The sequence below is a fragment of the Balaenoptera physalus genome (genome assembly GCF_965194825.1).
Source record: "Balaenoptera physalus genome assembly, chromosome: 21".
NCBI classification, from domain to species: Eukaryota; Metazoa; Chordata; class Mammalia; order Artiodactyla; family Balaenopteridae; genus Balaenoptera; species Balaenoptera physalus.
Window position 1 is genome coordinate 23,353,051 of NC_138902.1, and position 219,760 is coordinate 23,572,810.

At 40.6% G+C, this 219,760-nt stretch overlaps 2 protein-coding genes and 1 long non-coding RNA gene across 7 annotated transcripts; 2 read left to right on the forward strand and 1 right to left on the reverse strand.

Moving 5' to 3' along the window:
• Positions 1-15,485: 15,485 nt before the first annotated feature.
• Positions 15,486-137,233, reverse strand: LOC309651733 (uncharacterized protein). The gene is made up of 6 exons (XM_082444715.1): positions 137,127-137,233; positions 81,557-81,809; positions 33,454-33,562; positions 26,289-26,344; positions 25,246-25,435; positions 15,486-25,032 (listed from the first exon to the last, which is right to left on the reverse strand). Exons 3-6 carry the CDS (start codon positions 33,523-33,525, stop codon positions 24,931-24,933), a joined length of 420 nt encoding a protein of 139 aa, XP_082300841.1. The 5' UTR covers positions 33,526-33,562; positions 81,557-81,809; positions 137,127-137,233; the 3' UTR covers positions 15,486-24,930.
• Positions 129,472-194,274, forward strand: TRMT9B (tRNA methyltransferase 9B (putative)). Of its 5 annotated transcripts, none has more exons than XM_082444665.1 (8): positions 129,472-136,684; positions 165,561-171,422; positions 173,509-173,634; positions 177,827-177,981; positions 184,877-185,050; positions 190,305-191,389; positions 192,759-192,805; positions 194,198-194,274. In XM_082444665.1, the coding sequence occupies exons 4-6, from the start codon at positions 177,828-177,830 to the stop codon at positions 191,336-191,338; spliced, it is 1,362 nt and encodes a 453-aa protein (XP_082300791.1). In that variant the 5' UTR covers positions 129,472-136,684; positions 165,561-171,422; positions 173,509-173,634; position 177,827; the 3' UTR covers positions 191,339-191,389; positions 192,759-192,805; positions 194,198-194,274. The 5 variants fall into 5 exon arrangements, with proteins under 5 accessions (XP_082300791.1, XP_082300793.1, XP_082300792.1 ...); XM_082444667.1 differs by having other exon boundaries at positions 171,226-171,422; XM_082444666.1 differs by lacking the exon at positions 129,472-136,684 and adding an exon at positions 137,222-137,311 and having other exon boundaries at positions 171,226-171,422; positions 194,198-194,247.
• Positions 194,275-194,645: 371 nt separating this feature from the next.
• On the forward strand, positions 194,646-197,700 carry LOC309651759. The gene is made up of 2 exons (XR_014258370.1): positions 194,646-194,743; positions 196,453-197,700. It is a non-coding gene; the product is annotated as an uncharacterized lncRNA (long non-coding RNA).
• The last annotated feature ends 22,060 nt before the right edge of the window (positions 197,701-219,760 follow it).

Genomic DNA, 219,760 nt, shown 5'->3' on the forward strand with positions numbered 1-219,760 from the left:
GGGATCCAGCTTCCTAGAGGCCCTGCCCTCTTACACATGTGGCTTCTTCGGGAGGGAGGTAGGGGGAAATGGTGAGTTGTTGTTCAACAGGTAAGAAGTTAGTCATACAAGAGGAATGAGTTCTAGAGATCTGTGGTGTAACATAGTGCCCCTTGTTAACAATATGCTATTGTGCACTTTGAAATATATTAAGGAGGTAGAACTCATGTTAAGTGTTCTTATGACAGTTTCTAATCCCAAACAATAGAAATTAGAAAGAAAAGACTATATATATATATATATATATATATATACATATATGATGTTTGTGTATGCAAGTACATAAGTAATTTTTAATTGCCCTGAAAAACTCTTAGGTAAAAAGTTTAAAATTTCAGTTACGTTTTTATATTAAAATAGTGACAATGCAGATACTGTTTATCAAATGTTATGTTGTTCATATGGTGAACTGAACTTAGAGAACTCTAACTTCTTATACTCAGATACATTCATTATTAAACAATAAATGAAAACAGATGAAGAAAATACTCAAAGGAATTTAAAAGAGGTGATGCAGAATAAAACTGAGGAGCACCAAAGTATGGAATTCATAAAGATAAAAGCAGAAGTTAATTAATCAGATAACAGAAATACATCACATCTTAAACATCTTTCATAAACCTTGTAAGTGGTAACACAAGAAGTCTTTAGATACAAGATCTCGGGAACTAAGAAATATGTATATGGGACCTCCCTGGTGGCACACTGGTTAAGACTCTGCCTGCCAATGCAGGGGACACGGGTTCTATTCCTGGTCCAGGAAGATCCCACATGCCGCGGAGCAACTAAGCCCGTGTGCCACAATTACTAAGCCTGCGCTCTAGAGCCCGTTGGCCACAACTACTGAGCCCATGTGCCACAGCTACTGAAGCCCGCATGCCTAGAGCCCATGATCCGCAACAAGAGAAGCCACCGCAATGAGAAGCCCGCACACCGCAACAAATAGTAGCCCCCGCTCGCCACAACTACAGAAAGCCCGCACACAGCAACAAAGACCCAATGCAGCCAAAAATCAAAAAATAATTAAAAAAAAGAAATACGTATCTAAATCCATATCAACCAATGTTAACTTCACTTGCAAGGTGTGAAGATTTGCTAACAATAATGCATTATAGCTTCCATTTCTTGTTGAAATGGCTTACCATCACCTCCTATGCAAGCCCAGACTGATGCTTAAGATTCAGAAATGCACTATTGTAGATACATCAGAAGCTCTTCCTATGACGACATTGTTTTCTGTTATGAAAATTTGGAAACAACCTAAATGTACAAAAAAGAGTCATAGTTTAATAAATTATTCCATTCTTATAATGTAATACTATGCAATCAATAAACTAGTACCATAGAATAATATCAAATAACTTGGAGAAGTGTTCTCAATATATTCAGATTCCAAAAAAGCAACTCAGAAATTGGACTGTAATCTCATTTATTTAAATACAGAAAGAGAAGGGGGGGCGAGGAAGGGAAACACCAGAAATTGTAGATGAAAATGTATAGTGGGGTTACTAGTGATCTTCTTTCTTTGTGCTTCCCTGAATTTTTTCAGTTCTAACATGAACTTATTATTTTTATATTCATGAAAATAAACCATAAATATTACATTTTTAAAAATGCCTTCACCAATATTTCATAGGACAAAGAAGCCAGGTATAGCAATGTCACAATTAATCATTCATGTATTTAAGAAATATTTATAAGGTGTGTCCTACGTGCCAGGCAAGTATTTAAGAAATATTTATAAGGTGTGTGCTACATGCCAGACACTGGAGATACAGCAGTTATCAAAGCAACATAAAATCCCTGCCCTTTTGGAGTTTGCACTTTAGAGAAAGGGAGAGAGAGATAATATGCCAGCATAAGTATATATGATATCTTCTGGTAATAGTGTCATAAAGAAAACATAGCAGCATAAGGATAAGGAGTGATAGAGAAGTGCTGTTTATAGGATGGTGTTGTTTTGCTTTTTTTAAATAGAAATATAGTTGATTTACAATATTGTGTTAGTTTCATGTATACAGCAAAGTGATTCAGTTTTATATATATATTCTTTTTTCAGATACAGCAAAGTGGTTCAGTTTTATATATACATATATTTTTTTCAGATTGTTTTCCATTATAGGTTATTACAAGATAGTGAATGTAGTTCCCTGTGCTATACAGTAAATCCTTGTTGCTTATCTATTTCATGTATAGTAGTGTGTATCTGTTAATCCCATACTCCTAATTTATTCCTCCCCCCTCCCTTTCCCCTTTGGTAACCATAAGTTTGTTTTCTATGTCTGTGAGTCTGTTTCTGTTTTGTATATAGATTCATTTATATTATTTTTATTTTTTCATTTATATTATTTTTAGATTGCACATCTAAGTGATATAACATTTGTCTTTCTCTGTCTGACTTGTTTTGCTTTTGCTTTTCTTTCAGAGAAGAGTGCCTGAAACAGAACATTTGCAACTCTATTATTCTTAATGTCTTTTGTCTCCCAACAGGAACTGGCGATAATCTAAGATCAACAAACTCAAAACAGACTTTTAGTTACTGAAGCTTATTAGACACCTGTATTTTAATTTTAATACCATGACTAAAATGAGGGAAAGCAAGGGGAATCCACAGGTGGAGCAGATGAAACTCGAGTGCTTAAAAAAAACAAAAAAAACCCACCTCTGATTCTTTTGGCTTTTTTTTTTTTTTTTTTTAATGATTTTAAACCACTTTTATTTATGCTGCTTTCAAGTTCCCCTGCCTAGAGCAGGAAGCTCCACCCAGACCTACTGAAGCAGAATTCTTGTTTCAACAAGCCCTCCAGGTGATTCTGATGGAAGCTAATGTCAGAGAACCACTGCGTTAGACAGGCTGAGTGCAGATCCTTGGAACGCTGGTATTCCACTTTTGATTGTCACAACAGTGGCTGATTCTGACTATTAAGTATCTTCTGATTGAATGGGTTTATATTAACTGTGCCAATACTAAAAATCATGCCTTTGGAAACTATTCTTCCAAATTCAATCAGTTCAAATGTCAAAAGAACTTCACAGAACAGATTAAATCATTACATTCTTCTTTAAACAAAGCATGCAAAATGCCAACATAAGAAATGTACAAAAGTTGTAACTCAACTATACTCCAATATAAAATAAAAATTAAAAAAAAAAATTAAGAATGAAAAAAAGAGAAATGTACAAAAGTGAGATTAAAGGGTGATAGTGGTGGACCTTGAACCTTACTTGTTGACCTTCCCAAGCCCTAAATCCTGCCCCTTCTCCATCCCTACAGCAGCCCCTGAGGCACCTCTCTGGAGTTTCTGCAGGATACACTTTGAAAATCATTTGCTCTTAGACTAGTCATCTGGCCCTTAATTACATATTGCTTTGGCCTTGTATCAACTTCTCAGGTTCGATAATTTCCTAGAACCATTCTGGCAGAACTCAGGGAAACACTTTATTACATTTATCAGTTTATTTCAAAGGCTACAACTCAGGAACAGCCAGATGGAAGAGATTCAAAGGGCAAAGTATGAGGGGTGTGGGGGAGGTACATGGGGCCCTCATGCCCTCTCTGCGGTGCCACCCTCGCTGAACCAAAAGGCATCACCCACGGGGAAGTTCTCTGAACCCTGTGATTTAGGGGTTTTTATGGAGGTCCCATTCTGTAGGATTAGATCGATGAACTCAATCTCTGAATGTCCAGAACCTCTTTCCTCTCTGGGGCTCAGAGTTCCAACACTCTAATCACATAGCTGGTTCCTCTAGCAACCAGCCCCCATCCTGAAGCTACCTAGAGATCCACTAAGCGTCACCGTAGTAGCATAAACTCAAGTATGGTTGAAAGGGGTTTGTAATGAATAACAGAAGACACGCATCATCTCTATCACTCAGGAAATTCCAAGGGTTTTAGAAGATCTGCGTCAGGAACCATTGACAAAGACCAAATATATAGTTCTTACTGTAACACACTTCTTATACTTTCATTTTATTATTTTATCATTGCTTTTTGTTTGTTTAAGTTTTGAGCAGTCTGAGTCCTTTCAAGAATGAGGCAGGAAAAAATATCATGAAGCACAAAATAACATAAAGAGGGCATATAGAGCAGACATATAATCAAAAACAATATAGCCAGCAAGACTATAGCCAGGAAACTAAAGGCATGGGTTCTGTGTGCAGTGTATTTCTTGTATTTTTCATAGTTCTTGTATTCTTCCGTGTCAACTAAATGGAAGAAGGAATACAACTGGCACATAGAAGACATAGCCCAGCAAGGTGGCAATGAGAGTTAGCAGCTATTCACGTGGTTTTCAATTGTTTTTTTAATCAAATAGGACCATTATTTTTCTCCAATGGACCTCATGTTTAGGAAGATTTTATCCACTAGACTAACTTACTAAGTAATAAATTATTTCTCCAAATTGTTGTCAATGTAGATATAGATCATGCATTCTCAATGAGAGCAGAAATTGGTTTTTATGGAGTGGCTGAAAATATCTTACTCTTTTTATATATAAAGCACAGATATATAGATACATAGAGAGCTATACACAGTACATAAAAACATACGTAATATATCTATGGTATTAAAATGTCATAGGAGGGTGGTTAGGAACAAAAATATGTCTAAAAAAATTTCTTGGGGGATAAAGAAAAAAAACGGTAATGATGCACTCATATAAATGACTTCCAAACAGAAGATTTGATCTGTGAGAGCTTACCAGTATTATCACACTCAGCTGGAATTTCAGTCAAAAGTAAATAAATGTCATATCTCAGCTTGTGGGTAAATGTCATTGTTCATTCAATAGTGAGCATTTTGCCAGGCAGTGTTCTAGATGCTAGGAATACAAAAGGATAAAAGAGCCCTGTCTTCATGGAGCTTACGTTCTGGTCAGGAGAGATAGTACACAAACAGATAAAAATATGTATAATATATCAAACAATGATAAGGTATTACATGAAAAATAGAGCTTGACAGAGAGAAAGGGTGTGCGATTTCATATAAGGTGAACGGTTAAAGAAGTTTCTCTTTGGTACAATGACATTTGAGTTGAGTCCTGAAGGCTCCGAGGCAGAAACTGTTGGGGTAACAGGGGGAAGAATGTTCCAGGTAGAAAGAACAGAGGTTCGTTCAAAGGACCTGAGGTAGGAGTGGGCTTCCCCTTGGAAGTATAATAAAGAGGCTAAAGGAGTAGGAATAGAATGAACAAAGGGAAGGAGTGGGAGATGGGACCAGAGTAGCAGGTAAGAGGGGAGGTGGGGTAACAAAATCCTATCACTGAGTAAAATAGGAAGCCTGTGAAGGGTGTGAAGAGAGGAGCTCATGATATGATTTCCATCTTCAGAGGTTGGCTACCTTGTAGAGAACAGACCTTAGTTTGGTGAGCATGAAAGAGAGGAAATCAATTGGAAGGCTACTGCAGTAGTCCAAGCAAGAAACGGTGGAGACTAGCCTAGGATATTCAGATTTGGGATATATTTTTACCATATGCTCTTTTGAAAAATCCAAAACAGCTCAATGTCCCCATAATAAGTTTCCAAATTGGGAACTACAGGATTATCCCAAAGTCCTAGGTCTTATTTGGGGTGAATCTTTGGTAATTCTTCAGGTTGGCAAAAAATAAATCAGCAAATCTCACATTTTCTTTCATAGGAAAATTTTGTTTGTAGCTGGATCGAATTACTATTTGGACAAAAAGTGGCTCCTATTAAAAGACAAGCTTTGTATATTTTGTTACACGGATGTCTTTTATTTTGGAAGCTGTCAATATCTCCTTAATTGCAAGTGGTTTAAGTTGGTGTAACTTGCTATATCATGTAGCTTTTTAAGTGCATTTGTATTTCCAGAGCTCAGAAAGTACATAATGAGCATTAATGGGTCTTCCTAGGCAATTTTTAAAGTTACTTATGGCATTGATCAACTGTTATGCTTATTGTGGTGAAACTTTCTTCCAGATAAAACCCGCGTTTGGCTCTGAAGTCTGTTTTCCAATAGCTATTAATCAATTTTGCAAGCTGCCTCAAATTCTTTTTGGTGAAAGGCTGTCATAAATAAGTAAAAATAATCATTGGTTAGTCCGGAGGTGGGGAAGTACAAGCTAGTATACGTGCAAGGCAGCAGGGCTGGGACATATTCTACATACAGGAAAAAGTGATTCTTCCCTGTGGTTATGTGGGTCATACCGCTTGTAGATCACCCTCTCCTCAGGTGAATACAAAGGGCTGTAAGGAGCATATAGTCCAAGAGTCTACTATCAAAACAAGTCCATTTCATGAGATGTGAGCTGTCACTTCAAGCAATGACTTGAGATCTTTGGTTAGGGGTTACAAAGCATGTTTTCAGAATGGGCCTGTTATCTCTTACAAAGAATAGGATTTACAGGAAAAAAAAAAATGAACAAGACTTCTAAAATAGAGACGTAAACTGGTTTCTTCATTCCTGGAGTGCAAGTAAATTATATTGCTAAGTCATATGTATATAAACATATGTTGAGAAAATATAATATTTGTACTCTATATTACAGGTTTTGTTTGCTCTGTGTGTGTTCCATTCAAAATACATATATATATATATTTTTTTTAATTAATTAATTTATTTATTTATGGCTGTGTTGGGTCTTCGTTTCTGTGCGAGGGCTTTCTCTAGTTGCGGCAAGCGGGGGCCACTCTTCATCGCGGTGCGCGGGCTTCTCATTACCGCGGCCTTTCTTGCTGCGGAGCACAGGCTCCAGACGCGCAGGCTCAGCAATTGTGGCTCACGGGCCCAGCCGCTCCGCGGCATGTGGGATCTTCCCAGACCAGGGCTCGAACCCATGTCCCCTACATTGGCAGGCAGATTCTCAACCACTGCGCCACCGGGGAAGCCCTCAAAATATATTTTTAAGTATTAGTAAAAGGAACAGTAATTTGGCTTATCTTACACCTTATATAAAGAGAAAAAAGAGCTGGCAGACCTAAGATTGAGAAAGGTCGTAAAATACTTAATGACCTGTGGACCAGAAGATCAACATTGGGCTAAGATCAAACTCACGTTAAAAGTGGTGCAGCCAGCAAGCCACCAAAAGAGAGTGGGGTCTCTCCCGTCCTGATTGCCAGTGGAAGGTTTAACTCACTTGTATGCATACTGCTGAAGAGACAAGCCCACGAAACGAAGCCAGCAAAGCAGTTGCCCCTTGCATGTGAAGCACTGAGGGGGGTGTCATTACGTTTATGACCTTTGTTTATGACCTTTGGGGAAGCACAGGAAGAAAAGGAAGGTCTGAAGGATGAGGGGGGTGGTTCAAAGTTCTGGTATAATCCTGCTATGGCCACAAAAACCACAAATCCCTAAACCCCAAGTGCTGTGTGAGTGTCTATCCCACACCAACTATGCAAATTACAAATTTTTAAGAATAGCCTTAGAATCTATGGCATGTATCCATATTATCCATGAATAAAGTGTTTTAATTTGAAAACAATCACTATAATATTTCCCATACAGTATAAATATATAACTGATATACATATATATATGTATATATATGTATATCAGTTATAATTTAAGATTTTCACAAGAATATGTTAACGAGCGATTAAACCACCTCATAGTTCGAACTGGTTCTTATCTTTAAAAAATATTATTTTCCAAAAAGAAAAAAGAAAAAAAATATTACTTTCAAAAACTAAATAGAAAATAAATCTTTTTTAAAACAGCATGTGGGAAGTAGAAAACAAAATAATAAAAATGCCATTAACGTGAAGGGGGGATAAAGCAAGCCCTAATATTCCTATTTTTAGAGACCCCTGCAAGTGCAAGAGTTTTTTGAAGATCTCTAATGCCCACACTTCTGGTGCTTTAGGAAGTCAGTTCTGCTCTGCACAGGCCAAGACTGGGAGCCCATTTACAATATTTGAAAACTTTAACGGAAATTCTAACTAAGTTTGCAGCTCTAGAGATGAACAAGTACAGGAAAAGCAGTTTGAAAGTCAGCAAGGGCGTACAAATTCTTAGGGGTCTTCTCTCTAACTCTTGCTCTTAAGAGTAACTCTTTGTAGTTGTTTAGGTCCTTACATGGAAAAAGAATGTATTTTGCCAGAGAAAAACAAAAATAATGAACTCGATTTACGGCTAATTCCTCTCAACTGTCTTCTTCCACAAGACCTTACTCCAAGGATATTCAGAGAAATAATGTTCCAGGTCTAGAGACAGTTACCAGAATTGCACACACTACACAGCAAACATTTCATTCTTAGGTTGCATGTTTTAGCATTCTAAACTGCCTTCTTTCTACCGAGAGCTGGGCACTAAATTTCTTTCTGAGTGAGAAGGTGACGGAAGTTTGGGGATCATGGTAATATTGTCTCTGTTATTTCCAGATTTGGTGGCTGTCATTTGGTTACATAAGAGAGTGCCTCGTTTTGAGGAAATGCACATTCGAATGGTTATAGTTAATGGGGCATCACGACTAGGACTTAATCAAATGGCTCCGGGAAAAAAACAGCTGAGAGAGAGAGAGAGAGAGGGGTGCGGGGGGTGGGGAATGATAAATCAAACGTTGCATAATGTTAATGACTGGGTGAGGAAATGCCAAGGTTTTTTGTATTATTCTTGCAACTTTTCTGTAAGTTTGAAATTATTTCAAAATAAAAAGTCAAACAAATTTTTAAAGGGCACAGTTTGAAGAGCCTCCAACTGGCCACCTTCTGTACTGCCTGAAGCTCAAAGAAATGACTGTAGTTTTGACCCAGTGAATGAATAAATAAGAATTTATGAGTCCACAATGATACTTAACAAAGGATGAAAGAAAACAAGAAAGAGGAAGGAAGGAAGGAAGGAAGCAAGGAAGGGAGAACAGGAAGGAGAAAAAGAAGTACCACGATTGGAGGCTACTACCATGCCAAGAGCTCAATCTGAATTTTTTGTAGAGAAAAAAATAAGCATTTACTCTGCCTTCAGCACAAATAATCAATAAACAATGTATAATAAGAAATAGAAGAGAATTTTATTTGAGCCAAGCTGAGGACTATAGCCTGGGAGACACAGATTCAAGAAGCACTTGAATTGTGTTCTGCCAGACTACAAAACGGGGGAGGCTCATATAGGCAAAACCCACCAAGTTACATAAATTGTTTGTCAAGAATTACGATTGGAGCTGGCAAGAAGTAAGGGTGCTTGTTAAGCAAGGATTGCTGGGGTCCAAAATGGTTGCACACTTATAAGGGGAGACCTTGAGACCATAATGTTGTAGCTGGCAGCTGCCAGCAGATATTATTTTGAAAATGGCTGGTGGTGGTGTTCTTGAGTTTGATACAGTTCACAAAATTCAAGTTCTCAGTGATGCAGTAACATGTTTGAAACTATACCCACAATGGCCATCTGACTCCATTTTGGATGCCTGAACCACAGTTACTCCATTTTGATTTTTAAATGATCTTAAATAGGTCATCATGGTCTTTTTGAGAAGAATTATCAACATCACCAGTTGCTGAGTGAATGGAAGATTTTCTTTTCAGAAGAATGCCCATTCATACATGTGGAAGAAATGATAGACTAAAAAATCACCATTTAACAACCACCAAAGAAATAATTAGTTATGCAAGGATCATCAATGCATGTTGGGAAAAAAAAGTGTGTGTGTGTGTGTGTGTGTGTGTGTGTGTCTGTGTGTGAATACATAGGTAGAAAGACAAAGACAGTAAAATAATGACATTGTTATTGAATCTATGGCATGGGTGTACAGACATTCTCTGTATTATTCCTTCACCTTCTTTGAATGTTTGAAAAGGTGCAAACATACAAAAGCTTCTCCAATATCAGTGCCACTCCGTGTTTGACTAGAGTACAGAAATCACGAGATAATCCATCCTATCAGTTGTTAAAAGACTGTGGAATATTTATTGCTTTGCCTACCCCCCAACCACAAAATATACGTAACGGAGGGGATTTTCTGCTGGCTGCTGAATTTAATCAAAGAGCTTAACTCCTGAGAGCTGCAAGATGATTTGTTTGGCAGGCAGGCAGAAGTGTTCATGAAATAAGAAAACCTGGCATAGGAAGATCTGTTCTCGAGCCCCCAGGTGATGGGTACTCCTTGGCACAAAGCAGAGAATCAGGCTGATTGATATTCTGAAACCAGAAATTAAACATCCAGCTGCACTTAGGACTTACTGTCTGAGAGTTGCTATTATTCACATACTAGGATAATCGAATTCCTCCTTATTCTCTACTCTTATTAATACACACCTATCTCAAGAAAAGTCGGAGGAAATAGTTAACATTAGGTTGTGCCTTGTATTCATGGACAATCGTTCTGGTATTTTCTTCACCTAAAAACTATCTCCATGGTGGTACAGGGCAGAGGAAGCGCATCAATTCTCGCAAAACTTTAGTGCCGTCCTCAAATCAACAAATCCACTCACAGGTCATCTCCAAAGAAAATGTCCACTGTTTCTAAAGCCATTCAATAAAAGCTCTTACAGTAAATAAAATTGTTTTTGCATAGGGCTTCCCTGGTGGCACAGTGGTTGAGAATCTGCCTGCCAATGCAGGGGACACGGGTTCGAGCCCTGGTCTGGGAAGATCCCACATGCCGCGGAGCAGCTGGGCCCGTGAGCCACAACTACTGAGCCTGCGCGTCTGGAGCCTGTGCTCCGCAACAAGAGAGGCCGTGATGGTGAGAGGCCCGTGCACCGCGATGAAGAGTGACCCCTGCTCGCCGCAACTAGAGAAAGCCCTCGCACAGAAACGAAGACCCAACACAGCCAAAAATAAAATAAATAAATAAATAAATTTATTTTTTTTTTAAAAATTGTTTTTGCATGAACATAACAGTGTGATTTTTAATGTTTCTATTCTTGCTGCAAAATATATTTAAAATTATTTTAATCGTATATAAATCTCTGAATCATACCACATCTAAATATGATATTGATGACCATCTTTGAATATAAAAACAGATCTGATCTACAACTGCACGGCTTATGTTGCCACATCCCACTGCTCCCTGGGGACCAGAGGTCCACTTCAGTGATAGTATTTAGCAAACTGAAATGTATTGCTATTATATGCTAGAATTGGGCCATCCATCATGGACCTGCCACAAACTCTCAGATGGAATAAGCCAGCTCTGCAATTGTGTGCAGCAAAACTCCCAAATGGTGTAGGAGGAGAACACAGCGGAAAAACAGAATTGCATTGAATTGTAACTTTCAGGGAAAGTTTGCTGGGGAGGCAGCAACTATGAAAAACTTTCAAGGACCCTGGCTTTATACACACCAATCCTTAAAATAATGGGTTTGGACGAGCTCTCATTTTAGCATTTAGTAACTCTATAATTATGCCTCAAGGGAGTGGTGGTGTTCCAAGTGGGATGTACACTCCTCTGGGTGTGCACAAGAAGATTCACTGGAGAACTTCTATTTCTGTTTATTTTTCATCTAAACACAAGATGGGAAGTAAGCTTTATTAATATTTAATATACAGGTTGACACTGGAGGCGTCCCTGCGTGTAAGCTGCTGTTGTCTTGTGACCTACGGCACACCAAGAACCCGAGGGGAGAGTGGGGGCTCCACCACCCACGTGCTGACATGTGCCTTCAGTGTTCAGTGTATTTGGATGGAATGCTTCACATGACCCAGTGAAGTTGGGTCATGTATTACCAATGGATGGGTTTGGGCACTTTGAAAAAGAGTTAATACTAAAACAAATGTAAACAGCAAGGTCCTACTGTGTAGCACAGGGAACTACATTCAACAGGCTGTGATAAACCATAATGGAAAATAACATGAAAAAGAATATATATATATGTATAACCGAGTCACTTTGCTGTACAGCAGAAATTAACATAACATTGTAAATCAACTATGCTTCAATAAAATTAAAAAAAAATTAAAACAAATGTAAAAATACTTCATATACCCAGACCCAACTGAGCAGTGAACCCAAGATTAGATGTCACTTTCAAGCCATGCAGTCTAAAGAACCTAAACTTCTTTAGAAGTAGAACTACTTCTCAATGGGCTGAGTAACATTCACTATTTCACTGATCTGCAAACAGAGCTATAATAGTTTTGGTTACAGTAGGTTTTAATTGTACACAGTTCACAATAATTGAGCAAATTTCCATACTTAAGTATACAGAGACACGATAACTAATTATAAGGACCAAGTGAGTCAGTTCCACCAAACTAGCTGATTGGTGAAACAGGGGAGCCCTGAAATTGTGGTTCTCACCAGAAGAACAACACGAGGCTGGGCCAACTGCCTTGGTAACCCTCAATCACATTTCAGGTGCCCTGAGCAGCTATTTGTATTTGATTTTGCGTGAGACACTGAAATCAGTGCAGTTTACCTCAAACCATCCTCTCATCTAGGAATACTTGGGGAAAGAAACTTTTCTCATTCCAACCAGAGGTTCTCAGAAGTTTATATACTATAAGACAGAGTGTAATAGTAAGACGATGACAAATTACCTGATACTTGCTCTACGGCTGGCACTGTGGTTAGTTTACATGCATTATCTTCCTCATTACTCAGTGTTTCTCAAGAAATTTTATGACTCTGACCACACCTCATCTTAAAACAACCATGACTTAATGTCTTAATTCACATAAGCCAAATACATGTGCAGACTGTCTTTTTCCTGATAATCATTATAAAGCACAAGTTTTCTTTATGCAGATACTGCAGGCTTGTTTTAATTATTCCAGCCTAATTATTCCAGTAGGTCACTATATCTGCTTTCAATTCCTTCTACATGAAGTTTTTCAAAATGCCGTGTATGAAAGACCCACACCCTAGTACTTCTGTCCTTCTGGCTGAAGCCCAGCCCAGGGACTGTGTGAGGCCTGTAGTAACTCTCAGTGCCCCCTGGGCCCTGCTGGGATTGCTCAGAAATGCAGCTCAAAACAAGTGGTAAATGCCATCTAAGGCTACATCCTGGCTCAGGGGGCACGCTACAGACTGGTGGAACATATATTACCTCATTGCAAATGTTCTTCTCTGGAAAGAGGAGAGATAAGTGTAATGACCATTCAGGAGAACTTAATACGGGCCCTGTGGTTGGCTAAGTGCTAACATATTTGTTACTTCACACTGGCAGGTTCTAGAGTCACACAACCTCAGTTCAAACCCCATTACCCCATTTACGAGCTGAGTTACTTGGGCCTTGGTTTCCTCATCAGGAAAGGAAGGATAATAATAATACCTACTTCGTAGGATTGCTGGGAGGATTAAATGAATGATTTTTTCTAGATAAAGTGCTGAGAACATGCCAGTTACATAGTAAGCTGTCTAGGAGAACTGCTCCTGTGTTGTCTACTACAACACACTCTACTTCTGTACTTCTTGTTGGAACGAATGATTCGGCTGAGAACCAACTCGTAGAAAGGTACACTTCGACTAAATTTGAACTTTATTCCTTTTACTTCCCCTCCGCCTGGAACAATAGTGTAATTAACCTATTACTGGTTTGAAATATATTATTTTTTATTAGCTTATTAAGAAATATTATCCTAAATGCTGTTGTCTTGTGAAATATTATTGTTATAAATTATAATTCCTGCAGTGAACCTGTGTTAAATAAATTATTGGCGAAGACAATCTCAGTCTCTGAGCATAATTTGCCCAAATAAAACATTGGTGCTTCTGACCAACCGTCCATGAATCAGAAGTTCCCATGACCCCTTCCTTGGGTTTGATTAATTTGCCAGAGTGGCTCACAGAACTCAGGGAAACAGTTTACTTACAAAATTTCTAGTGTATTATAAAAAGATATAACTCAGGAACAGCCAGATGGAAGAGCTGCGCAGGGCCAGGTATGTGGGAAGGGGCTGGAGCTTCCATGCCCTCTCTGGGTGTGTCACCCTCCTAGCACCACTGCTTGTTCACCAGTCTGGAAGCTGTCTGAACCCTGTCCTTTTGGGGGTTCTTATGGAGGCTTCCTGAAGTAAGATGACCGATGAAATCTTTGCCCATCTGTGATGGATTCAAACCCAGCCCCTCTCCCTCCCTGGATGTCAGGGGGTGGGGCTAAAAGTTCCCACCTTTTCAGTACTTGGTTGGTTCCCCTGGTGACCAGCATCCATTCCTAGGGGCTTTCCAAAAGTCACTTCATTAACATAAACTCTGGGTGGTGAAAGGGGCTTGTTATGAATAACAAAAGATAACTTTATCACTCTTATCGCTTAGGAAATTCCAACAGTTTTAGGAACTGTGCCAAGGACAGAGTTGGAAGACCAAATATTTATTTCTTATTATTAATCACAGTGTCACATAAGCACTCAACACATGTTGGTTATTTTAATCTAAATACTCATAACAACCCTACGAGATAGATATTATTATTCTCCGTTAACAATTGAGAAAATAAGCTCAGAGTAATTAAGCAATTTTCTTGGGTCATGCAGCAAGTAAGTGATGATGCTTGTATTTGTACCTGAGCTAGTTGGCCTGACTCTACATTTTAAGTTTTTTTCTCTCTACCACACAGCTCCAAAGAGAAAAATATATATGTCAGAAATGAGAACCAAGGAGAACCTTATGAAACCGAGCATGGCCCTGTGGGGCCCTCCCAGGGAACAAAAGCCTTTCCGTGTCCCCCATTTCTGGTTTGTAGGAAAAGACTTTAGCCTTCTAAACTTTCCCTGAGTTCCAAAGGGCAGTTACTAATTAGGGAAGTGAGGGAATGTGGGAACAAAGGAAAAGCAGTCAGGAAACAATAGTCAGCATTAAGACAGTCCTAGTTCCTCCTCAAGGGATATACACAACAATCCAATGCATAAAAAAAAATATTAAAAAAAAAATCCGATGCATATCTTTGAGTTGTTCTACTGGAACTAAGGCCCACACCCAGGTGGAGGATGGTAACTTCAGGCTGAGCAGGAGAGTCCTGGAACACCACCCTGTTACCTCACCAGCAGAAGAAGGTCATAACCCCTGCAGCCCAAATGTTGCCTTTAAAAATGCTTCCCTGAAAATCATCGGGGAGTTCGTTTGGGTCTTTTGAGCACAAGCTGCCCATTCTCCCTGCTTGGCCCTGCGATAGACCTTTCTCTACTCCAAACTCCGATGTCTCTGTTCATTTGGCCTCCCTGTGCATCGGGCACATGGACTTGGATTCAAGTCATGTCTGTCCTTCATTTCTCTTTTGGTCAAAATATCTGGAAATCAGATTTTATCTAAATGCTTTCCAGAATATAATGATTATGGTAATAAACAGTGAGCTCTAAATTTTGAGGAGCTATTTTATGAGGTGTGGGAAAATCTAATTATTTCTTCAGTGATATGTAATAGCTATGTATGGAATGTGGCTTTGGAGTTTCAAGTTTAATTGTAAAACTGTTATTCTTGTTACTGTTTATAGATGAACTAATTTAAATATCAACCCAAGTTCTAAACTACTTATTGCTGTACCATAGCTTTTCCCCCTCCTTTTTGGTTTACTTCTACATGTTTGTGTGACAAAGACTAGAAAAACTAAGCTTTTTTTTTAAAGAATTGAGATGCTTTACTTCTATAAGCAAAGACTCCCTTGAAATTGAGAGAGCTAGCAAGTAACAACAATGTAGCATACTTTTCTTTTTTCCATGCTGTAGATAACTGGAATAGTTTAGGCACCACATCTAATCTCTTACATAAGTCTTATGCAAGAGATGTGAGCCAGTTTTCCCTGAAACAGTGCCAGAGCTAATTCAGATATTGAAGGGCCTTTGCTTCCTAATATTCCTGGTAAGCATGGCCTATACTTACTTTACTTAGTTCACTTAGGTTATTTATAAATCACATGGGTAAACACACACACACACACACACACACATTTATAAACATCCTTGCCAACACAGTGAAAGCTCATATTGTATTTGTTCAAGTATGCTTAGCCTGGGCAGGGAAGGGGAAAGAGAGAAAGGCTTGGGATGATTAATGCTACTTCTTTAATCTTTCATAGAAACACATAGAATAACTGAAGACATTTTGGAAACAAACCACTAATACTCATCAGGCCTTTGGTAGGACATAACTCCAGCATGGAAGGCTAACAGCCCTGTTCAGTGGCTCAGGAATTTGAGTTTTCTTATTTTAAGAGTGGGGAGAGTTAGGCAGCTGAAAGTTGAGTATGCCAAAGACAAGGGGAGATCAGAAACAGAGATAGATTAAGGTCTCAGAGATCCTGCGGGGTCGGCCAGAGCCTCTGGGGGTGCTGTGTCACAACCTTGTATTTCCTCTAACATGTGACTCGTTGTGTTAGCTGGCTAAGCAGCAACAAGTCCCGTTAAGATATGTTTGGGTGGGGCGCCCTTTTTCTCACATTGCAAGGTAGAGCACACAATCTCAAATCCAAGTATCAGTTGAGAGTCCAGCCAATCAAAATATCTATTGTAAAAAATCAGTAAACAAAAACTTCAATTAAATAGAATCTGGAGACCAGAAGGGGGAGCTCTCATGCCCTGTGATGACAGCAGAGCCCCAACAGGAAGAGGAAAGACTCCTCTTCTTTCCAGGCAAGCACTCAGCCAATGAAGAGCCATGGGCCCTTTGTTGACTGCAGCCCCCAACTTCCTTTTCTCCTCTAAAAAAGCATTCTTTCCTTGCTGAGCAGGGACTTGCCCACGGCTCAACATGGTCGCAGACGTTGTAATTCTCTCCCGATCCCAAATAAACCCATCTTTGCTGGAGAAATATCTGGCAGTCTGCTTGTTCCAGGTCAATACTATCTATCAATAGAAATGGTGAATAAGAGATCTATTTATCTATTTATGAATAGGAAATGAATTTTAACGAAGATTTAAAAAAAACCAAATAATTGAAAAAGACTAATTTGCACTATACATCATGAACTATATACATTTAATTAGAGAGTTTAATTAATAATTTAATTGAGCAATTTTTAATACATGGTGAGAACACTCATACCACTTTATATCTATCCTTTCTTCCCAACAAGTGGTGACTTGTTGACTTCGTTCAATGCGGCTGGTAGAATTGTTTCTGTTCTAGTCTGGTCAGAATTCTCATCTTATATTGAGCCTCCAGGTTCTACTGATCTTTTTATATATCTTCTGTGTGATTCTAGACCCAGGGAGTCTTGTTCTGAGGTTGTCACTCTTACGTATTAAAGTCAGAAAATAGTCTCTTGTATTATAGATGTTCAAAGTGCTGGTTTTAGATACCGTCTCCACCACCTATATTTAAAGGGGCTGCATTTCTCCAAGGATCCCTGTTAAATGCCTGCCACATAATGGGAATGTCTCCCTCGCTTTATTATGTGACCTCGCATTTCTCCCTCTGGCAACAACTTCTGTATTCTGCCTTATTTGAGCAATAGAAACATTTGAAACTTAGTGATTTCAAGCAGGAAGAGTAATTTCCTGATAGATCTAAGCAGATATGACCCCTCTATTGTTCTAAGTCACCATGACACTTTCAAATCATTAAGCGCTCTACCTGGGAGCAGAACTTCAGAGTTTAATTCTTTAACCATTTCATACTCACTATTATATGGGTCTTATTAGAATCCCATGGTCCATAATATGAACAGAATAAAATTTTAAAAAATCTTCCCAAACAATGAATATAACTGCCATATTTGTCTCAAAAAATTTGATTCTTCCAAGAGATATTTCATGTTTTAATCTATCCAATTAGTGCAGCCAGAATAGAACCAGCTGTGGACAGAGCGAACTAGGGAGCCACCCAAATACCATGGTTTTTAAAGAGAATAGGGTATATCCCCTATCCTTAATTTTCCTCCTGAAATTCTATAATGAGAGGCATTTCAATCATTACTTTGAATTTGAAAACTAAGTTATTCCTGTAAAGGGTTATACGCTCCCAAAGGTTAAAATCTGAGCTGGGTTTAGTGAACAGATACCTTGAAACAAGACAGGCTCTAGTAGATGCCATAAGAATGCATAGGCGCTTTGTGTGATGAGATAAGGGAGCAGAGACCGAGAAGCCCATTAACATGGTGGGGAAAGGGAACTAGAAACTGGCATTGGCCAGTTCCCAGCACTGTGAGGAGCCGCCTAATCCTAGACAGTTGATTTTTTTTTTTAATTAATTAATTTATGGCTGTGTTGGGTCTTCGTTTCTGTGCGAGGGCTTTCTCTAGTTGTGGCAAGCGGCGGCCACTCTTCATCGCGGTGCGCGGGCCTCTCACTATCGCGGCCTCTCTTGCTGCGGAGCACAGGCTCCAGACGCGCAGGCTCAGTAATTGTGGCTCACGGGCCCATTTGCTCCGCGGCATGTGGGATCTTCCCGGACCAGGGCTCGAACCCGTGTCCGCTGCATTGGCAGGCAGATTCTCAACCACTGCGCCACCAGGGAAGCCCTAGACAGTTGCTTTTTGACAGTAGTAATGAAGCCTACAGAGAATCTCTGGGTCTAGACCAGCACTTCCCAATAGAGCTTTCTGCAGTGATGGAAATATTGTCTATTGCTCTATTCAATATGGCAGCCACTGGCAACATGTGGCTGCCAAGCATTTAAACTGTGGCTAGTGCAGCCAAAGATTTAATTTAAATTTTTAATTTAAAATTTTAAGTGTAAGTAACTACATGAGGCTAGTGTCCATTGTGTTAGACAGTGCAGCTCTAGACCATGTTCCCTTTGACAGTTCTGCCTATATGTTGCCAAGACCAAACAAAACTCTAATTATTTAGTTCCCTCCTTCTTCATTTTTTTAATTCAAAGAATATTTCCAAGTGAGAGATATCAAATTAGTATTACTATTACTAGTTTCATATATTAACTTCCTACTAAGTACTGAGTTCATTTATTATTATTTTAATTCTAACAACAGACCTTAAAGGTAAATATTAGTTTTTTTTAACAGATTAAAGAAACAGGTTCAGAGAGGTCATGAAGATAGTAAAGGACAGTGTTGGATCTGCCTGACTTTGAGGTCTATATTCTTTCCCCTACCTCACACTGAAGACACCAAACATACAAAAATATTTTACAGTTATATCTATGTCTGCTTTTCTAGATGAAACCATACTTTTATTACATTTTATTAGCATGAATAATAAAATTTTCTCCTCCTCCATCACTTTCTGTACCTATGTCTCTCTATTTGATACAGCCTAAAAGAGTGACTGATGTCCACAGCAGAAGTGGTTCTCTTACAAAACACAAATGGAATTATGAAAAACATGGACAAATTTATGACTAAAAGGGCCATAATCTGCTATTAGCTCTCTGGGATATATAATAGTTACTTTTAAAGCTTGTTAGGTAGCACAGCTGCATATCAACCATTGCATGTTACTTGAAGTAGCTATTCACAGCTGAACACTGGGATGGACTGACCCTGGTATGACTCAATTCAAATCCCTATGTTCTTATGATAGGCTATTAGCAAATGAAGGAATCATAATTCTACCTAGAGCTCAGTTGTAAGTTAATAATTTATTTGTTTAGGGAAGGTCTCAAGCTTTATCAGTATCATTATGCAAAAATATTAACTGCTTGAAAATTTAAGATGTATGAAAATCAAATATAAGCAAAAGTATTCAAATAAATTCATGAGAAGCAATATTAATTTTAGAGAAGGCAGAAAAACATAATACAGTTGTAATTCATAATACAATTAATGAATTTTTAAGTGCTCTTTTAAGCTGTCAGATTTAGTTTTCTCAAACCAGAGTTTAGATGGTGGTAAAATTAGCAAAAGTAGAAAAAGAGAAGACTAAGTATCCAATTAAAGCCACAGTGTCAAGAGAAAGCCAGGTTTTTGAACAAGCAAGTAAGGTCAAGGGTCAGCTATTTTAGGAACAAATGGTACCCAGAAATGTGAGCTGAAAAGGAACTCTTAAAGCTAAGAGTTAGTCCTCAGGAGAAAACCAGGTGATATACAAAGTAAATGCCCATGATAACTGGCAAACTAATAGTAGGTCAGGTATTCATAAAGAGTTCACGTGGGTGGGCAGTTGGCATTGATAGGACAAGTGTTGCTACAAGAAAGGAGAAAATGAAGTCAACAGTGGAACAATTCAGCCACTAGGGAGTCTACAATACAAGACAAATAAAGTCTCTGAGAGCACAGTATATGGTATGCTCTGAATATCTGCATCCCCCTCAAATTCGTACCTTGAAATCTTAACCCCCTGCAGAGCGATGGTATTAGGCAGTGGAGCCCTTGTGAGTTGCTTAGGTCATGAGGGTGGGGCCTTCATGAATAGGATTAGTGTTCTTATGCAAGAGATCCCTCAGAGCTCTCTCAACCCTGCCACCATTTGAGGACACAGAGAGAAGGTGCTGGCTGTGAATCAGGAAGCCGGCTCTTACCCGAACACAACCATGCTGGTGCCTTGATCTTGGACTTCTTAGCCTCCAGAACTTTGAGAGATAAATGTCTGTTGTTTATAAGCCACCCAGTCTGTGGTATTCTGTCATAGTTAGTGCCAATGGACTAAGACAGTATAGAAGCCTAACCACTGAAGAACTAGGGTTGAATAAAAGAAGCCAATTGTAAGTCTTGAATATACAGCTTAGAGGGAGCTAAATGCACGACCGACTCATTGCTGAGCAAGTGAGCTGCTCCCTTACAGTCAGGGACAATGAGGTCTCAGCTGGTGTGGGGGAGTAGCTGGACCAAGAGAAACCTCAGTTCAGTCTTTAAAGATGTTGAGACCATGCTGTGTAATCTTCTTGAGAAGGAATAGTGGCCCTAGGAAATAACACCAAGCACATCTCTTCTTGAGGCTGGCTGGAAGGTCGGAGTGCCAGGTCCCTTATGTGCCCTTGAATAGACACAGAGTGGGGGCAATGGTAGCTTAGCAGGGAGCAGGGAGCACAGTAACCTAATTCTCTCTACCTTCCATCCTCTCCCTAAAGGCATAATCGGAATTAACCAGAGAGTTTCACCCGGGTTGGTATAGGAACACTCTCTGCAACATAAGGTGTTTTCTGATGTCAACAGCAGATGGTCCTCTTTTCATTTCAGTGTCCCCTTTCTTCCCTGTGAGAAGCAAATGCTACAGTGTCTTTCCTGGGTCATTTCATTCCCAGGAAAAATGCAGAATGTTCTTTCTGTATTTGCTCCAGGAATGGGGAGGATTGTGAGTACAGAAGGCCACACTCCTACAGTGCCTGATATAATGTCCCCGAATATCTCTGCTAGTGAAGGCACACTCTGGAAAACTCACGTCTTGATGCTCTTCCACTGACGTCCATTTAGTCCCTTTCAACATGTGTTTATTGTATTTTCCCATCCACGTGTGTAAAAGTCATAGCAGTTGCACTTAAGTGTTTAGCTTGTTTTCTTTATTTGATAGGGGACTTGGCTTCTGAGAGGAGTCAAAGATGGAGAAGAAATGGGCGAGGTGTATCTCAGGGCCCACTGTCAGAAAGTCAGCAGTGAAATCTGCTTTTGCCCTTTTCCACCTCAATTTTTCATCGTTTTGCATATGTTTGATTCTCCCTCATAACTCCGGGGTTTTAGTTTCTTTTTGAAGCTATTAATTGGCTAGAGTTACAGAACACTGGAGCAAAGAACCAATCAATCTCATAACTATCATAAGAAAAGCATTAAAACCAGCAAAACATATTAAGAATATTCCTGTAGACATTTATAGATATTTTCTGTAATAAAGAGTGAAGTTTATATTCTGTCTGGTAGCATAATATGCTTAGGAAGAGGCAAAGATGCTATTGAACAGTGAAAAAGAACATTGCAAAGAATTTTCCAGTTATGCAGTTTTAAGGGTGATGTTCTAAGATGGGGATAAATCTAACAAGGGCAATAGTGTTTTCTCAGATCTAATTTAAAAAGTATTAGCTTCTGGAAATCTCTTACTTGTTTCTTTGTTTACAATTATTCTGAACATTTTCTGTTATCTGTGATGAAATTTGAAAAGAGCTGGATCCTTGGCTGTGGGAGTGACCTGCTTTTGCTTAAAAAGGCACTTGTTGGGTAGCGTCTCTGCATGATTTTTGAAAGTTATCAGAGGTGAGAAGGGTAATTGAAGCTTCCAGAATCAAGAAAAACTACAAAAGCAGCTCATTTTTATAAATGGTATTGTCTGTCTTATATAACCCCCTGGAAGACACCCAGTTCTCACTTCTAAGAGCTCTTATGAGTCAATTTGTCATTTGATATTTTGTAGAGTTTGCAGTAAATGGTAAGAAGTGAATTCTTCTATTAAACTTCAATGATTAACTAAATCCACTCGATTTCGTACTGTAGTTCCTTGAGGGAAGCTATTCCATGTCTTTCCTCTCCTTGCCCAGCCAGCTCCCAATATGGAGAACAGTTTCTTACATGTACTACAGGCCCAACAAGTATTTGTAGCATTAAACTGAATTCGGGAAATTTCCCTTCTTTGGGGTATGGAACTGAAAACACATGAAGCCAGAAAGTTCTGCCACCCTCACCCCACCCCCATCAACCCCCAAGTATCTGCCTTTCCTGGGGCTGGTGATGAGAATCTCCCCAACCTCTCCCCTGCTTCCTCTTCCTGCTCATCCGTCCTCCTCCTTGTCCCCCAGTCTCTTCTGTTTCTTCCCTTTCCGCTCTTCCTTAGAGATTTGAAGCAAGAAATCTATATACGCAGAGAACAAAACCAACCGGGAAACAAGATGCCGATTTATTAATAGCTGGGCAAGGACTCAATCATTCCAATGCAAGGCAGATTTGGAGAATAAGGTTTAAGTAAGGAAGTCTAAGGAAGCCTTCTTTTTGTTTCCTTGTCCCTGAGTCCAAGGTTATCAGGAATCCACTTAGCTGCCAGAACACATCAAGACGGATAGAAGAAGGTCTTACTGCAAGACAGCAGCCCCATCAGGGTCCTGGGCCGGAAGCACAGAGCTTACCACGTGGACACAGGAAACGACTCAGATGGGACTGTCCTTTAACACAGGTGTTCTGACCACAGGTGAGAAGTGGCCAGTGGGAGGCTCATGTTCTCACCAACCAGGAAACAACCGGTTCTACTTTGGACAGGCAGTAGTGGAGGACCGGGGAGAGGGCAGAAGAATGCGGGTGCCTGCTGCCCTCCTGGACTGAGACGGGGAGTGGAAGAGGGAACTGAGGGTTCCCCGACAGGGAAGTACAGACACAGAATTGCAAAGTGAGTTTAGGATTCCTTTTGTTCTCTACTGTCCAGAGGAAACCAGGCCGCAGAGCTCGGATTTTTGCCTTGGACCCAATTCAATACACGAATCATCACCACTGGACCTCTGCTTGACCCTCACCCCCTCCACCCAGCTTCAACCTCTCCCTATTATTTCCCTCTATTCATCAAGTTGCCACCAAATTAGACATCTTTTAAGTTCTTACACAGCCTCTGTACTTTTCAGTCTCCATATCTTTATTTTAGTCTCTCCCACCACTCTGTCATAAACTTCTACAGTGGGCCCTGAGTATCCACAGGTTCTGCATCTGTGAATTCGACCAACCGTGGATAGAAGATATATATATATATATTTTTTATATTCCAGAAAGTTCGAAAAGGCAAAACTTAAATTTACCTAGTGCAGGTAACTATTTACATAGCATTTACATTGCATTATAAGTAATCTAGAGATGACTGAAAGTATATGGGAGGATGTGCATGGGTTCTATGCAAACATTACACCATTTTATATAAGGGACTTGAGCATCCACAGGAGTCCTGGAACCGATTCCCTGCACGTACCAAGGGACAACTGTGTATCCTTCAAGACCCAGCTCAGATGCTACTTCTATATGATAGTCCATGATTGCGCCAACCAGAAATAGTTGCGCCCTCATGGGTGTGTCCGATGTGTGTCTTATAGTCCAGAGAGCAAGGATCTAGCAGTCTGAGTCTGAAACCTGGCTCCCCAGCTTTTTAGCTTTGCCCTTGAGCAAGTTACTTACCTTTTCTTGTTACTTGGTTTCCTCATAGTGTATCATATAGGGATTTGCTATCTCACAGTGATTGACATCATGTAAATTATATAATATAATGCCTGGCACACAGTAAGTCAGTCTCCAAAAAGGGAGCCTACCATTACAGCTTGTAGCCATCTTTAGCATCAATTACAAAATATGGTGAATTATATTTATTTGTAGACCTGAGTTATCTCCTCCCATTGGATAATTCACTTGCTGTGGCAGCAACCATAGCTTCCCATTTTTGTATCCCTTCCATCCCCACCCCAGGGTCTTGCATGATGCACACAAATACAACAGAATAGACTTAAATGTACCCAAACAGATTTGACCCTCTACATCAGTTCCTATCACTCTAAATCATTAATCGCTGCTTACCTTGAATGGGCACTGTATAAACTAATTAGTATTATAGAACACTACATATATTAATTTACTCAAAATATCAGATGACCAAAGTTTATATTTTTGCAGATATCGGATGTATTTTTTAAAACAGTGCTTTGTTTGAATAAAGTATTAGAACCTATTAATCTTTTATCCTAACGTTTGCTTAGCCATTGCCAGAAGTTCAGGCCTTGCCAACATTTTTTCCTCCACCTCTTTAAGAATTATTTCCTTTAGATTTAATCTGATTTTTTTATTACAGCACACTTTTCTTTTCAAGATCGTTTAATAGACACCTCAAATGAATAAAGGTTGTTTAAATGTTGTTCATCATTGAGGGTAATGATGATTCTTTATAATCCATACCCTGTGCCTTTCTGCTTTACCGGGGCAGGTTTATGCCACAGCCGGGCTGGGAACAGCATCTAAACTCCTCTGTGGAGCAGACAGACCCCTTTTGTGAGTACATAATCGATTCAAGCGTATGCCTCTTAAGCTCAGCTTGAAAAAAGTAAAATTTAAAAAAAAACCAAAACAAACCTGTGAGTATGGCAAGTTTAGATCACATTAACTCTACACCATCATTAAAGGCAGAGTTCTTCCAGAATCTGGAAATAACCAACAGGGCCTCTTTGTTCCAGCCCTGCACTCCTAAAAGAGCAATTCCAATCCCAACAGCCCAGAGGGTTACACAGTTGGCCCTGGGCGCGCCTGCCAAACGCCCAAGACAGTTCCCAGGAACTTTCCGCCGGCTGAGGTGTTGACAGGCTCGCGAGCAGAAAGGGCGGGCTGTTAATAGGAATATACATCGCAGAGAGTCAGAAACCAACCTACTCAGATTTCCCAGACCATCCTCCACTCCATTTCTCTCTTCCAAACAATCCAAGTACAGATTCTCTTTTTTAAACCTTCCTCCAGTGAAGTATTTACGTCCCCGCTTCCCTCCACCCGGAAAAAAAAAAGAAGCTGTAAGGTTCTCGATGCCAAGGAGAGTCAGCTCACCTCCTCTCTGCCCCCCAGGTTCTCCCGGATTCCAAGGGGGGGCGCGGGGAAGGGCGGCTTTGGCAGCAGCTCCCCTCCTGGGTCTGCCCTAGTCTCACTCGGCACCGCCCTCACCTCGTGTTCAGTCCTGTCTTCTGGGGCCTCAGGGCAACTGGAAAGTATCTTTTGCTTACAAAGAATGCGGGAACCCCTGCGGTTCAGGAAGGTTTTTATTTTACTTTCTTCTAAAAAGGCTTTATTTTTCTAAAAACACATATAAGACTATTCTGATGGTTTTAGGGACATCAGTGCCTCCGTTCACAGATATTAATGCTAGATAATGAAGCTCTGAGTTGGTACATTTAAAAGTTAATGAGAGATCAATTAGACCTCAAGAAAGCTGGAGGGCAAAAGTTAATGAGTCAGAGAGAAAGAAAGAGAGAGAGAGACTGCTAGCTGCCCTAAAACTGATCTTCCTCTTCTTCTACACTAATAAAAGCCTTGACATTGAGCTGAGGTACCTGACCACCTAGAATAGAGCCTTCCTTTCTCAACTTGCCCAGCAGCTAAAGGAGGCCATGTAACTAAATTCTGGCCAATGCAATGGAAGAAGAAGCTCTAAATGCTCTTTGCAGAGCATGTTCCTAAGTCCAGAGCAAGCCCCTTCTTCCAGCCCTTCCTCAATCCAGCTGCCCAGACGAGGGACTTGGTGCCAAAGGCAACATGCTAGGAATGACAGAGTAACAAGATATATAGAAGGAACCTTGCACAATGCAGCCAAGTGTCTATCTCTGGACTATTACGTGAGAGAGAAATACATTCCTATCCTGTTTATGCCACTGTCAATTTGAGTTTCTATTTTATTTCACGTAGCCAACCATATTTGAAGCAGAGATGGGTTTTCAATGAAGTGAGTGAAGCATAAACTTCAGAAACCCTCCCTTGTCTGGGATTATTCCAAGGCGGGAGGAAGAAACTTGGCCTTGTGTTCCCATGGTCATTTTGTATTCTTTTCCTTAAAGCGTTCCCCCAAACTGCATAGACCCCATGACCTGAATTCATACCTCATGCTCAGTAATTCAATGAAGCTTTTCAGGTGTACCTCTTCTGGTAAGCGAACCTGAAATACGGAACAGCAAGTAAATACGTCAGAGTTCTCTCCTGCATGAGCTACACGCTAACGTACTTGGTGAGATTTAAGAATATCACAGTCTGTTGTTTCTCAAAGTATATATTCCTAGATAATAATGACTGTTGTAAGAAAAAGGAGTTTTATGATCAAATAATTTGGGGAAATACAGTATTAGCTAAAACATTTGTGAATATGTTGTTAACTTTAATATCTCTCAGAGGATTTAATTCGCAAGTGTGAATAGGGAATCTCCCTGAGAAAGAGAATGCTGTGTTTTTTAAACTCATTGGATTACTAAACCCCCCTATTAAGGAGTGGTTCACGGGCTAGTTTTCTGTGGAGCACAATTTAGAAATACTCACCAGGTCTCAGCTGGAAATATTTGTAGACGATCTCTTAGGACAAAGTCTGTGATTTTTTTCTTCCTCACCTTATTTTTTCAAGTTGCTCCCTGTCTGGAGTTTGTTGCCCAATAAGCATGAATTCCAACAATATTGCCGTTTTTAGATTTACACTGGCACATCGCTCAGGTCTCCAACAAAAGCTAGGACTATTATGTACAAAGTATTAGGTCACCTGTGCAGGAAAGGGTGTGACTTCAAGGGAACTGGGGTCACACTGAGGTTTTATCTCCCACGAGGAGGTTTTTTGATAGTGAGGTATGGAAAGCTACAACCACGATTGAGAAGTGGTTCTACATAAAATACCTTTTTTTTTTTTCTTATGTCAATGTTTGTAGAAATGTCCCAGCTCATCTGTGAGAGTTAGATTTTCATTATAGGGAAATAATTAGTCTCCAGGCTTCTTGTCTTTAACTGAAATTTAAGTGTTCACACTTGTATTTGTCTTCTCAGGTTTCTGTAACAGAATTCCACAAACTGGGTGGCTCAAAACAACTCTCTTCTAGTTCTGGAGTCTAGAAGTCTGAAATCAGGGTATCAACAGGGCCGTGCTTCCCCTGAGACTCTGGGTAGAATCCTTCCCTGCCTCCTCCTGGCTTTTGATGGTGGCTGTCAGTCCTTGGTGTTCCCTGGCTTACAGCTGCATCACTCCAATCCCTGTCTCTGTCTTCACATGGTTTTTCTCTTTTTACAGAAAGTAGAACTTCAACATATCTTTTGGAAGGATACGGCTCAACTCATAACACCGCCAAAGAACCTGTAATTATCTATTGGGCAGCATACTGTCATAGTGGACAGAGCTCTGAGTTAGGAGGGAGAAGCTCTGAGTTGGTGTTGGGCAAATGTCTAGCCTACATTTCCATACACATAACCAAGGATAACAACACACTCCTTGATTTCCCTCTAAGGGTTGTGACAAAGATCTAGAAAAGTGCTTTGTGGCCTTTCAATGATAATAGAAGTGCTGTTGCTGTCTTTAAAGGGCAACATGGCCGGTGTGGGCAACTGACATTTAGTGTATCATCTCATACCTAACTTTAGGCAATCATTTTTACTTCTACTGCATATAGCTCCTTAGTAGATAATAATTTTTTTTTTTTTTTTGCTATCCTTGCATTGTCAACTAAGTGATGTCAGGTGGTGAGGGGAATCCTTGCAAGTGCAGCCAACTCACAAATTGAATATGAAGCACTAAGTAATGGAAAAATGCCCATATTGCTTTAATAACAATTTTTTGTGTTTTTTTTTTTTTTTTAGAACAGACTTTTTTTTTTAACACTATTTTTATTTATTTATTTTATTCATTTATGGCTGTATTGGGTCTTCGTTTCTGTGCGAGGGCTTTCTCTAGTTGTGGCAAGTGGGGGCCACTCTTCATCGCAGTGCACGGGGGCCTCTCATTATCGCGGCCTCTCTTGTTGCGGAGCACAGGCTCCAGACGCGCAGGCTCAGTAGTTGTGGCTCACGGGCCTAGTTGCTCCGCGGCATGTGGGATCTTCCCAGACCAGGGCTCGAACCCGTGTCCCCTGCATTGGCAGGCAGATTCTCAACCACTGCGCCACCAGGGAAGCCCCAATTTTTTGTGTTTTAATTCAAGGTAAATGACTGAAAAATGCCAGTGGAAGACTTTTTAAAGACTAGATGTTAATTGGTATATCCAAATTTACTCAGCATCCATTGTATATAAACTACCACTCTTAAAGTTTTTGATGCAATAATAATGAAACAGTAGAGCTGTGGTTTATAAACTGATGTCCTGGGTCTCTAGAGGCACTGCAGGTAGTAATAGGGATTTGCATGCAAGTTCTAATTTTGCAGAAGTCCCTAAGATCATATTTTCATTTAGTTAGCACAACATAACTAAAATGTTCTTCTTTTTTCTTTGGATTGAATTTATTACATAATTTTGATTATACTGGTTATCTCAGGCTGGGTAGATGTTCTCTTTGGCAACCATATACCTTTTTAAACAAATAAAAATGAATTATTTATGATGACACAGTTAAGATCATTTAAAAATCAAAATGGAGTAAATGTGGTTCAGGCATCCAAAAATGGAGCCGGGTGGCCATCGTGGATTTGGTTTCAGACACGTTTCTGCATTACTGAGAACTTGAATTGTCTGAACTGTATCAAACTCATGGACACCCCCAGCCATTTTCACAACAGTATCTCTAGCAGCTGCCAACCTTATGGTCTCAAGGTCTCCCCTTATAACTATGCAACCATTTCAGACCCCAATCAATCCTTACTTAACAAGCACCCTTACTTCTTGCCAGCTCCAATCCTAATTCTTGACAAACATCTTATGTAACTTTGCAGTTTAGACTGTTTATTATTTACATCGACATTTATAATGTGTAATTTTTTTGGTATACAGAATCTTAAAAAACATGAGAATAGAGGGAGATTGAGATTTTAAGAAGGGATTCTTAGTAGTTAAAATGTTGACAAAAGGGTAGATTTAAAAGGTATATACTGATCATATGACCCCCTTTTAATGAACATAGACAAAACAAGACAGTCTCCCAAATACTTTGTTCTATTTCTGCTTAAAACCATTACTTGACTTAAATGCATTTTAACTATGAGCTTCTAGAATTTCCTGAACAATTTTCCGCTGTTTAAAATGTAGTTGGCTGATTGATTCCTTTCACATTTCAGAAATGTCCTGTGTCATTTTAATGATTATGTGGAGTGTGACTTTGTTCTCAGCACTGTAAGTATACAGAGCCAAAACACTAGAGAGAATAATTTATATATTTAGGCAAAACCTCAGAGAGGGCAGAATGCTTTTATGATATAATGCGTAAAGTAAGACAAAGCCTGGGAGGGCAGAATCACCATTCCTGGAAGATCTCAAACCCCAAATCAGAATATTCTACACAAGGAGACTATGATGTTCTAGTACATTTATTGAAGCAATCTGCCCTGGTTTATGATGTGATAATCCCACATGGTTCCCCACACTGTCTGGAATCCCTGAGAAAATCAATAGAAACTGCATCCCCGACTCTTCTTAGCTGGTTTCTATCACTTTCCCTAAACTTTAATTTAATATGATCTTATATATCATACATTTTTTTTTTAGAGTCGAATAGGTCCTTATAACAAAGCATTTTTCACTCCCTGGGAAAGATGTTCCCAAGGGCCATCGTATGTTTTCCCTTTTATCCAGAGACTCAACAATAAGCAGCTCCTCATCTTTACTTTTTCTAATAACTTGTCTTAAAATCAGTTCACTTCCTTTAAAGGAGGGGATATCACATAACATTCTCTGTTGGAGGGCATATACAGTGAGAAAAACCACTTCCCTAAGTGATTTTTTTTAAATGTACACCTTTTTATAAGGTACAACATACATACATACCAGCATTAAGGGTTCAGCTCAATGACATTTTATGTAGTGAACCCACTAGTGGGGCCACAACTAGAAAAAGAAATCAAAGTTTGTCAGCACCCCAGAAGTCCCTCTAAGGCCACCTCCAAGTCACTCCCAACCCTACTCCACCCCAGAAAATAAACATTTTTCTGACTTCTATCACCATAGATTAATTTGTCCGATTTCAGACAGTATACACTCATTCGTACCTGGCTCAGCATTCTGTTTGTTGAGTCTGCTGAAGCAGTGATTGGTTCATTTTTATTGCTGACTCATATACTCTGTGGTATGAAAAGGTAATAATTCTATCTTGGATGGACCTTTGCATTGTTTCTAAAATTTAACTCTTAAGAATACTGCTGCAATAAAAATTGTTGTGCATGTCTTTTGGAGAACACATGTACATATTTCTGTGGATATACATCAAGAAGTGTAGTTCCTGGGTCAAAAACAGTGGTGTGCTGGAGCAGTCTTGTACCGGCTTATAAGAGTCCACAGTTAAATCTTTAGGAAATTTGCAATCCAGTTGTTAAACATAGACATTATTAAAAATTGTTATATAAACTTACAATTAAATAAATTATTTAAAAAATAATAACAAATACTCAAAACCTTTCATATCTTTATTTTTCTTTTACTACATTTTGCTATTATCTGTTCTCTCAATATTATTTGCATTTATTGTGTCTATATGGTAGAAATATAATGGTGTGCTACTATGTATCTCTTCTCAAATTTGCATTCAAGAGCATCATGTAAGTAGCACTACACTGATTTTGGTGGTAGTAAATATACCATGGAAATTGGCAATTACTAAAAATCGGGACTTGACTTAGTGTTTTATCATCAAGACTTACAAAGATGGAGAAAATATTAATAATTCAGATTAAGTGTAAATGTGTATCGTACTGGTAGCCATTGCATTGTAAGTAGCATAAAAAAATTGAGAAAATATTTTTGAATATTTGAAAACTATTATTCAATTCAGCAAACAATTGTTCCTGTTATCGACAAGTGAGTGAAGTTCCCAAACACGTCTTTTTGGCTTCACTTTTGTCTTACTTGTGAATATAAACAAAAATATCAATCAACATTTATGTTGGAAATCCACTTGGAGAATGTTAAACATTAGTCAGAAAACCACTGGTCAGAAGGTATAATTATGTTCAGTTTTAGTAGAAAAGGCCAAACAGTTTTCTGATTTATACTCCCATCAGCAATACATGAGAGTTTCACTTGCTCCTCATGTACACTAACATTTTGTTGCAAGTATTTTTTTTTCTTTTAATTTCAGTCATTCTGATTCATCTGATATCACATTGTTGTTTTTATTTGCATTTCCTAATGATGTTGAGCATCTTGTCACTGTTAATTAGCCAAATCCCTTTGGGAAGTGTCTATTTTTATATCTTTTGTGCATTTTCTTGTTGAGTTGGCTGTGTTTTTCTTATTGCTTTGCATAAGTTGCTTATATAGTCTTTGTCAGATATACATCTTATATCCGATGTCTTATATGACCATTTGTAGTTTGACTTTTCCTTCCCTTAATGGTGTTTTTTAGATCTTAATTTTAATGTAGTCCCATTTATCAATCTTTCCCTCTATGGTTTTGGTGTATCATTAAAAAAAATAATTGCCTACACCAAGGTCATGAAAATACTCTCCTAGGTTACCTTCTAAAAGCATTATTGTTCTTTCATGTTTAGATCTATAGTGTCCCTGGAGTTGATTTTTGTAGGTGGTGTAAGATGAGGATTTAAATTATTTCTTTTCTACATAGGTATCCAAATTCCATCTGATTTTTCCGTATGGATACCCATATACCATTTGTTCAAAATATCATCTTACCCTATTGCAGTGTAGAATAACTGGTCATAAACTGAACAACTGTACATGTGTATGTCTCTTTCGGACTCTGTTCTGTTCCATTGGTTTATTTGCCTTTCCACGTACGAAGACCACAGTGTTTAAAATAAGTCTTGATATAAGGTTGTGTAAGTCCTCTAACTTTGTTCTTCTTCAAGATTGTCTTGCTTACCCTTGGCTCTTTAATTGTCATAAAAATTTAGGGTTAGCTATTTCTCAACTTGAGATAGGGATCAAAGGGGAGGGGATGTCACATACATAATACGTTGGTGTATACATAGTGTGAAGAAGTCTCTTCTGACTTTGATGATGCCTTAGGTTTGTGAGCTACATCATTAGAATGACTTGGGCAGCAAATAATAGAAAACGTCAAACCAACTGGTTTAAATGTTAAAGAACTTTGTTGTCTCACTTAACAAGAATCTATTCAAGGGAATATGGCTCCATTCGTGGTATGATCGGTATCTCTGGTTCCACTTCTGTATGATTCTGCCTTCCATGTGTTTTGGTTATATCTTCAGGCTAAGAGATGTCCATAAACAACAACAGCCAAAGCAAGGAGCAGTTTCTTTTTCGTGTCTTTCTCAGGACAAAAAGTCCCCCAACCAGACTTCCCCTCTTGCCTCATTGGCCAGAATTATATCCCATGTCTTTGCCTAAATCAGTTACTAGTTAAGAGAATGGGACCACCATGACTGACTTAGATAGACCTCAGACTAGGCTTATTTCTCATTAGGTACATGTTCTTGCCAAAGTGGGTGTCTATCTGAACAAAAACAGAGTGGAGAAAGTAGTGGTAGGTAAGCATATAATAATTTCTGCTACAATTTCCCTTCGGTTACTCGATATCCAAACACATTCTATTTCTTCTATCTTCACTTCCAAAGATAATCATTACTGTGTAAATTAACGTAATTGCTTTCTTAGATGAAAATAACCCAGTGTATTTTTCAGTTAATATGTCCAGCTCTTACCAGATTCTTCGCTTCCCAGAAGGACCAGAATTCTATAAATCCTCTGACCCTCCAGTACCTCTTTGTAGCCATCTCTATGCAAATGTAAACAGCAAATCTCACTGCAGTTAGCTGGGCATTTTGAAATTCTCTTTGTCTCTCTCCATTTGACATCTGCACTGACCCAAGGTCCCTTATGTCAGTAGAGCTGGGCATCATTGAGCCCTTTAGACATATTTTCCTGACTCTTTCCAAGGCACGGACATTCAATGATTATGAAAGTTTCATTATTGCTGCTCAGTTTCTTATACATGAGATATTTTATGATTCCAGTTAATAAAAGATACCACGGCAGAACACGAATAACAAAAGCATTTTATCACAGGATTGAGCCTTCTGATCTTGAGAGACAATGCTTCCCTATTCGACTAGTCACCACAGGAAACCGGAAAAACCGAACCCGGAAGATGCCTCCAGGAAACCAGAAATACTCACCGGCCCTCGAGAGGACTGAGCAGGTGCTGTGCTGACCCCATGATTTTGATCAACAGGTACAAGCAATGTCATGCTTTGATCTCATCCCAGCAACTCTGCTCCGGACTTGCTAAGAGAGAGGAAAAGAAGGGGTAAAGAGAAGCTCAGGAACTGTCTGAAAGTCACGTGCTTACTCAGCCCCATTTCCTGTACATCTTCCTCTGAATCATAGATTGATGAGGGTCAGGTACTGGAGAATCTGGTAAACAGGAAGGGAGAGTTATAGCTAACACACAAACTTCATACATACCCAGTCGGCTGAGTTCAATGTCATTAATTTCAGTTGAATTTGGTTACAATTTATTGAGTTGCTTCAAAGCAGATAGATCTGTGTCTAAGCATCTTATTTTTAGTGACATATTTTTAACTGTTGGTACGATCTCTGGGAAAGTCATGTAACCAATCTGAGGCTCGAGACTAGCAATAACTAATAGTTATTCAGGACAGTTGGTTAATAGTAACTGATGCAGTACACATGATACCTGGCACACGGTAGACAATCAGTGCTAGGTGATGTTGACTTTGTCTTCCTGATTACTGTTAAGGATGGTGCATGCATGACAACAATAAAACAAAGAGCTCTGGCAGACTCAGTTCTCATAGCCACAAATGGTGTTAAGTACAAGAAAAAAAATTCGGAACCTCTCCAAGTAACTGACAGCACAATGCAACATAATGGAAAACAACTGCCAAGTGAAATCACAAATCATGCAAAAAATGCTCTGACAAAAGTGATCTTGAGGAAACTGCACAAAGAATACACACATCTATTGATAACATTTGTTAGGTCGGTATAAAATATGCTATTTGTATTTCTAACGGAAGGATCATGTGAGTTGGATCACAGGAATGTATGTCAATTGGGCTCTGAAAAAATTGCCATTACCCTGCACTAGTACTTAGTATTATTTCCAATAGACCCCAACCAACCATGAGTGTTAGCACCATAAATCAATTTTCCCAGGACCTGATAGTCTCTGGATTAACCACACTCTAAGTTTTGAGCTGAGAGAACAAACAGAATACAAAGAGCTGAAAGCAACCATAAATCTTTCTGGGTCAGCAAACTTGATATCAATGCTATTCAGGCCCCGTCTTAAAAATTTTTTTTTATTGAGATAAAATTCACCTAACATACTTTAAGCATTTTAAAGTATACAATTCAATGGCTTTTAGTATATTCACAACATTGTACAACCATCACCACTATCACATTCCAGAATATTTCCATCATCCTCCAAAAGAAACCTCTCTTTTAAAGTGAACGTACTTTTGGAGGGGAAATCCATAAAGTCCAGCACTAACATTTATATATTTTCAGATTTCTTTTCTTTTCTTTAATTATTATTTTTTTTTTGGCCGTGATGCGCAGCTTGTGGGATCTTAGTTCCCCAACCAGGGATGGAACCCAGGTCCTCAGCAGTGAAAGTGCAGAGTCTTAACCACTGGACCACCAGGGAATTCCCTCAGATTTCTTTTAATTCCAAAATACAATAAAAACTTTAATGTACTAGGGAAAAGGGGTCACTTGAAACAGGGGGAGAGAAATACTCTACATATTTTAAGTATCAATAATCCATTATTCCTGCTTCCAATGATCTCTGCCTCCTCGTAGCCACACCCTGTGTGATTTTCTCCCACATCCTATCAGGATTGGTCCAAGAGGCCAATAGAATACTGCAGAAGTGATGCTATGTCGTTTCCAAGGTAGGTTATAAAAGACATCGCGGTTTTGCCTTGCTCTACCTCTCAGATCTCTCTCTCCGGGGGAAGCCAGCTGCCATGTCATGAAGACGCTCAAGCAGCCTATAGAGCAGCTCACCTATCAGGGAACTGAAGCCTCCTGCCAACAGCCATGGCAGGCAGCCACCCTGGAAGCAGGTCATCTGGCCCCGTCAAGCCTTCAGATGACTGCAGCCCTGAACAACACCTTGAATAGAGCCTCCTGAGAGACCCTGAGTCAGAAACATCCAACTCAGTTGCTTCTGGATTCCTGAGCCTTAGAAACTACCTGTGATAATAAAGGTTTGTGGTTTTACACTGCTAAGTTTTGAGGTAACTTGTTAACGGAGTAACAGATAACTACTATAGTGGTGTTAGTGTAACGATTCAGCAAAGCTGCCAGCAGGAGAAGACGAAGTACGTGTGAAATGCATAGAAATAAAATCAATGCACAAACCCTTTAACTGGCACTCAGCTTAGGCAGGTCGGACTGCAACTTCCTTTAAGGAGTCCTTTCCCTGCCACCAGGTGCCCTGTTGCAACCTTTTTTCTCAATCAAAAATAGTCCTTGTTCAAATAAAACCTAACTCATGCAGAAATCAACAGAGTCCCACACGGTGTGATTTTTTTCTGGACTCCATTTATGCCTAGAGATGGAGGACTTTTATCCCCTCAATCTCTGTTAGGACGGAGCTGAGAGAAGGCTGAAATAAATACTTTCCAGAAGGGCCTTCCAATTTTTCGGTGTCTATTTTTACTGGATTTTTTTTTTTTTTGGAAGAGGTAAAACAAACAAAATGAAACAATTTAAAGTAAATGAAAATAAAATGGCAAACCACTTTAGAATAACTAGGGGGTCAAGGAAGAGAAGTTTGAAAATGTTAAATCAGGTATTAATACCTTCATCATTTAAAAATTTTCTGGAAAATGACTGGTTTCTCCTCCCCTGCTTAAAAATTTACTCAGACCCTCTATTCTTTTGAGTTGTGTAAACCACTCCACAGTGTTTTCTCTTGGCACCAAAATATGTTCATACAATTCAAACCTCCAGTCTGTTCAGATCTTGTTGAAACTTCCTTGCTTTGCTAACTCCTAGTAAAGTAAATGTACTTTTAGAGTTTGGGCCACAGACTTCAGCCATGTTTGACTAGAGGTTTTTGCCTGATACCATTAATTTCTGTCACCTTGTCAACAAGTTACCAGAGGTGGGGTTAATCTTCTCTTTGCAGGAATGTGACCCAGAAATGTGTTTAATGATCCTGGGTTCTGGTTTTCTTGGATTCACAGTGGCTCTTAGATTGCAACTCTGAGAATAAGTCAGATGCTGTCCAATTATCAGCAGTTGGGAACCCAAATAAGCTCATCTCCTGTTTCATCAAGTAAAAACATGACATAGATGCATTTTGTTAATTGGGTGAGAAGGTTCAGACATTGGGTCCATGGGCCCACTGGTTTTTAAAACAGGCCAAAAAAGGTAATTAAGACACTGCTTTGGGCTCTCAGAATCAGGTGTTTAGACAAAAACCATAAGGTCTTTGAGCCAGACCCCTTATCTGCATCCTTCTCGTTTATTTCTCGTTTATTTCTATTGGTCTATTTATAGCTACTTTATTTATTTATTTATTTATTTATTTTTGGCTGTGTTGGGTCTTCGGTTCGTGCGAGGGCTTTCTCTAGTTGCGGCAAGCGGGGGCCACTCTTCATCGCGGTGCGGGGACCGCTCTTCATCGCAGTGCGCGGGCCTTTCACTATCGCGGCCCCTCCCGTTGCGGAGCACAGGCTCCAGACGCGCAGGCTCAGTAGTCGTGGCTCACGGGCCCAGTTGCTCCGTGGCATGTGGGATCTTCCCAGACCAGGGCTCGAACCCGTGTTCCCTGCATTAGCAGGCAGATTCTCAACCACTGCGCCACCAGGGAAGCCCTATTGGTCTATTTAGACTGTCCTTTGTTGGTGAGCTTATTTATTAACTAAAAAAATTTTTTGTTGCTTATACTTTGACTATTTCAATGATAAAGAGAAGTCCAGAAACAATATAATGGAAATCTGTGTATGCAACATCAAGATCGAACAAACATTAACATTTAGATTCCGTTTTTTGGAGAAAGAACATATTTTAGATCAAGTCAAGACCCTACCCCTGTGGTGGACAGGCCGTGGGGTTATACCCAGTGACCCACACTCTTGTATAGGCCCCTCCCCAGAACCTGTGGCTTGTTTCTAATTAATAGAATGTGGCAAAGATGACAAGATATCCCTCTCTTGACCAGGTTATGCTCTATGGCAAAGGCTAAGGGATTTTGTAGATGTGATTAAAATCCCTAATCAGTGGACTTCAAGTTTACCGAAAGGGAGATTACCCTGTTTGGGCCTCATCTAATGAGGGGGTGCCTTAAAAGGGGATCTGGGGATCAGAGAGACTTGTAAAGACAGAGAACCTCTCTCTTTATCGCTGGCTTTGAAAAAACAAGTTTCTGTGAATTCCACAGCTGCAAGAAATTGAATTATGCCAATAACCAGAGGGAGCTTGGAAGCAGATTCTTTTCTAGTTGAGCTTCCTAATGAGAACACGGTCTGGTTGACACTTTGATTTAAGCCTTGGCGAGACCCTGCTCAGAGAACCCAGCAAAAAGCCTTGCCTGGACTTCTAACCTACAGAGACTGTAAGACAGTAAGTGGGTGTTAGTTTAAGCCATTAACCTTGTGGTGATTGTTATTCAGAGATAAAAAACTAATACAAGCCCTGATCTCGTTCCTCTACCTCCTTCCCCAGAGGTAACCACACGAAATGATGTTCAGCTTTACTAGAAGGAAAGGAACTACAAATTTAAACAATGAGGTGCTATTTCATACTCTTTGAGTTGACAAAAATCAAAATGCCTGACAACCCCAAATGTTGGAGTCATAGGAAGTTTCATACACTGGAAATGCAAATGAAACTTGGTAGAGCCATTTCAGAGAGAAATTTTATGATGCTTATGTGACATAACAAATTAACTTTTAACAGGTTTTCATACTTTTTACTACATATATTTTGCATAGGTTTTAATACATATTATCCATAAACAATATTTGCTATTTTTGTGTGTTTTAAATTTTACATAAGTAGCATACTGTTGCAACGTGATTTTTTAATTCCGTATTATGTCATCAAGATTCATCTATTTTTATACATATATTCTTTTTAATTCAGTAAAGTATTCTGTTATATTACAATACCACAGCTTATCCATTCCTCAAACTATACTGGGGCAAACACACCTGTATTCATCTTAGGAACAGTTTCCCTAGAGAATACACCTAAAAGTGAAAATTTTAAGTAAAGCTGAGCGTCACTTCGTATGTTTTTGGTCATTCTGGTTTCTTCTTTGCTAAATGCCTGTTCATGTTTTTTACCCATTTTCCTGCAGGGTAGTTATTATTTCCCTTGTTGACTTATAGGACATGTGTGTATATTCTGGCTCTCAATCGTTCACCAGTTATTTGCATTACAGATGTCTTATTCATTCATTCCCTTTCAAAAATATATTTACGGTGAACCTTGGTTTTCTCAACTGCAAAATGTGGATTATACCACGTAACTCACAGATAAATGAGATGATATGCATGCAAGTTTTGGTTCCAGTGCCACGGACACTTTATTTTCAGTAAATGTGAGTTTCCTAAATCTCCCCTTTAAGGAACTTCTGAATCTAGGAATAAGGCAGTGCCTAAGAGAATGCACTGGAGTTGCACTGAGGTCTTGGTGAATCCCAGTGTCACCACTTGCTAGCCTTGTGATCTTGGACCACACTGCTTTAAGCTGTCTAAGCCTCAGTTTGCTCATTTGTAAAATACAGATCATAATGCTTGCTTTATAAAGCCATTGCCGGAATAAAGTTCTGTCTTGTACAGTGCCTATAACACAGCCTTTAAAACAACAGTAACTGCTATTATTATCATTATTGTTAGGGAAGATGAGAATTACATAGAAATAACAAACATGAGCTAGAATATGATAAAGTTTCTCTATGAAAGACAGTAGCTAACTGATATCAGAAGGCAGAGGTGAAGGAGAGATTACACCTAGCCAGGGGCTGATGGAAATTCAGGGAACGTTTCACAGTGGAAATGTCATTTAAATGCAGCTTGGAAGAAGGGTGGGTGGGATATAAATAGTCAAACTCGAGGAGAAAGAAAATTTTGCAAGTAAAATAAAAAAAATGCGGGGGTATTAAGCAAAAAAACCAAACAAAATCCCTAGTATTCCAGTTGTGTAGAAGTGTGGGATAATGTGAGAGGTGCTGTCGACATCCTGGAAAGGAATGTTAAGACCAGATCAATGGAAGCTCTTGGATGGCTTAGGACTTTGAAGTTAGATGGTGATAAAAGAGCATTTAATCTTTGAAGATATCAAAGTACATTGTGCACGAAATAGATCCCATTCCCTAAAAAGGGCCCCCTCTGTGTAACTACGGAGTGCTCTGGGCTATGGGATCACACTTGTCACGCAGGTGGCAGTGAGTGAGTGCCCGGAGGTGGCAGTGGGGAGGACTGGGGATGGTGCCTGTGACTGAGGTAAAGGAACCCAGCAGGTATGTCAGTGGAAACAGGCACTGGGTCAGTGGCCTATGGAATCCAGCTTGGAGCTGCTCGATTATTCCCATCGCATACTAGGAATCAACAAGTTATGAATGTTTTCTCTCTTAGATGGGATCAGTTCCTAAAGAGGACCCAGAAAAGGCAAAGTACACAGCCTTTTCACAGGCATTCCTTACGGGTCCAGATAACAGTTTCAAGCACCTTTTTAAAAAAAATGTGGGTGAAACACATTTACCTTCAGAAAGTTTTGCTTTGGACAGAAGGCGCACCACTTATTTTCCATTTAAATGATAGAATTTGGTTGTATCAAAATATATTGGAATTACAGTGATCTTTGTTTCTTGTGTTTTATCTAGATCTTTTTTTCCAGTTTACTATCACATGATCATTAACTGTAAAAGATGTTTTGGTCTTATTTACATGAGGAATCTAATGTAGTCAAACTCAAAGGAGCAGAGGGTAGAATGGTGGTCGCCGGGCACCAGGGGCTGGGGGGAGACGGAGAAGGGGAGGTATTAGGCAAAAAGTACCTAGTTTTAATTATATAAGATGAATACATCTTAGAGACCTACTGTACAGCATAGAGCCCACAGTTAAAAATACTGTACTATATATTAAAAATCTTGCTAAGAGGGCAGATGTTATGTTAAATGTTCTATCATACAGAAAAAGCAATACGTACAGAGGGTGGAAGGAAACTTTTGGAGGTGATGGATATGTTTATGACACAGATTGTGGTGATGGCTTCACTGGTATATACTTATCTTCAAACTCATCAAGTTGTATACATTAAATATGTATAGATTTTTGTATGTCAATCATACCTTCATAAAGTGGTTTAAAAATGCTTTTTTCTTATATTATTGTTTTCTTAACAACTGAACATTCTAAAACCTATCTATTTATTCATAAGACAACTGACTTTCAAAAGATAACTAGATACAGCTGCAAAACTCTACACATTCAAATTATGAGTCTCAGGTTAGAACCCTTCCTATTTTTTTAAGCAAGTTCTAGGCTTCAGTGTGGTGAATGATTTTTCTCAACCAGAAAATGATGAGTAATTCTGCTAGCAAAACCATTAGGGAATCATGCCACAAGAAATGTTTATCTCTTCACCTCCATCACCCATTAGAAAAAAATCCAAAGACATTTCTAAAGGAAAGATGGAGAGCGTTTACAATGAAGTTACCATATTGCTGTTCTTGGTCTAAAACAATTCTGCTGGTGTTGACTGCCCAGTGGGCCTAGATGGAGCTGAAATGATCTTTGTGAGACCAGAAATTTTTCTTCATTTTCTGCCAGGACTTTTGTAGCATCTGGCAAGAAGTAAGTAAACAGCAGGTGTGTTTACCATTATCAATTTACTTTTGAGAGCCATTTCTTAAGCATTTCAATCTTTCCTCTCATTCTAACCTAACTGGTAGAGAGCATGAGAAGCGTTTTGAAACAAGGTTATTGTAATAAAAGTTTATTTATCTGGGACTTTATAAACACAATAATTAATTAATCTGAATACCCCATTCTCATTTAAGCCAGAAAATAAAGAAGTATGAAACTTATGAGCTAATAGCTAGCTTTTAATTCTTTACCTCAAAAGACTTTTTAGTTGGATGTTTTGTGAAAAAGTTATCTCTCTTTTACAAAAAGGGAAATGGGTCTCTGAGAAGTTACTTGCCTTCTAATAGCATAGATGTGACGGTGGTTCTAAGCAGACACACAAGTCTTATGACTCTTCATCATGTATATTTGTTGTCTGTCAAATCATGATTTGCAAATGACACTTGAAATGCTATTTTTCATCAAGGGGTTTTATCTTTGTTAATAAATTAATTGAGGCAATTTTTTATATTCCTATCAATTTGCTGTAATTTTCCCCAAGTAGCTGCTCCAGATGGCGCATTGGAGACCGGGACACAGGGTATTAAATGTTTTTAGGATATAATGCCATCTCTAATAATACTTTCTTCTAGATAACATGGCCAACCTTTTAATTCCTAACACCATCTAATTAACCAAGAAGGGAACTGCCAGCAGGAGAATTCCCATTTTTCCCTTCAGAATTAGGGCTCTTTTTATACAGACTTCAGTACCTGCAAAAAAAGCCTCGGGAAAAACACAGCCCACACTAGTCAGCAATTTGGGCTTGTTGGTAAAGAAAACATACACTTCCCATCAGTTTCATTTAGAACTAAACTCAAATTATGTTTAAAGGCATTGTTTTGAAGGTAGTGACAAGCTGAATCACTGATATCTTAAGATAAGGTTCCAGGAGGTATAAAGTAAACATTTAGGTCTGGACACTTTCCTCTCAGGTTCTGCTTTGTGTTTTGTTTTGTTTTGCCCTCCTTTGGTCCAAGTCCTAAGAATCCAGCTGAGCACAGAACTCTTTTTAAAAAAGTAAAGTAAGTCTCTGCTCAGCTGTGGTTTATAGGCTTATCCCTGTTGTCATCCCCCGGAGCTTACAGAATTGAGACGGCTGATGTGGGCGCACCATGGGCAGAGTTGCAGAAGGTCTTCTTAGATTGCCTTATGCAAAACTTCTCTAGTACTACTTTCTCTTCTTCCCATGAAATTCAACACTATTCACATCATGCCCTTAAAAAACGGAAAAGAGGCTTGTGGATGGGCATCGTCAACAAAGAAGGAACTGGAATCATTGTTCTTCCCTCTTCTCCCATCCTTGGCCTCGGGGGGCACGCTCTCACTGCTGGCAGGAGCTCGTGACAGGTGGGATGTTAATAAGCACTCTTGGAACATGGCTTGGCTGTGTTGGGGCCCCGTTTTCAGTTTCTTGGCTGCTTGTTTTGGTAAAAGAAGTCTTCGGGACTGAGATGAGCGTAGAAGCATCATGTGAATGAGAAAGGTATGCACTGCAACAGCCTTAGTCCGTGACCCGAGATAAGACCTTTAACAGACTTTCTCCTTCCCCCATCCAAATCTCTAATGTAATTTAAACAGTCCAACCTAAAAAATGAAACAATCCTTATGGGATTTAAAAAAAAATTCTCATTTGGATGCAAAGGTCCTGTCTCTCCAATCACCCTTCTCTCTGTGTCTTCTCCAAAGATGGTGCTGTTGGTGTAGGGTGGTAGGGGGGCACCACACGACTTCTTGAGTTTGAGGGGAAAGGGGTACTCTGGTCTTATGTTGAATTTGGAGTGTGATCTGGCAACATCTTCTGGCCTCTGGCGTTGATGTTGCTTGATCAACTGCTTCCAAACTTGCTCTCTGGGGCCAAGGAACTCACGGGTCTGTGTTTGGGACAACGTGTCCAGGCGGCACCAGTCAACTATCGCAACCCTCACAGGTGGGCTCAGCTCCTCTGAACCTTCCACTGCCTGCTGACTCCTGAGCCTCCCTTTTGTCTTCCACGTGGTCCACGCTTAGCCTCTGTGTGGGTCACCCTGCCTTATCCTAGCAGCCCCACGGCAGGTCCATTGGCCCTTGACATGGGAAGGAGAGAAGCCTGGGAAGCTACACTTCAAGCCATTTTTCTCTACCTGGCCACATGGTACCTTCAGGTTTACTTGGATGGACTGTTCTCGGTCTGATATGTGACCCAAACAAGCAACAAGACAAGAGCCCATGCACTCAGTTTATATAGCAACTTTCCGAGGGAAGAATCAGGACACATCTATCTGGCCATCTCACTCCTCTCTCCCTTTTTCTCAACTCCTCACGTCCTTTACATAATCATCTCAGAGCTGGAAAAGGGCAGGTTTCTCCCCTCCTCTTCTGCTCTGTCTGCCCCTTCATAAAACTCTAAGCTGAAGAAAAAGATAAACGAATTTAGCTAATCCTTTCTTATGGCAAAAGCCTTGCCTGAAAAGCCTTTGTTTTGCTTCATTTAAGCTACGCTTCTAATGTTTTTTTAAAGCTCTAAGTGTTTTACTTCGTTTAGAGTAAACCATAGTTTAAATGACAGAGGCTGAACGTTAAGTGTCATTTTGCTGTTGTCGCTCGTTTTGTTTTGTGCTCCTTTTACAGAACATCTCCATCTCCCACCCTCCTCCCTACCTTGAGTGTCCTTAGGAACAAGGCCATGTGTTCGGAAAGTCAAAAGTAAAAAAGCACATACATAATTGTTCAATTATTCCCCCCATGACATTTATGCCACCCCAAATCTTCACAGAAATATAGCAGAATATGTTTAGTTTTTGATGCTATTCTCTAGAGAAGGAAACTCAGCTTCACCAAAAACAGATTTCAAACTGAATCAGATTGGCTCCAAGGACCAACCTTCTTTCCTGGGTACCACGCTGCCTTCGACGAATAGCTGGAAGTTTAGATACAGATCAAGAGCCAAGAGTGGAGGTCAGGAAAGAACCATGCAAATGGCATCATCCACACTGACTAAAAGTGCGGGGACAGAGCAGAAACGAAAGTGACTCTCGTCACCACTGTGCCAGGCGATCTTGGGAGCCTGACGGTTCAAGTAAATTCCGGGCCATTCAGTAGAAGACCTGATTGCTTGTTTAATAATAAAAACAGAATCAACAGATGACTTCATTAAAATGGGCTCATTAAATGAGGCTTTGAGGCTCATTCTCTGAATTCTTGATGTCATCTGGGAAGCCCAGAAATCGTTCCATAATCTGGTTGTGGGGGAGGAAGGATAGATTCTGCTATTTTGACTTCCATATCCCAGGCTGTCTACCAAGTCTCTGCTACGCAGGTAAATGTCCTACGATTTGAGTTCAGAGAATTTAAAGATTAATGGGGTATTATCTTGGTAACTAAATGATTCATTTCAAGCCTGTTTCATTTAAACTTATAAACACATGGCTGTGGCAGAGTTTACTCCATGCACATTTCATTTCCCCTCTTATTTTCATTGATTTTATAAGGAACGGTCATGAATGAACAAGAAAGCTAGAAGAAGAATGAGCTCCCATCCGTAGGCAGGGAGAGGAGGGCATCTCTGTGTGAACGCGACCTCAGTGGGGGCATTAGAACGCGAGCGGGGTAGGAAGGACACCCTTGGGGCGGTGGCCTGGCATGGGGTGTCAGAGTCAGATTGGGTAAGAAGGGTGTCTGTGCAGGGGGTGGGGGCAGCCTGGGGAGTCAGAGCCCTAAGAATATCAGGGGGGCGACTTCCAGCAGGGACCTGAGGGTGTTGGAGCCCAGGTGTGGTGAGGAAAGCATCCACGTGGGGGAGAGGTTCATGACAGCACTCAGAGATTGTTTACATACTGGGGAATCAATCAAATAAGTAAATACGTTAAGGGTAACGGGAGACAGATTTCTCACCGTCACAGGAGGGAGAAAACTAAACAAGCCCAGTGCTGTTGGATTGCAATTGGAAGTATCAGTGTGAACATTTGGTTTTTCAATGTATAGAGAGGTAGACAAAGAAATATAAATAGATTTAAATATTCACAGAAACCTACATATATTGCCTGGCTGTCCACTGACAGCGCTGGGATGAAGTGATGCCCCAAGTACAGTGAGCTAAACACCTAGTACTCAGATCTGGTTTTCTCAACACCATTCTCCACAAAAAGCATGTCAAAAGGACACAGGACCAGCTTGATGGGGCTCCCACTGGCCATGTCTGGGACAATCTGTGCTTCAAAATAAATAATCCTACTAGTAGATTATAACCTATTGAATAAACTAGAAAACTATGAGTCATACTGATATAAATAAATAAGTAAATTGCACATTTCATAAAGAATGGGGTATTTCTTCTTGAAGTACCTTTGCACAAAATACTCATTAATTACAAGGAGAAAAAGAGTCATCTTGCATTGGAGAGGTCTGGCAGACGACACCTCAGTCAAGTGATCAAAGTGAGTATCACCAGTAACGGGACAAATTGAAATGATGTCCCACTGATCAAATGTGGTGAGGAGACTATAGCATCACATCTGAGGTGTTCTTTCCAAAGATGCAAAAACCCGAATCTAATCATGAGGAAGCAACAGATAATCCTCAATTGGGGAATATTTTACAAGGTAACTTAACTTCAGAGGTGCCAAGGTCATGAACATCAAGGAAGTCTGAGGAATAGTTCCAGAGTGAAGGAAAATGAAGAGACCACCATGTGGTTCTGAACCAGATCCACCGGCCATTAAGGACATTATTGGGACTATTAGCGAGATAGGGGTCTGAGGCTCCGATGGTCATTATGTACCGATGTCAATTTCCTGATTTCAGTGGCCGTCCTGTGGTTCTGTAGGAGGATGTCCTTGTTTGTAGGAAATGCACCCTAAAGTGTCCTGCCGTTATGGGGTGTCGGGTTGGTGACTCACTCTCAAGGATTCAGCAAAAAGGTCTTTGTGCTGTACTGACACCTTTCATGTAAAAAACAAATCTTTAAATAACATATTAGAAAATAAGTAAATACGTAAATAAATTAAAACTTTTTTTTGATATTTAACATAGACTTTAGACCCTGGCATATTTATTTCTATAGCTATCATAGGTGATCAGACAAAGGTGTCTAGTCTGATTTAAAGCAGAAAAATGCAGCTAGTATGAAACTTTATGCCCAGCTTCCCTAAATTATTATTACTCCTATTATTATTACTGTTCAATTTAAAGTAATTGCAAATGTATGGAAAAGTTGTAAGAACAGTACAAAGAACTTCCATAAACCTTTAAACTTCACCTAGATTCAACATTTGTTAACATTTTATGATATTTGGTTTTTCACCTCTTTCTTTTTTCTGAACTATCTGATAAGTTGCAGACATCATACCCCTTTCCCCTTAAACGCTTCTGCCTCTGTCTCTTAAGAATAAGGATATTCTTTTACATAACTGCAGTATAATGATCAAATTCAGGAAATGTAGCACTGATACACTATTTTAATTTTGTCCATATTTTAATTTTGTCAGTCATTCCAATAATTTCCTTATTTCTTAATGCAGGATCCAATCCAGGTTCGAATATCATATTTAGTTGTCATGTCCCTTTCATCTGGAACAGTCTCTCATGATATTGAGAGTTGTTTTATAAAATATCTCTCCATGTGGGTAAGATGTTTTTCTCTGGATTATTTTTCTTTTACCCCCTCCCTTTTCTCTGCCAGGTTTTTCTACCTGTTAGAGATAGCTCTTTTTCTACCTTCTTGAGTTCCACCAAATCCCAGAAATAGACACTTGTTTTGATGGGCAGATTGTTCACAACATAAGCTTTTTCTAATTTTTAAAAAATTTGCTGGATGAACCATGGATCACTCCCTGAGGAGTTTCAATAATTTAGAGTTATATAAGGAGCACAAACGGATTTGTTGAAAAGAACTAAATTCACGGTTGGAATTTACCATCGACTAAAGAACTAAGAATAACTCTATACAGCAAGATACAAATCATGGACTCACAAACCATCATATCCACAGTGTGAGACTCGCGTTAGTTACCAACTGCGTCTTTCTAAAGCATCTATAAACCCCTTAGCTTAGAGGAACGAGGGCACTGTTTCTGTTCTGAGTGCGTCTTCATCGTGCTGGCTCCTTGTTGAGCTCTACACTGGTTCCTTCCCTAATAACAGTGCACTGCTCTGTTGTAAGGAGACTGGTAAGTACATAAAGTGAAAAGTAGACAACTAATTGTAAGGAAAGATAAAACAACCTGAGACCAAAGGAGGTATTAAGTGCAGGGAAGGCAGGGTGGGGTGGGTAGAAAGCATGGGTAGAAGGATTATGCTAAGTATAGAAACAGAATATAATGTGCTAATTATGTAACAAAACATCCACCTCATTTAGCAGTATCATAACCTCAAGGTGTTCACAGTTACAGTACTTTCATCTCTGCCACTATGGGTAAATGTTAGCTTATAACCTGTGGACGTGGTAACGTACAATTTAATAATATGGAGAATATGTGTCCAGCTGGAAGAATGGTGCCCTAATCATGTGCGTATTTCCCCTAGATTTCTGGATAAATTATACTATGTAAAAGCTAAGCAATAGTAATACACCTATCCTTCTACTAAAACAACTCCCAGCTTGCCAAATGGAAAGGTTGGTTATAAATGTTTAAACGTGCATTTAACGAGTGAACATTATTTGCTAATATTTTAGAAGTACTTGCCTAAGAATAAGGGTATCTTGTTTTAGTCTGTTTCAGATGCAAAACACAAGACTTCACAGAGGCTAGCTGGGCCTGCTTCCCTTTAACTGCCGAGTCTGTGCTGCCACCTGGTGTTCTCTAAGTGCCCCACACTTTTAGACAAATGAGTTTGGTATTTCCTGCTGCCTGCTGGACATTATACAGGGATGTGTCTCCTCACTGCAGCCTCTGCATGTCTCACTGTAGACGCCTCATCTTCTCATCCCTAACTTTCCTACTGTTCCCAACACTTGGCGTGATGTTGACATATACAGTGCCTGACACATCAATGCCTATGAGATGAATGAATGAATGAACGATGTTTGTTATCCAGACTAGAAAACGTGAAGCCATTTTTAATTCTCTTTTTTCCCCATCAAATGGTCAAAACTGTTTACCCACTGCCACCCCTTAGTTCAAATCTTTGTGTTTGGACTAATTCTCACTTATGTGTCTCTTTTTCTAACTGAAACCTCCCCTCTTCTTTCTGCCAGCATCTTACTTTTCTTGAATGTCTTTAGCCCGTGCTTTCTGCACCAGAGATGTATGAATAGGGTAGTCAAGAGGATAAGGCTTTAGAATCAGTAGATATGGGTCCGAATTCCAATTTTGTCCCTTACAAACTCAGTAAATTAAGCACATTAATCTCCTTAAGCCTCAGTTGCTTCATCTGTAAAATGGGAGTAATAATCAGTTGTTCCAGGTGTATATGTAGATGCACGTGAAGTGAGGCAGAGCAAGAATGTTATTTTTAAAGATTACTTCCATTTGAGTCATTGGTAAAGGTAGAAGAAAATTTCTTAAAGAAAGAATTGCTCTTTTGTTTAGAAAATATCTTGATGTGTCTTTGGGTCTGAAAGGCAAGCCTACATTTCTCATTCCTCTCCCCCACATGTCTAGATCATGCAAAAGAACTGAATTCAAAGAGCTGATTTTTCTCTGCTGAATAAAGTATTTGAAACCAGTTACCTCTAGTCAGTCCAGGAAAGAGGGCATGAGGTTGACGAGGCTGATATCTGGAAAGAAGGAGGGGTAAGTGGAAGAGGACTTTGGAGGGAAGAGAAACTATTAGATATAAAATATTCAATCTTAGATTGTTTTCTATTCTGTTCTGTATTTAATGCCCTTTATTTTTTCCCTCTAACTTTCAGAAAAGTTTGTTGCTACAATACATTGTAGGAGTGATGTTTTAACGGATGAAGAAGAAGGGAAGAGTTTCATGAGTGGGATCAAGAGGGCAGAAAGAGAATCAGCATACGAGTGGATGGCTGGGAGGGGCATGCTTCAGACTCAGTCCAGGAGGAGGAATCCAGGAAGAGGAGGCAGGAGAATGGGACACCCACCACCTATTCTCACTCCCTTGAGACACACTCAGAAAGCGCCCCCCAAGAAAAGGGAACCCTGCTACACTGCTGGTGGGAATGTAAGTTCGTGCAGCCACTATGGAGAACAGTATGGAGGTTCCTTTAAAAACTAAAAATAGAGCTATCATATGATCCAGCAATCCTACTCCTGGCCATTCATCCAGAAAAGAAGAAAACTCTAATTCAGAAAGATACACGCACCGCAATGTTCACAGCAGCTCTATTCACAATAGCCAAGACATGGAAGTAACATTTATTCCATCAACCTAGGAATGGATGAAAAAGATGTGGTATATATACACAATAGAATATTACTCAGCCATAAAAATGAATGAAATAATGCCATTTGCAGCAACATGGATGGACCTAGAAATTATCATACTAAGTGAAGTAAGTCAGACAGAGAAAGACAAATATCATATGGTATCACTTATTTGTGGAATCTAAAAAAGTGATACAAACGAACTTATCTACAAAACAGAAGCAGAATCACAGACATAGAAAACAAATTTATGGTTACCAAAAGGGAAAATGGGGGAGGAATAAATTAGGAGTTTGGGATTAACAGACACACACTACTATATGTAAAATATATAAAGAACAAGTATTTACTATATAGCACAGGGAACTACATTCAATATCTTGTAATAATCTATAATGGAAAAGAATCCACAAAAGAATACATATATATGTGTATATGTATATATGTGTATATATGTATATATGTGTATATATATACATATATATATATAACTGAATCAGTGTGCTATACACCTGAAACTAACACAACACTGTAAATCAACTACACTTCAATAAAAAAAGTCCACCCCCCCCCCCAAATATTGTGGAATGTGTCAGACTCTGCACATTATGAGGAATAGAGGCTCCAGGCATTTTATTTCAATATTAAAGAAAACAGGCCCACAGAAAGCCAAAGGATGTGGAAGCATCTGAGTTACATTTGAAAATCACTTCACATGATGTCTAGGAGAAAGTAAGCACTCAAACAGTGAATGGTAAGAATAACAATTAGGTCATTGCTGAGCCATTATCATTACCATTTTTTCAGGAGTGAATCTTGTATGTGGGTGTCGTATTCTGTCTCTTAAAGTGTTGAAATGAATTTGATTATCTCTTGTGCACACTGGTATTTTATCTTCCCATGCGTTTCTCTCTAATACAGTGTAAACTCTGGAGACTGGGGGCCATAGTTAAGTCTTCTATATATGCCACAAAGCTCCTAGTCTGATATCTTGTACAGAGTAAACTCTCAAAATGTTTTTTGATTGAGCTGTCCGGTATGTGGCGCTAACTTTGCATTTAGGCATTCCGCTGATGACTAGGAACAACCTGGATGATTTAACCTTTAGATGCTCTCCGAATCTCAGCTCCCTCCCCTGCCAAACCTTTAAGGAAGGGCTCCCCTGACGGAGAAATAGATGATTTTAGATTATATTTTTTGTCATTCTTCAAAATGCAGACTGTGCTTGGGATTTTAAATTATCGGCATGATTGCCTCACATTTGAAAATGAGGATCGCTGTGGAAATGTTAGTCCAACAAGGAAGCTACCCAAGGAAGTCCATGAGCAAAAGGACTTCATTATACGGCAGCTCTGTGCAGCGGTCCTGTAAATCAGGCTCCGGCTGCCCCGCTGGTGTGAGGCCCCAGTGAGTTTATTCATGTGGGTGAGGCTGAAACAGCTTTCACAGAACCCACTGTTTTCTGCAATCTGTGCTTCTGAGAAGATGCATCTTTGACTTACAGCTGGAGTCATCATCTGTGACACTGCTTACTTACAGATGGAGCTGAGGATGGAGCATTCTTTGTCCCCAAAGAATCATAACCCTCCGAAGTAGGGGCCAGAAGCAAGGGAAGGGGTGGGGAGAGAAGCATGGGGCTTTGAAATCTCTTGCCTCTGGGATGCCTGAGACTCATTCATTACTCAATAAAGCCTACAGTTTAGAACCTCTCAAGTTACACTCATTTTCTTATCATTGAACAACAAATTTATCATTATAAAAATTAATGCTATAGATAAGACTGGAAGAGAAATAGTTACTGCATCTAGGCATAGAGAAAAAATTAAGGAAAAAACCCAAAGCGTTGTTTCCTAGATTACTAAAATCACAGATCTATTTTTTATTGAAGTATAGTTGACTTATAATATTATATTAGTTTCAAGTATACAACATAGTAATTCAATATTTTAATAGATTACTCTCCATACAGAGTTATTATAAAATACTGTCTATATTCCCCAGGCCATATAAAAATCACAGATTTTTAAAATGTGAATTTAGAAGGCCTGGATTAAATATTTTTAAATTGCAAAAAGTATAATTTATGACATAAAATATGTAGATTAAGGTCCAACATACATTTACTGTATTTGCTGAACACAAAATATGTGCTCACAGGCTTGGGGGGGTTTATATATGGAGCCTCAGTTCACCCACAAAGTGCCTTACAATAATAGAGCAATGTTTTCCAAAGTGGGGTATGAGGGTCCCAGGACGAAAGATGGTTTTAGGTTGTGCGCTGAACACCCCAAATATCACAGGCAACAAGGGAATATCAGCAGAAATGTTGAAGCATTACAGAATGACTAAAGTTTAAAAACACTGATGTGGACTAAGGATTGTCAGCCTGTTTTATAGATGAGGAAAGATGCAGGGATAATGCTGCTATCTCCTCAAGGTTTTATCGAGAAAACAGCAGAGCTGTGATTTATATTTACTTCTCATTCTAAGACCAGTGCTGGCCTATCTTTCATCCCTTTTCTTTCTTTTTGTTCTTAGTTATTAATTGTGAGCTATTTTAAAACACAGAAAAATAACGGAACGGACCTTTGTAACACCGACAATGGAAATGAAGGAAATGTTAATATTTTGCTGCATATGCGTCAGCAATCTCTTCACCTTCTTAAGAGAAGGTGAAGGTACTGTCAGAGCCTTTCCTTTCCCTTCCTCCCAAAGATAACCACTCTCCTGAAGTTGGAGTGTATCCTTTCCATGTATTCTTCTTTTTAACTTTTATCATACATGTATACAGTAAAAACAATATAAATGGAGTCCAAAAAAATTGATGTAAAACATGACGTCTTGTCACTGGGTTAGTAAAGCAAAGAGGAGGACTTGAGGAGGAGGAGGGTAGATGCCAACGGCCAGTGGCAAGTAACTAAACCAAGGGTCAAGTTACCGTGAGGATGGCAAAGGTTTACAAATTTTCATAAATTGTATTTGTGCACATGCTGTAGCAATCTGTTTTTCCTTCACTCAACATTGCTTTGAGATTTCTTATGTGGATACATATTTGTAATCCATGCAAATGAACTGTTGCATGGTGCTCCATTTTAAGAACTGTGTTTCTATTTTTTTTTTTTTTAATTGCAAATAGTGCTGCTATGAGTATCATCGGTCACGCTTCGGGGGCAGAGCTTCTGCTGACACTTTGGACTGGATAATTCTTTGTTGTGAGGTTGCCTGTGCACAGCAGAATGGCCTTGGACTCCACTCATTAGATGCCAGTAACAACCACCCCCCACCATCCATCCACACTCTTCCCCTTGCAGCGTGACAGCCAAAAACGTTCCCAAACTTTGCCAAATGTTCCCTGAGGGCCAAAACTTCTCAGTTTGAGAACCACTGCTCTAGAGCCTACAGTTAGAGTGGAATTTCTGAAATCTTAAGTGTGTACTCCTTTAGCCTACTTCAGCTTACTGCCAAACTGTTCTCTAAAGTTGTACCAATTTACACTTCCATCCAGGTGGATGTTTGTTGTGGGGTTTTCACGGATCCACTTTAGCAAGTTAATGCAGATTACTCTATCCTTGGTTTGCTAAAGGCAGTATCATGAATAGGAGATGAAGTTCAGCAAAATAATTTCCCTGACTGTATTGTCTCCATATTCATTAATGTGGAGAATTTTACGTTTTCTAAAGAAATGTTATCTTGTTTTCCTGAGAAAACTTCTCCTGGGTCCTGATGGGCTTTTAAGAACACCATGTTGGATCTGGGTTATATATTTTATTTGCATCTCTGTTCAAAAGTGAGATTTTCCAATAATTTTTCTTTCTTTAATGTTCTTGTCTATTTTGTCTATTGAGCACTTGAAATGTGGCTAGTTGACTGAGAAAGTGAAGTTTAAAGTTGACTTAATTTTAGGGACTTCCCTAGTGGCGCAGTGGATAAGACTCCATGCTCCCAACGCAGGGGGCACGGGTTTGATCCCTGGTCAGGGAACTAGATCCCACATGCATGCCGCAACTAAGAGTCCGCATGCCACAACTAAGGAGCCTGCTGGCCTCAACTAAGGAGCCCACCTGCTGCAACTAAGACCCGGCGCAACCAAATAAATAAATAAAGTTGACTTAATTTTAGTTAATTGAAATTTAAATAACTACATATGGCTAGTGGCTTCCATATTGGAGAGCACAGTTCTAGAGTCACAAAGATGTGCTACTTACAGACATTAAAAAGAGGATAAGAAAGTTTCTCTTCTTTCCCCTCTCATTCGTTCCTTTCCTGAACACAGTCCTGAAGATGTTAGATACAGTTGAGTGTGGGGTAGGGGAAGCCACCCAGAGGGAGTGTCACAGTCTGATCAGTTATGGGACGATTGCCTGGACATTTGATCATATTAAGAATTTGTTAAAAAGATGTAGCTGTGATTATGATATTGTGGTTATATTTTTCTTTTTCTTTTTGAAGAGTATTTATCTTTAGATATGCATAATGAAATATTTGTGGATGAAATGGCATGATGTCAGTAATTTGCTTCAGAATAATCCAGGGGTGTCTGGGAGGGGGCAGGCCGGAGATGCAGATGAAACAGGAGTGGTTACGAGTGGATAACTACTGAAGCTGGGTGATAGGTATTTGAAGGTTCATTAGAGTGTCCTTTGTACGTTCACATATGTTTGAAATATTTCATAACAGAGACTCTTTTAAAAAGAACTTATTAATTATTTGAATCTGTAAAGAGAAAGCTAGTATCTTTCTATCTTTGGCCAAAACCCAACTAAAACATGCAGTTAAATTTTCTTCTAAGTACTGCTTTAGCTGCATCATATTAGTTTTTATATATCATGTTTTTGTTGTCAGTCTAAACATTTTCTCATTTTCCATATAAAATTTTCTTTGATCTGTGAATTACTTAAATACATGCTTTAAAAATGTCTAAATATTTTGAGGGGGAGATTTATTATTTTATTTCTTTTTAATTTTATAAACTTGCATTTAGACAACATGGTGTTTTTGTTATTTCTTCTTTGGATTTTTTTGAGATTTGCCTTTTGGCCTAGCATACGGACAATTTTTGTTGATGTTTCAAGTGTACTTAAAAAGAATGTTTATTCTCTAAGTGTTCGGCTCTGTATAGGTTCACTAAATCAAGCCCATCTTGTGTTTTTTATATATTCCATATCCTTACTAATCCTGCCTGATCTATCCAATAGCACATACTAAGGGAGGTATGTTAACACTAAAAATTATTGTGTGTGGTTTTTTTTTACAATTTCTTTATGTAACTATGACAAAATTTTCTTTATTGTTTGGTTCACGTAAGTTTAGAAATATAGCTTCCTGATGAATTGTTCCTCTTATCATTTGTAATGAATATTTTTATCTCTCTGTTTTTTCATAAAACTCATTTAAATGTATCTATAATTTTTCATTCTCTTCTTGCCATGTCTCTTAACCTCTAATACTTCCATATATTTTTTCTCTTAGCTGCACTATAGATAATTTCCCCTCTCTTTTCCTTCCCATAATTTTTTCATTGATTATGTCTAACCTAACTTTTCATAGGATTTTTTTTTTTACCTTAAATATCTATGTTTTTATTTCTGGAAGCTCTATTTGATGGTTTTTCAAATCTGCTTGCCCTATTATCACAGGGCCTTAGTCTTTCTTAAGAGTTTTGATTCCCTGTTCATGTCTTTAATTATTTTAGACAGCCTCTTTCGGATGGTTATTCCATTAAATGGAGTTCTCAGAACTGTAAACTTACCCTGTGTTGTTTCTGTTGACACTCACTGTGTCCTCGTATATGCTGACATCTTTAACAATGAGCTCATCTCTGTCAGGGCTTGGTTTTCTGTGAGACGCGTCTGTGGTGTGGGCTGGGGGGATATCATTTTAAGCAGTGTTACATTTGCTCCTGCTAATGGCTCTACATTTTTTTCCCCAGACGTGGCTTTTCCAAGTCTTTCCAACGTCTTGGCTATTGTAATTTCACATCACAAATTCAGGTGAGGTTCTGTTCCGTGGCTTTTGATAGTTAGGGCTGAATTTTTTTCCCTACAGATCCCCACACTGAGGCAGAGCTTCCTTGTGGTCCCTCTGTGCCAGAGTGTGAAATTTTTCCTGGTCCAACTTAAGTGTCATGGTTTTTCAGGGCAAGGGGGTGGGAGAGTCACTCCTTGTGTGGACCCAGAGTCTGATCTCCCACCCCCACTCAAGCACTAAACTCAACTCGCTATATGACTGAGCCTGACATCCCAGCAAAGCACCACTATTAGGTTAATATTACATTTGGTCTTAATTTCTAGCTCAGCTATGCATTTTTTAAAAAGCATTTATTCAGATGTACACCCACTTGAATCCATGCATCATGAGGCCAAGGATTTCATTGTTTTGGTCACTGTCATACACCAAAGCTTGGATAAGTACCTGGCACAAAGTAGGAGCTCAGTAAATATTTGTCAAAAGAAATGAAGAAAGAATGAATGAGTGTATCTCACTCCCCAGTATGTGTGTGTATATGCCGGGGTGGGTGGAAGGGCATTTCTACATGTTTATAGTGGGATCCTTTTCAGATTGTTCAGTCGGCACTAACGAGACATACCTGTAAAAACGGGCATGCATTCACCATATCAAACACTGGATGACATCAGGAAACCCTGATCCTATTAGTCCCCAACCCAATTAGCCAAACCCAGCCTTCATCCTTTTCCCCTTAAGTCTCCCATTTCCAGCCCACCCTTCCTGGTGACAGCCCCTTCCCCCAACTCTACAACCAACACCCACCACCAACTCCAGCTCCACCTGAAATCTACCTCTCACACCTTTCATGCACAGCCACAAATCCTGCCCCTACTCCCCAGATGGAATATCCAACCAAGCACCCACTGAATCCAAATATCATAAGGCCAGGGACTTGATTTTGTTCACTGCTATACCCCAAAGCCCAGGGGGTGCCCAGCACTGAGGAGGAGTTCAGGAAATATATGTTGAATAAAATAAAGTGTATGATGCCTGCTACTTATATGAAATGGCCAGGATAGGCAAATCCATAGAGACAGAAAGCAGACGAGTGATTGCCACGGGCTGGGGAGAAGGTGAAATGGGAAGTGACTGCCAATGGGTATGGCGTTTCTTTTTGAGGTAATGAAAATGTTTTAAAATTAGGTGCTAGTGAAAGCCACACAATTCTGTGAACGTACTGAGAACCACTTAATTGTACACTTTGAAAGTACAATATGTGACTTATATCTTAATAAAACTGTCCTCTATAAAAGGAGTTTCAGTAAACCAAGCACCTTAATTATGGGAGGGGTAGGGTTAATGCAGGGTTGGGGGCAGAAGGATATTGTAAATTGGTGCCAGCTTTCACCTGCTTTTCTCTAAATCCTTCAGTAATCAGGCTGAGCCTATCTATCTCAGGGAATCGCGTGTGCCTAGAAGTTTATGCTTACAATTCAATAAATTAAATGAAAAACAAACAAACAAAAAATAATGAATGAATTTAACAACCACTCACACCGAAATAGCGTATGGTGTAAGTACACAACATGCAATCAAAAGCTTCTGCTTTCAAGAAAAACAAAGACAGCAGAAATATGCAGCCCAAAGTTTGGTTGTACAATTTTTAAGTGGCTTTTAAGTTTTCCAATATGTGATGATGTTTCAAGCTCCCATGCTACCATTTCCAAATAAAACAAAGTAACAGATAAAAGCTAAGAAAACGAAAATCTTCTGATATAAAATAAAAATAGCAGAGAAAGACTCTGCTGTAAAATTTAGACATGGCTTGAAAAAATCATGTTGAAATCCCCCAGCCTCAGTTTCTAATTAAACACAGGCAAACTAAAGTCCAAAAGTAAAAAAATGTTTCTTTATAGAACTCTTCCACCACATTTCTGGACCTGAAGCGGGGATGGGGAATGGAGAGCCTTTTTAGAAACTTGATTTTGTTTAAAGTCCTCTAGCCTCAGTTTCTAAACAAATAAACAAAGTTTTCAAATAAAATAAGCCACAAAAATAGCAGCCCAAAGCCCCGAAGCAAAACTTTGCTAAATGCTTTTCAAAAACCCACCAAGCTCAGTTTCCAATGAAAACAAACAATAAGAACAGCATACAAACTAAATTTATATACAAACTAAATTTTTTCCTTAAAGAGGCTTCCCTCACATTTTCTCAAACCTTCTCTCTAAAAGTTTTTTTAAAACTTTTTTCAATGAAAAAAAAATCCTCTTTGAAAAAATAAAAACCTGCCTTTTACTTGGTCAGAACCCCAATAACAAAGAGCTACAGTTGGACGCATCACTTACGTTTCCCTCTCCTCTGACAGCTTTGAAGGAAAGGAACAAGTAAGTACTCCGTGGGACCTCAGGGCTGCGCGGAGCTGAGACCTGAAATGGAACGCTGTGCGCATGCTCCTGGGATCTACCTTCGCTGGGCAGATTTTCCAAAGGAAGCTCTAAGGTGGCAGCCGCACCCAGCCCTCCACATCCCGCTTCATTCAGAATCCCTGAGGAGGACAAAGTATCCTGGAGTGACAACTGGGATGTCAAGAAAATATTGGAATTTTCCGAATCTCTTTATCATGTTATATCCTTCAGGCCCCTCCTAAATGATCTTGTTTGACTTCAAAATAAAAATAAAAAATGTACCCTGTTTAAAACTAACTCTCTGGATTCGGTGCAATCATCTTGAGGACATGATCACTGGGTGATGACCAGGTAAAAATGGTAGGTAAATTTTCATGCTTTTTACTGAAATAGTTTAGAAGTGTCCTTTTTCTCAGCAGGCTGTTGGCAGGGTGGTGTTTAAAAATATCTTAGAAGACCCCAAGGTAATAAATACTAAACACCTAAACAACCAGGAGATAAAACTGTTCCTGGAGACTCTACTCTGAAAGCAGCTGCCACCTCGGGTACCACCATCCCCACTCCCAGGGTTCGAGAGGGAGCTGCTCCCCTTCTCAAATGTGCATCTCTGACTCCCAGGAGTCTTTCCTGAAGTCTGACCACCTTCCTTCTTTCTTCGGTTGGGGCAGACTGTGGTCCCTTCTGCCCTGGCTGGAAAGGCAGGGGTAATCTAAGTCTTGTTCCACTTTTACTCTGACTGACCCTTGACCTCTCTCCTCTCCTCTTTCCTTTGTTTTGGGACTCAGAAAACAACTTGTCACAGACAGTTTATTTTTTATTTAAAAGACAAAGCTTAAAAAAAGTCTTGGTCGGGAGTTCCCTGGCAGTCCAGTGGTTAGTTAGGACTTGGAGCTTTCATCGCGCAGCAGAGCCAAAAAAAAAAAAAAAAAAGTCTTGGTATTCTCTAGGCTTCTCCAGCTAGGAAATTCTGCTAGGTAAATGAATCTGGGAATGGATATTCCTGGCGCCTAAAACACAGTTATGAGAGGGAGGAAAAAGGATATTTCGACATCCTCTGAGTTGAATATCGTGGAGAAATTAAACTTACAGAAGACCAGGCACGTTTTGTAAGTCTTTCTCAGCTCCCTGGGAGTACTGCCTGGAGTCCTCTGCGGAAGTTCCTGAGAGGCTGGGCTATGGAATGGCTGTTGGGCTCTTCAGCCCAGTAACCTAGCGATCTGCTTGTCCTCAGCTCCCTAGAGCGTGGCTTTTAATACTTAAACAGAGACAGGAAATGATTGAAGACTTGGGTCTTTATCAGGTGGGAAGTTGGAACCAAGAGGCCTACACAAAGGGAGAACTTTCAAAAGACTAGAAATAAATCCACCCGGCAGCAGGAGACAGCAAGGAGTCAGGTCTGTCTTGTTCCTCTGCCACTCCAAGACAATGTGTTCTCCTTTATTCCACAGTTAATTGCCTTCTCTTGCCTCTTATGCAGAAAACCAAAACTGAAATACAATCTTATTTAGCTGCTATTACTGCTTCATAAGTCTCCAATATGTACATCTCTTTATAATCAGAATGACTTCCTCAGAGCCAACTGAGCAGAGGATTCTTCCTAGACTAGAAACTCTCCGAGATCAGAGGTCATGAGTGCCTGTCAGTAACAGCTCCCGTTTCAGCATCTGGTGAGCATCTCTGTGTCTGGTTATCTTTATTGCAGTCCAGATGGTCCTACCTCCTCTGTGTGTATGTGGATAATTAACTTGCCATTATTAGAAATACATGATTTGTTGAGGTGATTTATATACATACCCTGTTTAATTTTTACAATAGTTTTGCAGCTGAGGTATTAACTCAGTTTAGAGACTAGAACACAATTTCAAAGAACATATTGCTCAAAGCTAGAAAGCAGTGGAGCAAGATTTAAATTTGGATCTAACTTTACAGCACTTGATTTTTTTCTGCTATGCACTCTTGCCTCTCATATATCGTATGCAGAATATAAAATCCAGTTCAAGCCTTCCCCAGCCTCAACCAGTGGTGTAGTGGAGCTGGCTTGTCCGAGCCAATTATGAGCATCTGTTCCCAGCTGCACATTCACTGACTTCAGATCCATAACTTGAAATGAGCCATGATGGAGGTATTTACACTACAAAAATTAGCAAACACTACAAATCAGTGCTTTTCAGAGTGTTAATTGTTAAACACTTAGCAGCATACCACTATAGTGATCTCTCCTCTTTCTTCGTTCCTGGTTTGCACGTTTTAGAGTTAATTATAAGGCTTTCTAAATTTCCTATCAACATCCATGCAGACCAGGTAGCAGAGGAGTTAGCAAACACTTCAATCTCTTTGGTCCAAGATGTTATAAAACAGAATTGGATTTTAAGAGTCTGAGAGTAAAATGCTTTAGAAGGCGCTAAATCTACCAGCAGGGGGAGCCTAATTCTCAAATATTGATACATGCTCTTTGTCTCTTTTGGAATACAGCCGTGATGCAAATGAAAAATAAAAGACCTGGCTTTGATAAAATTTGTCAGAAACTCAAACATACATTAGAAATAAATAGAGATAAATACCATTCAAATCAATTTACATCGGTGGAACAAATCTGCATTACCCATGCTAATGGAAATACAGTAGAACCTTGTACAAAAATATCTAGTAGAAACATCAAATGAAGAACTTGGAATTTTAAAAAGTCATGACAGTTTTTCCAAAAAGAAAATCAGAAGTACTATGCATTTTGAATTCTCTTATCTAGGCCTATATATAAACTGTGTAATTTTCAGAAAGCTTATTAAAATATTCAACATCCTTAAAATTACCCCAAACAATATATAAATGTAACGTGACTACAATCTAAATTTCAATAGGATTTTTAAAAACTTGACAAGATTATTCTAAATTTTACCCGAAAAAATAAAGCATCAGGAAAGCATTTAAAATACTGAAAAATGAGAATGTCTTTTACAAGAGGGAACTTGAAATTTCAGATTTTGCATACCATATAGCATAATAATTAACACAGTGTCAAACATGTGCTAAAATATACAGATCAAAAGAACATAATGGATTATACAGACCTAAGTATTGGGGATTTTACTAAAGTGGCATATCAAACTTGTGGGAAAATTGTGAATTATTCAATAAATGATGCTGGGATAATTATCTTGGGACCAAAAAACATGATATGCTTTTCATTGTGTTCTAAAATAAAGTCCGGATGGACTAAAGATTTAACTACAGTATTTTATATATGTGTGTATATATGCAACATATTAAATGCAATGTATAAATGCATTTGAATTATATATTATCTTCCAGTGTCGTAGTCTATGCATAGAAATATACATTTCTGGACATAAACAAGCATGCGTTTTACACAAAGGGGTCATATGTGATCAGCTTTATTTTGTGATCAGCTCCCCATGTGAATCCTGCAAAACCACTGTGTGAGTCATCCCTCTCATCCTCCATGCACTGTCTCTATTTCCCCTGCAGGATGGTCTCATCATTTATTAAGATGGGCTTTCTCCACTGGTGGACAAGATGCTGTTCAAAGTATAATGATCTAAGAGGAAACAGAGCTTCTCTCTTCCAGTTTCAGTGGATAAAATCTCAGGAATTTCTTTCCTTTCATAATTATGAAAAAAATGTGAACATTCACAGAAGTAGAGAAAAAAATAGTGTAACAGCACCCAATGTGCCAATCATCCTGCTTCAACATGGATGACTTTCTTTCACCTACCCTCACTCCCTTAAATTATTTTGATTATTTGGATTCAAATTTCAGATTTCAAATCATTTCATCCATAAATACCTCAGTATGTATACCTAAAGGATACATATACCTAAGGACAATAGTATCATCAGGCCTAAAACATGAATTGTAATTCCCTAATATCATCAAATGTCCAGTCAGCATTTAAATTTCCTCAATTATATTAAAAACATTTTGTTACTAGTTATTTGAATCCGACTCTTAACAAGTTCAAGGATATATCCTAATAGGCTCCGTCTTGGTTACGTGTTCATACCTGTTCTAATCACAGAGCCCTATGGGCATGCATGACCTACTCTGTGATTGGCCAAGCTGGGGTCATGCGCCCACACCCCTGGTCAGGTGGAGAGGACTTTGTTACGGGAGCAGTAGGGGCTGGAGAGACACAAACCACAGCCAGCATAACCAGTGCAACCAAAACTAGGTCATTACATACTGCTTCCTTGTCCAGCCTGCCTCTGTAACAAGAGTTACACTTCATGTAGAGTCTCTAATTGACTGATTGCTAGAAATTAGCCACCCTCAAGAATCCCCTCAGGTCTTTCTGAGAGTTTTCAAAGGTTCTTCTCCTGTGTGTTCCAGAAGGAGCTTTTCTGGCTCTTGTCCCTCCATCTTGACCCCCGGCTGCTGCCTCTGGGGCGGTGCCTTCATAGTGGTGTGGCTCTTTTGAGAAAGTCCTGCGTGGGTGATGCTATCTCACCCTAACACCCGAAATGGGGGAGGGGTGCTGTTCTCAGATACAGTGCCCAGGCACCCCAGCTGCTAGGAGAAGGAGTTTCTCTTGTAATCTTGGGTCTACCGCTTCCTAGTTAGATGTCAGTGTTTTCACACAGATTGCCTTACAGCCAATCCACCTGGTGTCTTTAATTAATCCCGACTTATCCCTCAAGTGCTAACATGAATTGAGCTTTCTCTGAGTGAGTCTCCTCTCACTGTAACCTCTGGTCTGAGCAGTCCCTTTAGTCTACCCTTCTTACCATGTGTTCCTCTTTATGGCTGTTTACACAAGTACCTACTTGATGCAGCCTCTATTCCAGATTGGCTTTATTTATGGAATACTTCCTTTAATATTAATATGTGCAATGATTCACCAATTACAGATTAAGTTTTCCTGAAAATCTGGAGAAACTAGCAAGTCTAAAAACACTGAATTATTTCAGACAGAGTGAAAAAAGCTGATCAACAGCAAAGTTCATTTTCAGCTTTAAGAATAAAAAGTAAATCAGGATCTGAGCAGAAGTTAATGCAAACCTGAACGTTGCCTTTGATTTTGATCCAGCTGCCTCTGGTAGCTGGTTAATAAAAGTTTGAAAATTTCTGCTAAAGGCTAAGCTCCTAACATGTTTATCTCTAGAATGAACCTGGTGAGATGTACAACATTCTCAGTATTAGTTTCAATTTAACAGTATGCAGACCAGTGCATCAGCTGTGATTTTCCACTGAGGTATTCTGCGTTCTGCACCTTAGTTACTTGGTACAGTTGCTCAGCCTAGCTTTGCTGTGAAGAGAAAGATTTTTCTCCTGGGCTTCATAACAGATGGCAAGCCACAAGAGAAGGCAGATTCATTGTTTCATTTGTGAAAAATCTGTCAAGAGAATTCCATGTAGCTTATGAAAGAAGCCTCAATGTTCAGAACTGAGAGCATGCATTCATAAGGTGTTATAAATACTTTATGTTGCTTTGTTTCCACTGTTAGTAAATTCTGAGTGCTGTAGAGGAAGGGGCCCTGGGCTCTAGAGTCAGACACTAGTTCAAAACCCTATGCCACCTAAAGTTGTGTGTCCATGGCAATTACTTAACGTGGTCACCTTGTATATAAAATCAGGATCGTGATAACCACCTCTGGGGGCTGGTTCTTCTCTTTGAGTCAAGGCATGTCAGTCGCATAAAACAGTTGCTGGAATCTAGAAGGTGATCAGCAATACAAAATCGCTTCCTATGATCTCCACGGATTCATTAAATCAGCATTTCCCAAAGCATGCTTGATCAACACCAGGATTTTAATAGTTATTACACAGAGAAAGCATCCTGTGATTAAATGTGTTTGGGCAAAACTGGGTTATACAAAGAACAAGTGGGTTATAGATTTTCTTTGTGTTTTTGTTTCCTTTTTAAACTGCAGGACGTCTAGGAGACTTTTAGGTGGATCTCTAGAGTAGCATTTCCCAGTCTTATTTGAGTATGGGGTCCTTTTTTTTTTTTTTTTTTTTTTTAAATCATGGAACACTAGCAATCTGCAGGGCACATTTAGGGCAATACTAAGTTATACTCCATCAGAGACAAATCCCTCAACCACAACTGCCTTTCTTGTACCCATACCACAGAATTATGATGAGACTGGTTCTCAAATATTTTTTAAAAGAACTTTTCATTTTTTTCTTGTTAATGTTAACATACTTAAAGGAAAAAGACAATGGCTTGATCTAAACCATAGATACTTTTCTCCTATTATTAAAACAACTAGAGCCCAGATTTGGTATACGATAAATATAGATATACTTACCCATTGTCACAGAGTTCTAAACATTTTTTTAAATAGAATAAGCCCAAAAGTCTCTTCAGTCTCATCCAACCCAGGGCAGGGCTCCTTTCACTGCAGTGTTTTCTGACTCTTTCAGGTTAGTAGTTTTGTATAGCCAGCACTCAGCTTTTTCTTTTCTCTCATTTGGAATAATGAGGACCCAGTAAGACTCTGCTGCCTGGGGAAGATTCTAGCTACTTTCTTTCACCTTCTTGCAAATGAGTAGGAGAGAAGAAAACATCAGCCTCGATGAAGGAAGGAAAGGGCAAGGAGACAGGGGGAGCCCAGCTGCCTTTGTGGACGGACAACCTGTACAGTTGTGCCGAAGGGACTTGGTTTCTTTAATGCTGTGCTTTCATTGTCTGGAAATTCTTAATAATTTTTCAGCAAATGATTCCAAATTTTTATTTTGCACTGAGCCTTTAGAATTATGTAGCTGGTCTTGGAGGGAGAAACTGAAGACAGGGTGTGATCCTTTCAGTGTGTGACCCAGTGTGTGTTGGCTGGAATCTAACGCTGACTGAGGTCATATTTGGTCAGAGCTCTTGACGCACATGCCACTGACAGAAAAAAAATTTTGATCATGCTAAACTGTGCGGCAGCCAAAGAACAAATTAAAGTAATAAATACATATTTTGTGGGTGAGGCTTTCTGAACTAATAAAATATTTGATTCATTTTCCCTCCTCTGAAATCCTGAGGAACCTACAGAACCTGAAAGAACAGCCTGGGGGTTATTAAGCTCTTAATACAAACACTTAACTTGCTCAGCCATCAATTTCCCTTATGAAGAGTTGCCATGGTGATGTCTATCACACTTGCCAATCACTTCTACGTACCATTCATTTAGAAAGTAAGTAGTTGATACTATAGATAAAATAGATAACCAAAAGGGCCTACGCTATAGCACAAGATATTCAGTATCTTGTAATAACCTATAATGGAAAAGAATCTGAAAAAGAACAGATTTTTATATATATATATATATATATATATATATATATATATATATATGTATAACTGAATCACTTTGCTGTACACCTAAAACTAACACAACATTGTAAATTAACTATACTTCAATTTTTAAAAAAAGACAAAAAATGCAGGCAAAAAATAAATATCAATAAAAATAAAAATAGTGTTTAAATTTCAAAAAAAGAAAGAAAGTTAGTAGTTGAAGGCTACCCTAAAAGGAAATACAAAAGAGCAATCATTTTAGCCATTTTGGATGAATCTTCCATTGGGATGACAATGTTGAAAGCATGTCCAGATCAAAATCATAATTCCACCATTTTTTTACTCATTAAGGATATTTTGGGGCATTATATAGGCATAGTTTAAAACATTATAGATGCTGAGATGAAAACTGCAGAACATAAAAATATTCATGGAATTTGATTTTTTAAAACTGGAGTTTATAGCATGGACCCAAGAGAAGGCTGTGTGTTTTCCAGTCAATTCCATAAGAGAAGTAAATAAAAGAGAAGAGCTTTCATATTGGGCCAAGTGGAAGAACCTACATCGGAGATTGAAACGTTGCTTGTGGGGAGAAGAAAATCAAGAGAATGCCTTGTCCCAACAGTCAAAATAGGAGCACTTCACAGATGGAGAGGTCAATGGTGACAAAGGCATCACCACCCCGGAGCGTGGGACAGGCAAAGGCAGAACAGGCAGCTCATTCTCCCCTCTCTGCTTAATTTTCCCTTTTCTGTCTGAGAAGCCATGTCTCTTAGCCAGTCCTACCGGGTCTTAGTATCTCTTGTGATCAAACACTTTTTAAAAAGTTAATGATGTTTCAATGTTAACAGCCACTTTGCAAATTCCATCAGATCTTTAGCTTTGAGGAGAAATTTTCTTAAAGGAGCATTTAGCTCTAAAAACATGTTGCTAAGACCAATGTCAAAGAGCATACTGCCTATGCTTTCTTCTAGGAGTTTTATGGTTTTAGGTCTTACATTTAGGTCTTTAATCCATTTTGAGTTTATTTTTTTATATGGTGTGAGAAAACGTTCTAGTTTCATTCTTTTATAGGTCCAGTTTTCCCAACACCACTTATTGAAGAGACTTTTTTCCCCCATTTTTATGTTCTTGCCTTCTTTGCCATGGATTAATTGACCATATGTGTATGGATTTATTTCTGTTCAACTGATCTATGTGTCTGTTTTTGTGCCAATACCATTTACTGTTTTGATTACTATAGCTTTGTAGTATAATCTGAAGCCAGGGAGCATGATACCTCTAGCTTTGTTCTTTTTACTCAAGATTGCTATGGCTATTCGAGATCTTCTGTGTTTCTATACAAATTATAGAATTATTTGTTCTAGCTCTGTGAAAAAATGTCATGGGTATTTTGATAGGAATTGCATTAAATCTGTAGATTGCTTTGGGTAGTATGGACATTTCAACAGTATTAATCCTTCCAATCCCTGAACACAGAATATCTTTCCATTTATTTGTATAGTCTTCAATTTCCTTCATCAATGTGTTATAGTTTTCAGAGTCTAGGTCTTTCATCTCCTTGGTTAAATTTATTTAAAATTTTATTATTTTTTGAAATTTTATTATTTTTGATTCAATTATAAGTGGAATTGTTTTCTTGATTTCTCTTTCTGATAGTTCATTATTAGTGTATAGAAATGGAACAGATTTCTTTATATTAATCTTGTATCTTGAAACTTTACTGAATTCATTTATTAGTTCTAATAGTTTTTTGGTGGGGTCTATAAAAATACCAAACTACTATGTTGTACACCTGAAACTAACACAGTATCATAAAGTCAACTATACTTCAATAAAAAATAAATAAATAAATACCTAAAAAAGAAGGATTTAACTGGAAAAGCTAAACAAATAGTTTTAAGTAGTTTCATCACAAGACTCTAGAATAAAAAAGGTTACTAAGCCATTAGTGGATTTTTAAAAATCTTTTTAGATATTTTATTTACTCTGATAGCCAAAATCTTACTTTCCACCCACTATTTTTCATATTTTTAGCTCCTAAAAATGTAATATATAAGATTACTTTACCTTCAAGTGTACTTTTAATTTAACTTAACTTCCTTTTCCTACTCTTAAATGCATATTTCACTTGCAGACTTTATTCCTTGAAAACTGCAACTGGCAATCTCTTCCAGATGGAGGTCTTTAATTTGGTTAGTAAGCTGTTTTTTCCCATAAAGCTCTATGAAATGAGCCTGCACATCTTTGCCTCCTTTCATATTTTATCCTCTACTCAGAAACTGATGTTCTGAAGAGAAAAGGAATAGCCTTTTCCCAGTTTGGTTGAACTGGAAGGTTTTCATGTGTGGCTTGCAACCATTCCCAAGTGCTATTCTGACTTTGGCTAATGGCCCAGTTATAAAGTATTTTGCAGGCCTCCCTTTGCATGGGCCCCCTCCTCCTGTTTAATTACATAGCAGAGCGGAGGGGGGGAGGGGAGCTCCGGAGATCAGTCCACAGATGCTGAGGGCTAATGAATCATTTCTGCTACACCACCTTTTCTTCACTCAAAATTGTTCTTCAACATGTGATTACAAGCTAGATTTGATTCCTGTCTTGTTTTTGTTCTACGATACAACTACAGATGCTTGTCTTTTTTTTTTTTTTCAGTTGTCTACTTTCCCAAATAATCTTTCTCATACGATGCCATCTATGCAGTCACAGTTTACACGAACTATATAAAAAGACTGTGCCCTGAAGAGAAACCTCCATCAGGCCCTCAGATTCGTCTCACTTAAAAACTTCTCAAGGATTTGTGAGTCAGATGCGCCAATAGGTACACTGGTAGATCCCTCATATATATTTTTGGTTAGAAAGGCTGAGCAGGTTCTTCAGTTGCTTTGTTATTCCTGGAAAGACAATTCTACTTTGGAGGAACCTTGCTTAGAGAATTATGTGCATTGATTATCTTTAGAACCAGTGGCAAAACCAACTGGATTTGGAGATGGTGTTTTTTTGCGTCCATTTAAAACAGTTTTGGAAAGTCACCTCAATTCATTTTAAATTTATGAACCACAATGAAGTTCTTCACTCAATGTCTGTTAAAATATGGATCTTTTGAGGCTTATATTTAAGCTTTGTTTATTTTTCCTCGTCTCATGGATATTGGGGTAGTGATCATGGAAGGAATTAGAGAAGATCAGAAATGTGAGGATGTGATGGTGACAAACCTTATAGGGAGACAGAGGTTAAGGTCCTTTATAACTAATTGTAATCTACCTGAAATTTGATATTTCCATGTGTTACCAGGATTGTTAATATCTAAACATACCTGAGGATGCTAGACCTAACATTTAAAGTGGATGAAAACTAACTGAACTAATAATCGAATAAAAGTACTATTTTCTACAGAGAATGTTCTTTTTTGAACTTTTTTCAATGACCTGAATTTATCAGATAAAATTCTTTTTGAGTTTCATTCTATTAAAGCTTTGGAATGAGGAGTTATCTTTTAATTTGAAGTTTATATGTCATTTTAATGATGGAACATGATGTCCTTAGTTACTTTTCACAGGGCTTTTAGGTATAATATTTTAAGTTTTACAAAAATAATTGTCAGAAGTTTATTTTGAAAAGATTGGAAATAAGAACCACTTATTAATTAATTCAGAATAATGGGGGATAGTCAACTGAATTAGTGAAAATAGAAATAATTAATTCATGTTAAGTTTACCATTTTCAATTGCAGAAACTAATTAGGAGGAATTATCCACCTTTATATCATTTCACCATGAGACAATGTGTTTGTCCATCTTTTTAGCTTTGCAGACTTTCACTTCTGTACCATCGGCTTCATCTGGGGCTCCATGGCTAGAACACAGCACTCCTTCTCCAAGATCCTAAACCAGACGACTCTTGACTATATTCATGAACCCTTGCAAGTTGTGTCCTAAACTCCCAGGACCACCTGACTATGAGGCTAATGAGATCAAGAAATGGCTTGGGGTTCGACGTGGAGACACTGGAGACAGATGAAGCTAGAGACGTGGGTGCAATTTTCCAGGGAGAACATAAACAGAAGGAAAGAAACTTTGGACATAAGCCTAGAATATGTCCGAGTTTAAGAGTGAAAAAACGTAATAGTAGTCCATAAAGTGATTAACAAGGAATAGTCAGAAAGGTAGGAAAAAGTGGGGATCCCTGCAACCAAGGTAAGAGGAAGCTTTTTAAAAAAATTAAAACCAAATTTGTATTTCTGCTGAGATGGTGGTCATAGCATTTCTGGATTCACAATTCACATTGTGAAGAGAGGATAATTTTAAAAGTTTTTACTTAGAGTAATAATTGGGATCCAGGAATATTGATTAATGTTTGCAAAATGTGTAAAATGTTTTTTTGGGGGGTGGGAGACATACATGCTATACAGAGTAGAAAAGCAAAAGAACTTCTATTTCTTCCAGGTAATTTCTTTGAAAAAATGTGAAGCTTTTCTAAAAAAGGTCAGCAGCCTATCAGCCTCATAATCAATAAAACAGACTGCCTTTATTAATATATTGTCATGACTTCCCAGCATTTTGACAAAATTGGTAATAATGTATTTCCCCATAAAATTCATAGGTACCAGTTTTTATTCTGTCCATCAAAAAACAGTCATACACACTGAGGAGGCTCTGATATCCATCAATACAAGATTGTCTGCATTTGCTAGAGTTAAAATAAATGAAAAGTCAGTTATTTGGTACCCTTAGTGGTAGGATAAGGAAAACACCAATGAGTCAGTTCTCCTTCCCTCCTGTTCTGCTTTCTATCTGTCCTTCAAGAATGTCCCTTGGTGACAGTCACTGAGCTAGAGATTGGGATGTATAAATGGATAGGGTGAGATACGACTTTCAAGAAGACGACAGAGATGAAGAGGGAGCATCTCCATTTCCTGAGAACCCCGTGTGTGCCAGACACCCTGCCAGGCCCTTCACATACCATATCATCAGGCAGATACAGGATTTTGCAGGTCTAAGACATACAACCTGGGGTCTTCTTTAGCAAAAAGAGTGTAAATTACAAAAACAATGTTAGGTACAGGGCCTTAGAAGAGACCTGAATTATATCACATCAAATCACATTTCTTCCCTTTAGACCTCTTTAAAAAACCCATCTCTTTCAGTCTTGGAATAAAATCCAAACATTCTACCTTGGCCATGAAGATTCTACATCATTTGGCCCCTTGGAGAAGTCCCTTTGGAGCCATATGTTAAATAAGAGTGTATGTTTCCCTATTTGAAGTGTCAACCAAATTGATGTTTGAGAGAAACAGGGAAGAAATCACTAGATCAATAGTTCTGAAAATTTAATTTTCAAAAGACTAATTGGAGTTCTCTTTTACTAAAGGAGATCCCTGGCCCACACCAGTCACATGGAATTTTTTGTGGATGTGTCCCATGGATATGCACTTTAGGAAGGGGCACCCCCAGAAAGTCTGATGCAGAGAGATAAAGTTTATCACTGCTCTAAATCCAGACATAGGATTCAAAGTTGAAAATTATTAATAGCAGTAATTTGGTTTATATTCATTACAAATGGAAAGTTGAAAGAGTGGCCATTTCTCAATTTTGGGCTGCTTATGAAAACGGCTGGGCCCCAAGCACCCCCAACTTCACTCCCAGATTCAGATGTAACTAATCTGGGTGGCTTCTGGATGCTGTGTGCCCCAGATAATGTACAATACATTTCCAAGAGATACTGTAGGAAACATGGCTAACATATGACCAGGATCCTTGGTATTACCTTGAGGATTCTGCTGTACCATCCCATGTGATCATACAAAATGGCAGTTTGAACCAGCAATGGTATTGGTTTTAAAGCTATTATTCTGGGATCTCACAATAATGAGGCTTGGGGCTTCCCTGGTGGCGCAGTGGTTAAGAATCCGCCTGCCAATGCAGGGGACCCAGGTTCAAGCCCTAGTCCGGGAAGATCCCACATGCCGTGAAGCAACTAAGCCCGTGCGCCACAACTACTGAGCCCACGTGCCACAACTACTGAAGCCCGCACGCCTAGAGCCCGTGCTCCGCAACAAGAGAAGCCACCGCAATGAGAAGCCCGCGCACCGCAATGAAGAGTAGCCCCTGCTTGCTGCAGCTAGAGAAAGCCTGTGCACAGCAACGAAGACCCAACGCAGCCAAAAATAAATAAATAAAATAAATAAATTTACAAAAAAAAATAATGAGGCTTGCAGATTTTTTGAGGAAACACATAGTGGCCACTGGAAAAGGGTTAGGCAGGGAAATGCCTTGTTAGAAAGAAGCGGTGAGAAAGAAGTTAAGATGGTATTTTGATTTAAGAGGAGGAGCCCTGTTATGTGCCAGTAGTTAGACTTCATTCATTTATTCTCACCACCGTTATCACACCTACTCACACTTGTATCACCAAGGCCAGCCTCGTCTGCAAGTGGAATATTTTCTCTTACTGAACATGGCAAGTTCCACCTACCCCAAAACAGACAGCAAACTGGCCATAAAGAACAATGAAAATATTAAAACCAATATTATCAAGTGTTATGAATCCTACATGTACAGGTTACCACCAACAACCATCTATTCAAGGACAAGTCTTTTCCTTTCACATGCCCCCAACCCCTTCACCTCAAAGCAGATATAAATATGGGAAAACAACGAAAAATAACCCAATCTTTCAGTAAAATCAGTGTCATGAAGGAGCACCACCAAATTGGAAGAGCTGACAATTGTGGAAACAGAGCTAATAGAGAAAACAGAACAACAAACAAACTCAAAGGCTGTAGGGAAAATGTTAATCACAAGGCAAGAACATCAGCTCTGACAGAAAAAGTTCAAAACAAGGCAAACAATATTAAAAGAAGGGAACTTTTTGAGCTTTTAATTGAATAGGTGGCTTTTGACTTCACCTGCGTGCAGGTAAAGCTGTGTTTCCGCATGTCTTCTCTAGTGTCCTTAGAGACCTTGTGAATCAGAACAAATGTCAGGAGTTGCACATCAAAATAAGACTAAGCCTTAGTTAAAGGCGAGCCTTACCTTTTCTACCCACACGGGGTAGAAGCATCAAGGTTTTGACCGTGACAATGTTAACATTATTAAGATTTTAATTTGAAGCTCTTAAGAAACAACACCAGAAGCTAGGGCAACAGAAATATAGTTGGAAAGACATTTTTGAACAAAGTAATTGTAACAAGACTATAAAGTTTCCGTGTTAGCCTACATGCCTTCACCCAGGGAAGTGATCAGAGACCTTAGGTACCACTGTTTCTAAAGCTTACTACACCAGATCTAATCAACACCAGACCAAAAGAAGACCTGTACTTTTTCAACACCCACTAGAAAAAGGTCTATCATAACTGTTTCAATTTTTTGAATATGTTTCTTTTCCCCATACTAGATCCCTGCATCTCTTAATATAACACACACACACTCCCTCTTCCACTCCCTTCCTCTCTCCTTCCCTCTGATTGAAAGACTAAACTTTTAAAGATCCTAACTTCTTTCCCGCTTAATAAAAATGTCTTCCTAGGAGCTTCCCTGGTGGCGCAGTGGTTGAGAGTCTGCCTGCCAGTGCAGGGAACACAGGTTCGAGCCCTGGTCTGGGAGGATCCCACATGCCGCGGAGCGGCTGGGCCCGTGAGCCACAACTACTGAGCCTGCGCGTCTGGAGCCTGTGCTCCGCAACAAGAGAGGCCGCGATAGTGAGAGGCCCGCGCACCGCAATGAAGAGTGGCCCCCACTTGCCGCAACTGGAGAAAGCCCTCGCACAGAAACGAAGACCCAATACAGCCATAAATAAATAAATAAATTAATTAATTAAAAAAAAAAGTCTTCCTAATTTAAACTTGCTGAGCAACAATCTTGAAGTAGAAAATGTGTCTGATAACAATGTGAAAAAGAAATAAGCATGGCCCTTTGGGAGAGAATTAAAAAAAAAAAAACTTGGCAGGATTGAAAAGTCTAGCCCATTACCTTAGCAACAGCAAAGAGTGTTTTTGATTTGATGAATAATACATAATTTCTTCAGCTCAAATTGTTATCTCCGTATTTTGTTTTAATTAATTATCGGAATCCCTCTGCTGAGGATATTGTTCAATAATCAGTTGTAAAGTTTCAGAAAAAGTTTAGCAGAAAAAAAAACATAGTGGAATCTAGATGCGGCCCCCTCCCCAAGAAACCAAAGTCTCCTTGTGAACTGGACCGGAGGAAGAACAACTCAGCTGGTTCACGTCCATCCTAATTATTGAACTAAAACCCCTGGGGAATCTAATTGTTCAAAATCTGGCATTATTAGGCTCCTTGCTATTTGAACTTCAGTCCTGCTCCAAGCAGAACAGAATGAAAGGTACTTAAGCACAGGAAGGAACAGTCCAACACAGAATGGATGACTGAAAACCCAACTTTCATTAGAATTTTAAAGCTAAACCAAAGAGACCAAATTTTCTGTACCTCTGCTGCCCAAGTCAGACTTCCAGAGCTTTCCTACAAATACAAGGTATCTCTCTGATCTGACATCTTGCAAGCATCTACCCTAAGCAGTCTCTTATATACTTTGTTCTCGGTGAGTGATCTGTTGACATTGAGCCCAGGGGCAGATATGAATTCTTCAGGGTTGGGACTAAAGGGATCTTCCAGATTCCACCCACAGTGGTTACACCAGTGATAAGACATCCATGAAAACATTTTTGGAGAACAGAACAGCAGTGAAGAGAACAGTAAAAGAAAATCGAGGAAGAGCGGACATGGATAAGTGAAGAACCTACTCATCTTTCAAAAGTCGTTCTGTGGCTCTCTTACAAAGCCTTCCGAAATCCCTCCCCACCCCAAATGGAATGACCTTCTTCATCTGAGGCTCACTGCTCCCCGTACCCCATTCTGTCAAAGCATGTGTAACCCTTGGTTGCATTTATTATTCACATATGAACAAAATTTCTTTTATAAATGAAGCATTAAAAATGAATGAACAAATGAAGCAAAATAAAGACAATATTCTTGCACTGAGGGTTCTTTTTTTTTCTCAAAATAATCATGACAAATTGGGAAAAGATCACACTCAAAAAAATACAGAGGGGAATTCCCCGGTGGTCCAAGTGGTTAGGACTCCTTGCTTCCACTGCAGGGGGCACGAGTTCGATCCCTGGTCAGAGAACTAGGATCCCACAAGCTGCGTGGTGTGGTCAAATAAATAAATAAATAAATAATACTGAATCTAAAAAAAAAAAACACAGAGCCTTAGTACTGTGAATTATCTTTGTCTGAACATTAAGAGAAGGTCTCTCTGCCAAGTTTTAAAATACAGTTTCAAATATTTCAGTGATTTGCTCTGACCCTCGTTAAGGCGTATAAACTCTTGGTGTGTCTCTTTATTTCTAGTTGGAACCTTGCTAGAGAGAGAAATGTTCTGTAGATTATGAAACTCCCATTTATACAAAGAATCCATATAGAAATAGTACTCTGAATTTTGGGGTATCATGAAGAAAGGCATGCTACTACCCAAGACCCTGATATTTATCAGCTTTTCAGAAACTTGAAAGTTAGAAAAGTTATGTTCGATATAGCAAATGGTAATTGTGTTTAAATATGCCTAGTTATTTGAAATCTGTTATCTATCTACCTTGCTCTCTACCGTCTATATCTGTCTATCTAAAATTGTATGATAATATGCCTTACTAGAATATGAAAATATGAGTATGTTCCTTTAGTGGGAATAATGACTCTCCATGTGTTTTAAATTTTAAGAAATGAGTGTGTAATTAACCATTGAAGACACATTCAACAACAGTTCAGTTATTACAGACCATCTGTTATGTTTGTGGACTGTCAAGTTAGAGCAGGTTTCAGAAGCCATAAATATCTCAGTTGTGTTCTTTCCTTGGGACAAGTATCATGTGTGTATGTGTGTGTGTATGTGTGTATGTGTGTTGGAGTAGTGATAAAAGTAGGTCAAGGGGAGAGATGAGTGTGCCTAATTAGGCATAGAGGGGAAGGACCAAGGTTTTGCTTCAATGCTTTAAAGTGAATTGATTTTCTCATCTCACACTCTTTTTTCAGAAATTTTTCATATTATTGAATCTTTGAAACACAGTGGAGCAAAAATATTTATTTTATATATTTACCTATATTATATTTATTTACAGTTCTGAATAGCTGCTCCTTTAAAGTTAAAACCTCTTGCCTATTTGGTTTAAAATGGAATCCTACCATGTTTGTATTTTGGTGTTGTTTTGGGGGCATCTGTCTATCTGTGGATAGAATGTTCTATAACAATATATGAGAGCATGGCTCTCAATTGGGACTCTAAATTTGTATTCACAGAGGCTTGAGGGTTCTATGAGAGATGTTAAAATTTTTGTCTTCATTTCATTAGAATTTTTCTCTCGAGGAGGCAAATATTTCTTTAAAAGGACACAGGATGCACTAACCACAAGAGAAAAGATTGACCCATCTGAATGCTATTAAAGTCAAGAACTTCTTTCCAACAAAAAGATAGCATTAAAAGAGTGAAAGGCACATCATAGACCTGGAGAAGATATTTGCAATACACGTATCTGTCAAAGGACTCATCTTAAAATAGAAATCCTACAGTTCAATAAAAAAAGGACAACCCAACTTTTAAAAAATGGGCAAAATATTAAAATAGGGCTTTCACAAGAGGATATCCAAATGGCCAATAAGCAAATGAAAAGGTTCTCAACATTGTCATCAGTGAATTGAAAATCAAAACAATGAGCTATATTATACACTCTCTAGAATGGCTAAAATTAAAAAGACTGAGATTACCAAGTCTCTCATTCCAGCTGGGAGAAGTTTAAATCGTTGCACTTGGAAAACTCAGTAGCAGTTTCTACTAAAGTCCAACATACATCTGTGCTTATGACCCAGCAATTCCACTCCTCTATTTACCCTGGAGAAATGAATGCATATGTCCACCAAAGACATCTCTAAGGCTTGTTCATAATAGCCCCAAACTAGAAATATGCCATCAACAGAAACAGATATGTAAGTTTGGTATATTCATAAATAAAATATAACAACACATCAATGAAAAAGAACAAACTACCTGGGACATGGTTCAGTCTTAGAGACATAATGTTGGCAAAAGTAGCCAGACTCAAAAAAGTATATCCTCTACAAGTCCATTTATATAAAGTTCAAAAACAGGCAAAACTAATCCACAGTGATAGACTCACAACAGTAGTCACCTCTGCAGAGTTTTGTATTAATTGGGAGATGGCATGAAGGAGCCTTGGAAGGTTCTGGAAGTGCTTTGTATTTTAATCTGAATTGTAGTTACATAAATACACCCATATGTAAAAATTTATTGAATGATACCCTTAATAAGATATGTGCAGGTATGTATGTTATAACCCAATAAAAAAAATTTTTTTAAAGCAGGGATAGAAAATGAAAGCAGAGCAGGGCCCATCAAGTTTGAGAAACTGTGCTAGAGCAAATATACTATATTTATGCACAAGAGAAGAAAAACATTAATATTGAGGAGAAAATTATTTCAAAAAAACTAGAAATGCATGATGATAAATAGACATTATCTTAAATAGAAAATTTGTTGGCATTATAAATATTCCGTTAGAATATATTTACATATTAAATAACATTCCCAATTCTCTTACAATTATAAATGCAGTTAGTTTTATTTGCATAACTTAACGTTAGAAAGGAGCTCGTTTCTACCCTGCCATTCTAAAAGAAATCTGGATCTCTTCCCTGCGTCATTTTCACTTCATTAATTAGCATCTAATTTATAAGCATCTCGACAGTTGAAGCATTCTCGCAAATAGGGCAAACTAAAATAAGTCTGGACATGTTTAAACATCTTGGCAATGCAAATGTCCCTTTCCCATTCTATTTGATAATTTCAAAATCTCTTCCCCTGTGAAGCCTTCCTGACTTGCTTAATCACAAGTAATAGTCCATTCTTCATGTTCCTGTAACATTGTGTTCTAATGTCTATCATTGCATCTGTTCCTTTATAAATAATATTTGCTAAATTGTGAGTTCTTTGAGGACAGAGAATAAGCCTTATCAACTTTTTTTTCAATTTTTAACATTAGGGAAAATTTTTTTAGCTTTATGGGGGTATAACTGTTCTGCAGCAAAACTGGACACATTTAACATATACACCTCTTTTTTCTTTTTTTCTATATTCCCCACCCTGTACATTTCATACCCATGTCTCATTTATTTTGCAGCTGGAAGTTTGTACCTCTTAATCTCCCTCACCTCTTTCTCTCAAGCCTTATTAACCTTTTTAATGCCTTTTGCCTTGTACACTGTGGGCATTCAATACATGTCTGTTGAATGACTGAATGCCTTAATAGACAATTCTCTCTAGAAACTTCCAGAGAGTCTTGGGAATAACTTTGTCAATAAAGACTGAGCAACCCTACCACCAGCTCCGTGAACTCCACACCCTTGCTCACACTGTCCCTTCTGCCTGGAATGCCTTTCTCCTACACATCCGTCCCCAGCCACCTTCTCTTGAATAACTTTTCATTTCTCCCAATTCAGCGCACGAGCTGAGAGCCTCGGGTTGCCCACCTGGGACTGGGTTAGGTGTCACTGCTACCCACTTCTGTGAAAGCAGGTGTGGATCGCCCACCCAGCTCTTACCGAACTTGAGTAGTTTTCTGCTCTCTACATGATTCCCGTGTGTGCTCGGCCAGAACTCAAAAATCCAGTCCAGGTTTGAGGGCTTGCAAACGTGCAAAGGATATTCAGAATAAGAGTACAATTGAGTGGCAGATGCTGTTCCACTGCCTCACTCATTATCAGCGAGGGGCCTCTTCAAAGGATATAGACAAGGTCCCCCGTGGAGCGAGGAACACTGTGGGTTGGAGAGCTCCTAGCCACAGCTGGGGGTGGGGGCCATGGGGAGCCACGCCAGCACTCAACGCGCTGCCTTGTACCCCACAAGGCACATTACTGCCCCTGCCTCCTCAGCCCTTGGCTTCTGTAGGGACACAAGGGTCAGGCACAGAGCTCACGTGATCACAAGTGACAATGCTGGTCCAGGTTCCTTAGCCCTGACTCATTTTGAATAGGAGTTCCCCTCCGTGCCCAGGGAGGAAGGGCACACCCCCCTCAGCCTTGGACCTCTTCAGGGCTCCTTAATTTGATGCAGCTTAGATGACATCACTGTGACCAGCCTTTGTGCCCGTTGCCCTAGCAAAGGCTCAGGTCTCTTTTCAAAACCAGGGTTCTGTTCCTGACTCACCAGCTCCACCATCTGATGGTGACAGCATCTCATCTCTGCAGTAATGGAGACTCCCCACGGGCCCACTAGCATGTCCTGGGTGATAGTGTAGTGAATGGTTCCCACCAGCTCTGCCTTAGCCGCCTGCTACAAGTCTAGATGTGGTGCTAGTCTTTGGAGAAGAAAGGCCACCATTGCCGGGACACCCCTTCCTTGGAACCTCCCCACAGCACGAATGGGGAGGGACCCCTGGGATTTCCGAGAATGGCCGTGACAGCACAGCAGCTGGGACAAGGCTCAGGAGGGGCTAGAGACACTGTCACCACCAGCACTTAAGCCTCAGCCTTTGTTCCCAGCTAGGCAGCCTGAACCACGTTCTCCTCCATCTAAACCTTCTCCAGATTGATCTGTGTTTGGTTCCATTTGGTGTTGGCCAAGAGGGGGACTTGGCTGTGGCACAAGGTCTTCTACCTCAGTCCCCTCCCACAATGCCACGTGCATTCAGGGCACAGAGTCTGGCTGCTCTGGGCTAGAACGTGGAGGGCAAGAAGCAGGTCTCCTGAAATAGGCACATGAAAAGATGCTCAACATCGCTAATTATTAGAGAAATGCAAATCAAAACTACAATGAAGTACCACCTCACGCTGGTCAGAATGGCCATAAAAAGTCTACAGGGCTTCCCTGGTGGCGCAGTGGTTAAGAATCTGCCTGCCAATGCAGGGGACACGGGTTCGAGCCCTGGTCCGGGAAGATCCCACATGCCGCGGAGCAACTAAGCCCGTGAGCCACAGCTACTGAGCCCACGTGCCACAACTACTGAAGCCTGCACGCCACAACTACTGAAGCCCACCTGCCTAGAGCCTGTGCTCCGCAACAAGAGAAGCCACCACAATGAGAAGCCCGCGCACCACAACGAAGAGTAGCCCCCGCTTGCTGCAACTAGAGAAAGCCCGCGCGCAGCAATGCAGACCCAATGCAGCCAAAAATAAAATAAATAAATAAATAGATTTATTTAAAAAAAAAAAGTCTACAAATAACAAATGCTGGAGAGGGTGTGGAGAAAAGGTTACCCTCCTATACTGTTGGTAGGAATGTAAAGTGGTGCAGCCACTATGGAAAACATAATGGAGGTTCCTCAAAAAACTAAAAATAGAGTTACCATATGATCCAGCAATCCCACTCCTGGATATATATCTGGACAAAACTATAAGTCGAAAAGATACATGCACCCTTATGTTCATAGCAGCAGTGTTTACAATAGCCAAGACATGGAAACAACCTAAATGTCTATGGACAGATGAATGCATAAAGAAGATGTGGTACATATGTACAATGGAATACTACTCAGCCATAAAGAAGAATGAAATTTTGCCATTTGCAGCTACATAGATGGACCTAGAGATTATCATACTAAGTGAAGTAAGTCAGAAAGAAAAAGACAAATACCATATGATATCACTTATATATGGAGTCCAAAATATGACACGAATGAACTTATCTACGAAACCGAAACAGACTCACAGACAGAGAACAGACTTGTGGTTGCCAAGGAGGGGTGCAGGGGAGGGTTAGATTGAGAGTTTGGAACTAGCAGATGCAAACTATTATATATAGAATGGATAAACAACAAGGTCCTATTGTATAGCACAGGAAACTATATTCAATATCCCATAATAAACCACAATGAAAAAGAATTGAAAAAAAAAAAAATAGAAGCAGGCCTCCTGGTGGCTGGGAAAGCCGACCTTTATCCCACTCTTCTTACTCCTGCTAAAGTGCAAATTATTCTTACCCACCCTACTGACTCCGAATGACCTGCACCAGGCAATAAATAGCTGGTCCGAGATCAAAGATGGGAAAGAATGACAAATAGGATTTAAGTTGCTTTCACTTTTGTGAAATTCAAATCTGTAATGAGGCTGTGTAACAGATCTAGATCTAGATATGCTGGCTTTTCGAAAATTCACTTGACACCACTTAAACACTTCACTTTTACAAAAGGCCTACATTAGTACCTGTTTTCCGTAACCAAAATAAGTCTGAAGAGGATATTCTGTTTTACGAAAAAAGGCAGAAAGCGAAAACAGCGTTCAGCATGTGTTTGCAGCAGCCCTGATGGAGGCAGCATGCGCCCCCTGCACCTGGAGTGGTCCCACGAGGCTCCTTCCCTGGGAACTACACTCAGCATCTCAGCATCAAGCCACCATAAGCTTTGAACTGTGTCTGTGGGCATCTGTGCTTCATCTTGTTGTATTTTGAGCATCTGTTAATAAGATGTGTCCTAAGGTAATTGCTTCTTCCCTTTACGCCGTTTCGGCTTAGGAAAGGTTTCGTAGGAACGCTCCACTTTCGGACAGCGGGGGAAACCGGTACAAGCAAGCAGGTGAGTGGCCTCACCTCCCACGGCCTCACCCAGTCCTCACAGAGGCGCCCCAACAGGAGTCTTGGGTGGAAAAAGGAAACCACCGGTCACGAGCTGGGGGGGAAGTTCATGAACTTGCCTTGTAAATATCAGGCTGGCTCTCCAGGCTCTACCTACTCGCAGATGAGGCAGGTCTGCATTCTGCTCATCAGGCCTAAGAAGGCTCGGGCCTGGCCAGCCACATCCCCCCATCCTTGAGCTCCTTGGAGGAAAGAGCCACATCTTGTATCGCTATATTCCCAGTGCCCAGCACTCTACCAGGCACAGTGGAGGCACCAGAAAATGTTCGTTGATCACGAGTCGACTGACTGATTTGCTTTCAGCTCCACACCCTAGGGTGGATGAACAGCTCCCAGAGAAGGTGAACAAAACCCAGAGGGGTCGGTCAGACGGTCATGGGGGATGGTTCTCCTCTGCTGCACCACTGCTAGGTCTCAAGGATGCAGGAATGGGAGCCTGAGCTTTCCCACAGCTCCAGCTGGCCTCCAGAGGAGGGTGGAGGGAGCTCGTGTCTGAGCTGGAGTTACTCCCTGGGCATGAGATTTGCGGAAGAGCCAACTGCTATGATGAGGTTAACGCATATGATGATTAACTTAACTGAATCAAATTAAACCAGTAACTATCTACTGAGCAACTAGTATTGTAGACACTGTAGAGAGAAAGAAATAAAGGGTGGTGTGGTAGAAAGAGGAATGAATGCAAACTCTGCCACTAGCTGGTTACAGACCTTGGGGAAAAGCCTGTCTTTTGGCCCTTAGCTTCTTCAAAGTCAGCTACTGTGATTTAAAAACTCAATCTCAGCCCTAAATGGATGAACAATAATTGACAGTAAAAAACAAACAAACAAAAACTCACTTGCTCCTTTGTTCGAGATGATCATCACAAGGATCCCACTGTGTCTACGAGCTCGGAGAAGACCCTCATATCCACGGGAGGGGAAGAGCCAGTGAAAGGAGGCCTTGCCTGGCAGCTTTCCAGGCTCTGGCTCCTGAGAATCATGTCACCCTCTGTGCTGCATCACAAGAGCTTGGCTGAACAGCGGTCAGGCTGGGAAGTCAGGGCCCAGGGGCTTGAGGGGGCAGCTCTATTCTCCAGGATGCAGTAGGCTCTGGGGATAGAAGAAACAAGGAGGTTACAACCTGTTCCCGACCAACAGGCAAGAGAAAATTGTTTTCTTTCTTCCTCTCCTGCTAACCTGACAGTGGGATCCATCTGTAGCCTGTGAGTCAGAGAATCAGGCTCATTATTTCTGCTCTGTAAAAACACCTTCTGAACCCTGGTTATATTCGTTGTGCTTTTGTACAGTCGAACATAAAATGTCTAAAGGGAACTAAACCCATGCTAATTCTACATGCTAAGTGGACATACTTCATGTACAAAAAGGAGTACATTTCTGAGCTCCGTGGTATAATGAGCAGTTCAGCATCAAGGTGGAGTGTCAGCGATTAAAAAAAAGAAAAACTAAATAACATGTAAACTTAATTAGCATCATTAGCAAACTTGCCATATCCTAGGCAGCACTGATACTAAACCACAAACAAAAATAAATGAATCACAACCTAACAACCAACCAACCAACCCACAAAACAAAAAGCCAAGAAAGGATCAAAACATAATTTTAATCGATTTTGTAGATTAAATTGATAGCTTGATAACAGAGTTACAAAATGACACTATTTGAAAAATAAGATCTCTGCCAATAAAAACATATTTCTAATGCTCTGGTTAGAGTTGCAATGGCTACAAATGCAAATAAGTTTAGAGAAAGTAAAGTCAGAGTTGTCAAATGCAAGTCAATATACTTTTCTTATTCTCCTTAAAATTACTACCTGCAGCCTCTCAGTGTTATGAATGCTGAATTCTTGCTCTAGTTGATGATATCCTGGACAGGCCTCCCTCAGAGGGAGCTCCTTCACTCATTCCTCACATTTTAAGGAGGAACTTGGGGACCAGAGTCCAACGCCTGGATCCTGCATTTAGCTCTTCCACTAATTGTGATTCTGTACTAGTTACATCACCTTTCTGCGCTCAAATTCCTTCATTTGTAAAATTATCTGTAAAATTACAAAATGATGTTGGAGTGTCTCTCGGTAACTTTTACACTCTGAAGTTACTTAATTTTATGTCAAACAGAGGTAACGCCAAAATTCTAATAAATTATACACTAGAGAGATTCCATGAACTCTCTCTGGCCACATGACAACTACTGAACACACATGAGACTCTAATACCAATACTCAATGATAAAAATCATTTTGTTAAGATGTAGAAACACAACTTAATTATCTACAAAGTGATAATAATAACCCTGGCTATAAAGCCTGTGGTACTTTTCATTAACATTAGAAACTATAATGCAGTACTTGTGTAGCAAAAACCTACACTACTGAGTGTGTCTCTCCTTTACTTTCACACAACCATCACACTCAGAACGCTACGGACACTACTGTGTGGGAGTTTCAAGCCATTCTATGCAACACTAGCTGGGGGTCCTACAATTTAATAACTCAAATCTGACACCACTTACTGGGAGATGGCATCAGATTCCACAGGTTAAGGGCTCCATCCCGCAAGATTGCCCTCATCCCACTTCAGACGCCAATAGCAAAGCCAGGTTGTCACTTGTGCTTCTGAGCAATTGGCTATACATCAGACGTTCCCATGATCCCTTCTCAGGTTTCATTTATTTGCTAGAGCGGCTTACAGACTCAGGAAAACAGTTTATTTACTGTTTACCAGTTTATTGTAAAAGGATATGATAAAGGACACCGATGAACACCCAGGTGGAAGAGATGTGTAGGACAGGTGTGTGGGAAGGGACGGAGCTTTCATGCCCTGTGCAGGTGTGCCACTCTCCCAGCACCTCCACGTGGCCACCAACCTAGAAGCTCTTCAAACCCCAAACTATTGGAATTTTCATGGAGGGCTTTACCACATAGGGATGATCAATCATTAACTCCACTTGTATCCCCTCTTCCCTCGCTGCAGAAGGGGATGGTGCTGAAAATTCTAAGTTTCTAATCATGGCTTGGTCTTTCTGGTGACCAGCCCCCATTCAGGAACACACCAAGAGTCATGTTATTAGAACAAAGGACACTGTTATCATCCAGGAAATTGCAAGGGGTTTGGGAACTCTGTGTCAGGACGGGGGCTCAAAGACCAAATATTAGAACAGAAGATGTTCCCAGTGCTCTTATCACTAGGAAACTGCAAGAGTTTTACAAGCTCTGTTGCAGGAACTGGGGAAGAGACCTAAATATATTTTTTTTCTGTTATCTCACAGTAGTATTAGAGAAATATCAGCAAGCTTTGTCTCTAACAAAGTAATAATGACCCACACGACAGCTGTCAACTCATTCTAAATTAATTTTTCATGACCCCTAGGTTAATGATTAATTTTCCTGTCCCTGATATGCACAATATTCTGCTCATTATAAGGAAAAAATCCATCAAACTGATTTATGAGTACATTATAAAAATAAATTGATATCTGTGAGCTGGTGACTTACTGATGAATAGGAGGTTCATCAATAGCATGGGTTTTTTTTAATGAATTTTAGAATTGTATTTATTTTTTTATACAGCAGGTTCTTATTAGTCATCCATTTTATACATATTAGTGTATACATATCAATCCCAATCTCCCAATTCATCCCACCACCACCACTTTCCCCCCTTGGTGTCCATAGGTTTGTTCTCTACATCTGTGTTTCTATTTCTGCCCTGCAAACCAGTTCATCTGTACCATTTTTCTAGGTTCCACATATATGCGTTAATATACGATATTTGTTTTTCTCTTTCTGACTTACTTCACTCTGTATGACAGTCTCTAGATCCATCCACGTCTCTACAAATGACCCAATTTTGTTCCTTTTTATGGCTGAGTAACATTCCATTGTATATATGTACTACATCTTCTTTATCCATTCGTCTGTCGATGGGCATTTAGGTTGCTTCCATGACCTGGCTACTGTAAATAGTGCTGCAATGAACATTCGGGTGCATGTGTCTTTTTGAATTATGGTTTTCTCGGGTATATGCCCAGTAGTGGGATTGCTGGATCATATGGTAATTCTATTTTTAGTTTTTTAAGGAACCTCCAAACTGTTCTCCATAGTGGCTGTATCAATTTACATTCCCACCAACAGTGCAAGAGGGTTCCCTTTTCTCCACACCCTCTCCAGCATTTGTTGTTTGTAGATTTTCTGATGATGCCTATTCTAACTGGTGTGAGGTGATACCTCATTGTAGTTTTGATTTGCATTTCTCGAATAATTAGTGATGTTGAGCAGCTTTTCATGTGCTTCTTGGCCATCTGTACGTCTTCTTTGGAGAAATGTCTATTTAGGTCTTCAGCCCATTTTTTGATTGGGTTGTTTTATTAATATTGAGCTGCATGAGCTGTTTATATATTTTGGAGATTAATCCTTTATCCGTTGATTCATTTGCAAACATTTTCTCCTATTCTGGGAGTTTTTTCGTCTTGTTTGTAGTTTCCTTTGCTTTGCAAAAGCTTTTAAGTTTCATTAGGTCCCATTTGTTTATTTTTGTTTTTATTTCCATTACTCTAGGAGGTGGATCAAAAAAGATCTTGCTGTGAGTTATGTCAAAGAGTGTTCTTCCTATGTTTTCCTCTAAGAGTTTTATAGTGTCTGGTCTGACATTTAGGTCTCTAATTCATTTTGAGTTTATTTTTGTGTATGGTGTTAGGGAGTGTTCTAACTTCATTCTTTTACATTCTGTCCAGTTTTCCCAGCACCACTTATTGAGAAGACTGCCTTTTCTCCATTGTATATCCTTGCCTCCTTTGTCATAGATTAGTTGACCATAGGTGCGTGGGTTTATCTCTGGGCTTTCTATCCTGTTCCATTGATCTATATTTCTGTTTTTGGGCCAGTACCATATTGTCTTGATTACTGTAGCTTTGTAGTATAGTCTGAAGTCAGGGAGTCTGATTCCTCCAGTTCCGTTTTTTTCCCTCAAGACTGCTTTGGCTATTCGGGGTCTTTTGTGTCTCCATACAACTTTTAAGATTTTTTGTTCTAGTTCTGTAAAGAATGCCATTGGTAATTTGATAGGGATTGCATTGAATCTGTAGATTGCTTTGGGTAGTAGAGTCATTTTCACAATGTTGATTCTTCCAATCCAAGAACATGGTATATCTCTCCATCTGTTTGTATCATCTTTAATTCCTTTCAACAGTGTCTTATAGTTTTCTGCATACAGGTCTTTTGTCTCCCTACGTAGGTTTATTCATAGGTATTTTATTCTTTTTGTTGCAATGGTAAATGGGAGTGTTTCCTTAACTTCTCTTTCAGATTTTTCATCATTAGTGTATAGGAATGCAAGAGATTTCTGTGCATTAATTTTGTATCCTGCAACTTTACCAAATTCATTGATTGGCTCTAGTAGTTTTCTGGTGGCATCTTTAGGATTCTCTACGTATAGTATCATGCCATCTGCAAACAGTGGCAGTTTTACTTCTTCTTTTCCAATTTGTATTCCTTTTATTTCTTTTTCTTCTCTGATTGCCGTGGCTAGGACTTCCAAAACTATGTTGAGTAATAGTGGCGAGAGTGGACATCCTTGTCTTGTTCCTGATCTTAGAGGAAATGCTTTCAGTTTTTCACCATTGAGAATGATGTTTGCTGTGGGTTTGTCGTATCTGGCTTTTATTATGTTGAGGTAGGTTCCCTCTATGCCCACTTTTTATCATAAATGGGTGTTGAATTTTGTCAAAAGCTTTTTCTGCATCTATTGAGATGATCATATGGTTTTTCTTCTTCAATTTGTTAATATGGTGTATCACATTGCTTGATTTCAGTATACTGAAGAATCCTTGCATCCCTGGGGTAAATCCCACTTGATCATGGTGTATGATCCTTTTAACGGGTTGTGGGATTCTGTTTGCTAGCATTTTGTTGAGGATTTTTGCATCTATATTCATCAGTGATACTGGCCTGTAGTTTTCTTTTTTTGTAGTGTCTTTGTCTGGTTTTGGTATCAAGGTGATGGTGGCCTCGTAGAATGAGTTTGGGAGTGTTCCTTCCTCTGCAATTTTTTGGAAGAGTTTGAGAAGGACAGGTGTTAGCTCTTCGCTAAATGTTTGATAGAATTCACCTGTGAAGCCATCTGGTCCTGGACTTTTGTTTGTTGGAAGATTTTTAATCACAGTTTCAATTTCATTACTTGTGATTGGTCTGCTCATATTTTCTTCTTTCTTCTTGGATCAGTCTTGGAAGGTTATACCTTTCTAAGAATTTGTCCATTTCTTCCAGGTTGTCCATTTTATTGGCATAGAGTTGCCTATAGTAGTCTTTTAGGATGCTTTGTATTTCTGCAGTGTCTGTTGTAACTTCTCCTTTTTCATTTCTAATTTTGTTGATTTGAATCCTCTCCCTTTTTTTCGTGATGAGTCTGGCTAATGGTTTATCAATTTCTTTTATCTTCTCAAAGAACCAGCTTTTTGTTTTATTGATCTTTGCTACTGTCTCCTTTGTTTCTATTTCATTTATGTCTGCTCTGATCTTTATGATTTCTTTCCTTCTACTAACGTTGGGTTTTGTTTGTTCTTCTTTCTCTAGTTCCTTTAGGTGTAAGGTTAGATTGTTTATTTGAAATTTTTCTTGTTTCTTGAGGTAGGCTTGTATTGCTATAAACTTCCCCTTAGAACTGCTTTTGCTACATCCCATAGGTTTTGGATTGTCGTGTTTTCATTGTCATTTGTCTTTAGGTATTTTCTGATTCCCTCTTTGATTTCTTCAGTGATGTCTTGGTTATTTAGTAACGTATTGTTTAGCCTCCATGTGTTTGTGTTTTTTTCCCTGTAATTGATTTCTAATCTCATAGCATTGTGGTCAGAAAAGATGCTTGATATGATTTCAATTTTCTTAAATTTACTGAGGCTTGATTTGTGACCCAAGATGTGATCTATCCTGGAGAATGTTCTGTGTACACTTGAGAAGAAAGTGTAATCTGCTGTTTTTGGATGGAATGTCCTATAAATATCAATTAAATCTATCTGGTCTATTGTGTCATTTAAAGCTTATGTTTCCTTATTAATTTTCTGTTTGGATGATCTGTCCATCAGTGTAAGTGACGTGTTAAAGTCCCCCACTATTACTGTGTTACTGTTGATTTCCTCTTTTATAGCTGTTAACAGTTGCCTTATGTATTGAGGTGCTCCTATGTTAGGTGCATATATATTTATAACTGTTATATCTTCTTCTTGGATTGATCCCTTGATCATTATGTAGTGTCCTTCCTTGTCTCTTGTAACATTCTTTATTTTAAAGTCTATTTTATCTGATATGAGTATTGCTACTCCAGCTTTCTTTTGATTTCCATTTGCATGGAATATCTTTTTCCATCCCCTCACTTTCAGTCTGTATGTGTCCCTAGGTCTGAAGTGGGTCTCTTGTAGACAGCATATATACAGGTCTTGTTTTTGTATCCATTCAACGAGACTGTGTCTTTTGGTTGGAGCATTTAATCCATTCATGTTTAAGGTAATTATCGATATGTATGTTCCTACTACCATTTTCTTAATTGTTATGGGTTTGTTTTTGTAGGTCCTTTTCTTCTCTTGTTTTTCCCACTTAATGAAGTTCCCTTAGCATTTGCTGTAGAGCTAGTCTGGTGGTGCTGAATTCTCTTAGCTTTTGCTTGTCTGTAAAGTTTTTGATTTCTCTGTTGATTCTGAATGAGATCCTTGCCGGTTAGAGTAATCTTGGATGTAGGTTCTTCCCTTTCATCACTTTAAATATATCACACCACTCCTTTCTGGCTTGTGGAGTTTCTACTGAGAAATCAGCTGTCAACCTTATGGGAATTCCCTTGTATGTTATTTGTCGTTTTTCCCTTGTTGCTTTCAATAATTTTTCTTTGTCTTTAATTTTTGTCAATTTGATTACAAAATGACGTGTTTCTCCTTGGGTTTATTCTGCCTGGGACTCTCTGTGCTTCCTGGACTTGGGTGGCTATTTCCTTTCCCATGTTAGGGAAGTTTTCGACTATAATCTCTTCAAATATTTTCTAGGGTCCTTTCTCTCTCGCTTCTCCTTCTGGGACCCCTATAATGCGAATGTTGTTGCGTTTAATGTTGTCCCAGAGGTCTCTTAGGCTGTCTTCAGTTGTTTTCATTCTTTTTTCTTTATTCTGTTCCACAGCAGTGAATTCCACCATTCTGTCTTCCAGGTCACTTATCCATTCTTCTGCCTCAGTTATTCTGCTATTGATTCCTTCTAGTGTATTTTTCATTTCAGTTATTGTATTGTTCATCTCTGTTTGTTTGTTCTTTAATTCTTCTAGGTCTTTGTTAAACAATTCTTGCATCGTCTCGATCTTTGCCTCCGTTCTTTTTCCGAGGTCCTGGATCATCTTCACTATCATTATTCTGAATTCTTTTTCTGGAAGGTTTCCTATCTCCACTTCAGTTAGTTGTTTTTCTGGGGTTTTATCTTGTTCCTTCATCTGGTATATAGCCCTCTGCCTTTTCATCTTGTCTATCTTTCTGTGAATGTTGTTTTTGTTCCACAGTCTGCAGGATTGTTTTTCTTGCTTCTGCTGTCTGCCCTCTGGTGGACGAAGCTATCTAAGAAGCTTGTGAAAGTTTCCTGATGGGAGGGACTGGTGGTGGGTAGAGCTGGGTGTTGCTCTGGTGGGCAGAGCTCAGTAAAACTTTAATCTGCTTGTCTGCTGATGGGTGGGGCTGGGTTCCCTCCCTGTTGGTTGTTTGACCTGAGGCGGCCCAACACTGGAGCCTACCTGGCTCTTTGGTGGGGCTAATGGTGGACTCTGAGAGGGCTCCCGCCAAGGAGTACTTCCCAGAACTTCTGCTGCCAGTGTCCTTGTCCTCATGGTGAGACACAGCCACCCCCCGCCTCTGCAGCAGACCCTGCAACACTAGCAGGTAGATCTGGTTCAGACTCCTATGGGGTCACTGCTCCTTCCCCTGGGTCCTGACGCGCACACTACTTTGTGTGTGCCCTCCAAGAGTGGAGCCTCTGTTTCCCCCAGTCCTGTTGGAGTCCTGCAATCAAATCCCGCTAGCCTTCAAAGTCTGATTCTTTAGGAATTCCTCCTCCCATTGCTGGACCCCCAGGTTGGGAAGCCTGACGTGGGGCTCAGAACCTTCACTCCAGTGGGTAGACTTCTGTGGTATAAGTGTTCTCCAGTTTGTGAGTCACCCACCCAGTAGTTATGGGATTTGATTTTATTGTGATTGCGCCCCTCCTACCATCTCACTGTGGCTTCTCCTTTGTCTTTGGATGTGAGGTATCTTTTCTGGAGTTCCAGTGTCTTCCTGTCGATGATTGTTCAGCAGTTAGTTGTGATTCCAGTGCTCTCAAAAGAGGGAGTGAGCGCACGTCCTTCTACTCCGCCATTTTGAACCAATCTCCAATACCATGGGTTTGAGAAATCACTTCTGACAGTATGAAAGTCATTCTCACCTTACCTTAATCTCCTTTTTAGGTAATAATAGGTATTGCTTTAATAAATAATATATTAAAATAATACTTAGCTTTGCAGTGGCTAACTTCCTATTCAGAGAAACTTAGCAAAGGTCTGACAATACTCCACCTAGGAATAATCCCCAGGGAAATCTGCCCATTGATAGGTTTATATTCTTTCCAGGAGTGGCAGGCACTTTAGTAAGGGGGATGCCATTTCACCGTCCAGACAGAAATCTCAGCTTGTTTTAAACCAAAAGGACAGGGAATTCCTTGGAGGTCCAGTGATTAGGACTCTGCACTTCCACTGTAGGGGGGCCCGGGTTCCATCCCTGGTCAGGGAACTAAGATCCCTGCAAGCCGCACAGTGAAACCAAAAGGAAAAAAAAGTATGATATCTGAGGTTTAAGCATATTGGACATATATCTATACTTCTTAGTTTTCACATACATAATGATGTCTGCTGCAGGGATACAGAAGGATGTCAGAATTCCATTCTATTACTGTGACTTGTAACTCTTCCTTTTATTAATAACATCCTTCCAATTATTTGCCTCACAGCAAAGGACAAAGAGGTAATCAACACCACCTATGCTTATAATAAATGATAAAAAATTAGTTATCTGATGCTTGTTATGTACCAGACACCTCCTAATCCCTTGCTAACTGAACTCTTTGCTATCTGGATATTTGTTATAATACCATGCAAAAAGGCCTACCAAATCAAAACAGAAGTCCTGCTAAAATGAACCCAGGTGTGCATGTTAAGTACAAACATTGAAATTATGTGCAAGATATGTATGTACATACACACAGACATGCGCACACAAACATGTATGTCTGAATGGATATATGTTTATATTGTAGCTTTGTTTATATTGTAGCTCTGTCTGCTGAGAAAGCCTACGATGGGTATCTCAGTAGCATTAAGTACCCAGATCATGGTTTAAGAGCGTTGTTTGCCCTTCTTTCCTTAAACATCAGGGTAAAGTCCTGAAATTTATGACACTTCCTGGCTTCGCACCACAGGTAGGCCGCTACTAGATTAAAAACTAGAGGCAAAGAAATGCAACCATGAAGAGGAGCTACCAAATAGCTGAGCTGAGATTTGAATGCAGCTCTGTTTGACTCCAATGCTCAGCCTCCTAACCACTCAGCCTTGATCACCTTAACAAGTGCATCCCCTGTCTCGCTTCCAGTCAGCACGGATGAATTCGTGTTGCCTGACTGTGTCCGTTATTCCCACCACAATCAGGGATTCCTCCCAATATCTGTGGGTAGTCTCTTATCCTAATGAGTTAACAGAGTGGGAGGAAGCTGGTACAGCAACAGCTGTACTTAGAAGTCATGTCTATGAGATCTGGCATTACATTCAACTTCTAGGAGCCTGAGGCTTTTGGATAAAATATGAATCACAAGAAAGAAATCATGCCCTTAAGGTAAAAGCAGGCTTTTTGGAAAATCCAATAAATTGAGTAGAATTCAAAACCTCCCTTACTTCGTTTTGAAGCAAACCCTAAATTTCACCTAAATCTGAACCCTAAGTCCCCTTGTGGATTTCATGTGAGCAAAAATACAGGAAAATGATAAAAGTTATAGAAATGGCAACCATCATTTTTCATTGTAGCCTTGCTGATTTTATGGCTCTGGTGTTGTTGATGAGTTAATATTTTAAGGTAGAACACTCCTATCATGGTCATTTCGCTCTTAAAATGAATAATAAAAATGGATTTCCCCCTTCCAACTACCGTGGCTTCTAAATAGTATGAAATGAAGTAGACATTTGGAAAATATGTGGTTAATATGATCAATATAAACAGTCAAACTGACAAAAAATAAACTTTGGAACCTAGATTATCCCAAATAATTTTTTAGGTAAAGACCATGTCTTCATCTTACTAGATACATAATAACTAATTCAGAGGCATGAATATGAAAAGAAAAAATATTTTAAATAATTTCTGAAATAAAACTGGCCTACACTAGGAAGGCTGTATTAACAGAACAGTGTTCACTTCTCAGAAGGGTAAATTCCTACTAAAATCCTGTAAATTTTTCTTGGTTACACTAACCTTTGAAGATGAGTTTCTTTAAATAGTTATGCAGAAGTGATTTGCTCTGTGTGGTCTCAACTTATTGATGTTAGAAGCAGCAGGGGATTCTGTCACACCTGAGGCCCGGAGAAATGTGTCTTAATGATGTTTCCAGAATTGGAGCACTCCTCACGCCCCGCTGCTTCTTCCCTGGTCTGAGCCTCCTCCTCTCTCCCCTGCATTATCTCAGTCCCTTCTAGCTGGTCACCTGGATTTTGTCCTTGCCCAAGCTGCACAGCCACCAGGGTGATCTTCCTAAAATAAAAGTCAGATCAAGTCACTCTTCTGTTCCAACTCCCCCATGGCTCCCAATTTCTCTTGGAGAAAAAGCCTGAGTTCTTTACATGGCCCCAAGGCACTCCAGGCTATGTACTGCACTCCCTTGCCCCATAGGTCTTTTCTCTTTCTGCCCTCTGCACTTGCTGCTGCCTTTGCTGGGAACATTCTTTCTCTCCCCAGGTTTTCACATGGCCAACTCTCGCCATCAAGTCTCGGCTCCGGTGTCACCTCTATGATACGTCTCCATGACCACAGCACATAAATGCAACCTGAACTAACCCCCCTCCCTTGCTCACCTCCTCCCACTGTCAACCCCTTCCAACCTGCTCTTTTTTCTCTTCTTCCATAGCACAGTTCCCCTTCCAAAACACTACATAAACTTACATATTATCATGTATTGTCTCTGTAATCCCCTCCCCCATAGAATGTAGGCTCCCTGAGAGCAGGGACTATTTATTTTGTTCACTAATATATCCCCAGTTCCTAAAAGTGCCTGACCCATTGTAGGTCCTCAAAATTTTTGATGAACGAAAGAATAATTTGTTATTAATAAGCCATTTCAGTTTTTAAATTAAAATCGTGAATTACACAGAGCATCTCGTTCAGAGAAAGCCCTGGTATATTTTTCTCTTCCTTGTCACAGTGGGAATATCTTTATTATTTTAAATAATTTCCCTGGTATCCTCATTTCTTAAACATCCATCATTGGTTATTTCTAAACTCAAGGTTAGCAGATACTAATGTTTTCATATACGTGAGCTAATGCAAATACATGAATTTCACAGACATCACTTGGATAGTTTGACCTTTGAATTGATTTTACTGTGCCTTCAATTTCTTGCATTCCACTGCGGGTAGAAAGTGTTTATAACAAAATGTTCCTTACGACTTGCAAAACCGTTTCTGCTATCCTGGTAAGATATTTATTTTTTAAATAAATGTTCTCATGCTAGCACAAAATGATGCTATAAATAAGGATTCTGTTGTTGATGCTGTTGTTTTTGTTGTATTTCTTTTTTCTTTGCTACTTTTTTCCTCTAGCCACTGGTTCTTATGAGATTTGATTTTAGGACAAGAGGCCATTAAACTAGGTAATAATATTCTAGCATTGGTTTCACAAGAGGATTCACTATTTATTTGCAGATATTCTCCAGAAGTTAGGTTTTATGTCATTTCCATGCATATTGTTATTTCGCTAATGAGAAAATAGTATAACTTAATTTCTTCAGTAAAACAGCATTATTAAGAAATGCAGGGAAGCTCTGTTTGGGATGGCATGTGGACATGTTCAGCTCCTGTGGGAGAGTTTTGTCTGTTGCAATTTGCCATAAGAAAGAGCAGATTGCCTATAGTTTCTATCTGCCTGTAAACATTCCTTGGTGCTAGTCATCCTGTAGATAATTAGGAAATTTTTATCTTAAATGTATTTTATCCAATAGATTTTCCTTCCTGGTTGTGATTGGCACTGACTCTTTTCCGAAAAGCTGTGTGTTTACTGGGCTCATACTGATACTAGGGTGGTTCCAGAACTAGAAGATGTCCATTTCCCTCAGTTCTGAATTTTGAAGGGCTCTAAACCAGGGTTGAGAGAAGAACCATGACTCAATGGTTGGGTGTCTGCATATGTAGTACAGTTTGCAACAGTTTACCAATCAGGTTGCTAATTGCCTTGCTGAGACACTTCCTATTGTCTTCTTTACTAATCTTTATGTTCTAGATTGCGTTGACCATAGATTGTCTATGATGTTCATTTTAATCTGATATAACTAGCACGAAATGGCTATGTTTGGGGAGGGGAGGTTTTCTATTTTCTCTGAGCATAGAAATGTCCTGGGTGGGGAAAGGAGCTTTGGATTAAGACCCAGAAGAACCTGAAATGGTGGGTTGACTTGGTCAACATGACCCTTGAGGTTCAGTGTCTGAATTTTGTTTCAGATAATGTTTCCATTGATTCACGAAATCTAACAGGTATCAACTCTTTCTCTTTGCCCTCCAGGAGTGGATTAGGCTGGAGACTCTGATCGAAGGGCCCATCTCAATGCCTTCTTCATCACCAAGAGCATCCAGTTGCACATTTTTTTACTTACTGTCCAGAAGCCAGACATGATAACATCTAGTCCCTGTCAGAGGAAGCTTCAGAAGGACTTTAAAATGCAACTGAATGCTCTTCTACATAACTCTAAATAAGGTATTATGTTGTGAGCTCATTTGAATTATGATTCCCAATGCTATTCAAAGACAGTACTATTAATTAAGCACCAGGTATACGAAATATCTCATAAGCTAAACTACTGAAATATCTGGCATGAACCGTTGCCTTAAGCTGTTAACCTTGGATGGATGATCCTCACACTACCTAGAACTGGGATTTAATCCAAAACATCTACCTCTCATAAGTCATGATATAAAACAAATACATAGTATTTGTATTTTAAACGCTTTGCATTTTAGTATTTAAAGTATGCATATGTTGTATGCCATTCTGAAGATTAAAATTCTCCAAAGTTAAATGACTTATCATGATTGTTGTAATATATCACTAGACTTTTCTAATTACATTAATATACAGCCCTATTTTAGGAACATAGTCTAAGAATGGCTATTCTTAGTGAGCCATTACAGAAAGTTCTGTTATGATTTCTGAAAAAAATTAAACAAATTCCAATGCTATAAAACAGCTCAGAGTCAGTTTGTTGTCCCATTAACTAAGATAGATCAAGAGGACTCTGGTTTCCTACACCCCCAAAAACCAGTACCTCCAAAATTATTCACATACTGGCACACATAGAGAATGATGGAGAAAGTGGAGTAGTCATCTCACAGCCTGAGATGAATAACCCCAGGGACTCTGACCATCTAGAGTCTCCCCCAGCAGCCCCAAGGGCTGAGGGGGTCAATAATTTGGCATATCTGTGACCTACGCTATGTATACCACACCAGATGAGAAACCCTGCCATGTACCTAGAATTCAGGATGGAATTACAATATTAAAATTACACAAGTGCACATGAAGAGATAGAAAACATTATTAGTCTCTAAGGAAATGTAAATCAAAATCACAATGAGGTACCACTTCACACCCACTAGGGTGGCTAGAGTGAAATAAATTTTGAAAACAAAACAAAATACAACAAATGTTAGGTGAGAAGATGTGGAGAAACTGGAGCCTTCATACATTGCTGATGAGAATGTAAAATGGTTCAGCCACTGTGGAAGATAGTTTGACAGTTCCGCAAAAAGTTATCATATGACCCCGCAATTCCACCCCTAGATATATACCCGAAAGAACTGAAAACAGGTACTCAAACAAGAACATGTACACACGTGTTCATAGCAGCACTATTCACGATAGCCAAAAGGTGGAAACAACCCAAATGCCCATCAGCAGGTAAATGAACAAATTGTGCTATATATATTAAGTAGATATTATTCAGCTATTGAAAGAAATGAAGTACTGATGTATGCTACACTATCGATGGACTTCCAAAACATTATGCTGAGTTAAAGAAGCCAGACACAAAATGTCACATATGTATGATTCCATTTATAAGAACTATCCAGAATGGATAAATCCATAGCCATAGAACCCAGATTAGTGGGTGCCAAGAGCTGACAGGAATGGGGAGTGGGGAGAAATGGCTTAGTGGATGAAGTTTCACTTTGGAATGATGGAACTGTTTTGGAACTAGAGAGACGTGGTGTTTGCGCAACATTGTGAATGTGCTAAATGCTAATGAATTATTCACTTTAAAATAATTTATGTTACATTAATTTCACCTCAGTCCGTTATTTTTTTAATTACACAAGTGAAGTAGAAGTGGACATTTTTAAGTTCTCCAATATATTTCATCAATACAGATGCTAGGGACTTCCCTGGTGGTCCAGCGGTAAAGAACCTGCCTTCCAATGCAGGGGACGCAGGTTTGATCCCTGGTCAGGGAATTAAGATCTCACATGCCGCGGGGCAACTAAGCCCACGCGCCACAACTACAGAGCCCGTGAGCCCTGGAGCCCACGCCACAACTAGAGAGAAGCCCGCAACGAAGAGCTCGCATGCCTCAACGAAGACCTCGCTTGCCGCGACTAAGACCTGATGCAGCCAAAAATAAATAAACAAACAAATAAATAAATCTTTAAAAAAGTATACAGATGCTAAGGCCAATGACTCAGGTGCAAATTTTACTTAAAATTATCCATATGGCCCAGAATGTTTTTTCCCATTAGCTAGAAGAATTGTGCCAAGAAAAAAATGCTTTATTCCATTTCAATTGAGCACTCTTAACACCAGCTATTTTAAAAGGAAAAAGAGGTCAGTTTATCGGGTTAAGTGGACAAAGGAGGAAAAGAAGGAAGGTGGGAGAATAGAAGAATCAAGCATTCTCTTCGTGTTTTCCTACCTTTTCCCTAAAGCAGGATATAGTCATGGTCTCTGCATTTGCTGCTCATGGGGGCAGATGTGCTAGAGATGAAGGGGACATTAGAAATCTCTCCTGGACCACAGCTTGACTGCAGCCAGGCTCCACTTTAAATTGCTTGCTCCACAGAGAAAAGAAGAGTGGTTGTGTCATTTGAACTCCTCTGAAGCAAATAAAATGTACACACCGTGATGGTTAATTTCATGTGTCAACTTGGCAAGAATATGGTGCCCAGTTGTTCGGTCAAACGTTAATCTAGATATTACTGTAAAGGTAGTTTTATTTGATGTGATTAACATTTACAATCAGTTGACTTTAAAGCAGATTACCCTCCATAATGTGCCCCATCCAATCTGTTGAAGGCCTTAAAAGCTAAGACTGAGGTTTCCTGGAGAAGAAGAAATTCTGCCTGAGTTTCCAGCCTTCGGACCCCAAACTGCAAATCCACTTTTACCTGAATTTCCAGCCTACTGGCTTGCTGTACAAATTTAAGACTTGTCAGCTTCCCAACTGCATGAGCCAATTCCTTAAATCTCCAGATAGATAGATAGATAGATAGATAGATAGATAGATAGATAGATAGGTAGACAGACAGACAGATAGATAGATAGATAGATAGATAGATGGATGAGAGAGAGAGGGAGTGAGAGAGAGAAAGAGAGAGAGATCCTATTGGTTTTGTTTCTCTGGAGAACACTGACTAATACAACCACCTCAGCATCACCCCCCTTACACGGATCTTGGGCACAGGTCCTGGCTATTAAAATAAGGCCACTGCCACCTTGCCAATCTCCCTGCTAAGGCCACTACATCAGAAGTAAGTGCAAAGCCCTCACAGGTTTATTTACCTTAGACTCACTCACAGAAACCAGGGCTTAATGATTTTTGTTCCCTGATTCATCCTGCTTAGCAAGGCAAGGTTTAACAATACCAAAACCACAAAACACTGGTGTCATCAGGTCTCAGTGACAGCACAAAATGATGGTATGTTTTAAACCAAGTATATTCAATAGCTAAATGTATTCAATGTTATTTCCTCAAAGAAAATAAATTACAACAACATTCAGAAGCAAGAGGCTGACAGCTGTTTTCTTTTCATTATTTTCCAAGATGAGATAATAACAAACAGAATTTTTCAAAAATCCTATACACAGCCTGAATCAAATGAATTTGGAAAAGGCCAGAGTTTTATTTCATCTCATTCCAGGGAGAAAGAAGATGTACAATGCAGACTTGTAGGAAAAAAAGCAAAATCAGCTCCTATGTGTGATGTGCTGTAACTCAACCAGCTTCTTCAGGGGGAACAAATCTTCATAAGAGACCAAGAGAAAAACACGGTTCTTAGTGTTCTTATAAAATTGAATAGAGAAGCTCTGTGTTTGAGATGTTCAGTGTTATTAATAGTCAAGAGAAAAATAAATTAGAAAAATAATGAAACCATTATCACCTATCAGATTTATAAAAATGAAAACATTTAAAACGTCCAGGGCTGATCAGAATGTGGTAAAACTTCCCATACTGCTGATACTGGTTTCAACTGCTAAAACATTTTGGAAAAAAAATCTGACGCTATGGACTATATCTATTCACGTTTACAATGCATTCATTGATCCAACAATCTCACGGGGAAATAAAAGCATTGGAACATGGGGATTTATGCACCAGGATATGTATTAAAGCATACATGTAGTTATTAAAAAAAAAACCCAACAACTGAAAATAACCTACACATCTATAAAGAGAGAGCGGTTGAATAAATTAGAAAATCATCCTATAAAAGAGAAAGCATCTACTAACAGTACTCAGTTATACCTACAAGTATTAATGTGGAGGGCTGTTCATGAAATATAGTCAAGTGAAAGCATAAGCAGCAGAGAGATGTACAGAGTGTGACTGCACGTTTATAAACATTCTTACGTTGGAGTCAGTATGTTTGTTTGCATATGTTTGCAAAGAGAGAAAAGCCTGGAAGAACACACACCAAAGTGCTAACTCTACTTCAGATGAGATGCAATTGCAGAAGGGGGTGAGGGAGGGGATGGGTAAGTTTGTTAATGTTTCATTTCTATGCTTCTGTTTGACTTTGTATTGTTTATATTTTTAAATTTTCTGTACCTTATGTTTTGACACCTTAAAAAACCTTTCTGGCTGGGGAGAGACTGCCCCTCCCTGGCGTGGCCAGTCCTTTGAGACAGCAAAGGGCTCAGCCCAGCTTGCCTCTGACATGCAAACTCAGCCGGCCAGGGCCACACTTTCTCTCCCTGGCCCTTGCACATCCGCAGGCCACATTCCTCTGCCTTAATCACCCCAAGGCCAGGTACCAGGCAACTGGGACCACCCGTGTACTTTAGAGCCCGAAGACATTATTCCAACTAGCCAATTCCAAACTGTTTCCCCTGCCCTGCCTTGGCTTTCTCGGGAATGCCCAGTACAGGCTCTGGCCTTGGTCTTCCCCTTGCTCTTGCTTTCTGTCTCCTGACCATCCTGAGGCTTCCCCACATGATCGTGCACCACGTGTTGTGCTTCCTGTATCGAGGACCTGTGACAACCATACACTTTGCTTCCCTGAGCTTCTCCTGTGTCCCCTCCTGTGGCTGCACGTGACTGACCGTCACCCACAAGACACAGAACAGACGTGTTATACAACCCTGTAGAAACTGCCATTAAAAACATCTAATATTTATTTATCATTAATTTATTTTTAATTGAAGTATAGTTGACTTACACTATTATTAGTTTCAGATTATAACATTCCATATTTTTATAGATTATACTCTATTTAAAGTTATTGTGGGACTTCTCTGGTGGCCCAGTGGGTAGGACTCCATGCTCCCAATGCAGGGGGCCCGGGTTCGATCCCTGGTTGGGTAACTAGATCCTGCATGCATGCCGCAACTAAGAGTCCGCATGCCGCAACTAGGAGCCCGTGTACTGCAACTAAGACCCAGCACAGCCAAAATAAATAAATAAATATTAAAAAAATAAAAAATAAAGTTATTGTAGAATATTGATTATATTCCCTTTGCTGTACAATATATCCTTGTAGCTTATTTGTTTTATACATAGTAAAAGGCATCTTATACTTATATAAACTCTAAAAAAAAAAGAATCTAATATAAAAATTTAACATAGGGACTTCCCTGGTGGTGCAGTGGTTGAGAATCCTCCTGCTAATGCAAGGGACACAGGTTCGAGCCCTGGTCCGGGAAGATCCCACATGCCGCGGAGCAACTAAGCCCGTGCGCCACAACTACTGAGCCTGCGCTCTAGAGCCCTCATGCCACAACTGCTGAAGCCCGCGCGCCTAGAGCCCATGCTCCGCAGCAAGAGAAGCCACCGCAATGAGAAGCCCACGTACCGCAACGAAGAGTAGCCCCTGCTTGCCGCAACTAGAGAAAGCCCGCGCACAGCAACGAAGACCCAGCGCAGCCAAAAATAAATAAATAAATAAATAAAAGTGACATTCAATTAAATCAAAAGACCTTTAACTTGGATTACTTTTATTACCAAAGGGATAATTACTGACATTTCAGGCATCAGATGGAGGGGTGCAGGGGCAGAAGGAGCTGAGGACAAAGTACACCCCTGTCTATATGTGAGGAGAGAGGAGGGCGATTATAAAATGGGACTGGCTAAGAAGCATTGAGAAGGCCTCTCTCAAAGGTTTGCTCACTACCTCACTGCACTCCTAACAACAAGCCCTTGATATAGGACTATTTCATCAGAAGTGGTATGAACTGCCGGGGGTGATGTTTAATTTTAGCCTCTCATTCTTTACTTTTAGTATGATTCACCCTATTTTTCTCAAGCCTTTGGCTTCATTTTAGGAAGCAGATGTTTAACCTCCTGTTCCTTGAGCTAGTAATCTCTATAATTAAGAATTCCGAAAGAAAACTGGAAGGGGTACAACCTAGTTCTTGGATAAAATTGTATCTGTGCGTGGGAAATTTATTTCCTTCTGACTACTTAAATTATAACTTAAGCGCCTATAGCATTTGTTTGGCATTTAAATTTTAACAACAAAGCTTCACTTGGAAAAAACTGTGGGGATTCTTGGCTGACTTCTTTCAAATTCATCTTTTATTTTCATTTACATATTTGCAGCTAGGACATTTTTATGGACTATTTTCAAGTTTTAAGTGTTTAACAGACTAAACTAGGGGAAGGCTCTGCTCTGCCACATGAATGACTAAACGCTTGACACTTCAGTGGGTTTAATGTAATAGCTGCTTCACACAGCTATTACAGAGGTAGACCTCTGTAATACTGGTCTATTACAGAGGTAGACCAGTTGTTCCTCTTCCATTTTGAGCTCACGTCATCTGGTACATGGGGGTCTCCAAGGGCACCGTGGCAGGGGATGAGAGGTCAAAAAGAATGGATGGGGTCCTTTATGGACCAGGGCTTAAGGTGACTTGCTTCACTTTTCCCCAGATTCTAATGGGCAGACTCTCAACCCAACTTAACTGCAAGGGAAACTGCAACACGTAGAAGAGTAGATGGATATTTGTTCATCCAAAGGAAGGGGCAAGAGATGGAAGACAGACAGGGGAGGGATATTTGTTAGGTATCATCAGTGTCTACATTAGACAGAAATGTTTAAAATAACTTCCCAAAGCGGAAAAACAGAGCAGAAGAGAACAATTTTAACATTGTGCCTTTACTGCTTGTTTGACGTTGCTTTAACACTGCATATCACAATTTTCTAAGGATAGATACGGAGAGTACTGATTCTTACTTGGACAGGTGAAACGCTCATCATTGGGTGAAGAGTGTGGAGCAGGCAGTGAGGATGGGTTCAGTTTAGAATGAAGTGAAAATTATACATAGCCCCTGGGAAGGGAGAGACCAGGGAAAATAGGCAGCGGGGCTGGGATCTGAAAAAGAGAACGATATTCAATTTTCAAGATATTTCTGGAAGGGCCAGGAGTAGCTAGGTTTTCAGTTTCTGGAACTTTTCTTCATACATTGAACCTTTGCTCATTCTTATCCCTAGGATTGTGTCAATATTCCTCTTTCCATTTCTCTACTCTCCCTATTTCTCATAATTGGTCACACACAAAAAAAATTGAAAATTTAATCCAAGAAAAAAAAGGTTGAAGATTAGAGACAGGCTAATGTCACCCCAGTTTTTATAAAGGAAAGAGCAAGATGTCCAGAGACCCCAGAAGATGAAGCCTGAGGTCCACTTCTGTCATGAAGGATACCGAGATGAATAAAATACAGTTCCTTTCCTCAAGTAGCTCACAATCGGGTACAAAGAGGTGAAGACGTATAATATGACATGGGACCTAAGGGCTCTATATACAAAGTTACAATGGGAGTTTAACTTGCACAGCAAGCATAGCTGCCTGGGGGGACAGGGACTTGTCACAGAAGGGATGTGTGAGTGTGTCTCAAAAAATGAGACATGTGCAAAGTCAAAGAAGCCTGAACTATCATGACTTGGTCTATAAGAGTGAGCCAAGCTGAATGTGGGGAAATGACGGGGATGATGCTGGAAACAGAGGCTGGGATCAAAGTGTGCAAGTCCCCAAAAGCCAAATTAAGATATTTGAATATTTTGGGGCAAATGACAGCAAGCCATCACAGGTTTTAAAGGAAATAGAATGATTATATGAGAAGCTTCCCAAACTGGTGCTGGTAGAACGATGTCCCTCACCGAGTCTGCAGTCAACATGGTTTAGGAAACACATCACAATGTATCTCCTTCTTGGAGATTCACAAAAACTCTAATGAGCATAATATACACTTGAGAATTCTTTTTTTTAGCATTCAAAGGAGGATGTGCAAGGGTATTTGCACACCCACATACCTTGTATTTTATTTTTAACTTTTTAATTGAAGTACAGTTGACTTACAATATTGTGTTAATTTCAGGTGTACAGAAGAGTGATTTTTTTGCAGATTATATTCCATTATAGGGTATTACAAGCTATTGGGTATAATTACCTGTGCTATACAGTAAATTCTTGTTGCTTATCTATTTTATGTACACTAGTTTGTATATGTTAATCCCATACTTCTCATTTGTCTCCCCCCCTCCACTTGAGAATTCTTGAAATAAAGAAGCTTGTTAACTCAGTTTAGCACAGTATTTCGAAAATATAATTATGTACGTGTATTAGCTTTCTATTGCTGTGTAGCAAATTACCGCAAGTTTAGGAATTTAAAACCCATTTATTAGCTCACAATCTGTGGGTCAGAAGTCTGACATGGCATGACTAGGTTCTCTGCTCAAGTTTAACAAGGTTAAAATCAATGTGTTGCCCAAGCTAAGTTCTCATCTGGAGGCTTTGTGGGGCTACGGGGGGGCGAGGGGAGGGGAATCCACCACCAAACTTTTTCATTGTTGGCAGAGTTCAGTTCTTTGCCTCTTTGCTGTTGCAGAACTGACGTCCCCATCTCCTTGCTGGCTGTGCACCGGGAGTTGCTCTCAACTTCTAGAGGTCCCTTTCAGTTTCCTTCCACATGCCGCCTCCCCTCCCCCACCCCGCCCCAGACAGTTCACAGTATAGGGGTTTGCTTTCTTCTAGGCCAGCCGGAACACATCTCTCTGTTTTCCCTTCTCTGACTAGGGGGCTCATATGATTAGGTTAGGCCCACCAGGATAATCTGCCATCTTAAAGTCAATCAGTTTGGGACTCTGATTACATCTGCAAAACCTCTTCACAGCGGTAAGTAAATTAGTATTTGACTGAGTAACTAGGGTCCAGGAATCCTGAGGATCCATCTTAGACTTCTGCCGGCCACAATAAGCAACTTCTTTTCCACGGAAAATATTTTAGGGTGCTGCAAAATAATGTTCCACAGCTGCCCAGCTGGGTCAAAACTGGATGGATGCTGTAGAAAGAGCACTCTCAAGACAGTATCAGAAATCGGAGGTGTGGAAACTTGGAAATTGGTTAAGAGGCTATTACGGTTATCAAAATACGATAAAATGAGCATCTAAACGAAAAGAATTTGGAGATAGACTCAAGATAACTCAATGAGGAAAGAGAGTAGGAAACTGGAACCTTTTCCGTTTTAGCCCCAAACATCAAGGTATTAAGGATAGTAGAAATTCAGGACAAGGAAGAGATAATGAGCTTGGTTTTGAACATGCTGAGTTTGAGGTCTGTGGTATATATGGGAAGAGAAAAGTTTGAAACTTTAAGGAAAGATAGGAACTGGGGATACATATTTGGGAGTCATCACAATGGATAAGATGTCCTAAGTTGGGTGAGTAGAAGGAGAATGGAATAGGACTGGGGATGGAGTGAACAAACAAGTTCATTAAACTACAGGCGTTAATCTAAAACAATAAAATAGCCAGTTATTTTACCAGCAAAACAGGTTTACTTGGGAGCAGCAAAGAATTGCAACGCGCAACAATGGTGAACCATGTGCAAGTCAGTAAAGCAAAAGAAAGGAGACTGTTTTATAGAGGAGAAGGGGAAGTTGGGAGGGGCTGTCTAAACAAAAAGTTCACTGGAGGAAACTGGAAGTTTAGTGGCTTTTCAATGTCTGAGCTGTGACAGTCTCTCATTGGCTGAGCTGTTACCAGACGAGGAGAAAAACCTTTCTCCCTCCTGCGGGTGGTAGTAGTGTCACTTCCTGCTAGAAATGCAAGGCACGTTTTTTCCTGTTGGGATCTATGTTGGCACTGTGTGTATATATACATGTGTGAGAGCTCTCCCCGCCTTCCAGACTCATTTTAGTGACGTTTCCCTTTATTAATTTTCATACAAGCAATGTCAAGTTAAATCCACAAAATCATTTACTTATTAGGGCAGGAGAATGCTCAGTCAAATTTATATTAATATTAGCAAAGTATTTAATAGACTATCCCATGAGATCCTTGCAGATAGATGACAGTAACCCAGGGGCTTTAAGAGCTGCATAAATATCTGCATTCAGCAGTGATGATTCATGATTCTTCGTCAAAAGAATGAGTGGAAAAGAGCACTGGTCTTGGAGTCAGGAGAGGATCTGGACTCCTCCATAAAAGTGAGTTCATGTAATAGATTAAACAACACACACACACACACACGCACACACAATTCTTGAATAAATGAAAAAGTAGTTGTATGTCCTTGTACTATTCAACCCACCTTCCAGGTCTCTGTTTCTCATCAATATGAATGTTGCATTAGATATTCTGAAAAATCCATTTATCTCCCAAATTCTAAGGATTATAAACTACAGAGGTTAGAGTGTCCTCTTGCAAAGTACCACACGGTTCTCATCTTTGCTCTGCCCTGTTTAACATTTTTATCTGTGATTTGCATATGTACATTTTAAGCAGTTATGTAGTTGAAATGAATCTGAGAGACATGGCTAAGTGACATGGAAAAATCAACATTAAATTGTTGGCAGGAATCTGGAAACAAAACCACAAATAATTAGCCAATACTTTGACTAAATAAAGATTGTTGTTGGAACTTAGAATTTACTTCTTAAAAAATATAATATCAAAGAGTATAATATGGCTTTGAGATGAAGCCCTGCAGTTCTCTTTGGTCACTTCCTGAGCTGTGGGGCTCCCATCTGGTGCTGGGCAGTAACGTCACCTCGCTCTGCCCTGAGTACAAGAGCATTTTCCACCTGCCGTTGCTCCCCACACTAAATCTTCCATGCCCCAGAATCACTTACTATCTCATTTCTCTACATGCCCTGCCTGCAAACCAGAATTTTCTTCTATGAATGATCTCAACTAGATGCTATTCTAAAATATTTTATTATTTGTAAAATTTTAAAATGATCATGTTAATACAGTGGAGTTACACCTTCCCTCTTAGGGCTGGGAGGTGGGTTTCCTCTGACCCGACCTACCTCATGCCCCTCAAACACAAGGTCACCTTTTCTGAGATGTTCCTTCCAGCCTGGAGGAGCTGGTCATTTGTGTGCAAGTTTTTCATTTACCAGCTGGGGACTCTTTACCAACGTATATCTGCCTATCCATTTATAGGGCGTGTGGGGGAAGGGAAGGAAAGACGCTTCTAAATGTCCTCCATCATCTCTTTAGCTCTTACTGCTTATGCACACCTGTAGGCAGCTAATCTGCTTTTGCTGAGTCTGTTCTCCTAAAGTTAAAGCCTGAAAGCACTACCATTTCCTCTTGGTCCAGAGGTGGGTCCTGCCTAGTATGAAACTTCCCTATCAGAGAAGGAAGATGACTCAAGCCTATGCCTGTCACTGGAATTAGATTTAGAAATGAATGATTGCATTTAAAGGACTACAAATCTGTTCAATTACCTTGATTTAATCTCTCCTACTGACTTAATACAAATCTTGATCAGAGGAATCAACCAGGAAAACTATGTCATTTGCTAATGAAAAAATTGCATCAAAATAACAAGAAGGTTATGACCCAGCTGAATGCATACAGCTCCCAGCACAGCATAGTAATATGGTCTTATTTATTCCTTTCTACAGACACAGAAGGAAGAAAGGAAGGAAGGAGGAAAGTAGGAAAGGAAGGAAGGAAGGGAGGAAGGGAGGGAGAAGGAAAGAAAAGATGGATGAAAGGTAGGAAGGAAGAAAGGGAGAGAGGGAGGAAGGAAGGAAGGGAAGGAGGAAGGGATGAAGGGAGAAAGAAAATAAAGAAAAAACTCAGCTCAATTAGAGGATTTCTTAGCCATCATAACTATGGGTTTATGTAGCTAAAATTATGCCTCCCTTAAACCAGACCTTTAATGAAAGTAGACTGCAATGTAATATCCCAGAAGGTTTATGCTCCTTGACTATCCTGAGTCTATGGCCTGCACATGGATGTTTCCTGGTGGGCCTCTTTATACATGTGGAGTTTGATCGATGGCCCAAGGAGCATGTTGACTTCACAGAGTTTCCTTATTGAGAAAATGTCAACAGACCATGCCCCTTGGTCCAAAACCTACAGACCCTGGACTCAGAGAGGAGCATTTTAAATTTGGAAAGGTGATGTTTAGGAGCTGGGTTACATGGCCCTGAAGGTAGGACCATGTTTTTAATTTAGGGAAGCTGTCTCTGAGGACACTCTGTTTTCCTGTGAGAAAACAGAAGACACGGGGGAGAGGGGTGGTCTGAGCATTCTTACATACAGAGCTTCGGCTTGCTTCCTGAGACGTTAAAACCTAAATGCAAGACTCTTACTGCAAAATTGTAAATAACTTCAGCGGACTCCATATTTTGGATCTCGTAAGTATTCGGTTTCTTCTTCATGCTTAAATATTTGTTGAGTTCTTTCTACCATGCATAAGGCACTATGCTGTGCGTTCTGGGGTGAGAAAAACGTATAAGGTAGAGGGCTCCATCTCCAAGGGTTGTGCGGGAGACAGATCTGAAGTGCAAGGAACGGAACAATATCTGGGGTGATTGGTGGTGGGCAGAGATGTGTAGATGGCAAAAGTCATTAGCAAGCCAAAAATTTTAGATTAAAACCGTAACAGGTAGATGCAGCTTTTAAATATTATCTCAGCATTTTACTGTTATTGTGTTTTCCCAGATCTGGGGGCTGAAGAGAAGATTGAGTAATGAGGTTAATTTAAAAATCCATTCCAGTGTCTGGGTTACAAGTACGAGTCCAACCAAGTACTGTCAATATCTTGAATCAATAGTTACCTTTCATCTCTGTTGGCAAGCAAGTGCTTCAAATGTCATAAACTAAGAGCCGGGTGATGAGGACTTAAAAGAAGGATCTGACCCTATGGCTAAATCCCTCCAACGATCTGTTTCCATTTCAAGGTCTTCACAGACAGATGAGATAAATGCATTTTAATATGTCCTTGCTGGAAATCATCTGAACAAAGCTTCTCTGTGAAATTCCTGGAACAGTAAGACCAATAGACTTAAATATTTTACTGCTGCCAGGTTGGAAGGCTCTTGGAACATTGAATTTAAGCAAGAACATTAAGTTTAAGCTTTTCAATCTTTTAGCTATTGAGTAAGAACTGACTGATAAGAACATTGAGATGGAATTGAAAATATATCAAAAGAGCCTTTTAGATTGTCTTTACCATACTTTGATCCATCAACATATTCCCTTACGTTTGGCTCCCAAGGCAACTGATATAAGTCATCAGAACCCACTTGTGAGTTGTTATCAACTGTATTGAAAGGGCAAGGAACACCAAGATGAGCAGGACTGCTTATTTGGGAATGCTCTCCAATTGTGATTTAGGTATTTTCCATGATTGTTCTTAAAACATAAAAAAGATAAAATCATAAATCACAATAATTGAGATCTGGAAGTAGGGAAGAGTAAGAACTGATTTTTATTGATCACATACTATGGGTCAGGCATGAAGCTAGACACATCACATTTTACGTCTCATTTAATCCTCCAAACACCCATAAAAGCAGAGATAGTCTTACTAACTTATGTGATATAAGCTAAATGTCTCTGTTTTTTCAGATCCCTCAAGTGTTACTTCATGTAAGTTCCGATCACCTGAAAGTCCAATGTGTGCTGATCTTGAGACGGGAGGGAAGTAACTTGGAGATGCTAGTACTGAATGGCTCTACTTAAGAAAAGCAGAGAAAAATAGAGAGGATAAAAAGAAGAGAAAGAAGAGGCTGCATGAAACAGCATCCAAGGATGGAGGGAAGGAAGCCAAGAGGCTGGCCATACAGGAGAGATGTCAGGAGGGGAAAAAAAATGTTTGTAGGATTAAAAAAATTTTTTCTTGCTAAACAGTTGCACTATAAACCATTTCCTCCATTTCCACTCTTCCTTCCAAAAACTCCCCTATTTTTAATAAAATCAACATTGGATTTGCTTTGTGGAGAAACGTTAAGTCTTCACAGAGGGCATGGACTGGGAAGAGCGGTTGCTAAGGCTAGAGGGGTGGGGGGCAGCGGCTTGTGAAATCCATGGAGTTGGGGCAACTGAGACCCCAAGAGTTTGAGTGACAGCCTCGAGATACTACAGCCAGGAAGTGGAACCAGGATTTGGTACCGGGTCTGTATCATTACAGAGGCCATTCTTCTTTTGTCAATACTAGTAGGGAACCTGTTAGAAATGCAAATTCTCAGGCCCCACTTCAGACCTGCTCAATCGAAACTCTGGGGGTAGGACCCAGCAACCTGTATTTTAACAAGCCGCCCACGTGATTCTGATTCATGCTCAAGTTTGGGAACCACTGTTCTATAGTACAGATGCTATACAATGCTGTCTCCCCCAAAGATTTAGGAAGCATCAAGGTCAACCCCATTGTCCTATAAACAGAAAGCTAAGATTCAGAAAAGTGAACGGACATTCCCAAGGTCAAGTAGTTAGTTTTTTTTTTTAATAGGTAAAACTGGAACTCAGATTTTTGTAGAAAGTTTTAATCCAATTAACTTTCCATATTTTTGTCAAGGTCTCCAAAAAACTCAATATTACCAAGTCCAATAGGACCTTCTCAATTCCATCTCACCAGACCTCTTGGCAGGGTTTTAAACAATTGATCACTTTTCCTTTCTTGAATCATTTTGATCTCCTGGCTTTGATGACACCACACTCTTCTGGTTTCCTCTGAGAAGGAGAAAGGCAACCCCTGACATCCGGGAGCTAGCCTGATGCTAACAGTCAGACCTTGGTGTTGCTAGGAGCTGGCCCTGCACTCACTGCTGGACTCCCCTTAAACATAAACAGTTTCACAGAAAATCCACCTCAAACAAGGTCAGAGTGACCACCAGGCATCAAAACAAGAAACAAGACTGCTTCATAATGCTGTGTTAACACAGCCCCATGTGTGAACATGGTCCAAACCACAAAACACTGAACATCCCATATCCTGGCGAATCCAAGGGATTGCTACTCCTCTGTTAATTACAGCTTTACCCTTGCTCTTGTCTTCCCTTCTTCTCCACAGATTTATTCAGAAATCCAATCATAGAATTACCCTCTCTTTCTGACAGCATCCAAGCCAGATCAAAATCACCCCAAAAATCACCTAACACAAGCCCAAAGCCTATAATAGATTCTCTCTAACACCCTTGTATTGAGACACCATGGATCCCCGTGGTATGTGTTCACCTCTGCTGCAAAGAGTAACGAACCCAGCTCTGTTCAATTACAGGTATGTTTCCTGGTGTCTTCGGCTGGAGGGCATCCACACTGCCTACCTCACCTCTGCTTTCCCCTGTCTCTTTCGATGAACCATCTTCCTCTTCCAAACGTCTGGAGCTTACTTTTGCTATATCCTCCCCCCTCCTTTTCTTCTCTCTTCACTTCCTCTACAGGCAATCTCATCCATAGCATTTATATACGGCTAAATCCCAAATATATATATATATATATATATATATATATTTTCCAGCTTTGACCGTTCCCATCAACTTGGTCTCTTGTACTCACCTGCCTACACTATATAGTCACATGAATATCTAATAAATGGAACTACCATTAATTCAGCTGCTCAGTCCAAAAAGCCTTGGAATCATCCTTGACATTCCTCAATCTCTAACACTCAACATTCAATCCATTGAAGTCCTGTAGGCCCTACCTTTAAATATATGTCCTGAATCCAAACGCTTCTCACAACCCCACCTGCAGCATCCCACCATCCTATCTCCTGCAAGGTTCTGCAGAAGCCTCCAAATTAGCCTCCCACCATGGCTCCCTCTACTGAGGCAGAGACCAGAATCTAATCTTGCTAGTTTAGCAGAAAGGAATTTACTAGGAGCCGTTTCAGTAGCTTACAGGAACAGTGGGAAGGCTGAAGAAACAAACACCAGCTTGACCCCTAATTAAAACTTTGATGATCCACACTGTAGAAGCAGGCCACCAAGAGAGCTACTGCCACTACTATAATCCCTCAACTGGTAAGGTGACACACCCCAAACTATACAGCCGTGCCACAGACAGGAAGCCAGTGTGATCAGAAGCTGCTTCTCTTGGCAATGATACCTGCCAGCAGAAAACAGAGGAACCAGCCAACTCGTGGCCAAAACCCTACTAAATCTCACGTGAGTGCATCTGATTGGTGGAACCTACATCAACCCCAGAACCCCAGCTAAACAGGAACCTGGGAGATGTGGGTTTTAGCTTTCTGGTATCTCCAGGAAGGGGAGGCTCTTTAAAAAGAGGTTGGAATGGACATTGAGCATCAAACCTCAGGACCTATTATACTTCCCCATTCTCATTCTGTCAAGCATAAGCCTCATTATGCCACCACCCTGCTTGGTCAGCACCCTCACAAAAGGCGTGCCATCGTGCTCGGGATAAGATTCCAAGTCCTTACAAGACATGATCTGGCAGCAGGCACTCCTTCCACTCTCTTTCTTGTTCTTTCTGCTGTGGCCACTCTGGCTTCTTACAGCTCCTTCAACATGCTAGAATATTCCTGTTCCTGGACCACTTGCTTTTCCCTCTGCCCAGAAAGATTTTCCCTCAGATACTCACATTGCTTGCTGCCCTATTTCACACAGCTCTCTGGCCAAAAGGCCAGCTGGCCTCCCCTGACCACCCTGTTGAAACAGCTCTGCCGCTCAGCCTGCATCACTCCTCTCTCAGTTCACTCCTGCCCCTGATCACACTTCTGTCACTTTCTATGTCTGTATCCTGCTTTATTTCTTCTGATAGCTCTTAGACTGCTGGGGATTATATTTTTCTGTTTAAATGTTTATACAGTTGACCCTTGAACAACACAGGTTTGAACTGTGCGGGTCCGCTGATACTCAAGATTTTTTCACTAAATCCGTACTATGGTACTAAGCGATCCAAGGTTGGTTAAATCCCCGGATGCGGAGCTGCGGATATGGAGGGCATACTGTAAAGTTAGACACGGATTTTCCTCTATTCAGAGGGTCAGAGCCCCCAACCCCCAGTTCAAGGGTCAACTGTATACTCTGTCTCACCTCATTAAAATATAAGTTTCACAACTTTTCTTTGTTATACTTAGAACCAAGAACAACAGTGTCTGGCACATGGTAGAGGTCAGAGGTCAACGTATATTTGCAAAATAAATGGATTATTCAGTCCATCAAGATAATTCCCAAAGTGTGAATTAAGAAATGTAAGTATCAGTAATGAAGTAAATGTAGTTCAGGTCCACAGTTCCTTATCCTTAATTCTGAACTCCAAAAACTCTATTAACTCAAAGTTTGGTAACTTTTTTTTTAATAACTCATCTACTTTTTTCATGGAACACCATTTTTACTTGAAAGAACAAATGACAAGAAAACTATGGTTATATAGACTTGGGTATTTGGCAAATATATTTTTAAAGTGGAATGAAGTGGGCCTATAGGTTCAAAGAAAACAACTGACAGTGTTTATTATTAATGATAAAATTTAAGCTTTTAAGTGAAAATTAGAATTTTGAAGAACTTGTATTCACCATAGTAAGCTTGTCAGCTTTCCAATACTTGACAACTTTTTTGACCAGCTCAGTGGTGATATTAATGAATAGAATTTTAAATTTTGTATGACGAAATGTGCTAATATTTGCAAAATCAGCATAACTCAGTAAACCAATATTTGCCAAATGGCCAATGCATCACGTTACAAAATGAACGGGTAAAAGATCTATTTAAAGTGCAAGACAGGGCTTCCCTGGTGGTGCAGTGGTTAAGAATCCGCCTGCCAATGCAGGGGACATGGGTTCGAGCCTTGGTCCGGGAAGATCCCACATGCTGCGGAGCAACTAAGCCTGTGAGCCACAACTACTGAGCTTGTGCTCTAAAGCCCGTGAGCCACAACTACCGAGCCCAAGTGCTGCAGCTACTGAAGCCCATGCACCTAGAGCCTGTGCTCCGCAACAAGAGAAGCCACCACAATGAGAAGCCCGCGCACTGCAACGAAGAGTAGCCCCCGCTTTCTGCAACTAGAGAAAGCCCATGCACAGTGAGGAAGACCCAATGCAGCCAAAAATAAATAAATTTATAAAAAAATAAAAAAATAAAGTGCAAGACAGTTCTAGGGATTTTAATGAGTACAAAGATTTCATCGATAAGATTTCATATTACATGGTTTTACTAAACTCTATGAAGCTACTAATTATCAGGTTGTGGTGTAGTATCAAAGAAAAATATCCACACTTATCTGAAAGGGCTGTTAAACACTCCTTTCTTTTCCAACTACATATCTGTGTGAGGCTGATTTTTTTTCATATATTTCAATCAAAACAGCATATCACAACCAACTGAATGAAGAAGCAGATTAGGAATCCAGTTCTCTTTTATTAAGCCAAACATTAAAGAGATTTGCAAAAATGTAAAATAATGTCACTCTTTTCACTATTCTTTTTGTATTGGAAAACATAGTTATTTTTCATAATGAATATGGTATATATATATTTAAATATATTGTGTCTTATGGTTATTTTTAATGAATTAATAAATATTTCTAAACTATCAGTTTTAATTTCTAATATGGTAAATATTGATAGATATATTCCATATAACAAAAGCTCTCTGAAGTTCTATAATTTTTTAAGAGTATAAAGAGATACAGAGACCAAAAATATGAAAACTGATGTTTTAAAGCAGTTTATCAAATTAATATATAAATTAAATGCAGATGAAATCATAACAATAATGATATATTTTTATGCAACTCAACCAATTAATTCTGAAGTTCATTTGGAAAAGAAAATGTGCATTAATAACCAAGGAAATTTCGACGAAGTACATCAATGAAAAGGGACATCCCCACTTATATTAAAACACAATTGTAACTGTATTGTATTGGGTACAGAAGTAGATAAGTAGATCAATGGAACAGAAAAATGCAGAAATTGACTCAAAATGTACTTATGGACAGATTTGGGTGAAAAACAATGTTGGATCCTGTTTTGGTTAAGGTTCTTAGTTGCAGACAGTAAAATCCACTCAAACTAGCTTAAGATAAAAGGAATTTATTAAGGGGTATGTGGTGCTCACAAAATTGTTTTAGTAAATAAAAAGAAAAAGATTCCAGGCTGAATTTCCAGGAATGACTACCAAAACCAAACCCCAGAATTAAACAGCTAAGGCACCTGATGCACACGCAAGAGAAAGCTGCAGAATTAGGAGCCGCTACCACAGCTGCTGCTCCAGAACCACACCCCTCTGCCATCTCAGGAAGCTGCCAAAACATGAATCCATCTGCCTAATTAGAAGCAGCCACCATAGTTGCTGACTCTAGAACTTGACAGCTCTGCCAAGATCCAAGTCTGCCAAATGAATACCCCATGCCCTTCCTTTCTCTCTAAATAACTCAGTTCAGCATGGACATATATACACTACCAGATGTAGAATAGATAGCTAGCGGGAAGCAGCCACATGGCACAGGGAGATCAGCTCGGTGCTTTGTGACCACCTAGAGGGGTGGGATAGGGAGGGTGGGAGGGAGATGCAAGAGGGAGGGGATATGGGGATATATGTATACGCAGAGCTGATTCACTTTGGTATACAGCAGAAACTAACACAACATTGTAAAGCAATTATACTCCAATAAAGATGTTAAAATAAATAAATAACTCAGTTCAAATACAAGTCTCTTGTAAGTACCTCCTACTGGTCAAGCCAGACTCACATCCAAAAACCCTAGTTCTATGAAAATCTGGAAGGAAGGTGAAATGGTCTTTGAATGAGGCATTCCATTGTGTTAACCATGATCCTTATCTTGCACCATAACAACAACAAATTACAAAGGTGTTACAAGAAAATATAGGCAAGCATTTTTATAATCATGGGAAGGGGAAAGATTTCATAAACAAAATACAAACCCCAGAAACCCCTTATGAACAACTGACAGCTTCAACTACCTAAAAGTTTAAAGCTCATATATGAAAAAAGATACACAAACAAAATTAAAAAGACTTGCAGCTGACTGGTAGACAATATATGTCATATGTTAGACCTCTGCAAGGAAGTGGGGCAGGAAGTCCCCCCGGTGCTGCCAGCGCCTCGCTGTGTGAGGCGGGTCACGTGGCTCCTCTAGATGTCACCCGCCTCAGCTGGAAAACGAGGGGCATGACCTAGCTGCTTTCCAGACCCACAGGCATGTCCAAAGCTGAAGTCATCACTTGCTCCCAAACCTGCTCTGTCTCCCAGGTCCCCATCTCAGCCAATGGCTCTGCTCCCCACCCAGTCACCCAGACCAGAAACCTGGGGGTCGTTTAGAATGCTCCCTTCCCTTCACCCACAGTCTCCTCAGTCGCAGGTCCTGCCCCTTCTCCCTCCATGTCTCCCAGTGCGGCCATCTGAATTCCAGCCCCAGCACCATCACCATCTCTGCAGCCTACTGCACAAGTCCCAGCCTCCACTGCACCCTCCTATTCTTCTTCCACACAGAAGCCATGTGAGGGATCACACCTATATTAAGATCTGGATTTTTAAAAATTAAAAAAATACTCAACGCAATGACTTTTAACGTCCAGAATTGATACTTTCATACTGTAGTTGGGACAATAAAGCAGTGGAGTTTTTGTGGAAGGTTATTGAGGAACATCCATCAAATTTTTAAGTGTACTATAAATATCCTTTGATACTGATATTGTACCTGGCACTTTCCAACCTGCAGGAATACTCACACATGTGCCTATAGGGATGTATGCAGTGATCTTCATTACAGCAATTCAAAATAATAAATATTCAGTAAATGTAAATGTCTATCAATAGAGACATGATTAATTAAAATGCAGTAAATCCACAGGATGGATGCTGCAACAGCAGTCAAAAAAAGAATGAGGTAAATCTGTCTGTATGGATATGTGTTTTCAAGATATAATGGTTGAATAAATAAAACAAGTTGTAGAATAATACATGCAGTAGGATAACACCTATGTATTGAAAAGCTGCTCTCCATCATATTTGTATGGGCAAATACTTGTTGGCAACTGCACAGATGTCTAGAGGCATAACACACACCCCCTAATAGAGGTGATTTCCGGGAAGGACAATGCAGCTGGGGTGGCAAAGAGGTTGTGAAAAGAGCCGTTTTTAAAATCTGTACGTCTTCCTTATTGTTTAATTTTTTACCAAAATATATTTGGATCTTACAATTAAAATGTAAAAGCTGGGGCTTCCCTGGTGGCGCAGTGGTTGAGAATCTGCCTGCCAATGCAGGGGACACGGGTTCGAGCCCTGGTCTGGGAAGATCCCACATGCCGCAGAGCAACTGGGCCCGTGAGCCACAATTGCTGAGCCTGCGTGTCTGGAGCCTGTGCTCCGCAACAAGAGAGGCCGCGATAGTGAGAGGCCCGCGCACCGTGATGAAGAGTGGCCCACACTTGCCGCAACTAGAGAAAGCCCTCGCACAGAAACGAAGACCCAACACAGCCATAAATAAATAAATTTTAAAAAAAAGATCTTCTTTAAAAAAAAAAAAAATGTAAAAGCTTATTTTGCTGCCATTATGATATTTGACAATAAATACATATTTTTACATCTCAGGGCATCATTTGGGGCTGTTCAGCACAATAACAATCATGGTAGGCGTTTTCAATGGTTAGCTATATTTTCTGAAATCAGGTTGTGCTTATATTTTGGATAATGGCCATATTCTTAATAATTAATTCCATGTAATTTTTAACCACCTTGCTTATTTATGTGTGACACATTTCTTGATTTTATAACTGGAATAGTACTAATTCTTAAGCCTTCAGCAATAGTGTCGGCCTCCCGGTTGCCACCCCATTACTTTCTCCCCAAATTATTATATCCGTATTTTCCACCTCCACATAACCATGAATTTGTGACAAATCACAGAAACCACAAGGGAAAAGGAATAAATGATAGAACACTCTCAAAACCCTGTCTTTCCTGAAATAATGCAGCAGTATTGATTTAGAGCAGTTGAATCATTACCATCTCTTCTGTAAATACATCAATCAGACAGAAATAGCTTATGAGAACTGAACCTCTTCCTGCTTCAAAGTGCTCTGACTGTAGGGTAACTAAGAATCATGGAAGACTTGAAATTGCAACAAAAGGAATTTAGGTCAAGTTTAATGATAGATTTCCCATCCGTGAATGTTATTAAATATTCACAGAATTATGAAACCCTGATGAACACCTATTCTAAGAAAAAAAAATTGCACTTCTCTCCACCATCATTGATAGCACTTTAGCCATTCCACAAGCATTTTTTATTTTTATTTTTTTATTTTTTAATCTTTTTTTTCATGGTCAAAAGCTTCTACCAAGAACATTTATTTCTGTTAAAGCAGATTATAAATTCTCATCAGTACAAATATATATAACTTACATTTGATTGTAAGGCCAACGTTCAAAAGTAAAAATGAGATGGGATCTCATGTTGTTACGAGAGGTCAAGTGGCTGCAACTGGCAAATGGGATGTTCTGCTCACCGCAAGGGAGAGGGATGGACACACACACCCACACACACACACGCAGTCACAAGCATTTTTTAAATGCGTCCCAGGTGCCACGTTCTGTGCCTGTCACTGGGAAATAGAGAAATAAATGACACCTGATCCTACATGCAAAGAACTTATCAAACCTGTAGGAGGAATGACATGCATTCATCTGCCCATTTGATCTTTCACTCAGTCATTTGTTGACAAGCATTACTGACTGCTTACAAATGCCAACACTGGGCTAAGACTAGGGATACAGTGGTGCCCATACTGAACGATGAAAGTACAGTAAGAAAACAAAGTTTGGTAACAGAGTAGAGCAAGATTATTCCATGTGATAGGAAATAAAGCTTCACACAAAGGACATTTGAGCTGAGTTATAGGTAGGGTTTTAATAGGTACAGACACAGGAGGAGGGAATTTCAGGTTGAAGAAATAGTGGGAGCAAAAGGAAGAGAAACATGATAGTAGAGGATAGACTGGCCTAGAGCCTAAGGCATAAGGGAAACTCAGTATGTGATAAACACCATAGGGTATTACATGCTTAAAAAACAACCCCAAATCTCAATAGCTCACATCCCATCACAGTCAAATTTAGCATTCAGTGAGTAGCCTTCCACGTGGAGATTCATGGACCTATGCATCTACTATTTGTCTTCCGTATGATTTTGTGTGTGTGTGTGTGTGTGTGTGTGTATCTGAGAGAGAGAGAGAGAGAGAGAGATCATGCCACAGAGGAGGTTGCAGGGAGTAAGACCAAGATTGGAAGGGCATACATCACTTCTGCCCACATTCTATAGCCAGAACTAAGTTACACGGACATGGTCCCACTAAACTGGAAAGGAGATGGGGCTAGGTCATTTCCCCGAGTGCCGAGGACGTAAGCAGACCTGGTTTATAATCACTTAGCATTGTCTGTGCCACAGAAACAAGATAATCTATGAAGGTAATTCATTTAAGACGACTCTTGCTTAGCATTTAAGTATTTAGTACTGAAGTATTAATTCACTGACCGTAATCACCAACATGTATATTGCAAGCAAACGTTTTGCAGGTAATTGTTTTGCAAGACGATGTGCTAGACTCTGAACATGCAAGAGGTGACAGAATATACTGAAAGCGCTTACAATAGAGGCAGGGATCAGGACTTACACATAATGAGAGAAGTAACACAGTGTAACATACGGTAAGTGCCACGAGACAGAGCAACACTGACTTTGGCTTTAGTTTATAATTCATACAACATTACTACAAAGAAGGAAGCACATAAAATGTTCTCCGGATTTTCTTACAGTTCTAAGGTAGGCTTCCCGTGTTCTCCAAACACAGAGACAAACATACAGTATTGCCCCTTTAAAACTCAGAGCTTCGAAAAAGAAAACTGAAGACCTTGTACAGAGAGCAGTATTTGCTCTCTGAGGGGAGATACAATTCATACAGCTGTCACGGTGATTTATTCAGTAAGGCTTCTGAAGGAAGTTAATTGACTTCCTGACAAGAAAAAACAAAAAAGGAAATAAAATTTTTGACGTTTTATTGGGATCATTTACATTTGTCATGTAGAGGTGGTCTACCATAATCATTAAGAATACTGGCGTTAGGGGAGGAGCTTCAAGATGGCAGAAGAGTAAGATGCGGAGATCACCTTCCTCCCCACAAATACATCAGAAATACATCTACACGTGGAACAGCTCCTACAGAACAACTACTGAATGCTGGCAGAAGACCTCAGACCTTCCAAAAGTCAAGAAATTCCCCACGTACCTGGGTAGGGCAAAAGAAAAAAGAAAAAACAGAGACAAAAGAATAGGGACGGGACCTGCACCAGTGGGAGGGAGCTGTGAAGGAGGAAAGGTTTCCACACACTAGGGGCCCCTTCGCGGGCAGAGACTGCGGGTGGCGGAGGGGGGATCTTCGGAGCCACGGAGGAGAGCGCAGCCACAGGGGTGCGGAGGGCAAAGCGGAGAGATTCCCGCACGGAGGCTCGGTGCCGAGCAGCACTCACCAGCGCGAGAGGCTTGTCTGCTCACCCGCCGGGGCGGGTGGGGGCCTGGGAGCTGAGGCTCGGGCTTCGGTCGGATCGCAGGGAGAGGACTGGGGTTGGCGGCGTGAACACAGCCTGAAGGGGCTAGTGCGCCACAGCTAGCCGGGAGGGAGTCCAGGAAAAGGTCTGGAGCTGCCGAAGAGACAAGAGACATTTTCTTGCCTCCTTGTTTCCTGGTGTGCGAGGAGAGGGGATTCAGAGCGCTGCTTAAAGGAGCTCCAGAGACGGGCGCGAGCCGCGGCTATCAGCGTGGACCCCAGAGACGGGCATGGGGCGCTAAGGCTGCTGCTGCCGCCACCAGGAAGCCTGTGTGCGAGCACAGGTCACTATCCACACCGCCCCTCCCGGGAGCCGGTGCAGCCCGCCACTGCCAGGGTCCCGCGATCCGGGGACAACTTCCCCGGGAGAACGCACGGTGCGCCTCAGGCTGGTGCAACGTCACGCCGGCCTCTGACACCGCAGGCTCGTCCCGCATCCGTACCCCTCTCTCCCCCCGGCCTGAGTGAGCTAGAGCCCCTGAATCAGCTGCTCCTTTAACCCCGTCCTGTCTGAGCGAAGAACAGACGCCCTCAGGCGACCTACACCCAGAAGCGGGTCCAAATCCAAAGCTGAACCCCGGTGGGAACAAAGAAGAGAAAGGGAAATTGTTCCCAGCAGCCTCAGGAGCAGCGGATTAAATCTCCACAATCAACTTGATGTACCTGCATCTGTGGAACACCTGAATAGACAACGAATCATTCCAAATTGAGGAGGTGGACTTAGGGAGCAAAGATATATATATATATTTTTTTCCCTTTTTCTCTTTTTGTGAGTGTGTATGTGTATGCTTCTGTGTGTGATTTTGTCTGTATAGCTTTGCTTTTACCATTTGTCCTAGGATTCTGTCTGTCCGTTTTTTGTTTTTTTTTTACTTTAAAAAATTTTTTTCTTAATAATTATTTTTTATTTTAATAACTTATTTTATTTTACATTATTTTATTTTATCTTCTTTCTTTCTATTTTTTCTCCCTTTTATTCTGAGCCATCTGTATGAAAGGCTCTCGGTGCTCCAGCCAGGCATCAGGGCTGTGCCTCTGAGGTGAAAGAGCCAACTTCAGGACACTGGTCCACAAGAGACCTCCCAGCTCCACGTAATATCAAACAGCTAAAATCTCCCAGAGATCTCCATCTCAACACCAAGACCCAGCTTTACTCAATGACCAGCAAGCTACAGTGCTGGACATCCTATGCCAAACAACTAGCAAGCCAGGAACACTACCCCATCCATTAGTAGAGAGGCCGCCTAAAATCATAATAAGGCCACAGACACCCCAAAACACACCACCAGACATGGACCTGCCCACCAGAAAGACAGGATCCAGCCTCATCCACCAGAACACAGGCACTCGTCCCCTCTACCAGGAAGCCTACACAACCCACTGAACCAACCTTAGCCACTGGGGACAGACACCAAAAACAGCAGAAATTACGAACCTGCAGCTTGCAAAAAGGAGACCCCAAACACAGTAAGTTAAGCAAAATGAGAAGACAGAAAAACACACAGCAGATGAAGGAGCAAGGTAAAAACCCACCAGACCTAACAAATGAAGAGGAAATAGGCAGCCTACCTGAAAAAGAATTCAGAATAATGATAGTAAAGATGATCCAAAATCTTGGAAGTAGAATAGAGAAAATACAAGAAGTGTTTAACAAGGACCTAGAAGAACTAAAGAGCAAACAAACAATGATGAACAGCACAATAAATGAAATTTAAAATTCTCTAGAAGGGATCAATAGCAGAATAACTGAGGCAGAAGAACGGATAAGTGACCTGGAAGATAAAATAGTGGAAATAACTACTGCAGAGCAGAATAAAGAAAAAAGAATGAAAAGAACTGAGGACAGTCTCAGAGACAACATTAAATGCACCAACATTCAAATTATAGGGGTCCCAGAAGAAGAATAGAAAAAGAAAGGGACTGAGAAAATATTTCAAGAGATTATAGTTGAAAAATTCCCTAATATGGGAAAGGAAATAGTTAATCAAGTCCAGGAAGCACAGAGAGTCCCATACAGGATAAATCCAAGGAGAAACACTTCAAGACACATATTAATCAAACTATCAAAAATTAAATACAAAGAAAAAATGTTAAAAGCAGCAATGGAAAAACAACAAATAACACACAAGGGAATCCCCATAAGGTTAACAGCTGATCTTTCAGCAGAAACTCTGCAAGCCAGAAGGGAGTGGCAGGACATATTTAAAGTGATGAAGGGGAAAAACCTACAACAAAGATTACTCTACCCATCAAGGATCTCATTCAGATTTGATGGAGAAATTAAAACCTTTACAGACAAGCAAAAGCTAAGAGAATTCAGCACCACCAAACCAGCTTTACAACAAATGCTAAAGGAACTTCTCTAGGCAGGAAACACAAGAGAAGGAAAAGACCTACAATAACAAACCAAAACAATTAAGAAAATGGGAATAGGAACATACATATCGATAATTACCTTAAATGTAAATGGATTAAATGCTCCCACCAAAAGACATAGACTGGCTGAATGGATACAAAAACAAGACCTGTATATATGCTGTCTACAAGAGACCCACTTCAGACCTAGGGACACATACAGACTGAAAGTGAGGGGATGGAAAAAGATATTCCATGCAAATAGAAATCAAAAGAAAGCTGGAGTAGCAACTCTCATATCAGACAAAATAGAATTTAAAATAAAGACTATTACAAGAGACAAAGAAGGACACTACATAATAATCAAAGGATCAATCCAAGAAGAAGATATAACAATTGTAAATATTTATGCACCCAACAAAGGAGCACCTCAATACATAAGGAAAACACTAACAGCCATAAAAGGGGAAATCGACAGTAACACAATCATAGTAGGGGACTTTAACACCTCACTTTCACCAATGGACAGATCATCCAAAATGAAAATAAATAAGGAAACACAAGCTTTAAATGATACATTAAACAAGATGGACTTAATTGATATTTATAGGACATTCCATCCAAAAACAACAGGATACACATTCTTCTCAAGTGCTCATGGAACATTCTCCAGGATAGATCATATCTTGGGTCACAAATCAAGCCTTGGTAAATTTAAGAAAATTGAAATCGTATCAAGTATCTTTTCCGACCACAACGCTATGAGACTAGATATCAATTACAGGAAAAAAAAATCTAAGAAATACAAATACATGGAGGCTAAACAACACACTACTTAATAACCAAGAGATCACTGAAGAAATCAAAGAGTAAATCAAAAAATAGCTAGAAACAAATGAGAATGAAAACACAATGACCCAAAAGCTATGGGATGTAGCAAACGCAGTTCTAAGAGGGAAGTTTATAACTACACAAGCCTACCTCAAGAAACAAGAAATATCTCAAATAAACAACCTGACTTTACACCTAAAGCAGTTAGAGAAAGAAGAACAAAAAAACCCCAAAGTTAGCAGAAGGAAAGAAATCATGAAGATCAGATCAGAAATAAATGAAAAAGAAATGAAGGAAATGATAGCAAAGATCAATAAAACTAAAAGCTGGTTCTTGGAGAAGATAAACAAAATTGATAAACCATTAGCCAGACTCATCAAGAAAAAAGGGAGAAGACTCAGATCAATAGAATTAGAAATGAAAAAGGAGAAGTAACAACTGACACTGCAGAAATACAAAGGATCATGAGAGATTACTACAAGCAACTCTATGCCAATAAAATGGACAACCTGGAAGAAACGGACAAATTCTTAGAAATGCACAACCTTCCGAGACTGAACCAGGAAGAAATAGAAAATATGAACAGACCAATCACAAGCACTGAAATTGAAACTGTGATTAAAAGTCTTCCAACAAACAAAACCCCAGGACCAGATGGCTTCACAGGTGAATTCTATCAAACATTTACAGAAGAGCTAACACCTATCCTTCTCAAACTCTTCCAAAATATAGCAGAGGGAGGAACACTCCCAAACTCATTCTACGAGGCCACCATCACCCCGATACCAAAACCAGACAAAGATGTCACAAAGAAAGAAAACTACAGGCCAATATCACTGATGAACATAGATGCAAAAATCCTCAACAAAATACTAGCAAACAGAATCCAACAGCACATTAAAAGGATCATACACCATGATCAAGTGGGGTTTATCCCAGGAATGCAAGGATTCTTCAATATATGCAAATCAATCAATGTGATACACCATATTAACAAATTGAAGGAGAAAAACCATATGACCATCTCAGTCGATGCAGAGAAAGCTTTCGACAAAATTCAACACACATTTATGATAAAAACCCTGCAGAAAGTAGGCACAGAGGGAACTTTCCTCAATATAATAAAGGCCATATATGACAAACCCACAGCCAACATCATCCTCAATGGTGAAAAACTGAAACCATTTCCACGAAGATCAGGAACAAGACAAGGTTGCCCACTCTCACCACTGTTATTCAACATAGTTTTGGAAGTTTTAACCACAGCAATCAGAGAAGAAAAAGAAATAAAAGGAATCCAAATCGGAAAAGAAGAAGTAAAGCTGTCACTGTTTGCAGATGACATGATATTATACATAGAGAATCCTAAAGATGCCACCAGAAAACTACTAGAGCTAATCCATGAATTTGGTAAAGTAGCAGGATACAAAATTAATGCACAGAAATCTCTAGCATTCCTATACACTAATGATGAAAAATCTGAAAGTGAAATTAAGAAAACACTCCCATTTACCATTGCAACAAAAAGAATAAAATATCTAGGAACAAACCTACCTAAGGAGACAAAAGACCTGTGTGCAGAAAATTATAAGACACTGATGAAAGAAATTAAAGATGATACAAATAGATGGAGAGATATACCATGCTCTTGGATTGGAAGAATCAACATTGTGAAAATGACTCTACTACCCAAAGCAATCTACAGATTCAATGCAATCCCTATCAAACTACCACTGGCATTTTTCACAGAACTAGAACAAAAAATTTCACAATTTGTATGGAAATGCAAAAGACCCCGAATAGCCAAAGCAATCTTGAGAAAGAAAAACGGAGCTGGAGGAATCAGGCTCCCTGACTTCAGACTATACTACAAAGCTACAGTAATCAAGACAGCATGGTACTGGCACAAAAACAGAAATATAGATCAATGGAACAGGATAGAAAGCCCAGAGATAAACCCACACACATATGGTCACCTTATCTTTGATAAAGGAGGCAAGAATATACAATGGAGAAAAGACAGCCTCTTCAATAAGTAGTGCTGGGAAAACTGGACAGGTACATGTGAAAGTATGAAATTAGAACACTCCCTAACACCATACATAAAAATAAACTCAAAATGGATTCAAGACCTAAATGTAAGGCCAGACACTATCAAACTCTTAGAGGAAAACATAGGCAGAACACTGTATGACATCAATCACAGCAAGATCCTTTTTGACCCACCTCTTAGAGAAATGGAAATAAAAACAAAACTAAACAAATGGGACCTAATGAAACTTAAAAGCTTTTGCACAGCAAAGGAAACCATAAACAAGACCAAAAGACAACCCTCAGAATGGGAGAAAATATGTGCAAATGAAGCAACTGACAAAGGGTTAATCTCCAAAATATACAGGCAGCTCATGCAGCTCAATATCAATAAAACAACCCAATCCAAAAATGGGCTGAAGACCTAAATAGACATTTCTCCAAAGAAGATATACAGATTGTCAACAAACACATGAAAGAATGCTCAACATCATTAATCATTAGAGAAATGCAAATCAAAAGTACAATGAGATATCATCTCCCACCGGTCAGAATGGCCATGATCAAAAAATCTACAAACAATAAATGCTGGAGAGGGTGTAGAGAAAAGGGAACCCTCTTGCACTGTTGGTGGGAATGTAAATTGATACAGCCACCATGGAGAACAGTATGGAGGTTCCTTAAAAAACTAAAAATAGAACTACCATACAACCCAGCAATCCCACTACTGGGCATATACCATGAGAAACCATAATTCAAAAAGAGTCATGTACCACAATGTTCACTGCAGCTCTATTTACAATAGTCAGGACATGCAAGCAACCTAAGTGTCCATGAACAGATGAATGGATAAAGAAGATGTGGCACATACATACAATGGAATATTACTCAGCCATAAAAAGAAATGAAATGGATGTATTTGTACTGAGGTGGATGGACCTAGAGTCTGTCATACAGAGTGAAGTAAGTCAGAAAGAGAAAAACAAATACCGTATGCTAACACATATATATGGAATCTAAGAAAAAAAAAAAAGGTCATGAAGAACCTAGGGGCAAGACGGGAATAAAGACACAGACCTACTAGAGAATGGACTTGAGGATAGGGGGAGGGGGAAGGGTAAGCTGGGACAAAGTGAGACAGTGGCATGGACATATATACACTACCAAAAGTAAAATAGATGGCTAGTGGGAAGCAGCCGCATAGCACAGGGAGATCAGCTCCGTGCTTTGTGACCACCTAGAGGGGTGGGATAGGGAGGGTGGGAGGGAGGGAGATGCAAGAGGGAAGAGATATGGGGACATATGTATATGTATAACTGATTCATTTTGTTATAAAGCAGAAACTAACACACCATTGTAAAGCAATTATACTCCAATAAAGATATTAAAAAAAAAAAGAATACTGGCATTAAAGTTAGAACCAAATCATTTCAAATCGCAGCCCTATCATTTATTGGCTTTGAACAAGTTATTTAACTTCCTTTAAGCTCAGTTTCCCCATTTGTTAAAAAAAAGGATAATAATAATAATGATGCTGCCTTGGGCTCTCCTGAGGACTGTGTGAGTTAATGCATTGTTGTGCTTTGTCCAACACCTGGCACATGATATATAGCTTTAAAATGAATTTTTATGATGATGTTAAAATCAGTGTTTTGGGAGATTACTTAACAACATGATACGTTGAACAAAGATACAATCTAAAATAAAAATGGATATAATATCATCCCAATTTTGATTTTATAAGTATTAAACAGATGGACTCACACAGGCAGACAGGAAGGAAATGCACCAAAATGTTCACAAGAGCGTCTTTCAGTGGCAGTTATGGGGTTTTTTTCATTTTCATGCAATTCTGAGTTTTCAGATGTTGTCAGAGTAAACATTTCTTTCTTTCATACACACTCTATTATCTCAAAAATTCCTTCCATCTCTTAAACTTTATATGCACACATAACTGTTTTATTAACATGATGTGATTCTTCTATGTTATTTTCTCATGAAATCAAGAAAACTTCTTGGAGGAAATTCTTTGCTTTACTCCTGTGTTAGAATAATCGGCCAGTAACATTAAAATTTAACCTGTTGAGAAGCAAATGGTTTCTGCTCCTAGATTTTTTGGATATAGGAAAATTGTGTTTGGCATTTCTTTTAAATTGTTCTCTTCAGGTTAGACTGATTTGATTTCCGATCAGATAAAACAGAGCTCACAAGTGATGGCTACGTATATAACATTACCCTTGCCTGTATGTGGCCAGAATAGTAAGTGCAGAAAAGCCTTGGCCTTCAGGAATGTAAGAGCCACTGTCCAAAATGATGGACGAGTTTGCTCCTGCAATAAGAGAAAATGTTCGGGCCAAGGGCCTTCCCGCCTGTCTGCCCCTTGGCAATGACTTCAACCTCTGGGCCAGTTCACTTGCAATCTTCCCCTTAGGAAGGCATTTTCTTCTATTTTGTTATTCTTGTTAGGTGATGACTGTTCATTTTGCTTTTAGACAAAAAACAAAACAAAAACAAAATAATCTGCAAAAACCAAACTACCTTTTTCTGGCCTTTTTGTTCAGTTGGATTTTTTAATGCTTTTAATCACCTCCCTACTCATTATCTTTATTTTATTTCCTTTTCTTCTTTCATGTTAAATAGGAAAAAGGAAGTACAAATTCCAGGTCAGCAGGTATGAGCACAGTCTTACGTCTCAAGCCAAGGATGCTGTTTTCCCTGATCATCTGTACACAGATTCCTCATGGTCGTTAAGGCATATTCCCTGCTCTGGTCTCAGCCAAATGCCTTGAATAATGGAATGAAACCAATCTTTGCAACTCTTCCCCATGTTAGTTTATATCTTTGCTTGACTACTATTTCCAAACATAACCAGTTTCTTGATGAAACTAACTAGAGAAGGAAGGAGAAACTGGAGTGGCAAAGGCTATGTTGTGGAAATCTCCGCCTCATTCTTTGTCCAGACGCCTGAAGAGACTTTGTGTTCTGCTGTTCCTCAACACCCATTGTCGACACCACATCAAAGAATCCCAGCTCTGGAAGGGACTTTGAGATGTCTCGGAAGCATGATCTCCTCTCTGATGTATGGATTCCCTCTGCAAAGATCAGCAATAAGTAAGCTGGCCTCTTCGTCTGCCTGTCCAGAGACAAAGATTTGTACCTGTTGAAGGAGCCAGCCCGGCTTCCAGGCAGCTCAAACTTTAGAAACCTCTTGTTCTTACTGAGTCTAAACGTGCTTCCCCGTAATTCGCCTTCGCTTGTCCAAGTCTGCCCTCTGGAGCCTCTCAGAATAAGTCTCCTTCCTCTTCCATCTTGCAAGTTCTTCCTAAATTCTTCACGTGAATTAAATAGGAGCTAGTAGCTAGTACCAGTTATTAACTACACATCCAATCCTTTGAAATCCAGCTTGGAAAACAGGAAGCACCTACTCAACCTTTAGATAATAAATGGGTAACATAAACAAGGCACCAAATCCCCCTCTATAGTTTACAACTTTCTAGATCCAGGCAAAAACGCTTACAGTTTGTTTTAAGAACTGTAAGGGACCTCAGTGATCTGAGGTCTAACTCAATTCCCTGAATTTTCAGGTGAGTAATCTAAGATCCAGAGATCTTGGTTGAGACTGGAGTCCAAGAACTCTGGTTATCGTAGTTCTGGTGGTAGGATTGTAGGAGCGTAGTACTGTCTTGCTTGTTCTCAGAATATAAACACTGTACTTTGACAATTACAAATAGTTTTCCAATAAAATTTTCTTATGGCGCAGTTTTCTGAAGCTATTTTACAGTAATTTAACTTCTAGTAACATATATTAGTACTTAATTTTAATTACTATTCTAGTCTAAATTAAAAAAAATTTTTACCTCCCCCGAAGTTCCAAAAATATTGTCAGAGAAAAATAAACCCACTTCAAAATTCACCTTCCATTTTCCCCAGAATATCAAATCTCTAGGAACTACGTATACACATATAAGTGCACACATAAGCACGTGCACACACACACACAATGAATCTACTTCTCCATTCTTCTTAGAGCTGACTTTCATATAAACTCAAGATCACCATTAACAATAGGTAGATGTAATCAAGATGCTTACCCAGGGAGCTGCTATTTGACTGTACCTAACAAAACATGATGTAAATACAACAAGTAATTTAAGCACAATACAAGGTGGGGCACATATGGCTGTGTCTTTGACATAGCCATGAACAGCTTTCAGGTTTGGAAATGCTGGACTTACACGGCTGCACTTGAGTACTTAAAATAATATTAGGGCTTCCCTGGTGGCGCAGTGGTTAAGAATCCGCCTGCCAATGCTGGGGACACGGATTCGAGCCCTGGTCCGGGAAGATCCCACATGCCGCGGAGCAACTAAGCCTGTGAGCCACAACTACTGAGCCTGCGCGTCTGGAGCCTGTGCTCCGCAACAAGAGAGGCCGCGATAGTGAGAGGCCCGCGCACCGCGATGAAGAGTGGCCCCCGCTTGCCTCAACTAGAGAAAGCCCTCGCACAGAAACGAAGACCCAACACAGCCATAAATAAATTAATTAATTAAAAAAAAAAAAGACTGTGATCTCTCATCTTTGTAGCATAAAACCAGGGTTCAAAAATAAAATAAAATAAAATAATATTAAGGAAAGGAACAAGAGGGCCTTCCACATGTTGATACTGCTTCTCACACACTTGATTGGTAACAGCAGGGATGCCAGATCAATAAAGTCCATGAGGACAGAGCTGTGGCTACAAATAGGGATATGCCATGCTCTGAAACTACATATAGTCCCTTTCTCCTTAAAAATACATAGAAGAACGTAAAAGTGAAAATTCCATTACCCAGAGAGAACCACTATTAACATTTTGGTATACTTGTCCAGTATTTTTCCTGCACATATATGTGAATATATAATTTACCTAACCTAAAATCTTTTCTATGCTGTTTCACTTAACATTCTATTGTATTTCCAGGTCACTAAATTCGCTTCAAAATCATGCCTCTGTATTTTTCTACATTCTAGATGTTCTACTTTTTATACGACACATTTTCTGTTGTTGGAATTTCTTTTTTACAGTCTTTCTTTTCCTACCATGAAAATAAGGTCACTCTGTATAAAAGAAATTTATAACAAAGTAATGAAAAGTATATGAATATATTTTAAAACCTCTTAATATTTTGAAGCTTAAATGAAAATAGTATCAACAGTTTTTTTCCAGAGTGTTTATTTGGGGTGGGGTGATGTGTTTTGTTTGTTGTCTTGATTTGTTTATACTACTCACATTTGAGAGAGCCTAAGAGGCTTGTTTTGCTGGTAGTGGTATGGTAGTGGTATTTCACTAAAAGACAGTCTTTATCCGGAAACTACTTGGTTCTCCTCTACTTTCATCAGCAAAGAACATCTTGGACCTATGGTTCTTTAAAATCTACTCGTTTCAAATTCTGAATACAAATGTCCTCAGAGTCAGTTCACATTAATTAGCTCACTTCCAAATTTAGGGACTATTAAGAGGGGGGAGAAAATGAGCGCTCATCTACCCATTTCCTGCAATTGCATTTGCAACACTTTAAATTTTAACTGATGCATATAATTTGAATCTCATTCTTTGATAAATGTGGGAAAAAATAAAGCATACTATCAGTAAATAAAGAAATGTTCCTGTACACACTGCTATATTTAAAATAGATAACCAACAAGGACCTACTGTATAGCACAGGGAACTCTGCTCAATACTCTGTAATAACCTAAATGGGAAAAGAATTTGAAAAAGAATAGATACATGTATATGTATAACTGAATCACTTTGCTGTACACCTGAAACTAACACAACATTGTTAATCAACTATACTCCAATATTAAATAAAATTTTTTTTAATTAAAAAAAAAAAAAAGAAAATAAGGTCACTTTCTCACTCCCTATCCATTTGAAGCTGAAAACAAACAACACATACAGGAAAAAAAAAATCAGACCTGAGTTTCTGTGTCTGAGAGTGCTTCTTGAAAAAGCATTACATAAGAGCACTGCAAAAAAAGTAGAGATAAAATGAACCAGGAGATATGTGTCACTTACTGTTCCAGCAAAAAGCTGACTCCAAAAAAATGACAGGATCACATGCAGAAGATGATGAAAGAGCAACATGGCAGAAATGAAGAGAAAAGGGATGCAGAAACAATACTCACACAGACACAGAGATGGAGAGGAAGTAGGAAAATGACACAGAGGATGGCTGGAGAACGACACAGCTTCCGGTGGGGCAGAAAAAACAATGCTGTTTTACATCTTCAGCAAACGTTATGAACTATATGGAAGAGGGCTAAGGGGCTGGTACTGCTGAGAACAGCAAATTATTAGTGTGTATAAGAACTTCTGCCATAAAGAATGTTCTTGATAATGCTACTGGAATAACAAGAATTCACATGTTGCCATGCTGGCAAAGAAAATAGGATGCTTTTAGAAACAGATGATCCGTGGATTTGTGGTAATGGAACAAAAGCCAACAGCTTAAGTGGCAGTGGGTTATGATCAGCATTTGTCATGTATTTTATTCAATACTATGTAATACAGAAAAATATCATGTCACTTACTTGTCAGAAGTAGATGCCTGTGTTCCTTCAACAAAATCTTTCTGAACACCTCCCTATGTACAGCTCTAGGCTAGACTTTGAGGATGAATCCTACTGCTGAGTTCCCGGGAGGAGACAGATGGGACACGTGAACTCTCATGACATTCTGTACCTTTCCTCCCAGATACTTGCTTCAGTTTGAAATTACACATTTTATTTGTGATATCTGTGATTATTTGATTAATGTCTGTCATCTCACTAGACCATAAGCTCCATGAGGGTAGGAATTTTATCTGTTTTGCTCACCACTGTTTTCCTAGCACAGTGCCTGGCATATAATAGATGTTCAATGAATACTTGTTGAAAAAAATGAATAAATACTTCAAAAAGTTAGTAATAAGTTTTATAAGAGGTACATAGATAAAGACTGCTAAAGTCTCTGGACAGAGTGATTCAGTCTTAGATAAAAGCTAAAAGGTTTTAAAGAAGAGATGGTTTTGAAAGTCAGGAGACCAAATTAATCAATTATTATAATCATCTAGGTGAGAAGTAATAGGACATAAACGACTAAAGTAGAAACAATTCGAAGGGAGAGAAGTAGATAAATAAAAGTATTACAAAGATCAAATTGGCAGATGGTGGCTGCAAGTGGGATACGAAGGGCCAGGAGAAGCAAAGAGTTTGAGGATGTAGCAGGTGACTGGGAGGATGGGATTCATAGAGAAATGCAAAGAGCAGCTCGATTACGTCCATGGAGAGCACAGGACCTCAGATCCAAATGTACTGAGGTCACTCTGAAGGGTACGGCAAGCAAGCTGCCAGCAATGTGGGTCGGGAGGTTTACGAGAAGACCAACTCAGAGACACAGATTTTTGAGACATCTTCACAGAGATTCTGCTTGCGGTCATAAAGGCAGATGAGGCTGTCCAGGGAAAGATCATGGAGAGAGAAAAGCAGAGAACCAAGGAGAGGTGCTTGAGAAATGCTGAGATTTTGGGTGGGGTTATTTTTTATGTACTTCAGGAAGACAGAGAGGCCCATAAAACTCTATCAGATAAGAAACCATCTTATCTTCCATGTTGGGAAATTCACTATTTACCCCCAAAGGAGTCCTTCTGGGCTTCATAGGTCTGGAGAATACCAGTTCCATGGAAAAAAGAAACAGCACCAGACTCTCTGGAAACAAAGTGGTTGAAGAAGTGAAGGATTTAGGACTTAGGTGGACAGTATACTGGACCCCAGCCCTTGCACACCCCCAAATGCTAAGAACAGCTTTTGGTCAGCACTCCTGTTTCCAAGATGTGCTGATTTATATTATCAACAGCTGTGAGCTCTTTGACCCCCCCCAGTCCAGTTGGACTGGTTTGTTGTGGGAAACCCTTTGAAACCAAAGAGGTCACAAAGCTTGAGCCTTGTCTATCCCTGTTCTCAGACTGCTTTGTCTCCAGTCTCCTCCAGTGATCTTTCTGACAGCGCCTCACAATTTTTTCCTGTAATCTGTGGCTAATCTCGCCTCAGTTTACCATTCCACTGGTGGAGAGATCCCACTTTCTTATGCACCAAGATAGTATCATGCTAAACTAGTTAAAATCACTCAAAAATATGGAATGACTCTGAAAGGAGGAAAAATGTGGGTAAATACATGGCAATATTTTTAAAGTCTCCATTATAGTAATAATAGGTAAGCACCCAATATGGTTAATAGCCAGTACTTAGATTAAGGCCTTGTATGAAGTAGATGGTCAAGGTTGAACTGAATGGAATAGTTATATAAGCATCGTAGCAATACATGTGAATTCATTAGTTAAAATATGTGCATTAACCTCTAAGTGCCAAGAATTGTGATAGAAAATGAGGACAAAATAAATAAGATAATGGGCAGAAGCTCTAGAAAAATAGCTTACATGAATTTCTTGCCTTAATTTAAGAAACCAGAGGTGTGGAGCTTAGGGTTGCAGAAGCTAGAAAAATCTCATGATTCTCCTTGGGCCCAAAGAGGTAGGTTGGGGTCAGGGGCTCTGTATCCTATACTATGGCATTCGTGGTATTTAATAAGCAACGGAGAACTGGTCATGGATGTCAAGCAGAAGGGACATGAAGTAATTTGGTTTTAGTAGTTATTCATTATGTGTTTTTTCATATTTCCATAAAATAAATGGTTAAAAATCATAGCTGCTAAATTCTGCATATAATTTTCATAATGGTTCAGGGGAAAATGTGTTTTTAAAAAATTTATTTTACTTAAAAGAAGTCAATTGGAAAATGTGATTTGACTTTTAGAAATTTATTTGCAGATAACATGTCTGTTTTTATCGGGAGAAGAGAAGCCCACTAAAAGGGCAGAGCCACGGGCAGGGCAGCTGTAGCTCCACTTCCTGTCATGGCAGTGTTACAGGCACTGTATGTTATCACACGGTTGTGTTCTTTCAGGTTATAAAGACAGAAGCAGGTTATCTACATTGCTTTATTATGAAGCTCAGGAAGTAAGGAAGAACAAGCAATAGTCTCTGCAGTCATAAGAAACTCAGAAGGTTCTGGAAGGTCAGCAAGGAAACAGCAGCCCCAGGTAGTACAGTAGGGTGAGCTCTTCAGCGTCAAGGCAGCCATTGCTCCTACAGTGTGACTCAGTCGTGCAAGTGGCTCTGTTTAACTCTGTCTTTGCTTCTCCTGAGGCCGTGAACAGAGTGGTTACCAACCCAGGCCCTGGAACACTCACTGCCTGGGTTCAAACCCAGGCCTTGCCTCTAAGGCTCTTGGGAAAAGATCTGATTGGGTCTGTCTCGTCATATACAATACAGCACATACCTATACGGCATCGTTCTCCAGCCGCAGCCTTGTAGGTCACAGGACAAACTAGAGAGCTCCCTCAGGTGGGCATGAATCCTTGTCTGAGTTAGTCACATGATGGAAAGTATGGCAACCTCTGTGTAAGGAACCACTGTTGCTGCCTTTCTCAAAATGGACAGAGCAGGTACTCAGAGTACCATGGCCTGCCATCTGCTCCTCAAGAAGGGCATGCTAGACGCAGAGTTAACTAACACAGGAACTGAGTTAATGAAGCAGTTGAATAATATTAATAAAATAATATAATATATCATATTATATAATGTAATGATTATATTGTTATATCAATATAACAGAATATTATATATAACATATATAATATGTTGCTATTACAATACATAACAATATAACATATTGTTTAATAATGTTATTAGTTAATAATATATATCATAATATATAATAATATATTGTAATATATATTAATAATAAAGGCACTTAGCTAACTAAGCAATGTAAAATGAAGTTAAGTGTGAGTTTAGGAAGAAACAGGAGAACACTTGTTCAGTGTTCCACAGTGGTCTAACTTCTGTTGAGACTATGGCCACCACAATTCATAATTCACTGTAAGAGAAAAACTATTACTTCTGTATAGACTCCACTAATTAATAACAATCTTATAGATGGTATCACTGGCATATTTGTATTGTTTCCTTTTTTTCCATACAAAATTTCCATTCTAACAAGCTGGGTTAAGAAACATCATAGGATTGGTTATGTCCACCTGAGACATAATAATTTTTTTCATGAAAAATGTCAAGCATCACATATAAGGAGATAATAACACGATACCCCCAGCATCAGTAACTGCCAATGTTTGGCAGTCATATTTTATCTATGTCTTTCCCCCCGAACCCTTTTGCTGAGAGCTGAAAGTGAAATTCTCATGTACAAAAAAAAAAAAAGTGTTTAAAAGGTCCTGCTTCAAAGAGGGAGTGCTTTGCTTCTGGTAGCGTACACATTTTCTCTGTAGCACACTTTTCTTTCCAATCCCTCAGCCGTTACCCAAATTCTGTCAGTAGCCATGGAAATGCCTCTTATAATGGCCTCAAATAGAATAATCTATTTTTCTCCCTGCCTCCCAACATGGAAATGGTAACTCAAGTTCACAGACCTCTAGGGATTCCACAGATCTGCTTTAGCTAGTCTGTGAAATCGCAGAAAATATATGCAAATATTTTTACATTCTTTTTTTTTAATATAGGAAAGTTCCAAAGCTTCTATCAGATTCTCACATGGGCCTATTACCTACAAAAGGTTAAGAACCTCTGCCTCTGCCATATCTTGAAAGCATAGCAAACATACTTTCTCATTTCCATTCCTTAGCCAATTCTGCGTATCAAAATCCTGCACCTGTTGCCTCCTTCAGGATGCCTCCCCTGACCTCGTCACCTATAACTGATTTCCCGCATGTTTTCCTGCAGGATGCCAGCCAGGGCACTTTCACATTTATCACATTCTGTTGAGGTCCTATTCCCTGGACAAGTATTTTTCTAGGCACCTGCTATGTGGCAGCCACTGTACTACACTTATTTAGGTGTGCTTTGCCTCCTACTGCACTGTTAGAAGAGCACAGGGAACATCCCAGTATCCAGTATGGAGCCTGCGTCCAAGGAAATAGTGCAGCTCTAATTCCACTGAATGGAAACAAAAATGAGCAGTGGCACTTCCGTGGGCTGGCGTTCAGCTCAAGAAGAACATGTATCATCAGGCTCATGATTTTTTTCCCTTTTAAATGCAAAACGAAACGTTTATATAAAAAGGAAATGTCAACTTGATTATCCTTGGGCATTAAGATAGAGATGCCGAAGCAAAGGTTCCCTCCCCTACCCGGATATAGTGTGGCACTAGAAAACTATTCCAGAATCACGAACTATATATGCTGATCTTCACCGCCCTCTTGGTAGCGCCTTAAGCAGCATCACCGGTATCTATATGGGCATGTAGTTGGGTCCCCACGAAAAACCATGCCTGGAAGTACATCTCCACCCACCCCCACCCCGGGGCCAGGAGGGTCAAGCTCAAACAGGAAGAGGGTCAGAACAGTTACTAAACATGTTAACTTTCCAGTATTGCGTACGCGCCTTTTTTTTTTTTTAAAGTCATACACCTCTTAAGATTACTGAGCTGTTTGATAACAAAGGTTGAAGACGACCAGGCTAAGGACCTGGCAGAAAGTAGTTAACCCTATTGTTACCGAAGCGGAGGGTGGGGGAGGGGAAATCTGTGTCCAGCTTTCGGCAGATACTTCCAACCTAAGTTCCATCCCTTCTTCTGATGGGCCTAGTTTAGCAAAATTCTTAACAAATTACGCAGGTCGTTTGAGCGAAAAAATCTGGAAAGTCTGACCAGTGGCACCTGGGACTTAACCCCTTTGATCGTCGGTTTTCCCATGTACCCTCTGGGGACCTTTCCGTGGCAGAAGGTGTTTGCCAGAATCAAATGAGAGAAGACGCGCTGAAACGTCACGCTGTTGTCACCCAGGTACGGCGTTGCTGCGCTCCAGGTGTGCTCGCCTCGGCGTCCTCTCCCACGTAGGACGGGCCACGCCGGGAGGCACCGACGAGAAGAGCGCGGGGAGCGGGCAGGAAGGTCACCCCGATCCCCAGGCCAGGCGGCGCGGCAGAGCCTCACTTCCCGGGCACGTTCGGGCGGGGCATTCCCAGGGGACAGGGCAGGCAGGCGGCACTCCCCGGGCTCCGCTCGGCGCCCGCCGCCCCTGCGAGGCTGGCCGCCCTCCCGGCCCGGAGGCGCCGCGGGCCTGGGTCCCGGGGCCGCCGGAGCCCGAACGCAGCCCCCAGAGGTGAGGGCGGGTCAGGAAGGCGGGGACGGCGATGGGGGCGGGGAGCTGCGCCGCCGGGGCCGCGGGCGGTCGCCCGGAGGCCCCCGAGCCCCGGGAAGGCAGCACCCGGGCCGCGGCGGGAGGAGGCACTGACGGAGGAGCGGCCCCCAGGCTCTGCCCGAGGCCTCCGGGGGCCGCGCAGCAACTTCTCTTTGGAAGCCCTGGGGGCGCGCGCGCGCGCTCCCCCGCGGGCACGCGCGTCCCCGGCGCCCCGCTCCCCCGCGCGCGCTCCGTCTATTTTTTCCCATCGCTTTCATTCTCACACTCTAAAGTAGGTCACCGGGTGGAAGTTACAGCCGGTACAGACCCCGGCTTTGATGCGAAGGCAGATTTTCCTCCCCGGCCTCGGGCGGGGGGGATTCACTGCAACTATTCGGTTCCGTAGAGCTGCCCGCCCCCATACCTTGCAGCCAGCGCCGGCGACCGTGGCGTTGACGATGGTCCGCAGAGCGGAGCGGCGGGAAGCCTCTTTTCCACCCTAGTTCGGCCGGCCCTGCGCCTGCCCCTGCCCCGCGGACCGGGAGGAGGGGGCGCGACAGGTCGCCTCCCGCGCTCTCCGGCGCCCGCGTCCCGGGTCTGACCGCCTGGGTGAGTGCCTGCTCTTCCACTGTCATTACAGTCGCCGAGGGTAACATGTTTACCTTGAAAACTTAGACGTGATCCGAACAGCCAGCCGAGCCTGGCGTCAGTAAGGGACTGCGGTGATGTGCTTCAGATGTTACACCGGATAAATCAGAACCCAGAGCTGTAGGGGACATGTAGTGTCTAAAGGTGAAAATGAATTTGTGTTTTCCTGGAGTACACGTGTATCTTTCCCTTTAGAAGCTATCACTTGGGAACTGATTTTTAACTAGCAGGAGGCGATGAACTAAGATAACTTGAAGCCAGAAAGTTTGTCAGAATATTTTTTAGTTGATCTGGAAGAACTTACTGAAATAGCCCAAGCTAATGTCAAAAATACAGTCTAAGAAGGAATATCAAAATGCGATGGTAGGATTTGTATAATATTTGCTATCTGTGTCCTTATGTATTATCTGGCTTCTTTGTGATAAATGTTATAAGCATGGGATGCTTTAGGTAGAAAGAAAGTAAGGTTGTGAACACCTCCGTGCAAAGCTTTTTATGGCTTGGTCTGCATGCATTTACGGGTACACTGAACACTTCCTGTGGACGAAGAGCTAGAATGTGACTATATCATTTTGAGGTTACGGTTATTAGCAATAATACAGGTAACAGTTGGCTTTTAACCCCTTGTTTCAGGGGCTGAAGTACTATTATTCACGTGACTCATCAGCATAGCGAATCCTTGACTAATGAATGGTTAATCTGTTTTGAAGTTTAGGAAGAGAGAACTGTAGGTTCTTCTGTCCTTGATGGCTGGCTGAAAATGCAGTATAAAGGACTCTCCAGGGATGGTGAGGGATGCTCTAGAGTAGCTCAGAGGGCAAGATCATTTGGAGAGAATGAAAGTGACTCCCTGATGGCCACTGATTGCCCATAGCTTCTTTTAAAGTGGACCCTGATAGGTTGAAAAGGATCTACCTCCTCACTAAGGAAACTGCTCCAGAGAACTGCTTTCTTAATGCATTTGGTAGGATTTGAGAGGGGAGCTGTCTACAGACGTTTCTCTTAATTCAAAAGAAATCCTTTTTCCAGAAAGACTCAATTACTGTAATGATGTTCTTTGGAAATAATTTGTCCTTTTGTGTGTCTGTCATAATATAGCAAGAGCACCAAGGTAGTTCAAAGGTTTTAGTAAAATTTTACTTACCAGAGGGATGGGAAATGGAAAATGCTATGTCTTCATGGTTAACTCTGCATCAAAAGGGAGGGGCGGGGGGGGGGCTTCCCAATACATCTTAAACCTCTGTGTATGTATCGCGATATCTTCTAAAATCAATCCTACTGGGGATTAAGAGGGCTGTAAAGGAGGTATTGATACTTCCAGTATTTCTGATAGGTGGATATGTGAATACTTACATGCATTCCACTTGTAATGAATTAATGTAATTGTAATGAATGACTTATATCTTAAATGGGAACTGAGTCAGCTCTCACTGTGATTTAGCCCTTGGTATGACGAATTGTTGCGATCAGGCTGTCAGCACTTCTCTGTGCAATCTTACGTTTTTACCCGTAGATAAATTAGGAAGGGTTTTGAGGAGAGTGGCAGGAAAGGATGAAGAAACTGGTGATTTATTTAAGGGCAGACGGAAGGAACTAAATACGGAGGCTGATTTTGGCATACCTTGGTCGCTGGTTGCTGGTCAGGCTCAAAGTATGGTGGTGCTAAATGACCAGTTGAATGTCCCTCAGCCTGTGTGATTCTCTTCTCTTGATGTCATCAGACAGTACATAGCCTGGACCTCTAGCTAAGATGTATGCAAAAGGAGCGACACCATTCACTTTGGGTACTCACTTCCCATCCAGAGAAACTTCTAACCACTTGGAGTTTGAGCTCCATTACCTGGACTGAATCCCAGCTCTGAGCCATTTCCTCATCTGTGAAATGGGAATAATGATGCTTCCTAACTAAGGTGGCTGTTAGGAGCAAATGGAGCATTTTACTTGGTGTAAAATGCACATTGTGAGCTGTCTTACAAGAAAGAGAAATACTATGACTTAAATATCATCTCTTATGGGCTGTGGAGGGGTTGCTGTGTAATTGATGGTAGAATTGAATATTTGGGTGAGTGGCTCATTCCACTGTCCTGGTATACTTAGTATACTCTCATAGAATATAGTATAGGGTACACTAGACTCTTAGTAATCAGTGTTTTTTGGGAGTTAGAGGCTCATACTGTGAAACTTGCATCTTCTCCCCCATGCACAGGCCTTTGGCTTACCTTGGTGAAAGAAGTTACCTGTGGTGGTTTTTGGAGATAATGATGAGATCGAAGGAGATGACCCATTGAAATTCTAAAATCAAATTTAAACCTTTAATGAATTAGTTTCTTTTAATGCCATTAGAAGTGTGGCCCTCATAAAATGATAATAATCTGTAGTTTTCCCCTAGACAGTTATATATTTAGAAATGGAGTATTTGGACTTTGGGGCTGAAGCAGCAATATGATTCATGCAGGTTTTAATCATTCAGCATCCCCAAGGCACCATGCTAAGCCTTCAGAATGCAAGAAAAGCAGACCTGACCCCTCCTGGAAGCATGTCTGCTGGTAATACACAGGTAAACCTGTCATTATAACTGTGCTAAGTGCTATGCAGGAAACATGTCAAAGGCAGAGATGGGGAATTTGACCTGTGGAGGGAGGGGGTGGTGAAGGAAGGTCTTTGGGGAAGGAAGAGCATTTAATGCCCAGTGAACAGCACCTGCAGAGACTCTGCACACAGTGCAGGTTCCCTGACTGGGGAGGACGGCAGAGAGAACAGGTGTCTTTGAACTGGCCCCCTAGGGCCATCACTGCTGAAGTCTGGAGGTTGGGATTCAGAGCCACCACCTGAGCTGCTGACATCAAGAGCACACTCTCTGAGTTGTGTTCCAGTGATCAGAGAAGGTGCTACAATGCGCCACTCCACCCAGGAAGCTAGTAACGGAACATGGTTACCAACGTCAAAAACAAGCTAGCAAACATCTTCCTTAGACACCTGGCTTCTCATCCAGCTCCTCTCACTGGCAGAACCTAAGCTGTGCCCAGAACCCTAGCTGCAAGGGACTCTGGGAAATGTGGTTTATGGCTTTCCAGCCTCAGAGACAGAGGAAGGCACACTTGAAGGAGACCAGAATGAATGCTGAGTGACACTCCATGTCTAACGCTTATCGAAAACGTATTTCATCAGAGCTAGAATATTTCATTCAAAGCAGGTACATGACATATTGTAAGAATCAAAAAAGGATCCAGTTGCTAACCAATTTGCATTTCAAACAGATGGATGTTATAGTCATTACTGGAAAATTGCTGGAAAAAGCATCAAGCAAATAAATCACTAAAAATTACCAAGCGCCCACCTCTGCCTATGGTGGTTCTATCTGAATGTGAAATAATATTCCTTTGTTTTGGTTTAATAATCAAAGTAAAATATTGGGAAAATTATTTTTAAAAGGTCCTCCCCACCAAAGTCCCAGATAGCCTATCCATTTAATGAATAGCAATACAAAGGAAGAACCAAGGTCTGATCATGGAAATAATAGCTCCTGGCAGGCTGGTTCTTTCATTAGATGAACTATCTGTGTATCTGTGTATCTGTGTTTCTACTGAATCTTTCTTTGCTCTGGAACTTTAATGGTGCTTTTCTTAAGGATTAAAAAGATAGAAATGTCCTGTTAATTGGAGATTAAAAAAGAGTATGCTTGAATTCACTTTAATCACTTATTTCATCCTCTAGAGCTTGTCAGATTTTTTTTCAAACTACTAAAGTAAATATGATCTTTACAATTTCTAAGTAACACATTATCATTTATTTTTACTCAGAAATTACATGAGCACATCTAGGAATTAGTCTTGATTACTGAATGAAATCATTTTATATTTGCCTCTGATATTTGGAGGTAGAGAATGAGAGAAAAGTAGCTGAGGCAAATGGAGTTATTTAGCGAATTTGTCAGACTAATACATATATAATTTTTAAGTGATTTTCATGTTTCAGAAAATGAGAGTTCATTCAAGTATCTTCTCTGATAGGTGATGAAAGCATTTAAATGCAGAACTACAAATGTTGCCAGGGGTAAACCACACTATAATATGAATAGTATGTTCTTTTGGGTCCAGTGGTGACACCAAGAGTTTAGCCACTCTGCCCAAGCCACCAAAAATAAACGCATCAAAATAAAAACAGTACCCTTTCTCTGTAAATGCAGCTTCAAGACAAATCCACTCTCTTCCATACGGAGCCCCCAACTACACCCCACTTAAAGTGTATTCTCAGGAAGGAACTGGTTGAATCGAACCTTAATCTGATTAACTGCAAGGAAAAGTAAGTAGTACTCATCTTTCTATGTTACAGTAACACACAAATGACCTAATTCCAGCTTCATTCCCCTCCCACAGTTTTTCTCTTTCATTCATATTTGAGTAAACATTCAAGAGAAAAACCTGGATTTTTCCTCCCTGTGGGTTATAAGCATGATGAGTTCTTGTCTTCACCTATATGGAGCTTAAAGCTTATCCAGCTTTGTAGGATACAACTCCTTTTATGGACTGAAAATCAAAATGATCTTTTGATTTGCCAAATGTATTATAAAGTAGAACATCCAAATCTGAAATCACTCTCTGGTTAGACTACTGATGTGCCAGATTGAATTGGGGATGTGGATAGAGAGAGCATGGGTTTTCTGTATATTTTTTAAAGCAAAATTTGAGGACTAGTATTTGAACATCATTGAATGATTTGTTTATTCACTGACTATGAAGTGGATATTAAGCACCTTTTTGTACCAGGATTGGTACTAGGTGATATATGGCTCTACCTTTGGGAGACTGATGCTCGGGGGAGATAGCAATCAAGGGGTATAGTAATATGATACTCTTATAATGAGTATGGAGAACAGTGGCTTTCTTAAAGAGAAAGAGGTGTATTTTCTCATGGTGTGGTGAAAGGTGGAGTTAATTGAACCATAAACATAGTTCTGACTTCAAAGAATATCTACTGATATTTTTAAAAGAAAACAACAAAAAGTCAGCCGAGAGAGACAAAAAAATGGCAGCTATCTAGGACCATGTCTTTTATCTGTTCCCTTTAACCCACAGAAATCAAAGTAAGTGAGCTTGTCAAGAGTTAGAAGGTTTTACCAAAGAATACAACAATACATTAAAGGTATCATACCATGATCAAGTGGGATTTATTTCAGGGATGCAAGGATGGTTCAATACTGGCAAATCATTCAACATGATACACCACATTAACAACATGAAAGACAAAAACCATATAATAATCTCAATAGATGCATAAAAATCATTTGACAAGATTCAAAACTCATTTATGATAAAAACTCTCAATAAAATGGGTATAAAAAGCACGTCTCAACATAAAAAGGCATTATATGACAAACACACAGCTAACATCATACTCAGTAGTGAAAAACTGAAAGCTATCCCCTCTAAGATCAGGAACAATACAAGGATGCCCACACTCACCACTCTTGCTCAACATAGTACTGGAGAGCAGTTAGGCAAGAAAAAGATATAAAATGTATACAAACTGGAAAGGAAGAACTGTCACTATTTGCAGATGACATGATTTTACGTATAGAAAACCCCAATGACCCTACCAAAAAACTATTAGAAATAATTATTAGAAGTAAAGTTGCAGGATACAAAGTCAATATATAAAAATATGTTGCATTTCTATACACTAACAACAAACTAGCAGAAAGAGAAATTAAGAAAACAATCCCATTTACAATCACAACAAAAAGAATAATATACCTAGGAATAAATTTAACCAAGGAAGTGAGAGACCTGTACACTGAAAACTGTACGACATTTTTGAAAGAAATCAAAGAAGACACAAAGAAATGGAAATATATTCCATGCTCATGTACTGGAAGAATTAACCTTGTTAAAACATCCATATCACCTAAAGCAATCTACAGATTAAGTGCAATCCCTATCAAAATTCCAACAACATTTTTCACAGAAATAGAGCCAAAAAATCCTAAAATTTATATGGAGCCACAAAAGACCCCAAATAGCCAATCCTGAGAAAAAAGAACAAAGCTGGAGGCATCATACTCCCTGATTTAAAATTATACTATAGGGCTTCCCTGGTGGCACAGTGGTTAAGAATCTGCCTGCCAATGCAGGGGACACGGGTTCGAGCCCTGGTCTGGGAAGATCCCACATGCCGCGGAGCAACTAACCCCGCGCACCACAACTACTGAGCCTGTGCTCTAGAGCCCGCGAGCCACAACTCCTGAAGCCCGTGCTCCCCAACAAGAGAAGCCACCGCAATGAGAAGCCCGTGCGTGGCAACGAAGAGTAGCCCCCGCTTGCCGCAACTAGAGAAAGCCCGCACACAGCAACAAAGACCCAACACAGCCAAAAATAAATAAATAAAATAAATAAATAAAATAAAATAAAATTGTACTATAAAACCATACTAATCAAAACAGCATGTTATTGGCAGAAAAATAGACACACAGATTAATGGAACAGAATTGAGAGCCCAAAAATAAACCCACGCACGTATGGACAATTAATTTATGGCAAAGGAGCAAAGAACATACAAGGAGAAAGGATAGTCTCTTCAATAAATGTTCTTGGAAAAACTGGACAGCCACATGAAAAAGAATGAAACTAGATTACTGTCTTACACCATACACAAAAATATCAACTCAAAATGGATTAAACACTTGAATTTAAGACCTGAAACCAGTACACTCTGTGACATTGGTCTTAGCAATGTCTTTCTGGATATGTCTCCTCAGTCAAGGGAAACAAAATCAAAAATTAAACAAATGGGACTACATTAAACTAAAAACCCTCTTCACAGCAAAGGGAAACCATTAACAAAATGAAAAGACAACCTACCAAACGGGAGAAGATATTTGCAAATCATATATCCAATAAGGGGTTGATATCTAAAATATATGAAAAACTTATACAACTCAACAACAAAAACCCAAACAACCCAATTAAAACATGGGCAGAGGAACTGAATAGACATTTTCCCAGAGAAGACATACAGATGGCTAACAGGCACATGAAAAGATGTCCAACATCACTAATTATTAGGGACATGCAAAACAAAGCCACAGTGAGATATCACTCCACACCCATTAGAATGGCTATTATCAAAAAGGCAAGAAATAACAAGTGTTGGAAAGGATGTGGAGAAAAGGGAGCCCTCATATTCTGTTGGTGGGACTGTAAATTGGTGCAACCAATCTGAAGATTCCTCAAAAAATTAAGAATAGAACTACCATATGATCCAGCAATTCCACTCCTGGATATTTATCTCAAGACACGAAAACACTAATTCGAAAAGATATATACAGCCCCATGTTCACTTCAGTATTATTTACAATAGCCAAGCTATGGAAACAAAGTGCCCATTGATGGATGGATAAAGAAGATGTGGTTTATGTACACAATGGAATATCACTCAGCCCTAAAAAGATGAAATCTTGCCATTTACTACAACATGGATGGATCTTAAAGGTATTATGGTAAGTGAAATAAGTTAGAGGGAGAAAGACAAATACCATATAATTTCACTCTTATGTGGAATATAGAACAAAACAAAATAAGCGAACAAACCAAAAGAACACAAAGGTATACAGAGAACACAGCAGTGGTTATGGGGTGGGAGGAGGGCAAAATGGGTAAAAGGATCAACTGTACAGAGACAGAAACTAAACTCTTGGTAGTGAGCACACTGTAGTGTATACAGAAGTCAGAATATAATATTGTACACATGAAACTTACATAATGTTATAAACCAACATTTCCTCAATTTTTAGAAAAAAGCCAAAAAGAGAGGGTTTTGGTGTTTAAAGAAGTAAGGAGTTTGTAAGAAAAGAGGGCTGCTTTTGGTATTTAGTCAATGTTCAACAAGTAATCAATAATTTTTTTAAAATGTTAAGGGTGGAAGTAAGGAAAGGGGGACCTCAGTCTGATCAAGGATTTCAGTCCTATGACCACAAGAAATTTAATTCAATTCCAAGAATCGGCTTGGAGGCAGATTTTACGCCAGAGCCTCTAGATGACAGCTCAGCCTGGCTGATATCCTGATTTCAGTCTCGTCAGAGTCTGAGCAGAAGACTCAGCCCTGTCATGCCAAACGTCTAACCAACAGAATCGTGAGCAAATAAACGAGTGTTGTTTTAAGTTAAAAAATAAAAATAAAAAAGATCGGATATGTTTTCCGGGACATCGAGCTTATAATTAGAGTAATTCTAGAAAATGCAGGTGCATTCTAAATGTTAAGACATTTGCCCGTGAAGATGACAGTGCAATGATTCATGCAATTATGAAATAGATCCAGCGTGATCATGTGACTTATTGTTCAACCTGGGACACTTTTGAGAGGGAAAAGGGTGCTACAGGCAGACCTTGTTTTATTGTACTTCATTTTATTGCACTTTGCAGGTTTTGTGTTTTTTACAGTTTGAAGGTTTGTGGCAGCCCTGCATTGAGCAAGTCTATCAGTGCCATTTCTCCAACAGCATTTGTTCACTTTATGCCTTTGTGTCACATTTTGATAATTCTCACAATATTTCAAACTTTTTCATTATTATTATATTTGCTGTGGTGATGTGTGATCAGTGATCTTTGATGTTACTATTACAAAAAGATTAAGACTTGCTGAAGGCTCAGATGATGGTTGGCATTTTTTAGCAATAAAGTATTTTCTAATTAAGGTATGTACATTTTTAAAATATATAATGCTATTGCACACTTAACAGACTGCAGTATATTGCAAACATAACTTTTATTGTACTGGGAAACCAAAAAATTCATGTGATTCACTTTATTGCAATATTTGCTTTATTGCGGTGGTCTGGAACCGAACCCACACTACCTTCAAGGTCTGCCTGTATTAATGATTGCCCTGGGGAAAAGAAGCACAAGCGGGGACTGCCCCAGCAAACCAGGACTTACGGTCACCCAAGATTAAGGTGCTAGTTGTGTTGTATTACTGCCTTAATTGCAATATTGATTTTTTAAAAACTATGGTAAAATATACATAACGTAAAACTTACCATTTTAACCATTTTTAAGTGTATAGTTCAGTGGCATTAAGTACATTCATACTGTTGTGCAACCATCACCATCATTCATCTCCAGAACATTTATCATTTTTCAAAGCTGAAATTATACCTATTAAACAATAACTCCCCATTCACCTCTCCTCCCAGCTCCTGGCAACCACCATTCCTACTTCCTGTCTCTATGAATTTGACTACTCTAGGTACATTACTGGAATCACACAGTATTTGTCCTTTTGTGACTGGCTTATTTCATTTAGCAAAATGTCCTCAAAGTTCATCCATGTTGTAGCATGTATCCGAGTTTTACTTCTTTTTAAGGCTGAATAGTATTCTTCTGTATGTATATACACATTATGTTTACCCATTCATTACTAAATGGATACTTGAGTTGCTTTTGCCTTTGGCAATTGTGAATAATGCTGCTGTGAACATGGGTGTGGAAATCTCTCTACGAGCCCTTGCTTTCAATTCTTTGGGGTATATACCCACCATATTGATTTTTAAATGAAGTTAAATGGAGGGAAAAAAGAACATTATTTCCTCTCAGGATCCTTTCTGGTTATATTTCTTCGGCGTAATACTCTGTCAGGCTGAAGTCCAGCTATGCCTCTGCCGAATTCATCAGAAAAAGGAATCTGAGATAATCTAAACAAGCTGCCTGCTGAGAAAAACACCCAGGGTCTCAAATTCCATCCTCACACAAGAAAGGAAGCTAGCTTTTCTGTCACAACTACCATGATGCATTGACCACAGATGTCTCTAAGTGAAAAGGCCTGGCATCTAGAATGTCAGAGTTGGAGCCACATGAATATCCTCCAGCAGCACAAAGAACTAGGGGATCAACAGCATGAGATCGAACAGAATTGGTCCATGTGACCAAAAACATAACACAGGGGACCATGAACTTCCTGGAAACAGGCAGCAGAACCAACAACCATCTGTTGGCTTGGAAGCTGAGATAAAAGGAGATGGGCTACAGTCATTGGCTGTGGACCTTCCACGTACAGAGAAAAATATTCTTCCTTTGGCTGTGGAAGTAGATATCAATGTCAAGAACACTGGTGCACCCAAAACTTAGATAATCCCTTTATGGAAATAGATGCATTAAAATATGACCCTTCATTTGAAATTTTAGGTAATTTTATTCCCATTACAGATTTATAGCCCTGGAAAGTTACACTGACATATCTGCAACAAATAAGGAATTGCTGCATTTGCTGGATGGGAACTGCTCCCTCTCTTTAAATCTCAATGGCAGATACCAGCCTTCTGTGGAGTCAACAAAGGAATCTCGTTCATCTCTAACAGCAGCCTTGAAGAAACTTAATAAACTTTTGGTGATTAGTGGTAACTGAGCTTCAGAAAATACATCTGTAGACGTTATCTGCCAGCCAGAGATGATAGCTGAGAGCCCAACAGGTGTTAAGGATGTTGAGAAAAGCAGACCCAAAGTGAGTATCTCATGGATGCTGAAAATAAACAGCATCCACAAGTCTGCTCTCATTAGACCACGCTTGTGTCGGCGAGCACTGAAAAATTAACAGGCAAATCCATACAAAAACCTGCACGTGCATGTTTATAACACAAACATCCCAAATTTGCAAATAACCAAGATGTCCTTCAGTAGGTGAATGGATAAACGGTCTGTCCATACAATGGAGTATTATTCCGTGATGAAAATATCTATGGAGCCACAAGAAGACATGGAGGAACCTTAAGTGCATAATTGCTAAGTCAATAAACCAGTCTGAAAAGGCTAAATACTGTATAATTCCAATTATATGACATCTGGATAGGCAAAACTACAGAGACAGTAGAAAGATCAGTGGCTGCCAGGGGTTTTGGGGGTGGGGGAGAGGAGATCAATCAGTGGACACAGGAGATTTTTATGGCAGTGAAACTATCCTGCATGGTATGTGGGTAATTGTGGACACGTGACATTTTGCATTTGGCAAAACCCATAAAACTGTATAGTACAAATTATGAACTCTGCTATATACTATGAACATTTATTAATGATAATGTACCAATATCAGTTCATCAGTTGTAACCAATGTTCCACATCAATGCAAGATGTCAATTTTAAAATTACCTACATATTTTAAAAAAATTAATAGGCACTTCATGTACTAGAGTAGAAAATGTTAACTTCAGGGGTCCAGGTGATGGCATGTCAGGTGGTAGGGAACATGGCTCCAACTCAGGGAAATTAATAAACAAGAGCAGTTCTGTCATTCTAATCCCAGCTGAAACATTTCACAAGCTGCACTTACCTTAGGCAGAGAAACTTCACCCAAGCTCTTAGGAGGTGAGGAAGATGTACTCAATCAGACTTCCGAGCAAACTACTTCTTGCCATCCAGTTGCATGTGGGTTAAAGACTTGGATCAGAGCCCAGAGAATCCACTGACAGGCCTGAAACCAGAGAAAATGTCGGTCTTGAAGCTGTAAGGCTTAAGCCTCGGATGAAGTGAAGCCAGTTTGCAACCAAACCAACCTGGGACCAGGATGTAGAGAGGAGGCTGCAGCCAGAGCCCAGAGCTGGAGGGGATCTGCCCTGGTTTAAACTCTGCTCCAGCCTAACAAGGAAAACCCAGCTGGTTTCGGGTCTCTGCCTCTGCCTTTAAGTCCTGATGTCCTTTTCCTCCCCAAGGTTGCTAATTAAAGAATAAAATTTTAAGTGGTTTCTTGAAGAAAAAAAAAAAGAAAGAAAGAAAGAAAGAAAAAGCCTTCATTATCGAGGCTCTCCAACCTTCTACCATTAATTTTTCCTACTGCAGCCTGGATTCTCCAGGCTGGCTTTTCTCTGCAGGAAGCTCTTGAGGCTTTGCATCAAGTTGGCAGAAATGCAGACCTACCTTTTCTTGTTTTGCTAGCAAAGAATGTTGTAGTTCCTATGTGACCATGAAAAATTGGGCCAGACCATCCACCATTCCCTTAAAAAAAGCTATACAGACACAGGTGCACACCTATATTTATGCAGTAGATGTAGAAACCTGCAAGGGGAATGTTGAGCCAGACATTTTTAAAGTAATTTATGATCTTTTAACTGATAATTTGTCTATTCTACTTGTTAAAATTTAGGCCCCTTGAGATGCATTGGCAATATGTGCATACAGAAGCTTTTTATTTTCATTAGGATGATATATTTTGGTATACATTGACGGTTTTATGTATAACATACCACTTTAGGATGATAGTGAATGTTTGAAAAGCAGAAGCTACTAGAAATCCCACCACTTGTGCTGTTAAAAGCAGATGACTGTGCTGTAGGCAAGACACGCCCTGTTGACTCAACCGTCAAGTGGCAAACTTTTAACCACATGGTTTGGTGTTTTGAGTGATTCCCAGTGCTCTGTGTATTATGATTCGTCCTTTAAAACAGGAAATTGAAGAATAATTGAGTATTTTTTTAAAATGGAGGAAAACTATACGATATATTTTGACATGGAAATTTTTATTACAGGTAATAGTAACCATTAAAACATTTATTCAAGTTTTTGAATACTTTGTGTACCAACTAATTTAGTTAAAGTTGTGACTACTTTAGTTAGATCACGGACCTGTTTATTTGAACTAGACTGCAGTGTGGCATGGTGGACCTCTGGGCTTGTAGAATCAGTACAGGTGGATTCTAGTCCTTCAGAAACTAACTATATAGTTTTATTTACTCGTTGGCTCTCAAGTATTTATAAGTGACACCAATGGCTTGATTTTCACTTACTGTGACATAGAGCTTGAACCTCAGTCCACACACAGCTGGTATTTTCCTCGGCCTGACCACGCCAGCATCACATTCTTCCCTCTCCGCCCTTATATCCTGCAACCATTTCCCTTCAAGCCTTCCTCAGCATCCTGAATCCTTCGCTTGAGCAGCACGTTAGCTGTTTGAGGCTTCTTGATTGCTGGATGACCAGTGGCTTCAGAAAGACTACATTCTGGTCCACGTGCTAATGGTCAGTCCCAGAGGTGCCAGCAAAATGACCATCCTGTGGAATTCAACTGTAGTTTTTCTCCAGGGTGGTGTGGGCAGGAGAACCCGAGAGACCTTTGTGATAGAGTGTGTCACATGGCAGCCAGGCTGCAGTAGGTTGAGAGGAGAATGAAGGAAGAGGAAGCCGGCGGGGCTCATGGACCCCTCTTGAAAAGGAAAGAGGAGTGTAAAGCTTGAGGGCAGAAGTAGGGTCTGGGAATGGCTTGCTTTGTGTGTGGTCTTCTGTTTCTGTTTAAGCTCTGTGTCTCTGCTGGCTGAGGAGAGGAGGCCACAGGGAGAGAGCCTAACACTGGGACGGAAAGAAGAGGCTATTGTCCCAGGAAAGATGGGGTCAACGGAGGAGAGGGGCTAGCCTTGACAGGAGTCTGATGATTCAGAAACAAAAGGGATGTGCAAGACTGTGGGGTAGAAAGAGGGAAACTGAAGAAATTTACATTTTCTTAATGAAGTAGGAGCAGAGCCAGCCTGATAAGGCACCGTTTTGTCAATATCTCAGGCTTTCTGGGGAAATTGAGTTAGGTTCCCAATAAAAGTGAAAGCTTTGTTTTTATATCTATTTGCCCATATTTGAATTTAGTTTTCTCATGCATGAGCTGTGCAACTTCTCATGTTTGAGGAGGCCATCAAACAAAGATCTGGTGATCGAAGTAGACTATTGACTGGCCTTTCTAAGGAGAAAGCTACTTCTAAAAACTCAAGTCAGTATTGTCCTATTTTTGTTGTTATTTAAAAACTATTTATCAAAAACATTGTATTTCATCCTTATTGTTTAATATTTCACATTTCCACATCATTGGAATTGGGGTACATCTTACAGTCGATGACACAGCATCACCTTTCTTGGTAAAATAAGTGTGCTTATCACAAAATAGATGGTGTTTTCGTCAGCATGGGTGCCATGACCAAGTACCGTAGACTGGGTGGCTTAAACAACAGAAATTTGTTTGCTCACAAGTTCTGGAGGCTAGAAGTTCCAGCACAAGGTTTTAGCCTGTCTGGTTTCTGGTGAGAGCCCTCTTCTTCCTGGCTTACGGACGGCCACCTTCTGTGTCCTCACATGACCTTTCCTCTGTGTGCACATGGAGAGAGAGAGCCCTCTGGTGTCTCTTATAAGAACATTAATCCTGTCAGATCAGGACCCTACCCTTATGACTTCATTTAATCTTAATTACCTCCTTATAGGCCCATTTCCAAATACAGCCACACTGAGGGTTAGAGCTTCAACATATGAATTCTGGGGGAGATGCAAACACTCAGTCCATGAAGATGGTTTCCTGGATTCCATTAAGTGTTGTATAATCATCACCAAGAAATATTTCCATCTTGCCATAGGTGCTTTATGTTAAATCTTTTGTCTTATTTAATTTTTTTTGGATTTTATACGGCAGGTTCTTATTAGTTATCTATTTTATACATATTAGTGTATATATGTCAATCCCAATTGTCTTATTTAATTTTTAATTTAGAATCAAACTGTATTTAACTTGTTTTTTTAAGTAGATTATGACGAAACTCTGTGAAGGTTAAAAAATGGTATTTATAGTTTTAAATTAGACATAATAGACAGTGTATCCTTATAGGCTTATTGCTGAAGAAACAAACACTGTCATAAAATGGAGTATGAAAACTGAAAAACTTAAACTTTCCAAAACAGTCTGGTGTATTCTGGGCACAGACTTAATAACTCTTGCTGCTAGGAGAAGTACAATTTACTGCCACAGGAAAGCTTAAAATGTCAAACATATTCTTATAAAATACAATGCAAGCTGCCTGCAAATTAGACAACTTTTTTTTTCACCTGGCATAATTCCTCCTTTTATGCAGCTTTCATAACTGTGGCGCTTACTTTGAATTGAAAGCCTCAGGTGTGTGAGGTAAACGTTCAAACCCCGCTACTGCACTGGTTGGTTTTCAGAGGTGTGGACTGCTACAGACAATGGAGAGAATTAGGAGATGTGAGCTATCAGGAAGGAGCTCAGTAGAAGTGAAACAGAATCAGCACTGATGCGAGCACACAGCGGGGAGCTGAGGTCAAGGAGCTCTGCCTGAAAAACCAAAGGCTGACAATCAGAGGGACAGCACCCGAGGATTTAGCGGGAGGCCACAGGTCCAGCAAGCCTTTTCCAGCCTCCAGATCGTGACCCAGAACCAACACAGCCTGAGAGCCATCAGTACAGATGTCACCAAACTGGTTCATCCAAAGCTGAGCCCTCTAATGGCCCGAATGTCTTCTTCTCCACTTTTTAGGCAGGCTTCCAACAGATTTAGATGTCTGATCTCTTTTAAGCCCCAAGCCAACGAAGAGCAGCAAATTACAAGGGAGAAGAGAGAGGCAGAGTGAAACGTGACTGCCCACAGCAGGGGAGGGCAGAGAAGCAGTCAAGATGCATTCAAAACCTAGTGCCACTTAGCGTAAATGCAGACACTCTGTTAGGCTCTGGGGAGCATTGCTGCTCTATGACACTTTGTCATAATTAACTCCTATGTAATCAATTTAAAAAATGTGCTATATAGGCTCTTTAGAAAGACATAAGGGAATTCCCTGGCGGTGCAGTGGTTAGGACCGTGTGCTTTCACTGCTGAGGGCGCAGGTTCAATCCCTGGTTGGGAAACTAAAATCCTGCAAGTCGTGAGGCGCGGCCGAAAAAAAAAAAAAAGCCACATATACATAAAAAGTTTGTGGTATATGTTAGAAAGATTTCCCTAAAAGTGATTAAAATAAACAATACCTTGGTAAGGAAAAGGGTCAACCTCAGCTATTTCTAATGTTCAATTATGTGACCTAGGTTTTTATTAAAATCGGTCTAAATTTTGAGTTCAGTACCTGTCTATTTAGCACAGGGCTTCCCAGACTGGTACAGGAGCTGGATGGCACATGCTAATACCACCCACCCTCCGAGAGAAGGAGCAAGATGCGGCGGGAGATCAGAAAGCACTCTGGCTTCTAGAACAAGCCATCAGTTGGAAATGAGTGGAGCCTGTCTGCCCGGGAGTTGGCCCCTGGGGAGGTGCACGGCAGGGGGGGCGGAGGGGAGGGGGAGTAACGGCCTCATTCCTCCAGATCAGAGGAGCAAAAAATAGAGGTTACAACATCATCTCGTTTACATTTTTAATTGTCCCTTTCAAGTTTTACATTATGAGATTATAATCCAAAGGCATTTCAGGATTAGGTAGCCTCATCGTCAGTACAAGCACCAATGGTTAATACTCCTGAGGTATGGGAAGTATAAGTAACAAAATCCAGGTAGTATGAAAATAAATTTTTTCACAGTACACAAAAAATTGGATTGAGAAGCAGAAATCTTCTGTAGATTTTGTGTGCAAACACTGCTTAACTGTAGGGCACAAGGTATATCAATTCCTGTATTTGTTTTCTCTCTGAAATGATCATCTAAAGATACGTACAGGGCCCCAAAATCTTCCACCAGTTAAATTAAACACTAGTGTGTTGGGCAAAAGCACAAGTAAAACACCATCCAAGGCTTTAGGAACAAACGTGTTGCATGAGGGGATGAGACAGGGCAGGAATTCAGGGCTTCAAAGCCATGTTCTTTACTCCTGCTCCACCCTATTGCTTCCACACAAAGACGGAACCTCAGCAGAACACAGGCAAGTCAGAGGGACCAGGACAAGTATTTGCTCACCTCAGAGGTTTTTCTTGTAGTAGAGCTGACATGAAAATGACTTTCTCTGTTGGCATTTGACCAACTCAAGCCCACGTCATTTCGATTATTTCTTAAGTTTTTGCCCCTAACACACTATACCTAAGTGTATGTATCCTTTCTAATTAAAGCAGCTATTTAAAATTGGTAATTTCTAGGGAAAGCAAATTCTGAATTTTAAATTTTTCTTGTTAAGAATGGAAGCTGTCATTCCCACAGTAGAATAACAATCACTAATCAGCTTAGAAAGCCAGACCAGTACTAAATACATTTTTAGAACATTGTCTTTATATTGTATAGTGATTGTCCGTATGAAAGCAATAACTGGGACTAAGCTATTAACAAATTATGAATTTCTTTTGAAGCACTGTTACAAGTTTAGTTTACCATTGTCACCGCACAGGCTGAAGGACTTTGTAACACGGTTTCTAAAAGGGGACAACACCATAGATGAATTTCTATTTTAAATGAGATGCTACCCAGATCACAAAAGACGTACATGCTAAGGGACTATAAAGGTCTGCAGAATTACGTGCCCTTCCTGGGACGTGGCCTGTTTGATAAGGATGAGGTCAGAAGGGGAACAAAGCGGGCAGAGCTTCCTGATTTCTGTTCCTTTAATCTAGAAAGCCATGGGTTTGCTCTTTGGAATTGCTGGAAAAGAAGAATTTTCCTTTCATAAACAAACATTGATCCTTTCGCAATTTCTGATTTGTCATAAGGAGCTACCATAGCTCTTTTAATTAATTACCAGAATCTCTCCATGTTCTCTCATCTGAGGTCTGAATGCTTACAGGACGCAGTCAGGGTAGGAGGAATCCTAGTGATGCGGCGAGGTTCGAGCTGGAGTCCACCTGACTGGGTGTTCAGCAGCCCCCCCGGGAGGGACCGGTCCTCGGGATAAGGCGCACAGGCAGCCCAGGGGGTTCGACTCCGAGTCGCCCACAGGAGGCACCAGCAGGGCACCTCCACCTCTCCCAGTAGGTTTTATGCAATTTAACAATGTCGGTTAATTACGAGAAGAGCTCAGGCGTGAAGAACAGAAAAGATGCCCTGTATTAACTACCCTGGCCTGGCCTGAGCAGCGTCACAGAGAGAAGCAACCGATCCGCAGTCCTTCAGAAGTCGTCACAGAGGCATCTCCTCCTCACACACTTAGGAAAACCAGAGTCCCTCCCTCTCGTGGTTACACCCCGGCTTCCATCCTGGGCTCTGAGACAGAGCTCCCTACTTCTGTGCTCACGCAGGCTTGTAAGTCTACTTTCCTGTTTTGTGTCATTTATATATAAACACACACACACACACACATACACACACACACATACATACAGAGAAAGAGAGAGAGAGAGAGAATTCCTTGAGACCCTAGGCTCCCTCACTGATAGTAAGCATCCCTTTTTAGCCCCTTCCTGGGGCCCCCTCCAATACTACTTAGTCTTCTTCCAGGTAAGAAAACCATATTTTCTTACTTATATATATTTTGTACACACACATTGTATTTTACTTCTGTGAACAAAATTGTATGAAAACAACAAATTTACTCTGTTCACTTCTGTAGATGTGCTATCGTTAAACAGACCAGTCTGTTCTTTCACTGTCCTTGAACTTTTGACTCTTTGATGTCTTTTAAGTAAGCCTGTTTTTCCTCTGTTCGCACTATTTCTAAAGTAGCATTGGACCGACTTCTATGCTGTATTGTATTCTCCATCACACAAAACAGTACAGAGAGAATGGTTATAGCAGTTGTACTCTACTTTGTATTGTACCATTATTCCAGTTCCTTCTTTTTTTTTGTTTCGTTTTGTTTTTATTTATCTTTTATTGGAGTATAATTGCTTTACAATGTTGTGTTAGTTTCTGCTGTACAATGATGTGAATCAGTTATATGTATACATATATCCCCTCCCACTTGGACCTCCCTCCCCCCTCCCCATTCCACCCATCTAGGCCATCACAGAGCACTGAGCTGAGCTACCTGTGCTATACAGCAGGTTCCCACTAGCTATCTATTTTACACATGGTAGTGTATTTATGTCAAACCTAATCTCCCAGTTCATCCCACCTTCCCTTCCCACCTTGTGTCCACACACGTCCGTTCTCTACATCTGAGTTTCTAGTCCTGCCCTGCAAACGGGTTCATCTGTACCATTTTCCTAGATTCCACATATATGTGTTAATATACAATATTTGTTTTTCTCTTTCTGACTTACTTCACTCTGTATGACAGTCTCTAGGTCCATCCACGTCTCTACAAATGACCCAATTTCATTCCTCTTTATGGCTGAGTAACATTCTATTGTATATATGTACCACATCTTCTTTATCCATTCATCTGTCGATGGACATTTAGGTTGTTTCTATGCCCTGGCTATTGTAAATAGTGCTGCAATGAACATTGGGGTACATGTGACTTTTTGAATTATGGTTTTCTCAGGGTGTATGCCCAGTAGTGGGATTGCTGGGTCATATGGTAGCTCTATTTTTAGTTTTTTAAGGAACCTCCATACTGTTCTCCACAGTGGCTGTATCAGTTTACATTCCCACCAACAGTGCAAGAGGGTTCCCTTTTCTCCACACCCTCTCCAGCATTTGTTGTTTGTAGATTTTCTGATGATGCCCATTCTAACTGGTGTGAGGTGATACCTCATTGTAGTTTTGATTTGCATTTTTCTAATAATTTAGTGATGTTGAGCATCTTTTCACGTGCCTCTTGGCCATCTGTATGTCTTCTTTGGTGAAATGTCTATTTAGGTCTTCTGCCCATTTTTTGATTGGGTTGTTTGTTTTTTTTGATATTGAGCTGCATGAGCTGTTTGTACATTTTGGATATTAATTCATCTGTTGCTTCATTTGCAAATATTTTCCCCCATTCTGAGGGTTGTCTTTTTGTTTTGTTTATGGTTTTCTTTGCTGTGCAAAAGCTTTTAAGTTTAATTAGGTCCCATTTGTTTATTTTTGTTTTTATTTTCATTACTCTAGGAGGTGGGTCATAAAAGATCTTGCTGTCATTTATGTTAAAGAGTGTTTTTCCTATGTTTTCGTCTAAGAGTTTCATAGTGTCCAGTCTTACATTTAGGTCTTTAATCCATTTTGAGTTTATTTTTGTGTATGGTGTTAGAGAGTGTTCTAATTTCATTCTTTTACGTGTAGCTGTCCAGTTTTCCCAGCACCACTTACTGAAGAGGCTGTCTTTTCTCCATTGTATATTCTTGCCTCCCTTGTCATAGATTAGGTGATCATAGGTGCGTGGGTTTACCTCTGGGCTTTCTATCCTGTACCATTGATCTATATTTCTGTTTTTGTGCCAGTACCATACTGTCTTGATTACTGTAGCTTTGTAGTGTAGTTTGGAGTTGGGGAGCCTGATTCCTCCAGTCCAGTTCCTTCTGTGGACTATTATTCCAGTTCCCTCCATGGACCATTATTCCAGTTCATTCTGTGGACCATTATTCCAGTTCCTTCCATGGACTATTATTCCAGTTCTTTTTGTGGACCATTATTCCAGTTCTTTCTGTGGACTATTATTCCAGTTCATTCTCATGGCTCCGTGGGTGCAGGGCTCTTTGCTGTGAGCCTGTGCCGCATTGGTCAGATCTCGGCTGATGTCTTCTGGGCTGTCTGACATGTTTAGATGTCAGGGAAAGAGAAGAGTTCACTGCCCTGATCTGGTCTTTTTTGAGCTTTGCAATGTATTCCAATGTGTTAGATGTTTCATGCAGCTGTCAATATTAACACTGCTCCACAGATTAGGGTCTTAAAAATATCCAGCCAAGTTTAAAAAGTATTAGCTACAGAAAATTATAATTTCATTTGGACCTGGAAATAGGAATTGGCACCAAAGCTTTTTATTTGACTGTCAGTCACTTCACACTTTCCCAGGCTCAGTCTGGGTGGAGTGATAGGTTTGGGGACTGTGATAAAAAGACATTCGAGTCTGGGATAGACTGTCGATGATTGAAAGTTATCTTGTGCTCTTGGGATGTTAAAGCACATTTCTATTTGAAGAATCAGAGTCTTAAAAGAGGAAGGGCACTTTAGAAATGATCTCTACTTCTTTATATCTAAGTTGAAGTCACATATACCAAGAAAAGCTAAGAGACTTGCCCAAGGTCACATGGCCAGTGACGACCTGGGCCTACGTCATCTCCCGATACAGTATTTTTTCATCACATCAAAATGCCCCAAGTTCTCCTTTTGAAGTTTTATTTGTGAAGTTTAACGTATTGGTGTTTTGATTTTTAAACTGTGTATTTTATTGACTGAATGAATGTAAAGGAAGAACACACTCGTGTTTGTTTTCCCTACTCTCACACTGCTTCACTTCTGGTCCCCAGATGTGGAGGTTTCCCATACGTCTGACAGTTCTGCCACACCAGCCGAGTGTCCTACAATTTAACTCAATCCTGACATCATCCACCTGGAGATAGACTTGGACACCACAAGTTAAGGGCTCAGTCCCACAAGATTGCTACCCTCCTGCCACACACACACACACACACACACACACACTTCAGATGCCAACGGCAAGTCCAGGTTGTCACCTGTGCTCTGACTGACTGGTTAATAAATTGGGGGTTCCCATGACCCCCTACTCGGATTAGATTAATTTGTTAGAGAAGCTCACAGAACTCAGGAAAATATTTTACTTACTAGGTTACTGGCTTGTTTTTAAAAGGTATAACTCAGGAACAGCCAGATGGAAGAGATGCGTAGGGCAAGGTCTGGACCTTTCAAGGCCCCAAGCTTCTGCCCCCTTGGAGTCTGAGGTGTGACACCCTCCTGACATGTGGATATGTTCCTGTCCACCAACATGGAAGCTCTCCAAATCCTATCCTTTTGGGTTTTTAATGAAGGAATGATTGATTAAATCCTTGGCCCTTGGTGTTTGAACTCTCTGGAGATCTGGGGGAAAGGCCTGTATGGCCAACCCTCCAGTCACGTGGTTGGTTCCCCTGGCAACCAGCCCCTTCCTTAGGGGCTTTCCAAAGGTCACCTCAGTAACAGAAATTCAGGTGTGGTTGAAAGGGGCTGGTTATTTATTAATAACAGAAGACACTCATTTCGCCTTTATGCTCTTGGAGCTGTTTCGGGAACTGAGACAAAACTAAATATTATAACAAAAGATGCCCCTACGGCTCTCATATAGGAAATGATAAGGGTTTTAGGAGCTCTGTGCCAGAAACAGTGGAGGAAGACCAAATATATATTTCTTATTATAAATTGCAATATCACAATGACTGACTACTTATGGATAACATGCTCTAATGAACAAGAAAAATATGGAGAAACCCCCACTGACTAAAATTATTAAACAAGAAAATGGGGGGAAAAGCACAAAATGGATATTGCTAAGAATTTCAGAAAGTGAGCTTTGCAAACTTCAGCTACATTATTTTCGCCTTGGATATATTTGCACGTGGTTATAACTTTTATATATTGTAAGCACATTTTCATGACTAGAATTATTTTGGTTTTTTATGTTCAAATTAAATATTTCCTATTCATTTATCCAGTTAAGATGATACGGGTGCCTGCTGTATGCCGGGCTGTGTTCACAGTGCTGGGTGTATAGGTCAGTGAACCAAAAACACCTGATTCCATGGTGTTTACAAACCAGTTAAAGTAGACAGGCAATAAACAACTATAGCAGGTTGTTGAAATGAAACACTTTCTTGTTTTCATTTCTTGCACGGAAGTGCAGGAATACAGTACTATTAGTCAACATCCCATGAGGAAAACGGAAACCCCACTAGTTATGTTAACAGAGGGAATTTATTATAAGGAGTTGGTTAAATAGGTATTAGAGGACTGAAAGTCATAGAGGGAACAAGTAAGGTAGGAATTGTCATCCTGTGTTGGGGGACCCAAGAGAAGAGAATGGGCTTTTCAGAACCTAGAAGCTTAGAGGAGGGGCCCCTGGAGCCGGGAACCAGACCTCAGAAACTCAGAGAGGACCAATGGAGTTAGGACCCATTATCTGGGAAGGGGGTGCTGGCTAGCTAGTGCTGTTACCTTGAGAGCTCAGACAGGGGGCCCTGAGGGGCTGGGAACAGATCTCTTGGCAGGAGTGCTGCCTGGCTTGGAGGTATCTCTCAGGGGTGGGCAAATGGCTGGTGCTGGGAGAGTGGAAAAGAACTGGGAACTGATTGCTCCCGGAAGCAAATGGTGCTGTGGGGTGCAGGATTGTTGCCAGGTTACACTGGCAGGAACAGGAAGCAACCAGAAAGGGGCTGGTCCCTCCTCCTTCCTCTCACCTACCGGACTCCCTTTGGTGTGGTGTGCCCTGTGTGCAGAGCCACTTGGCAAGGAAGAAATATTGTCTGCAGAGCCCCCATGCCCACAACACAAGTTGTGGAGAAAGGGGGTGCAGGGGCCACACTTCACAACAGGCAGGGTCCCAAAGACGTTAGGGGGCAGTTACTGTCATGGGCTGAAACTACTTGCTACGATACCCAAGCAGGACTTGCAGGAGAAGGGGCAGAAATCTGTTAAAATTTACCATTTTAACCATTTTTAAGTGCACAGAGCAGTGGCATTAAGTACGTTCACATTGTTGGGCAACCAACTTCAAGAATTATTTTCCTCTTCCTAAGCTGAAACTTCCTAAACAGTAACTCCCCCCCTCCTCCCTCAAATTCCCCAGCACCCCCCAACCTTGACCACCACTCCACTCTCTGTTTCTATGAATTTGACTACTCTAGAAAGCTCACATAAGTGGACCGTCCAGTATTTGTCCTTTTGTGTCTGGCTTACATCACGTGACATAATGTCTTCAAGGTTCATCCATGGTGTAGTGCGCGTCAGACTTTCATTCCTTTTAAGGCTGGATAATATGATATCCGGTTTTGTGACCCTTAGGCCAGCATCCATGTTGAAGGACTTGAACACTGGGGAGATGACTGATTTAGAGAGATTGTTTCTGGCGTGCTGTGGATAATCCCTTTCCCTGCTAACGCACACACACATACACACACGGCATCTTGGGGGAAGAGAGGGAAATGTTTGTTCCATCCTCAAGTCAAGTGGCAGGGCCCCTAGGAAACGTGACAAGGGATGGTGAAACACGCTGGGGTAGCAGCTGGGAGCAATATTCACCCTAGGCCTGAAGGGGAAAGGGAAAAAGACTAGTTACTTGGCAAGAACTTTAATCTCTGGAAAGAGCAGCCCAGCAGAAGCTGTGGCCGTCAGGAGAGAAACAAAGCCACTGTTAAACCCAGGCCCTTGTGGGAGGAAGTTGGCATAATAAATAAGTTCACCTCTGTCTCCTCCCAAATCCTGCTTCTGCCCTTCATTGGCCAAAACCAGATGGAAGCCTGAGGGCAAAGCAGAGCCTCCTGGAGATGGTGCTAGGAGATGGTGTTGCTAACAGAAGTGTGGTAGGCAAAGAAAGAAAATGCAAATCCAGATTGAATGTTTACCCCATCTAATTCTCCTCTAATTGCTGCCCCTCCATGATGAAAAGTGGCCCCAGACAATCAACCTGCTATCAGGCAAATAGCTGGTTCCCTTGGAGCTTTGTATCCCATCGTGGGCTCAGAGTTTACTACCTCTGCTGCTGGTCGACTGAGCACTCGGTCACAGGGGTAGCAAGATCAGCCTGGAAAAAGGATCATATTATTGAGCACATATATAGCCTCCATCCTTGTCAACATGGCAGCCCAAGGAGTTCACGCACCCAAAGAGTCAAAGCTCTCGAGCAGTGGAGAAGGAGGTTGTGCTGGCCATCTTATATTCTTGAGTCAAAAATTCTCACACGGTGAGCCATTCTGAGAAGTCCATCCATACGATTCTTCCCCAAACTGTGTTTCTCTGTTACTAACATGCCAATCTGGCAGCCACTACATGGCGTGAAGCAAGTCATCTTGCCAGACCTTAGCTGATCTTCGGCCAAGCAACATATGGCATCTCAATTCTGGCTGGGCCACCACTGAGTCCAGACTTTGATGCACCTGATGGGCAAGCTCCTCGGAGCCCCTCACTTTGGGCAGGTTGGCACAGTGAATCCAGAACCTCTGGTAAGGGCGCCCATGTTGGTAAATCTGGTACAATCTAAAATTATATTTCCCTCTTTTTGGCAGTCTCCCTCAGAATCCACACGTGTGGACATTTACCCCAGCTCTTTGTTCTCTGCCTTCAATGTCTGTAATTCTCGTGGTGTGTAAGCCTTCGGGGTTTGGCTTCGTCTCCCTGGGCCGTGCAGGAAAGTGGCTGGGTACAGACCTGGAGACACTGAGAGGTGGAGGGAATGTAGGTGTGCAGGGGGCCAGCCTGCGTCCCTCTTACAAGAAACCCTCTCTGGTGGGGGAACTGTAGGGCCTACAAGGAAATAAGGAGGTGCTGGATCCATTAAGTCTCAGTCCTGTTCTCAGGGCCCAGTCTATCCCCCCCAAGAAATGTCCTAACGTTCTCATAAAATACTTGTTGACTCTGTGAATGCAAGTAATTTGGCAACCCACAAGCTCTAACTTGGAGTTTAATTTTCAGCGGCTTTAGCCCTACAGCTTCGAGAGATAAGAGAATCAGGCTTAAGAATGAAGTAATTTGAGTTTGTTTTACTCTTTCTTAAGCTCTCTGAATGTCTTATCTCCCTTCTGGAATTCCTTATGGTCTTCTGTACTGTTCTCGGGGATGGCAGAGTTGGTCCCCACAGCCTTGCCTCTTTAGGCGCCTCATTCCTATGACCACAGGTGATTAACTGATTTAGCCTTTTGCTACTGTAAGCCATTAGCTGCCAGATTCCCATTCTGAAACATTAATGATGGTTTTCAGAATCTTTGTATCTCTCTGAACAGACTGGACTGTAACAACTACTGATACTTTTAAAAAATTAGTCGAGGGCTTCCCTGGTGGCGCAGTGGTTAAGAATCCACCTGCCAATACAGGGGACACGGGTTCGAGCCCTGGTCCGGGAAGATCCCACACGCCACGGAGCAACTAAGCCCGTGTGCCACAACTACTGAAGCCCAAGACCGCGTGTCTAGAGCCCATGCTCCGCAACAAAGACAAGCCACTGCAATGAGAAGCCCGTGCACCGCAACGAAGAGTAGCCCCCGCTCGACGCAACTAGAGAGGGCCCTGCACAGCAACGAAGACCCAACACAGCCAAAAATAAATAAGTAAAATAAATAAAAAAAAAATTAGTTGAAGTTTTTAATTGCAAGCAGCAGAAATTAATCCTAGACGTCTTAAGTAGAGAAGAAAAATTTCTGTAATACACTGGGGACTGCATGAAATCAAGAGTCTAGGCTGGAAAATGGGCACAAACGAAGACCATCTGAAAAAGACAGGGCCAAGTTCCCACTGGAGCCTCCAGGGGAGGGTCTGTCCTTGCCTCCTCCAGCCTCTGGAGGATCCAGGAGTTCCCTGGCTTGTAAGCATAGCTCCGATCTCTGCCTCTGTCTTTAGTGGCCTTCTCCTCTTTGTCTTCGCCTCTTCCATCTCCTATAATAACACTTGTTGGATTTAAGGCCCACCTGGATCCAGGATGATCCCATCTCGAGATCCTTAACTTAATTACATCTGCAAAAGGCTTTTTCCAAATAAGGTCACAAGCACAGGTTCCAGAGGTTAGGATATGGACATATCTTTTTTTTGGGGGGGGGGCACCTTTCAACACACCAAGCCATCTGAATGGACTGAATTGTGTTCCCCCAAATTTATATGTTGGAGTCCTAACCCTCAGTACTTCAGAACGTGACTGTATTTGAAGGTACAGTCTTTAAAGACTAATTAAGTTAAAATGAGTTTATTAGGGTGGGCCCTAATCCAATATGGCTAGTGTCCTTACAAGAAGAGGAAATTAGGACACAGACATGTAGAAGGAAGATGATATAAAGACACAGGGAGAAGACGGCTACCTACAAGCCAAGGAGAGAGGCCTGGAACAGATCCTCCTTTTATAGCCCTCAGAATGAACCAACCCTGCTGACACTCTGACCTTGGACTTCTAGCCTCCAGAACTGTGAGAAAATAGGTTTCTGTTGTTTAAGCCACCCAGTCTGTGGTACTTTGTTATGGCAGCCCTACCAAACTAATACACCATCCCACCAGGTGAGGGAAGCAGGAAAACCTCCCTGCTTCAGTGGCCATGGAGAAAGGCAAGGCCCTGCATCTCATCAGTACTGCACACTAGAGGTTGTTCCTAATCACAAATACAGCTGGATGTGAGGCAGTCCAAAGACACAAGGCATTGGGCACCAAAATACTAGTACTGATGTGTTTCTGTATACTACAGAGTAGACACAAGGGGGCACAAGGCGGTGAATCCTAGCTGGGGTCAGGAAATACGACCCAAGCTGAACCTTCAAAGAGAACTGTGTCTGGCAGGTGGGCTAGAGAAGAAAGGTAATTCCAGGCAGAGGGAAGAGATGAGCAAAAAGCACGAAGACCTCAAATGTCTAAACCGTTCAGAGAATCGCAAGTCACAAAGGTGACACCAGGTAAGGAGCTTGTGCCTGAGTGTGAATCAGCTAAGTTGCTAAGCTGACGGCTTTTTGGGGACCGGCGATGTTGAGTAGCACCGTAGGGCACAGGGCATGGAGCTGGGGGCTGGGACATCATAAGGGACAATGCTGGGCGTGGGCTGGGGAGGGCTTCATGACCTGTTGAGGTATTTGGACTTTCTCTTTAAGTCCGAAGAGGGGGCGCAAGACATGCCTGTGACAGTGCTGTAGAGGATGGATTCCAGGGCACAGAGCTGCGAAGGCAGGGAGATTGGTGGGTTGGGAAACCACTGTATTAATCTGCTCTCCTAAACCCAGTTCTTTTTTTTTTTTTTTTTTGGCTGCGCCACACGACTTACAGGATCTTAGTTCCCCAACCAGGGATTGAACCCGTGCCCCGGCAGTGAAAGTGCCGAGTTCTAACCACTGAACTGCCAGGGAATTCCCTAAACCCAGTTGCTTATTCCAGTGTTGGTTTGTGACAGTGTTTTCATCAATCTGTAGTAAAATTATACATTTTTAAAAGGTAGAGTAAATTTTTCATAAAGCTGAATTTTATTTAATTTTAAAGGACTTCTTCAGTTCAAAATTATGACCTCCCAATGTCTGTGGGATAAACTGTTTATTCATCGATGCAAACATGGTGTCAGTGAATAACAGGTTTTTAAAAAAATATAGGTGTGTGCTAGCCTTCAAGTGAAGAAGCAGCTGGTCCCTCTGGTTCTCCAAATGTCCCTTTGAGATTTTCCGGGTCCGTGAAACCCACAAGAGTGGGAACTCCTGGATTACTAGGGGAGGGCATAAGCTCAGGCTGAGGCAGTGGGGAAGGAGACAGGGAGACGCATAAGGGGAATGAGACGGAGGTGGACTCTATAAGACAACATACTTGACAGTCCAGATTTTACTGGACTTCGCACATGGACTCTCTTCCTGAACGTCAAATATACAATCAGATTTTTTTCAGTAATATCCCATGAGCGCCTCTTTTGGGTCAATTGTATTATAAACATATTTTATAAAATACACCAATACATAGTTCATTCTCACATTTCTCCCCTTAATTCCATTCTTAGAATAACCATCACATGATTTATAGTCTTACGGTTGACTACATGGGCTTCCCGTAAAAGCTCCTTCTTGAACAATCATTTGACGAGAAGATTCTAAAATGACCATGAGATTCCTTGTCATGCAACCTGCCGAAACCTTCTTCCCTCAGAGGAAAGGGGATGGGTATTGTGCTGCTTCTCTTCTGGCTTTGCCTTTCGTGATATCAGAACCATCTTCTTCCCAGCTCCTGTTCCCGGGAGCCTATTGCCTCGACTTTAACACAGACTGAGAGCTGGTTTCATCAAATTGACATGAGCAGCAAATGCCGGGGGGAAGCTGGGGGTTATATTCTCATTTGTCTTCAATCTCATATTTGACTTTCTTGTTCTTCTCTGGCATTCTCTAATCTACACAATCAAGATGAACAGTGACAAAGTCACAATGAATAAGGCCTAGCCGGTGCCCGCGGAGAGGCAGCCTTGGTTAATAGATCTCATAATGCATATTGTGCTTCCTCATTTCCTACTTTTTTGTATTCTCCACCCGGCACAACCCCCCGCCCCTCACACAGACACACATTCCTCGCCTAGATATTACCACCTTCATTTCCTTTATTTAGATTCTGGAGATACTATTCTATTCTGATATGAAGTCAAATACACAGTCTTCGAACATTTTAAAAAAAAAACAAGTATTCTTTGGGACTATTTGATCTTTCCCCTAAAAGAAACCCCCTCATTTTGTCCACATTCTTTCCACATATATTTACTCCAGGGTAACCTTTCGGTCCCTCTTGGGATTACAGAGAGGGTCCTATTCTCCCAGTGCTACATATTTTGTTACTTGAAAGCCCTGAGTTTGTTCTGCTCATAGGATTTCAATTAGAAATGCCAGCTGCCCTGCTCCTACCATTTCTACTATAATCTCTGGTGTATCATTAAGTGGTTCTGTGTAGCATAGGCAATACTAATTAGAACAGCACCCTGGTTTACATGCCTCATTATTTAGAGGGAGTAATACTCAGAGTTAAAGGATCACCCCAAATTATATTTATTTATTTTATTTTTATGGCTGCGATTGGTCTTAGCTGCAGCACACAGGATCTTCATCGAGGAATGCGGGATCTTTTGTTGCGGCGTGTGGGCTTCTCTCTAGTTGTGGCGTGTGAGTTTTTCTCTCTCTACTTGAGGTGCACGAGCTCAGTAGTTGTGGCGTACGAGCTCAGTAGTTGTGGCGTACGAGCTCAGTAGTTGTGGCGTGCAGGCTTAGTTGCCCCACGGCATGTGGGATCTTAGTTCCCCGAACAGGGATGGAACCCATGTCCCCTGCATCAGAAGGTGAATTCTTTACCACTGGACCACCAGGGAAGTCCCCACCCCAAATTATAAAAGCTAACACTGCTTGCTACCTTTGCTGCTCTATCAGTAAATCATATGCTTGGTCCCTACGGTGTCATTCAACCGTTATTCGGTGTCACTCTCGTATTCACCTGTAGCTTCTTGAGAGTGAGCGCCACCCATCTCTGTTCTTCTCAGAGCTACCAAAAGCAACAGTTGCCTAGTAGTTTCTTAGTCGGTATTTCTTGGATTAAGTCTAATTACTCTAGAACCCTAATAGCACATAGCTAACCTCTCCTCTAACATGTATGGGGGCTGACTATTGGTGATCCATGGTCTCCTAACCTCATTTTTTTTCTTGCTCTGCACAATCTCTTGATTTAATTCACTCCCTTTCTGTGGTGGGCTGGGTTTTAAATTATAAATGCTAACTACCTCCGGGTGAAAAACAGTTTTTAATAAACACCTTACTACCTCTTCACTGGACCAGCCCAACAACTTTAATTTTTTAATTGTGCAGAGATTTTTCCATGTAAATAGAAATGATAGTTAACTGGTTCCTTGCCTTTGCCTCTTGGGTCCATCCCCTGGACCAGGCTGGTGCTCAGGAGATTCTGTTTTTTAAGCTATTTGAGTCAGACCAAACTGTATTTGGTTGTGTCTGAACACTATATGCCTTCTCTCTTTGGGAATAAATGGTAAAAGTTAAAAAAAAAAAGTCACTGCCAAGTCCTAGGATAATGATGATTTTTAAATGATTTCTAGTCCAGCCTGCTGCCCTGAGCTTCATATCCCTCTTACTTGGTTGTCCTTCAGATACCACAAAAACAATACGTCCAAACCTGAACCCTCCCTCGGATGTATTCCCTCTGACACTGAACTGTAGCACCATCTAAAGGGCCCTCTTTTTTATTCTTCTCTGCCTTTCTTCACATATTTTTACCATAGACACCGACTGAGTGCTGTGTAAATTGCAATACTCAACAAGGATGCAGCGATCATGAGATCCACTGTCCCTATCTGGAAAATATTGCCATCAATTACAGAACATAAGGGATATATACAAACAGCCCAGGCCATACTACAAAATATAATGTGTTACTGATCACTGTGGCAATTCCGTTACAACACCTAGTCCTTCTTACAGCCTCTTTCCTGAAGATGCATACATCTTAAGTAACCTTCTCTGGCTGTATTCACATGCATTCCAAAGGAAGCGTTTGTCACAGTTTATATATGGTCATTACCAAAGTTTCCTTTTGTTTGCCTTTCATTCTCACTCTCTCTCTCCCTTTATTTTAGGATGGAGGTGGTAGATCTTACAGGATCAGCCTTATCAGTACCACTGCTTCCTCTTCAGTGTGTTCTTTGCCTTAACTCTTCATCAGTCACCAAGTCCTATTAATGTGATGCTCTCTCCTTAATAGCTCTTGTATTTTCCCCCTCCTAAGCATCCTTAATATCATTCTTTGTCTAAAGTATTTAACTAGGTTCTTTCTCTGTGAACCTGTCCAGGAAATACTAGTCTACACTCTTGCCATAGATTTCTGGAAACCAGATCAGATTTTGTCATTTCTCTCACTGACATAATTCTATGGCTCGCCATTGTGTCCGGGATAAAATCTAACTCCTTAGAAAGCTAAACTAGGTCCTATGTGGTCTGACTCCTACGTACTCTTACAGCATCACCTGTCCTCCCTTCCTCCCTCCCTCCCTGTCGACTGTCTAGGTAAGAGTGTGAACTCTGGAATCTAACCTTCTGGTTTCAAATCCTGGCTCTGCTATGTGACCTTGGAAAGTCACTTATGTTCTCAGTTTTCTTGTCTATAAAATGGGGACAAGATAGTTCCTGTTTCATATAGTTATTGGGTAGATTGAATGAGTTAATATATGTTAAATGCTTATAACCGGCCCTGGATGGTAGTAAATAATATATGTTGTGTGTACATGTATGTGTGTTTTGCTATTATTGTTAAGTTACTTGAAGTTCATCAAAGATTATAATTAGTCTCATTCTTTTTTTTTTTGTATATGCTGTTTCCTATGGCTAGAATCATACACTCCCACTTTACCTGACTTACCCCTACTGTCTTCGGAGCTCCAGCTTGGTTGTCAGTCTCTCAAGGGAGCATTCACACACACACCCCCGCCCACCCCCTCCCCCCCAGGCTGGATGAGTTGCCTCTCCTACGTGCTCCTATAGCACCTGTACACACCTGGATCATAACATGCATCATACCAGATGTGGGCTCTTGGCATTTGTGGTTTTAAATACTTGTGATGGCCCAAAGGTCCATGAGGTAGTAATTTGTAATAGGTTTATTTTATCTGTTAATCTTTCTATCTATCAATCAATCAGTCTATCTATAGATCGATAGACAAAATAAGGCAAGGCATAAGTAGCTTGGGGATTCAGAAGCTCAGAAGCTCTCGGGATGTATCCATACCAATAGTAAAGGTTCTACCATATTTTAATTTTCTATTTCTTTGTATGTTTCCCGTATTAAATTTTGGATTCCTAAATTGGGGGACTTAAAAAAACCTTTATCCCTAGTGCCTTATATTTATATAACAGAGGTTTAAATAATATGTACTGAGTGAATGAATGTGTATTTTTAATTTAATACAGATTTTTTTACCCAAAAGCTGACTTTGCCCCTGAGCCATAGTTTGAGGTGCTGACCCTCTTCCCAGGAAAATATACACACATGGTTAACCTCAAAATTTCAAAAGGTTTGAGTCACCTTTGCCCTCAAGGACAGTTACCCATTTATTCAAGGAGAAAGGGAGAAAGAATGCGTTTTTTAATACTAAATGATCCAGAGATGTATGGCTGATAAAGTAAAAGGACTCATTTGAATTCAGTTTTTTAAAAGATAGATACTACCCTATTTTGTCTTTGCCCAGCAACTTCTTGGAAAAGATAACATGATTCGTTTTCAAGAGAGGCAAATTTGGATCATAATTTAGTAAACTTATAGAAAGTCAGTTATCTTTATAGGTGTTTGGGGGCTATGATTCGGGGATATAGAAGAAAAGTTCCCCACCCCTGCTTTCACCCGAGTAGCTCACACATGCCTGCTGCACTATCTGAAATTCTTTTCATTCGCTACACTTTGTGACTAAGGCTCAGAACACTCTGTCCTCAGTGGCATATCCGAGAGGGTGAATGCATTTGGGCACTAATGCCTGAAGGAAAGGTGCTTAAACAGCCAGGGTGGCTGGTCAGGGCAGGAAGGTGAATCCCAGGGGACAGCCTTTAGCTTTGCCACTAGCATGGAGGCTCAGACGACAACATCATCTCCTTTATGATTAAGGCAGGCTCTAAAATTGCAAAAGGAAAGATGAGATCTTTTGGCTAGTAGCTCTTTCAAGACTCTTCCTAAATGTTCTTCCTAAAAAGCCAAGCTTCGTGGCTCTCAGTGGTACAGATCGTATACCTGCATATGACTGAGAGATAACATGTTAAAATGTATATGCATATTCTGAAGACCAGAGAGAAGCTTTCCAAAGCACACCCAAATCAGTGCTTCTTAAAGAGGGACCAAGAGTGGAGTGGATGGGGAGCTCGGGGAAGTTCGGGGACCATCCTGAGAATCACTATGTATAATAAAGGGGTACAGTTCGTGGCACTGAGGTGCACACACAAAGGATGTGAAGACCGAGGAAAATGGTTGAGAACTATGATCAAGATTAAAGTCCATGTGCCTCATTTACAGGTAAGGAATCAGGTCCCCAGGTGTTACAGGATGGGCTTTTCCTACCACGCCAGACATCTCTTCAGACCTCATTTTACACGCCAAGACCTCTCCATTACAAAGTGCTTTCTGTCATAGAAGGTCCTTTTTTTAAAAGTAACTCAGAGTCTTTTGATGAGCTTCATGACAGACCTGCTCTATTATGAAAAAAGAAAAAAATAAATGTGAACAACGAAGAATAACTAAGAATACTTGTCAAAGTGACATGGAAATAGCTGATAATATGAGCAAATATTGAACAGTTAAATTGTACTGGAATGACTTAATAACATTTAGTCATATCTCTTAAATAGTTACATTTAATTAAACCACTGGATTCAAAGTTGACTCTCAGTGCTTGTAACTTTTCGAGGAACAAGATGAAATCATCCAATTTAATTTTGGGAGCAAGTACTGTATGTTTTACAGAAAGCTGAGGAATTGATTCAGAAACTACTCTTATAGTTCTGGCATGTTTCATATATTAACAGTTCTTTCTAATCCCTTCTTCTCTGGGTAATTTATGCATATGTCAAGAGGTCAACCTGGGCTGTAGCTGGTTCAATATTTTTATTATGTAAAATGAACTTTAGTATTTGTTTTTTTCCTAATAGGCCCTGTATTCCCTTCAAAGGCTCATACAGAGTGGTTCGTTGTGTGAAGGGCCTCGCTATTTGATTCCACTCCTACTACTTTGCATTTACATTACACATTGAGAAAATTATGAACAACAACTATCACTTCTGAGGGTGGAAACTGCCATGAATCACAAAGACAAGAAGTAATTTTCTGTAATCACAAGATGACTCAGGTTAGTAGCTTTCAGCTATCACAGCAATTCACATAATATGAGCATATTCGGGAAACCTAATTAGTCCCAATTCCTATAATTTAAAATTTATGACAATGTGATATAAGGTAAGCTGGAGTTTATTTTTGCACTAGGTGGAAAAAAGAATTTGAAAATAGTTGTCCAGGGTGAGTTAAAATGACAAGAATGTATTTAGTGTTTTATTAGAGAACAAAATGTGTTTCTAGGACTTAAGCATATTGTGAAATGATAGTTTTTATCATTCAAAAGGTTGCGGTATAATTTGTACTTGAAAATAATATGTAGGTGTTACATTTGAAGTATCATATATTAAAAGGTTTTAAAAAAACCTATGTATTTTATAATGAAGTCTTTTTATAATGTAAGTAAAGTCTTTGAACTGTCCAGACCAATTTGTATTTTCACTTTAGAATTACAGTTTGAATCTATCTTTGAGATTTAAAGCAGTTCTATTCTCTTTTTTTAAATATTGTGTCTTCTGTGGCATTTATAACAAGAGAACAATTTACAGTTATTTATATTTGTTTTTAGTTATAAAAATGTGACTATTGTGTGTCTAGGGTATATCTCTGAAACAGGCCTCTGCAAGGGAAGGAAATTATGAAACACAAAACACAACCGGGAAAGCTCAGTCTTAGCCCTGCTTCCTGAGTGCCTCTTGACTCCTACCAGGGGATTAATGATTTATGAACGAATATTTGAGGACCAGTTTATCTGGAGTAAAGCACTGTTGTCTTGCATAGGGAGCTAAGGAAACAGCTCACTGATTCATTAGTTCTACAGTTAATTATTGAGTGAAGGCACTATGATATATATAAAAGAAAGATCAAATTTCAGTTCTGCCCTCCAGGAGCTTCTAATCTAGTTGGGAACATATACAAAGTTGAGAGTTCAAGGTAGTATCAGGAGAAACGCTCTAAGAGTGATAGCGATAATAAATATGCAGTATATAGAAATACTGAGAGAAATTATTATTTTTAGGGATAGCTATCCTTAAAGTCTTTATGGAGGAGAAAGAGGCTGAGCTAGACTTTGAAGGTAAGATTTTGGAAGCGAAGCATTTCAGATGAGAAAGAACAGCCTGCTGGCTTCAGCAAAGACCTGAGTGACGAGCTATAAACAGGGCCCACTCAGGGAAAGGTGAGTAGAGTTCTTTGGGTGGAGCTGAGAATTTGAGCTGTGGCAGTTATAGGACATGGCTGGAAAGCTAGACTGGGACCAGGTCATGGAGGCTTTTGAATGCCAGATGGAGGAGTGCAAGCTTTATCTCATAGAAGTCTCCTGAAGGGTTTTCAACAGAGAGGGGAGATTATCAAATGCACATTATAGGAAAATTATCCAGCATCAGCATGAACTAGAGATTCTAAACTGCTTTTCTTGGGTTCATGGAGGGAAATTACAAGTTACAGCCATCAGGCTAAGAATAGCACATACGCAATGTGGTCTTTGCAGTTGCCTTTTACTATAGGAGTGTATGGTGTCTCCAAGCAAGTGAATATTGATTGAAAAGGAGTATTGCAACCTCCCAGCATTATGGATATATTAGAGGTGACAGGTGTGAGGAGTGGGAGGAAGGCAAGGGGGACAGAGAGACCAACTAGAAAGCTGTAAGAACAGCTCAGATACTAGGTCGTGGCAGTACAGAAAAGAAAGACGGAGAGGTGGCAAAGATGGCAGCACTATGACAACAGCTCTGATCTTCTCTTAGTCTAGCATTGGTTCCAATAGGACATTGCGTCCCACTATGTTCTGTTGCCAGAGGGCTCCAACAGGAGTCCTTTCATCTATGTGTGGCAAGTCCTCTTGGGACTCTGGTGGCCGCAGCACATCTCTTCCACTGTGACACCCCCTGACGTCCATGTGGTGATTGTGAAGATGCATTCAAGTCTGAAATAAAGTGTTTTGCCTGCAAACATCAAAACAAACAAGAGGAGGGATTTGCTGGGAGTATACTAAGTAGCTGATAGAATAGAAGAGCTGCAAACCAAACCTCAGGAAAGGTAAGACTTAGGAGAACCTGGAGGATATTTCCTTTAGTGATTTGACTTCAACTACCTCTTGTCAGTTTCCCAGGGGAGAGAGAATGATTGTCCTAGATTAGGTCATGTGTCCACCCCTGTCCTACGTGACTGGCAGGCTCCAGCATCACTCGAAGTCCAAAGAGAGGTGCAGTTCCTCAAAGGAAGAGTGGGTAAACAGAAATTTTTTAAAGTATTTAATCTCTGAAATGTCTGGGATTGTAAATAATGGTCATAAATGCTTGGGCTCAGGCTTGGGGAGAGATTAAGTATTCCCTCGAATCTTAGATCTCCAAAATTATTTTTCACTACTACCTCTGACAGATTCTCTTCTTTTTCAAACTAATGTCTTACTGTTAAATACACACACACACACACACGTTGACAGAAACCACTTCCAGCAATACCTTGATGCCTCCAGGCTTTCAGGTCCACAGATATTAGTGTCCTTTCTCCCTGCCTCTCTCCTTTCCTTCCTTGGCTCACAATATTAAAGTAAGTTTAAAAAAGTGGGATATAGAACCGTATTCTGTTTTCTCCCAATTTTGTTCTATCTACAGTAAAAAGTATTAGTCTTTATAAAGAAAAAACGGGACAAACTCACATAGTCACAAGTTATCTTCTAACAGAATATGATGGATAGTTTTTACTTTTTCATTATCTAGATGGATAATCAACATCCTTTATGATGAGCTGTTTGTTCCCTTACTTTTGGCTTAAAACATGCACACTGTCCCTCCATAAAGAGCAGTCACTCAGGCACCTGGGCTGAGGCTGCCAGGATCGCAGAGACACTCACTGGCTCGTAAAGCTTCTGCCCAGAAGTGATTCGCGTCTTTTCTGATCACAGGTAACGGTCAAAGCAAGTCCCACGGCTTTGCCTGAATCAAGCTGGGTAGAGAAGTGTTTTCCTAGTTACATGCCCAGAACAGGAAAACCACACATCTGTGACCTGTTGCTGACCACCCTGCTGCTGGAAGCGAGAATGCTGATGTTTGTCTCTTTGCTCCTCTCTCCAGGGGAAACACACCAAGCCACTGACCTCTCCTGTTAACTTCCTATCACTTTCTCTCCTCTCTTCCGCTGTCCAAGGAACCACTTTCCATTGCACTTAAAGTCCAAAATAGTTCTTCAAGTTTTTGGTGCATTACATTCTATGACTTCTCTGTTCCTTTCAAATTACCTTCTCTTCTTTCATGACTCACCAACAAGGCATCAGCTCCAAGGCCTGGAATTTGTCAGGACACAGATTAAGAAGCCTGGCTAAACCAAACCCTACCTTCCTAGCTTCAGCTTGAACCCTATGTTACTACTTTAGTACTAGTCTTACTAGCTTAGTCATATTACTGGATTCACAAGGAATTTGCATATGTGTATACTGCAGGAAATTTAAATCCACAGACTGTTGAAAATGTCATATTGGATGGCCCCAACTCTACAAATCAATTTCATGGTCAGCTATATATTCTGCAGAATATAATCTTAAATGTAAAATAAACAAAATGGATTTATATTGTTCACACACTTTATAATAGCTCTTTGAGGTTACTTGTTTATAGTAGAAGGAGGGCAACTTGGGGGGAAGACTTAGAGAAAGGTCTCCACGGGGTGCTGTTCAGATACTACAAATTCTGAGCTTGTAGTTGGAGCCAGATGGAGGGGAATCAAGTTTATGCTGATTGCCAATTAACATTGGCAAGTGCAATAAAGTATTAAAATTTATTTGTTTTACGGTTCTCAAGACTGTATTGCCTGATTGATTCCTTGAGGGGGGAAAGTTTTAAACAGACTTAAGTCTACTGAGATTTTGATTAAAGAGAAAAGCACTCAGTGTTTGGGTTTTTCTCATGTGTAGGCAGTTATAGCCAGACATATGTTTACTTTGTAAATTCTAGTTGAGGGTGCAATATAAGCTGTTTCAGTTTGGGTGGAAGTTTTGTCAGACATCACAAATGAGATTTGTACTCTGTCAGGAGTTTGCCAGATTTTTTGCAGGGACTGTGGCCAGGTCCGTAGTAATTAGGGATAACCTACTGCTAGTTTGTTTTAAGAGTAAATCCTGAAAAGCTCTTCCTCACAGTTGAGGGAATGATGGAATTAGAATATTATCATTTGGTGATAGTATTACTCAGCCATAAAAAAAGAATGAAATTCTGCCATTTGCAGCAACGTGGATGGACCTAGAGAATATTATGCTTAGTGACATAAGTCAGACAGAGAAAGACAAACACCATATGATTTCATTTACATGTGGAATCTAAAAAATAAAACAAATGAATGTATGTAACAAAAGAGAAACAGACTCACAGATATAGAGAGCAAACTAGCGGTTACCAGTGGGGGAAGGGGAGGGGCAAAGAGGGTTATGGAATTAAGAGATATAAACTACTACGGATAAAATAGATAAGCAACAAGTTTACATTGTACAGCACAGGGAAATACAGTCATTATTTTGTAATAACTTTAAATGGAGTATAATCTATAAAAATATTGAATCACTATGTTGTACACCTGAAGCTAATACACTATTTTAAATCAACTATACTTCAATTAGAAAGAGGCATCAATGGATTGGATGCTATAAGTGGTGAGTGAGATGATGAGAAATAGGATATTTACATGGTCTCAAAGTATCTCTCATATTTCTTAAACAGAAAGCCGGGGAGGGGTAGGCACTTCACAGTGGAGTAACTAATCAGATGCCATCTTACCCAAGTGCTTCCTACTTCCTAGAGTGGGAGTAGGGAGGGGGTGGGCGTATGGAGGGAACACAGAGGCTGTGCAAGGACAATCCCTTCTCTTACCATATTCCCATCTACAAGCTTGTGGGTGTAGGGTCCCCTCTCTTCCCACACTCCCTAGGTTACTCTCTTCTACCAAAGCCAATGTTACCCTCTGTACTCAGAGTCCATTCTGGTTGTTTGTTTGCTTATTTGTTCATTTTTTGAAGGTCTGCTGTGTGCTAACTACTGAGGATTCAGCGTTAAGTAAGATAAGTCCTCGTTACCTAGGATCTTCCAGCCAGTGCTAGAGAAAAATATCTAACAGACTGTTACAGCCCTTGGTAATCTGTAGAGGATGCATGGGATGCAACAGGAGTACAAGGGGCAGGACTGAGCTAGCTGGTATGCACGAGTAGGGTCAAATGGGTTCTCCAGAGATCAATAATACTTTCATATTGACTGGTAAAAAGCCACATTCTGAGCCCTTCCCTGGGATACTCCTCACTCACATGCCACAAGACAATAATTAAAAGATCAAACCCCAAATAAGCAGAGGCCTCTAAGAGCTGCTCTTGTACTTTGCCCACTCCTTTCTGATTGCCCTTATCCTGCATGGAAGTCAGGGAAGTCTTCCTGGAGGAGGCGATGCCTATGCCAAGGATGAACAGGAGTTCACCTGGTAATGCACAGCACCCGTCCAGCCCCTGGATGACACGGGCTGTGTCATGCCTGAGAAGCCACAATCACTGAGTATTACAGGTGCATCTGATGCTGGGGAAGGACGGTGAGAAATGGCTTCAAGAGGAAAATGGAGGCCGGATCAAAAAGAGCCTTGTATGCCCCCTGAGATACCTGAACTTGATCAAACAAGCTATAAAATGCCTTTGAAGAAGTCTAAGATAGGAAGCAACACAGTTAAGACTTACGTTGTAGAAAAACAATTGTGGCATAATTGAAGGAAAGGGATTGAAGGGCAAACAAACAAACAAAAACTGTTCACAGCCTGTTGAAGCAATTCAGGCAAGAAATGAGGACCTTTTCTAAGACAGAATCAGTAGGATATAGAGAAATGGTTGGAATCCAAAAAAATTAAAAAGGTAGAATCAGTCGGGCTTTGTGATTGGATTGGAGTGCTGAGTGACGTGCTATGAAATTTTAAAATCTATTTAGCATCCGATAGAACGATTTTATCCAAAGTGAACCTTTGCTAAGACCTTTGTGTATGCTTCCAAAATTAAGAATTGATCTTCCAGAGAAACATACTATAATTAGCTCATTCCCAAATGACTGTTTTCCGAAGATGTGCAGGTAAGAAGGATGCATTTGCTAGTCTTTTGACAACTCTGGTGAGGTTCCAGTGAAGGCTGTGTTCTTTGCAGCTTATAAGAAAGTATAAAAACAGGGACTTCCCTGGTGGTCCAGTGGTTAAGGCTCCGTGCTTCCAGTGCAGGGGCTGTGGGTCTGATCCCTGGTCAGGGAACTAAGATCCCACATGCTGCGAGGCATGGCCAAAAAAAAAAGTATAAAAGCAGCACAATCTTGGCAGCTGTAAGTTCCCAATTTTAGGAAATCCGCATCGCCATCAGCCATCTCTGGTGCCTACTCTGAACTGCATTCCTTGGCGTGGCCCTGTTTTCCCCAGGATGGATCATGCAGCTGCCCAGCTGGAGAAGCAGCACGTGCACGATGTGTATGAGAGCACCGCTCCTTACTTCAGCGACTTGCAGAGCAAAGCCTGGCCTCGTGTCCGCCAGTTCCTCCAGGACCAGAAGCCTGGCAGCCTCATCGCTGACATAGGTAACCCGGGGCGGTGCCACGTAATCTGAAATATATTCCATCATGCCTTTCCTTTTCAGATTCATTTTTCATTTCTGTTCTAACCAGAAGTCTGAAATTGTGTCCTTGGCATGTCAGCACCTGGAATATTCACTTTATAGCAGAGATTCATACAGTCAAGTCAGAAAGTAGGAAAGCCCCTCAAATCTACATATAGACAGTGGCAATTTTTTCAGAGCCTTCGTGCACATCCTCCCACGTCAACCTGACGTTGCTTGAATAAATCAGGATTGAAATGGCCGCTTGTGAAATTGACCATTTTAAATTCAGAGTTGACTTCCCTGGTGGCGCAGTGGTTAAGAATCCGCCTGCCAGTGCAGGGGACACGGGTTCGGGCCCTGGTCTGGGAAGATCCCACATGCCGCAGAGCAACTAAGCCCGTGCGCCACAGCTACTGAGCCTGCATGCTAGAGCCCGCAAGCCACAACTACTGAGCCCACGTGCCACAAGTACTGAAGCCCGTGCGCCTAGAGCCCGTGCTCTGCAACAAGAGAAGCCACCGCAATGAGAAGCCCACGCACCGCAATGAAGAGTAGCCCCACCTCGCCGCAACTAGAGAAAGCCCTCACGCAGCAGCGAAGACCCAACACAGCCAAAAAATTAATTAATTTATTTATTTAAAAAATACTTTAAAAAACACTGAATGATTTAAAAAAATAATAAACTTAGAGACATTCACATTCGTGAATACAGTGTTTTGGTGGCTCACGCTGAGTAGCTCTCACGCCTTCTACAGAAGAGCCAGAATTGTGAGGTTATAGAAGAGGTCCTATAACCTCTTAATGAATCTCATGGATCCTTTCCCTTAACTATTCCTTAGGGGTCTTATTATTAGAGCATATCTTTAATTAGATCATATCTTCATAATCAAGCAAATAATGATTTGCTTGGAGGACTTTGGCTCAGTATCTTTTGGAATCTAGAAGTGGTAAATCACAGCCCAGGAGATCTAAGATTAAGTTTTAAGATATGGTAGGATTCCTATTTGAAGCATGCCCACTTAAAACTGCTTTCTAGCAATTACATGCATACGGCACCGTAAGAATCGTAAGTCTACAGTTACAAGTTCCGTCTAATTTGACATTCGCTCTAAATTTTGGTAAGAGAAACAGATGTGCCCAGGGCTTTTGGCTTGTTAAAGATGGTGCGAGCAGTGTAGAATTTGGGGAAGGGGTACATGTCACGTAGAAGTGGAGAGTCTTTAAAAACATCTGTATCATGTCAACTTAAAAAAAAATCTGGTTTCATAAAATGCAGTGAGTTTGGAACTCTTACCACTCATAATATAAGCAAAGTACCAGAATCTTAAATCAACTGGGAGGAAAAGGTTTGGGGACAACAGAATATATATGCTACTTTCTCATACCTTACACCAAAAATTCCAAATGGAGCAAAGATTTAAGTATAAGAAAATGAATTCATTAAAGGACTAGATGATGACTATATAATTTTAAAAAATATTCTCAAAAGCAAAAGGCCTCTCAATGTATGACACATAAAAAGGGAGAAGTCATAAAATAAAATACAGTTGGTTGTCATTATCCACAGTAGTTAGGTTCTATAAAGTTTCTGTGAACCCTGAATTAGTGAATACTGAGTTATTGCCCTAGGGGAAATACTGGATTAGGCTCCTAGGAGCCTGTGGTCACAATATTTTTGTCAACTGATCAATAACTAACCTTGTTTCATGTGTGTTTCTGTTTAAAGCTTTACACACATGCGCTGCCAGTACAGACTTGGGCACTGCAAATAAATTTTAGCAATAGGTGAAGAGGCAGATACAGAGTCTGTGAGTAATGAGGATTAATTGCATTGGTATTTTTGACAACATAAAATTTAAAAGGTTCTACAAGGCAAATTTCTAGACAAATACATAAATGAAGTAAAAAACCAAAAACAAACTAGGTAAAAATATCTGCAATATATCTGATAGAAAAATAGACAATTTTCTTACTCTATGGAGCCTTCTTCAAAGTCAGTATGAAAAAGACCAACAACCCCCCTGCAAAATGATGAAACCATATGAACAAACAGTTCAAAAATGGGGGGAATACAAATTGCTTAAAATTTTTTTGATAGGTAATCCATTTAAATGGCTTAACAACAAGGTACAAAAAAATGTACAGTGAAAGATATTCTCTCATCCCAGTCTTCCAGCACCAAGTAACCCACATCAGAGGCACCATGCTCTTAGCTTCTTGTATAATCTTCTTGAGGTATTTCACATAAATATAAGCATATTTGTGCATATAAGTGTGCGCATGGGTGGATTTCCCTTTTTCAATTACACAAATTAGTATGTTATACAAACGGCTATACACCTAGCTCTTGTTTCTTTTAATATATTGAGATCACTCCACGTTTGTTCTCATAGAGCTGCTAACTATTAAAAGCTGCATAGCTTTCTATGCTAATAACACTATACCAACAGATATGTATGTTGTTTGCTGTATTTTGCTACTACAAATTATGGCACAAATAATATTCTTTAAGTACCGCTGTGCAAATCAATAATTATATCTAGTAAATGTTATTCACCCATCTGTATCTTTTGATTTTTATACTATTTATACTTTTTACCACTCAATAAGTAAATAAGAATATTTTGATTATACAGTGAAAGACAAGTTTTAAAATAAAATTGAAATTAAGAAGAAATCAATGAAAAGGAAAGAAAGAAGCCCAAAGGGATTAGTAGGAAAAAAAAGGAAGTAGAACAATACGACTATCTCCAAAAGGAAATATTTTTTCTTTCTAGGTTTTCCACTTAGCTAAAATCATCAACAGTTTAATTTGACTGGTTATTAGATTAGCAATTTATAATTAATGACTAATAAAACTTTGCATAGGTAATAAACACGCAGAGGTAATCAGGTTCCAGTTGCCCATACAGGAATTATCTAGCCGCTTCGCTATTTTAGTGGTGCGATTTTTTTATTGGCTAAATTTTATTAAGCACATCACCCCACTCCCAGCTGATCTGCTGAGGTGTGTGATAATGGCTCCTGATGGAAACTAACTCTTCAGGGCAGGTATCAGGAATGAAGTGAGCAGGAACTGTAGTTTAAATATAAAGAGCGTTGATGATTCAGAGACAGCAGAAATGCAAAGTACCCTCAGAAAATCCTGTGATCTTTGCAATTAAGGCAATACCTTTTCCTGAAATGGGCTAGTAATTTAAGGCCATTAGAAGATGGTGCATGCCAGGGATAAATTGGGAGATTGGGACTGACATATACACATTACTATATATAAAATAGATAAAGAATAAGACCCTGCTATATAGCACAGAGAACGCTACTCAATACTCTGTAATGGCCCATATGGGAAAAGAATCTAAAAAAAAAGAGTGGATATATGTATATGTATAACTAATTCACTTTGCTGTCCAGCAGAAAGTAACACAACATTGTAAATCAACTATACTCCAAAAATTTTTTAAAAAATAAACTAAAATAAAAAATAAAACTGAACCACATTTGGTTAACCAAACCATTTTATTATAACCTTATCCCTATATATATAAATCCCGTATTTCTCTCAATTCAAGAAAGTATTAAACTAATAAATTATGAATAACAATGGACTGTAACATTTAAAAAAAAAAAGGTGATCCATGGAGGGTGTTCTGTGGCTTGAGGGCTTTACTTGGATTAGTTTAGGAAGCAGAATAAAGATTAGAACTAGATTCTTTTCTGAGCAAGGTGACCTTTTTACCTGACATCAGAGGCAACTATCCTAATAGTACTGAAATTTTTATTTTTGTATACATAACTAAAACTAATTTTTCAATAATTAAAATTCTTTTTGCCTTTTAACTCTCAATTATTTATTCCCATATTCTGTGGTCAGACTTCATTTGCTAAGTTATTCTCTAATTATCAGTCCTTCTCTGAGTCAATAAAAATTTAGAGCTCCTACTAAGTGGCAGGCACCAGGCCTGCAGAATAAAACATATTGCCTCATCTCTGACTTTAAAAGATGTACATAAAAGGAGAAATAAATAGGCTATATTCTTCCTTTTCCCATAGGAAAAGAGAATTCTCTTTCAGATAAGGTCTTAGCAAAAAACTCTTAATTTATAAAATGTAGTTCTTTCTGCAAACTTCAGAGGGAACATTCAGATTAATTATTTCTAGCAAATACTCGCCCACCATGGGCCAAAACATCTTGTTGAATTGAGGCAATTATCTGTTTTCTTCCTTAGTTGTAGTGAGGTGCAGAATACAAAATAGAGGGGAACGGAAGCAGGCAGACACTTGCTGTTGTATCTCTGCAGTACCACAGAAGGTTATCATTTAATGAGATTTTGTAAAGGAGCATGACTGTTGTGTACAGGAGCTGCAGTATCAAAAATGTTCTGATTTACTTCTTGCATGTTTAAGATAATGGGGTGACTAGGCTTGGCAGTATTCTTGATTTCCTCATTAGGATAAAATCTCCCCTCTCTAGCACCTCGGTGTCTGCACTTAGAAAATGGATAATTGCATCATATTCAGGAGTTCCATTACTATCCTTAAAAATGAATGCCATTAGAAATGAATACAGGGGCCTTCCCTGGCAGTCCAGTGGTTAGGACTCGGTGCTTTCACTGCCGTGGCCCCGGGTTCAATCCCTGGTCGGGGAACTAAGATCCCACAAGCCTCGCGGCATGGCCGCAAATAAAAAAAAAAGAGAGAAACAAATACAGGATATCAAAGGTATCAGGGGCACTGGAAATGTTTCAGGAGATGATGAGATCTGAAAAGACCTCAGTTTCCTCATTGTTACCAGATGCTCTCTGAACACGTCCCTCTAGCTCCAGTGTTCTATGAACCTGTTTTTATTAGTATCTTTGAAGTAATTTTCCCTTTCATTTCTCTAAATGTATCCCCTGAGCCAGTTCAAAACAGCAAAAAATTTTACAAGATTATTTTTCTTAAAATATGAGCATCGTCTTTGAAATGTTCGGGATTTCAATTTTAAAATACTTTGTGAATTATATTTTCCCCATGACTGCCCTCAAATATTGGATCCATTTTTGCAAAAGCATTCTTAGGAACAGTGGCTATGAGATCTAAAATATTTCCAAGACCTCAATCATTTACACTGAAATAATGAAGCTGGAAATCTTATTTTTTATTCACAAGCGCTCCACTGTCTCAGCTGGCATCAATGAATCTTAATTATGCTTTTAGTGTCTCATAATTTTGAATAGCATCTATTAAGGAGGAGTTATCAAAGAGTGTTGCCATGTATTTCAAAAGCAGCAAACTAATCATCTTTGAATAGTGGTAGATATTTTTCAGGCAAAAAAATTTAGAGCTAATGCCAGCAGGTAGGGATATCAACTCTAATGACATCTTTAAATATTTCTGAAAAAAGAAATAGATGATATGTCTGTGCTAGAATAAAATACTAGGTACTAGATCACAGAAGGCTTTGTTTTAACATGAGTATTCCTTTATGTTACTACCTTCTTCACCATAATATCTGTGAGATCTGATTGATCTAAATCTTTAGGCTGTGTAAATCTTGAATTACTTGGGTCTCTGCCACCAGAAAGTGAATGTCAAAAATGGTCTATTTAAGGGACTTCCCTGGTGGTCTGGTGGTTAAGACTCCGAGCTCCCAATGCAGGGTGCCTGGGTTCGATCCCTGGTCAGGGAACTAGATCCTGCATGCCGCAACTAAAGATCCTGCGTGCCACAACTAAGACCTGGTGCAGCCAAATAAACAAATAAATATTTTTTTAAAAAATGGTCTATTTAAGAAAAAATAGTTCTTTGTCAGAGTTGTATTCAGAGTTAATAGAGATCATTTAAAACCTAGCACTGACAACAGATTGGATAAAAAGATGCTGAAATCCTTTTTTCATTCAAATTCAAATTTTAAATTTTTGAAAGGCCTGTTTTATTGCGTTAGTTATTTTATCTATACCCATTGAAAAGCTGTTGACAGTAGTCTGTTTTACATAGCCAGCAAGTGATGAAGGTTCGGCAAGATAACACAAGAATAAATGCCCAGAACATGTAGACCTAAACATAATGAAATATGTGTGTGAAGGTAACTTTTGTAAAGAGACTGGACCCTGTCACTAGGATACTAGGGAACTATTATTTGCTGCTGGAGGCCAGCTGACATTTCTTGATTGTGCTGTCCTGTTAGTTTAGAAAGCCCTATGGACATGACCTCATTAAATATTCAATAAATAATATTTCTTTTTCCCATTTTCGTTTCCTCTTATCTCCTATATAAAAACATGTACGTGCTCTCTGAAGGCTTTTCTTTTTGTTTTTGTGCGTACCTTCAATCCATGTTGTGTTCTGTCTTGATTAGTTAATACAGGCAGACCTCATTTTATTGCACTTCTCAGATACTGTATTGTGTTTTGTACCAACTAAAGGTGTGTGGCAACCCTGCACTGAGCCAGTCTATTGGTGCTGTTTTTCCAACACCATTTGCTCACTTCGTGTCTCTGTGTCACATTTTGGTAATTCTCACAGTATTTCAAACCCTCCACCAGCAAAAACATTATGACTTGCTAAAGGCTCAGATGATGGTTAACATTTTTTAGCAATACACTGTTTTAAAATTAAGGTATGTACATTGTTTTTGTAGACATAATGCCGTTGGACACTGAACAGACCACAGTATAGTGTAAACGTAACTTTTAAATGCACTGAGAAGCCAAAAGAGTCATGTGACTCGCTTCATTGTGACATTCGCTTTATTGCAATGGTCTGGAATGGAACCCGCAGCATCTCCGAGGTTTGCCTGTATCAAGTTATTTCTATTCCCTGTGATAAGACAAAGTAACCGACAATGTTCCACTTTCCATTAAGGATAGCGTGTAACGCAGGTTTTTCTCTTGCAGGTTGTGGAACTGGAAAGTATCTTAAAGTGAACAGCCAGGTACATACCCTGGGCTGTGACTACTGTGCGCCATTGGTAGAGATTGCCCGGCGTAGAGGATGTGAAGTCATGGTATGTGACAACCTTAATCTCCCCTTTAGGGATCAGGGCTTCGACGCCATCATCTCCATAGGAGGTAAGGCAGCCCCGTCACACATTCACTCTTCACCATGAGAATAACGTTACCTGGTTGAGGCTGCTCTCACAACTCAACGTCCATTCTTTGTAGAAAGATCTATGTAATTCATTTTATCTAATTTTTAAAAATATTGCAACTGAACTATTTAACTAAGTTCAAACGTACTTATGGTGGTACATACGATCGTTTTAACTAGTTCAACACTCAAACTGTTGTTTTCTTCTTTTTGATGACTCATTGCAATTTCTTTCACTTATGAGTAAGAAAGTATTGGAGGAATTGTACTCATTGAAAATAGTACTTTGTTCTATTGAAATGAAGCCAGATTCTTTCAACGTGAAGTAGATCTTTAGAAGTCATATTACCATTTTCAGGCCACAGGTGTGCCCTTTATTAGCAGAATACTGTAGGACTAAGGCACTGAATGTCACTGGAAGGATGTGTCACCAACCTGCCACTCACTGTACAAAAGTCGCCGGGGAAGATGGTCCCACCTGGTCCCAGACTGCATTGTTTTTATAGTGCCACTCTGTTCTCTTACTGCCAGAGACTGTTCATAAATCTAGGGAATACATTCCTCATATTCTCCCAACAAGTGTGCCCATAAAATATACATGCCAAAAATGAAAAGAAACAGCAAAAATCCATGCTTGAAATATACACAGGTAAGGGTCATTTTACTCAATACATATACTCCTGAAACTTAGTGTGTTAGTCATATTTAAGCATGCTGGGGAATCATGTTATTTAAGGAAATCTTGTGGCAAATCCTTTCCCAAAGCGAAAAATCTTTTGCAGGGCAAATTATTTCCTCCAACACACTTTAAAAAAATTAACGTATTTGAATATAACAAGCTTTATCAAAGCAAGGTGAATCTATATAAAACTGACTGCTAGATAAACATACGGAATAAGACTGTTTGCTCCGTCCTGGAATAGATGAGAAATCGGTATTTCCACCATTAGCTGGGGACTGTATCTTTGCATAGTGAGGGGATGCCGGCTTGGATGCCATAACCTTGGAACTAGTTAGGACTGGCAGGAGGTGGCTGCCATGGAAACCTGCTCTTTGACAGCCCTACTTCTTTGCGTTTGAAACTGTTAAGTCCATTTGGTTTTAAGCATTAAGAGAAGGGATTCTTGTTGAACCAAGCAACACTATACAATGCTCTGAATCTTTAGTAGGAGGAATTTTTGGTTCGGTCATGCCACCTAAAGAACCACAAATTGGAGAGAGGTCAGAGAAGTGTATTTTTTTGCTCTCCTATTGTTTACTTTAGTTGTAGAGTCTATACAGCTGGCTACCTACAAAGAAGCTGTGCTGTTGAACCACTGTTGCAGGCGTGGGGTTACTGACCAACTTTCTTACTTTGGGGAAATGCTCCATGTTGTACATGGTTAAGTCCTTCTTTTCTTTCAGTTTAAGTCTCCTGCCCACAGAGGAAATGGAGCACACCTGGTTGCCATCTTCCAATGAAAAATGCTTCCTTAGGTGGAAACCCAGCATGTGTTTTTATGAACTGTAACTATAAATTAACGTGGTGCAGTCAATTTCCAATTAGATTTTACATTTAGAACTATATTATGAGAACTTTCAATAAACCATCTCTCCTATGTCCATATATATTTACTTCCCTATTTAGAATTCTGTATGTTGGCATTTCTTGCTAAACATGAAGAAATATAGTTTTAAATATATAGTTTTCCATGTCACTTAATAATGAGACGGTAAGCATCATACCTAATTATACATTCCTTATGTTTTACTCACAGATTACAAAAAGAACAGTCTTTCTGCTTACTTTTAGAATAGTATGACACGTGTCTGTAGAGCTGATTCACTTTGTTATACAGCAGAAACTAACACACCATTGTAAAGCAATCATACTCCAATAAAGATGTTAAAAAAAAAAAAGAATAGTATGACCAAAATTTTATAAAAATTTGTTCATCTATTGAAATAGTGTCAACCAACTATTCGTGCCAGTGGTTCTCAACTTGCGGTTACACTGCCCCCCACCCTCAGGCGACGCCTGTCAATGTCTGGAGACATTTTTGGTTGTCACAACTGGGTATGTGTATGTGCTGCTGTCATCTACTTGCTGCCTCCCCAGCTCCCGCAAGAAAGAATCATCTAGCTTGTTTACAAACGCCAACAATGCTGAGGTTGAAAAATTCTGCTTCATGCTAAACCCACGGATTCTGAATGCTTCCAGTTAGATGAGACAAACACCCTTGAAAAATTAAATAACAATACATCATAAAATCCCAAGATATAACAGGACTTTAAAGATGATCTTGTGTAATTTCTGATTCTGGAGTTCAGTCATTGAATTCTACCTACTTGTTCAATTCAACACCCTATCCTACAGGATACATATACTGAGTACTACTTTTGCCTTTAAATCGTGATTATGATTTTTAAACAACAGGGGACATTTTTATCCTTTAAAATTCAACACAGTTTCCTGACATTGATAAAATTCATATAGATATATGTTTAGGTCCCATTTGGGTTACATTTACAATGTTTCTTAATAGAACATGTATGCATAGGCATGTATAATACATTTTATATGTAATGAAAACTTCATTTGTAAATTTTTTTTTTCAAAAGCATTTGGCTTAAAAGTTACTTAGTATTATATGTTAAATATAAATATAAAATATAATATGAAAGATTCAGATATTTCCTGGGTGAAATTATGGTATTAAAATGGATTATCGCATAACAAATATTTCAGGAATGAAAAATATAAAGATGTTATTCCTTAAAAACAAAACTTCTGGGGGCTTCCCTGGTGGTCCAGTGGCTAAGACTCCGTGCTCCCACTGCAGGGGCCCCGGGTTTGATCCCTGGTCAGGGAACTAGATCCCACATGCCGCAACTAAAGATCCTGCATGCTGCAACTAAGACCCGGCACAGCCAAATACATAAATAAATATTTCAAAAAAAACAACTTCTGAAGCCAAGAATCCTGAAATGTTGAAGACCTATAAATCTGATAAAAAGAAATTACTGTATTAAAATAGTCCTGGTTTAATGGCGTTTTTTGTTTAATGGCCAAAACACAAGAATACAGTCGATTCTCATTATTCACCGTGGTTATGTTCTGTAATGTCCCATGAACACTGAATTAACAAATACTGAACCATTGCTCCCAGGGGAAATACAGGATTAGGTTCTTGTGAGCCTCTGGTCACAATACTTTTGTCAACTAATCAGCACGTCATCTTGTTTTCTGTGCGTTTCTGTTTAAAGATGACATTTAATTTTGAACTCATGCCAGCAGCACTATAACACCCAAAAGGAGCTCATCTAACTCACATATTTTCTCTGTAAGACACATCGCAGCCTCACGGCTTACGAACCCTAGACAGCACTTCCACCCGGTGCTGGGGCAGGGCTGTGAGGGATCGTCAACAGAGAGACCACCAACAAAACACCAAAATGCGAAAACACACGGCACGAAACAGACTGTGAAAAGGACACTTGTTGACAGCGCCAGAGCTGAGACAGGAAGGCAGAGCATCTCCTCACTGGACCCCAGCTGGGAACGTGTGCCTTGGGAGGCTCAACTTTTTGGCTGTTCTACGCATGTCAAGGAATGACCACGAAAACGCTGAGCGTACTGAGTTCTGAAGTCACAAGACAATTTTAGCAAGTAGGCAAATTTGCAGATACAGAATCCACAGATGACGAGGATCACCTGCATTTAGAAAACACACCCATGGAAGTTCCAGAGTGAATGAGGTGCAAGTTATGGGGGACATTAACGGCCTTGAGTAGTCACAGATGTGAATGTTAGTACTGTCCTAAGTCTTACTCAGTCCTGACTTCTCTGCCCCCTTTTAGCTCATTGACCATGACACTACTTCGAGAAGTGTAAGCTTTCAAACTGACCATTATAAAGGGCCCTTTCTTTTGGGATGGGGATTGGGGAGAACAGCCTGACACCTAGTGAAGTAAAGTAATTGGTCAAAGATCACAAGGCTGGTCACTGGTAGATCTAGGACAAAATACACTGGTGTCCTGTTCTTTAAATGCATTTGAGCCTAATACCTCTTGCACTGCTGCATGGTACAGTAAGAGAAACCAGGGTTCGTGCACTGCTGATAGGAAAGCAAACCTGATTGAGAACAATACAAAGTGTGCCTCTTGTATAATCTTCCTTTGACAGCTTTAGCCATATAATCATCTCATTTTAGGCATTTACTATCTCTCTGTGGCAGGTAAACTAAAGAGATTTATTTGCCTGAAACCATTACTAACCTCTGGATTATGCTGAGGTTACAGGAGCTGTTTCATCTTCTCTGTTCCCTCACTACTCATATCTGAGCAGTAGTGTCCAGACTTTCCTGAGAGCTAATTTCCTATCTAAGTGATAGGCATATGTGTGGAAAAATAATTTGATGTTTTCTCTTGACACAGTGTGATTAAACTCTAGAAGCTAACAGACTAGTGCTTTCTATATACTGTTTGATAAAAATATGCCTAATAACCCACCTAAGACTAGATAGAGGCAGTCCTGCTTGACTCGCACTTTAACTTTGCAAAGACCGCAAGTAAAATGATGACCTATAAGCTGCTTTTTCTTAAGTATACACAACAATTTCATATTATATTAACATTATTAAAAACTATAAGCAATCATTACTACATGTCAAAATTGCATCATACTAAGTGAAGTCAGTCAAAGTCAAATATGTGATATCACTTATGTGTAGAATTTTTTAAAAAAATGATACAAATGAACTTATTTACAAAACAGAAACAGACTCACAGATTTAGAGAACGAACTTCTGGTTACCGGGGTGGGGAAGGGTGGGGAGAAGGAATAGTTAGGGAGTTTGGGATCGACATGTACACACTGCTATGTTTTAAGATAGATGACCAGCAAGGACCTATTGTATAGCACAGGGAACTCTGCTCAATATTCTGTAATAAATAACCTAGATGGGAAAAGAATTTGAAAAAGAATAGATACATGTATATGTATAATCACTTTGCTGTACACCTGAAACGAACCCAATATTGTTGATCAACTATACTCCAATATAAAATTTAAAAAAAGAAAGCATACCTCTTTCTTTATCATTCTTCAACCCAGAAAACAGTTGTGATATAGTTCTAATAAAAATCTTTATTTAGGAAAAAAATTGCATCATTTTTATATGGAAAATACTAGCCTATAAATGTGTAGGTTTACGTGTGTATATACACACTGAGATCTAGTTTCTTCTTTTTCAGTCATACATCATTTTTCTACAAAACAAAGAAGAATCAGAGCAATAAAGGAAATGGCCAGGGTCTTAGTTCCTGGAGGCCAGCTGATGATTTATGTTTGGGCCATGGAACAAAAGAACCGGCACTTTGAGAAGCAAGACGTGCTTGTTCCATGGAACAAAGCCTTGTGCTCCCAGCCCCTCTCGGAATCCAGCCAGCCTGGGAGAAAGAAGCAGTGTGGGCATCCAGAAAGAAGCCATCCCTACCACCCTCCCTGCTCTGCGTGCCGCTGTCCCGTTTGTTTCAAGGGGCGCTGGGATTCGAGGCGGCCCCATAGCGTGGATTGTGACTCTGCTCTGGCTGGCACCTGCTGTGCAAATATTTCCAAGGAAGGCGAGGAAGAAAATGGATTCTATAACACGCTGGGGAAGTCTTTTCGTTCCTGGTTTTCCTCTAGATCTTTGGATGAATCAACTCTGAGGAAGCAAATTGAAAAAATGAGACCCTTGAAAAACACAGAAAGTTGGGCCAATAGCACGATATCCACCCAGCCTTCAAGACACTCAAGTTTCGACTTAGATCATCCAGAGCCATTTTCAACAGGAGAGCAAAATTTAGATGAGGAAGTGTTTGTGGAGACTTCTCAAAAACACCTGGAATGGCTGAGAGCGCCCGCCACACACAAACACCTAAATGGAGACCATCCAAGAGGCGTGAGGAGAAATGGAGATGGGAATTTTCTGGGTAGCACCAATACCAAGGAGAACTGTATGGATGCAGGTAACTTAGAAGAGGGTACCCCTTCTGCTAGTAAAATATGGAGGAGGATTTCTGCAGCTGATTCCAAAGATTCTAACCCAGGTGACACCATTTCTGTCGAAGAACAACAGTCCGACATTTTGGATTCTGGTGCCTTTATGCGCTATTACCACGTGTTTCGAGAAGGCGAGCTCTATGGCCTGCTGAAGGAGAGTGTGTCGGAGCTCCATATTCTGAGCTCTGGGAATGATCATGGCAACTGGTGTATCATTGCAGAGAAGAAGGAAAGTTGTGATTGACCGGATCATTTCAGACATCTCCTCCAAAAGATGAACCCCATTCTTCTCACTGGGTTTGTGATATGGTTCCCTGAATGGGCATCCAATTTCGTCATTTGGTCTGTATTTAATCCATTTATATTTTGGTCTATAGAGACTATGAATTCATCATCTTTTTAGTCTATAGACAAGCACAGTGCTTGGCATCTGAAGCATCTGACAAAGAGTATTTGTGGTTAAATGTTAATATAAGAGATCTGAAGAAGCAATATAACATGAACTTTAATACAGCTGAATTACTATAACAATACATGTATACTGTTTTTCAGTATTATATAGTGATTTCAAAAGATTCTGCTTTTAAGTATACCTTTTAAAAACATCATTTGTATATAGGAAGGGGGTAATTCCTACTTCTCTGGTTATAATTTAGATCTGTGTGCAAGATAATAGGTAAACTTGTACCACTGCACAAATGTAAATTGAACCATGTGATAAATTATTTCATTGCCAAGGCCTTGCTTCTATTTAAAGTCTTCAGAAAGGTGAGAGACGGTGGAGAGAGACAAGAAGGGTTCTGAGAACTTTTCTAGATGATAAGTGAACTTGCTTCAAGATAAGTAAATAATAAGGTTTTTGATGTTGCTCAGAAGGCTTTAAAGGCACTGTCAGCATGTAGAGAGTGGAGTATGTGGGCCCCGGGAAGTTGTTGCAAGTCACCCAGGTGGTATTCTTCCAACCTTATTAGAAGCAGGAATATCCAGTTACGGCAAGACCAAGATTGACTAATGAGTTTTCATCTGGAATGATGCTTTACTTATGCATTGAAGGGATACTTAGGAAATGAGAATCTGGTTGAAACAGTGCTTTATATTGGTTCTCAAAACAAATAGATCATTAAGGTACAAGATATTTGGACTTGGTGGAGGACTGATTGTTGGATCTTTAAAAATAATATCTGGGCATTTATCTTATTGAAAGGGACTACATTTTAATAGTTATATTAGGGATTTAGGTAGAATCAAGTCCTATTAATTAAAGGTTCAATTTCTGCCACTTTATAGACAAACGAATAGCTGGGCACCGTCTGGTCACCACATCTGTTTACATTTAACCATGGGTCTGTTTAAATCCATGTCATGGATCCTGAGACACACATATAATTAGGAGAAGCAAAAGTAAGTTGACCCAAGAACACAGTTTCAGGCAGTTCCTTAATGAGGAGAGAATCAACACTTGACAAAAGGCTTTTTACTGTAAACCCAGAGGAAACCCAATTCTTGTTTTGTTTTCCACTGAAATTACTAAAATAGTATAAGATTTCATTTGTGTTGGGCTTATTTTTCCCTTCGGTAATTGTGCTCTAACTTAAAATAATGATGCTACTTTCAAAGAAATTTAAAGGATTTAAAAAAATTTTTTATTTTATTTATTTATTTTCGGCTGCATTGGATCTTCGTTGCTGCACATGGGCTTTCTCTAGTTGCGGCGAGCAGGGGCTCTCTTCATTGTGGTGCACGGGCTTCTCATCGCGGTGGCTTCTTTTGTTGCGGAGCATGGGCTGTAGGCTTGTGGGCTTCAGTAGTTGTAGCACACGGGCTCAGTAGTTGTGGCTCGCAGGCTCTAGAGTGCAGGCTCAGTAGTTGTGGCGCACGGGCTTAGTTGCTCCGCGGCATGTGGGATCTTCCCGGACCAGGGCTCAAACCCATGTCCCCTACATTGGCAGGCAGATTCTTAACCACTGCGCCACCAAGGAAGTCCTAAAGGATTATTTTTAATGTGCATCTGAAAAGTACTGGTGTTTATTACTCTCTCTTGGCTTCGAAATAAGATTGCATCATCACCTTTTCGTTTGATGAGGTTGTCAGGTGGAAATGAGATCTATGATTTATATTGTTCGGCACACAGTTTGCATTAGAGGGACGATGAAAAGAGACATAAAAGTGGAATATAAATTAAAATTTAATATAATGTCTTCCATTTCTTAAATGAGGACATTAAGTCATGAGTGTTAGTGGGTTTTTTTGGTGGAAAGAAATGTTCTCAGAGTCAGAGACATTCTTACAATTAAGGCTTGATGACCTTTTTATTATAAGTATATTTTTCCTCTCCTTGAAGCCTATTGTCACATGTAATCTTTAATCTGTTTCAAGTCAGGGCTTTCTGGTGGTAGCCCACCACTTACATGGAACTCAAGTTTATTAGATGGCACCAGAAAAGCTTTGAGCAAACCTGTATGAGCAATTTCCTACACACACACACACACACACACATACACACCCCACTTTGTATAAAATGACTCTCTAGAATAGTTCTTGAGAGAGGAATATTTTCACATAATTTTGACAGGGCTGTAAATTAAAAAAACACTAATAATAGCAATCTTTCGCCCTTCATCTGCCGAGCACAAGAATTCTATTCATCCAGACATTATTTCGTATGCAAATATTTGACTTTGTGGTTGATAATATCTCTTTGGTATTCATGTGCAAAGCACTCTTAAATCTAACTTCTGCCTTTGGAGATATATACATACATATATATGTATAAATCTCCATGGATATATATGGATATGGTATATCCATATACTTCATATATACATGATATATATGCCCTTGAAGACCCAACCTAATGTAAATATCTTGATCATTTAAAATAAATTTTGTTCTTATTAGGACTGTCCTTAAAAGGAAATACAAATAAGTGAGTTTAAACATACACAGGTTATTTGTGAGTATTCAGTCGGCCTTAACTTGCTCTATTATAGATTTTGCTAATCTATCTGAAGTACATACTTTGAAAACGTAGACTCCGTTATTAATACTGGATCAAAGAGTGTCTTTCCTGTTCATTCCCCTTTACTTGTTGGCATCACTGCAGAGTCCCACTATCTGAAGTGGAGGGGAGCATGTGCAGGGGATTCTTGGAAGGGCCTTAAAAACCTCTGCTGGCTTATTTTTTTTTTTTTTTTTTTTTTAATTTATTTTATTTATTTATTTTTGGCTGTGTTGGGTCTTTGTTGCTGCACGTGGGCTTTCTCTAGTTCGCGGCGAGCGGGGGCTAGTCTTCGTTGTGGTGCGCGGGCTTCTCATTGCAGTGGCTTCTCTCATTGTGGAGCATGAGCTCTAGGCGCGTGGGCTTCAGTAGTTGCGGCACGCGGGCTCAGTAGTTGTGGCTCACGGGCTCCAGAGCACAGGCTCAGCAGTTGTGGCACACGAGCTCAGTTGCTCTGTGGCATGTGGGATCTTCCCGGACCGGGGAACGAACCCGTGTCCCCTGCATTGGCAGGTGGATTCTCAACCACTGCACCACCAGGGAAGCCCCTCTGCTGGCTTATTGATGCCTCACTGGCCTACTTGAGGAATTCCACAAACAGCTAAACGATTTGGGGGAAAGTGCCTTAACACGGACAAAGGATGCAACCAGGCGAGTGGCCCATTCAAACTATTATTTTTAAAATTGTCACCAAAGTGATTAAATGACACCAGCAAGTCACGGTAACTAACAAACCACCTAACACATGTCTTGGATTATCAATTTCGTTTGTTCTTCCCTTCTCACCACACATCCCTATATACAAGATGGTGTGTGATTTCTGTTTTTAGTTTGCCTTTCTGTGTACTTCCAAATTCTAGATGTCAGTACTTCCTCTGGGTTTTAACTGACCATCAATTGAATGGGCAAAAATTGGCAGTAATCCAGAGAGAAAATAATCCAAATTTAAATCAGCTAGGAATGTTAATGTACTTGTATATTAATGGCCATCAAAAGAATAAGCACTGGTGGATTTTTTAAAAATAAAAGTAAATGGGTTCGGATGAGGATAGAGGGTCTAACCCAATAGTTGTTGATCTCGGTAGGGGAGGATATTCCTTAAAAATGAGTTGTGAGCACTCAGTTTGGGAGGGAGGGGGAAATGGGGTATAACCACTGGCCAGGCAGGTGCAGTCTGGGAAGAACAAATTAGGGCAAGCCTGAGCATGTCTCTCCTATTGTGTAGGAAATATGAAATAATAACACAGCAGCTAACTTCTTAAATATCTAACATGTATTATTTTATCTGTAATCCTCACCATTGCTAAGTATACTTATTGCTCCCACTTTGCAGATTAGGAAAACTGGGTCAGAAAGAAATCAATTAAATTGCCCAATGCCACATTCATCTAGTAAAGGGCAGGGCTGAGTTTCAAACCAGGCAGTCTGCCTCCCAGCCTGTGTTCTTACCCACAACACTGTATACCCCCAGTCATGGTGCAAGGCAGATTATGAGAACATTTCAAGGGGAAGTGTGATTATCCCCTTTCCAAATAAGCTTTAGTAAGGTTAAGCAAAGATTTCACAGTTAGACAGTAATTGGACAGGAATCCCTTATATATTTTCCCTATCTTTTATATTAACTTTTTTCATTTGTAATTCTCTTTCCATTTGATTTTAATTAAAAAAAAAATAGTCACAAAATGCTCTGTGATCACTTTTATCCAACTCTTCGATCCTCTAAAAATTGGTATTATTGTTTTCCCATTTTATAGGTGAGAAAATAGAGGGCTATTCAGATATTTCATTCCTTCCATTTGTTCACTGAACCCTGTTATGTGCCAAATACATAGGATACTAAGGCAAAGAATATCAGGTGTATCGAGGATACACAGAATATTAGAATTAACTAAGCAGAAAGTGCCAAACTGGAGCAGTTTTCATATTCCTTGTGCACCTACTACCGCATTCTATCGGTTTGCTTGAGAAAAGCAATTTACAAAACCCCTCTTAGAGAATCTCAATGCATATGAGCATATTTAAGGCCTCCCCTAAAGTAAATTGGGATTTGATTTAACTGAGCTTGCCCTCAACATGGTAACATCCTCTAGCACAAGCATTCTGTGGAATACATTTCAGAAAATAACACACCCAACAGAGTAAAATGCAGACTCTTTAGGATGGCCTGCACATCCCCCCCTTCATAAATTCTCCCAAGTATTTTTCAGCCTCATCTCTTGCAATTGCAAACATTTTTTTCTGTTTTGCAATCTGCTGTTTTAAACAACACTTTCATTAGGATTTACATAATGACAAGTAATTATCACATCCCCTGGACATAAACTTGAATTTTAAATGCCAATTGTAATCCTTCTCCAAAGAAAAATGCATGAAACAGACTTCATTCTGTCAATTCAAAGGGCATCTGAGATAAGTATCATCACACACCCATCCAACAGATGGAAAAACCATGGAAGTGGAAGGGAATTACAGAAGCATCAGCAGACCTCAAACCAGAACACTCAACTCCCCTCATCCCAATCTTAACTCAAATGTATGATTATTGGTTTGATATTATAGACTCCATATCTGCAACCTCGAACATCTACAAAACTGGAGTGGGAATATTTTAAAAGAACTCCTACCAACCAAGGATTGAAATGATAATGCAAATAGAAAGCATTTGGCACGGTACGGGGAATGCAAACACGGAAGCCTAAGAGAGCTAATCAAAGAGCTCACTGTGAACTGCCCTATTTTTTATTCACTATGGTCCTCCAGTATGTGATGCATTCGTAGGAACGTGAATCATTTCAGTTATAACCCACATTCTGTTCCCCTCTAGAAGCAGGTCTTTCCCAATTGATTATGCCTTGTCATCACTCTACCTGGGTGGGAGCAGAGCTATAATGTAATCTATATGGCCAATCCGATGGACCGCTTGTGAGAGTTGATTGTCAAACTGGATCTCTCATGGGGCAAATCAATATATATTTTGTCTCTCCTTCAACTAGAACTGGCAAAAATATAATTTACGCAACCCAACTGATTATTAATTAATCTACGTGTAAAAATATATTTTCTCCACACAAAACATTTATTCTTCTCTGGACATTACCTCCATAAAGAAAAGACAGAGGGTCACTGTCATTAATATGTAGCCAGTGTAACTGAACGTTGAATTCCATGAAAAATTTACATTTATATTTATGCTCGCCCAGAAGGGAATTTGGCTGAATGACAGGCATTTCTCTAATGAGCTAATCATACCACTTCCATTAGATTTTCTATTAATGTATGTAGATGGACACCATTAGTAAAGGTTTGTTTTTCTATTCTACTTATTTACACAGAACCCTGGCAATACTTAAGGCTCACTAATGTGGACCCCAGTGGAATTTCTCAGATACTTTGAATATGTATGTAAAAACTGTCCCATTTTCTTTAGATGTTCTCTTAAATATGTATTATGTAAATATACATGTATGTATATTCCTAGACATCTAGTGTTTGCTGTCACTAGTGACCTTCTTATGCACTTGTAAAAACGTTAAATTAGCAATTACAGTGGAAATGTATTTCATTGAATAGATTTTGTTTTGGGGAAATATGAAGAGAATTGTCATATATTATTGTGCCTCCTCTGGTGTTGACGTGTATTTGTATCAAAAGTGCAAAAATCCTTTTCTTCTACAATATAGTTAGTTACTTTAGCTTTTCCCAGATGAAGCTAGCAATAGTTCTAAAAGGACAAGTTGATGTAAAATATCGTGACGGTTGTACTAACTTGGAGGTATTTTATTTGCATTAACCAATAATGTTTAGGATCTTTTGTAATAAGTATTATTAAAAATAGTGTAATTTGTACGCTTATGAAATGTATAAGATAGTTTATGTCTAAGTGTACTTTTAAAAATGTTTCTAGATGAACAAAATTCTGCCTTTCATCTTCACACTTGAGTGTGACAAGACAGGTATTACCCTCTTTCCATTCACACAGGCACCCCTCCTTAGACTCAACAGAACTGGGCGAATTTGTATTTGGATTCTGTTAGCTTTGTCTAAAAGAAACGAAGCTAGCCATATAATGACAGAGTGTCATTAAGGGGTTAATAAAGGTATATTATTGACTAAAGCAAAAAGACATCTTTTAAGATGAATAAAGATGTGTTAGACTATCTGAAAGTGGGCGTGTGTGAAAATACAGTACTAATGGGGAAAGAGCATCATTTTTTATGTTATTGGAATGCAAGCACTTTTATTCTTTTTCCTGACCTGCTCCGTCTGCAGGCTGTCAGCTCATTATCAGAGTTGGGGGTGTGACGTAAAAGGGGATTGAGGCCGGCCGGCACTGCTGTGGCTCCCACGCAGCTCAGCGGGGGCGCATTTGAGCAGCAGATGGTGCCCTGGCATGTGCTGCCCTGACCACCTCCCATCCCTTCAGCATCTCCCCAAGCAATGGAAGAAGCTACGGCATCTCCCCAAGCATGCTGACAAAAACTGACAAAAACTGTATGTTTTTGTATGCTGACAAAAACTGATGATGTGGGTTTGGTCCTTGGAGTTCACCAATCAAGGGTTAAAATGAAAACCACCAGTGACCAATTATCTAGCCATCAGTTACTAGCCCGAGCGTGGCTGCTTGGGAGACAAAAATGAAAGGTACTGACGACAAATGAAATATACTCTGTGCCCATCTTTTGGCAAGAATCAACGAAGCCTCCATTCATGCACTATGCACTCGTTGGCAGAAATCTCTCAGTTTAAAAACATCACTAGTTCTTGTCTTTAGAATCACTCCTTCCATCTTTGTGCTCATCTTGCATTTTTGAAACATCTAAGTGTAAATTCAGCTTTAAAAGCTCTATGCGTAACGGGTTTGTTAGCAGTTTTTAGAGTTTTCTCGATGGTTGGAATCAGAAGGAAATCACCAGCTTCAGTGCCTGCTTTTTACTGTATGCGTCACTCCCCGCCCAGTCCTCAGGGGCAGGGCACAGAAGACAGTCCCCATGACGACGGTGTACCTGTAAGCAGTCTCAGTGGGTGGGAAACTGCCAGATGCTCGAGCTGCCAGGGACCTAAGCTGTCACTGACTCCAAGAAGGAGGGACTTGCCCCAGCCAAGAACCAGACCTGCTCTTCCCACTACACCAGACTGTACTCCTTTGGGGGGTTTCGGCCCTTTGCATCCATCCAGGTCTTTGTCATACTGCAGCCCCCAGCTCAGGTCCCATCTTCAGGGAAATCACCCTGATCCCACTGCTTCATGTTGATTTCATCTTCACCATCCTACAGCCCTGTGCATTTAGGATAACTGACAGCAGTACTTTTCCATATTCACCTTTAGCAATGAAAAAGCCTTCCTGCACCATCCATGATTTTGTCCCTTATGTCTCTCCAAATAAAAAAAAAACAAAAACGGCAAGTTGACTAACACCTTTCCAGCTCCAGTCACTTTTCTACCTAGTGTCTTTCTTCTCCGTGTCACCCCCAACGCTGACCTCCAGAAACCAACCCTCATTTGCCATTTTAAATGGCCCGCCTAAATGGACATAACGGAGCTCTCCCATCCACCGGCGACTCCAAGCCTGGCTTCTGAACACGAGGAAGGAAGAGTCCAGCTCTGGCTGCTGGAATTCCACTCCTGGGATCAGCTGCCTATGGAGGGCCGTGTCTCAACTTCACTGACTCCCTGCATTTTGAGTCTCCTCCCAAGATAACTTCTCCTCACAGATCCCGTACTTCTAAGTCCTCTCTCTCATCTTTAAGACTCCCAGGTGGGAAGAGTTAAGTGCTCACTTATTTGTGAGATTTTTATTTGAGGACTGATGACAACTGATGCTGTGGGCTTGGTCCTTGGAGTTCACTGATCAAGGGTTAAAACCACCAGTGACCAATATTTAACCGTCAGTTACTAGTTTTTTCTTTCTCTTGAAGAGAAAGAGGCCACAGTATTTGGCTAAGTATACAATGAAGGGCATGAGAGTTGGAGATACAAAGGGAAATCCCTTCCTTCCCACAAGCCACTCCTGAAAAATCAGGGCAGCCAGACCTTCGTGCTCAGAGCTCCCTGGCTCCAGAGGAGAACAAGACCATGAACTCAACCCGATCCATGCCTTTGAGAGGCCGGGGCCCCCAAAGGGTTGATCAATGGAGATGCCGCATTAAGAGGAAGGCTGGAGCAGCCCCACTAGCAGGGAGCCAGTTGGGACCCCCAATACTGCCCCAGCGGTGGAAGGAACCTGCCTGGGGGTAGCCCCACATGTACCATGGGCCTGAGCACCGGCCCCATGTTTGGGAACCTTGGCAAAGATTCCTGTGCCCAGGCTTCGGGCTTGGCGTAAAGTGGGCGGAGCTGCGACTTTCAAGTGGCACAGTGGGGCCATTTGCACAGGCCTTGCTCTCGCGCTGCAATGGGAGGCCACCGTCCCTGTGCCGCGGGCAAGGCGGGGGGCTGCTTGTGGGCCTCGTCAGAGGCACCTGAAGGTTTCTCATCAAAAGAAATGCAGCTGGATCCCCAAAGTTCCATGAAACGGGTTGAACTCCGTGTGAAGTTGCTCGTTAGGGTGTCCTCATCCAGTCCCACACCGCTCTGTTTTATTAACGGGGGACCTCAGTGTGTGAGCTGAAGTGACCTGCACACCCCATGCAGGAAGCGCTCCCTTGCTCTGGGGGGAGGCACAGCACAGCCATCCTGAAGAAAGTCACCCATTCCACCTGGTGAGGCCTCAGCCCTCAGAAGCGGGTGTCTACGGAGAAGCGGCCTGGTTTTCACTACCGTGATGCGTCGCTACAGGCAGACCTCGTTTTGCTGCGCTTCACAGATACTGCATTTTTCACAGATTGAAGGTCTGTGGCAACCCTGCGTTGAGCAAGTCTATCCGAGCCATTTTTGCTCACTTTGTATCTGTGTCACATTTTGATAATTCTCGCAGTATTTCAAACTTTTTCATTATTACTGTGTTTGCCGTGATGATCTGTGATCAGTGATCTCTGATGTTACTACTGCAAAAAGATTATGATTCACTGAAGGCTCAGAGGGTGGTTAGCATTTTTAAGAAATAAAGTATTTTTAAATTATGTACAATTTTTTAGACATAATACTATTGCACACTTAATAGACTACAATATACTGTAACCGTAACTTTTATATGCACTGGGAAACCAAAAAATCTATGTGACTTGTTTTATGGTGATATTCACTTTATTACCATGGTCTGGAACGGAACCCACAGTATCTCCGAGGTCTGCCTGTAACTGATTCAAAGTGAGTGGAGTAACCACCGCAAGAAGGGTACTGAAAACATAGCAACAGAAAGTGCTATTTTCTCCATCATTTTAAAGATGGTGCTTTTAAAACTCTACATTTCTTTATATTTTGTGTTGGACAATTTTTAAACAATTCCTTTCAGCAAGGAGCTATCTAGGGGCTGTTGGAGACCTTATGGGGATAAGAAACAGTCCCTGGTCCTGGAGAACTGAAAACTAGCAGGAGAGATAAGATGTGCACAGTTCTCTCTTTCTGGAATATTCTTCCACCCCCCCACTTGGCCTGACTTAACTGCATATCCACCTCAACTTAAATGGGCCTTTCTGAGGTCGGCCCATGCTAACCCAGACCAGATACTAAGTCATGTTCCTTCTCTACGTTCCCAGAGCCGTGTGTAGCCTTCCTCTTGAAACTGGTCACACACATTACTGCCTTAGCATGTCCTTTCTCTAGCAGAGTATCCGTGCGGCGAGGGCGGGGACGCTGTCTCCCCTTCCACTGCAGAAACTTACAGCCCTGGCAGAGTGCTGGCCCCAACAGGAGTGCCCAGGAAGACGGTTCATTGTTGCCAGGCTCAGGGCAGGAGGGGCTCCCAGAGGAAGATGCAGAGAACCACGGGGCCCCAGGGTAGAGGAGGGTTGTCTAAGGGAGGTGACACAAGGCTGGACCTTAGAGGGTGGCACATCGACAGGTGAGGAGGGTAGGGATTTGGACAATGGCGAAGAGGGTGAAAACTGACGAAGTAAACTGACGAAGATGATGATAACGGTGATGGTGCCCTTTATCACCTGGACACTCTGTGCCAAGAGTTTCATTAACTGTCACACCGACCTGAGGGGAGGTGTTGCTGGGCCCCATGAGTAGAGGTGGGCACTGGGGCCGGAGTCAGGGTCCTCCGCTTTGCACTTGGGCTTGTCTGTGCAAACGCCCTGGTTCTACCCACTCGGCGGGGAGGCAGCTCCTGCCAGAGGGAGAAAAAGGCAGGGAAGACGACAGAGCAGGTGGCAGCTTTGATTCTCACAAGCCTTGAATGCCTCACTAGGGGGCTGGGCTTCAACCTAGAATGCTAGAGAGGCTGGAGGATTTTCGAGCAGACGCTTGGCCAGAATACTGTGGAGCAGCGCGCAGGTGTGGAGGGAGGGGCTGAGGTGGAGGGTCCACGGCGGGGCAGAGGCGCAGGGCGGGGCTGGGCCAGTAGGTCTGGAAATGAAAATAAGATACGTGCAGAGCTTAGGGAGAATGAGCGAGAATCTGATTAGAGAGCCAGGGAAAAGAAAAGGAGGAAATGGCTCCCATAGCCCCCCTGGCTGCCCAGGAGGCTGGGAACAGAGCCCAGCCGGGAGCTGGGAGGAGAGGCCCTGCAGCGAAGGTGGAACTAGGGCGCCCTCTTCTGGACAGTAAAAGCTGGCTGTGCACCGTGCTGTCAGCCCCGGCCCAGCACCACCTAGAGGTCTTTCCAGAACCAGCTGATGCTGAGTCATCACTAACTTCCCAACACTTGGTAACTAAGAAGCTGGTAACCAGGTAGTAATTCAGACAAGTCTGTGCAGAGACACGAGGCTGTCCAAGCCAGCTGCTGCATCTTCTAACGCATACTACCTCACACTTAGAAGTTGTTCAATGATACCAAAGAATCACACTCGACAGAAAGTAGAAGAGAACATAATCTGTGGAAGAAAAATAAAGGCAGGTCTCCCGGGGAATGTTAAAATACGTGCAGAGTTGATAGAGGACTGAAATCGTGATCTTTAGCTGCTAAGGCAACACTGGAATTTGAACAACTTAAGAACATTGCACTTAAGAATTTGCAATTTGGCAAAGAGAACAGGAGGAGAAGGAAACTGGGCTGCACGGGTGGGAGGTGACTCAGTGGGAGGCCTCTGGGGCTTCCTTGCTAGATACGCCTCAGCACCCAGCTAGGCGTCCACCTCCCCACCCAGCCCCCTAACTTCCACATCCATCCCGTGACAGACATGTGTCCCGGGCCACTGAAAACGCCAGTGAAACGGCTGCTCTGGCCTGAGAGTCACAAGAAGAAAACTGTCAGCGACCTTCCAGCACCTACTGCTCGGACCCCATTCCCCTCCAGTCTCATCTCTTACTCTGCTCCCCTGTGTCCCCAGCTCTGGCCTTACTGCCTCCTTGCTATTCCTCAAACATTTCAGGACTCAGGGACTCCACACTTGCTGTTCCCTCTACTGGGTCCCTGAAGTGAAAGCAACGTTCCCCTCACTTCTTTCCAGCTTTGGCTCGGATATCATGTTCTCAAAGTGGTCTTCCCGATCAACCCATTTAAAATTCCGCACACATACACACTCCCTATTCCCCCTCCATGCTTCTTTTTTCCCCCAAAGCCCTCACCATCTTTAAATATTACATTTTACTTGCATATGTTATCTGCTCCCCACTCCCCAAGATGCAGGGCTCCAAGAGGACAGGGATTTTGTTCTGTGGTTTTGTTTTTTGTCCGCTGCTGTATCTCCCACACCAAGAACAGTGCTGGGCACAAGGCAACCATTCGGTAACTATTTGATGGGTTCCAATCAATCAGGTCTTGGCTCGGCAATACCCAGCGTTCACCCCCATGGAGACTACGTGACTGACCTTGGGCCAACTGGGCTGGGGCGGGGGGTACACCTGGCCAGGGGTTCTCTGCAGCCTTTAATTATCTACATCTGACTGCTCCTGTTTTCTCCTTTCCCAGGCTGGGGGAGGTCTGTGTGGAAGCGAGAAAAAAAAACACACTTTGCCTTTCACCTACGCAGGAGTTTAGAGTTGGAAAACCGAGAACTGGGTGCCTCGATTTTCGGATTTTGAAGGGATGCCCTTTCTCAACAGCTGAGGGTGATGCCCCCCGGCTGGCTGCCTGGGAGACGGTGTTCAGGACACAAGTGGAAAACTATAGTGAGCACGGCGAGCTGGGACCAGGGGGAGATAAGAGAGCAAATGGCTTCCTTTCTTTGAGGTGTTAAGCCTCCCCTCCTAGGTTCTATCTCTCGCTGCTGTTAAGACCGACGGGCTTAACCAAATGGCTTGACCCATCCTGAGCCTCAATTTTCTCATCTGTACAATTTCTTCACCTATAAACTCAGGTTAATGGTAACAGTCCTGGGCAAACTGAGTAAGATACAACCTGTGTTTGAGTTTCAAAGCATCAGGAAAGGGAACAGCTGTCAAGGAAGGCCGCGAGCACAGGGTCAAATGTAACATCCTCTCCAAATAGGTGGCCCAGACATCTTGTTTTAAAGGACAAGCAGGCCAAGAATAACTGGTGAGTAATGATGCTGAGACATTTGTCCTGTTCTTTCTAATTGTAAAAAGAAAAACATTAGAGTTTTGTATTGAACAGTAAAAAAAGAAACGAAATTGAAAGAAATAGAGGAAGCAAGCATTTGTAGCATCAACAGATCAAATTCCAAACTTCTAGTTTATACAAGGGTATTTTCCCAGTAACATATCCAACTAGAAATTGCCCTACGGTGTCAGGGCCAGGTCAGGGCCAGGCTTAGGCAAACTTGGGCAGCGTCCCCACTGGTTTTCACTGTCCTCCCCCAGCACTCTGTGTCCACTCTGGTTCCTCCGTGTCCCCAGCAGGCATTGGTGGTCCCATGCCATTCCCAGGGGCCCAGGGACTCCAAGTGTCCTACAGGCCATACATCCCTGGGAAACGTCTCAAGCCCGGAGCAGTAAATTTCCAGAATTTGTCTCTCTCCTCTCCAACCAGCGATCTCATTCGCCCGGGCCCAGCTTTCTAATCCACATTCATTCAACAGCTCAATGAAATTCCCAAAGCTCCCCTCTCCGGGGAACTCAGGCCTCCTCCTCTACTGCTTCATCCCCAGCAGCTCCACGCGGCCGTCAGAGTCGCCCGAAAGGCAAACCTGCTTTAAAAACCTTTCCCGGGCTCTCCTTTGCTTACAGAAGTGGTTCTCAGCCTGGCTGCAGATGAGAAACACACATGCCAGTGAACACAATCCACTCCAAAGCCACTAATTCAGACCCTCTGTTTCTAACTCAACTCGGATGTGCAGTCACAGTTGGGAACCTGGCTCCTGAAGTCCCAGCTCCTCTTTCGGCCACAAGCCGTCCTAAGCCAGGGCCTCTCTCCCGCCTCCTTGCTCACCGTCATCTGCACGAACAGCCCGGGGATGCTCCCCAAATACACCTGACCACATCACGCCCAGGCGGTTTTGCACATCCCTCTGTGGGTCTAGGGCCTCATGACTCAAAGTGCGGGCCCCAGACCCGCAGCATCAACCTCAGCCGGTAACCCAGAGCCGCAGCATAAGGAATCTGCATTTTAGCAACATCCCCAGCTGACCTGTAGGAACATTAAAGTCTGAGAGACACTCTGGATCCTTCCCCAGCTCGCATCTCTGCAGAATTCACACGATGCTTCCATCTCTCACTCGAGTAACTCTTCTGCGAAGCCTCTCCACCCTCATCCTCTTCCCTCCCAGCCCTCTCCCCCAAGGAACTAACCCTCCCCACTTCACGATACCACGTCTATAGCACCCAAGCACGGAAACCAACGTACTTCCCTGTGCCCGTGTTAAATAATGTTAGGACCAAACAAAATAATCTAGCTGTTCGCTTCAGGAAATACATGCTCCTAGAAGAAAACAATGAACCAGCTAGACAGCTGACTTACCAAGACTCATAGCTTGTGCATCAAGAGTGGCCCCAGGTCCTCACTTCACCGTGCCCACCGATCCAGAGAAAGCTAGGAAGGCGGAACTCGGCCCAATCCTGACCCCACCGTGCAAGACGCACCTGAAACTCACCCAGCCCAGGCCCTGAAACCATACAAATACCCTGCCCTCATTTCCTTTTTCGAGACACTACCAAGACAATCAAGGTTATGTTCTCCCTCATCGTGGCAGATCTAATAAACTTAGCTTTGCTGAATCAACAAGTTTGTCCAGTGGCCTTTTAGACAGTTGACAGGCAATACACCAATCACAGAGTATGGCAGTTATTTATTTGTATGGTGGATATGACCCCATTCCCACGGCACTGCCCCTTCCTGAGTTCTCTCTCTCTCTCTCTCTCTCTCTCACACACACACACACACACACACACACACACACACACACACACATACACACACACCCCACAGACTCACACACAGAACATCAAAACAACACAACCAGATGACTGAAAAGCTGAGCTGGAAACAAGAAGAGAGAGGAAAACAGAGTGAAAGGAAGGATGGGCCAAGGAGCAGCTGAAAAGAGAGATGGGGCCAAAGAGGGTAAGTTTCCCATCAGGCAGGAAATAAACAGTCCTGGGCTGAAGCCTAGCGGAACTCCTGCTCACCCCTCCTCCCTGGAGGAGCTCAGGACAACTGAATTGAATACGGCAGAGGAGCCAGTTTCAAATCCAGACAGCCCAGTGGAATTTTAAGGATGGAATATACAACTTGAACCTGAAACTAAAGACTCTTCTGTATCTTCTGTATATTCTAAGAGACTTATTATATGTATGGAGTTGTGAGTTGTATGTACTGAGTACTGAATACATGTATAATATGTACTTGATCACTCAACTGCATGTGTGTGTATACAGATATATAGAAATATATATATATATATACATTTACTGTATATATATATACACACATTTACTATATATATATCTACACACATACACACACAGTTACTCTATGTATGTATATACAGTAAATATGGTACACATATATCAGCTTGGGTACCTTTGTGTAATAATGTTTCTATTCCTTCAATGTTATGTGACCTCTCTCTCTCTTTCTCTCTCTGTCTGTAGTGCTTTGAGGGCTATCAAGACAGAGAAAACATAGGTTAAAATTAAATAATAAAGACAAAAGAATCTTTTGAGCTTATGTTGAAAGGATAGGAGCAAGGATAATTACAAAGTCACGACCTTAGTAGGAAAAAATGTACTTGGATTTATCCAGAACTTTCTAATCCAAATACGAAAATATTATCAGGTAATTTTTCGGCACTGATGAATTAATTATCTATTGCTACATAACAAATTACCCCCAAATTCAGTAACTTAAGACAACAAACATTTATTTTTTCACTCAGCTCCCGAGGATTGGGAGTCCGGGAGTGACACAGCTGAGTGGTTCTGGGTCTCTTACAAGGTTGTGGTCAAGATGTTGGCAGGGTCTGCAGTCATCCAAAGGCTTGACTGGGGCTGGGAAGCCACTTTCCATGAGCTTCACTCGAAGGGTTGTTGGTAGAACATCTCAGTGTCACGTGGACCTCTACAAGACTGCTCACAGTTTTCCCCAGAGTAGGGCATCCAAGAGGAAGAGCAAGCAGGAAGAGCCTGTGACTTTATGACCTGGTCTCTGAAGCCTCACACTGTCACCTCCTCTTGAGTCAGTCATATACACACTACTGTATATAAAATAGACAACTAATAAGGACCTACTGTAGAGCACACAGAACTCCAGTCAGTACTCTGTAATGGCCTATATGGGAAAAGAATCTAAAAGAGTGGATATGTGTATACATACAAATGATTCACTTTGCTGTGCCCCTGAAACTAACACAACATTGTAAATCAACTACACTCCAATCAAAAAGAAAGAAGTGGGCTTCGCTGGTGGCGCAGTGGTTGAGAATCTGCCTGCCAATGCAGGGGACACGGGTTCGAGCCCTGGTCTGGGAAGATCCCACATGCCACGGAGCAACTAGGCCCGTGAGCCACAACTACTAAGCCTGCGCGTCTGGAGCCTGTGCTCTGCAAAAAGAGAGACCGCGATAGTGAGAGGCCCGTGCACCACGATGAAGAGTGGCCCCCACTTGCCGCAACTAAGAAAGCCCTCGCACAGAAACGAAGACCCAACACAGCCAAAAAATAAATATAAAAAAATAAATAAATAAACAAAAAGCATTTATTAAAAAAAAAAAAAGAAAAAAAGAAGTAAGTCCAGCCCACACTCAAGTACATGGTAATGAGGCTCCCCCTTTTGAAAGGAATGTTAAATAATTTGTGGACATTATTTATTTATTTGTTTATTTATTTTTGGCTGTGTTGGGTCTTCGTTGCTGAGCGCGTGCTTTCTCTAGTTGCGGTGAGTGGAGGCCACTCTTCTTTGCAGTGTGCGGGCTTCTCACTGTGGTGGCTTCTCTTGTTGTGGAGCACGGGCTCTAGCTAGGCGCGTGGGCTTCAGTAGTTGTGACTCGTGGCCCTAGAGCGCAGGCTCAGTAGTTGTGGTGCACGGGCTTAGTTGCTTGTGTACATAGTTTAAACCATCACATTCCTCCCACATGCAAAATACTCTCATCCCTCCCAACACCTCCCAAAAGTCTCAACCCTGTAGAGCATCAGCTTAAAGTCCAGGATGTCACCATTTATTTATTTATTAAAATATATACTTTACTACTTAACTCAACAATTGTTTATTTTTTTAAGATTTTTTTTTTTGATGTGGACCATTTTTAAAGTCTTTATTGAATTTGTTATAATATTGCTTCTGTTTTCTGTTTTGGTTTTTTGGCCCCGAGGCATGTGGGATCTTAGCTCCCCAACCAGGGGTCGAACCTGCACCCCCTGCACTGGAAGGCAAAGTCCCAACCACTGGACCGCCAGGGAAGTCCCCAGGATGTCATCATTTAAACCAGGTCTCAGGGCAGGTGAGTCTCCTTAGGTGCAGTCTTTAAGTACAGATCTTCAAGTAGAGTTCAGACTTTAGTTATGAACTGAAGATATTATCTGAAGCATCTATTAGTTATCTGTCACTCTGTAACAATGTACCCCAAAGCTTACTGGTTTAAAGCAACATTTATCCTCTCCGTTTCTGTGGCTCAGGAATTCAGAGATAGTTTTGCTGGTAGGTCTGACTCAGTGTCTCTCAGGAGGCTTCAGTCAAGGTATCAGCTGGGGCTGTGTCGTCTGGAGGCTTGATGAGGCTGGAGGAGTTGCTTCTAAGATCAGTCACTGACCTGGCTGTTGTCCGGAGGCCTCAGTTTCTCACCGTGTGGACCTTTCCACAGACCACTTAAATGTCCTCATGACATGAGAGTGAGCTTTCCCCAGAGTAAGTGATCCAAGAGCAAGCAAGCAAGATGGAAGCCAGGATGTCTTTTACGACCTAGTCTCTGAGTTGACAAATCATCACTTCTGCTGGGTTCTTTGGGTCACACAGAACAACCCTGATATGATATGGAAGGGGACCACACAAGGGGACTACACTTATGAATCCAGGAGGCAAGGCTCATTGGGGGCCATCCCGGAGACAGGCCAGCACGCATGCTAATGAATTAATGTTAGAAGCTGGACCCAGGAGCAATGTCAGAGGCCATAGAGTCTTGTAATGTTTCTGCCACTCTTCATATGATCTTCATACAGCAACAAAACTTCTGGGTACCATGAAAATGGGGGTCTTATATAATAACTGTTTCAACCAGATGAATGATTATTGAACGGTGATGACTGACCAAGAGGAGTTGTGTGAAAACAGCCCACAGACATAGGTGTTGCAGACACATGTTTATCTGCAAAGAGGGTACTTTAAAGTCACATGAACCTGGCAATTGTGATCTTGGAAAAAAATCACTGGCTTTCTCTCTTCCTTGGTTTGTCTTCTCAGCTCCAAAAAGAGCAAATAATAGCTTCTTCGGTGACATTTTATAGGGATTCAAAACTACATGTGTAAGGCAAACAGCAATTATTAAATTAAATTTAAAAATAACTATTGTAAAGATTACTTCATATTTCATGATATTGTATGGTAACCATCTGAGTTGATAGACGTCTTTCAGTTTTTGGAAAGAAATCTATAAATTCATAAAACATAAATCTCTCCCATTTTATATCTCATATAACCACATTTCAGAAAACTAATAAAGAAAAAAAATCATCCATTACCCTGCAACTCTAACACAATCTCATCACCATATTTCCTTCCAGCCTCCTTTTCTATGCACTTTTCCCGTAATTGAAGTCAAGAGTGTACATAGGGGCTTCCCTGGTAGCACAGTGGTTAAGAATCCGCCTGCCAATGCAGGGGCCATGGGTTCGAGCCCTGGTCCAGGAAGATCCCACATGCCATGGAGCAACTAAGCTCGTGAGCCACAACTACTGAAGCCCGCGCGCCAACAGCCCGTGCTCCGCAACAAGAGAAGCCACCGCAATGAGAAGACTGCGCACCGCGACGAAGAGTAGCCCCCACTCGCCGCAACTAGAGAAGAAGCCGGCGCACAGCAACAAACACCCAACGCAGCCAAAAATAAATAAATTAATTTTTTAAAAAGTGTACATAAAAGTCTGCCTTTTGTTTCTTTCACTTTATCTCTTAATACAGAAACTTCATATAGAGTTTGACAAAGAAGCTATTCAAAATGTGTCATACTCGGGGCAGTGAGCTGAGGGTGGGAGTGGGAGGTGAAAGCTGGGGGAAGGAGGGAGGCATCACGGGTCAGTAAATGCTCAGGAAGGCTGTGTCATGATCAGCTGAGGTTCCAAGAAGCAGAAGTCTTGGAGGTTATAAAAGGCCAACGAGGGGAAACAGTAGGAGGTGCTGAGAGATTCTGGAAGTTGTGGTCTAGAGGTGAAATTAATTACCTAACCAATCTTTGGTCCAATTTCTCTCTATAAATCACAGATGTTACGTGCACCTACCTTTATAGGGTTGCCAGTGGGGGGGTTAGTCAAATTAATGTATGTAAAGGGCCCAGAATATAAGAAAGATTTTATTACTAAAATGATAAGATTCCATGAATCAGGATCTAGGTTTCCCAAAAACTGTTTAGCAGCCTAAGAATTCTTAACAGTCCTCTTAGGCATACAATTTATGCCCTAAAAGAAGCTAAGTCATGACTAATTTCTATTGTTTAATATAGGACAGTCCGTCTGGACATCAGGTCAGTGTAGGACTGATCATTAATCAAAACCATTGATAACAAATGCCAATGACGACAGGAACCAGGAGGGCAACCCAAGGACAGGATGCTGGGAGAAGCATGAAACCTGGAGGGGGAACCCCACCCCCAGGGGGCAGTAGCTACTGGCCTCGTTGCACCGTGGGAGTGTAGACTAGGTTGCCAGGTGACAGCAAGCGAACATTTTCATCATTCATCAGAATTAATGTGCTATCCCACAAAGCAAGGTGATGCCACAAGGATGTTTCTGGAAAGTCACACACACAAACCAACAGTGGTTAGGTAACAGGGTTCCCAGCACAGGGAGAAGAGCTTCTGTCTTATCCCCAACTGTTGGGGGTTATTTGATTTATATATTAAAATACAGTTAATTTATAAATTTTTTAAAAAGTACACAGACATACAAAATGTTTCAAGCAGTCCTACACTAGAGCCAAGAAACCCATTAACTTTATTCAGCCCAGCAGTTCTCATACTGTTTGACCTGGAAGCTTTGTGTGCCTCATAAAACGTATTAACACCCTAGAAAGCACACTTTGGGAAAGGCTGCTCAGCTTTCAAAAAGAAGACCCAAGCAAACCAATCAACAAAAACACATCGGATGTTGTTACGGTGCCATATGCCCGGAGCAGCCCAGAGCTGTTCCTCCAATGGTGCTGGCAGACCTCTGCCACCTGCCATCCTCGTATCATCAGCTGGGACACAGCAAGTTACTCCTGAGGGCCTGACCCTCTATCTCTTCTCACTGCTCAGCTCACAGCGAACAGGTCTGAGCATCACATTAGCACTTAAAAATGTGAGTTTCCCCCTGAATCCTTGGAAAAGTTTTTTTTTTTTTTTTTACTATTTCTCTAACAATCACCGTACGACAGAAGCTTTATGAGTATGTGAAAGATAGAGAACTATCTCCTCCAATGAGGCTTGAATACACTTGGTACTGTTGGAACCCTGCCAATGGTGTTATGTTGAATTATAATGACAACAGCATATTTCTCACTTGCTTCTCTTTTATCTTCTTTATCAGTTTGTGAACATGGAGAGCAGGCTGTGGTAGCCTTAGATTCCTTGTCTGTAAAATGAGCGTAATAATATTCCTCTTACAGAGTTTTGTCAGCAAGAATTTTTTAAAGATCAAATAAAAAGGCAAATGTGTGTAAAGTTCCTAAAACAATACCGGAGATGTAGCAGTACCCAATCACTGACAACTACTGATATTCTTTCTATACTTCCTCTTGGAGGATGGAAGGAACCATGGATCTGACATGTATACAATCACTAGAGTAAGTCACAGAATTGTAGTGCTTGCAGTTGGTTGAAATTTTTTAAAGGGTTGGTAGGATTTTAGAAATGATCTTTTACAGATGAGAAAGAGAGAAACTGAGGCTGAGAAAAATCAAGCAACTTGACCATGTTTTTCACATGAGTGTAAATTACCAACCCCCAACACTTGGATCTCAAACTAAGAACACAAAACCTCACTGAAAAGTTCAAAACAACATTCAGGACTCATCTGAGGTGAAGACGCCCATAAATCTTCACTTCACATGGTCCCAGGGATTCTATAATTTACACACGTTTGAATGGTTAATAACACACTGGAACTTTCTGTATATCAGTACTAAGTGACCTGCTGCAAGTTCCCAGTATGTTACTTAGGTCCCGGTTTGCCTGTATTTCACAGTCCACAGGTTTTCTTAGGCAGGCATTGCAGGAGTTAGGCAGCAAAACATCAGCCCATTCCATCATCACTAGGTGGTGCTGCGCCCACTCGTGGCGGATCCGGGGAAGCCGGCAGAGGGAGGGACAGGCCAAGCTTGAGGAGAAAACAAGAGAAGCTGAACGTCCGGGTTCTATTTTAAATGTTCATACTGGGCCATGAAAGCAGATGAGTTAAGTTTGCCATTATCCTGCATACTTCAATCTAATTAAATTTAATAAAAATAGAGCACAGCTGGAGAAGTGGCTGCCAGCCCAGCCTCTCTGGGCTCTGTTGTGGGCAGAGGCAGGATCCTGACAGAATCCAATCTCCAAACTCGAGATCCGCCCCCAACTGAACAGGAAGTGAACGCGCTCTGGACCTTCTTTCTAAGAAAACGGTGACCATCTGTAATGTTATTTTAGAGACAATGGGAACTGAATGATAAGAGCTCGTGAAAGAGAACCGTTCTGAAAGAAGTTAAATACAAGAGCACTGAATGTTGGGATAATAAAGGGAAATGGAAGAGGACAAACAGCACATAGAAAATAAAATCAGAAAGAAGAAAAGTGAATGTTTCAGAGCAACAAAGTGTGGTGAGTTGGAAAGCGAGGCTTTTATAAGAACTCCGAGTTGCAAAATTTCAGAGCTGGAAGGAGCCTTATAAGGAAGCAGAATTGGACCGGAGAACTAAATAATTTGCCCCGAACTACGCAGATAATTCGTAGCAGACAACCACTGGACCCACATTTGTGCTAACCCAGAGCTCCTTCCACGGAAACACGTGGCCCTCTGCACGTCTAACTGAAAACCTTTCACAAAATCCAAGGAAAACCACGTAGAAACACCCTCCCTTCTGTCTCCACGGGCGGCGTGCACACACATCCACCATTCCAACAACACAGGAAATTGATGGAAGCCATCCGAAACTTCAACAGCGGGCACAGCTGCCACAGATAGCATATCACACGAAAGGCTGGAAATCCGTGCTGTGCACATTCACACAGGAAGCCCAACTCAAGCTGTTTTGACCCTATTTAGTAATCAGTTACATGCTCACAAAAGAATGCCAGAGCAAAAACAGAAGGGAAAGAAAAACCACACACACACACACACACACATCCCTTTTTCTTACGAAGAAGAATCAGTCCAAGAAACTTAAAGAGAGGCCCAGCTGGTTTATAGTTTTGCAGGAAATCTGGTAACTATTCTGTGATGCCATTGTCTCTGCCAGCCCAGGGTGATGGCACAGCAAGGCAGGCACTGGGGTCATTCAAATACATCAAAACTGTATTTTACCTCAATCACACTTACATTTCAAGTGAAAGTATTTTGGACCTAAACATTTCTGATAATTTTCAGATGTACTGTGGTTTGACGGGAAGTGTTGGGCACACCTGTGGTTCTGCCACCCACTTCAGAGCTGTGTGATCTTGGGCAAGGTACCTAACTCCTCTGAGCCTTTCTTCTACCAAAATGGGACTGAATACCTATGACCTCACAGGATGGGTCTGAGGAAGAAGTGAGAGCCGACTTCCTACAGCACAAAGGAGCATCCGTAGATATTCACCTCCTTCCTTCAGTATTTTTTTCTAATTCACTTCATTGGTGTGGACTTGGCCTCAATTAAAGAGAAACGTGAGAAGAAAATGGTTCATTCTTTGGAGCCACTGCTGAGTTCTTTTAACCCTAATCTAGGACAGGGGTTCTCCAAACATTTTGGCCTCAGAATCCCCTTAACTTTTTTTTTTTTTTTTTAAACACTTACACTCACAAAAGGGGATTCTGAGGAGCTTTTTTGAAAATGTAGGTTATCAGTATTTACCATATTAGACATTAATACTGAGAAATTTTTAAAATATTTATCAAAAAAATAATAATGCATTACATGCTAACAAAAATTATGACAGTTTTCCCAAACAAAAAGTTTAGTGAGAAGGGTGATGTCATTTACAAATCTCTTTAATGTCTGGCTTAATAGAAAACAGCTGGATTCTCATATCTGCTCTGCTTCTACGTTCATTTTGTTGTAATGTCTTGCTCTAGTTGAGGTTTACGAAGAAAAATCAGCCCCCGTGTGTGAGAGGAGTTTAATAGGTTTTTTTTAAAAAAGATCATTGTACATATTCTTTGACACTGCAACTAAATGCAGTAAAGTGCTCGTTTCTTTAAAGTTAATTTTCAGTGTGGAATCTGCAACCTTGTCAATGAACTTTTAAAACTCTTATATGAAATCCATTCATCTATTTTGCTCTTTGTACAGTTCATTTTCTCATGCATGATTTTGTAACATTTGGAAAATGCTGACTCACTGAACTATATAGATCATTCCAAATGTTGACCTATTTTATCATACAACATCAAAAAATCCCACTATTCATATATCACCACCAATCTCATCAGAAAAGTCTCTATAAGGAAGCTCTCAAGCTTCCTGTGATGGACACAAGTTTTCCATAATTCTAATTTTCTCTTGAAAGTTAAAATTTTATTGCTGGCAACTGATAGTGTCATTGTTTCACTTGACAAGCTCACTTTATTCATTCTTGGCAGAATATGTGTGAAATGCCCAAGTCTAAACAACTATAGTTTGTCTTTCATTCTCTAAAGTAAAAATGATGTTCCATGACAAAAAAAGGAGCCAATTTAGCTCACGATTCAATTGCCAAGTGTTTTTCCTCAAGGAAACCAACATATTTCACTATTCAGCAGAAATGTTCTATGTGTTTTTCCCATTTCACACAGAATATGAAATAGACACGAGGTCGAGATTTCATAAAATGAATAGCTTTCACTGATTTATTGAGGACATTCTTCAGTGAAACTGGAATCTGTTTTGCTGTGAGTGTGTGGTGACAGTTTGGTGCCTCTGCTTTGGTTCATGCCCTACCCTCTTTTGCTTCTGTGCCATCACTGGAAATGTCACCACAGTGAAAAAGTCAACATCTTAATAAGGTTATGAAAATAGTTTTGATGTTACAGACTCTCTGAAAGGGTCTCAGAAACCCCTGCCCCTGGGGCTCCGCAGACCACACCTTGAGAACCTCTGCTCTAGCCCCCTTCCCACACGTTGATGTTCCTCCTTCCTCGGCTCTCCAGCGCTCCCACCTTCAGTGAGCTCTGGCTGCTCTGAGTTCCCCTGTGGCGGCACTCAGTGGGATGTCCTATTTCCCCAAGTTCTCTGGCTTACAACTTGCAAATAAATTACATACAAGATAGTTTCCAAGTCCTGCGATAACACGGACTGATGTTGACAGAGAGAGACAGGTGAGGCCGAATGAGACGGCCCCAAAATGAGGTGTCACGTTTGTGCACCCAGTGTGACTAATGGTAATTAATGGGTACAAACGGGGATGGGTGACGTTTCCAGTAAACTAGCTGGCGTAGAACTGGAATACCTCATGGGAAGCTGGGAAGAGGAGGAGGGGAGAAGGCACGGTTCTTTGTGTTTGAAAGGAGGGCTACCGTGCCCCTTGGGGCAGGGGGGATGGTAGCATCCAGTCCTCCAGGGGGAGAGCAAGGCACTGGGGGGCAATGAGCTAAAAAGAGTGGCTGGGACTTGGACAAGAAGCCACTCTGCCCCCCGAGGGCCGCTGTGGGGCTGCTGAAGCATTGTACCAGGTGCCACCCGGTCTGCCTGGAGGCTGGTGGGAGGGGACCAGGAGGGAACGGAATTATTTGTAATACGCGAAGACCTTCCAATACCCTGGTTGCCATACCCAACTTACACTGACATCCAGGAGCTGGCTGTCACTTCTGCTTCCTAGTATTAGAGAGCCACTTCTAGGATACACTAACATTTCCATCCAAACCAGTACACACCTAAATCAGGGCAAGAATAAACAAATAAAAATAAAAAACAAAGAAATCACACCTAACTCAAAAGAATGACTTGGAGGTTCCACTAAGAGGAGCACTTTGCCGGAGGAGATCACGAGAAAGTCTCTCTAGAATTAATTCTTGCCTGGCTTTCCTCTCGCCTTTACCCCAGCAAGACCGCGCCGTGGTTCAGGCTGAAGGAACGTGTCCTCTGCGGGGGGCTGGGGGTGGGTGGGTGCAGCTCTCAGGAAGTTTCCGGTGTTTTCTCTCATCGAAGCTTTTCTGCTTAGTCCTGGGAGTGGTCTCTTCTCATCTGGAGCTCAGCTTTTCACGCCTCCTTCCCCTGCGATCCCTCTCCTTTGACTTCATGTTCTTCCCTCCAAGACCCACAATTTTGTTTCACACTTTTCCCATGAATTACTGTAACCGCAGCAAAGGTATATTTTCTCTTTCCCTGGTCACGTCTCTTTAGCCACTTCCTGTTTTTCAGAAGGGACACACTGGAGAGGTCGCGGGTCTCTCCGCAGGACACCACACTTCATGCAGATGGTGTATATGCGACTGGCAACATGAAAAGCCTCCCTGCTCTAGAAATGCTCATCCAAGGGCATCCATGCAAACCCCTCTACCCATTAGATCACCAACGATTCCCTCTCCTTATGAAATCATAAAATTCTGGAGGGTAGGGACCTTTATATCGCCATAGCCCCAGCCCTTGCGGATTGCTGAGGCTTTTACGAGAAGGATGTCAGAAAACGTGCTCCACTCTACTACTCAGCCTTCTTCATGCTGTTCCCAGAGGCAGCTGGTGTGGGTGGCAGTGATAAGGGCAGTGGGAGGGCGGGTCTTTCTCTAATCTCTGTTCCAAGAACAACAGTACTTCTGCTGTAACCGCCCCTTCCCTGATCACGTCGCTTATCATATACTCCCCTTTTGCTTTGGCTCTAAAATGTTTAAAGCCAAATTTATATGCCACATTTAGCAGCCCTCCAGGACCTTATCACCAGCATCTTAAGAATCAGATACATGCAAGGCAAAGGACCACAGCTTCATCATTTCTGTCCCATCTTCCTTTCTGAACTCTGACCTGTGTCTTGGCTACAGTTTGTCTTCCGAAAATAGACCCTTGTATAAACGTTAACAAGCTGGTCCTGCATCTCCATCGCAGGGACATTTTTCACTTTTCAAAATCCCATGAATCACAGTGAGCTTTCACTTGGGACCCTGGGGAACATGGCAGGGAAACAGCACATTTTAATAACGTTAAGGCAAGTCAGCGTCACAAGGGAGCCAGTAGGTTTCCACAGCTGCCTAACCTAGTTTGATAACACCAGCTCGCACTCTAAGTAACACTTGAGTCATCGGCCTTGCCTGCCTATTGACCGGATTAGGATCGGGGTAGGTGGAAGCCATGAGGGGGTGGGCGGTGGCCAAGGGTCTGAGAAGCCAGCAGGAAATCACAGAGAAAATAAGCAAAGCTAGAGATGAGCTGTCCACTTCTCCTTCGTCCATTCTTCTGAAAACTCTATACTTTATAGTAAATTCACACCCTGCAAAGTGAATCTAGGAAGACCAGGGTGCATCCTAGCTGGTCCCTTTATCCCTCTTCATCCCAGATTTTTAACTTTATATCCATCTTTAATCCATACCTCCAGCTCTTCGGTTTCTGCAAACATCTGATTCACCTCTTAGCTTCTTGAAATGGAGCTTGCTTTCTGTCTCATTGAGTCTGCTCAATCCCTTGCTTTGAGTGTCTCCTTACAGCCTTTGAGAACCCTAAGAAACCACCGGCTCCATTGCCGCTGGCTGAACCAGTAGCCAGTGGTAGGCCTGGGAGAGACTGCACTCAAAGATCTGATCAAAAACATGCTTCTGCTTAAAATCAATATTAAAAACTAAAAACAGAGTTACCATATGATCCAGCAATCCCGCTCCTGGGCATATATCCAGAAAGGACAAAAACTCTAATTAGAAAAGATACATGCACCCCAATGTTCACAGCAGCACTATTCACAATGGCCAAGACATGGAAGCAATCTAAGTGTCCACTGGCAGATGAATGGATAAAGAAGATGTGGTACATATATACAATGGAATATTACTCAGCCATAAAAGAACGAAATAATGCCATTTGCAGCAACATGGATGCAACTAGAGATGATCATACTAACTGAAGTAAGTCAGACAGAGAAAGATAAATATTATATAACATAATCTAAAAAAAAGGAATCTAAAAAAAATGATACAGGGCTTCCCTGGTGGCGCAGTGGTTGAGAATCTGCCTGCAGATGCAGGGGACACGGGTTCGAGCCCTGGTCTGGGAAGATCCCACATGCCGCGGAGCAACTGGGCCCGTGAGCCACAATTACTGAGCCTGCATGTCTGGAGCCTGTGCTCCGCAACAAGAGAGGCCGCGATAGTGAGAGGCCTGCGCACCGCGATGAAGAACGGCCCCCACTTGCCGCAACTGGAGAGAGCCCTCACACAGAAACGAAGACCCAACACAGCCATAAATAAATTAAAAAAAAAAAAAAAATGATACAAATGAACTTATTTACAAAACAGAAGCAGACTCACAGATTTTGAAAACAAACTTATGGTTACCAGGGGGGAAGTGGGGGGAGGGATAAATTAGGAGTTTGGGATTAACATATACACACTACTATATATAAAATAAACAACAAGGATTTACTGTATAGCACAGGGAACTATATTCAATATCTTGTAATAACCTATAATAGAAAATAATCTGAAAAAGAATATATATATATATATATATATATATATATAAAAACTGAACCACTTTGCTGTACACCTGAAACTAATACAACATTGTAAATCAACTATACATCAATAAAAAATTTTTTAATCAATATTAAGTAAATAAAATGAAAGTTGTGTTTTTTGCCCAAATCTTAACTCTTCAAATATTTTCCTTCAACTTTTTCACTTAATTTTTTCAGTATATAATTAAGCTCATGGAGAAGTGAAATAAAACGAGCTGAAATCCTAACCCATGTAGAATTTCCA

Bases quoted from the DNA above. Each gene is read 5' to 3' on its own strand.
- LOC309651733 (XM_082444715.1), bottom strand. From the start codon at position 33,525: ATGACATTGCTTGTACCTGTTGATCAAAATCATGGGGTCAGCACAGCA. The intron at 25,436-26,288 runs GTATGAATTCAG...CCTGAACCGCAG, and splicing joins ATTGAATTACTGAGCATGAG to GGGTTCCCGCATTCTTTGTA. The intron at 25,033-25,245 runs GTGAGCTGACTC...TCCTATTAACAG, and splicing joins ACCTGGGGGGCAGAGAGGAG to CCCGCCCTTTCTGCTCGCGA.
- TRMT9B (XM_082444665.1), top strand. From the start codon at position 177,828: ATGGATCATGCAGCTGCCCAGCTGGAGAAGCAGCACGTGCACGATGTG. The intron at 177,982-184,876 runs GTAACCCGGGGC...TTTCTCTTGCAG, and splicing joins CAGCCTCATCGCTGACATAG to GTTGTGGAACTGGAAAGTAT. The intron at 185,051-190,304 runs GTAAGGCAGCCC...CTTCTTTTTCAG, and splicing joins CGCCATCATCTCCATAGGAG to TCATACATCATTTTTCTACA.